Consider the following 288,358-nt stretch of genomic DNA (forward strand, 5'->3'; position numbering starts at 1 on the left):
ACCATCCCAATGCTCGTGGATTTCACCGAAGTGGTAAACGTCTGAGACCTACATCACTTCGGGCTTTCCTCTCACATTAAGCTGACCCGTGTAATAACTGGAATACTGTAAAAAGCGGCGTTTAACCCAACTCACTCACTCACTCACTTAATGTGATATATATTATAGTGATATATTTAATAACGTTTCGATATGCATTTCGAAACTAGAAATACATTGAGACATGATACTATTTACGGAAACAAGAACGGGGCTTCCGCAACCCATGCGTTCCGTAAATGGCGACTAACAGGATCAGGTGGTCAGGCTTGCTGACATGGTTGATGCATGTCATCGTGACCCAGTTGCGTGGATCGATGCTCGTGATGTCAATCACTGGATTGTCCGGTCCAGACTCAGTTATTTACATACCGCCGTCATATAGCTGGAATATTGCTGAATGCGGCTAACAACAAACAAACGGATAACAACTTCCATGTTATCCATAAAAAAGGAATGCCTACATCATGTTTTTGTTTGTTCAAAACACAGTGCGAGAAGTCCATTTGTTGTAAACTGCAGGGCAAAAGAAAGTATACACTTGAAAATTGGATTTGACCCCCAAAATACATACGTTATTAAAATGTTAGTAAGCTTAATAGAACAATCGCCGAAACAAGCGATACGTAAGGTCAAAACCACAGACCCGTGAAGATCCGGGCTAGAAAAGGTTTTCAGCAACCCATGCTTGCCGTAAAAGGTGACTATGCTTGTCGTAAGAGGCGACTAACGGGATCGGGTGGTCAGACTCGCTGACTTTGTTGATACATGTCATCGATCCCAATTGCGTGGATCGATGATTATGATATTAATCACTGGATTGTCTGGTCCAGACTCGATTTATTTACAGACCGCCGTCATTTAGTTGGAATATTGCTGAGTGCGGCGTTAAACAACCAACCAACCAACCAACCAAGCCACAACTGTAATACGGGTATCAAATACGTCACCATCGACTAACCATTTCTTATTGGTTTCATTTTTAGCCACCTTCAATCATTGAACAGTTTGAAGATTTACTAAAATTTCAATCAGGTTTGAAGGTATTTATTAAAGGCGATTCTTTGAATAAGTTTATTCATCAGCATCGTTGGTTTGGAACACACAATCAACGGTATACAACGTCATGAAATAATCATAACATTTTCACAATTCCCGTTGTAAACACATTGAAAAATATATATACAAGTTCAACGTCTGTCAATTGATTTTGGAATCCCTTGTTGTGAGTAAACACCACACACACAACCTGAACACATCACACAAACAGGGCCTGGACAAACCCAAGTCTTTCGGAATGTGAGTTGAAAGGTTAAATGTATGGCTACTCGCTCATTCAAATATTGTCCATGCTGAATGCATCCCCCGGACCGTCTACATGCCGACATTTGATGATGCTTCGTACGGCCACTGACCAATATTGTCAGAACGATCTGTTAGGTGTGAAACAAAATTTGCACAGATTACAAAAGATTTTCTTGCGTAATGTTTTGTTTGGGCGCAGGCTAGGTCAGAATACACATTCTGTTTGCATTGCCACAGATCTGGAATTGACCGAGGTTGAGGGCGTGACATAATAGTGTCCAGCACTCGCATGCAATATGAAAAAGACCAAAGTGCAACGTTTTGTCACAAAAGAACATCATCTGTCGGTATTCGGTTGTTTGGCGTGGATGAGGTGTAGAATTAGTCAGTATAATGGTAAATCACGTCTCCTGCGACAAAAAGAAAGCAAAAAGGCATTTTCTCCAAGAAGCTTTATTATACTGGTACGCGGGGCCAGGATACAATACCCGTGAAGATTCCGGGGTAGAATAGGTCTTCAGCAACCCATGCTTGCCGTAAAAGGCGACTTTGTCTGTCGTAAGAGGCGACTAACGGGATCGGGTGGTCAGGCTCGCTGACTTGGTTGATGCATGTCATCGATCCCAATTGCGTGGATCGATGCTCATGATATTAATCACTGGATTGTCTGGTCCAGACTCGATTATTTACAGACCGCCGTCATATAACTGGAATATATTCTACTTTATGCAGAGTTTTCTATTGGATATGGAAAGGCTTTTGTCGCATTGTTTAGTGAAATTTACTGAGAAAACTATATGGGAAATGTTGGACTTCCGCATTGAAAAACATCTATGTAAGATTTGTAGGTAAGACATTCAGGCAAGAAGTAGAAATAAGAGACCAGTGAGCCCGTCTCATCTGTTTCATTTTCTGCTCTATGCATTACTATTCAGAGTAACAACATATTCTCCCGAAGACTGCAAGACAAGAGGTGTGACTTCATTATTCAAATCGACCGCCTCCGTGGTCTATTGGTAGAGCGTCCGCCCGGAAAGCGGAAGGTCCGGGAGTCGATCACCGGCCGCGTCATACCAAAAGACGTTAAAAGATGGTACTTGTTGTTACCCTGTCTGGCGACCCAGTTTTACCTCACCACTTCATTACTCAAATAGTCAACATTCTCTTTATGTCGAGCAATATTCCAACACCTCCAGACTTAAGTGTCTACATTTCACAACTTTGGAGGTTAAAAAAAAAAATGCTCTTTCTTCCAAGATATCAAAGAGATATCACGGTAGCAACACCGAAGGCTTTAGTGAAGCTTTCAAAAACTTTCATGGAAGACATGTAGAAGGACATTTCCATCAGTGACAAAAATGGTGTCCGAGGCAAGTCCCTATTTTGACTTGTACCATTGTTTTTAGGTGAACAATTGACTTGCCGTTGCGTGTGTTTGTGACGGGTGCCACGGATTGGGCGAACACCCAGTATCATGCAATGGTCTCTGCTTTTAGTGGATATTTCTTATAATTATGGAATATGTTTTATTTTCATATCATTATAGTTAAAAAGCATCTACTCCTCTCGCTAAAAACACGTGTTCGTTTCCCAACATAAAATAACATATCTCTACGTTTGAAGCCATTTTTGGTGTCCCTGTCGCAAGAATATTTCTAAAGCCACTCACCGACTTTTCGTCCATGCGGTCTTGTGAATCATGGCCATGGGTTTGAAAGTTAAGAATAAAGAACTTTGTAAAAAAATCAGTCTTGCCGGTAAAATGTGGTGATAATTGGTGGTAGGCAACGATTATATGTACAAGCATCTTAAAATCTTGCATTTAAGCAGGGCGTTGAGCAGGTAATAGTTCACAGCAATTAGTGTTGTTTTATTTGCGTCTCGTCACCCAACGCTGTTGTTCAACGTTTGTTATGTCAGTTAAAGTCAACACAGATTAACATACTCTTCTCCATGCTGTTTATTTTTTCCAATGGCAAACTGTTAAATAAAACAGCCCGCATTTTCAGACAATTTGTAATTGTAAATTTGCTAACTGCCCAAAGAAAGATGTGTTTGGAATTGTTTTGACATTGACAAGTGTGTTCTTCTGAAACAGAAATATATCACGTTCACTTTAGTCTTAAAATCATTATTCTTTTGACCCATGACATCGACATGGACCTTGTGTCTTTATCTCCGTTTATATGCATATTTCACATTGATATAGGATGATGATTCATATGTAATATGTGTCACACGCAAGATGCAGTACCGTCAGTTATGTGATCACTGTGAAAACTGCATATGATCATAATAACTTTCATAAGCCAATGTAGCAAGCAAACCCTTCCTGGCGATTAAAGTGAGTTGGTTTAAGGCTGCTTTAAATACCATGTTATTTATATCAAACGTCAACGCCAGAGAAAAACCAGTCTTGATTATCCATCGAAGCAAAATAGCGGCGAACATAAGGTGAATAGATCACCCCAAATCAGTAATGCTACCAGGTGATCACGAAAAGGCTAAACATGTCCTGCTCTACCGGTAGCACCCGCCATTCACACAAATTGCATGAACGTATAATTATGTTTGTTATAGAAAACGTACACATTTATTGATAACAACTTCTGGTTTATTGCATCTAGCGACGTTTCAATGTCGATTCTTACACCAAGATGGCGCTTCACTCACTCATTCTGCCATGAATTTGGGAAATACTCGATTTTGATTAGTCAATCAGGGGTATCAAATCGTCTTGGCGTAAAAGACGACTATGCTTGTCGCAAGAGGCGACTAACGGGATCGGGTGGTCAGGCTCGCTGACTTGGTTGATGCATGTCATAGATCCCAATTGCGTGGATCGATGCTCATGACATTTATGACTGGATTGTCTGGTCAAGACTCTATTATTTGCCAACCGCCGTCATAGAGCTGGAATATTGCTGAGTGCGGCGTCCAACAACAAGCCAACCAAACAACCACAACAATCATCTCTGATTGAAACAGCCGATTTGACGACGATAATATCAAATAGAACAAAATTATTTGTTTATCAGTCATTGTCGGAAGGCATTTATAACATAATTATATGAACAATTATAGTTGATAAATTTTCTTTGTTTGCTGTTTAACGCTGCATTCAGCAATAGCCCAGCTATATTGTTAAAAAGAAGATTTGAGGTAACTACAATATTCACAGTATGTGTGGAGAAACGATAGAAATCGACTGAGGGAGTGTATTTCATTTTATGGGGACAACACCGAGCTTGTAATACGGTGGTTTTCCAAACCGACTGAGATGTCATATCTTCAGCGCTGTTGTGCTGGGCTTCCTCATTGATAACACACATGTACAATTTGGGGGTAAGACATTGAGGTAAGGCATCCCCATGAATGCTGACCTCCCTGGACTGTTTCATTATGCATGCGAGACAGAATTTCTATAAGACATTAAGGTGAGGCATCCCCATGAATGCTGACCTCACTGGTCTGTTTCATTATGCATGCGAGACAGAATTTCTATAAGACATTAAGGTAAGGCATCCCCATGAATGCCGACCTCACAGGTCTGTTTCATTATGCATGCGAGACAGAATTTCTATAAGACATTAAGGTAAGGCATCCCCATGAATGCTGACCTCACAGGTCTGTTTCATTACGCATGCGAGGATTGGCAAAGTCATAACACGGAATTTGGCCAAGAAGTTTATATAACTTAAGTTTACGGTATATCGATTTTCTAATATCGTTCAAAAATGTCAAATATCCAGTTCCCGTCCACTGGTTTAACCAACTGAGCTAGAAATAAAAGAGATCAGTGAAACCGCCTGATCTGTTTCATGTTTAGATCTACGTCTATAGATTCTGAGTTACCTAAAAAATATCCACAGGACAAGAGGGTTGTTATTTAGTCCTCCAAAAATGTCTTAGGTGGTAAATAAAACAAAACTTCCGTGTACATCACATAAGAATTGTTTTAAATCCTTCCAGACGTTGTTAACAGTTGTGCATTCTTACTATAAATTGTCAGTGCAAGACAATAACCAGACTAGATTCTATCCGGGGAAACAGATTATTGGCGTAAAGGGCAAAATAGCTGTGAAAGTTGGTTGGTTTGTTGTTTAACGCCGCACTCAGCAATATTCCAGCTATATGACGGCGGTCTGTAAAATAATCGAGTCTGGACCAAACAATCCAGTGATTGACATCATGAGCATCGATCCACGCAATTGGGATCGATGACATGTTTCAACCAAGTCAGCGAGCCTGACCACCCGATCCCGTTAGTCGCCTTTTACGACAAGCATAGTCGCCTTTTACGGGAAGTATGGGTTGCTGAAGACCTATTCTACCCCGGAATCTTCACGGTCTTGAAAGTAATATGAATGCACCACTGGACTATAAATGGACCACTCTTGGCCACTAAATGAGCATGGTATATTTTATATTTTACCATTCCATAGAATGAAGACTTAAGCATAGAGTTCTTGAATATAACATATAAGGTGCTAGAGTGGCTTTGAATGCTGTCCATGGTGAAATAATGCAGACCAATGAAACCGTCTCATCTGTTTCATATTTTCATCTATGCAAAAAGATTCAGAGTGAAAAACACTCTCCACAAGACTGTATGACAAGAAGGATGACTTCAACTTTCCAATAGTCAACTTTCCCTTCATGTCGAGCAATATTCCTGCAGCTATAGCCTTTGGTGTTTACATTTCACAACTTTTGAGGAACAGTGTCACATGCTCTTTCATAAAAGATGTCATCCGACTCTTGCGCATAACGTGTTTGATCAGGGTGGCAACATTTAAGCCATTGTACTTGGTAAAGCCGTCAACAACCTTCCTAGTACACATATGAAAGTGAGTGAGTGAGGTTTTACGCCGCTTTTAGCAATATTCCAGTAATGTGACGGCGGGGGACACCAGAAATGGATTTCACACCTTGTACCCATGTCAGGAATCGAACCCGGGTCTTCGGCGTGACGAGCGAACGCTTTAACCACTAGGCTACCCGGCCGCCCCACATGCGAAAGACAAATTTGACGCTTTAGTGACCAAAATTACGTCTGATGCAATTTCCCTGTTTAGACTATTTGGACCATGCGTTCCTGTACTTATTAAGATGAACATTGACCATTGCGTGTGTTTGTGGCAAAGTTTTCTTTAAATCGTTCTGCGATTCATGCAGTGTATTATGATATAGTTTGTATTAATATTACGTCATATGATAGTGTGACGAGTGAACGCTTTAATCACCAGGCTACCCCACCGCCCCAAAGCCCCGCCATGAAAGGGTTGCATTGATTTTACTTATATCTATACCAACATGGTCTTTTTATCTATCAAACACTGGAATACATCGTACGTGTATTTACTGCACTTGTATACCAGCGTCGCAAGACATGCATTGTTTCTGCTACCAGGAAAGTGGATCCCATCCCTCAAACTGACAAAACAAAATAATCTCGTAAAGTTCTTTCAAGTCTTAAAGACGGGTATAAACCAAAGGTTACACATGTAATAGTATTTTGTTGTTGTATTCAGTACATTTGAAGGTCAGGGATAAGCAAGTATCTTGTTCATTGAATTATACAAATATTACAACATATACTGAGTGTGACGTCCTATGCGAACTGGAAGGCTAAATCCGATGACAAGAGCCGTATGTCAAGGTGGTTTGCAGAGTATCTTGTAAGTATTTCGAGGGCTTGGTTTAGAGAGTGTGTATATGCGAACAAAAGTATGTGACCTTTTAAGCAACAAAGCCATAAAACTTGACATTCACTTCTATAGACAAAAGCATACTTTGCTTCAGGCACACAAGGTGAATGTACAAAAAAATACCCGTCAAAGCGCTTTCTGGGACGAACCGTAAACACCAGTTTGCCACCTAGACACAAAGAATGTGGAAGGACAATCCCAATGCCAGCACAACCCTGAAGACCCCGTTAGCCCCACCAACGCCGAGGTCGATAAGAGCTTAAGCTGGTCCTCTAGGCGGCGAGGGGTTCTGTATTGACTGGGTGGAGGCTATTTGGAGGAGTTTCGGACAACATACAGAAATGGTTTTACAAAGATTTGTAAATGTCCTGAAGACAATTCAATACTTCTCCCACGAAAGCTATACGTTCAAAAGCATTACAGATTCAGATCAACATTATGATGACACAGCTGTACAAATTGGTACTTTGGTTGCTATGTAAATACGTGAGACAGCTTGCACCGAATTATAGCTCACTAGTTTTAAAAGACTAGTACGAAGACATTGGTTGGGAAGCCTTTTAGGGCCATTTGTTTGTTTTTTAAATTTCGATACTATCTTGAAATTTCAAGATACTAAGTTGATATTTCAAGAAACAAAGTTGAAATTTCAAGATAGTATCTTGAAATTTCAACTTCTATATCTTGAAATTTCAACTTAGTACCTTGAAATTTCAAGATAGTATCGAAATTGTTTTTTTTTAAAACAAATGGCCCTAAAAGGCTTCCGTACATTTTATGAAAATGGAAATGTTTTGTCGCTTTAAGTTACCTACACACATCTCTTAACTGTAATAGGGGGCACGGGTGGCCCAGTCGTCTAAGGCGCCGCGATTCGCTGTGCAGAGTTGCGTCCCTTGGGCACGCCAGAAACCTATGATTGTGGATTCGAATCCCGGTTCGCCCCGATTATGTTTCTAGGTTTGTCAGGGCCATACCCGTGCTCGTGGGTTTCACCGAAGTGGTAAACGTCTGAGACCTACATCACTTCGGGCTTTCCTCTCACATTAAGCTGACACGCCGTGATGTAACTGGAATAATGTTAAAAGTGGCGTTACACCCAACTCACTCACTCACTTAACTGTAATATATCATGCACGTTTTTTTCTGTTGAAATCAAGACAACAGCTCGAGAAAATATTATTGCTCAACAATTGTCACAGACACCACCGTCTACACATGTGCAATCGAAACAATTTATAAAGCGTTTGTTGGTGCATGATTAAGATTTACCCCATCACTGTCAACACATCTCCACGCAGTTCTATTGATGTGTTTGGCTCGTTTATCTTAGCCAACGAGACAGAAACCAAGAATACACTCTAATTTCTATAACACACTTTTCAAGAATGTGCAATATTTACCCAGTGCCACACGAAGACCTGTTGTAGGAGACATGCTTAATGAGATAAACCAACGTCAACTGGCAGCTTCAGCTCGGGTTTGTGCTCAACTGTATTCTCAGACAATATTGGGAAATTTTGAAAAAAATAAGCAAACATTATCTGTCTGTTAAATGCGAAACACTGATGTAAAATGCCACACAAGACGCTGACAAGACGTTTGATGTGAAACTTCAAGAAAATACTGAAAATGTCCGATTCTCTCTTTTGTCTGCATACTTTCATTCTACACGCAATGAATTTAACGTGGACATATTCGTGCTTTTATCTACAATTTCTTTCAACCCGTGTCTTTTGTGAGTTACGACTAAACTATAAAAAAATAAACACTCATGTCTGACGGTGCCTAAAAATGATACAAACAAGGAATGGTTATTCGACGGTGATGTATTTTATACTGGTATCATAGTTGTGTTTTGGACCTTAAGGTCGTAGTCTTTCAGCACCTGTTTTCATCTTGGTTACGCTTTGATAACGTTTGTAGTTTTGTTCATCAAATCCATTTTTTAAGTGTATATGCCAGACAGTTTACGACAAATGGACTCAAGAAAGACTGCCCGCCATAGTATTTTGTACACTATACTATGATGAAAACATTCAACTTTTTTGATGACGTGAAAATTGTTATTCATAAAAAGTTTGTTTTCTTGTATTTCTAGTTTCTAAAAGCACATTAAAGACTTAATTATACTATCATATATAATACACATGTAATGTTTTATACAATTTGATTTCTACGACAATTTAAGAAATATCGTGAATGTGACGTTTAATATTTTGCAATGTACACTTAGAAACCTATCGTAGGAACCACATGAAATCACCATGACGTATAAACAGTTGATAATGGGAACATCAAAGTCAAAGTCAAATAACATAATCCACAAAGACGATGGACATTCCGGTTCAACAAATAATGCAAAGACAGCAAAAAGTCAAACGAAAAAAATAACAATATAAGACTATTCTCGGAGAGTGTTCTTCATTTAATACATGGGCTTTTCGGACTCCTTAACGTTTTTAAATACACAAGCAGACACAATCTCCATACATTTGCAAAATGAAGCTTTGGAGGACCCATGAACACTCTCACGCAAAAATATCAGTCTTTTCTCGTCACGTTTCGGAGATACTTGTATTCAGTCCGCAGTCTTAATCTTTGTGTTTGTCATGGCTTGGGTCCTGTTGTTCGGCTAGCAATCGTACATTGTGTTTTTGTTCATCCTTTTATCTTAGCAATTTGCTTCCGAAAGCCTGATGCTTTTTGTTGGTTTTCAAACATATTATTATCTTAATTAATGGACAGGAAGAGTGATTTGAGAAGCCGTGAACATTTATCTCCAAACACAACGTCTGTGTGCATTGTGGTTAGAGCCACAACATGGCACATCCATGTTTGAGAATCCAGATGATTTTTTAAGACCCAGTTTCCTTCAGAACTAACAAACAAGAAGACACAAAAAGATATGACTATAACTAATTTCTAGTGAATATACTATAAGCATAATTTTGCTTTATTTTTTTATTGTATCAACCAATATATATTTGCATCAACATATTTGAACTCATCTTTATAATTGTATTGTTGATATTTCTGAGTCTCATTTTGGTAAGACGACTGGTTTTACCAAACAAAGCAATCTATATATCTCGATATAACGTTAATATATGTTTTCTGGCTATTCGATTTAAAAGGGGGGCCAGTCGTCTAAGGCGCCGCAATTCGCTGTGCGGAGTTGAGTCCCTTACGCACGCAAGAAACCTATGAGTGTGTTGTTCGAATCCCGGTTCTTCAAGATGGTTTGACAGCACCATACCGTGTTCGTTGGTTCATCCAAAGAATTAAATGTCTGAGACTAGCATCACTTACGGATTTCCTCCCACATTAAGCAGACATGACGTGATATTAATACTCTTCAAAGCGGCGTTAAACCCAACTCACTCACTATTCGTTTTAAACGTGTGAATACATATTGAGTTCATGTTATCATTTATCTACGTTCTATGACGCCGGAATATAACTGGAATACTGTTCAAAGCGGCGTTAAACCCAACTCACTCACTCCATGTCATAATAGATATGATCATACAACCAAATGTATTGGGCACCTTATGTCATTATAAATAATATGTATAAACGCAATATTAGGGATTATTCTAAAAATTCAAGCTGCATCACCTACACATTCCTTTAACAGACAATGGACATTAATAACATATTTGAATTTAATATGTTTTAAGTATCAAATTGTTGCAGCGTTTGTCGCGTAACCTTGAAACCTGCGAGTCGTAGGTGCACAGAGTGTTAAAATATCTTACAATGTGATGTTTGGCAGAATACCTGGCCACGAAATTCATAGCAATGTGTACATATCTGTTTCTAATCTCTGTAACGCTGACTTCATCATGTAGACTCCTGTCAGAAGACCAAGTGGCCCTTCGTTTCTCACGACTGGGATATTTGTAATGATGATTAAATGCATTTATAGAGAAAATCTGTTTGGCGGTGTACATGTAGATGGTGTCAGCTTGCACATTATTTATTCCTAAATCCCTGCCCTTCAATACAGGAAGTCAACAGGGCGAACATTTACCTCCGACGTTATTTCGTCTCACTTTTTGGTGAAGTGCATATTTGCCATTTTGTCAGATCGTTCAGTCATGTTTGATTGGAAAAGTTTTCCTCCAACAATGGTGTTTTATAATGTCAACAAAACATTTCAATTTCAATGCCATCTATGAAAAAACCTGTTAGAAACATAACAAACTTGGGCGACACTTTGAAGGCAAAGGAGAGAACGTGGATGGTTTTGTTCAAACACAAATGTGTGCATACAAATATTATTTAACTTGTCACTTCACACGGAACGATGAATTCGATACATTTTGAAGAAAGATTGTTCTTTTTATTCCTTGTTGGCAGATATTTTTTTAATTTGCCATCATTTCTTTTCATCAATGGATAACATTCACAAAAACATTTCAAATTTGTCCTGTTTACTATTTCTAAATATTACATGCAAATATAGGTCCAACGAAACTTCTTGACGAAAATGACACATCAATACGTGTTGTGGCGTCTCCGTTGAGTTCCAAGCCATTCTACCGACGAATGATGAGTGAGCCTTGTAGGACGATGCAAATATTAATGCGGGATATTGTCAGCTGTGGAAAAAGGGGAGGGAGTCACACTTCGGCCAGCCATTGCAAATATGTATCCAGCAGGTGGATTAGCAAACAAGCAGTGGGCAAAATAACCAAAGCCAGTCATAAATACACCAGAGTCTGCAATTAGTCCGTCGAGCAAACCTTTTTAAATTTATGCACAATGGTAAAATATGACACCTATTCATTCAGGTTTACAAACAATCCGTTTTCAGTTTGCTGTGAACATGCCCCCGACAACTCATGGTTATTTTTGTAAGCTGGGACGAGACGCAATCCGAAACAAGATTCTCAACTCTGGTCCCACAAACGGAGCGAGTTGATACAATATTCTCGTAATGTTAGCTTTACCCGTTAAATGAGGATTTTGTACTTGACAAGACGGATAACATAGTGACGACAAACGTGCTGCACCAAAGGTGGCTTTTTTTCCCCCCTTTCGTCCAATGAAAATCCGTGATGCATATTCCGACTGCGACTGCGCACAGCTAGCGTCCTCTGTCATGTTAGCTTTCCCAAAATAAAAAGTCGCCGAGGACTGGGTATTTAAGCAATTGACTCCAGGTGGGAATCATTGTCATAGCCCCTTGTCACAGAGAACGGTCAGAGCCCAGGACCTACTGCAGTAATTATGGGCGTCTCATTCACTTTGGTTGTCCTATCAGGTGAGTGGGTTGGCTGTTGCCTTCAACTTTGTGGCTTCTTCTGGATGCTTTGTACGAGAAGATGGCATAACTCTTTTTATTTTATTCTCTTCTCTATTATGTCCGCTTATTGAAATATGTTTCGGCAGACAATTGGCAGGGATTATTCTCCGACGAAATTTTATATTTATTCCTCTAACATGACAAATATACATATGTTTTTTCGGTTGTCATTTGTATTGATACATCAGGATGAGTTTAGGAGCAAATTATGTACTGGATGCTTTGTACAAGGTGATGGTATAACTCTTATTGTTATTCTTGCATAAAAAATGTTTTTTGGTTGTCAAGTGAATTGCTACATGAGGATGGGGCCAGTAGGATGCTCAGTACAAGGAGATGTTATAGCTCTTCTTATTATTCTTGCGTGAAAAATGCCCACTTGTTTTTTGGTTGTCAACTGTATTGCTACATGAGGATGGTTTTAGTAAGATGCTAAGTACAAGGAGTTAGCATAGCTCTTTTTTTTCCGACATGAATATGTCTTTATGTTTTTCGGTTGTTATCTGTATTGCACTATTTTTGCCTTTTATACCCAATGGAATGCGTTTCAACAGACTGTTTATTCTCTGGCGTTGAGTGATATGTCGGGTGAAGTTTTCTACTGGATGCTTAGTACGGGGAAAAATTCCTATTTTGAAAAAGTCTTCTGTCTCCTTTGTACTTGAAGATAAGATATTGTCATATCTGTACTCATTTGCCAAACTTGTGGTGTTGGCCAATTGTCGTCATATTTCTCAGTTGTCATGTTCATTGTCAGATCAGGGTTGTCATTGACATAAAAGAATATTATTGCAGCTGATTTCCTTTTGTCAGTGTGAAGACAATTTCTGGCGCCTCCCGTCGTGATATTTCTTGAATATTGCTAAAAGCGGCGTAAAACCATACTCACTCACTCCTTTCGTCAATATATTGGTAAAGATTTTTAAAATATCGACTAAATTTGACAAATATGTTGCTCTTGCCGAAGTATATATGTACCAAGTGACTACTTCAGAACAATATATGTTTGCATTGTTGTGGTTTTGATATATCGTCGGATCATAGCTTTTCGGACAACATACGTTTTCGGACGGCAATGTTTATCGCAATAACTCGCGCTATAACGGGGGGTGTAGCATCAGACAGACATTGTAAATACTCAGATGATAGCTTGTTTCAAGAGAAAGTTGTCTAAGGGACAGTTTAAGAGAAAGTGAATGAGATGTTTTACAGTTGTTTGTGTGATAAGAGAGAAAACTACGAATGTTTCTTAAGCGTCCGAAAACACATAACACGGGACAGAGATGTGTCTATATCTATCTGCAGGGTAGTCATTATATCTGGCTTTGAATAGAAAGGCTAGACATATATGTTGCGTATTCGATAAAACAATTCTGGCCGGATAAAGTTTGTAGAAAGTTACGCTTAAATAGTAACATGTCATCAAAACCTGCACAGGGTATTCACAAGGAAATATTCTTTGACAGAGCGTTTTGGGACTTTTGGGAACTTTTCACCAATGTTATATGTTTCATTCATAAACATGCATTTAAACTATATCTAATAATGTAACGTCAGTGAAAAGAATACGTTCAACAGCATATCTATATCAGAGGTTGTTTTTTGTAGAGACATTACTTGTGGCTAAAAGGATATGTCACTGTAACAGACATGTTTGTGTCGAGTATCAATTTTTGACGGTCATTCTTAGAAGTTGACGGATGACAAAGTGGTCAAAATCTACTATCACTATTAGATGGTAATTCATGGACGAACGCACATGACAGTCGCAATTGCTTGTGGCAGAGATTTTTATTATGAAAATGGAAATGTTTTGTCGCTTTAAGTTACGTACACATATCTCTTAACTGTAATAGGGGGCACGGTTGGCCCAGTCGTCTAAGGCGCCGCGATTCGCTGTGCAGATTTGCGTCCCTTGGGCTCGCCAGAAACCCATTATTGTGGGTTCGAGTCCCGAGTCGCCCCGATAATGTTTCTAGGTTTGTCAGCACCATAACCCTGCTCGTGGGTTTCACCGAAGTGGTAAACGTCTGAGACCTGCATCACTTCAGGCTGTCCTCCCACATTAAACTGACACGCCGCGATATGACTGGAATACTGTTGAAAGAGGCGTTAAACCCAACCCACTCACTCCAAAACGATATCCTATATCCTATGGTATGTCACTTTGTGAAAAAGACCGAATCGTGCCTCATTTCATGTTTACCATATCTACATTTAATGTGTGTATATTTGCAGCTTTATCTGAGTAAACTTTATTCAATGAGTCGATTAACGATAAATCAATCTGCCAGTGCTGGGTGAACGTTATTTACTGATAACAAGTATGTCCTTCGTTTTCAACAAGATGAGCGAGACAGTCAGTAATATGTTCCACCTGCGGGAACAAACAAATGATTTAAAACTTTACCAGCGATTTGCGCCGTCAAGGTACGACGTCATTAAATCTTTACCGGAGCCACTCCGTCCCCAGTTGTGACGTCACTTAACAGCACGGTGGCTTCAACATTGATCTATAGGGTAGATTATGTAATGTTAACATGATACTAACCTACCCATGCATGCATTGCAATGAAATTCCTGTTCTGAAAAAAATATAATAATGTTAATATTTTTATGTCGCATGAGTGAGTGAGTATGGTTATACGCCGCTTTTAGCAATATTCCAGCAATATCACGGCGGGGGACACCAGAAATGGGTTTCACACATTGTACCCATGTCGGGAATCGAACCCGAGGCTTCGGCGTGACGAGCGAACGCTTTAACCACTAGGCTACCGACCGCCCCTTTATGTCGCAAGAAAGGGCAATATAAACTGCCAATGCACGAGAATAATCAGTCTCGATTATCCGTCGAAACAGATTCCATTTCGTGTAAAGGGGGAAATAACTGTGAAAATTACATATATATGATTGGACAATTCACACTTCAGAAACTATAAATTTACGAATTCATGACGAATACCACTCCTGTGTTTCTATGTTGTAAATGCTGCAGTAACTTCAAGAGCGTCATACACTTTTTGCTCAAACGCTGTTTTATCAGAGTCAAACAATTCAAGGCCTTAGTAAATGTTTCAAAATGTTTAATGAAAGGACAATATCCAAATTGATGCGACCCGTTAAGATCCGGGGTAGAATAGGTCTTCAACAACCCATGCTTGCCGTAACGGGCAACTATGCTTGTCGTAAGATGCGACAAGCGAGATCGGGTGGTCAGGCTCGCTGACTTGGTTGATGCATGTCATCGATCCCAGTTGCGTGGATCGATGCTCAGGATATCAATCACTGGACTGTCTGGTCCAGACTCGATTATTTACAGACCTGCCGTCATATAGCCTGAATATTGCTGAGTGCGGCGTTAAATAACCAACCAACCAAATTTGACGCATCACGAACAAAACTGAAGTCCGATGCAACGCCCTGCTTTTACCTTACCATATGTTCTCGTGTTTTGATTCGTGTGTTTGATTCATAACACATGGTTATTATTATAATAAAATTGGAATCGTAAAATTGGCTCTAATGATATTTGATGATTATGGAAATTATTTTGTCGCTTTTTATATACCCAGATCGGTGGTTGCAGTCGTAGTAAAAGTGTATAATTTTCCGCCTATCATTGAATCAGGATTCACATACAGTAAACTACGGTTATAACGAACTCAAAGGGACAACTAATTTTAGTTCGTTATAACCCTAGTCCGTTATAAGCATATATACAGCATAACTACAGCAGGGACAAAAAAGTAAGTTCGTTATATCCGTCAGTTCGTTATAAGCGTGTTCGTTATAACCGTAGTTTACTGTAATTACTTATCTGTACATATGTATACTACCAACTACCCACAACACATGTTCATGATGCTATTATCACGGTACACGGACAGAACTCATTCAATTTGTATTCTCAGCTCCCCGAGGAGTACAATTCCTTCAACAACCATGCCATGTGTGGGACAGGTGGCCTAAGGACACTTTACCAGCAAATATGTCACTCGAATTCGAACTGTTGTTAACTGGTGGATCGTCAGGGTTAATTCTTAGAGGGAACGTGTCTGAGACAGTTAGTTTAAATATTGAGTTTGCTAGTTTCCCTCGGCACGGAAAAAGACCTGCAAGAGCATCTTCATCTGACACCTTCCATGAACCAGCTCACTGACAGATGGCTAACATCTCCGTCGTTTTTCTAGAGTAGCCGGTTAGACTCAAATATCAACTACCAACGATATTCTGAAATCAAAGACAAGTCATGTTCTTGAAGGATTGTGTAAAGTTTCAAAACACTTCTGGTTTTCGGAGTTAACTGTGCAAACACTGCCAGATCGCATACATGACTTTCGCTAACAAAACACGCTTTGTCAAAGATACTACAAACACAAGGGCATGGGGAAAAAATGACGGCGCTCTAATGTGAACAAACAAGGGGATCTGTGTGCATTGTTTCTCAAAAAGAGGAATGCGTTACTGTCAATGTGATCTCTCTGGATGGAAATGCCTTTGAAGTTACCTTCTGTATTAGGGTTAGATACTTCCAAATATTAAAACGTGCAACTGTCATCATCTTACCACAGAGTACTCTACTGACGTCACAGTTAATGCTTTTGTATTCTTCTTACACACTACATAGGGTAAGGATGGTCCAAGGCCAGGGATTAGTAGCTCAATGATGTCATAAATAATAGCTTAAGTGTATTTTTTCTTGAGAACTATGACTACTAGTAAACCGTGACAAATCAGGGCAGAACATTATGATTGTGAGCCAATTCTTTTTGATGATTCTGTTTTTTAACGGAGGGGCGGATAAGGTAGTCAATTTGTTACATTGTGCAGGTTCGATTCCCAACTTGGGTACAAAGTGTGAAGCCCATTTCTGGTTCCCAAGCTGTGTTGACATATTACTGAAAACTGCAGGAAACCAAACTCACTGGTTCTCTATTTTGAAAAAAAACGAACTATTTTCTTATTGGAATATTGATAATATGCCCATAAATTGGTTTAATATATAGTAAAATATATTATAATGCTATGGATGTAGTTCTTCTTCGATACCGATTTATGTATTGATGGATACTATGCTAAAATGTTATCGGTTTCTTATGGGCCTGTTGAAAGTACCCGATCATGGGACCCAATCTCTTATTGCGGCAGCAGGTAGAAATGCACATTTAATTGTACATCATCGCTTATCGTATTATCGGTCTATCATTAAAGATGTAATGGATGTGAATGTAAATATAACCATTCTGTTGATTGGTCAACAGAATCCTGTCTCGTAGAGTTCTGGTTACAAGACGACATATCACATTCACGAAGCTATTCTCTTTTATTGTTGGGAGCGCATGTTTGTTTGTTTGTTTGTTTGTTGTTTAACGCCGCACTCAGCAATATTCCAGCTATATGACGGCGGTCTGTAAATAATCGAGTCTGGACCAGACAATCCAGTGATTGACATCATGAACATCGATCCACGCAATTTGGATACGATGACATGCATCAACCAAGTCAGCGAGCCTGACCACCCGATCCCGTTAGTCACCTCTTACGACAAGCTGGGTTGCTGAAGACCTATTCCACCCCGGATCTTCACGGGTCGGGGGCGTATGTGCTCCAGTGGATTATGATGCCACACCTTGCTGTTCAGAGTTGCGTCCCTTCCTATCTGTAAGGATCTGCAACTTTTTTTGTTTTCCCATATAAACTTACATTCCGTATAACTGACATACTTTTGGCACGTTGAAACTAATCCTGGCATCTTTCCTTTCAGGCCTTCTGGGTTTCTCACTAGCGTTCAACTGCCCAGAATCCGATGGCCACTTCCAGCATGAGACCCGATGCGATATGTACTACTGGTGTGTCGCCGCTGTCCCGCACGTCAGCCATTGCCCACCCGGCTCCTTCTTCAGCACCATCACCAACTTCTGCAACTGGCCCTACGCCGTGTCTGGATGTAGCGATGACGGAGCAAGGACTGATGTAGGAGGTGGTGGATGGAGTCAGCCTCAGCCCCAGCCTCAGCCTCCCCAACAGCAACCACGTCAGCCTCCTCAGCATCTCAACAGCTGGGAGCAGGACAACCACAGGTGGAACGACCAGGGCTGGGACAGCTACATGGCCAAGGCTTTGACAGGTCAGTTCAAATCTTTTTTTTCATTTTTGAGTGAACCGTAATTAACACAGCGAAATTGTCATGAGATAGCATTCAGTCAACCCCGGAGTACTTTACTCGGAGAGAGCAAATATTTGTCTCCAATGAACCCAATTCAGAAACAAAATATAATTTCTAGTTGTTTCTAATATTTGGGGCGGTCAGGTAGCCTATTGTTTAAAGCGTACGCTCGTCACGCTGAAGATCCGGGTTCGATTCCCGACATGAGTACAATGCGTGAAGCCCATTTCTGGTGTCCCCCGCCGTGATATTGCTGGAATATTGCTAAAAGCGGCGTAAAATCAAACTCACTCACTATTTCTAATATTTATTTAGTATTTATTTTATTATTATTTATCATTGTTAGTCAACTTCGAATGTAATTAAGTCGGATATAGCGAATTTATGGTTACAAACCAAATTCTGATTTCTAGGAGTACCAGATAAATCGTCATCGACTTTGACTTTATACTGTAGTTTGCAATTTTGTCTCTTTGCACTCTTTAAATTACTTTACTAATTTCTGTTCAGGAATGATTTGTGTGGGTTTTGTAAAAACGTTTATCATGGAAAATACTAGAAATATGAAGGAATGTGGGGTTATCAAATCTATTATACTGTCATATTCGAATATGTACAGGAATTTATTTCTCAATTTTATTCTGAAGGTGCTCTATCAAAGGTCAAGACAAGTGGAAGACAAAAGCGTGAAGCTGCCATGAAAGGTTAGTGCCTGTGTGAATGTTGCTTAACGTTGACCAGCCTCTGCGTGTGTTTGTGACGAGTGCCACGAGTAGGGCAGAGAACGCACACCTTTTCGCGAACTATAGGAAAGTGATTCATGACCATGTTCATGATATAGTCAGAATCGTACGCCGTGATATAACTGGAATACTGTTAAAAGCGGCGTTAAACCCAACTCAGTCACTCACTCACTCACTCGTCGTACAATGGATATTTCAGCAGATATTTCCTATGTATAATATTATTATTATATTTCTTATTATTATAACAAACATATCACCTTTCAGAATAAGAATCACTATGCTATTCAACGTTTGCATCAAAATTGCATTTGCACCAATCTGAGTCAGTGAATGTTGTGGTTAGACGCAATGTGTATGATAGCGGCGCATCAATAAATACTTATTGACCAGATCCTTCAATGGTTGGTAGCATCAGAAACAGTCGTGTGGTAACGATACATACAACCATCCAAGCAGTCACACCTTGTGACCAATCTTCAGTTTGGTCCACTCGGGATTGTAACCGGGCTACACAAATCTGTCATTCGTATCCATTCGTATCCTTAAAGCGACAAGGTGAGCGTATCCGCCACAAACACATGCAAAGGCAAGTCAATTCTTCACCTGAAAAAACACGGGAACATATGGTACAAGTCAAAATAGACAATTGCATTGGCCATCATTTTTGTCACTGATGCATCAAATTTGGAAATGTCCTCCACATGTCTACCATAAAACTTGTGGAAAGCTTTGCTGAAGCCTTGAATGTTGTAACCTTGATCAAACAACTTCTGAGCAACGGTCATATGACGCTTTTAGAAATCTCTGAAGTGACGTTACACAAACCATTTTCCAAATAGTTCATTTGATGTCAAAGTATTGTTGATGAAGATGTCAGTGCATACTTTTCTACTTCTCAGCAGTGGCATACCAAGGATTTGATATCTGTGGAGGAGATGATGGCTACTTCAGACACGCCGATGACTGTACCATGTACTGGTGGTGCATCAATGGTATCCCTCGCATTCAGATGTGTCAGGGGGGACTCTTCTTTGACCCTGTCATCCGTCGCTGCTCCTGGGCCAAATCTGTATCTGACTGCAGCTTTGATGGAAAAAGAACCCTTCCATATAAGAGTAAAAGTATGCAATAAGTTGATCCGCAATATTTTCAAGGGAAAGAAAACAGCCTAAATCATTGTCCCCGATTCTAATACTTTACACCCAGAGCAAAATTGACAATTTGTCGATTTGTGTAATCGAGATGTACTACCTCAAGATCGTATGAAGCATCTGAGATCTCTACAATGTCACGAGAAGCCGTTTTCTTTACTCTTCTTGTCTCATGTCCGTGTAATAGGACGTTGTCTCTTACAAGTCAATGTAACGTCAATCATTTGTAGATCACAGTATTATCCATATAACCTCAAAGCCTTTACTTTAATTTTAAAAGGCGAAACTACGCTGTACATTGAAAATAGATGTATTTCACTCTCATGTTTCAAATAAAACAAGACAGCTGATACAGTGAGTCTTTTATTGAATGAAATACTAACATTTTACTAACACTCGTACTCGTTCAAATTGAGAGAGCATCCTTTGACCTGTAGATGTCATTGACGTTGCTTTGACTTAACCTTGAAATAACAGTGACCATTCTAATGTTGCATAGTCAGCATATTTGTATTTTCATGTTTTCATTTGACATGAATTTCGAAAATGGATTATGTCAATACATTATAAAACTAATTGCGTATATGTCATACAACTGTCACTTTATTCAAAGTTAAATGAAGGCTAACGAAGATGGAGCATATATCAAGGCAAGCATATGACTGTCAATGCTTGTACGACCGGAGCGGATAATGGATTACCATATTATTATGTGAACTGGATTCTATCCTGATTTTTCATTTGACAGGTTCACATGAATTAGCAAGACATAAGCGAAGCATCGTTAAAGGTAATCTCTTTTGTGAAACTGCACAATGCAAATAGGTGAAGGAAGGTATTGGCTATTCACTGGATCAGGTCGTTGTGCTGCACACTGTGTTTGGTTGCTTTTCACGACATGGATATATATTTACGCACTTTGTTATTAGTTTAGATCCACGCTTTTCACACGCAAAATATCACCACCTAGCCTGCAGTAATTATTTGATGCACATGATTTCACAAGCTCCAATGCCTTTTCATTGTCCACCATTGTTACTTGGATCTGAGCGCAACCCATTTCACACGGGAGAAGGCGAACATTGGCAGGCCCTTGTGTTGCACTGTACCATCGAGTGCGTGCGTGCGTGCGTGCGTGCGTGCGTGCGTGTGTGTGCTTATGTTTATGATCGCTGGATGGAATGGGCTTGTAGAAACAGCGACATGAACTGCAGAAGATGCATAGTTGATGATGTTGCGGCAGATGCTTGGATGGGAGTTAGACATTACTATCTATCTGCAAATTGTGATGGGGAGGTAATAGAGGTCGTTTTGTCTGCTGCTTCTTTTGTATGGGTCACAGATGGTATGGAAGATTGTTTAATACAAAACAGGTGACGCGTATATTAAGTTGTATTTTTTTATTCTGTCACTCTCAATTTACCTGAGATTAGGCAAACAAGAAGATTTCATGAATTTGTCACTCTTGCAAGATAAACTCTTGTACGCCTTTTCTTAGAATACAGCAATACGCAGTTCTGCATGAAGTGTTTACTGTTACTCCTCAAAAAGGGACACTTCCGTCCCCTTGACCTGACCTTTGTAAGCGATAAGTACTTTCTTATTACTTTAGATCCACCCATTTCGCACGCAATAATACCTGATTTCACAGGCGCCGATGTATTTTAATTATCCCACATGATAACTTGGACCTTAGTTCTGAATTAATAGCGTTTACCGTTAATCCTCCAATATGGGCTGAAGTGTACTCTTGACCTGTCATTATAAGCGAGCGCCCAATTCAAAGAAAGCCGTTCCATGGTTGCATGTCATAATTAACAAACAACAATAAGTGGTGAAAACAATATTGTATTAAATCAAGGGCTGTAATTATCGTACCATTCCTCGGAATCCCCCGTCCTCTTGTAGCCATCCTCTAAACCCACCTTCTCTGCCCGCCCCCTCTACCCGTCACATCTATCCGCCCCCTCTACCCGTCATATCTATCCACCCCCTCCACCCGTCACATCTATCCGCCCTCTCTACCTGTCACATCTATCCGCCCTCTCTACCTGTCACATCTATCCGCCCTCTCTACCATCACATCTATCTGCCCTCTCTACCCACCCGTCATCTGTCTCAGATCAGCCCTAATATCGTCACTGCATCATTAAACCGAACCTGTATTCAATACCAAAAGGATGCGAAATCAAACCCACTTATAGACTTACTTCTAAGTATAGTAACACAACAGTGTCGTAACGCTTGATTTACATTGTCTCCCAATCTCGAGTATTCCCGAATATTTAAACAGGGTCCAGATCAGACGTACAACGAATGTTTTAGTGTTATATAATGTGGTGATGTCCTGCATAGATACCAATAACCGTTTCCTATACATATGCAAATTTGGAGAGGAGAGATGTTAGAATCAGCAAAAGTCTGGCAAGTTGTGTAGGCATGCTACCCTACATCGATTTAGCGCTGAATTGGAAAACTAAGCTACAGTAAACTACGGTTATAACGAACTCGAAGGGACCACTAATTTTAGTTCGTAATAACCGTAGTTCGTTATGAACATATATACAGCATTTATACATCAAATGGTCGGGACTAAAAATAAGTTAGTTATATCGGTCAGTTCGTTATAAGCGTGTTCGTTATAAACGTAGTTTTATCTACTACCAAAGAGAAGATCTACCATTATAATGAGTAATTGAGCAGATCGCTTCAAATCAAACATTGTCCAAATATCAGAGGTATTCTTACATTATGTACTATGCCCCTTGTTGAAAGTGAATGAAATTTAGTTAAAAAGGTTAGGTCTGCAGCCATAAATATATGTAAACAATGATATTTATGAAAACTATGTATAGAAAGAGTACACTCATGTTTAATGATGGCTAAAAAATGAAACAACAAGAAATTGTTATTCGATGGTGATGTATTAGATACGGGTATCATAGTTGAGTTTTGGACCTCAAGTTTTTAGTGTTTCAGCGACTGTTTTCACCCCAATAACGTTGTGATAACGTTTGTATTTTATGGTTAAATACAGTTTTCAAGTGTATCTTTCTTTTGCCCAGGCAGTTTATTTTGTTCTGCAATTTTAGTAAACATATCGAATTATACTATTATTGACAACACTATTATTGTACCAGAGGAAGCCTCTGTCATTGTTTACAAGTACCTGTATACACAAACAGATTGCATGAGTGAGTGAGTATGGTTTTACGCCGCTTTTGGCACTATTCCAGCAATATCACGGCGGGGGACACCAGAATTGGGCTTCACACATTGTACCCATGTCGGGAATCGAACCCGGATTTTCGGCGTGACGAGCGAACGCTTTAACCACTAAGCTAACCGACCGCCTCAGATTGCATGAAATATCACATAACAAGATATTGTCAGATCCTCGGGAGGAAACTGACGTGAGTTTGACAGTTGAAACAGCCTTTATGCGTCGCATACGATTCATGGCAATTGAGAGTTTGGCTTGTGTTTATGTGCAAGGGTGATACAGCGTGACCTTGATAACGCTATCACGTAACCAATGTGACTGAATGCATATTTCCGGCTTCCCGCGACACATTGCACACATGTCATAAAACCGCAATTTGCTTAGCATAAGCTAAAGCATAAGGAATATTTGAATTAAAAGAAAACGGGTTGTTTTGCTCCAGTAAACGTCATTGACAGTTACTCCATTCACAAAGACAAAATGACGTCGACCAAACAAGGCAACGCCGACGCCTTAGCTGACCTTGACGGCTCCGCGCGCCACGCGACGTTTGGGCCCCAAACAGTGTGTTTTAGGGGTTGATGCTGTCGAGTTTTGATGCTATTTGTAAGCAGCTGACGGTCGGGACAACACATGTTCAGTTAGCGAGACAATTTAAGGAACTTGTGGTTATCGATCTGTGGACGTTGTTTTTACTTTAGGGATGTGGGACGAAGGCGGTGTTTGATACCCAAATAATCAAACAAGTGGGGCTAATCTGATCGACAACACATGCTGGGAATAGAAGATTCTTGAGGGCGGAGAGAATTTTTGAAATGTTGGTGTGGTCTTTTTACAGAGTTTGCAGGTAGAGGATTAGGGATTAAGATAATGGGATTCCGTTGAGGGTAAAACCGACGCAAACAGATTTCTTTCATCTGTGATAATCTGTTGGGATGCTTGCTTCCTAAATCGGCGCCTGAACAAATTATTGATCTGTATTCAGCTTGTCCAGTTATATATATTCCTATGCATACTTACATTGTACTCCCGTCTGTGGTTGCGAACACCGGCCTTGTCAAAGATGAAAATATTCTAGATGTCCTTTTATGTTTACTCACGGACGGTTACATACATTTTCGAGAGACAAGTATTCACACGTGTGGCATTAATGTTACATTTATACATTTATATTAATCAATGCCTTCGTATGCATGCGTAAAATATAGTTCTGACTGTATTTGAGAGTACCAGCTATTTAAATTATGACGAAAATTCTATGTGTAGTTTTGTTCATATTAAGAAAGTAAATCGGGGAAATATATGCGTCCAAGTGATAGTTGTACACACGTGTCTACTTACATTCATATAGTTTCATTTGAAAAACATAGGGTGACTGTCGACAGACAAGTATTTTAATCTGCCGGGGAAAAGAAAGTATACACTTGTTTGATGGTGGCTAAAATGAAAAAAAGAAAAGATATGTTGATTCATTTTTTATGTATGTGGTACTGGTATTATAGTTGTGTTTTGGACTTTAAGCCTGCAGTGTTTCGGTAACTGTTTTATCCAAGTAACTTTTTGATAATGTTTGTAATTTTTTCAAGCCCTGTTTTCAAATTTATTCTCATCACTTGGGGAAACCATAGTGAGTGACGGAGAATTTAATTGGTTACTGAAACATTTTTACATATATGAGTTTGTATGTTTTTCTCTTTGGAACTTATAATGATCTAATTTTGTATACACACAACTGATGTATGGAGAGTTTGTGAGGGATACTATCATCTTCTACTTTCTGGAGTGAGTGAGTGAGTTGGGTTCAACGCCGCGTTTAACAGTATTCCAGTTATATCGCGGCGTGTCAGCTTAATGTGGGAGGAAAGCCCGAAGTGATGAAGGTCTCAGACGTTTATCACTTCGGTGAAACCCACGAGCACGGGTATGGTGCTGACAAACCTAGAAACATAGTCGGGGCGTCTACTTTCTTGAATAGTTGGGGCGGTAGGGTAGCCTAGTGTTCACAGTGTTCACTTGTCACGCAGAGTGGCCGGGTTCGATTCCCGCATTGGTACCCATCGCAGGTGTCCCCCGTTATGATATTGCTGACATATTGCTAAAAGCAGTGTAAAACAACGCTAACTCACGAAATTACAGTGTAATCATAGTGTCATGGAGGCGGACGGAGAATATTTTACTCGAATGAAAAATAGATTTTATATTTACATAATTACGGTATGTTATCACTGATTATGTAATAAAGGGTAATACTTTTTTCCTATTACGACTTGATTAAAATAGGTTAAAAAATTATGGCTACGAATAGTGATAATGAAGAATCAAATTTGACATGTTGTTATAAACCTTACTCGAGACACAGTTCTAACTGTTGCCTCCGGGTATACCTATATGTTGAAAAGAAAATAATTGCATCGCTGGAAGAGAGATATGATGTGTTTTTGTACTATAATTGTTTGGCCTGCCTTTGCATGTGTTTGTGATCGTTAGGGCAGGTACGCTCACTTTGAAGCAACACCTAGTGATAGACATATAGTTATGATACAGACAGAATTGAACAAATGACTCCGCTTCTTATTATGGAAAGGGGGGTGTCACTTGTACTATTATTAAAAAAAATATCGTAAAATGTACATACATGTATTCATTTCAAGTTTTTATATCTTAAATGCCATTCTTTTCTCTGTATAAATATACATAACAAAATAAATCATTATCATGTACGAATTAATAATATAACTTGGATAACGCCGACAGTCACAACATAAAGTTGATAAAATGTATTTTTAACCGGTATATCAAGCGACGAGTTGTAACTGTTCGTGGTCCTATGGCAATGCGACGATAACATTTTGAAACAATAATTGTACAATACCATAAGAGAGACTATCTACGATTGCGAAAGATTTTATAAAGTGAAAATCAAAAACGGATAATTAATACTATTAACTATATCAAGTATTGTTTTTTACTTTTCGTGGGTTTTTTACAAAATGCACATTGATTTGTGAGATATGTTCGTGACGCTCTATCAGACCGTATCTAAATGTAGCTGGTTAAGAGTGCACCTGTAGCCCTGTCGCCTAAGGTGCTACATTTCACTCTACAGAGTGGCGTTCCTTAGGCGTGTCAGGATACTATGATCGTGGGTTTAATTCCTAGATTTGCCCTGATAAAGGTCGTTGGTTCGTCAGTAGCATACCCATGCACATGGGTTTCACTAAAGTTCGTTTTGGGGGGTTAGTCCAGACGCCACTGTTTACAGGCCGCCGTTATTGGGCAGGGCTGTTGCTCAGTTCGGTGTTTGGCAACAAACAAACAATGGAAATTTTAATGGAAATTGTTTGAGTGGTGGATGCTACCGGTAGAACAGGACATGCTCACACTTCTCGCGAACACCAAGTGTCATCACTGATTTTCAGTGATCCATTTATATCAGTTTTATCACTGTTTGGGGGGCACGGGTGGCCCAGTCCTCTAAGGCGCAGCGATTCGCTGTGCAGAGTTGCGTCCCTTGGGCACACTAGAAACCTATGATTGTGTGTTCGAATCCCGGTTCGCCCCAATTATGTTTCTAGGTTTGTCAGCACCATACCCGTGCTCGTGGGTTTCACCGAAGTGGTAAACGTCTGAGACTTGCATCACTTCGGGCTTTCCTTCCATATTAAGCCGACACCCGGGTTTGATTCCCAACATGGGTACAAGGTGTGAAGCCTATTTCTGGTGTCCCTCGCCGTGATATAACTTGAATACTGTTAAAAGCGGCGTTAAACCCAACTCACGCACTCACTCACTCACTCATCGCTGTTTGGCTTGTAACGCCCAATGGAATCTGTTTCGGATGATTATTCTTTGGGATTGAATGTTCTCCTGTATTAATCTGACAAGCTGTGAAATAACTGAAATTTTGACAAGTCTTGAAATATTTGATTGGCATTTTAAGAAGTTGGTAAGTGACAGTAAAGACAGTTAACAGTATAGACGATAGATTTTATTATATAATTCTATAATTCCGAGCCGACCAGTCCTTGTTTTAGCCCCTTAATGCCGAGCGCCAGACAGGGTAACAACAAGTACCATCTTTTAACGTCTTTTGGTATGACGCGGCCGGGGATGGAACCCTGGATCTTCTGCTCTCCGGGAGGGCGCTCTACCACTAGACCACAGAAGCGGTCCTAATAAGGATTAGCAAAACGTTAGGGTTTACATGAGAGGGATTAACAACAAAAAAAGGATAAGGTTGCCTGATAAAGGAAAACAGAAAAAAACCAACTGTATATGTATACCAAAAACAACAAATTTTCAATCTATTATATGGCGGACGTGTCAGGCTGTGATATTTTGTTGAACCTTGCCACATCTTCATTCTGATCACACAAATGCACCTATCAATATACTGTGACAATAATTGTACAAACATAATTATCTGTAGGCCTGTATGTATACCTACCAACAAAGCCACTCTTCATCCCCATTCTTGTGACAATGTATATATATATGTATACAGGATGCCATATGTTTCATTAAGGTGGTGTTGGGGTAGCCTTATGGGTAAAGTGGTCACTCGTCACCCCGAATACCCGGGTTCGATTCCCCACATGGGTACATTGTGTGAAGCCCATTTCTGGTGTTCCCCGCCGTGATATTGCTAGAATATTTCTAAAAGCGGCGAAAACAAAACTCAATGTTTTATATTAACATCATTATTTAACGGTTGCAATAGTTCAAATGTCCCCGGTCTAATATCACCCCAAATATGGAAATAGGTTCGCATCTACTAATAATTGATATAAAATAAGAATAAATTCAAATTCAACCATTCATAAGGAAAGGATGTCAACTTCTTTATTATGAGGAACACAACGTTTCGGACGATATGCTTACTCCTTCATCAGGTGAATGAATGCCATGACTGACTGACTGATATAGAAGATTTAACGTGCGCTTTCCGACTGCAGCGTATGTCGCACACGGGCCTGGCCGGACCATTTAGTGTATTCCGAGAAGGGTGAAAGTGGTGTGTGCAACCCAAGAGGGGGCTTTTAGGGGTTGCTTATATTGATTTTTTTTAATTTTTAAATTTGGAATAAATGCCGAGGTGGGTGGAGGAGGGAACTAAGGGAGCCGGGTGAGGTGGGTGTTTGTATGTTTATTGGATTTTGGATTGGTAGATTAATTAGTTTTTAGATGCGCTTGATTAGGTCTGTTTTGATTAGGAATACGCCTAGGGCCTTGAAGTTTTCTAGTTTATTTTGAGGGTTTAGTATTTCATCTAGAGTAGGAACCTTATTTAGATTGAGGGTGGTTTGTAGTGTGGTTCTGTGTATTTGGTAGTGGGTGCAGTGGATGAGTGCGTGTTCTGTGGTTTCGGGTTGTTTGCAGTGGGGGCAGTTGCCTGTGATGTGTCTTTTAAGTTGTTTTAAGTGGTTATTTAGGTTCGTGTGTCCTGTTTGGAGTTTTGGAATTGATCTGTCAATTTTTTTAGAGGGGTATAGGATTGCCATGAGGCAGAGAGCATATATATGTACAGGTAAGGACAACAAAATTAAAAAGATAACAAAAGGGGGGAAAACAACAAAGGGTAGAAACGAACAAGGGAAGAAAACAGATGATTGGCGCTGATAGGTGATTAGCAATAGACAATGGAAGCCAACACTTTACCGTAATTAGCGCTCATAGTATGGAAGCCAGTACTTAAGTTATCATAGATAAGTAATAGGACACTGGGCGAACGGGAGGCTGGAGTAATTAGCACTGATAGGTGAAAGAATGGACATAGCAAGGGGCAAATTGAAGCCAGCCAGGTAAACTACGGTTATAACGAACACGCTTATAACGAACTGACGGATATAACGAACTACTTTATTGGTCCCGACTATTTGCTGTAGTTATGCTGTATATATGCTTATAACGAACTACGGTTTAAACAAACTAAAATTAGTAGTCCCTTTGAGTTCGTTATAACCGTACTTTACTTTAATTAGCACCGACAAAAGATCAAAGCAATAAGTCCGAAGCACTTACGACATTCATTCACCTGATGAAGGAGTAAGCATATATTCCGAAACGTTGTGTTCCTCATAATAAAGAAGTTGACATCCATATATTCCCTTCCTTATGTGTATCACTTCTAAAACGCCTTTCAAAGACCTGAACCATTCATGCACGGCAATCCACATTGCAGACTTTCAGTGTCCATCTTCCTACGGCTACTACCGTCATCCCACCACCTGCAACCAGTACGTCTGGTGCGTGGACAGTGTGCCCCATCTCCAGGAATGTCTGGGAGATAATCTCTTCAATTACGACATAAAGCGATGCGACGTACCCAGTAAAGTTGGTGGTTGTGATGGTAACCTAAGAAGAAGCCAAAGAAGCAGTTCATTCAAAGGTATTTCCTTCTCTTATCCCAGAAAACTGGAATATTATTTCATTTAAAACTTTTAATTTAAAAACAAATAATTTAAGTTAGCATAATACACATCTCCTGATCGGTATCTCAGACATCCTATCTTTGAAAAATCAATAAATTTGCTCTTTTTTCGGCACAAATTTACAACATTTCAAACAGGGTCATGTGGTTGCATATTTATTTGTTAGCCCATTCTTCGTTGAACCAATTTATTTTTACTCAAAATTACCACAGATTACGTTTTCCAAAGTTTTGCAGGAATGAGTGATGGTTAAATAGACATAATCAAATCTAATAACAAGTGTTACATAAAAAATAAAAACTCGGTATACTTTCTTTTGCCCCTCAAGAAGCACGTTAGTTGTCAGACTACTTCCCCCCACATGGCTTGTCATGACTTCATAAATGTATGGCAATGTTACTATTTTTTGGCACATTTCTTTTAAATTATTGTATTTTTCATTCTCAAATCAGATGTCGTTAGTGTTTGGTCTTGGAGAATGTAACAAATATGATAGCATGTATAGATTCTGAAACCGTTATCAAGCATGTGGTCCACACTGTTATGTATCACATGTCCAACCTGTCACTCACAGATCTAGGAAGCTGCAGATGAACACCAGGGAAGCAGGTTCTTGGGGTGATATTTCATTTTTGTATTCGTACTTTTTCAACTCAAAACCTATCATTTATGTTTTAGCATCCCCACACAGCCTGTCGAGAAATAAACGAAGTGTTGTGAAAGGTAATTCTTTAGTTATGAATATTTCAAGTGCATATTTGTAAAAGAAATTCAGTTCTCCATAGGGGGCACGGGTGGCCCAGTCGCCCAAGGCGCCGCAATTCGCTGTGCATAGTTGCGTCCCTTTAAAACGTCAGGAACCTATGACTGTGGGTTCGAATCCCGGTTCGCCCCGATTATGTTTCTAGGTCTGTCAGCACCGTGCTCTTGGGTTTCACCGAAGTGGTAAACGGCTAAGACTTGCATCACTTCGGGCTTTCCTCCCACATTAAGCTGACACGTCGTGATATAACTGGAATACTGTTAAAAGCGGCGTTAAACCAAACTCACTCACTCTGTTCTCAATATGTTTTTAATCTACGCGGACGGATTAGCCCTGGCTCTGATTGTGATACAAAATATCATATGACTGTGTACACGTCGGTGCTGAATGTTTATATGCATGAGGCGATGTGAATTTGGGCTTAACATCGCGTCCAATATTCGTCCCAATTAGTTTCCATTTTATAAAACAAACACTTACATTTTTTTACAATTCGCGAGGGTGGTGGGTTCTACCGGTAGAGCAGGACATGTTTAACGCGAAAGCCTGGAGTCATCCCTGATTTTCGTGATCAGTTCATATGATTGTCATTACTATTTTGCCTTGTATGCCCAAAGAAATCTGTATCGGAAGACAATCGAAATTGATAATTATTTTGCGTTGACGTTTTATATTTACAGTACGGTAATTGTAGGTTTTGTCAAAGGCCATCTTGTCAAATCCCCTGTGACCTGCGTCACGTTTGCTTTACTACCATATTAAGAAAAAACCGAAATATTGATTACCATTTTCCAAGGCGGTGATAAACCGAAAACATTCAACAAAGCTTACGACATGCAAGTAAAATATCTCGGTGTGTATGTTGTTTAAAGCCGCACTCGGGAATATTACAGTATTGTTACAGTATTCCTAATTTCTAGTTGATCTTTCCTGTGGTCGCTATGGCCAGCAAATCACTATGTTAGTTACCGATATGAACAAAGATTTCAAAATCTGAACCTGTTTTTAGGAGCCTGTATCATCGACGAGAGGTATTGACATACAGTTTGTGTTACTGTGAAACAGTTTCTTTTAGACTTGAATGTGATAAATGCCAATTAGTCAATAAATAGAAATATGTTTATATATTATCCATTTCATACTTATTTATAACTACGGTAAACTACGGTTATAACGAACGCAAAGCTATCATTAATATTAGTTCGTTATGACCGTTGTTCGTTTTAAGCATATATACAGGCCGGGGCTAAAAAAACAGTTCATTATATTCGTCAGTTGATTATAAGCGTCTAATATGACCCTAAATAGTGGAAATAATTTCGTATCATAAAATAATTGGGGCAGTCGGGTAGCCTTGTGGTTAAAGCGTTCGCTCGTCACGCTGAAGACCCGGGTTCGATTCTCGACATGGGTACAATGTGTGAAGCCCATTTCTGGTGTCCCCTGTCGTGATATTGCTGGAATATTGCTAATTGCGGCGTAAAACCATCCTCACTCACTCTGATAATAATTCATATAAAATAATAATAAATTCCGATTCAACCATTCATGTACGGCAATCCACGTTGCAGACTTTCAGTGCCCATCTTCCTACGGCTACTACCGTCATCCCACCACCTGCAACCAGTATGTCCGGTGCGTGGACAGTGTGCCCCATCTCCAGGAATGTCTGGAAGATAAACTTTTCAATTACGACATAAAGCGATGCGACGTACCCAGTAAAGTTGATGGTTGCGATGGTAACCTAAGAAGAAGCCAAAGAAGCAGTTCATTCCAAGGTATTTCATTCTCTTATCCCAGAAAACTGGAATATTATTTCATTTAAAACTTTTAATTTAAAAACAAATAATTTAAGTTAGCATAATACACATCTGCTGATGGGTATCTCAGACATCCTATCTTTGAAAAATCAATAAATTGGCTCTTTTTTTCGGCACAAATTTACAACATTTCAAACAGGGTCATGTGGTTGCATATTTATTTGTTAGCCCATTCTTCGTTGAACCAATTTATTTTTACTCAAAATAACCACAGATTACGTTTTCCAAAGTGTTGCAGGAATGAGTGATGGTTAAATAGACATAATCAAATCTAACAACAAGTGTTACATAAAAAATAAAAACTCGGTATACTTTCTTTTGCCCCTCAAGAAGCACGTTAGTTGTCAGACTACTTACCCCCACATGGCTTGTCATGACTTCATAAATGTATGGCAATGTTTCTATTTTTTGCTCATTATTTTTAAATTATTGTATTTTTTATTCTCAAATCAGATGCCGTTAGTGTTTGGTCTTGGAGAATGTAACAAATATGATAGCATGTATGATACATTGACGATGTCGTAACGACGTAGATTCTGAAACCGTTATCAAGCAAGTGGTCCCTACTGTTATGTATCACATATCCAACCTGTCACTCACAGATCTAGGAAGCTGCAGATGAACACCAGGGAAGCAGGTTCTTGGGGTGATATTTCATTTTTGTGTTTGTACTTTTTCAACTCAAAACCTATCATTTATGTTTTAGCATCCCCACACAGCCTGTCGAGAAATACACGAAGTGTTGTGAAAGGTAATTCTTTAGTTATGAATATTTCAAGTGCATATTTGTAAAAAAAAATCAGTTCTCCATAGGGGTCACGGGTGGCCCAGTCGCCCAAGGCGCCGCAATTCGCTGTGCAGAGTTGCGTCCCTTTGACACGTCAGGAACCTATGACTATGGGTTCGAATCCCGGTTTGCCCCGATTATGTTTCTAGGTTTGTCAGGGCCACACCCGTGCTCGTGGGTTTCCCTGAAGTGGTAAACGTCTAACGTCTGAGACCTGAAACGTTATATTCGTCAGTTGATTATAAGCGTCTAATATGACCCCAAATAGTGGAAATAATTTCGTATCTTAAGATAATTGGGGCGGTCGGGTAGCCTTGTGGTTAAAGCGTTCGCTCGTCACGCCGAAGACCCGGGTTCGATTCCCGACATGGGTACAATGTGTGAAGCCCATTTCTGGTGTCCCCCGTCGTGATATTGCTGGAATATTGCTAATAGCGGCGTAAAACCATACTCACTCACTCAATCACTCACTCTGATAATCATTCATATAAAATAATCATAAATTCCGATTCAACCATTCATGTACGGCAATCCACGTTGCAGACTTTCAGTGCCCATCTTCCTACGGCTACTACCGTCATCCCACCACCTGCAACCAGTACGTCCGGTGCGTGGACAGTGTGCCCCATCTCCAGGAATGTCTGGAAGATAAGCTCTTCAATTACGACATAAAGCGATGCGACGTACCCAGTAAAGTTGGTGGTTGTGATGGTAACCGAAGAACAAGCCCAGAAAGCAGTTCATTCAAAGGTATTTCCTTCTCTTATCCCAGAAACTGCCTTACCCTATAGAGTTACTTAGATAATTGTTATTTGTTGTACTACAGGTTTTGGTGCTTTTAGCGGATTGTGTTCTAATTGTCTTAAATGAGTAACTTATAGTAAACTACGGTTATAACGAATACGCTTATAACGAACTGACGGATATAACGAACTACTTTTTTGGTCCCGACTATTTGCTGTAGTTATGCTGTATATATGCTTATAACGAACTACGGTTAAAACGAACTAAAATTAGTAGTCCCTTTGAGTTCGTTATAACCGTACTTTACTGTATATGGCTCGGGGGTATGGAAATTCGTATCAACAAGAGGACATAATCAACGCAAATTATCTATACTACTCAAAATAAGTTAAAACACCCGGTTCTTTCATATTACTATCTAGGCCAGGACTAAAAAACAGTTCGTTATATCCGTCAGTTTAATATAAGCGTGTTCGTTGTAAACGTATTTATTTGTATGGAACGTAATTTTATTACTTTTGTTTGAAATTGTATGAGACCTGTATCAGTTCCTTGTTTATTAGGGTATGGGTATGGGTGTGTGTGACTGTTAAAATGTTTTCAGAAATCATCAGTGGTTTCCTTGGCATAACCCACTAATGTCTTTTGTAGCTTCACCCGCAGTGTCAAGAAAGAAGCGCAGCATCGTCCGTGGTACGTTTTTTTATGATATCCTTCTTTGTTAGTTCATACATTGAACAGACAAGTTCCGACTCTCTCTGTTATAGTGTATGACACATGCACTGCACGCGCGGGCGAATAGTACTAGAACCCCATCTGACGACTTTATTTTACCATTTTGTACATTGCATGAATAAACATTAGGCGAGATATAATTACTTTTATTCAACACACATATATACATGTCCTGCTCATTCCTTCCTGTAATGACTCACTGGATTGTCTGGTCCAGACTTGAGGCATGTCAGCGTGTCCCAGTCGCGTGGATCGATGCTCATGATGTCAATCACTGGATTGCCTGGTCCAGACTTGATGCATGTCATCGTGTCCCAGACGCATGGATCGATGCTCATGATGTCAATCACTGGATTGCTTGGTCCAGACTTGATGCATGTCATCGTGTCCCAGTCGCGTGGATCGATGCTCATGATGTCAATCACTGGATTGTCTGGTCCAAACTCGTATATTCACAGACCGCCGTCATATAGATGGAATATTACTGAGCGCGGCGTTAAACAACAAACAATCCTTAAAATCCAGCCCCAAAAACAACAGGACTGTAAAGATATTACACCTCAAGAAACTCCTCATGGTATAAAGAGATTGGTGGCTACCATTCACAACTTTTGAGGTACAAGTGAGCATACTCTTTCTTCCAAGATTACAAAAAGCATCATTAGGCGCTTTCTCAAAAGTTGATTTATCAAGATTACAGCATTCAAAGCCTCGGTAAATCCGTGACATACATGAGGGATGTCCGATCAGTTCCCGATTTTGACTTGTACTATATGTTCCCGTGTTTTAGATAAACAGTTCGCTTGCCTTTGCATGTGTTTGTGACAGGATAGGCTCACATCTTCGCGAACACATGTTATCACCACTATTTGATAGCGATTCATAAACATATGCTCATAATATACACTAAACTACGGTTATAACGAACTCAAAGGGACCACTAATTTTAGTTCGTTGTAGCCGTAGTTCGTTATATGCATATATACAGCATAACTACAGCAAATAGTCGGGACAATAAAGTAAGTTCGTTATATCCGTCAGTTCGTTATAAGCGTGTTCGTTATAAACGTAGTTTACTGTAGTCGGAATCGTACAATGGACTCTGCTTGACACTGATTTCTTATGATTATGGAAACGGTTTGTAGCATTAATCAAACAAACACTTATGAAAAGTAGGACAAAAAGGTCTTTATGCAAGCATCATACTTAAATATCACCATCTGGCATACAAAACCTGCCATGATCATATATGACTACAGGTTACCAGTGTCCCAACTCCTATGGATATTTCCGTCACCCAACGAGCTGTCGCCAGTACATCTGGTGTGTTGATGGCATTCCCAACCTGATGGAATGCAACGGCGGAAGCGTGTTCGACATCACCATCAAGAGATGCAACTTCCCCTCCCAAGTGGAAGGATGCAGTGGAGGAGACAGGAGGAGCGAGCCAGAGAGAACCCCCTTTTCCCATGTGGGGGTCCATCCAGCAGGCATGGGTATGGCTTGCCGCATGTTGCTTGTACATCCCGTAAATCTGGACGATACCCGTACCGATAAAACGTCAAGGTCTTATAGAGTTAAGTGAGTGAGTGAGTGAGTGAGTATGGTTTTACGCCGCTTTTAGCAATATTCCAGCAATATCACGGCGGGGGACACCAGAAATGGGCTTCACACATTGTACCCATGTCGGGAATCGAACCCGGGTCTTCGGCGTGACGAGCGAACGCTTTAACCACTAGGCTACCCGACCGCCCCTTACAGAGTTAAGAAATGAGCAAACCTTTGTGAAGCCTTTATCTGTTCACATGTGTTCATATGAATTACCGTGAAGATTCGGGGTAGAATAGGTCTTCAGCAACCCATGCTTGCCATAAAAGGCGGCTATGCTTGTCGTAAGAGGCGACTGACGGGATCAGGTGCTCAGGCTTGCTGACTTGGTTGATGCACGCCATCGTATCCCAATTGCGTGGACACCAATCACTGGATTGTCTGGTCCAGACTCGATTATTTACAGACTACCGTCATATAGCTGTAACATTGCTGAGTGCGGCGTTAAACACCAAACCAAATCATATAAATGAGGCATGATATGGTAACCTAAAGCGTCCGACGAAGGCCCGGGTTGGGATACAATGTGTGAAGCCTATCTTGTGTCACCTGTCGTGCTATTGCTGGAATATTGCTAAAAGCGGCGTAAAACCTTGATCACTCATATGAATGAGAAGTCGGTTTGTTACTTTCATAATTTCGCCAAATGTTGCGGTAAGGCTAAAATATGTCAAAATGGTTCATACATGAAGTTAATCTATCAACATGAGTAAGTCTTTGATCCAAGCTTGCTCGTAGTTTGTTAAAGGTTTACTTTTCAGTCAGTTTACCATACATATATACTGGATCATTCAGACGTCACAACTTTGAAAGTTTAAGAGAGAATAAAGTTCATTTGTTCATTTGAACAACGTATTTTTAACGATAAAAATTACAGAGCGCCAGAAATAGAATTTATCATGTCTCTTCCTTTCTTGATAAACACATTACGTAAATCGATCATGGGTATGTAGAAATGTCAATTTGTGAAACGATAGGCGTCCCAGTAATAACAGTACGAAAGGCGGTGTTCCTGGACTAGAGGGTCCAGGGTGTCTGAATTACCGGGGTGTACGTTGTCATGAGGCTTCTTTAATCAGGAGCACGCCTGGTCAGAGCTTTGCCTACAATGCCATTGCTTTTATCCAGACAGCAGGATAAAATCCCATTGATAAAAAAACTACAAAACCATTCCCAAAAGCATAAGAAATATATGCTGAAGCCAGGGTCCGTTTTACGATTCCGACTGTATATATCATGAGCATGTGTTTATGAATCACTGTCAAATATACTACAGCCACCACAGCAACATATGTAGCAGGTTACCGTTATGTTCAGAATTAATTATGGATTTCTAAAAACTACGGTTATAACGAACACGCTTATAACGAACTGACGGATATAACGAACTACTTTTTTGGTCCCGACTCTTTGCTGTAGTTACGCTGTATATGTGCTTATAACGAACTACGTGTAAAACGAACTAAAATTAGTAGTCCCCTTGAGTTCGTTATAACCGTACTTTACTGTATGTTATTCGTTATGCCATGAAACCATTATTTATGTGATTGTCCATCAGTGCCACGAAACGTCATTTTTGTATAAGTGAATTATTAAAGTACTCGACTTTGTCTTTCACACTGAACACGAATGCAATAACGGTTGATGTAATGCGCTCCGCTCTAAGCGATCCAATGCTATCGCTAGGCTTGGGCCACAAAACATGAGAATATGCGTCCATGGGCTTTCGGCTATGCATACACGGCTGCAAAATAGAAATAACCCATTGTACATAAACCCCTTGGCTGGTATGTTGTAGAAGTAGAGGAACCCGAGTACACGTGTGAGGGCGAGGAGGACGGCCTGTGGGGGCACCCCAAAAACTGCTCCATCTACTTCCATTGTAACCGGGGCAAGGGGACGCGGTTTAGCTGTAGTCCTGGCACGTTCTTCAACCCCTCCACGTTAGTGTGCTCCTGGCCAGGGGAGGTTCATGACTGTAGCGAAGACGGAACCGTCAAGGATTTCTATCTTAGAAAACGAAGGAGCGCTTACCTGAAGTCGACATATACGAAAGGTGCGATTGGTGCGCTTGTTAAACAATTCTGGTTAGCCGCCGAAACTGTTGATTCAAAACAATTTCAGAGTTAAAAGAAGGGTGTGAGTGAGTTTGGTTTTACGCCGCTTTTAGCAATATTCCAGCAATATTCCAGCAATATCATGGCTGTTGAGACCAGAAATATCGGGAATCGAACCCGGATCTTCGGCGTGACGACCTAACGCTTTAACCACTAGGCTACCCGACCGTCCCAAATGAAGGACGTATTTACCTTGTAATGAAAATCACTAATTACTAAGACGATGTCGATCTCCGTTTTACACAAGGGACACATTTCAATGGGAAAGGCAATGGGTCAGAATTTTGTTGCCACTAGAAAGGGCACGCAACTCCGTACAGCAAATTGCGGTATCGTATACCACTGGGCCGTCGATAGCTCCCGGCAGTATAGGAACATAGACGGTGGTATAGTGAGTTTGGTCCAATAACCAGAGGATCATGCACAGCCATAGATAGGGGGCACGGGTGGCCCAGTCGTCTAAGGCGCCGCGATTCGCTATGCAGAGTTGCGTCCCTTGGGCATGCCAGGAACCTATGATTGTGGTTTCGAATCCCGATTATGTTTCTAGGTTTGTCAGGGCCACACCCATGCTCGTGGGTTTCACCGAAGTGGTAAATGTCTGAGACCTGCATCACTTCGGGCATTCCTCCCACATTAAGCTGACACGCCTTGATAAAACTGAATAAAGTTAAAAGCGGCGTTAAACACAACCCACTCAGTCACTCACAGCCATAGATAGGTTTTCTCGGAAGACATCATATTATAGAAGTTTGTTTTTTATCCCAGATAATGAACGATCAGCACGCTCCACCCCAATCCTGGATGATGAGCCCTACTTCTGCCCAGAGAAGGATGGTTATTACCGACACGAGAGGAACTGTTCAGTGTACTACAGATGCACCAACAACAAGCCCACCAGGTTCGAGTGTAACCCAGGCACGTTCTACAACCCGGCCATGTTCGGGTGCTCATGGCCTTTCCAGGTGATCGACTGTGACAGCGAGGGCAAGTTGATGCCACACAGGAAAAGAAGGAGCGTTTTCCCCGAAGAGATAAGAGGTGAGTAGATCGTGGACTGACTTCAGGCCTAAGGGGACATTCATAACTTAAGCGTTAAAGCGTTCGCTCGTCATGCCAAAGACCCGGGTTTGATTCCCAACATGGGTACAATGTGTGAAGCCCATTTCTGGTGTCCTTCGCCGTGATGTTGCTTGAATATTGAAAACGGCGTAAAACCATACTCACTCACTCACTCACTGACATTTGGGCCGAAGGGTAGCTTAGTGGTTAAAGCGTCGGCTCGGCATGCCGAAGACCCGGGTTCGATTCCCCAAAGGGGTACAATGTTTGAAGCCCATTTCTTGTGTCCCATTGCTGGAATATTGCTAAAAACGGTGTAAAACCATACTCACTCACTCACTCACTCAACTTTCTCACTACCGTAAATGGTACCCTTATGGGTTGTTTCCACTCCCAATACAACCAACATTGAACAACTCTCATGTTTATGCATGTCCACATTGCAGACAATCACCGGTCTCATGGAAAGGATTCTGAACTCCCCTTCTTCATCCCAGAAGAAACGTACCCCTGTCCTATCATGGATGGCTATTACCCTCACAAGAAGAACTGCTCCGTGTACTTCCGTTGCACCCAGGGTAAATCCACCCGATTCGCATGCAACCCGGGAACGTTCTACAACCCCAGTATATTCGGGTGTTCCTGGCCGGATCAGGTGCGGGACTGCGACAGCGAAGGCAACAGAAGGCCACTGGTCAAGCGGAGGAGGAGAAGTATTTTCTCTGCACCTGGACAGAAGGATGGTGAGCAACCTTATGTTAGGCCGTGAACATCCGGGGTAGAATAGGTCTTCAGCAACCCATGCTTGCCGTAAGAGGCGACTATGCTTGTAAGAGGCGACTAACGGGATTGGGTGGTCAGGCTCGCATGGTTGATGCATGTCATCGTTTCCCAATTGCGTGGATCGGTGCTCATGATGTCAATCACTGGATTGTCTGGTCAGTACTCAGTTATTTACAGACCACCGTCACATAGCTGGAATATTGCTGAGTGCGGCGTTAAACAACAAACAAATGTTTAACTTCGCCCCGATTATGTTCCTAGGTTTGTCAGCACCATACCCGTTCTCGTGGGTTTCCCCGAAGTGGTAAACGTCTGAGGCCTGAATCACTTCAGGCTTTGCTCCCACAATAAGCTGACACGCCGTGATATAACTGTCATAATGTTAAAAGTTAAAATGTTAAACCCAACTCACTCACTGAGAAAGAGTGTCGGATGTTTAGTCCTTAAGGTCAGTTAAACTCGACATGCACTCGCCATTTATCACTAGGGTACTCTGTAGATGCTTATAGTGCATATGACCAGCCTATAGTCGACGGTGGACTTGTTCTCAAGGTCATATTGACAGGGATTTGACAAGGTCAATGTCAACTGTGTAGGCACGCTCTGTATCTATCATCAGTTCAGTACGCGCCTGTCAGACGCACTCGGCCATCTTTGTTCAGTCAAATATGTTTATTCAACAAATATTTGAAACTTCCCAACTGTAAACATACGTAATTGGATCTATACGTGTTGTGTTTGGGAACGTTAATGGAGCTTGATTGTTAATATGGGTCAGTCTCCAGTGACTATTACTGGCCAATCGTCAACAAGTTTTGTTGATGTAAGACCTAGGATAATATTTGATAATTACTTGACCACATCGTCCCCTCAAGCCAAAATACACTGGTCATCACAACGACAAACCAAGTCTAAATAAATTGTTTATCAGGAAATATTGACAAAACTATCAGAGCTGTTTCCCATTTTATGCTCTATTTAAGTATCCCAATGGGCATTTATTGATATGACAAATTCAATGTTACAGATATGAATACTAATAAATACACTTATTGATATCACAAAATCTTATAAATAATGATGTATGTTTAGATATAAATATATTGAAATCGAAATCATTCCGCAGTAAATAATTAATATTGCTTTAATATTGCTTTAATATTGCAAAAAGCGGCGTAAAACCATACTCACTCTCTCAGTAAATAAGTTACAGGTCAAAAAGATTGTCTGCCACACCTATCGTGTATATTCGTTTACGAGTGTGTTGGAATTCTCAATGAAGATTCCAAGAGCTTTTTCCATGTAATTATAAATATTCTTTTATACAAATAGTTATTTCATGATATAAAATCGTATTTGTGATATCAATCATATCTGTAAAAATATTGATATCATAAATCAGGGACTAAGTAGAAAACCGGTGCACATCCATAACACGGTCACATTGGGCCGCACAAAGTAATTATACCTATTTTTTAAACATATACAGTAAACTACGTTTATAACGAACACGCTTATAACGAACTGACGGATATAACGAACTTTTTTGTCCCGACTATTTGCTGTTGTTATGCTGTATAGAAGCATATAACAAACTACGGCTACAACGAACTAAAATTAGTGGTCCCTTTGAGTTCGTTATAACCGTACTTTACTGTATTTACGAATGCAGTGAAGAGTAAAGTACGGCCAAACGTATCTTTCAGTTCATCATTGATGTCTATGATTGTCATCATAACGCGTTGTGATTAGTATATTTTTTTATTTGAATGATTGGTTTAAAATATGACTCTTTTCATGTAACAAGTGTTTTTGTTCTAAACGCAATGAAGATGCTCGTGATGTCAATCATTTAATTTTCTGGTCCAAACTTGCTTATTAATAGACCGCGCAGCCAAAATAGTCTGCAAACAAACAAACATAGCGGAGCATCGTTAACTCCAACTATTATCGCACTATATCGTTTAAGACGAATTATATCATGGTTGAACTTGAGTCCATATATGCACTCTTGTCTTATATGGGCACTTTTCTCGTCTCAAACTGCAAAAGTTATTTAATTGCATATATACAGTAAACTACGGTTATAACGAACAAGCTTATAACGAACTGTCGGATATAACGAATATAACGACCCATGCTTGCCGTAAAAGGCGACTATGATTGTCGTAAGAGGCGACTAACGGGTGGTCAGGCTCGCTGACTTGGTTGATGCATGTCATCGTATCCCAATTGCGTGGATCGATGCTCATCAGTCAAGTCCATCATATATTGCTCTATATCGACAGCACCCATCAAAGGGTACCGATGCCCCTTCATGGACGGGTATTACCGCCACCCCAACGACTGCACCTCCTACTACTGGTGTGTGGGCCGGAAGCCCACCAAGTACAGCTGTGCCAATGGAACTTTCTTCAACCCCAAGATGAAGCTGTGCACCTGGCCTTCTCAAGTGACCGACTGTGACCTGGACGGTTCCCGGATTTCCCATAGCCCATACCAGTCCAGTGAGTACATGTTCAAATGTTATTTGCGTGGATCGATGCTCATGATATCAGTCACTGGATTGTCTGGCCCAGACTCGATTATTTACAGACCGCCGTCATGTAGATGGAATACTGCGGCGTTAAACAACAAACAAACAAAATCACTGGACCATTCTGGTCGCACCACATGGGCTACTCACATTAAGAATATTTTGTTTAAATTAGGTTTTGGATATGTATGGTTAACACAAGATGTTGGCAATGTGAAGATATTTATTCATCTTTTTAAGCAAAGATTATTTGATAACCTCCAACAATCATGGTGTAGTTCTATCAATAGTTTATCTGATACCTTTTATTATAAACATTTTAAATCCCAGTTAAATGTCGAAAAATATCTTACACTCCCCATACCAGTACATCTGAGAATATGTATGACTCGTTTCAGATGTAGCAAGTTTAAACTTGAAATTGACTTGGTGAGATACACAAATGCCCCATACACTGAACGAGTATGTAAATATTGTATAGAAAATGGTATATCTTTTATTGAAGATGAATTTCATGTTTTACTTGTATGTTAGCGTTATTCAGCCCTAAGAAATATGTATCTTAAACAGTATATCAAGTTTCAAACTGTAACATCTTTTACTGAAATTATTTCATCAGAAAACTTTGATGTTGTATATAACACATGTTTATATCTATATAAAGTCCAACGGCTAACTTAAATCGACTACTTCCTTGGCATGCGTAGTTCATGCTATCAACCATTGTCTGTATTATGGGCCTCTGGCGTTCTTACTGAATAAACTGTCTGTCTGTCTGTTCAATTACCGGAGGTGGTGAATGAATGTTCTTTAACGCCGCCGTCAGCACTGTTCCGCTGCATTGTGGCGCCCTGACAACTGTGACTACTGATAGCACCAGTGATCGCATCCATGGAGGCCGAGGACATGCAATCAGACAGGTCGTATCACCAGAGTTTGACCATCAGGTCTTTTTGTCGGCTCTAACATTATGGGAAATTGGAGGCCTGTTCTGCCCGGAAATCTTATTTGGGGTTGTGAAACGATGAAGATTTCAATATTTTCATGACAAAGCTGAAGACAAGGTTATTCATTTCACGAATACATAAAACGTCAATGCCAGAGAATAACCAGTCTCGATTATCCGACGAAACGGCAAAGGCAAAACTGCAGTGCAAAAATTATATGAATGGTTCACTGTTCGTGTTGCACTGATCACTTAACAGTGATAATTGTTCACTGTTCATGATCAAATATCAATCTTCATTTTTCTTTTTGCAATCGAATCAGGTAACATTACCACTACTTGTGGAAATAACATTACAAGCAGTTCATTGTAATCATTCTATGTCAGTGGCTAGAGCAAACCAAGCTGCAGACACAAACATTATAAGGCCAATGGCTAACAACTCGACGTCTATATGTACCAGGACATTCAGGAGATAAACATACTGTGTTTTCAATGTAGAGCTAGGTAACCTGTGCATTTAACCGCGCTCAATTGAATTTGGAACCGAAAGCAAAGCACTGAAAAGATATGACGTCACACTCGTATAGGAAAACACCAAATTCCTAGCTCTCTGTTGTCCCCAAAACTAAAAATCCATTCTCTATGTAGATTTCTATGTGTTTTCTGCACGCAATGTGTCGCTACACATCCTTTGAAGACAATAGTAACCACAACTTTGCATTTTGTACTCTATAATATAATTATTTAAGTATGCCTAAAGTACTTAAGTACTATTCTATGGATATTATCTTCCGCGGTGATGTTTAAATCAGAGGGGGTTTATTGTGATTTAACAATCTCTGACTGACCAATCAGAATCGAGTAATTTCCAAATTCATTGTAGAATTATTATTATCAACTGTCTCCATCTGCCTTGCAGGAGTAAAGGAATTCACATGTCCCCGTGAAGACGGCTATTACAGACATCCAACTGACTGCGCCTCCTACTTCCGGTGCAATGAGAGGAAGTTGACCGCTTACAAGTGCACCCCGGGAACTCTGTTTGATGCCAAAAACAGCGTATGTGCCTGGCCATCTCAGGTCCACGATTGTACGGAGACTGGAGAAGTGATCGCCAGCTCCTTCATCAACACGCCCCAGAGACAAGCCAACGTGGACAGAAAGACGGACAAGAACTCTACCGCAACAACCACAGCTACAGATAGCCCCACAAATAAAACAAAAGAAGAGACGACATTCCAGACACTGCCTACCAAAACCACACCTGCACCTGCTACGACTACTTCGACGACAGGAAAGGCCAGAAGCACCACAGCTAAGACAACGAAGAATGTTACAAGCCGGGTTAAAACCAAGGCTACCAGCAGAGTTACAAACAGGGCCACCAGCAGGGTCACAAGCAAGGCTGAGACGTCAGGAACTACATCTACAACGGAGGCTACGACTGTCACCCAGAATGCATCTACATCAACCACAACGGCTCCTTCGACTTCAACAACATCTGCTCCAACAACAAAGACGCCGAAGGTTACACAGCGACATTCTGCCAATGATGGTTTCGGTCACGTCATCAACACTGATAGTAAAGGCAGTGATACATACAAATTTGGAAGTAAGTTTTATGTTTCTATTCAGTGGAATAACAACGATTTGTTTTGTGCGTCTTCCATCAACCGCTGTAATTTATCTCCATTCTATTATGGAACCACCTCCGTGGTCTAGTGGTAGAGCATCCGTCTGGAAAGCGGAAGGTCCGGGGTTCGATCCCCGGCCGCGTCATACCAAAATACGTTAAAAGATGGTAGTTGTTGTTACCCTGTCTGGTGCTCGGCATAAAGGCTAAAACAAGGACTGGTCGGCTCGGAGTCAGTATACTGTGTCTGAGTGGGGTATTCATGTTAAACTGCGGCATGGTATCTCAGTGAGCAAGCACTATAAATCGGCATTAGTACGGACTAGTACAAGCAGCCACACACACACACACACGTACATGCACGCCGCTATATAAGTGCGATAATCTTGGACGCGAAGTTAAACCCAATTTCACCTCACCATTCTGTTACGATAAATGCCCCGCACCAAACTGCGTTTCGGAAGGGACGACTCTCCTATCTCTAACTTAGCACAGGATTTCTGTCGCCCATGAGAGTAATTTCATTGGTCGGTTATTTATAGAAACATATGGAGAAACAGTACTATGTATAGAAACAAACGTAGATATAATACACTGCTTAATCGAGAATGTGTCTTGTGGTACGCTGGTTCCAGAACACTGTAAAAGTTTAACAAACCGAACTTCAAATACTCATCTTTACACCTTTTCTGGTGTCCCCCGACGTAATATTGCTGGAATATTTCTAAAACTAGAGTTGCGTCCCTTGGGAACGCCAGAAATCTATGATTGTGGGTTCGAAACCCGGTTCGCTCCGATTATGTTTCAAGGTTTGTCAGCAGCTTCCCCGTGCTCGTGGGTTTCACCAAAGTGAAGACCTGCATCACTTCGGGCTTTCCTCTCACATTAAGCTGACAGGCCGTGATATAACTGGAATAATGTTAAAAGCGGCGTTAAACCCAACTCACTCACTCACTCACTCATTTACTTTAACGAGCAATGATAATAAGGTGCCTATTTTATAGCATCAACATTTCTGTATTTCAGCGAGTGTCCAGTCGCCATTTGTCTGCCCCGACAGTGAAGGCTACTTCTCCGACATGGACGACTGCGCGTCGTACTACCACTGTGAGCACGGCGTTCCCTACAAGAAGGAGTGTGGCGTGGGGGACTTCTACTCGCCCCTCAGCCAGACGTGTATCCCCGGCCACCTCGTCCCCGACTGCAACTACGACGACGACACACCAGAAGACACGACCTATCCTGAGTGGACCAAGGACTATTACAAAAGCTGTGAGTATTTATCGTTGATCTAAGTTGACAAATTGTGTTGGCGTATGTAGAAGTAGAAAAGTTTGTTTGTTGCTGAACGCCGCACTAAATAAGTAAATAATCGCGTCTGGTCCAGACAATCCAGTGATTGAGATCATGAGCATCGATCTACGCAATTGGGATACTAAGTCAGCGAGTCTGACCACCCGATCATGTTAGTCGCCTCTTAAGCATAATCGCCTTTTACCTTTTGCGGCAATCATGGGTTGCTGAAGACCTATACTACCCCGGATCTTCACAGGTCTGGTATAAAAGTAAATATCGTCGTGCACACTGTGTAAATCCGCGGATGTTTACACAGGTTTTATTCCCCCATAATAACCAAAACATATTGAAGTCAAATCTTAAATAATTAAGTAATAATAACTTCACATACTGTTTATTTTAATATTTATTCATTAACACTAAACACTGAAGACAGCAGTACGAAATTAGTGACATCGTTCAATGCAAGTCCCGCCAACTCTTTATTAGCCAATAAGGAAGCAGTAGACAGGTAGTAGGCGTGGCTTAATTATTTTTCGGTTTATGGGAACATAAACCACAAAACCTGGTCATCCAATCAAATATTCTGTTATCATTCCCAACGTAATCGTAATATCGCAAAATGTCATAACTTACATTGTATGTAAAACGTGTTAATTCTGATTATCCGATTTAAATGAAATACTGTTCCAATTCAAGACACCAGCGACTTTGAATGCCCCGACCTTCATGGCTACTTCGCCGACGACGTCGACTGCACAGGCTACTACGAATGCATCAATGGTAATGCCTATCACAGGAAATGTAACGCCGGCACCTACTTTGACGAAAAGAAGGAGAAGTGCACGTGGGACCAGGTCAGCGAGAACTGTCCATCAGCGGTCAAGGAGGACGCGGTCAAGGAGACACTGGGCAGTGAGTAGACACAACACTCACTATTAATAGAGGGCTAACTGAACATTTAAAAAAAAAATGAAACCCATTGCCTATTTCTTAATCAAATGGACTATGTGTTCGCAAAGATTGTTAAACTCACTCATGTTAGGTACAAGGTAGGATATGAGACCATTCTGGCTACATTTTTTTTCGATCTGACAAATCAAATGTTATGTAAGTAGCGAGTGGTCGCAAACTATTTGTCTTACTTCATCACACCAACTTCTAAATGCCACTTAAAGAAGGCAAACTAGTTATCAAGCCATTTCAACGTGGGTAAGACTGTCTTGTAGGAAAAGAATATTCAGACTTTTGGAAAAAAGAGTTGGGGGAAGTTTTTAAGTCTTTAAGTATTTTTTTAAGATGACCTTGTTCGTATTGTGATAAGTCTAAAACTTGCAAGTGATGAGAAAAATTAAGACTATGTGAATGTTCACGATATTATTTTAAACTAATAATATTTCTGACATTAGAGCAATAGGTTCCAGTGGGTCATATGGCCCTTATCATGTTTCGTGCTTTGTTTCATCCTGATATCGTTGTACAGTGTAGTGTATAGCATTTATTTATTGGTGTATGTTTGCCTAACAAATCATAAATACAAATAGTACTGGGAAAGGACATGCATATTTGACAACAGGTTCCCGATAGATCTGATACAAAAAGATTTCGATTTGTTTTCACCCCATTCCCTTAACATAATAAAATGCCGGGCAAAATATTTTTTTAAGTATACACCATGTTGGATGGTGGCTAAAAATGAAACAAACAAGAAATGTTTTTTCGATATATTTTTTGACATATTTGACACGGGTGTCATAATTGTGTTTGGACCTTCAGTTTTCGGTGTTTCGTAGACCGTTTTCAGCTTGGTAACGTTTTGATAACGTTAGAAACCTTATTTCAAATCCAATGTTAAATTGCATACTTTCTTTTGCCCGTCAGTGTATTAAATGATTGTAGAATTCCAAGTTTGCAAGTGGAATCGGAATCTGAGTTAAATACGCAGTCGTTTCCCAAACTGGGATTTGTGTGAAAAGGTAATTGGTGCACATGAGGTAACATATATAATTTTGGATATTCATATTTATATTCATCGATAAATATGCAATGCTTTTTGGTAACGTTGCCATGGTGGACAAATATAACATTGCCATGTACACATACAAGTTATCGATGTTGTGATCTAATTTTTATTTCAGAATGTGTGCGTATAAGCATAGAACTATAACAGAAGTGTCACTAATATATATTATTCGTTTTATTTAAAGAAATGATGAAATCGGGACCATTTGTTTGCCCGAGCCGAGAGGGATATTTTCGGGACCCCAAAACCTGTACAATGTTCTATGAATGTAAAGAGGGTGTTCCCAAGTCCAAATCGTGTGGTCCCGAAACTTTGTTTGATGATAAGAAGAAGAAATGCACGTGGCCCGAGCTGGTCCCCGACTGCGACGTGTACGGGAGGGTCATCCCCAGCGATCAGACTCTCTTCAGTAACAAGGAGCCGCAACAGCTTGAAAGTACGTCGTCGTTAGACGTAGACGTAGACGTAGTGCACAGTGATGTAGTGTTAGAACAGATAGATAGGTGCTGCTTAAGGCGACAGGAGGCGAAGACGCAGTAGTACTACTAATGCGAATGTAGTAGTAGTAGTAGTAGTAGTAGTAGTAGTAGATGAAGAAGAAGTAGAAACATTGTTAGTATTATAAGTTGTTGTAGTGGCGATAGCAAAGTGCTATTAATGTGAATGTAGTAGAAGAAGTAGCAACATTGCTATTGTTATTATTATTATTGTTGTTGTTACTATTATTTGTAGTACAGACACCAAAGTAAATAGAAACAGTAGTACCAGAAGTAGTAGCAGGAACAGCAGCAGAAGCAGTGGTAGTAGTAGTAGTGGTAGTAGAAGTAGTAGTGGAAATAGTAGTAGTAGTAGTAGTAGTAGTAGTAGTAGTAGTAGTAGTAGTAGTAGTAGTAGTAGTAGTAGTAGTGGTAGTAGTAGTAGTGGTAGTAGTAGTAGTAGTACTTGTAGTAGTGGTAGTAGTATATTCCTATACCTATGGATGTCACAAGTAAGGGCACGGAGTTCAAACGAGATGGAACAAACCAATAACCTGCACTTAAACTAAGTATTGAAACTGTGGCGTTGCCGTATTCGTAGGCGGAGAATTGAATGTAGTCACAGTAGTAGTTGTAGGCCGACCAGATTCACCCATGAATGCACTAGCGACAGCAATTACAACGTTTGTTTTTGTTGTTGTTTAACGCAGCTATATGGCGGCTGTATGTAAATAATCGAGTCTGGAAAAGAAAATCCAGTGATTGATATCAGGAGCATCGATCCACACCATTGGGATACGATGACATGCATCAACCAAGTCCACCCGATCCCGTTAGTAAACCTCTATCAACAAGCATAGTCGCCTTTTGCGACAAGCATACATTCACAACAATGCGGTATTCAGAATATGCTTTAAGTGTAACATTGTACTTGGAGCTTTTTTTTCATCATGTGTGTACGAGTATCTGTTGTTTTTTTTGCAAATAACCATGTTCACAAAATATCAAGTTTGCAATTTGAAATTTTGTAGCCTTATGGATGGCAGGTAACTAAAAATCATGTACCGTAAACAAACTGGTGATGAGGATGCTTGATGTGGGATGAGGGATGGTGTATATGATACAACCTTAAACCATGTTTATGTCATTGAGATGCTTGGTGATTGTTGGCTCAGGGAGTTCTTTCTACTGGTTGGTTTACAATATACCTTCAAACTATAACCCCTATCATAAACACCATTCGTTAAAAAAAATAATATAAACTTGGTAACTTTTTCGTTACCAACAAATAACTTTTTTCATGTGAATCCCAATTCCAGAAAATCCCAATGGTTTTGCCTGTCCGTTGCCCAGTGGTCATTTCCGTGACCCCCGTGATTGTTCTATATTCTACCACTGCGTGAAGAGCGTGGCGTACCGTGGCAAGTGTGTTAACAACCACGTGTTTGACCTGGAAGCATTGAAATGCGTTGACCCGGAACTGGTTCCTGGCTGTGACGTGGCCCCCAAGGCTCCCCTGATTGAAGCAACAACTGAAGGTAGAATTGATCATAATTCATCATTCATAATTGTGTTAATATTAACAAACTTTTATTCTCATCTCCCTAGGTAGTATACAACCCAAGTATGTTCTGTTGCCTCGTTAGAGGTTAAGCAAACTATGAACTTTGATTCATCGAAATGAATTGACATAAAACCCGAGCACGATACTTCATCATTTCGCAAATAAATATTTATTTTCTATTTTCATTCTTGTATCTACAAGTAAGGAGGTTAGTGATAGATTTACAGGTGTCGAATCAATGTCCTCTCTATTAAGAACATTTGGGCATTTTTAAAGCTTGTATATAATCGAACTTTCTTGATCCAAATGATCTCCAAATTGTTAACCGTCTAAGACATGCATCACTTCGTGCTTTCCTCCCACATTAGTCTGAAAGTATGATATTGTTGAAATACAAAGCATCATCGATTATCCAGAGTATTATATTCCATTCTGTTACGACAAACACCCTAGACCCTTCCGCAAGAACACCTTCGTGTCGGAGGTAACGTCATATCTACATCCCTCCTATCACTAGCCTAGCACAGAACTTCCCTCGCTCATAAGAGTCATTTGATTGGACGGCTATTCTACCGCCATGCCATTCGAATCGGGCTCAGTAAGAAGCTATGGTGGGTGAGTGAGTTCGGTTTAACGCCGCTTTTAACAGTATTATAGTTACATCACGGCGTGTCAGCTTAATGTTGGACGAAAACCCGAAGTGCAGGTCGCAGGCGTTTACCACTTCAAGAAACCAACGAACACGGGTATGGTGCTGACAAACCTAGAACATAATCGGAGCAATCAGGGATTTGAACCCACGATCATAGGTTTCTGCGTGCCCAAGGGACGCAACTCTGCATAGCGAATTGCGGCGCCTTAAACGACTGGGCCCCCGTGGCCACCGCTATGGTAGGAAACCATATTTATCATAATTGAATGGTGATATAATACACTGTATCATCGAGTATAAGTTCAAAGCTCAAACTTATCATCTGTCTGGCGATGAAAAGCTATACATGAAATAAAAGAGACAAAAAAACAGTTCCATACTCATAAAAAATCTATTAATAGTGATGATACCATGTGTTCGCGAAAAGGTGAGAGTGTATCATAAGCATGTGCTTATGATTCACTATGTAATATTGATGATACCATGTGTTCGCGAAAAGGTGAGAGTGTATCATAAGCATGTGCTTATGATTCACTATGTAATATTGATGATACCATGTGTTCGCGAAAAGGTGAGAGTGTATCATAAGCATGTGCTTATGATTCACTATGCAATATTGATGATACCATGTGTTCGCGAAAAGGTGAGAGTGTATCATAAGCATGTGCTTATGATTCACTATGCAATATTGATGATACCATGTGTTCGCGAAAAGGTGAGAGTGTATCATGAGCATGTGCTTATGATTCACTATGTAATATTGATGATACCATGTGTTCGCGAAAAGGCGAGAGTGTATCATAAGCATGTGCTTATGATTCACTATGTAATATTGATGATACCATGTGTTCGCGAAAAGGTGAGAGTGTCCTGAACCAATCCAAGGAAAACGACAACATTTCGAACTTATAACGACATTCCTTTCACAGAAACCGCCCACTTTGACTGCCCAAGCGATGGCTACTTCCGGGAGAAGTCCGACTGCTCCGTGTACTATCACTGTAAAGATGGCGTCTACTTCCGGCATGAGTGTAAACCCAATACAGTGTTCAGTCAGCAGAAGGGTCTCTGCACGTGGCCTCACCTGGTGCCCGGATGTGAGGAGAAGAATGACGCCCCAACAGTCCAAGTTACGTCAGAGAGTATGTCTGAAGTTGCGCCACCAGCCGAAGGTGAGTCGAGTCATAGTATTATATATATGATAGTGTTGAAGTGTCTCAGATTATGTTTTGTGTTTAGATACAGCTTCTCTGTGAATGTGTTCTGTGTAAAATGTCCTCTCTCTGAGAATCAGCTGTCGTTTTTGTTATATGTCGATAAGATATGATGTTCTTGAGACATGAATTGGCAGGACTCCCGTAGGCATTCCGGGGCGGTCGGGTAGCCTAGTGGTTAAAGCCTTCGCTCGCCACGCCGAAGACTCGGGTTCGATTCCCGACATGGGTACAATGTGTGAAGCCCATTTCTGGTGTCCCCCGCCGTGATATCGCTGGAATATTGCTAAAAGCGGCGTAAAACCATACTCACTCACTCACCGTAGGCATTCCGGGTTAGAATTGGTCCCACCAACCTAGGCTGGTCGTAAGTGGCGACCGAATTACCTGGGTGGTCAGGATCGGTGACGTTGTTGATTGCGTGTCATCGTACCCCGACGGCGTTACCGTTGCTCACAATATCAACTGGGTTGTCTTATCCGGACACGGTTATTTAGTCCACCGTCATATAGCTGGAATACTGCTGAGTGCAACAAACAAACAAACAAACAAACAAACAAACAAGTTGTCAGGATGTATTTCTGTACCGGCACAACCTATGTTGCTTTCATCGATTGGGTACGGGTGGCCGATTGGTCGAAGGTGTATCAATTCGATGCGCAGAGTTGCAATCTTTAGCTGTATTTTTACACCTATGGAGGGTTCGAATCCCTTTTTTAGTTCTATAACGTCCAAGATAGGCGCATAAGTTCATTCTGATATGTGTAATTTGTGCCTGTAAAAGAATTTGAAAATTATAATTTTCACAAGTTTATATAACAAGTGATTTAAATGAATTGTTGCGTAGCTTGTGGAAATTGTTGTACTAGGTTGTTCTGTACAGTTGTTCACAGCTGTACGTTGTTGTGTACTGTTGTGTTGTTGTATGTGATGTCGTGTCTGTACGGCTTGTAGCACAAGAGCCTGGCAGTGACTATGAGTTTGGGGAATCGGTTGAGAAAGGTGAGTCTTGACACTGAAGTTTCGCCATTTACGTCACAAACCACTACTGCCGTTGGGACAACGTGTTGTAAACACAATAACGTGTCTGTCCCGTTTACCTCGTCTATGTAACAGAATAGTTGATTGAACAATACGAGTGGAAAAGGAATTTTCTCCATTTATTACATTATGTTGCAAAAGAATAGTAGTTCCAGAGGGAGATTTCGTCTCTCTTTAGTGTGTAGCTCACCTTTATCTTTTTCTTTTTCTTACGACCTCAAAAAATGTTTGTTTTAACGTAGTCTACCCAGCCTTCCCATCCCCACCCCTCATATACGGGTGGCCCAGTCGTCTAAGGCGCAGCGATTCGCTGTGCAGAGTTGCGTCCCTTGGGCGCGCCAGAAACCTATGATTGTGGGTTCGAATCCCGGTTCGCCCTGATTATGCTTCTAGATTTGTCAGCTCCATACCCGTGCTCGTGGGTTTCACCGAAGTTGTAAACGTCTGAGACCTGCATTACTTCGGGCTTTCCTCCCACATTAAGCTGACACGCTGTGATATAACTGGAATACTGTTAAAAGCGGCGTAAAACCGAACTCACTCACCCATCATAATTGTTACATCACTGTTCTGTGTGTACGTCATTAACAACACAGCGAAATCTGTAACTGTGGTTTCTGTAACACGATATGCGTAAAGAATGTGTCGTGCTGTGTTGAAGACCTTCTCAGATAGACTTGTTAACGGTTGCACATGCGTTGCGCCATCTTTATTATATTTAATGACGGGTACTTTTTTGCGATATAACTCAATGCTTTTCATCCAGTAATTGTTTGGATATTGTGACACTGATTACATTACTGTGTAGAAACCGAGAATAAGCAGAGCATAAGTAATACCGGCGCGTCGCAGCAAGGTAAGAGAGGTGACTGGTCATATATTATATATTGACCGAGGTGTGGTCACATAACATATATTGACCGAGGTGACTGGTCATATAACCTATAATACCGGAGTTGAATGAATGACTATTTGTTTGTTTGTTTGTTTGTTTGCTTGCTAGTTGTTTAACGCGTTTAAAGCTGACACGCCGTGATATAACTGGAATACTGTTAAAAGCGGCGTCAAACCCAATTCACTCACTCACTCTTTATGACATTAAAGCACAATTGTATGTCTCTCGCTTGACTGCTGATACCATTGGTGGTTTAATTCTCAATTATTTAATTATTTAAACCCTATTGCATGCAGTGGTGGATGTTCTCCAGCTACACGACTTTTCTTATCTGACCAGTAGTGAGTGAGTGAGTTGGGTTTAACGCCGCTTTTAACATTATTCCAGTTATATCGCGGCGTGTCAGCTTAATGTGGGAGGAAAACCCGAAGTGATGCAGGTCTCAGACGTTGACCACTTTTGTGAAACCCACGAGCACGGGTATGGTGCTGACAAACCTAGAAACATAATCAGGGCGAACAGGTTTCGAACCCACAATCATAGGTTTCTGATGTGCCGAAGGGACGCAATCTCCGCGAATTGCGGCGCCTTAGACGACTGGGTCACCCGTGCCCCTTCTTAATCAATAACCACGGTCGTTTGAGTCATCTAAGGCGCTGCAATTCGCAGTGCGGAGTTGCGTCCCTTAGGCATACCAGGAGGCTATGATCATGGTTCGAATCCTAGTTCGCCCTGATCATGTATCTGGGTTTGTCAGCACCATTCCGGTGGTCGTGGGGTTTTTTAAGTGGCAACCATCAAATGCCAGCATCACTTAGGGCTTTCTTCCAACATCCAGCTGACATACCGTGATTTAGCTGAAACACATTAAATGGCTGAAACCCAACTTGCTCATTTCAAAAATACATGTTTGCAATATGTGATGGTATGACGATACCATGAATGAGTATTTGAGGTATACATTGTATATAAGTATTCGAGTATGTAAGAGTGTTCTTGGTATCTAAGACCATTCGAGGTATCTAAAGTATTCGAGATATCTAAGAGTATTCGAGATATCGAAAGTATTCGAGGTACGTTAAGTATTCGAGGTATCTAAGAGTATTCGAGATATCTAAAGTATTCGAGGTATCTAAGAGTATTCGAGGTATCTAAGAGTATTCGAGGTATCTAAAGTATTCGAGGTATCTGAGAGTATTCGAGATATCTAAGGTTGTTTTCCTGTTGTAGCCTCCGGACCAGCTGGCAATGACCAAGAAAAACCAGAGGTTGAGAGTGAAAGTAAGCATTTCGTCCATCATACCATGCTTGTGGCTTGATATTTATGTTGCGCACAGTTAAAACTTTAAACTCTTTGTTAACACTAGGGCTAATTTGCAGTAAGCGCTCGTAACACTACAAATACCGTGCACACCATTTTCAGCACTGAAGTAGTTGTAACGCTAATATCGCTTTGTGCATGTGGCCAAATAAAGATGCTTTTAATTTCAGAGCTTGGAAAATATACTCCTGCTGTGTAGTAAACTATAAGCGCTAATGTCGATTTGAGAGCTATGAATTCATTTCATATCACACCGACCGCTAATTCACTTTCAAAAACTCCCTTCGTCAACGTTATTTGCTTATTTGGCGTATTTTATTTATTCGGAGACTTGTTGATTCACATGTAAACATGTTGCACACAAACTGGTGCGATGTAAAACAATATGACCATTACCTTTCACGTGTGAAGAACATTTAAAAACACACTTTTTCAATTTACATTCAACATGAAGATGTCAAGTTTTGGCAGATGATTGTAAAAATCAAAAGTCAAAAGTCAACCCCCGCGCAGCGCACTACATTCACCCCGCACCACACCTACACATTGCCAATCTCAGGGATTCAATTAAAGCTGCAAGGGATCACCGTCAGCTTATAGTATTTGTCCGTGGTGTCATTGCTAGGTACACAGAATGCTGCAAGCTTTGCATATATACACACGGCTGTTTGTTGGGATAATACATTTAACTACGGCGGCACTGGCAAATACAGTTTCAACAGAAATGTTGATTTTAAGCTATAAACAATCATATTTGTTGTTCTGGTAAAACCAAGTATTTTCGCTGTCCTCACTCTTTTTTCTCCTGCTGCATGCCCCAGTAATGCATGAACAACTTGACTGTGCTTCTCTTACCGTTCGTGTTTATGTTCAGGTCTATCATGCAATGTGGTATTTGACACTTTGTTTTTCAATACGAAGAGCATTAAGTCAAACGTTATTGGGTATTTAAAACATTTTGTCATATTTGAACAATGTGGCAGTGCAATATTTGCAAATATAAGGACCTCATGCTCAAGACGGTAGCATGTGTCAGGCCAGCACATGTTCTTTGTGTTTTTAGTTTTTGTTTTATACTCTGAATGAATGGGACGAATTTCAAACTGTGCGTCCTACGTATGAAGGAGTATTGTGTGGTAAAGGTCAACAGTAAATAACTGTATTTGTTTTATGTTTGTAACAACAAACTTTTTTTGCATGAAATATATATACAGATTTTCATCTATTTGTATGCATTTGTATGCAGGTTTTCATATTAATTGCTTATTTGAACTCTTTGAAAGTGATGCCAATATAACACATGGCATTTGATTGATCGGCGCATGTTTATTTAGGAGATAAACATACCGTGGTTTGAAATTTGAGGTAGTCTAACTGTAGATTAGATACTTCTTTTTTATTTAGGAACAGAACGCTTTAGCGCATTGTTCAAAATGTACAACCTCAACTTTCATAACATTTTATTTACATTCTCCCGTGACGAAAGGAATGCTAAAAGACGGTACTCTATAACGGTACCAAAACAGTTGTTCATGGTGACAGTGTTATTTACAAATTGCATGAACCAGGGGACAATCCCGATTTGTAGTAACGTTCAACATTAACCTGATGAATTACTGGCGGCAATGAGACCGCAGGCTCAACCATTTCCAACTGAAACACTCGTTTATAGCTAAAGGCAAGTCGGCCTTACCAGATACAGTAATTAGTGTATGTTTTACTTAATTGTTTTTTCAACGTACCAGTTATGACAAGACATGATAATGTTCAAATATCGCACGAATAGATTCCACATGGGTTATTGGCAACCATTCATGTATGCCATGTACTGCCATCAACAGATGGATGTTTTCACACACATGTTTTTGTGTGAAAATGCTTTTTATGCATCTAATGGAATTAGATACCTGATTCTGATGTTATTTTGACCAATCAGAATCATGCATTCTTCAGTGTCATGGAAGAATATGTTAGTTTGACCAATCAGAATCAAGCATTCTTTAGTGTCATGGAAGAATATGTTAGTTTGACCAATCAGAATCAAGCATTCTTCAGTGTCACGGAAGAATATGGTTAATATTATGTTTCTCAATCAACGAAATATTGCTCCAAGATATACTAATTGTGACAGTTCTTTCTCTCTGCGTTCAGCTGCGGAAATCGGTGCTGAGGATTGTATACTTAGTGAGATGGGTGATGATGCCAGTAAGACGCTTGTTGCCTATACCCCTGGTGGTGTTTTGCAAGGATACCTCCTTCGAGCATGTGTATTCACCTCGGTTTTAAAAATTATCGGTTTACATTATATATTCATAGGCTTGGTGGTTCTCGGACGCACTTTCCGTCGTGACCCGTGAAGATCCGGGGTAGAATAGGTCTTCAGCATCCATGCTTGTCGCAAAAGGCGACTATGCTTGTCGTAAAAGGCGACTAACGGGATCGGGTGGTCAGACACGCTGACTTGGTTGATGCATGGCATCAATCCCTATTGCGTGGATCGATGCTCATGATGTCAATCACTGGAATGTCTTGTCCAGACTCAATTATTTTCAGACCGCTGCCATATAGCTGGAATATTGCTGAGTGCGGCGTTAAACAACTAACCAACCAACCAAACAACTTTCCGTCGTTTTCAATGCAGTGACTAAAGAAGAATATCATGGTGATATGGTCATTCTCAAGCATCCTGTGTTTTATGTCTCCATTCAAACAAATACTGAACAAAATGGGTCAGGGATCATGACTATTTGGGGAATATGTTTTTTTGTAGTGAGCACACAATTTCATAAAAATAACCCCAAAATATTCACGATCCCTGATTTTTTTGTTCAGCGTAATAATACACTGGATAATTGACTATGGGATACGGTTATGTTTTGGAGGTTTTCATTATCTGGTTTGGTGCAGGTTGGGATGCACGGGTTGAAGAGACATGTTTACGGATGACAAAATTTATCATCATTGGTATGGGAATGTATTGCATAATGTCTCATAGTCTTCAGCAAGACATTGTAATAGCCTACTACATTAATTGTTTCATGCATCTTATCTTTGACTCACATATTATTTCAGCAAAATACATCTAAACTCCATAAGTGTAATCATAGTTAATAACATACATTAAATCAGAATGCATACTTAAGTGTTTATGCAATGACATATAGGTGAAGAGGAAAGCACAAGCTCACTGGGAACAGATCCTGGAACTAGTAAGATATGTTTCTTATACAACATACGCTGTTTGTATTATCATATTGTATAACATTGCATGCATACGTAAAGATCTCATTGTTCATATAAGCATAGGAATTGTAGATGTCCAAATATTGATCCAATCACCAAAGGTAGTTTCACGTTCAGATCACAATGACTTTGTTCTATATCCCCCAGTCATATCTACCCGTGAAGAGCCGTGGTAAAATAGGTCTTCAGCAACCCATGCTTGCTGTAAAAGGCGACTATGCTTGTCGTAAGAGGCCACTAACGGGATTGGGTTTTCAGGCTCGCTGACTTGGTTGATGCATGTCATCGATCCCAATTGCGTGGGTCGATGCTCATGATGGCGATCACTGGATTGTCTGGTCAAGACTCGATTATTTACAGTCCGCCGTCATATAGCTGGAATATTGCGGCGTTAAACAACAAACCAACCAACCCTGTCATACCTATAGTAATGCTTAAAACCAGTATCTTAAAACTATATCTCGCTATCGTGTTCACATCGGCTCACAAGAATGTTATAGGACACAAATAGCCCCCTACTTGCGACTTCTAGAAAACGAAATTAAAAATGTCAACATGGTCAATAACCTTTTTAATATCGGTGTCCATGATCTCTCAAGTGATATTTTTACAGAAAAATCACGTTTTCATCCTTCGGCAAACAATGCGAACCAACACCAACTCCATCGCCTGGCCTCGCTGCTATGTTTACAATAAGTTATATCCAGAGTTACACCTGATTAAATGTACGAAGTGTTTGACGTTGCCCAGATGTTGTATTTCATTGTAGCTGGCACGATAGAACCCAGCGTTATAGAAGGAAGTAGTATACAATGTAAGCATCCCACGGCATGTCTTCAAAGTATTTGGCATTAATCTCTTCACCATCAAAGATGTCCCCGAATGCCCAAAACGTATGAAGTCGGAAATGTGTTCAAAGTATTTGACATTAAACATGTAACGTGTGCTCAAATAGCATTAATGATGCCCCTAAATGCCCAAATAGTACGTTTAAGAATGTCTCAATAATATCAAATATCATTGGGCAGGTCTTCGTGTTATAAATATTATGTCACGTGAAAAAAGTCTCCATGATCTCAAGTTTCATTAGGCAGGTCTTCCTGTGTTATAAATATTATGTCACATGAAAGAAAGTCTCCATGATCTCAAATATTATAAGGCAGGTCTTCGTGTGTTATAAATATTTTGCCACGTGAACGACATTCAGGCAGCCCGCACTATGTAAAAGTAGTGGTGGCAGTAGGTCCTAATAAAGATAACTTCCATTTATCCGACTGCAATCTATTTTCCAGAACGTTCAAGTGTAAATATATATTTTTGATGTTTTTTCATCATAGTCGCATATATATCCAATACATATATATCATATCCTTTTGTCTCGATGTTTAGCTTCTGCAGCAAGTAGCGTTGCGTCAAGTGAGGAAAAAGTCGGAGGCATATGTAAGACTTCACTTAAACCAAGCATAACCAATTAACATTGAAATTCAAATTCAAATGAACTAAGTTATATGATGGCCAAAGTTGAAAAGTTTCAACACGTATCCACGTATTAGAGAGTTAAGATAAGTTCAAATAAGGTGAGATGAGATGTTTTGTTTTAATCACAGCATGTGCATTCAATGTAGTTAACGAAATATCTATTTGCACTATACCGAGTGGCGAAAGCTCGGGAGACACCAATCCAGATGACAATAGTAGTGACGAATGCAATCGTAAAGCTTCTTCTCTTTGTACATCAATAGTGTTTCTAAATGTGTAAGGTAAATTTATTATATTTTCTTAAATGCCAGGCAAAAGAAAGTATACACATGGAAATTGGATTTGTCCAAGAAGATTATAAAATTTATCACAACGTTACTAGGCTGGAAACACTGCAAACTTAGGATCCCAAACACAACCTTGATACCCGTATCAAATTCATAACCATCAAATAACGTTTCTATGGGGTTTTGTTCATTTTTGCCTCCATCGAACATGGGTGTATATGTTCCTTTGTCCGCCAGTTTAGGTTAACTTGTGCCTTATCCCTGTCTGACAAATCAGTACCTTTACGTTTAGCTGATAGAAAGAGCGACGGTAGTTCAAGCCAAGAAACAACCGAAGAATGTTAGCTTTATTGAATCTTACATACTACATAATATAAGTAGACAGTATAAGTAAGTAGATTGTGTAAATAGATAGTATAAGCAAGTAGACATTAAAGTTAAGTTCATAGTATAAGTAGATATCTGTAGGTAGATTGTGTAAGTAGATAGTATATATAGTATAAGTAAGCAGAATATTCATTTAAAAATATACAAATATGCATAGATACTTGAAGTTGGAAGACATACATTTAATGCGTCTCTCTTTCTTGCCTCATCCATGGCAATGCTGATATAGGTATAACTATTGTGTGTGTATATTTCTGTAGGTGCCAATATTAACATTGCTTAAGGTGAATAAGGTTTTTCTTGGATACTACCTATTTTATAAAGTAAAAGAAAGACTAAACAGAGATACATTGCGATATATAATGTCGTACCGATAGAATTCAGATTTGTCTTTTTCTGAACTTCGTAATAGGTTTTTTTGTGAGCGAGTATGGTTTTACGCCGCTTTTAGCAATATTCCGGCAATGTCATGGCGGGGGACACCAGAAATGGGCTTCACACATTGTATCCATGTCGGGAATCGAACCCGGGTCTTCGGCGTGACGAGCGAACGCTTTAACCACCAGGCTACCCGGCCGCCCCTTTTCATATAAATACACATGGAGACCCTACTATTTACACAGTTGCAGTTGTCATGATTCTATAAATATCCTGATAAGTTCTACGTTCCATTTGTGTAGCTGGTGTACAAGATAATGGAGGCTCAAGTGACGACAAGAATGGCGCTGATTGTAAGATTTGATCTATATCCAATCGTTACATATCTGTCATAGAACATTTGATATTTGTAATAATAATATGACACACTTAACTTTGTCCCAGCATTTGTTCCCTGGGTTTCTTGACTTAGGTTTGGCATGACAAATAGTAACCTCACAAATCACTTACTGTATGTTTTAAATGATGCTGAGATTATGAGGATATGATAATGAGGATCAGAGAATTGGTATTGAGGTCTTTTCTTTCTGCTGTAATATTCTTGTCATTCACCTGGTGAAGAAAATTGTAGTGGGTGAATCGAAGTGACCACTGATAATGATGAATATAAGCATACACAACTATCAATAAAGTAAAATTATGTTAACAATCGTATCACGGCAATTTGATATTGATCTTGTGCTATTGTGGTAGTTAGAATGGTGCCAGGTTGACGTTCAAAGCTTGCTGAATCTCTCAGGGTATATTGCTTCTGTCCATAACTTCACCGAAGGGGGGTGGGGGGGGGGGGGTGGGGGGGGGTGGGGGGTGGGGGGTAGTGGATGGGGTGCCAAGGAAACTGGAGAGGAGTGTACGATATCCAGTTGATAACCACGTTCAATTAACCCTTTTAACACCCTCCGCTGAGTTTAACAAATTCTGAAGAGTAATCGGTTCCTCTTAGTGTCAAAAATAGTAGTAATACATCTATGTACATGGGGGGGCTTATATTCGGTCATATACTTGAACTACTGAGCCTCTCGTGTGATATAAAGTTGTATCACCTACACGTATAAAATTATGATCATATATGCCCTGTGATATAGCTGGAGGATCAAGTGAAAATGGTTCAAGTGAAGGTAGTTCCGGTGAAAGTGGATCAACTGGAGCTGGATCAGGCGAAGGTAGTTCCGGTGAAAGTGGATCTCCTGGAGGTGGATCAGGCGAAGGTAGTTCCGGTGAAAGTGGATCAACTGGAGGTGGAAAAGGCGAAGGTAGTTCCGGTGAAAGTGGATCAACTGAAGGTGGAAAAGGCGAAGGTAGTTCCGGTGAAAGTGGATCAACTGGAGGTGGAAAAGGCGAAGGTAGTTCCGGTGAAAGTGGATCAACTGGAGGTGGAAAAGGCGAAGGTAGTTCCGGTGAAAGTGGATCAACTGGAGGTGGAAAAGGCGAAGGTAGTTCCGGTGAAAGTGGATCAACTGGAGGTGGAAAAGGCGAAGGTAGTTTCGGTGAAAGTGGATCAACTGAAGGTGGAAAAGGCGAAGGTAGTTTCGGTGAAAGTGGATCAACTGGAGGTGGAAAAGGCGAAGGTAGTTCCGGTGAAATGGGATCAGCTGAAGGTGGAAAAGGCGAAGGTAGTTCCGGTGAAAGTGGATCAACTGGAGGTGGAAAAGGCGAAGGTAGTTCCGGTGAAAGTGGATCAACTGGAGGTGGATCAGGCGAAGGTAGTTCCGGTGAAAGTGGATCAACTGGAGGTGGAAAAGGCGAAGGTAGTTCTGGTGAAAGTGGATCAACTGGAGGTGGAAAAGGCGAAGGTAGTTCCGGTGAAAGTGGATCAACTGAAGGTGGAAAAGGCGAAGGTAGTTCCGGTGAAAGTGGATCAACTGGAGGTGGAAAAGGCGAAGGTAGTTCCGGTGAAAGTGGATCAACTGAAGGTGGGAAAGGCGAAGGTAGTTCTGGTGAAAGTGGATCAACTGGAGGTGGATCAGGCGAAGGTAGTTCCGGTGAAAGTGGATCAACTGGAGGTGGAAAAGGCGAAGGTAGTTCCGGTGAAAGTGGATCAACTGGAGGTGGAAAAGGCGAAGGTAGTTCCGGTGAAAGTGGATCAACTGGAGGTGGATCAGGCGAAGGTAGTTCCGGTGAAAGTGGATCAACTGGAGGTGGATCAGGCGAAGGTAGTTCCGGTGAAAGTGGATCAACTGGAGGTGGATCAGGCGAAGGTAGTTCCGGTGAAAGCGGTTCGAACGATGGTAGTTCCGGTGAAAGCGGTTCGAACGAAGGTAGTTCCGGTGAAAGCGGTTCGAATGAAGGTAGTTCCGGTGAAAGCGGTTCTAACGAAGGTAGTTCCAGTGAAAGCGGTTCGAACGAAGGAAGTTCCAGTGAAAGCGGTTCGAACGAAGGTAGTTCCAGTGAAAGCGGTCCGGCCGAAGGTAGTTCAAATGAAAGTACTTCATCAAAGATAGAAATAAAAAAATAATGTAAGCATAATTATGATGATGAAAGAACAAATGATAAATTTCCATAAACAATTAACATGCATTTTATGCTTTATTTCGCCACTTCCAAGACGTATTAATAATGATTTGATAGCCTAAAAATATAATTAGATTCTGAAGTAGTTCGCTCTTCAACTCCAGCTGAAGGGGAAAGCGAAAGTGGCTGGAGTGACGAGAAAAATGACGAATCACGTAAGAGACTGGATATACATATAAACATTATATGCACATATCAACCGTCTATATTGATAGATGTCTCACAATTCCTAGACCATTATAAGCCACCATGTCATGAGTTCCATTATTGAAACAACAGGTTGACAGCCAAGTGTAATAACGATGATCTAAGTGTACAATAACTGAAGAAAGCAAATAAGCTACATAATATAATAATCACTGCCTAGGAATGTAATCACGTAATAAGTAGAAGAATGTCTCTATTAAGACCTCATGTCTTATCTGATACAGCTGCTGAGACAGACTCAGGCAGCAGTGGATCGGATGGTCAAACTGGTGGAATATGTAAGCATAGTCATATGCAATAACATCATAATCATCAACTATGTTTAAGCAGTATCACACTCATAAACTTCCTCGTGTAAAAATGTGTTAAATTTCAACAACTGTCAGTGAGTTATCTTTTAAATTTTGTTTGTGAATTGGAAGAAATCTACACATGCTGAACACCTTCTTAAGGTACAGTACACTACCTTTATAACGAACACGGTTATAACGAACTGACCGATAAACCGAATTTTTAAGTCCCGACCATTTGTTATATATATGCTGTATATATGCTTATAACGAACTACGGTTATTACGAACTAAAATTAGTGGTCCCTTGAGTTCGTTATAACCGTAATTTACTGTAATCGTGTATTCTAAGTAATATCGTGAACAATTGAGAAAGATTGATTAACATTAATCTATATTCACCTGATCCATTTGCATTTAAGCATCTGAAGTAGATCCCAAAGACTGTGAACCCGGGAGCAACAGCGACGGGAAATGTAAGCTTGTAATATCTATGGTTTCATAGGGAGCATCTTAAATCACAGAAATATCTGGCGAATATCAAAGTACATCAGTTATTGAAAAGCAAAATAGTAATTTCGTTCAATTAATTCCAACTTCCAGATGGACACCTAGTTTCATCAATGATGTATTATAGACCCAGTATTAAACGATCTGTATATAATAGATTGGGTTGGGTCGATTATTTCAATAAACAAACAGTCCTTCCTGGTTATAGGCCTCCCTGATTATAATCACATGTTTTTCTCAGGACGGATTTCCGCAGTGCAAAATGCCCATGTCAATGTTTTTTCTGAATGTTATTTTTTCCAATTCCCTGAAACTAATTCCTTGTTGTTTCAAATAGAATATCTGAATTAATTGCTGAATAAATTATGCCTCCGTTTGACATAGTTCCGTGAAGATTGGTCTTCAGCAACCAATTCTTGTTTTAAGAGGCGACTAACAGGATCAGGTGGTCAGGCTCGCTGACTTGGTTGATGCATGTCATCTTATGGTAGTGCCTAGATTGATGCTCATGATGTCTTTCACTTGTCTGGACCAGACTCGAGTATTTACAGACCGCCATCATATAGCTGGAATATTGCTGAGTGCGGCGTTAAACAACAAACAAACAAACGTTTGACACGTACGACAATGTCCTTGTATTCTATCTGACGTGGTATGTGGTGTCTTCAGCTGGTCAGGGCAGTGGAGGTAGTGACTCAGATGACGGGAAAGCTTCAGCTGCTTGTAAGTTCATAACCATATTGTCTATCATTGTATATACTTGACAAAAGTAATTTATGTCTAGCCTTATAATAATGCTAATGTATTCACGAGTTGAGTCCCTTAGGCACGCCAGTAACCTATGATTGTGGGTTCGAATCCCGGTTCTCCCCGATTATGTTTCTAGGTTTGTCAGCACCATACCCGTGCTCGTGGGTTTCACCGAAGTGTTAAACGTCTGCGACCTGCATCACTTCGGGCTTTCCTCCCACATTAAGCTGACACGCCGTGATATGACTGGAATAGTGTTAAAAGCGGCGTTAAACCCAACTCACTCATTCACTCGTACACAATGACAACACCACATAAGGCTTGGTGTATGAAACTTACGGTTATGGGGCCATACATATTATAGAGCTGTATTGGACATTACCTCAGTCGAGTAAGTGGAAGACGTTGTGTTTTGTTTGTCTCATTTTCGTATTGTGTTTTACTTTCAAGATATCACGCCTAATGTAGAGAGCCCGACCTATAAGAGTTTTGTATCCTAACGGATGGCATATCCCAATAAAGGATGCACTACTCATTTTGCACAATGGTTGGGCTTTTTTCTAACTCGAAGTATTCGAGTTAAAGAGGTTTCATTGCATTGTTACCACGCATTGAGTACGGTCGACGTCTCAAACTTGACCGTAAGAATCGCCTTTGTCCCTTTTGTGTAATACCTAATATTGAATCAGAACTACATTTTTGTCTTGAATGTCCATTGTATCAGGACTTAAGAGAAAGTCTTATTCTAGAATTTTATTATAAATTCCCATCGAACAATAAGCTTATTTTATTATTCACATCACGGAAAATCACGGTCATAAAATATTTGGCTAAATTTATCTTTTTAGTTTAAAGAAACGTAGTAAATATTTTGCATAATATGGATGTCTGTCATTTAATATTTGCATAAACAGAAACTGTAATCATATTATATGGCGCTTCAGCGCTTATTATGTCAAGTTTCATGTATAATGGGCCGGTGGCCCCTTTACCGTAATAAACACACTCACTCAGTAAAGGTGGTGTTGTAATTAAGAAATCTGACATGTATGTTGCATACACGTATATGACTGCTCACGTTTTGTAAACATCCTTTTTAGCTGATGGAACAGACTCTAACATCGAAAGTGATAGTGAAGAAAGTAAGCTTAATCTTGACTGTTTCATTACATGGCATGGGATAATATTTGTAAATATATTTCGTACGTATGTTTATTCAATGAAATAATGTAATAGTTGAAACCTAAACAGTGTGCTATGTCTTTCGAATTTCTACTATCATAGACAATAGATTACCTACTTTGATATGCTTTGGAGAACTGAAAAGAAGACTTCAGTAGTTACACTTTACAAACATCTTTATGTTAATTCAGTAGAAACATTTCTCAAACATCTTTATGTTAATTCAGTAGAAACATTTCACAAACATCTTGATGGTAATTCAGTAGAAACATTTCACAAACATCTTGATGGTTATTCAGTAGAAACATTTCACAAACATCTTGATGGTAATTCAGTAGAAACATTTCACAAACATCTTGATGGTAATTCAGTAGAAACATTTCACAAACATCTTTATGTTAATTCAGTAGAAACATTTCACAAACATCTTGATTGTTATTCAGTAGAAACATTTCACAAACATCTTGATGGTAATTCAGTAGAAACATTTCACAAACATCTTGATGGTAATTCAGTATTAACATTTTACGAAAATCTGTATTTAATTCAGTGGTAAAACTTTTCCATTCACCTTTGTCTGAATTCAGTAGAAAACCTAACAGACATCTTTATGTTAATTCATTAGAAAAACTTACAAACATGTTTATGTTAATTCAGTGGTTAATCTGACAAACATATTTATGTTAATTCGGTATTAAAACGTTACAAACATGTTTATGTTAATTCAGAAGTAATATTTTACAAATATGTTTATGTTAATTCAGAAGTAACATTTTACAAACATATTTATGTTAATTCAGAAGTAACATTTTACAAATATGTTTATGTTAATTCAGAAGTAATATTTTACAAACATGTTTATGTTAATCAGCTGATGAAGAGTATGACAGTACCTGGGAAGCAGAGGAAACTGAAAAACTCTGTAAGAAATGTTACCATTACACACCTAGGTTAATATTTGGGAAGTCTGTAATCAGTGCACCAATGTTTATGAACATATACTTCAGGTAAAACCACTCTTTTCATATATTTAATGGTCCTTTTTGCAGGATCTTTTAGATATAAACATATGTGCAGCAAGAGCATATTCATTTGGCGATACATGTAAATGTGTCTTTGAACATGACTATAAAATCATATATGCATACATTCTTTTGACAAGGTTCAGTGTATAGAATGGTTCAGTAATATAATCTACATCTATTGTCACATCTGTGATTTCATGAAGCTATATTTCAGCTGACGGAGAAAATAATAGCGGAGCGAAATGGGAACCCGAATGTAAGAAAAACATCATTTCTCTTTCAAGGGAAGAATGTTATTAACATACATTTCATTAGGGTTGATATACTAGAAACATGACCATCCACATAGAGAATATACCATTTCAATGTATGTTTAATTAGCTGATTGAAAGTAACCCTATAACAGAAAGCAATGACAGAAATTGTTAATACCTCAACACGTAGGTTTCATTGAAATATATATGCAAGTGATATCTTCAGGTGTAAGCTTTAGATATACTAGAGTCCAGATATTTGTGCTTGTCAAAACTCCATTATGCACACAACATCTTTCGCCGCTCAACGGCACTTCGGGTATATATATATCTAGTCTATCATGTGTTACTTTTGTGCATCATCTTGCGATTGTAATATGTATGTTTTGCAAGAGATATATATCTCATCTATTACATTTGTACATCAGCTGGTGGGGCTGACTCCAAAATCTCTGGATCTGCATCTGAAAGCAACGTGGAAAGTAAGACAACCCTTCACCGTCTGGATTATAAGCAATATTAATTGCCATTACCTTCAGTGATGCATTTCCCAATTGATAATCCCTCTAGATAGCCTAATGGAGTGTTTTTGTAAGTTTTTGTAAACAAACATTTTAAAATAACCAACTCCAGGTGCAAAGTTAGCAAAACTTTCAAACTGCTTTGCTGTTTGTACAGTCCACATGTAAATAGTGTTCAGGTAATTACCCTTTGTGTGACTGACCTTTGCATCACGACCTCACGGGGATGTGTTGTATATCTGTCGCTCATGGTCCAGCAGGTGAACCAGCTGTATCTACCGGCTCCGAGAAGCAAGGAGGGGAGGAAACAGTCTGTAAGCAGTTTTTAGGTTGTGGAATAAATTGTATATCCCCCTGTCCATCAGAAAGGCTAAACATTGGATACTCATACCCGTTTTGCAAACGTGAAAAAACAATAACGTTGTACTTTAACGTTGCTGAAATTATATCAACGTCCTTCTCCATCTGTTAATATCAAATAATCATAATACCGTCATCTCCTTCAATATTCATCCTTCCAATGTTTGTTATCTGATGGTTCTCGTGTGTAAAAACACATGAGCCATACCTTCTCTATCCAAAGGCTTGTAATGGAACATTTTGGAGCGGGACAACTGACGATTCCACATTGAAGAATACGATGCGGTACCAGGACATGGTTTTGGAAATGTGATGGTTGTTTTGATGAGGTTTAAGACAAACAGTTTGGGAATTGAATTTGACTCTCCTTGGTAGTGGTATCCTATTGACCTTATCATTCGAGGAGATTGATTCTTATTGATAAGTTTGTTGTCTGCATGATGTTGGCTTGGATGTGTCTGAGGGATTTTATTGTGACCTATATTACCTTAGTATGTTTTTTACAGCTTAATAACCAGAACGGGTTATTGAAAATGATAAAGCGTGCTTTGTGGTGAACGTTGTAAGTCATCAAATATATGGAAATGCATTGAATAATTGATACAAGAGGCGGTGACAAGAGGCGACTATGCTTGTCGTAAGAGTCGGCTAACGGGATCAGGTGGTCAGACTCGTTGACTTAATTGATGCATGTCATCATATCCCGATTGCATAGATCGATACTCATAATGTCAGTCACTGGATTGTCTTGTACAGACTGGATTATTTGAGGCTATACTGTACTATACTATAGTATACAGAGTTGAATAACTTAGATGAAATCTTGTTCTCTTTTAGCAAAGGCGGGTTTAGTGTCTGAGACAGAGACAAAGACAGGAGGAGAACGTAAGATCCACACACTTGTCTTTGTGGTATATTCGGGGAAGGTGCATATGTATACGGAGAACAGATACCAGGGTTCATTTTAGCTTTCGGTTTTATATAAGACAGCGATCATTGTCCGTGACATGGTGATATGGCCCTTGACAGGTGATAGTGCCCGTGACATGGTGATAGTACCCGTGACAGATGCAATCTCCCGTGACATGGTGATAGTGCCCGTGACAAATGCAATCTCCCTTGACATGGTGATAGTGCCCGTGACAAATGCAATCTTTCATGACATGGTGATAGTGCCCGTGACAAATGCAATCTCCCATGACATGTTGATAGTGCCCGTGACAAATGCAATCTCCCGTGACATGTTGATAGTGCCCGTGACATGGTGACAGTGCCCGTGACAAATGCAATCTCCCATGACATGTTGATAGTGCCCGTGACATGGTGACAGTGCCCGTGACAAATGCAATCTCCCATGACATGTTGATATGGTTTGACAGGTGCTATGGCATGGTAATATGGCGCGTGACAAATTCTATTTCCCATGACAAGGTGATATGGTCTGTAACAGGTGTTCTGACCAAGGACCGGTGCTATGGCCTGTAACAGGTGATATGGAACGTGACAGGTGATATATACATGGATATTGCTTACTGGTTGATATACCTATATTTTAACGGTGGCTCATCTTTGTTCACCATCGATGGCTGAGTTGTCAGCAGCTGGTCAATGTACTGCAGTCTGATCATGCCTACATATAACCTGACTTCCAATGTTTATGTAACCTTTTTCTTTTCACAGATGGTGTACGTCGTTATTGTGTTTGGTTCTGGTACATACGCCTGCTTTCGTGTTCCTTAATTATACAGGGGTTGGCGTTAACTCGTTCCTTTTCAGCAGCTACATAACTCTTAAAATCATTTTCTGATATTGAATAAAGAAAGTTCCTTTTCTATTTTACTGAGAGAGTGAGTGAGTGAGTTTGGTTTAACGCCGCCTTTTAACAGTATTCCAGTTATAACGCGGCGTGTCAGCTTAATGTGGGAGGAAAGCCCGAAGTGATGCAGGTCTCAGACGTTTACCGCTTTGGTGAAACCCACGAGTACGGGTATGGTGCTGACAAACCTAGAAACATAATCGGGGCGAACCGGGATTCGAACCCACTATCATAGGTTTCTGGCGTGCCCAAGGGATGCAACTCTGTACAGCGAATCGCGGCGCCTTAGACGACTGGGCCACCCGTGCCCCCTATTTTACTGAGGATGTAAGACTGTTTGTCAATGTAAGAAACACTACAAATGCAAACATTGTAAATGCAAGAACAGAATGCCAACAATCAGACCTTACAAACGTGTCAACTCTCCAGTCGCCATGATCTTATTTTCTACCAATGTTTCTTTCCAGTAATGCAAGGAGATACTGGGTTTGTATGTCCTCCAGTAATTGACGGTTTCTATGGGGATCCGATCTACTGCCAGAGATTCTACAGGTGTGTGGGGGACAAGAAGTATTCCTTCACCTGTCCTTCCGGGACATTCTTTGACAATGGACGATTCATCTGTAACTTCAAGGAGAAGGTGTCTGAGTGTACATCAAGCGGCCTTAGGATTTCCCAGGCGGGCAATGGTACGATGTCCAAGGTTCTTCTTCCATCCACTGGATATAGATATACGTATCTTGTGACTATTATTCCTACATTTACGCTTATATTATTTGGTGCGGTGGTGTAGCCTACTGGTTGCTTATCGCGACGAAAGCCTGGGTTCGATCATCTGAATGGGTACAGTGTGTGAGTGAGTGAGTATGGTTTTACGCCGCTTTTAGCAATATTCCAGCAATATCACGACGGGGGACACCAGAAATGGGCTTCACGCATTGTTACCATGTTGGGAATCGATCCCGGGTCTTCGGCGTGACGAGCGAACGCTTTATCCACTGGGCTACCCGACCGCCCCTGTACAGTGTGAAGCCCATTTCTGGTGTTCCCCGTCGTGATATTAGTGGAATATTGCTGGAAGCGGCGTAAAACCATACTCACTCACCCACTCACTCTAATATAAACGGACGGGCAAAGAAATGCTTGTAAATTGGATTTGATAAAAATAAGTATAAAAGTTATCCAAACGTTACTTGGCTAAAACCAGTCGCCGAAACACGTCCACAACACAACTGTGATACCCGTATCAAATATATCGCGGTCGATTTAACATCTCTTGCTGTTTCATTTCAGCCACCATCAAAATTTTGTACTTTTTTGCCCAGGAGTATTTTTTTTTTGTTTTTTGTTTTTTGTTTAGTTCCGATAATAATGGCACGAAATTAAGGACCTAAACTGACTATAAGGCACTCCAACCCTAGGATAGCAACTAGAGAATGGTGTAATTAAAGTATACACGGTTGTATTTCAGATGCACCAGAAGAAGTAGATGAACCAGTGATGGTTCCTGAGGTCTCGGCTGTTGTGACTGCAGGTATGTTGGTGTCATCCTACGGGAATAAAAAAATCAAGCTCAAAAAATTTTCTTTCACATTACCGTGCCGAGACCCTGACTCCGGGAATAGCCATAAATTTACCAGACATTTGTGCCATTCCTGCTACCCCTTTGGAATTCCGGGTTAGAATTGCATTTAAGGTCATTTAAGGCTGTACGTTAACCTGACCCTGGATCGGACTGTCAGGCTCGGTTACTTGGTTGATGGCGATGGTTGCTGCTCATAACATCAATCACTGGATTGTCTGGTCAAGACTTACAGGCTGCCGTCGTGTAGTTGGAATACTGCTGAGTGTGGCGTTAGACAATAGACAAAAAGCAATCAGATACCTTCAGACTGTTGGTAATTGTTAAGTAGAGTGTATCATGCAGATTACCGGAGGATGGGGTGGGGTTGGAGAAAGGTGTATATTTCTAGTCTAAAAGGTACCACGGGGAACGGGTAGTGAGGATCACATCCGTATAATACTGACAAGTCACACTGAAATCTCTAATATATGCTGATCAAACCATAATTTTTCAGGGGAGGACTGGTAAGTACAAAGCAATTTCTGGTATTCAGGGATTGTGATTGGGAATTTTTGCCAATGTAAATGTCCTTTTAAGATGATATTGGTAACAGGCAATGTATTCAAGCGTCACATACAATGTCCCTCTATAACTTGGTGATTACCTATATATCCAGGCTCTTCCTGCTCTTTATATGGTGGGTTTGTACAGATGTGTATGTATACAACAGTTAAGAGGGAGTGAGGCATTCTGATTCTTATACGCCTTGGTTTGGAACTGGTGGTTTCAGGGAGTTGCAGTGAACCATCTTTATAATTTTCACTGCTATTTTGCCTTTCACGCCCAATGGAATCTCCAGATGATCCATATGTTCTTATATACATTTCACTGATTATTTGTTTGCTCTTCGTGAGTGTTATAAGTTTAAACATACCATATTGTTTTATGTATGGTCGATGTAACCTTAAATTTAACTCACTCGATCACTCATTGTTATTATTTGAAGACTTCAATGATAAGTTTAAAGTGAAAACTGTTCTACCCCAAAATCATTTACTAAATATGGAAAACAAATTTATGTTTTCATCCCAAGGAATCACATAACAGATTGTCGTAATTTGAACGTGAGATCATTTTTTAAATTGTTTTCATTTGACTAACACTGTTGTTTTTCTTTTGACAGAACCAGTCCCCCCGTGCCCTGAGTCGGACGGGTTATTCCCCCATCCATCTTCCTGTTCCAAGTTTTTGTATTGCGCGCGCTTCTCCGCCATGGTGTTGACATGTCCCAAGGACCTTGTGTACAACATGGAGAAAAAGACATGTGATTACAGCGACAACGTGATCTGTATTCGGTACGACTAAACCACGTCGACGACGACCATTCAAATTCGGGTTGTGGGATTCCACGGGTTTCTGTGAAGTTTAACGCGATATGTGACGTTAAAAGTTCCAGTGCATTGACACGCTACCTTGAAGAAGGGGACATAACCCTGTTCCAACTTACCAAGTGTGCTGTGCACTATAGCGTTGGTGACTATACAGCACATACTTCAGTATTCTTTATTTTTTTACAAAGGAAAAACAATCTACTGAATAGTCCCACAACATCCTCAAAGAGTGAATGCTTTTCTATAATCTGCAGCTTTTTATACAGATCATGGATGACCCTCTGTGTTATGGAAGAAACGACTAATTAGTACAGTCTGAGGATGCTGAAGAACTTTACACGCCAAACTCCTGAAAATGCATAGTTGCCTATGATTTGACGATATAATCTCAAAATATATCTCTTGTAACTGAAGGGGCTCTTTTGGGATCTGGACTTGTGTCAAAGCAGTATTATCATAGCTCCATGTTGTGTGGTTTAAATAGATATGAATATCCTTTAATTGGCAAATATAAAGGAATAAGAGGCGGGTACATACATAATGTTGTGTTGTAGGATAGGTAAGATGATGTATTATTCTGACCTAGGTTACCGTCTCAAGGGGCACCTTTCAAACTAGTTTATCTTTTCCCTTATGATCTGCATGTATACACGATTAAGATTTTGAACTTAGTGAACCATGACGACAACACTGTGTTTCAATATGAAGCCATGACTTTGTATATTGCTTGTGAAGTATTGTTTTTGTTAGTTTTTTTACTTGCTTTTTACATTGTATAGTTTTATCCTAACTTTTGTATAAAAATATTGAATAATAGTATGTGTTATGTTTTTCTTGATTTCATTCAGATGAGATTATTGTTTTTATTTATCATTTGGCCATCACAGTTATTGGTGACTGAGCGTCATCACGTCACCCCGATAACGCTGATCATAAATACATTGATGACCAGACTTTATTGAAAACTTACAACTGATACACTTTCAGACAGTTGTATTCGTATCTGACCCAGTTCACGACCGCCTCCGTGGTCTAGTGGTAGAGCGTCCGACCGGAGAGCGGAATGTCCGGCGTTCGATCCCCGGCCGCGTCATACCAAAAGACGTTAAAAGATGGTACTTGTTGTTACCCTGTCTGGCACTCGGCATTAAGGGGCTAAAACAGGACTGGTCGGCTCGGAGTCAGTATACTGTGTCTGAGTGGGGTATTCATGTTAAACTGCGGCATGGTATCTCAGTGAGCTAGCACTATAAATCGGCATCAGTCCGGCATCAAGCAGCCACACAAACACACACACGTACATGTACATGCACGTCGCTATATAAGTGCAATAATCTTGGCCGCACCTCACCTGACCCAGTTCAGGATGTGGGTATGCGATTGTTACGTCGTTGTATGAAGGGTTGCTCTTGCCTATCAGGGGTTGTAGGGTAGCCTTGTGGTTGAAGCGTTTGCTCGTCACACCGAAGACCCGGGTTCGATTTACCACATAGGTACAATGGACGAAGCCTATTTCTGGTGTCCTCCGCCGTGATATTGCTAGGATATTCCTAAAAGCGGTGTAAAAACATACTCACTCAATCACTAATTCCTGCCTACCAGCTTCGACATCCAGCCATAGATAGAATACCCTTGACATTGCATCCTCTAAATCGATTACATGGCCAGTATGGGGAGCCGTTGTTTGGGTCAACAGCAGGCGCATGTAAAGTGACGCTAAAAGGATTCCTCAGTTCTGTGATCATGAAGACAATTGTGTTGTTCGTGCGGGGAGTTCTCCTGAGATCTGTGACTTTGTATGGGATAATACACAATGTACAATAACTATCAAATGTTGACAGGCAATGAAATATTAATAACCTATCTTGAAATAGATGCAAAAGGGCAGGAACAAACGTTACCCCAGAGTTAATCATGATGACGTCACGCTATTGTTGTAGCGGTTGATTCTGAGCCAGGAATTCACTGGCAATTCTGAACATGCATTTAAACACGTGAACTGATGCAACTACATGTCCTTATGCAACATTGTAGAGAAATTACATGTCAACCATAACAAGTCGGTGAAATAACTCGATTCGTCTTCCGGAACCAACAGATTCAAGTGTGTGGTTTTTTTCCATTACATAATTATAGATGAATCCATCTATCAATCCATCCATCCATTCATTCATCCATCCAACCTTCATTCCTCCAGCCAACCAACGGATCAATATCAATCGAACGACCTATTGTTTCTTCTTTGTTTGGATTGTATGTTCCATGACTTGAGAAAACTTCCTCTAGAATCATTCAGTGACTAACTGTACGGGAAATATTAAGATGAAAGGACCGCCTCCGTGGTCTAGTGGTAGAGCGTCTGCCCGGAGAGCGGAAGATCAGGGGTTCGATCCCTGGCCACGTCATGCCAAAAGACGTTAAAAGATGGTACTTGTTACCCTGTCAGGTTCAATTTGTTTATAATTTTGAATATGTCTTATAGTTGCGTCAGTGTTACTTGTAGAAATGCACGTTCACAATTAAGCTGACACGCCGTGATATAACTGGAATACTGTTAAAAGCGGCTTAAACCCAACTCACTCACTTATCGGACGGAAAATATTCCAATGAACAGGTCGTATGGGGGAGACTCGCGGGAGACACTGGGGACCACGATAGGAGCTACTCCTACTTGCTGCCCCTCGCAACATACCTCTGACAAGGAAATTAACAAGACCAACTGAAACCATAGAGCTCCCTTTTATTGATGATGGTAAAGTGTAGCCTGGGAGGATTTCGGGGCCCACTTGCACAAAGCGATCTTAGCGCTAAGATGACCATAACTCCCATACTTTAACATAGGCCTTCGATAGTCCTACAATGTTGACCAGGGCCCACTTGCACAAAGCGATCTCAGCGCTAAGATGACCATAACTCCCATAGTTTAACATAGGCCTACGACAGTCCTAGCGCTAAGATCGCTTTGTGCAAGTGGGCTCTGGTCAACATCGTAGGACTATCGTAGGCCTATGTTAAAGTATGGGACGTAAGGGCCTACTGAAATAATGATCGAGTTATTGTTGCCTAGACGGCCCATACTTTACTCATGCTATCAATCACTGGTTTATTTGGCCTAGACACAGTAACGTACAGGCCGGAATATTTCTGGGTGCGTCGTTAAACAGCAATCACTTAACGAAACATGACTAGTATTGGTTGATTGTGCTTATGTGAAGGGAACTGAACAAAGGAGCTATGTTTGAGTGAGTGAGTGAGTATGGTTTTAAGCCGCTTTTAGCAATATTCCAGCAATATCACGGCGGGGGACACCAGAAACGGGCTTCACACATTGTATCCATGTCGGGAATCAAACCCGGGTCTTCGGCGTGACGAGCGAACACTTTAAGCACGAGGCTACCCGACCGCCCCCTGATATCGTTTAACGGACTTTAAGTGCATGTGTTTGTAACGGGTGCCACCGGTGGTGCAAGACACGCTCATCTCTATGAACACGTGGTATCATCACTATTTGATGGTGATTAATAAACACATGCTTACGATTTACATGTAGTCGGAATCTAACAATGGACTTTGCCTTTCGTAGACATTTCTTGTGATAGTGGAAATGGTTTTGCCGCTTTAACTTACTGGCATAATTAAGGGGTAAAATAGGATGACGTCAAATGAGGTAAAGGATTTAGGTTAAGGCTACTTTTACATTATTTCCACCAGTCTTGGTTAATCTGTTTTATGCGGGAGGATAAAACAACTGACGAAGGTTGTTGATGTTTACCACTTTTGGGGAAAACAATAAGGAATGGTATAGTGTTGACAAATCAAGGTTCATATCCGAGACCATTCTTGGACTTGAGCCCTCAACAGGCGCATCGTGGCATACCCCATGACGTGATATTAGGTTTATGAAATATGTTGATGATCCTTTTAAAAGTTAGGTCCTGAAATCGTGCTAGAACTGCACATTGTATACAACTGCTTACCGAATACATGTGCTTAAATAGAAGCCTTGAAGAAAGTATTTTTACTATATATTTCCATATACAGTAAACTACGGTTATAACGAACACGCTTATAACGAACTGACGGATATGACGAACTTACTTTGTTTGTCCCGACTATTTGCTGTAGTCATGTTGTATATATGCATATAACGAACCACGGCTACAAAGAACTAAAATAAGTGGTCCCTTTGAGTTCGTTATAACCGTAGTTTACTGTGAATATATAACGTCAAAACCAGAGAAGAACCAGTCTCAATTATCCAACGAAACAGATTCCATTGGGCGAAAAAGGCAAAATAGCAGTGAAAAGTACATGAATGGAACACTAAAAGTCAGTAATGACACCAGGTGTTCGCGAAAAGGGTAAGCAAAACAGTCCTTAAAAACGCATCTAGTCATATTTTTCGGATGAAACAAACCCTTTGTGCCAAGAAACACATTGAAACACATTGAAACACAGAAACCGAAATCGATTGTCTAATGAAATGTTTTGTAGCTGTGCAATGGCAATAACTATTTGACTTTTCAAATACTTCCCTTACATCAAATCATACGATTTGACGCAGCACCTGTGGCCATCTGGCGAAACACACAGTGATCTTGTACCAACCTAACGGCAGGTACCGGTTGTTTCATAGGCCTCTATCAAACCGAGATCTATCTCATATGTAGATATTTCGAAAACAATTCGCGAAGAAAACAAAGAATGGGTGGTACCTGTTTTCAGGCATATAATTACAGTAAAAAATTAAACCATTTTTTTTATATCGATAGCATTTATATTTCGTGTTTTTTTTCGGTGCGGTCCAAAACTCCTTGAAGATGAAATACTGTTTTCTAGAATTTCTATATTCTTTAAAAAAACAAGAACAGTTGCTTATTCTGTCAACAAATATATTTCTTTTTATTTCTGGTTATGATAAAAAAAAAAATAGTGATTCATAAAAAAAAGTATCTAGCAGAACTCTTTCCATTATATAATCCCATTTAAATTTAAAATAACTTTCTTTATGATCATTTCCAAAGGTTTCAATTTGAATTACCAATCAGTGATAATTTAAGTTCTGGCTTCCAGTTGTCCTTTGCTAATCACCTTTCAGGGCCAATTAGCTGTTGCCTTACCATGTTAAGTTTCTACCTTTGTTACCATATTTCTTGTTTTTTGTTCTTAAAAGTGCATGTATATGTTCTCTGCTTTATAGCATTTCTTCACCTTATGAAGGAGTAAGTAAATACTCAGAAACGTTGTGTTCCGCATAATAAAATAGTTGACATCCATAAATTCTCTTCCTTATGTCTTTCACTAGTCTTGTAAATGCCATTCAAAGATAAAAATTGATCAAGCATTACAATAACATCTGCATATTAACGCAGTAAATCAAACGTATTTAGAAGCAAATCGCAAAATCTGTTTTTATTACCCTTGAGTACTCAAAAATATATTCTTCTACATCTTCACATTCTCTACCTGTACTTGCATTAAACTCACCACCTTATACACAAGCTATATCTCCAGCAGCATCTACAATATCTAATTACTTGTCTTGGAATAGATTTATTCCGTGTTTACTAGCCACAGTCTTGTCGTGCCATGGTGACCTTTCAGGATGCATGCATGTACACCAGTAAAGAACATTTCTCTCAAGACCGAACAATAACCCATCAAAATGTATATATACCACTGTATTGTATTCACGACTTCATAACATAATTCTTGAAATGCTTATCGATAAGAACACAAAGACCATCTGATAATCTTCCTACCCTTGAAATCTTCTGTTTCCAGGTTAAATATTAAATAATCATTAAATATATATCACGAAGGTCTAGTTCCTTGAAGAGTACATAGGACATTTCAGGAACATGTGTCCCACTTTTTAAATACTAATGTAAGTTACTAGGTGCGTTCGAGTATAAAAAAGTGAGTTACCTGAGTCAATCGAGGTCGCGACATTTCTGGCAACCAGGGTTTAAGAGATTCAACCTGAGTTAACTCAGGCAGTATCTGAAATAAAACGCGTAAAATGCAAGATACAATGATGGCTGTCAGTTGGAAGAGGCGGAGAAACACAACAGGCGTATGCAACAACACATAACTATGAGAGGTTCACGAGTATTTCATTACCTCGCATAGATACCATTGCACCTTTTCTATTTAATGCATATTAAACAATAAGAAAGTTCAAATAAGGCTTCTAACATCAAACGACATGGAACACCATCATCAAAGTTGCATAATTAATTCTAAAGTATTTATATCAACAATCGAAAGTTAAATTTCCTTGAGGCATAACAGAAAACATATAGCCTATCAGTCCCTAGTTACGTTTAGTCAATAATATGCTTATATATTATATGAGTGAATCACGAATTGAAACTAATTTTCTTTACCGATGACGTCACTTGGAAACTGCTACCCAGAGTACCGCACCCTGGGGTTCAGTAGGTGTGGGGAACTGGGGACTCAGTCTTGGTTGTACAGTTAAATCACCCACCCTACAGCCCAGACTTAGCCCTAAGTGACTATTTACTGTTCCGGCAAATGAAATCTACCCTACGTGGAAGACGCTTCCAGGATGACGAGGACATAAAGGCTGCCACAGAGGCGTGGTTTGCGGGCCAATCTGCGGATTTCTATAAAAGTGGTATTAAAAGCTTGAAGGACAAATGGAATAAGTGTATTGAGGTGAATGGAGATTATATTGAAAAATAAAAGTGCAAAAGATATTCTGTGACTTGGTCTTATATTGAAGTTGCAACATTTGTTGAACGCCCCTCGTAACATTGGGTCATCAACGGTTTTCAAATCGAACGCAAGCACGATAAGCGTCATATAGGTCTGAAAATTGTATTTGCGGAAATGAGGAAGAATAACATTGAGTGGAAACAAGTCGGAGAAGGAGAGTGGACAACGACGAAGGGGGAGAAACAAACTACAGTAAACTACGGTTATAACGAACTCAAAGGGACTACTAATTTTAGTTCGTTATAACCGTTGTTCGTTATAAGTACACATACAGCATGACTACAACAAGTAGTCGGGACCAAAGAGTAAGTTCGTTATATCCGTCAGTTCGTTATAAGCGTGTTCGTTATAACCGTAGTTTACTGTACTTCTATACAGAACTTTAAGAGCAGTTACCCTGTGACCTTTATGCGCAATATGACTCGAAAAAACAGACAAGCACAGGCGCATTTTAGATGTGGGGTCGCACCTTGAAGGTGTGAGTCTGGAAGACACGAGAACTTGACCCTAGAGATTCTATCTTTTTTACTGAAAAAGACAATCAAACAATTCATAACTTCTAGACTTATGACGTGTATGTATTGTAGGATTTATTTGTACCTTCTGGGATACCCTCAATAATGTTATCATGTCTCATGCTCCGTCTCCCTCAGTTCTCTACACGGTTTTCGGAAATAATTTGTAGCATCGTCCACTTTTGTCATGAACCATATCGTCATCCAATCGGATTATATTCGTTCATCCCCTGTGACATGTATTTGCTTTTGTAAATATGTGACGTGCGTCACACCTAAGGCCTTGTTTATATGCAGCCCTTTACCACTGGCGCTAAATTTGACCCGAGGAGGTAAATCTTGTCACGCAGAAGCTTTAGACCCTGGGTGCAAATTTGCCCCATCTCTTGAGGTAGGGCAAATAATTGTACCCCCAAGGGCACAGATACCCCAGTGGACGAATATGTCACGTAAGCGCTTTTTTTTCCAAATTTAGACCGAGGTCAATTATGATATCGTTCCGGTCCTTTGTAATAATAAGACTGTCCTGCCCGGATATCTAAATATAGACTTAAATTTATGCAAGATCTTTAGTTGTCATTTGGAATACTGTCTCTGTTTGACGGCTGCAAAATGCCAACGGAGCCAAAGCGGCACAAAGGTAATTCTTGGTCAGACGAGTGAGTGAGTAAGTTGGGTTTAACGCCGTTTTTAACATTACTCCAGTTATATCACGGCGTGTCAGTTTAATGTGGGAGGGAAGCCCGAAGTGATGCAGGTCTCAGACGTTTACCACTTCGGTGAAACGCACGAGCACGGGTATGGTGCTGACAAACCTAGAAACATAATCGTGACGAACCAGGATTCGAACCCACAATCATAGGTTCTGGCGTGCCCAATGGACGCAACTCTGCACAGCGAATCGCGGCGCCTTAGACGACTGGGCCACCGGCACCCCCTGGTCAGACGATGCAACCATATGCGTACATAGCATTTGGTCAAGAGTTATATATTCACACACAGCTGGACAGAACGTCCAAAGCAGACACTGCTGTTTATTAAAGTCAGCAAGACAATGGAACACAAGGATTGTGATAAAACGTCTATCCAAAGCAAAGAACGTAGGAAAACACTGAAAAAGTCTCCAACAGGCAGTTCAGCGATACAATGGCACCCAGTGGCCAGTTAAGGAAACTAAGAAAGTTATCTGCTAAGCTAAATGAAATATTGAATACAAGACCGGCAACGTCACCTGGAAAAGACAATCAAAGCCAGTAAATCAACCACTGACAATTCATCTGACAATGGCGCTGCAGAGGATCACTCTGATCTCGTTATAGAAGATGACCAGCAACATGACCAGGAAGAAGGTGATGATGGACTGGATGTTGAGCCATGCCTTCACGATAACACTGGACCCGTGAAGATCCGGGGTACAATAGGTCTTCAGCAACTCATGCTTGCCGTAAAAAGCTAATATGCTTGGGGTAATTAAGAGGCGACTAACGGGATCGGGTGGTCAGGCTCGCTGACTTGGTTGATGCCTGTCATCGTAGCCCCGTTGCGTGGATCGATGATCATGATGTCAATCACTGGATTGTCTGGTCCAGACTCGATTATTTACAGACCGCCGTCATATAGCTGGAATATTGCTAAGTGCGGCGTTAAACAACAAACAAACAAACCAGGAATACCAACTGGTATGTTCCATTCGGGATATTGTCTGAGAACATGTCAACTAGCTGCAGTCGTACGTTAAGCTGATTTTGAGAACACCCTTGCGTCGTGTACGAGACCGGGCGCCCAACGCAAATATCTGTTAATTTATATTTGTCATCACACACAGCCTTGAGTATTATTGAATACCATCCTTTTCTGTTTACGTAATCATGGTGACAATGATGTGGGGCAGTTATTGGGATATGAGTCACATCTATTGCTCCAGCACATTTTGAAAATTCCATTTGTTCTGAAAGCCCTTGATCATATCTTTGAGTTCATTGCCATCTCGATACGAGATCTAGATACGAGTGATATATAATTGACAATATTTACATCTTGAGATACACCAAAATTAATTCAGTGTCACAAGCATAATGTAGACATGGATTGTTGCAACCAGAAAAAAAGCACTTTAAGGTTTGAGAAAACAAAAATTTCCGTGGCCAATATGGGGATCGAACCCATGACATCCGCGTTATTAGCACGGCGCTCTAACCAGCTGAGCTAATCGGCCAACTGACAGTATTAGTGAAAAAAATAGTATTTTAGGTAGCATAATTAATGTCCATTTTACTGCTTTTTGAACACATGTATTTCAGTGTTTAATATGTTTAACTTCACGTTTGGAAATTTGTTTTTGTAAACAAGCAAATTATGTTGTCCTTCCACGCTTATGAAACGAAGAGTTAGCTCCCTTCCCCTGGATGGCGCAAAATCGCGGGAATTAAGAAAATGGCGGGTGTAGAATCTATGGAGGTGGAAGCTGTGGCAACTCCAGTGAAACCTGCAAAAGAAAATGTCAAATCAACTGGTTACGAAATGCCATGGTTAGTTTTGAGTCACATAACTCACCATGCGATTACATGTTATATCACGTCTTGTTATTCAGACAGTGCGTCCGACGGCTTGTTTTGACCAGTTTTCGTTCACCATCAAATGTCTAAACTAAAACTACAAAAATCTACAGCTATGTCGCCGAGGCCTAAGTTTGTCCACACAACCTATCAACCCTGCCATACACGCCATCCGACCGTCTCACCGTGCGTTGAGTAAACCAGAGAGGGACAGACCGGTTAAGTTGCTGAGTGCAACTTTCTTTTTCAACAATAACATGAGAAGAATGTCCTACCAAAAATGAAAATTACAATTTACGATGCCATGAGCAAAATCACTGCATTGTACAGCTACCCAACTGCCTTGGTGTATCGAAGTATCGATCAAAGTCACACACTATGTAAAAAAGGATTCTTACCTTAAATGTTTGCTATGATAACTGTTGCTTCAAACAGTAATTAGTAGTGAAAACGTAAATATTTTCATCCATTGTGCCATTATTGATACTGTCAATTGTAAATCGTCACTGTGCCTGGTAATAGGGCATCCTGTCGATAAAACATATGGCTTCTGCACCACAGATCAAAGCACATGCAAGTACAGTGATACATACTGGATCGTTAGCATGGTATTGTGATACATATCGGATCGGTAGCCAGTAAAGAGTCCATTCCCTAAATAATGTTCAAATTTATAATATATTGACACACTCAAACCAATACCTCATCTCCTCCCTATAACACACACACACACACACACACTATGATAAATTTCCAGTCCCTCATGTATAACATTTTACCTAGAATATTGGTTATTGTTTTGTGTGCCTCAAAGAGAGGATCAGTTATGTTTGTTTGATGCAAAACCACACATAAAAATAATGAATGTCACTTTTGTTGTTGCCCAGGGTAGAAAAGTACCGACCAACTAAACTGCACGAAATTGTCGGCAATGAAGAGACAATCAGCAGACTCTCAGTATTTGCGAAAGAAGGAAATGTGCCAAACGTCATTATCGCAGTAAGTAATCTACATTGCTGTCATGGCAATGGTTCAGTGCCACAACTTCCAAACTTGTAAAGTAGTGGATAATGGGGATTAGGGCTCTAATGGGTAAAACGACGGGACTCGAGTACTCGTCACCTCAGGTACCCAATATTTCCTGATACTAGACCATGCTTGAGGGTCCCGATGGGGAAGGGGGGGCTTGGGGCCGTGTTTTCATAGTCCGTAGTCAGTTAATTGTTTGGTCAATTTAAGCTTACTGTAATGAGTGTAATCCCTAATTTTCATATTTAATATGGAATAATACAGCATAAAATAGACAACGCTTATCTTTCGTTATATTATTACGGTCAGTGCAGGGGCAATTTAACGTTTATGATAATTTTACTTTACAAAAGTCATTACAACCCGAGGACTTGCAAAATGTTAGAGTTTTTGCCCTTTGTTCGGGTACTCACGCTCGCTGACTTGGTTGATGCAATTGTGTAGATAAGATGCTCATGATATCAATCACTGGATTGTCTGGTCCAGACTCGATTATTTACAGACTGCTGTCATATAGCTTGAATATTGCTGAGTGTGGCGTCAAACAACAATCAAACAGATAAGAGGCGACTAATGGGATTGGGTGGTCAGGCTTGGTGACTTGGGTGATGCGTGTCATTGTATCCCAATTGCGTATGATGTCAGTCACTGGATTGTCTGATCTCTGTTATTGCTGAATGAGACATAGAACAACAAACATAATCCTCATCCTAAAAGTTAAAGATTTACGTGTCCTTAGTTCATATAGATTCAAATACCACAGGAGAAACTCTCAAGGACCCGCTGTCATTTCGAATACTGATTCACTTGCTATTCTTTTTATTATCATAGCATGAAGTTACTACAGATATTACTGTGTTACCATAGTTACTGATATGTTAATATGGTTACAGGGTCCCCCAGGAACAGGCAAGACAACAAGCATCCTCTGTCTGGCCAGGGCTCTCCTGGGGACCTCATTCCGAGATGCTGTGCTGGAGCTCAATGCTTCCAATGACAGGTGAGTCAGAAGCAGGTGTTATCTTTACATCTGTATCCAGTACTTGGGACACGCCAGAAGATCCGGGGTAGAATAGGTCTTCAGCAACCCATACTTGCCGTAAAAGGCGACTAACGGGATCTGGTGGTCAGGCTCGCTGACTTGGTTGGTACATATCATCGATCCCAATTGCGTGGATTGATGTTCATGCTGTCAATCACTGGATTGTCTGGTCCAGACTCGATAATTTACCGCCGTCATATAGCTGGCATATTGCTGAGTGCGGCGTTAAACAACAAACAAACAAACTACAGGGTTGGGGGTTGAGAGGTTTATAATGCACTGAAAATAATGACCCAGCCCCAAATGCTTGTCATATTTTTGGAGGACCCATTTCCTTTGACATTTGGGGCGGTTGGGTAGCCTGGTGGTTAAAGCGTTCGCTCGTCACGCCGAAGACCCGAGTTTGATTCCCGACATGGGTACAACTATGTTATTTTTTATGACCCTTCCTCAGAGACTGTCATATTTTTGGTGACCCTTCCATGACTGGCTTGTTCAACTGTTATAGAAGTAACAAGTACTTCAGACACTGTACAGACAAGAGATGTATTAAAACAGTTATCATTATTAAGATGATGTGTTGTGGTTTCAGAGGTATTGACGTAGTGAGAAATAAAATCAAGATGTTTGCACAGCAGAAAGTCACACTCCCCAAAGGAAGACACAAAGTCATCATCCTGGATGAAGCTGACAGGTAGGGATGGAGTCAGACACACTGGTTTCAGGTGACATGGACCAACAGATAGCCAGTAGGTCGCAATGCGAAATGTTAGTTTCTTGCACTAAAAATACACAAGGGAAACCCTGATGGAAACAGACAAGCTGACTTTGTTAAAAAAATACACTTACCATATTTGCAATATTTGATAAGCGCCCATGGCGATATTTGCTAATATAATGGCAAGTGAACAATACCAATTAGCACCCTTCCGATTGATCAATGTACACAAGACTTATTTATCCGTGTAAAATACTCACCCGTGTGTTATATGCACCCTTAATTATGGGCAATTATATTCTGGAAAAATATATCTGTCGTATATAAACAGTTTAGGCCGTCAGTATAAACCACAAAATTTATCTTTCCCCTCTGTTTTTTCCACCAAAATAATATTCTAATAAGAGCCCCTCATTTCTAATTTTGAGAGCACCCTGGGCGCTTATTACGTTGAATACGGTATATGAATATTGCCGATTTAAAGATTTATCAGGTACTCTTTTTGTAATTACCGGTCCAAGCCTAATTTTACAAGTAAGAGACGTGTAATTACCGGTAACAGGAACGCTGTCGTGGATTTGGAGCTGTGTCAGTGGATGTTAATCTGAGCGTTCTGCAGCATGTCTGTCCTATGTGTTCAACAGTATGACCGAGGGAGCCCAGCAGGCCTTGAGGAGGACTATGGAGATCTACTCAAAAACAACCAGATTTGCGCTGGCCTGTAACTCTTCCGAAAAAATAATAGGTGAGCACAGGCTGAACCTTCAGCCACAACTGATGCCTCCGCGGTCTAGTGGTAGAGCGTCCGCCCGCAGAGCGGAAGGTCCGGGGTTCGATCCCCGTCCGCGTCATACCAAAAGTCGTTAAAAGATGGTACTTGTTGTAACCCTGTCTGGCGCTCGGCATTAAGGGGCTAAAACAAGGACTGGTCGGCTCGGAGTCAGTATACTGTGTCTGAGTGGGGTATTCATGTTTAACTACGGCTTGGTATCTCAGTGAGCTAGCACTATAAATCGGCATCAGTCCGGACTAGTACAAGCAGCCACACAAACACACACACGCACATGCACGTCGCTATATAAGTGCAATAATCTTGTCCGCGACGTTAAACCCCATTTCACCTCACCTGTTTCTATCACGTTGCCTAGTTATGTATTTAAGGTACCAGAAAACTGTCTCTCTGTTTCTAGTTTAAGAATACCGAGCTATTTGTGAAGGGATTTTCCTCCTGTTCAAATGATGTCCCCTCCCCCTTCCTCCCTGTATTGCTGTACAGTGGTGGGCGGTCGGTAGCCTAGTGGTTAAAGCGTTCGCTCTTTCCGCCGAAGACCCGGGTTCGATTCCCGACATGGGTACAATGTGTGAAGCCCATTTCTGGTGTCTCCTGCCGTGATATTTCTGGAATATTGCTAAAAACGGAGTAAAGACTCACTCACTCACTCACTCATTGTATTCCAATGTGTTGTATAAATTAAGTTATACCGAATGTACAGATACATGTCCTGTTTCTGGGTTCTGCACAACACTGTTAGATACTGATGATGAAAATATTCCCAGTGCTCTATGGGTCACCGCCTCCATGATCTAGTGGATCGAGTTGGTTGGTTGGTTTGTTGTTTAACACCGCACTCAGCAATATTCCAGCTATATGACGGCGGTCTGTAAATTATCGAGTCTGGACCAGACAATCCAGTGATTGATATCATGAGCATCGATCCATGCAATTGGGAATCGATGACATGCATCAACATAGGCAGCGAGCCTGACCACCCGATCCCGTTAGTCGCCTTTTACCACAAGCATAGTCGCCTTTTACGGCAAGCATGGGTTGCTGAAGACCTATTCTACCCCGGATCTTCAAGAGTGTCTGCCCAGAGAGTGGAAGGTCGGTAGTTTGATCCCCAGGCTTGGTCATACCAAAAAACGTTGCTTGTTGCTTGTTGTCACCCTGCCTGGTGCTCGGCATGAAGGGGCTAAAACAAGGACTGGTCATCTTGGAGTCGGTATGCTGTGTCTGAGTCGGGTGTCCATGTTAAACTGCAACATGGTATGTTAGTTGGCTAGAACAATAAAACCGGCATAAGTCCAGATTAGTACAACATGGTAGATCTAGTACTTGTACACCTATTGGTTACTAAAGTGGCCCTTGGCTGCACAAATATTTCATGAGTTCTTGTTTCTATCATGTACCGCCTCCGTGGTCTAGTGGTAGAGCGTCCGCCCGGAGAGCGGAAGGTCCAGGGTTCGATCCCCAACCGCGTCATACCAAAAGACGTTAAGAGATGGTACTTGTTGATACCCTGTCTGGCGCTCGGCATTAAGGGGCTAAAACAAGGACTGGTCGGCTCGGAGTCAGTATACTGTGTCTGAGTGGGGTATTCATGTTAAGCTGTGGCATGGTATCTCAGTGAGCTAGCACTATAAATCGGCATCAGTCCGGACTAGTACAAGCAGCCACACAAACACACATACACGTGCATGCATGTCGCTATAAGTGCAATAATCTGTCCTCATGTGTCGACTGCCTCCGCGGTCTAGTGGTAGAGCGTCCACCCGGACGGAAGGTTGGGGGTTCATCCCTGTCCGCGGCATACCCAAAGACATTAATATATGGTACTTGTTGTTACCCTGCCTGGCACTCGGCAAAAAGGGGCTAAAACAAGGACTGGTCAACTCAGAGTCAGTATACTGTGTCTGAGCGGGATACTCATGTTAAACTGTGGCATGGTATCTCATATAAGTCACTATTACCTCGGTATTAGTCCGATGGGCTAGCACTATGACGTTGGTATTAGTCCAGACCAGTACAATTTCGAACCCTGACGTAGAATATTAATCACCTACTGTTTTCAGAGAAGAAAACTTGTTGTGACAGTCTTGTCAAACAAAAATTAAAAAGGCTCTATCTCCTTCCCCGTCTTCCTTCCTCTACCCCTCCATCCCCCCACCCCTCCCCCTCTCCCCCACCCCTCGTCACCTCTCCCCAGAAGATTACATAGCCATTTCCTCAGTATAGTTTCCTGTGTGTAGAACCCATCCAGTCGCGGTGTGCGGTGTTGCGCTACTCCAAGTTGTCAGACGGCCAGCTGTTGGCGCGTCTCCTGGAGGTGTGTGACAAGGAAGGGGTGAGCTTCAATGACGAGGGGCTGGAGGCAATCATCTTCACCGCCCAGGGGGACATGAGACAGGTGAGTCAGGGGGTCCAGGAGATCCTTGCTAAAAAAAAAAGCTCTGGCCTGCTGGACCAATGCTGGTCGATATTGATCAGGACCAGTCATTTTAAACTTAAATGGTCTGACTGGCTTGTGAAACAAACCAAGTCTAGTGTACTGATGATAGTTAATTTCCAGAAAGAAAGCATGGCACTAGGCAGAATTATGTGTAGTTTACATGTGGTTTGGTGAGAGAAATGTGTTGAACACTCTTATTTGTTGGCTATTTTCTGTAAGGCAGGTCATTTTCTGGTGCTGTGTCAAGTATTTGGTCATTTCGTCATTAGTTGACTGTCATTACCATTACCACTATGCTACATAGTAGATGAAAATAACATTGTGTTTTACTTCATTTTGTTTTTCCTGCAGGCTATCAACAACTTACAGTCAACGTTCCAGGGGTTTGGCCATGTCAGTACAGAAAATGTATTTAAGGTACCAGAAAACTGTCTCTCTGTTTCTAGTTTAAGAATACCGAGCTATTTGTGAAGGGATTTTCCTCCTGTTCAAATGATGTCCCCTCCCCCTTCCTCCCTGTATTGCTGTACAGTGGTGGGCGGTCGGTAGCCTAGTGGTTAAAGCGTTCGCTCTTTCCGCCGAAGACCCGGGTTCGATTCCCGACATGGGTACAATGTGTGAAGCCCATTTCTGGTGTCTCCTGCCGTGATATTTCTGGAATATTGCTAAAAACGGAGTAAAGACTCACTCACTCACTCACTCATTGTATTCCAATGTGTTGTATAAATTAAGTTATACCGAATGTACAGATACATGTCCTGTTTCTGGGTTCTGCACAACACTGTTAGATACTGATGATGAAAATATTCCCAGTGCTCTATGGGTCACCGCCTCCATGATCTAGTGGATCGAGTTGGTTGGTTGGTTTGTTGTTTAACACCGCACTCAGCAATATTCCAGCTATATGACGGCGGTCTGTAAATTATCGAGTCTGGACCAGACAATCCAGTGATTGATATCATGAGCATCGATCCATGCAATTGGGAATCGATGACATGCATCAACATAGGCAGCGAGCCTGACCACCCGATCCCGTTAGTCGCCTTTTACCACAAGCATAGTCGCCTTTTACGGCAAGCATGGGTTGCTGAAGACCTATTCTACCCCGGATCTTCAAGAGTGTCTGCCCAGAGAGTGGAAGGTCGGTAGTTTGATCCCCAGGCTTGGTCATACCAAAAAACGTTGCTTGTTGCTTGTTGTCACCCTGCCTGGTGCTCGGCATGAAGGGGCTAAAACAAGGACTGGTCATCTTGGAGTCGGTATGCTGTGTCTGAGTCGGGTGTCCATGTTAAACTGCAACATGGTATGTTAGTTGGCTAGAACAATAAAACCGGCATAAGTCCAGATTAGTACAACATGGTAGATCTAGTACTTGTACACCTATTGGTTACTAAAGTGGCCCTTGGCTGCACAAATATTTCATGAGTTCTTGTTTCTATCATGTACCGCCTCCGTGGTCTAGTGGTAGAGCGTCCGCCCGGAGAGCGGAAGGTCCAGGGTTCGATCCCCAACCGCGTCATACCAAAAGACGTTAAGAGATGGTACTTGTTGATACCCTGTCTGGCGCTCGGCATTAAGGGGCTAAAACAAGGACTGGTCGGCTCGGAGTCAGTATACTGTGTCTGAGTGGGGTATTCATGTTAAGCTGTGGCATGGTATCTCAGTGAGCTAGCACTATAAATCGGCATCAGTCCGGACTAGTACAAGCAGCCACACAAACACACACACGCACATGCACGTCGCTATATAAGTGCAATAATCTTGTCCGCGACGTTAAACCCCATTTCACCTCACCTGTTTCTATCACGTTGCCTAGTTATATCATATTGTCCGATTTCACCAGATGGTTCCTTAGCTCTGATATTGCAATGCTCCTGGAGCAGTGTCAAAAAGAACCGCCTGCCCGTCTGCCCGTGGCTGGTAACTTTTCTGTCGGGCTGGATGAAATTTTCCTCCACCTGCCGGACTGTTTATCAAGTAATTGTTTGCATTATTTCAACTGAATCAAAATAGATGCGATTTGCCTCTTACATTTTTGCGATTTTTCAGTATGTATAATGTCAGAATGTGGACAGGTATCTTTGAAGATGGGCAGACAACACTTATAGCTCACCTGCCCGAGTGTCTTAAAATTATTTCAAACACTGTCTCCTGCAACCTATGCTGTCATAGAACCAAGTAATGACTTCATGCACAGGGTGTTCAGTCTCTGTGACATGGTTGATTGACAAACAAAAACTTTCTTGCTGATTCGACGAACTCCCGCGGACTGTACGAACGTTTGGGAATCAAATAAATTTCATTTTAGAACTTCAAGAAATGATTGAGATTTATCTACGAACATGAAAAAATTCCTATGCGGGGTGATTGGGGATATTCGTGGTCGTAGTGACATGGGGGCATTACAGGCCACTATAACATAGGTGGAACATTGCTGAGAGCAGCATTTAACAACACGAACAATAGTGAGGTGTTTCTCTGATGCAGGTGTGTGACGAGCCCCACCCCGTCACCATCAAGCACATGCTGGACCACTGCGTCACTGGCAACCTGGACGAGGCGTACAAGATGATGGCGCACCTGTGGGGGCTCGGGTACTCCCCCCACGACATCATCACCATCATCTTCAGGGTCTGCAAGAACCAGAACATGCCCGAATTTCTTAAACTCGAGTTCATCAAAGTAAGGGCAAACAGAATCTAAGCTACAGAAGATTAATTGTTTGTTCTCATCCTTTCTTTTTAAGATATTTTTGTAATTTGGTAGGTAGTTTCTGATCCTGAATCGGTTACAATTTGAAAGTTGTAACTAGAAAATTTGAAAGCCTTTCAGTCCTCAAAACCATCAAATATTGTCCTCACTATTTAGGCTGAAAAAAAAAATAGTCTTGGTTCTCAGGCACTGTGCATCATTAAGTCTGCCTCATGTTTCATTTTTGTTTCCATTTTAAAAAAATCCTTAAATGTTCCAAGACCAACATTCGTCAAATACGGAATACATTTATGTAGGGAGGCCCTTTCTTAGGTTCCCAGGAACAACTGTTCATTTGGTTCAAGTTTGAACAACCTCCCCAAAAAAACAACCCGCCCGTGCCATATTTTCAAAAGCCGTTGCCTGAGAACCAATTCTTTTATTTTTTTAAGCTTTGTCAAGGATGTAATATTCAGGCTTGTGATGTCACAAGAATATTGCTACTATTCATTCACTGAAATAACTTCCTGTTCGGGCAAGTTAGTCGTAAGTCTGTCCAATCCAACATCAGCAACCAAGATGCAGATTATAGGGGAGGTGGTTGGGATTACTCCTGATGTAACTAATGGTGATAGTATTCTTTGAATGATTAAAAAATTATACCTATGGCTAAAAAAAATTAATAATCTTGGTTTTCAGGCACCGTCCGCGTCATCATAAAGTCCGCAGCACATTGTGTTTTTATTTCCATTTTTAAAAAAACCGAAAAATCCTTAAATATTCCAAGTCCAACTAGAGTCAAATACTGTATTCCAGTATTTTACTCATCAAGGAATACATTTATGTAGGGAGACCCTTTTCCAGTTTGATTGTACACAACTTTTTATTAAGTTACACAAATGTTTATTTGGTTACATACTAGTTTGAACAACAACAGAAAAAAAGATGCTGTACGCCTGCAGTATATTGTCAAAAACCGTTGCCTGTGAACCAATTCTTTTATTTTGATAAGCCTATTATTTGATATTGCAGGAGATTGGCTACACCCACATGCGGATAGTGGAGGGGGTGGACTCGCTGCTGCAGATGGCGGGGATGCTGGCCAGGCTGTGTAAACTATCTGCAACTCCAGGGACGGCAGTGGGACAGTGACCTGCATCAGCAACAACACTCTCGCATCAGACAGCATCCCTAGTGCTGGCTTATGGGACCACAAGGATAATGCTCTTGAAGGAACTTGTATGCTTGTGATAGAAAACTTTGATTGTGCCCAAATTGCAGACTTAAATCATGATTTACAAACTGAACAAATTCATGAGAGGAGGTCAAAAGAATGCTTGTTTACATTTGATCATCTGTTTACAATTTCCAGATTCTGTCTTTTTATGTTGCACAATGGATTTAATATTAGGGCTTGGACGATACACCAACTGTGCGATCTGATATGTATCGCGATACCTTGCTCACGATCCTATACTTGTCATGATTCTTGCATGTGCTCTGTGATGTGTAAGCCATCCTTGTCATAGACAGGATGGCCAAATATCTGGCACACTTACGATATATATTTGGCAGTGTCAAGTATGGCACAATGTATGAAAATATTTTTCACTGCTCATTTTCACTAGTAATTAGTGTGAGATTTATTAAAGAATACATTTAAGAAAGAACAGATACTATTTACTTAGTGTGCGACTGATACTTGTATCGAGAAGTAAAAAATCCCAATCCACCGATGCATCAGTGTATCGTCCCACCACTAGTTACCATGGTTACACGTAACATCAGCCTCCTCGTGAATAGTCCATACGATGGGAAAAATTACTCTTCATGAATAATTCATTAACATTCTCAAAATGATCTGTAAACATCTCGTCTACATCTTAAGAGATTTGTAGACATCTGTCAGAAAGGCATGTTCATGCACAACCCACATGTTGATGTAATTCTGTACTTGTCATATTGTTATCATTGTTGTAAATAATGCTCATTCTTAGTAAACATGTACCATTTCCAGGATTGTGTTTGTACTTGCTGAAATGGATGCCTCCATGGTCTATTGGTAGAGCATCTGCCTGGAGAGCGGAGCGTCCTGGGTTTGATCCCTGGCCGCATCATACAGAAAGACGTTAAAAGATTGTACTTGTTGTTAATCTATTAAAGACGCTCGGCATTAAAGGGTCAAAACAAGGACTGGTCGGCTCGGAGTCAGTATACTGTGTCTTAGTGGGGTATTCATGTTAAACTGCGGCATGGTATCTCAGTGGGTAGCACTTAAAAATCAACATCAGTCCAGACTAGAACAAGCACAGGCATCAAGTCGCTATATAAGTGCTATAATCTTGGACTCAACGTTAAACCCCATTTCACCTCACCTTCACGTCGGTCGGGTAGCCTAGTGGTTAAAGTGTTCGCTCGTCACACCGATTCCCGACATGGGTACAATGTGTGAAGCCCATTTCTGGCGTCTCCCGCCGTGATATTGCTGGAATATTGCTAAAAGCGGCGTAAACCGCATTCACTCACCTTCACCACTTGCTGAAATACTGGATCTCTCTCAAAGGTGTGAGTGAGTTGGACACCACGCTTAGCGATATTCCAGGAATATTATGGCTGGGACACCAGAAATTTTATATTTTAGCCTGGATATTTGGTGTGACAAGTGTTAACCACTCGGCTACCCCTGAAGACCAGTTCTGTCCCAGATCTTCATGGGGTGAGTTGTCAGGTCAAACAGATCCGGATGCCTCAGATGATCAAACTTCTGTCTACAAGTGATGGCTTTGTTTTGACACGGATTGGATACAGAAACTATCCTTGAAGATCTGGTTTAAACTGGTCATCCTATCCCAAAGGGGTAGATCGATGAACATGATTTCAGTGTAGGAGAAACCATGTCTCCAAGGGATTACTAGAGATTGTAAACCCTCACATGAGGGTTTACAATCTCTAGTAATCTCGAGGAGACATGGTTTGTCCAACTTATATAAACCGACTCATCGCATAGACAACGTTTTTAATTAAAAAACTAATAAAACCTCTCAAATGTATAACCTGTATCGGAGATGAAATATCGCCTGCAGTCGTGAACTCGGTTCAATGAAACCGGTGACCTCAGCACGTGGGTTTCGCAACAGTGCGAAATCTGCACGTGCGTCTCGTAGGCTGTTCATAGTTTTTGTTTTTGAGGGTTTACAATGATTGTAAGCCCTCCTACGAGGTGTTACCACAATTTCAAAAACTCCATATCGAGTTACACAAACAGCCAGTAGGTTATAAGTGACTGGATTGTCTGGACCAGTCTCGATTATTTACAGACTGCTGTCATATAGCTTGAATATTGCTGAGTGCTGCGTTAAACAACAAACAAACACAGATACAGAAACAAAAAGGCTAGTGAATGGTTGAAGGGTTTTATTGAAGGATACCTGGGACATAGCATCTTGGTGCGCTCTAAGGCCATCTTTGTGGTATTGAAAGTATCACAGACAAAAGAAAATGAAAACAGCTGAGATGGAGTAGAATATATCGGACAATAGCACCAATCCTAGATTGACATTGTCACGCTCCAACAAGACCAAGTATACAAAACCTTCAACAATGACACAGCGTCCATGACAAACAGGTTTCAGATCTGTAGTACGAGCATTGGTCAACATGTACTTCCTCCCTTAATATTCCCCAAATGCCTACTGATTAACGAATACTATACATAAAGCTGAAGGCCAGATCCGGCCTACTGGATGCTGATGGGGTAGTTATTAATACAGTATTCGTAGCAAGGTCTTACTCCATCCTTAACAAGAATGCATTATTATTCTTTAGGCCAACCAATTGATAATTTGTTTACTCTTCAAAAAAAATTACCCCCCCCCCCCCCCCCCCCCAATATGGTTATTGACATGATTGCAGGCCTTGATTATTTTACTTTTTATTCAGCAACTTTTCTTTGTGTTCTCTACCTTCATGGATTTTTTGGAAGTTTTTCACGCTTAAGATTTGACCTATCTGCCTACACAAATTTTTGAAAATATCAAAACCAATCTCATTAAAATCATCAGGGTATAGTGGTACAAATGTCTGATAGTAATGAGACTGCTCAAGAACCGAATATGGTGTTACTTTTTCAGCCAAATGAACCTTGATCCTGTAATTGTCTTAAATCTGAAACATAAGTGCTATTATCATTAGTTCTTGTTGCTTGTTAAAAAAAAAAAAAAAAAAAAAAAAAAAATGGCCTTCAATTGAATAAACTTAAACTCCAACCTCCATCCTGTGTCAGCTTTATAAGATATTATTCATGCATATAATACAATTATTGCAAATTACTCTCCTTCATTCACACACCAAATTATATTTGTAATCATAACACAACTTCAGCATGTCAAACAGGAATAAATAGAATCAGAACACACTATATAATATGTGGAGATGATAGGCAGAGAGGGAGCTTGTACACAAGAGATGGAGCATATTGAATGAGACAGTGTCAAGCTCCCCCATACAAAAGACCATCTTCCCGAGGCAAGAGAGTTAACTGACTATAAAGACCAGTTTCCACCCTTGCCAAACTAGGCTGGTATTATGGAGTTACATTTTGGCCGGACTAACGAGTCTATGCATAGTCCAATCAAAATTGCGCACCGAAATCGAAATCCGGTTCGTAAACTGTCGTGCAGATTTCGGTCGATTGCAGGATTTGCAAAACATGTGCACCGCCAACTCATCAGCAGATAATTTCCAAATCTTTTCATGTTTTTAATCAATGTGCTCACATGATTTGATGCATTTCGCGATGTAAGACCCGTTTTATCACAATATAGATCTTTATTATCGATCAGATCGTCCTGACTGGGGGCCACCATTTTGTGTGAAGCAAACACGAGTGATACGAGAAGTGGAATCTGATTGGTCCATAGGAAAGGCTTATAAGGGACATAACTGGTAATAGCCACTGGTGGCGCTACGATCTAGCCCAGTAATTCCAACCTAGTTCGGCAAGGGTGGAAACTGGACTTTGAAAGTCAGTTAACTCTCTTGCCTCGGGAAGATGACAAAAGACAGTAGATGAACATGACGCACAGATCCATGGGAGGACTCCGACCCATGAAGGATTCTTGGATATTGGGCATATTTCCTAAAGTCTTTTTGCTGGATCTGAACTAAATTTAACGACGTCGAATAAAACTAAAATAATAATAAAAAGTCCTTGTCTATTAATATATTTCATTAAAAAAAAAAATTAACAGTGTCAGTGACATGATATGATGGTTCAAAAGAGACTGCGTGTAAGAACTGTTTCCATTGCTATTGACATGGCAAATTTTCTTGGCTTGAGGATTTTTTGCATGGACGGTTCTTTGGTGGTTGTAAATCTGGTCACATAGTTTATTTTTAGATATTTTATTATTTTTATTTTGACCACCAATCATCATTTTTGAACTAGAACCTGTAACCGTGTAGTCCAAATAGAGACATAAACTATGGTAAATCTTATAAGGTCAGATCTTGTATAAATACTACCACCCTAAATCTGAAAATAATACTGAGGTAAGGATCGTAAATGGTGCTCAAGGGCTGCAATAGTAAAGGCCAAAAGCATTTGATATTTTTGTATTTACTCATAAATTGAATTATTTTTTAGCACCTGTTTATTTTATGTTGGAAAAAATAGAGTTCCTAAACTTTAAAAAACATACTGTATTCGACGTAATAAGTGCCCACGGCGATATTTGCTGATATATTAGCTAATGAAAAATCCCAGTTAGCACCCCTTCCGATTGATAAATGTACAAAAGACTTTTTTATTCGCATATAATACACACTCGTGTGTTATATGCACCCTTAATTATGGGCAAATAAATTCTGGAAAAATATATCTGTCGTATATAAACATTTCAGGCTGTCAGCATAAACTATGAACTATATCTTTCAACTCTGTATTTTTCCACCAAAATAATATTCTAATAAGAGCCCGCTATTTCTAATTTTCAGAGCGCCCTGGGCGCTTATTATGTCGAATACGGTAAATTCACACCTCAAACCAAAATCAAGCATGACATCACTTTTACAAAGAGTACATTTTTGCCATGAATTAGCCTATTAGCCATATACCAAATACAGTCCATAGATCGGAGTCCAACAAAAATATACTGATAAAAAAATAAGGGAATAAATAAAAATGGAAGCATACATTTGGTATGAAAATTTGTATGAACCCCAGAGAAAAAATGATTATATACCAGTGTAATGAGAATATCACAATACAGTAGTAACCAGTACTCCATCCCACTGTTCTGCTTCATCAACAGGATGATGTAAATGTGTGTGGTGTATTTAACACACAGCATACAATGAAAATGAATATTTTATTCATACAAAGTGAAGATTCAGTATTCAAATAGAACCTGTCAACTCCTTGGTCCAAGGGCAGATCCAGCATTTTAGTGAGTGAGTGAGTATGGTTTTACACCGCTTTTAGCAATATTCTGGCGGGGGACACCAGAAATGAGCTTCACACATTGTATATATGTAGGGAATCAAACTCGGATCTTCAGCATGACGAGTGAACGCCTAAACCACTAGGCTACCCGACCGCCCCTCCAGCATTTTAAATAGGGAGGGGTCCAAAATATCAAAATCCTCTCTCAGTCAATTTGTACTGCCTTCAACATACATTTGATTTTCGAAAGGGGGGGCGTATGAGCCTACTGGACCCCCATAGATCTGCCTATGTTGGTCCTTTGACCTAACCATGGGTGAACTTACATGGGCATTTTCTTTCAAAAACCAAAATCAGAAACTAAATTAAATTTTTTTAAATACATATTTTTGGCAATACCACTCCATCTCTGATAGATTAGAAAACATTTAAGTAGAACACAAGGTAAAAAGTGATTAAGACATGACCTTCTCGTAACATCGAAAGATTATTATTAACATCCTACACTTGAAACAGTGTTCGCATTCTTTCTCCCCACTATAGGGGGCACCGGTGGCCCAGTCGTCTAAGGCGCCGCGATTCGCTGTGCAGAGTTGCGTCCCTTTGGGCACGCCAGAAACTAAGATTGTGGGTTTGAATCCCGGTTCGCCCCGATTATGTTTCTAGGTTTGTCAGCACCATACCCGTGCTCGTGGATTTCACCGAAGAGGAAAACGTCTGGGACCTGCATCACTTCATGCTTTCCTCCCACATTAAGCTGACATGCCACAATATACCTAGAATACTGTTAAAAGCGGCGTTAAACCCAACTCACACTCTCCCCACTATACCATATAAGCCTACTAACCAAAACACTTTATGCAACATACAATAAAATATATCGTAATGACCATGACACATTAATGATGGTACATAGGAAAAAATTTGGGTGTCCTTCAACTGAGCTACACAAATTTATATTTTTATTTTAACCGCATTTAGCTTTTTGGTTAATATAAAAAACTTCTGTAAATCATCAATCAAATGTGTAACCTCAGGGCTCAATTTAGCTACATAAAACATGCACCAGTGCAACCATTTATTGAAAAGTGCAACCTAATATTTATGTCTACATGCACCAAGTGCACGTGAAAAGATTTCAAATTTGTGCCCGACAAACAATAACCTGTTTCATCATTTTTGAACACACTCAATACCTGTAAGCTTGATGTACCACACTACATCACTAATCCCTGTGTTATGTGTAATTTGTCATGCTTTCTTTTGTGTGAGGTCATCAAATTGTGGGTACTTCAAGATTATGTGCACATGTTCCTGTTACAGCAATATGTCATTACTCTATGTAAAATCATGACACAGTCATCAGAGATCTGAGGTTTTATCTATTTAGATAAATTTATGGGACCTGTGTGCTACCAGGTTTTTCTGGTGCAACCTGGTTTTGACTGGTGCATCCTGGTTTTGTCTGGTGCAACCTGGTTTTGACTGGTGCAACCTGGTTTTCATTTCAACATGCACCTGGTACTGTACAAGTCAATCTCCTTAAATTGAACCCCGGACCTCGGTCCAACATTAGATTGACGTAACTGAACAAAGTACAAACGGAATGGTATTAAGAGAAACATTAAAGCATCTCTAATGTTGCCGGATACTGCTTCAGCCGTTCGTACATGGTATGGGGTTTTGAATGGGCGCTCATAGTACAGACAATGCATGACATGATATTTAAGCTATTCACAAAGACTGAAGAACAGTATATTGCATAATTTTTCAAATATCCATGAAGTGTTGAAGCCCTCGAGGCTTGAAAGAGGTAAAAAACAAACCCATTCACCCATGATGTTAAACCTGGCTCTGATACCGTATTCACACTAATAAGCGACAATTGACAAAGGGGACACTTTAAAACCATACACAATTCAAATTTGTTTTCAGAGATCAATTTGTATTAAATAAACTTCGTTCAAATGTCGATCAAACTAAAATGGTATTGATGATCGTAATGCAATAATAAAGCCCTTCTATGCTACTGTTTTCTGTGATATACTCTATAAGTTGCCAACCGATCTCGAGGGGTATGTGCTTTGATGTACCCTGTGTGTGAGCCTATGTACCCTGAGCCAACAGGACTGTGAACTGGCTACATGGAAAATAAGTGCCCACTCCTTAACCAACCAGAAGCAAGTATTTTAAAAGTATCTTAAAGTAAGATAAAGTTGTTGTTTGTTGTTTAACGCCGCACTCAGCAATATTCAAGCTATATGAGGGCGGTGTGTAAATAATCGAGTCTGGACCAGACAATCCAGTGATTGACATCATAAGCATCGATCCATGCAATTGGGACACAATGCCATGCATCAACCAATTCAGCAAGCCTGACCACCCGCCTCTTACAACAAGCACAGTCGCCTTTTACAGCAAGCATGGGTCGCTGAAGACCTATTCTACCTCAGATCTTCACCGGTGTGTAAGATAAAGAAAATATGTACACATAGTTTTCTTGTCATGTAAATTTCCAGTCTTAGCAGGCACACTCATAAAGACTACTTACAGATTGGTCGGGGGTGCTTATTGGAATTAAAACGATACAATATATGCATTGCACAGCATGAAAATACACATTTTCTCAAGCCAAATTTCAGTTCATGAAAAGCATTATTCTGATGGGCAACAAGATCGGATGAAGTGTTTAGGTTCATAATATCAAGCTTGATTTACCATACATGCTATATAATTGTTATAAAGTACAAAGAGAATAAAATCAGACAGATATTCACTGTTTCTCTCAAAGCTAGTGCAACGTGATGTGTGTATCCTGATCTGAGGTATGATGATATGTTATTGGGTTGATACGGGTCAAAATTTACTATCCGGGTACCCAAAGTAGGTACAAAATGTCTGAGTGGGAATTGTTTTACCGCAGCCCTGGCAAAAAACATTCAGATAAACTTATAAAACGATTTGATCCTAAATACTGAAGCTTTATCTTTACTCAAACATAAAAGTCAGAGTGAATGTGTTCAGTCAGAAAGTAATGCGAACATTAACGACTTGTGCGACCATGGAGTTTTATTCGTATTGTCATTAAACAAAATAATTATGCTGTGACTAACTATGGGTCCGGGTAGTACCTGGATCCATCTCAGGACCTGTCCAATATGAGTACCAGTTATATACTGGGTCCAGGGTGACGCCTCAGCGCGAGGAGACATGATGTGTGACAATATGCTGCCCTGACTACTAATATCTTAGCAAGGAATATTACTGTACCTTTGTCTGCCTTATTAATCCAGTTTCATTTAAAGCACACAGTACCATCAATACTATACAATCAATACTAGATGTACCAAAACACAAATAATAACTCTTGACTAGGTTAATATGCAAAAACAAATATCCTAGGACCCGACCCCTGAGGTGGTCTGACCAGACCGACCGCAGGCGGTTGTCCAGTCAGAACACTGAAGGTAGTTGGGTCCGAGGGTCCTAGTTTTCGCATATTGACCTTGTCAAGAGTAATCATTCGTTTTGTTGTACCGAAATTCACTTTCAAGTTTAAAAAGTCTTTAAACTGTCCTCTGTTTCATTATAGTAACGTAGCTGCGAACCGGTCGATCCAGACGCCATCTTGATTCTAGCAGATGGGTCAATATTCATCACTTGACAGGTCAATACTGATCATGTGACTAATCAATATTCGAGGTCAGTGTCAGTCACATGATTTCAGGGTCAACATTGAAATGTATTGTTTTGTCACATGGTACGGATTAACCAATGGAATTGCAAGATTCTTAACAGAGACATAACAATAAATCTTAACTCACTCACTCACTTCCATGCTAACATCGCCAGTCTTATGGATTTGAGCATAACCTGTGCATCTTGCCCAAACAGCTGCCATTTTTAATAAGTCAAACATCCGTCAGTAGTGGTAATTTTCATTCTACAATATCTCGTAAAAAGACATAAAATTTATATAATTTCATATAATAAGTGATTCTCTCAATAGGAATATGCTGTTTGTTCGGACATTAAATCCAATGGTACTTGACATGCCCCTGCCGAAACAGGGGATGTAATTTTCCTGCATGACAATAGTCGCGACAAACAGGCTAAAGAGGGTTAACAATCATAGGTACAAAGTTATCTCCCCCTTAATTCTACATAAACTATTGTGACAATAATCGATGCCCCGACAAACAAGTTTTCACATCACAAGTAGTACATGGATCAGGAATGATGAAATATCATAATTTGATAAGCATAATTAGGAATCCATTTGTCCTCATGTGCAAATTATTACTTTGTTCAAAAGTAAGAGTTATTACATTTTCAGTTTGTGTTTTGAAATCCCACACTCATCCAATATCACTGCGGTGAGCCTCTACCGTCAACGAGAGCCGAGGCAGTGTATTCACAAACTGGTAATAGATAATAAAGTATAAACATGTTTGACGTGACTTTGACTTAATGTAGAAGTGGTATTTGTTACAACTGGTTGATGTAATCGGAGATACCTCACAGGATATTATACACTGCACACCCATATCACCCCTGAATACATACAGTCGCTGTGCAGTGTAGTAGTTATGTGTCAGTGCATCTTCTTGAGGCAAGGGAGTTAACTGACTATGAAAGTCAAGTTTCCACCCTTGCCACCTAGGCTGGAATTCCCAAGTTATATTTTGGCTGGACTAATGAGTGTATGCATTGACAAAAAATCACGTATCGAATTAGACATCCGGTTCGTAAACAAAATGATTTCGGTCGACAGCAGGATTTGCAAAGCATGTGTACCATCTAAAGATATTTTGTAAGTCTTTTCATGTTTTCATCAAGGTGCTTAAGTGATTTAATGTTCTTTGTGGGGTAAGACCCGTTTTATTACAAAATAGATCTTGATTATCGATCAGATCATCCTGACGGGGCGCTGCCATTTTGTTGGAAGCAAATGCAAGTGATATGAGAGATGGAATCTGATTGGTCAATAGGAGGTACATAGAAAACACACAACTCGAAATTGCCACTTGTGGCGCTATGATTGCGCCTGGAAATTCCAGCGTAGTTCGGCAAGGGTGGAAACTGGACTATTTCAGTCAGTTAACGCCCTTGCACAGGGAAGATGGTATCAGTGTTACTAGTCTTAGTCAGGAAATGAAATATGACTGTTTAAAACTCATGGAAGTCAAATGAACCCCACTCTGTGCATGACCTTTGTTTGACCTGTGCATGACCTTTGTTTGACCTGTGCATGACCTTTGTTTGACCTGTGCATGACCTTTGTTTGAATGCTACGACAGCCACAAGGCACTGGCCCATGTTGTACATATTGTCAGGGGAGAAACTTTGTCGTTTGTGAGACGAAAGCTGAGCTCTCATTGGTATGATCACTCGGTGGCTTCGATCCCACTGGAACCGGGCCGCTTGATTCGCTGGTTTAAAATAGCAACAACACCGCAAAACATTTAATATATTCATGGGTGATGGAGCAACATTGTGTAAACAAACCTGTGAAGCACATCTTCCCGAGGCGAGTGAGTTAACTGACTATAAAAGTCCAGTTTCCACCCTTGCCAAACTAGGCTGGTATTATGGAGTTACATGTTGGCCGGACTAACGAGTCTATGCATAGTCAAATCAAAATCGCGAACTGAAATCGAAATCTGGTTCGTAAACTGTCATGCAGATTTCAATCGATTGCAGTATTTGCAAAGCATGTGCGCCGCCAACTCGTTGTCAGCATTATTCCAAATCTTTTCATGGTTTTAATGAATGTGCTCACGTGATTTGATGCATTTCGCGAAGAAAAACCTGTGTTAACACAATATAGATCTTGATTATCGACCAAATCGTCCTGACTGGACGCCACCATTTTGTGTGAAGCAAATGCAAGTGATACGAAAGGTGGAATCTGATTGGTCCATAGGAGAGGCTTAGAAGGGACATAACTGGTAATAGCCACTGGTGGCGCTATGATCGAGCCCAGGAATTCCAGCCTAGTTCGGCAAGGTGGAAACTGGACTTTTAAAACCAGTTAACTCTCTTGCCCTGGGAAAATGGTGGAGTATTGCCGATTAGGTTACTTGAGTAGAATAAGTAGCTTGTGAACAGAAAGAAAAAAATATTACCTCACAAACCTCCTGTCTAGTTTAGGATGGCCATCTGTGAGACACACAACCCATTAAACCTGCCAGTAAGTATCACAACCCTCATAATTCAAGCCTTTGATGTATATATTGTCACAAAACAGAAATGGGAAACAATAACTCGTTACTGACATACTTCAACCTATGTGCCCTGTATATATATGAACTTGGAACTGGCGCCACCAGTAAAACTACGGTAACACTTCATTCCTCATTCTTGCTTTCTGCAGGATCTGGGTGCGTTTCCTCCTCTCCATTGCCCGGTTGCTGACCGTCTGCTTGAGAGCAGGAAGGGTGACATTGTCTCGCTGAATGTACGCTATGTCTGGCCTGGAACATCAAAACATGTAGGAGTGAGTGAGTATGGTTTAACGCCGCTTTTAGCAATATTCCAGCAATATCACGGCGGGGGGACACCTTAAATGGGCTTCACACAGTGTACCCATGTTGGGAATCGAACCCGGGTCTTCGGCGTGACGAGCGAACGCTTTAACCACTAGGCTACCCGACCGCCCCAAAACATGTAGGATGAAAAAGGTACATTTGCTGTTGCTGTTTTTCTACCAATCTCATTAAAATCAAATCTTAGTTCTCGCTACCGCCTTAACAAAGATCTGAGGACATCCCATTACGGGTCACCGACCTTGCGCGAACTTTGACCGACCAATGGAATGACCAATCAGAAGGCAGATTTCTCGTGCTTTACGGCACCAATTTCAAATTGGGGACTTCGCTTTGAAACATATTTTGACATATCTCGATTACAAATTTGAAACCAGAGCAAAAGAACATTCTGGAATGGTTAATAGATGGTCTAGATTGCATGGATTCAGTCGTTAACCCGTAACTATCGTTCAGAATATCCCGTGTTAATGTTTCCGAGGTTGTATGATTAGAAATCACATTCCGACAGTCACTTTCATGATCTGGTAAGTGACGCTCTGATTGGTCGGATGAAACGTCGTTCTCACGGGACCCCTATGGGATGTCTTCCGATCTCTGTTTAGCGGTAGCGAGAACTAAGGTCTGATTTTAATGAGATTGATTTTCTACCAAACAAGTCTGGTCATGATATATGCTTGTAAGTGAGTATTGTTTTACATCGCTTTTAGCAATATTCCAGCAATATCACGGCGGTCGGGAGAGCGGTGGGGGGCACCAGAAATTGGCTTTACACATTGTACCTCATGGTATATGCAAGATCTAAATATGTTTTGCCAGGGCAATGCTGAAAAAGAGTCCCAATTCGACATTTTGAGACATCTCCTGAGACCTACAGTGGGTACCTGGGTAGGGTCGGGTAATATGGGGGGCTTGTACCCGGTAGTAAATATGGACTTGTCCCAGCCCTTATTTCCACCATTAAATTCAGTTTTATTTATTACACTTGACATCAATTTTTAACAGTTGCAGAGGATGCATAAAGGATGGACCATTTGATATTCAGGGGTATGTGGGTGGAATTTTGTATTGAGATTAGAAAAAATTTCAGCTTCAGCTACAAAAGCAGATTAAAAAACACCTTGCAAATTTGTCATTTTTGTGGCAGGCAATTATATTTATCAAAGGTCTGAAGCACAATTATTTTTAACAAGAATTCCTTTTTTCTCAATAAAATCCTAGCCAGCCCCCCTCCCCTCCTCTCCCACCAGAATATCAAATGGTCCGTATCAAAGGGACACAACTCTCAGTGATCTGTCTTACATCCTGAATTATTCCTGGGTCAGCTGGATTTGTGGGATATAAATAAACTTTCTATTTAAAAAAAACCTCTCATTAAGGTAATGTGTGAGTTAAGTTTAACGCCACTTTTAACAGTATTCCAGTTATATCACAGCGTGTCAGCGAGGAAAGCCCAAAGTGATGCAGGTCTCAGACGTTTACCACCCTGGTGAAACTCACAAGTAACAATGCTATAGTGACGATATACAACTTACAGTTTTCTGGTTGGGTGTTTGAGAGGTATCCTAGGTAACGCTGACTTGCTGTGTGAGTCAGGGCCACTCCCGTCTTTCATGTCATCTTCTGCAATGTAGGCTTTGGCAAGAAGGTAGGCATCGGGAGTCCACTTATGTGAATACAGAACATCACGGAGGTCAGACTTCAAACTCTCCAGCTGTAACAAAACAGACATGCGTGTAAAAAATAACAGCAGCCTTAGAAATTCATTCTTTTTACAGACTAGCCGAAGGGACTAGTGAAAACCTTATTTCACACGTCCTCAATGTTTGTAGCTAGACCTGTAAAATAAAAGAATTGGTTCTCAGGCAATGACTCTTGAAAATAAAGTACGGGCGGGCAGTGTTTTTTTTTCTGCTTGTTCAAACTAGGTGAGGTGAAATTGGGTTTAACGTCGCGTCCAAGATTATTGCACTTATATAGCGACCTGCATATGTGTGTGTGTGTGTGTGTGTGTGTGTGTGTGTGTGTGTGTGTGTGTGTGTGTGTGTGTGTGTGTGTGTGTTTGTGTGTGTGTGTGTGTGTGTGTGTGTTTGTGTGTGTGTGTGTGTGTGTTTGTGTGTGTGTGTGTGTGTGTGTGTGGCTGCTTTTACTAGTCCGGACTGATGCCGATTTATAGTGCTAGCTCACTGAGATACCATGCCACAGTTTCACATGAATACCCCACTCAGACACAGTATACTGACTCCGAGCCGACCAGTCCTTGTTTTAGCCCCTTAATGCCGAGCGCCAGACAGGGTAACAACAAGTACCATCTTTTAACGTATCTTGGCATGACATGGCCGGGGAACGAACCCCAGACCTTCCGCTCTCCGGGCAGACACTCTACCACTAGACCACGGAGGCGGTCTTCTTCATACTAGTATGTAACCAAATAAACAAGCAAGTATAAACAAGCATACAAACTCCTATTGCCGCCATGAGTAAAGCAGTGCCCATGTAAAGGGAAGTAACTGCATGCTTTAATCAAGGACAACCACTCCAAACACAGAGAAAAGAATAGGGATAACAATGAAGGTTAACCTGCCTCATGTGCTTGTTGTTCATTCTGCTGCTGTAGGTGACGAATAACACCATGACTCTCTGCCAAGGTCAGAGGTCGTGACCCCTTCTGTAAGAGGTTGATGGAGGGGGCAGCGGGTTCCCCCAACTGGGAGCCGGACCCAACCTCCCCACCCTGACTCAGTTGGGCCTTCATGCTCTCCACCGCTGCTTGCCTGAAACAGATTGTTACATTTAGACCTTGAGCATTATTTTCCTGGCTTCCAGACAAAAGTTGTTTCAGGAATTTATCTAGAATTTTGGCAGGCAAATGTTTGGAAAAAAAGTTATTTCATTCTAATTTGAGATTTAAAAGTCTTATTTGCGAAAGCGTTTTTACTTCGCATTTAAAACTTTACTGAGGTAAAATTAAGCCTCTTCCTTTTTATTGGTTCGGTCATAATTTGAATACAATTCACCTTGACCAAACCATCACATTTTTACTCAAACTTGCTGCAGAATCACGAATGTAAATCAGCCTGAGCAGGTCCATATATATCCCTGAGGTTGCCAGAATTCCATGCAAGTTAAGGAGATTCACTCTTGACTATCATGGACTCGATTTAACTATATGTGTATAAAACATTTACAAGTGTGACCTATTATTGAAACATGCAACCTAATATTTATGTGTACATGCACCAAGTGCTATTTAACATTTTAAAACTTGTCTCTCACTTGTCCACACTTGATGTTTTGATAAATTTCCATGTTTCGACTAGGCACAAAACCTGTTTCTATCTGCACATTGACTTAGCACAAAGCCTGTTTTTATCAGCACATTTTTTGACTTAGCACAAAGCCTGTTTCTATCGGCACATTGACTTACTGCCTCTTGCGCTGCTCCTCTGACTGTTCCAGCACCTGGGTGAGATACGTGTTCCGGTTCCTTGTCTCCCGCAGCGCGTGCTTCAGCTCCTTGATCTCCTCCTCCAGGAACACAACCTTGATCTCATCTAGCTTCTCCTCTGTAACACAAGGGCCCGCAGTGTGAGGGCAATGTAACACAAGGGCCGGCAGGGTGAGGGCAATGTCACACAAGGGCAGCAGTGTGAGGGCAATGTGACACAAGGGCCATCAGTGTGAGGGCAATGTAACACAAGGGCCCGCAGTGGGAGGGCAATGTAACACAAGGGCCATCAGTGTGAGGGCAATGTAACACAAGGGTCGGCAGGGTGAGGGCAATGTAACACAAGGGCCAGCAGTGTGAGGGCAATGTCACACAAGGGCCGGCAGGGTGAGGGCAATGTAACACAAGGTCAGCAGTGTGAGGGCAATGTAACACAAGGGTCGGCAGTGGGAGGGCAATGTAACACAAGGGCCGGCAGTGTGAAGGCAATGTAACACAAGGGCAGGCAGTGTAAGGGCAATGTAACACAAGGGTCGGCAGGGTGAGGGCAATGTAACACAAGGGCAGGCAGTGTAAAGGCAATGTGACACAAGGGTCGGCAGTGGGAGGGCAATGTAACACAAGGGCCGGCAGTGTGAGGGCAATGTAACACAAGGGCAGGCAGTGTCAGGGCAATGTGACACAAGGGTCGGCAGGGTGAGGGCAATGTAACACAAGGGTCGGCAGGGTGAGGGCAATGTAACACAAGGGCTGGCAGTGGGAGGGCAATGTAACACAAGGGTCAGCAGGGTGGGGGCAATGTTACACAAGGGCAGCAGTGTGAGGGCAATGTAACACAAGGGCCAGCACTGTGAGGGCAATGTAACACAAGGGCCAGCAGTGTGAGGGCAATGTGACACAAGGGCCGGCAGGGTGAGGGCAATGTAACACAAGGGTCGGCAGTGTGAGGGCAATGTGACACAAGGGCCAGCAGTGTGAGGGCAATGTAACACAAGGGCCGGCAGTGGGAGGGCAATGTAACACAAGGGCCATCAGTGTGAGGGCAATGTCACACAAGGGCCATCAGTGTGTGGGTAATGTAACACAAGGGCCGGCAGTGGGAGGGCAATGTAACACAAGGGCCAGCAGTGGGAGGGCAATGTGACACAAGGGCCGTCAGTGTGAGGGCAATGTGACACAAGGGCCAGCAGTGTGAGGGCAATGTAACACAAGGGTCGGCAGTGTGAGGGCAATGTGACACAAGGGCCGTCAGTGTGAGGGTAATGTGACACAAGGGCCAGCAGGGTGAGGGCAATGTAACACAAGGGCCAGCAGTAGGAGGGCAATGTAACACAAGGGCTGGCAGTATGAAGGCAATGTAACACAAGGACCGTCAATGGTTACCAATTTGAGCAAACACCACTATATTATATTATGTGTGACAAGAGTGGAAATATTCAGTGCTGGTGACATGCAATATGGCGCGAATAAGTGGAACTGCTTCTATAGAATACATATATATGAAATGTTTATTAAGAACTTAGAAATATCTTATCTCTATACAGTGCAGCTGCACAATGTAACTGTGAACCCACGGACGTGCACCTACCTCTCGATCTGACTGATTCCTCTTCCATCTTCGACTGGAGAGAATCGGAGGAAGAATCTGAGACACAAATGTAGAGTTGTAGTCACAGACCTTCACAAGTCATGGTGAATACGAACTATCCTCATAAATCATGTGTCTTATTACATGCTTCATGGGACCCCGACCCCAGATAGCACTTAAGTTGTATCAGTATCATGAGGGGTATATGTGGTTTTATGAGTTCCATGTTTTATTCCACCTGGACATGTTTCAATTTGTCATTGTAAAAGAGTGAGTGAGTGAGTTACGTTTTACGCTGCTTTTAGCAATATTCCAGCAATATCATGGCAGGGGACACTATGAATGGGCGTCACACATTGTACCCATGTCGGAAATCGAAACCGGGTCCTCGGTGTGATGAGCAAACGCTTTAACCACTAGGCTACCCGACCGTCCCTCATTGTAAAAGAAATAAAACATATAGAAAAAAGCTGTTCAACTGAGCTTGTGCTGTGTCACATGACTTCTATTGACTCGTAAGCAACATGAAGCATGTTATCTTCAAGGTGGGGAATAAGGCATTTATTGTCCTGCTAAAAAATGTACCCTCCCAGGCAGAATTCGTAATATTTTATCAAAATCACATGAACAATCAGATCTCAACATTTTGACATGGAGCTTTCTTCCCCAGACTTGCTCAAGTTAGGAAGTCAAAAGATTATTCATATTTTTATTTCTCCAAACCGACAAATGTTATTTTTTTAATCTCATAAAAAATAAGTCTTTTAATTCTATAATTATTTAGGCCACTGATCCCATATTTTCAAAATGGCAAACAAAATGATTTAAAGTGACCTTATGATTTTGCCGAAATAAATGGTAATGTGATTTTTCTTATTGGTTGAGAAAAAAATCAGTGAGTGGTACAGTCACAAAAACCTTGAGGGCGCAACCAAGAAATTAGAAACAGAAGGCTTAGTAAGTGGATTTCAACATTCCACATGCCCTTTGAAAGATTTGCTACCAAGTTTCAGTACAAGTCTTCTGAAGTGCTGCTGCAGTGCAAATGTAAGTATAATGTACACACGCCATGGAGAAACGTACCTTTGTCCAGATTATTTCCTTCTTTTACTTCTGTCTTCTTTTCACTTCTTGAGGGCCTGCTCTGCTTCTGGCTCATGATAATACGGAACTGGAGATCTGGAAGTGGAGTTGGATGATCAGTGTGTTGCATGGACAATGTCACTGATTTCACATACCGTATTCGACGTAAAAAGCGCCCCGCTCTAATAAGTGCCCACAGCAATATTTGCTAATATATTGGCAAGTGAACAATCCCAATTAGCACCCCTTCCGACTGATTAATGCACACAAGACTTATTTATTCGCGTATGATACACACTCGTGCGTTATATGCACACTTAATTATGGGCAATTAAATTCTGGGAAAATATATCTGTCGTTTACATAAACATTTCAGGCTGTCAGCATAAACCACAAAATTTATCTTTCAACTTTTTTTTTCACCAAAATAATATCCTAATTTTGAGAGCGCTTACGTCAAATACAACAATTGGTTTAAACAGATTTATTTTCACAAAAGTGTGAAAATAGAAAGGTAAACAAGCGAAGCGCTTATGTTAATACTGCTCAATTACACATAGGACATATTACAATAAATACATCAATGAAGGTTAGATTAACAAATGAACTGTACATGCCAAGGTAGATGTGTATATATAATAAATCTATTTGTTTATATTAAACAATTCATTTAACTGAAAATTTGCCTGTTTGTAATATGAAGTTTTGAATAGAATCTAATATTAGGATTTGCTCTTCCTTACTCAATTCGTATTTCGTATTTCATATAATTGTCTACAGCTTTTCGTGTTAGTTACACAGGCAGTTATCATTGTTGACTTATCTATTGATAAGAATTGATTTCAATAATGTTTTGTATTTATGGAGGTATATGGCTACGCTATCATGACGTCATTTCTGGAGATTCGAACATGTGCTCGCAACTTGATGACGTCATAAATAGGACAACGGAAAATTGTGAGAATACCAAACTTTAACCACCTGTACATAACATGCAGTTGTCTGACATTTCCGCGGTCGGATTGTATTCAGGGAGTCATCATTATTTAAATACGGGTAAATGTTTTGACATCCTTAAAAAGGCTGTACAAAATGTTGATATCTCATATAAGAAATTAACGACGAGTGGGAGTTGTTAATCGTAAAATAAAACATTGCAGGCTGCGCCCCTCATGGTTTATTCTCCCTGCAGTGTTATATTGTAAGATAAACAGCTCCCACTCATCTTTTATAACTTATATAAACAGCAAACCCTGCATAAACTCCGCTCTGCAATGTAACATCCACCATTTACAGATTCCTGAGTGAATTGACAGTTTTGCTGACATTTCTCTGTGTAGACACAGCCAAAGTTTAGACTGATTTCTTTACTTAATTTAACAGTCAGGGGGACTTCTTGAAAATGGGGATTTTCAATTCCAACCACAAAATCTGATTTTTTGTGACTTAGGCAAATTTAAACCCATTAAATCACTTTGCATGCCTGTGTACTGGTGGCAATGATCCATGCGCACTTTATTGATTCCAGGCTACTGTGTGTTCTTTCAAAATGAAATAAATACAATCACCTAGAATAGATATAACTATTTATAAAATGAGTGCGTGCTGTGATAGCAAAGAGAACATAAAATATTTAAAACAGGTCTGAAATGATCCACTGGAATTCCAACACAGAGTTATAGAAAGAGGTCACCCTGACTGTTTTAAAAGTTAACTTTCAAATAAGGAAATATCCTCCTCTATAAATAGGGAGACCATGTCCAACTCTATTACATCATCACTGGCACAGTTATTGGAATTCAAGTTAAGTTTGACGTATTTCACAAGTCACAGAACCCACATTTTCAGCTGAGGGGTTGGGAGTGGGTGGAGGGTGGGGGTTGTGAGTGGGTGGAAGCCGGGGGATTGGGAGTGTGTGGAAGGTGGGTGGTTGGGAGTGGGTGGAAGGTGGGTGGGTGGAGGCTGTGTGGTTGTGAGTGGGTGGAGGCTGGGTGGGTGGAGGCTGTGTGGTTGGGAGTGGGTTGAGGCTGGGGGTGGAGGCTGGGGGTTAGGAGTGGGTGGAGGCTGGGGGGGGTTGGGAGTGGGTGGAGGCTGGGTGGTTGTGAGTGGGTGGAGGCTAGATGTTGGAAGTGGGTGGAGGCTGGGGGTTAGGAGTGGGTGGAAGGTGGGTGGGTGGAGGCTGGAGGTTGGAAGTGGGTGGATGAAGGGGGTTTGGGAGTGGGTGGAGGCTGAGTGGTTGGGAGTGGGTGGAGGCTTGGTGGTTGGGAGTGGGTTGAGGCTGGGGGTGGAGGCTGGGGGTTAGGAGTAGGTGGAGGCTGGGGGTTGGACGTGGGTGGATGAAGGGGGTTTGGGAGTGGGTGGAGGCTGTGTGGTTGGGAGTGGGTTGAGGCTGGGGGTGGTGGCTGGGGGTTAGGAGAGGGTGGAAGCTGAGTGGTTGGGAGTGGGTGGAGGCTTGGTGGTTGGGAGTGGGTTGAGGCTGGGGGTGAAGGCTGGGGGTTAGGAGTGGGTGGAGGCTGGGTGGTTGTGAGTGGGTGGAGGCTGTGTGGTTGTGAGTGGGTTGAGGCTGGGGGTGGAGGCTGGGGGTTAGGAGTGGGTGGAGGCTGGGTGGTTGGGAGTGGATGGAGGCTGGGTGGTTGTGAGTGGGTTGAGGCTGGGGGTGGAGGCTGGGTGGTTGTGAGTGGGTTGAGGCTGGGGGTGGAGGCTGGGGGTTAGGAGTGGGTGGAGGCTGGGTGGTTGGGAGTGGATGGAGGCTGGGTGGTTGTGAGTGGGTTGAGGCTGGGGGTGGAGGCTGGGTGGACGGGAGTGGGTGGAGGCTGGGTGGTTGTGAGTGGGTTGAGGCTGGGGGTGGAGGCTGGGTGGTTGTGAGTGGGTTGAGGCTGGGGGTGGAGGCTGGGTGGTTGGGAGTGGGTTGAGGCTGGGGGTGGAGGCTGGGGGTTAGGAGTGGGTGGAGGCTGGGTGGTTGGGAGTGGATGGAGGCTGGGTGGTTGTGAGTGGGTTGAGGCTGGGGGTGGAGGCTGGGTGGACGGGAGTGGGTGGAGGCTGGGGGTGAAGGCTGGGTGGGTGGAGGCTGGGGGAATGGGGGTGGGTGGAGGCTGGGGGAATGGGGGTGGTGAAAAACAATCATAATCACAATGGGAGACTTGCCATAACTGCGTGAATTATGACACTGAGCCAGTTTACACCACAGATCATGTTCCCTGTTAATAACATGGAGACAAGGTGAAGCTGCAGAGGATTAAATAAACAGCCATAGTCAGTGAACATGGGATCCATAACAATAACACACTACTCCCATCGCTGTTCAAACATATCCAGTTGCATCAGTGATACGGTCTTAATGTCCTCTGTACATAAACTTTCTGTACGCGTTGACTAAGATGCAATTACCTATTCACCGCAATATATGCCCTGTGAACTTAGAAAACTGACAGAGCTTAAAGGGGCGCGTATGAAAACCATACACACCCAGCTGAATTTGTTTTTGGAGATTGAGCGGTTGGACAAATTTGGTTCAAATGTTGTTGAAACACTAACCCTTGTTGATTTTGGGTACTAAGCAATCATATACCCCTTCTAAACTGCTGTTTAAAACTTCTGTAATACACACAAGAAAATACGCACTGTCATATAAATTCTCAAGCTTAGTTCAGAGTGCTTTTAAATATTACTGGTGTACAAGTTGGCCAGAGGGTTGTTTAATACAGTGAATATAGCGCTCCATAGAATTTATTGCCTCCACTTAAGGATAAGCGATAGCTCCTCTTTTCGTCTCAGACGAACTGCTTAGTTGACCCTCCGCAGTGCACACAGGTGCTGGACCCGTGAAGATCCGGGGTACAATAGGTCTTCAGCAACCCATGCTTGCCAGAAGAGGCGAATATGCTTGTCGTAAGAGGCGACTTACAGGATCGGGTGGTCAGGCTCGCTGACTTGGTTGATGCATGTCATCATATCCCAATTGCGTGGATCGATGCTCATGATGTCAATCACTGGATTGTCTGGTCAAGACTCGATTATTTACAGACCGCCGTCATATAGCTGGAATATTGCTGAGTGCGGCGTTAAACAACAAACAAAACAAACCCAACTGGTGCTGGGATTTATTTAGACCCCCTCAACATTGACAACTGATGTGCCATCTTCCCGAGGCAAGGGAGTTAACTGACTATAAAAGTATAGTTTCCACCCTTGCCGAACTAGGCTGGAATTATGCAGATATACTTTGGCTGGACTAACAAGACCGTGTATGCATAGTCCAGTCAAAATCGTGAAACGAAATCAAAATCTGATTAATAAGCTGCTGTGCCGATTTCGGTCAACTCAGCGTCAACAGATATTTTCAAAATCTTGTCATGTTTTTAATCAAGTGCTCACGTGATTAAATGCAATTCGCGAAGTAGGACCCGTTTATTACACTATAGATCTTGATTATCGATCAGATCGTCTTGACTGGGTGCCGTCATTTTGTTTGAAGCAAATGCAACTGATACGAGCGGTGGAATCTTATTGGTCAATAGGAGGGACATAGAAGGGACATAATTCGTCTTAGCGACTGGTGGCGCTTGGATTAAGCCAAGAAATTCCAGCCTAGTTTGGCAAGGGTGGAAACTGGACTTTTAGAGTCAGTTAACTCCCTTGCCTTGCGAAGATACTAATGTGATGACATGGTCGAGGAAGAGGTTAACGCTTAATTTTACATTACTGTAATGTTAAATACTGTAAATCTGGAAATTAATGCGTCTCCAAATTATTATGACTGCTGACCACTAGTAAAAAATGTGACTCAATATCAATGCGACTCCCCACCCCATCTCCAGTGGATTGACACATATCCTTACCATTATCAATTATCAAACAGAAAGTAGGCCTGCTTATTAGCGCTGAGTAGAGCAATAAACAATGTTTTCCTACAAACAACACACAGTTTATATGTTTACTCTGTTGACTTGCATTAAGGAAGTTCAAAGGCAATAAAATACTTGAACCAACAACAGTTCACTGATCATGCTGAGTGGTATGCAGAGGTGTCAACAAGCTTGACACGAGTGGGTAGAACTCTTGACCCCAGGACTGCTAACTCACCAGATGAACATTGTGTAATTCCTATTCTTTGAATGACATTATTATATATACTTGTTACAACTGCTGCTCAATAAACCATGTTTGTGTTTATATTCAAGTTGGTATTTCCGCTATCCAAAGTGTGCTGTGACGCCGTCTTATTGTTGATAGTCATTTGGAGACATAAATCCGAAGTTAATTAATGCGAGCAAAGACCACTCGCATTTTTCGCATTTCATTCACGCTTGTGTTACTTTCAAGATTTACAGTACCTATGTGATTAAGAAAACAAGAAAGAAGTGAGCAAAGCTCCCCCGTTATCCCCGCTGGTCAACAACAAATAGTAAATAGTTTGTTAATTAATGAAATATACCTGTTGCTTTAAGTCAGAGGAACTGCCCTTTCCTTAGTAACCCCATGAGGATGCATTATGTTTGAAATGAACACGTCTTTGCAAATATATTTCAATCTAGTGTGGGATAATCAATGCTTAGCACAACATACATTCTTGATGTTTCTTAATGTGTCCATGGAAACGACAAAAATAAAAAAATTCAGAATCTTCAAACTAGCAAAAGGCACAAATACTCATTGTGGTTAATGTGTGTAGAAAGTTTGGTGAAGCTAGAGTGCATAGTTAAAAAGATATAGGCCGTACAAAACACCCACCCTAAAAGTTTAAGTTTCTTAATGTTTCCATGGAAACGGCAAAAATTAAAAAGTTCAGAATCTTCAAACTAGCAAAAGGCACAAGTACTCATTGTGGTAAATGTGTGTAGCAAGTTTGGGTAAGCTAGGGTGCATGGTTAAAAAGTTATGGGCCGTACAAAAGCTTGGACGGACGGACGGACGGAAGGACGGAGAGACGGAACGCTTTATACCCCCGATTTACTTCGTAAACGGGGGTAAAATAAGAACTAAACTAAAAAAATCCCTATCTTTAACAAAGCAGCAATGTTTGTTCCCAGTGTGCCTGTCAAGTGCACTTTATATCCAATCCTAGATACACCTCTGCACTGATCATGAATAGAAACTATTGATTTCATCGAAAAACAACAACTGGCTATAGTGGACAACGGGGTAATGGCACATATGAGTTGTTATGAGCAATCATGAATTATTGATAACTCAACCACAGCTTCTGACAGCCTGACCTCATTCAAGGGAACATTATCTGTGTACATTAATATAGGTACACAGATTGGAAGATCAGACACTGACTCTTTCACCCATGCAGGTAGTGTATGGGAGTGAATTATTTATGCTTGGCAGATGCTGAATGTGAATATCAGATAAACCTCACTACACTTGATTCAGATGTGCTGTTAATGTGTGTATCAACAGAGATTACTTATAAACCATGATAAACTCAGATGACCATGGTTTCAAGCTGATTTTCAAAATGGCTGCCAGTAGCCATGTTTGATTTTGGAGCAAAATTAAGTAAACATAATTAACTTTGTGAATATTTGATTCTATATTAGGTTATAGTTAGAATCACATCCAATGTGCCATCTATCCATTATGTCAACTCTCATGACTCTTTTGAGGCCATCCCTATTATTAGGAGAATGTTCTGAATCAAATAGCTGTAGCAAAGTTTGCAAAAGTTAAAAAGTAAAAAGTAAACGAAAGGATGAGGTGTCATTGAAATTTAAATATTCACATATCGACTCAAAAGAATCATGATATATTGATCAATTATAAAATTAATTATTCTAAATGTGCATAGATAAAAATTATCTGACAGGTAAATTTTTAAAATTGAATTTTCTATGTTGTCCATCTTTACCGTGGTAATCTTCATAAATGTCTGGCAGTGACTATTTAATTTAGTATCAATATTCATAATTTTGTATTGATACAGTTATAATTGACATTAAGATTTTATTGATACCTGAATATTGCCATATTTGATGACATATCCAACAAAACGATACTCTGTTTAATTTGAAATACACTTTCGTAAACTATCTTTCTGAAATATTTGCTGAAAATTCCTAAACATGAATCAGCACAATCTCATTAAAATCAGATCTTAGTTCTCACTATCGCTAAACAAAGATCTGAAGATATCCCATTAATGGTCACGTCAGAACGACCTTTCATCCAACCAATCAGAACATCGCTTACCAGATCATGAAAGTGACAGTCAGAGTGTGTTTTCTAATCATGCAACCGCAAAATATTTATTTATTCCGAACGACAGTTACAGGTTTTATGATTATATCCATACAATCTGGGCCATCTGTAAGCCATATTCTTCTTATCAAATTTAATTTTTTTAATCGAGAATACGTCAAAATATGTTTCAAAGCGTAGAAGCCAGTTTGAAACTAGTGTAGTAAAGCTCGAGAAAGCTGCCTTCTGATTGGCTAATGTCGATTTCTTGTCAGTCATTTCATTTGTTGGTCAAAATTTGCGAAAGGTCATTCTGAAAGCGAAAACTAAGATCTGATTTTAATGAGATTGGAATCGGCAAGATTAGGAAATTATTACCTCGGATTGAACCTGGTAACAGATCAATTCTTTTATCATGTAACGGGTTGGTTTCTCGGCTTTAACAACAAACACACACACAAACACTCACATAAACACACACACACATAAAAACAAAATAAAACTTGGCAATGTCTTTGCTCAGTTCTGGATAGCATGTATGTTTGTGAACTTAACACCAGGAGGCAATGTCTCATAGCAACATTTGTTCATGATTTGCATTCAATTTGATATTTGAAAATAAGCATTAAAGCCTCTTTGTCTTTATTGGTCCTGCTATCAGTGAAATGCAAGTCACCTCTCAAAAGTCATAACATTAGTTATGACAATAAAAAATATGAATTATTAATTCCAATTTGGGAATATACACAGACATTTGCTGCAGAAATGGTGCTGAATATAGGCCTCTGAGCAGGTCTAGTAGACTAACATCTACTCTCTGAAATGAACATATCTTACAGAAAAAAAGAAAGTTGTCAAATCATTTTTAAAAAAATTTCAAAGGAGCCCAGAGACTGTCTTAAACATTATAGACTTGCATGGGCCGTATTGGATATATTTGTATCAGGGTCTGTTTGTCAGACTAGATAGATTGTTCCACTGTTCCAGGAAAATGACAGTGACAAATTGGCTTCACAAATTGTACCCATGTGTGGAATAGAACCCAGGGCTTCGGTGTAGGGTCTGATGGTTTATAAATGGGAATTGAATTCTCATTAATATGTCAAAATGTACCAATTTGATTCATCGAGGGACGCATAAAAAAACACATGTTGGTTGGTTTGTTGTTTAACGCCGCACTCAGCAATATTCCAGTTATATGACGGCGGTCTGTAAATACTGTATTCGACGTAATAAGCGCCCAGGGCGGTCTCAAAATTAGAAATAGGGGGCTCTTATTAGAATATTATTTTGGTGAAAAAAAACAGAGTTGAAAGATACATTTCGTGGTTTATTGTGACAGCCTGAAATGTTTATGTACGACAGATATAATTTTTCCAGAATTTGATTGCTCATAATTAAGGGTGCATATGACACACGAGTGTGTATTATACGCGAATAAAAAAGTCTTGTGTACATTGATCAATCGGAAGGGGTGCCAGTTGGGATTGTTCACTAGCCAATATATCAGCAAATATCGCCGTGGGCGCTTATTAGAGCGGGGCGCTTATTACGTCGAATACGGTAATCGAGTCTTGACCAGACAATCCAGTGATTGACATCATGAGAATCGATCCATTAATTGGGATACGATGACATGCAGAATATCAGCCTCTGAGCAGGTCTACATAAATTCTGCACAGTCCACAAGTCTAGAGAGGAGCTGGTTCTGTGCATGGTTTAGAAGACTATAGCCCATTGCCTTTAGTGCCATGCATCGGTCAGAAAGGATATACCATATTCAACGCAATAAGTGCCCCGCTGTAATAAGCGCCCACGGCAATATTTGCTAATATTAATCAATGTACACAAGACTTACTTATTTGTGTATAATATGCACTCATGTGTTATATGCACACTTAATTATGGGCAATTAAATTATGAAAAAATATATCTGTCGTACATAAACATTTCAGGCTGTCAGCATAAACCATGAAATTTATCTTTCAACTCTGTTTTGGGGTGGGGTGGGGTGGGGGGTCATCTTATTCCTACCTTTATTTTCCCTCTTTAAGGCATCGATTTCTTCATGTAAGCTCCTTAGCACCTCTTGATGTTGTCGTTTAAGAAAAACCAAACTCCTCTCCAGATACTGTGCCCGCTGTGCCGGGTTCAGCTGTTCGTTCATCTCCAGACTCCCGTCCTCCTCCTCTGTATCCCGCTTCATCTCCATGTTCGGTTGCATTTTGTCTTTGACAAACGGCTTTGGGTATCTGGCTTTATCCAGCGTGTTGACCCTGGACCACTGGGGGTAATTGTTCATGAGATGGGGGTAGTGGGTCATGGCAAGGTCGTTCACCTTCTCCTGCACGAATCCCTGCTTCAACATCCTGGCTTGTAGGAAGTAATGCTTGGATAAATGGGGTTCTCTATATATCACCTCATCTGGAAATAGAAAGAAGAATAAAAATATTTGCATGGAATAGATGTACTTGTAGATATGCAAACAAATTTCACTTGTCCACTGACAAATATTTCCTCAGTCATTGAAATATTTCTTGATGCTCAATCTTCAACATCAGGGATAGTGAGTGAGTGAGTGAGTTGGGTTTAACACCGCTTTTAACAGTATTCCAGTTATATCGTGGCGTGTCAGCTTAATGTGGGAGGAAATCCCGAAATGATGCATGTCTCAGACGTTTACCACTTTGGTGAAACCCACGAGTATGGTGCTGACAAACCTAGAAACATAACTGGGGCGAACCGGGATTCGAACCCACAATCATAGGTTTCTGGTGTGCCCAAGGGACTCAACTCTGCACAGCGAATCACGGCGCCTAAGACGACTGGGCCACCCGTACCCCTATCAGGGATAGAGATGTTGGTTCTTAAGTCTGCCACAGGGCATTCGTTAAGATGTTTAGGTGCGCCCATTGGAATTAAAGTTTGTCAACTAGAATAATTTTGACCCATCATCAATCTCATCTTCTCGAGGCAAGAGTGGCCACTAGCCTTTTTTAACAGAGTCCTGTTTCCACTCTGACCACATCAAACCCACTTTCCTGTGCTAAACATGATTGGACTATCACACATATAGATAGTCCAATCAAAGAAAGTTTCACAAAATTAACATCTTAGACTGGTATACCTTCGTATGAAGTGATTTACCACTCTAAATGTCTTCGTTCACACAAATATGTCTTTTTCATCTTTTAAACCCCCCAATGATTGCCTATGTTTTTGTGTCAGGGACGAAATCACGTATGTTTTCGTTATCTGATCGACTAGGTTGGCGCCTGTGGTAGTCTCCATCTTTGTAGAGCTATAAAGATGAGAACAGCGATCTGATTGGATATCGCGTTGTCATTACAAGGGGAACAACTCGTGATCTACGCAAGGTGGAGCCAGGGATGAGTGAGTGGGTGAGTTGGGTTAAACGCCGCTGTTAACAGTATTCCAGTTATATCACGGCGTGTTGGCTTAATGTGGGAGGAAAGCCCGAAGTGATGCAGGTCTCAGATGTTTACCACTTCGGTAACACCCACGAGCGCGGGTATGGTGCTGACAAACCTAGAAACATAATCAGGGTGAACCGGGAATCAAACCCACAATCATAGGTTTCTGGCGCGCCCAAGGGACGTAACTCTGCACAGCGAAGAGTAGAAGGGTAGAAACTAGGCTTTGATATAGGCTAGTGGACACGCTTGCCTAAGGAAGATGCATCAATCTCAGCAAACGTCATTTCACCACGTCTAGATAATATAAGCAGTCATTAATTGGAAGGTTTGACCCCTTCCATTTTATACAGATTGATAATACCTGCTTCCATTTCTAAATACCTTTAATCATTTTACATAAATGAGTCGTAACTGTGCATTAAACGTGTTCACATGTACATCGTTTTCCATATCCAATGTTAAAAACTATTCTAAAAGTGCCCTTCATGCACTTAGAACTCATTTTAACTGTACTACCGTATTCGACATAATAAGCGCCCGGGTCACTCTCAAAATTATAAATAGGGGGCGTTTATCATGCTTATTAGAATATTATTTTAGTGGAAATTTCTTTCTTGATTTATGCTGACTTCCTGAAATGTTTATGTACGACAGATATATTTTTCCAGAATTTAATTGCCCATAAATAAGTGTGCATATAACACATGATTGCGTATTATACGCGAATAAATAAGTCTTGTGTACATTGATCAATCGGAAGGGGTGCTAATTGGGATTGTTCACTGGCCAATATATTAGCAAATATCGCCATGGGCGCTTATTAGAGCGGGGCCCTTATTACATCGAATACGGTATTGCTTTTTTTACCATGCCACCAGCACTAAATAGTACAAAGCATTTCAAAACCTTCCGTTCTCCTGGCAGACGCCCTACCACTACACCGCGGAGGCGGTCAACAATTAAATGAAGGATTCTGGTATAATGTTTAGTCACATTAGTAGATAGGGTCTAAAGTCATCGGAACTACCATATTCCCAAACCAAAAGCATCTGGGGACCACACACATTTTGAAAACAAAATTCATGTGTCAATTAGATCTAATAATTGCTTCCAATAACATGATATGCTTTTAAGCATTCACAAGTACTTGTAGGTTAATACAAGATTTTTTAAAAACTATGTTGGGTATGTCTTCTGCCTTGCACATAAATTTCACACATTTCTCTAAACAACCAATAGATAATAAAGAACTGCATACAATTATGATGAGGATTCACTAAAATAACAAAAGATATACATTGTAAAAGTTGAAACATGACCATAGATTAATCATGTAAATATTTAAACATTTACACCTCTTCACTGTTCAAGTCAGATACCTCTGCATATGAAACATTTTAAAGTAAACATCCACAATGGAACGAAAAAATTAATAATACATCAAATATCTTTTCTTCATATTTCATTGTATGTTGAAAGATGAAATAATGCTTAAGAACAAACAATAGCGTTGAACATAACACATAAAATACACCAGTATGCCAGCAATATTTCAGTGTAAAAAAATACTATATATATTTTAACAGATCATTATTACAACCATATTTCATAACCTAATATTACTGAGAGAAATGTCATAAACTTCCAATCCATGTTACCATTTGTTTGATATTCATTGTCATGTATATTTACTGCAATTTTTCTTTGTCTGAATTCATGTTAGAATATATATATAGATATATATAGAATCTAGTCCCATATGTTTAGTTCAACAGCAACAGAATTAAGCAATTAACTTACAAAAATACTATGCTCAGTTATGCACAAAAACAAACATCAGGATCAAACACTCACAAAAACACACACGAATTGCACTTAACAGTATATTTCTTATAGCAAAACAGTAAAAGAGTGTTTGTGTTATTGTCCATAGAAACTGTACTCACTTGTAGAATATCCCTCGGAACTATTATGCCATAACACAATTTCATTTCAAAACGTAAACAATATCACGATGCAGTTGCCATATATCATGCGGGGTTTAAGTAGATGACAACGTCCATTGTTCGACTTCAAAGAACCATTTTGTCATCTTCCCCTGTCACTGACAGTCAGCGATATTGGCAAGCAAAGGTATGTGTGGGAGCTCATTGATATGCAAATGTATGAATGACTCGTGGTTTCTATTGGACACATAATTTCGGGCACCTGTAAGGCCTAGTTCCGGATTTCAGTATTTCAATAAGTGTCATTATATCAGATAAAACTTAGAAACATTTCAAACAAACTACAGTCACTCGTCATACCTTTTCCTCAGAAGCGTTTTGAGATCGAATGAATACAATGTCCAAGACTTGTCAAGGCCGTTGTCAATGACTCTTCCGACATATTTGGGAGGGTAGATAACTCTTGTGCCTTCTAAAATAAGGTGAACGCGACAAAGTGTTAACACCCTTAAAAGAAGCATAACATACGACGATAAAACGTATGTTAAGTGAAGAAAATATATTTGATAGAAAGATGAAGTAATATTCAATAATTCAATGTACCTGCACCAAAACAGTACGTTTTTCACAGGTCCTCGCCATTGTTTACGGAAGTAAATTACGTCCCTTCTTCCACCAGATGGCGTTGAAGCAATGATGGCGGATTGTTCAAAGCAAGAAGATTCGCTTGGATAATTTTTAGAAGATATTCTATTAATTTCGGTAATTATTTTGCCGTTTGTATATTTCATATTCTCAAATAATACAAATGATCCTTATTAATCGCTATATAAAGATTCTACAAAACCTGAAGGTAATTTTATGCAACAAGACTTCTGCTGAACATGTTTATTCATGTTTTCATTTTGACAACATACCTGTAAATACGAAATTAGTTTACCACGTCATTGAGTTACTTGCATAATCGAAACAACACGCAAATTGAAACAATATTCATGATTTCATCCTAATTATATATATTTTTAAGACATGAAGCTCCATGATTCATCAGTTCATGGATGCTACACAGAATTTTGAACTTTTCGTATGTTTTCGTAGGGAAGAATATGAAGGAATAAGTGATTGTATCAAATTGGTATGACAGATAATCACTGTTACAGTATGTCATATCTATTTTCTTCAGTCTACTACCTCAAACTTGACAACCTATTATTTTTAATCCATTTTAGTGTCATCTGATCATATGGTATCATTTATTAGCTGATCTTAGAATTCTTACTAGACCGAACAGAATTTTACTAGACTTGGGCTTCATACCAGTGGCTAAAGTTGGAGACTGAGTGTTACTTGTGAAGATAATAAAATTAAAGATGCCTGTGCTAAGCTGTGTTCACTGGTGTTGAGTCGTGTTATATATCAGTATATTGTTAACTTGTCTATGAATGGATTGTTATCTAGTCTGTCTGTCAACCAAGTCATCTCATGATCTTGATCAGGAATTACAAAGTGCAAAATAAATTAGCCTTTTGACTCTCACGAGGAAAATGTGTCCACTTCATAACAGATGCAAGTGGATATGATTTCATCTTGAATGCAAAGTTTGAATCCACGAAGAAAACAGGCATCCATATGTCAATTCTTTCAAAGTTGGAGTGTTGTTTCTCTTTAAGATCTTCCTACAATAATAAATCTGAAGTTTAATGCACCATCAACTAATGCTGGGATTTGCATTTGTAATACATCACATGTATCCAATGAATTTGTGTACACTTGTTTTGTTAGCTGAATTGTTTATGGTAAAGTAATGATATCCATCTTATTATTCTTAGGTATGTAACATTGTGTGACAAAAGAATGCAATTTCAGAATGATTTTGGTCATGATTTGATGTGAAAAGAAGCAATCTATATCAAAGATAAACCAAAAATATATCTAATTCCAAATGATTCCAAATTTTTATATTGATGACTTATTCGTTCTTTTCTTTTCAGGTCATCACCATGGCATATACAGATTTTCCTCATCAAAATCAGCTCCAGTTTAATCTCAATGTTCCTCTGAAAGCCAAGAACTTAATGGTGCAACATCATCATCTCCAGCCAGTGGTAATTGAGAGAGTCCATGACAGGAGGGGGACATTCACAGGGAGACCTAATGTCCTCCCCAGCTCTCAGTCCTCTTTCCAGTTTCAATCTGTGTCTGAGGACCGCATGGCTATGGCCATACAGATGGCCAGACGTGATTTAAAAAACAAGAAAAGCCAACAAAAGTCTGGTGTCAGAAGTCGGTCTCCATCCCCTAGATCGTCTAAGACTCGAGTGATACATAGTAAAGAGTACTTGGAAAGACAGAAGAAGTGGGTAGGGAAGAGTAAAAAGCCCTTCAGTGTGAGGGAGCGAGATGTGAACAGGCATCCAAGGACAATGAAAACTCAAACCCCATCACAGTCTCCTAAACCATTCCTGAATACCAGGGCAGTCAGTCGTCTTCCAGGTAAAATGTTTTGATTCAAATGATACCAAAATGATGCATATCTGTCATGATGGTCAGCGCTAGAAATTGGCACTAGTCCTGTAGTCCTTGCCAAACTGCCCAATACTAAAGGTATCATAAGGACTAGTAGAAATTTGCCATTTTTAGGGTTTTTTCTATATGTTATCATTATAAGGACTAGTGGACTAAAACTGTTAGTTTCTAAGGCTGGATGGTTAGTCAGTAATATATCGTGATGTCATCTGTCATGTCTTCCAACACAGATGTTCAAGAAGTCATTGCCTAAGAAAAACTTTTTTTCAGCCTAATGATGCATATGGTTATTTTCCCCTCTGTTTTGTGAGATTCACTTTGAGTGATTGTATCATTGCTCTACTGTCTACACCTGTTCAGATGTCGATATATGGTCCCAAGCCTGCAGCAAATGTCAGTTACTAATCTCAAATTGGAATGAGAAGCTTCACAATAAATTTTAATAGAGCCACAACATATGTTATTGTAGAGGTGTTATTGGCCCATGACCGGTTAAAATTACATATTCAAGAGGCTTAAGAAACGTAAAGTAATGGCCCATCTGGCAAGTCAAAACTTTCGCCCCTTATCAGTGTCTTATCTTTTTTCTCAGTTTGCCTGCCAAGGGCATTTAGGTTAGAATCTCATATAAATCCCTGTCTATAGCAGATATTTCCATCATGTCTGATGTTATTTTGTTTATGGGCTGGTAAACTCTTTCCAGTTACCACAAACAGTCCACCTACCCGTGACATAGATGTGTACCCCCGCTACAAGGTGAGAGAGGACCTGGAGCCCTCAGACAACATAGAGAGACTGCAGCTGGAGCTGGAGGGCTACCTCCAGCAAATAAAGCGGGTCGGGGAGAAGGCACTGCACGGTAATCCATCAAACAGCTTCTACAGTTTAACTCACATGGTTATGATATACTGACGTAATATATATATGTCTCATTGTGCATATCCGTTAGAATTGGTCCGCAGCGACTAACGGGATCGGTTGTCGGGCTCTCTGACTTGGTTGATGCATGTCATCGTATGCCAATTTCGACTTCAGTGTTAAACAACAAAAACACACACAAAAAAAAGGAGGTCCATACACATGAATTTACATACGTCATGTGTGTTTTGGCCTTATTTTCAGTTCAGTACATTGTAGCCAGTGTAAGAAATTGGCACTAGTCCTATAGTCCTTGCAAAACTGCCCAATAAGTAAGATATCATAAGGACTAGTAGAAATTTGCCATTTTTAAGGGTTTTGCTATATGTCATCATTATAAGGATTAGTGGGCTAAACAGTTAGCTTCTATCGCTGGTTGCCTTAGCATGTACACAGCGTACGGAAATTCATGCTAATTGGCTACTAACATGTGCTGCAGACAAATAAAAATCCAGTGATTGCAGTCCTCATTGACTAGTGGCATTTGAGGGCTATAATTCTGAACCAGTTCTCAATGCTCCAATTTGCTTCAAATTGGAACTGAGTAAAACATGTAAAACAGACAGACAATGGAAACATAGTAAACATGTTTGCCTTGTTCAAGCAGGACCAGCAACAAACTCTTGAGGACAAGTGAAATAAGTGGAATTTGATTGATGTACAGTAAACTATGTTTATAAAGAACACGCTTATAACGAACAGACAAACTGTTTTCTTTGCCCTGGCCATTTGCTGTATATATGCTTATAACGAACTACAGTTATAACAAACTAAAAATAGTGGCCCCTTTGAGTTCGTTATCATGGTTATGACAGTAGTTTACTGCGATTGATTTACTGTGTTTCTAAAATACGTTTTTAAACATTCTACACTAAAAACATGACCTCTTACCACCATGACCACAAAGTATGGAAATTCAATCAACTGATTAGTTTGTTTAAAAAATACATACAATATTCCACATTTTAGACATATAACATGTTTATGATGTATGATTTATTTAATGTATTGGCCTGATCAAGATGTCATCACATCCCAATTGCGTGGATCGATGCTAATGATATCATTCACTGGATTGTCTGGTCCAAACTCAATTATTTACAGACCGCCGTCATATAGCTGGAATATTGCTGAGTGCGGAGTTAAACAACAAACAAACAAAATTAACAAATGATGATGTTATGTTGACTTCAATAATTTTCCAGATCCTGACCACTTTGTTCATCGATCCCGTAGTCGAAAGAAAGATGGCTACCTCTCTGAAGAGGAAGATGAAGAGAGGAGGGTGACCAGAACGGAAGAATTTGCCACCCGTGCTGCCCGGAACCTGTACAACCTGAGACAGCAAGTGCGTCAGATCCAGAGAGACTTGATCAACCTGGGGCCTGACAGCAAGGTCAAACAGACAAAAAAGGTGACACTTTGAAACCTATGTCAAGATGATAGAAACATTTGGTAGTTTCAACAGGCTTCAGGGATTGATCTAGGCTTTCTCAGCAATTGTCAGTTCATTTCCCAACTTGAAATTGAAAATATTCGATTTATTTTTATTACGCGGTACAGTAATTAAGAATAGTGTTGCTTTGTGAAGTGATTTATATTTCACTGATAAACTGTACCTATAAAGAGAAAAGGACATTAACACTTAGTTGTGTATTACTGCATTTAGTGCAGTATTGAAATATCTCAGGATAAATCCCAATTTTTGACAAGATAGTATTTTCACTCAATTTGGCTGTCGGGTAGCCTTGTGGTTAATTTCCCGATTCCCGACATGGGTACAATGTGTGAAGCCCATTTCTGGTGTCCCTCGCAGTGATATTGATGGAATATTGCTATAAGCGGCGTAAAATCAAACTCACTTACTCACTCAATTTGGCTGCCACAGGTACTTTTTAAAATCCTAGATAAGTCCTCAAGTTGTTTTTTCTCTAACTAATTTCAATTCTAAAGATGTGTTATATATCAGGAGTGTTTTTGGTTTATAAATATCAAACTACCTGTGACCATGGTGATGTTCTGAATACTCTAGGAGGAAATATGTCTTTAAAATCTGTCTCAGTAGTCTTTAGACTCAGTAGTAATTTTAAGACCTAAACATCGGCAACATCTTACAAAGGATTTGGTGATAGGATTGATATGTTCAGTGATCAAACAGACCGCCATCGTAGAGCTGGAATATTTTTGAGTATGGCATTAAACAACAAACAATCACAACTTGTTTTTATCCACCATTGCTACAACCTGATTGACTGTATGACCTCCACCCACAGAGTCAAGCAATGTCCAAGCTCGCTGCAGCTCACAGAGGAGCAGCAAGAGCAATTCAAGCCTTTGTCACCAACCTCCCTCAACAAGACTTACGGAGTGGCCTCCCTTCCTCCTTTCATGAGCTGTCCCTGTTGATCCGCCAGTTGACTCAGCTCAGCTCCCAGATCAAGCAGGGCCAGGACAGTCTGGTGCAGACAGAGTTGACCAGTATGCTGGACAAAGTGGATGTAAGTTGAAGCAGAGCTTTGTCATGTCCAGGGATGAGTCCAGGCCTGTCTGTAGTCATATAAGCTCAGAGTAATACTTTACACGCATGTACTCTTCATGCGATTAAGGTGTGAGGTATTACTGATATATCGGTAAATTGAGGTTCATTTTTTCCACGATACATATCACAATATAATTTTTTCATGCTCGAAATATTAGGTGATTTCAAATTGGGATTTTTATCATGTGGGGCTCCAAGATGGCTGCGTATTTATTGAATGAGTAAACATTTGTTGGACGAGCATCTTGTTTTGTTCCATTTATGAACTTCAATTCATACCTTAATGTACCAGATTGCTTCTGAGTTAAAAATTAGAATAATACAATATATCGCGATACATACCACAATACGGCCTTGTGCATTGCAGAATATCGTGATACACTTTAAACCTTCAATACCCATCCCTACATGTGATTATCTTCCCCGTTGTTGCTGACTCAACATGCTAAACATCCAGGTCTTTGTGTCAAGATATAATTTTGTTCTTAATCACTATTCAGTCCTGTATTTGACATCGTATGGCCATAAATCATTATTTTACATGTGGTTAATGTAACCATCATCCGTTTATCAAAGTATAGGCATTATTAAAGTTATTAATGAGATCAGTTTGTTATGACGTTGATGTATTAAATAAAAAAGAGGCCGATTTTCAGCCCAAAGTCTGCAGCAAATGTCAGTCAAATTCCCAAATTGAAATTAAAATTCTTCCCAATTTATGTTATAACTAACATTTTAAGGGTTAAACAAAACATAAGTGCACCGGTGCATCTTGAGTTTTCATGTGACGATACGATGCACAATACATTGTTTTCTGTATCGATACAAGACGATACACTTATTAAAATGAATTACTACTCATTCAATGAGCCCACCCCAGCGGTTTTGTTAGTCAAATGATGCAAAATGTTTTCATGTTCACTAGTAAAAATAACTGCTACGAGCATGTGTCTACCATGTCTACAGCTATCTTAATTTTCTTTTCCTTTGGAACCTGCTCTAAAATATTTATAGTCAAGAAGTTGCCATGTGATTTGACGTAAATATGCGTATTGCGATACGTATCCTATCGTGATCGAGCTATCGTGATATGTATCGTATCATGGCCTTGCTGTATCGTTTCAGCACCTTGTATAGACTTACCTCACTGATAACGTGACCAATAAGCTGTTAAAGAGGAAGAGGTATGTTAGTTATGATAATGCAATTCTGAGAATACTTTAGTAAAGTACCTAATTTAATGGGATGTACTTGTTAGGACCTGAACGATGCGTGGGAGAGAGAGGTGAGGCAGCGAAGGAACGCGAACCGCGAGTCGCCACCCAGGAAGCGTTCTCCGGTGAGTCGGCAACTGTTTGACAGGGAGGAGGAGAGGGTGAAACAGTTCAGGGCACAGATGAGGGGACACGGCAAGGAAAATAAACCAAAGGGTAGGTCTTTAATTGGAGTGTACCTTGGTAGATGCAGTTACAATCCTATCTAATGAAATAGTACATTCCTTGATAGCAGATTTGGTTTCAGATTAGGGACAGTCGGGTAGCCTAGTGGTCAAAGCGTTAACTCGTCACGCCGAAGACCCTGGGTTTGATTCCCGACATGGGTACAATGTGTGAAGCCCATTTCTGTCCCCTTGACATTGCTGTATTATTGCTAAAAGTGGCATAAAACCATACTCACTCACTCACTGGTTTCAGATTATTGCCCAAAAATTCAAGTCAGTAGATCGAAAAAATGTTTTATATTTTTAAAATTTCAAATACACTTTTTGGTTTCCTCAAAATGTTTTGTAGGTTGGAAAGAAAAGTGGGGAGAGGCGGATTCGTCATAATTTGTTGTGTTTAGCAGCTTTTGAGATAAATTTTTGACAGGTTTCATTGTAACCTGACAGTGTGAATCAATGCTCACAATACCAATCACTGGACCAGACTCGATTATTTACAGGCTGCCATCTTGAAATTTCAAGAAAAAAAGAAAAGAAGGCAGATGGCCCTGAAAGGCTCCTGTAGAATTAGTTTTAATTACATATTTGCATTCCATGGGACCTTCAGCAGATGTTTGATGTTTCCTTACACTGTCAACCACTGACATGCTGGGTCCAGTCAAGATTATGTTTCATAGCTGTCATTTTGTAAATATAGGCAAGGACAGACAGAAATGCTTTGCACAATTCAGTCAGATATTTAGCAAGTTCAGTCACCAGTCTTTTGTTCCATTTAATACTTTGATTCCTTGAATCCACTTACATGATATTTTTCAGGTGTGTTGAAGAAAACATTCAAGCATTCCTACCAGGCACCTGCTCCGAAAGTGCAGCCACGGAAAGGTAGTGTGCTGTATTGAAAGTGATTACCTGGTCAAGGGGAGATAACTAAAATATTATCTCCCTTTTATTTTGCTGACTATGGTGTTTTTTATGATTGACTATTAATTGATTAGGCTGAGTGAGTGTATTTGATAAAAAGAGCATGTAATAAAAAGAGCATTACATATTATTATCATGGTTATTGTAACAATAAATATGTTTTAGGTCTACTAAAGAAAACCAGATAAGAACAACCAGACTATGGAATATGTGCAGACTGTGAATAGAAAATGCCACACAAATTACAAACAAGACACAATCCCCATCAAGTGTGATTAAAATCAGGCTCATTTTCACTGGAACTAAACACAGTGAATCCCGCAAACATCTACAAACAGTGTGTGCGCATGTCTCCTTTGAAAATGTGGCAGGTTTTAATCACTATGACCCACATTTTATGAGGATTGTGTCTGGCTTGTAATTTAAGTAGCTATTCTATTCAAAGTCTACATATTCCAAAGTTTGGTTTGTCTCTGCTGGTTTTCTTTGTTAAACCTGTCTCAAGTCTAGAAATATGAAATAGATACATATGCTTCAGGTGTGACTGATACACCATCAGGGTTGCAAAACATGCTTTAGAAAATGTTTTAAGTTTTACAATAATAAAAGAAATAAAGAAAAGTGGATTTTGAACTCTTTTTTCAAATTTGTAGAGAAGTCCCCCGATAGACAAGCTACGCTGCGAGCTGGCATTGCTGCCTTGATGCGGGACCGGGACCCGTCTCTGGAAGGTCGGCCTAGAGGAGGTGTGTCGTGGAACATCTCACTAGACAACAAGCCCCCACAGAAGAAAGGCCTGTTACTACCAGCCAAATTACAGGTGCGCTGAAACTTAAATTTGGCATCCTAAGTCCACAATCAATTGATTGTTACATTTTCATCCATAGTTTCAACAATTTATGGTTTGTATTTTTCAAACAATCTGTTCAACATTGTTGAGGGGCGGTCGGGTAGCCTAGTGGTTAAAGCGTTCGCTTGTCACGCAGAAGACCCGGGTTTGATTCCCGACATGGGTACAATGTGGGAAGCCCATTTCTGTTGTCCCCCGCCGTGATGTTGCTGGAATATTGCTAAAAGCGGCGTAAAACCAAACTCGCTCGCTCAACATTGTTGAAGGTGTCTGTGAACAGTAGTCTGTACCCAACACTCTTAAGCCTGAAATTGACCCCCCTTTCAAACTTTTCAATAGATTTGAGTGTTATCATTGTTACGTTTTGACAATTATTAGCTTACTAGACCGAACAGAATTTTACAAGACTCAGGCTTTGAAGTAGTGGCTGAGGCGACGGATTGGTCAACACTGTCAACTGAACCCTTGAAATTGATTATTGGGGTCCTCTTGACCGCATTTTTGAAGGTCAAGGTAAAACCCTGGCTACCTGTAGTTCATCAAGTACACATGGTAGTAAACAGGGTAAACACTGAATTATTTTCTTCGTTTGTTTGTGAGGTACTTTTTATGCCAGAAACTTTGTGTTTATAGTTGCATTTGGTCATATGATCTTGTGAGGATTCTTGAGTAGGACTGGTCCACGGCAACTCTATGTTGGTTGTAAGAATTTTGGAAGCCAGGCTTGATAAGTGTTGTTGACTGAGCAATAAAACTGTTCATTACATCAAACACAGGTTTGTGTGGTACAGACTCCATTATTAACAGGCGGCCATGTTATGGCTGGAGTGCTGCACACTGACATTCAACAACAAATATTAAAAAGAAATCTTATTCTTTCCTCCCATCTATCAATTCAATTGACCTAGGGATATGCCCTGCTAAAGTCATCGAGAATGCTTGATGAATCACTTATTGATAGTAATAGAATATTAATGGACTCTCCCATGTACATGAATCAAGCTTCTTCCCAGCGCGTGACACTTTCATTACACTCTCGGTAACATCGCTGCCACCAATGTGGGCGCGGCCATTACAAGAATCTTGAAATGTGCCCTCTAACCCCATATGTAGTAACGTTTATACTTTTGTTTATGTCTTTGGGAATGCCATCATATTTCATTTTGAAAAGGTTTACGACTGACCATGTTTTCCAGATTTTTACTTTGTGGTTTTAATAATCAGACTGGTTCGAGATTGCAGACTAACGGAAAATCAACCAACTTCTCCCTTACATACTTTTTATGTCAATTAAAGATGATAGTTTTAATGAAATAGAAATTCAAATTGACAAACAAAGAAAGTAATATATCACTTTATTCAGCATCACGACGAGCTCATGTTTGTAAACATAACAGTCATTTGGTTGCGAGTTCAACTCCAAGCATGGTTAGGGCCACCTATCACAGTGGGGAGTTTTGATTGGTGGCAGCGATAGTATAGAGAGCTCCCCGAACGGACTATCGCTGTGAGGAGCTTGGTACCTGAATATGATGTTTTTTCCCATCCAGGCAAAACGGGAGAAGCTCCACAAGCATCATCCCCAGGTAGTGACAGACAGCCATTTTGCTGATCCAACGATAGCCGCCAACCGTAAAGCTTTTTTCCCTCTTCACAACCCGTTCGATGACGACTCCCGGCCAAACTCAGCTCCATCCTCCCCAGGACAGAGGTGTGTCTTCACTTCACAATCACACACTTACGTAAGGTGTGAATTTCATATAGCACCATGAATATCCGGGTTTGAATTGGTCTTCAGCAGTCCGTGCTTGTCATACGAGGCGACTAACAGGAGGGGGTGGTCATGACTTGTTGATGCATGTCATCGTACCCCATTGCGTAGGTTGATGGTCATGTTGTCAATCACTGGATTGTCGGGTCCAGACTGGTGCAGCGTTAAACAACGAACATACAAATATATCTTCACATCTTTCAAGTGAACATTATTTGTGAAAATTCCTCATTTTGAATCCTCATATAGGTATGGTGATTTTTATAAAGTAGAGGAGGAATACCATGTGTTTTTTGTATGTTAGAAATATTCATCATTGAGAAATAGTTACCTTACCACATTATAACAATGTTATAAACAGTGTGAAGGTACACTTACATTCATAGTCTAGAGGAGGCACGGGTGGCCCAGTTGTCTAAGGCGCTGCGATTCGCTGTGCAGGGTTGTGTCCCTTGGGCACGCCAGAAACCTATGATTGTGGGTTCGAATCCCGTTTCGCCCCGATTATGTTTCTAGGTTTGTCAGCACCATACCCATGCTCGTGGGTTTCACCAAAGTGGTAAACGTCTGAGACCTGCTTCACTTCGGGCTTTCCTCTCACATTAAGCTGACACACTGCGATATAACTGGAATACTGTTAAAAGCGGTGTTAAACCCAACTCACTCACTCACTTCATAGTCTAGAGGAGGTCCTGTAGGAGCCTCAGAAAAAGAGTTTGTTCAGCACCAAAATAAACTTGACTGATTGACTTCCATAATTAGGAAAAGTTGTATGAAAAGAGTACCATTTGTGAGTTAAGAGTGAAATATTGCTTTTATCGGTATTTCATTTTGTAACAGCAAGTAGGCTTCTTAATAGGATTATATCATTAAATTGACATTTTCCGGTAGTAGGACATGCGTTTTTAAAAAATTCTTTCATCATGGGTATTTAGATATCGAAGCCAATCTCACAGTCCAGGCAGACTGGGCTCTCGTCACCCCTGGAAACCCCCAGGCACCCCGACCAAAAGTCCTGCCACGCCCAAACATCGGAGTCGCTCATTCAGTCCACCAGGATCTCGCATGAGGTTCTTTGTTGAAGATGTAGACAAAGATATTGTGAAGTAAGTGGACTAGGATTAGATGTTGCTTATCTTGTGGGGATTCCAGGTTAGAATTGTCCCCAGCATGCTTATCAGGGTTATATGGATTGAGTGGTCAGACTCAGTGACTTGGTTGTCATTGTACTCCGATGATGTGGATTATTGTTCATAATATCAATCACTGGTTTGTCTAGTCCTGACTCAGTTATTTACAGACCTCTGCCATACAGCTGGAAAAATGCTGAGTGTGGCTTTAAACAGCAAATATACAAACGAACAAACAAAGAGATATTGCTTGTGTGTCATTTGGTTTTCCACTGATCCTCATTAAAAAGGGACTAAGTGGCCTCAGGTGCAGCAATTTGCTCTGCAGAGTTTTGTCCCTTAGACATTATAGGATCTGCTGGTCATTTGTTGGAATTATACATTCAACCTGATCGTGATAGATGTGACCCATGGTAATGTCACTCTCCTGCCACATCCAGCACCATCCTGAAGTAGAACTCAAATACTGTTTGAAGCTGCATGAAGTCTTCAGGAACCCATGCTAGCCGTAAAAGGCGATATGCTTGTTTTAAGAGGCAACTAGCGGGATTGGGTGGTTAGGTTCACTGACTTGGTTGATGCATGTCATCATATCCCAGTTGCGTGGATCAAATGCTCATGATGTAAATCGCTGGATTGTCTAGTCCAGATTCGATTATTTACAGACTGACGTCATATAGCTGAAATATTGCTGAGTGCGGCGTTAAACAACTAACAAACAAAGCATAGCTATAAGAACTTGATATGACTTTATTTCGTATTAACTTCTTACTTGTGTAAGAGTGTCATTTCTAAGCTTTTGAAATTGTGATTACTCATTTGATGAGTCTTTAGGCAGTTCAAAGTTTGATGTAAACATGACGAGGAGTATTATGGATGACAACTTGTGGATTATTCCTACTCAACGGTTCAGGGCTACTTCTTGCCTTTCATCATATGAATTACAGGGTGGGAAAACATGAAGCATATATATTTACATCCAAATGAAGCCAGTTATTATTAGATATATTATAAGTGAATCTAGTTATGATAAGATGTGTTTGATGAAGCTGATGTCTCATCATGGGCGTGTTTAAACATGAGATAGTAGAAACCCATTTGCAGTTAGCTGAAGTATTGTTAGTAGTTTACAGTAAAGTCTTTATGTTGCTGCTTTCAGACAACTGTTTCCTGATGACGAGAAACAGACCTTCAAGGTAACATCCATTCCTACAACATGTCTGATGGTGACCTAAATATCATTCTTATCAAAAATTATCATGTGAAATTATCATCAGACCTTTTCATCATTTCTTTAAGAATTTTGAATTAAGGAATTTTTTCCTCTCGGAATGATGTAAAATGTACTTATTTTAATCCTCGTTTTTAAAATTTTCTTGTGTGTGGTGGCAGGGCATGGGGGTTGTTGGGGGAGCATGCCCCCAAACCCCCTAGATTGGTGATGTTCTTGCAAACACAAGTTTTGCTGTTCTTATGTCTGTGGTTGTAGAATTGAAGGGGTGTGTTGTCTTTGATAAAGCTGTCTATTGAATTATTCTGGTAATACACAGAATGCATTGCCTTCATATTGCAGCACAGTCGTAAATCAAGAAGTGTTTCATCCTCAGGGAGAAACAGGTCGCCTAGAGCATCAAGCATGTCAAGGTAATGATGGGGGTGGCCAATGATGATGTAGCGTAGATATGACATTTGGATGGTTGTCTTGTTGAACAGAATATACCTGGATGATGTAGTGTCTGTGAATACTGGTATTGCAAAATGAGTCAATTAAAGGACATCCATTGAAATTCTGCATTGGAATAGGCCTAATTCATGCCTAATACTAGGGGTACAAATAAGTCCATGTATTTGTTATGGAGAATAATTAAGGTAATTCCTGGAGTGTGAAGGAATTAGTTTAGCCACAGCTGACGAGTTAATTTGGAAATACTTGTAGATAATTTTATGCTAAAGTTGAGACAATTCATGGATAACAACTTCTTTATTTACTGTGAAGGCGACGTTTCGGTATCGATCCACTTTGACAACGGTATTAGGATCTGTACCAAAACGTCGCCTTAACATTAATTAAAGAAGTTGTTATCTATCAATTGTCCCTACTTTGTCATCCGTCAACTTCTAAGTAATGCCTATCAAACAATTAATTTTGATGCTGTTAAACTGGTTATACATACGAAAACATTTCAGAAATGTGAATGTATTTATGTGTTCCGTTTTGAAAACGGTAATGAGATTGTTGTTACCTGTACAGACGGAGAGAACCGCTGCGGAATTCCTTTGTGTCAAGCGTGGTAGACGAGGCTAAGAAGAGGATGAAGCCATATCTCAAGAAGGTTCAAAGCTGATATTCTTGTACAAACTATACCTGGTGTCTTTGGAGTAGAGTAATTTATGAAGTAGTTACTGATTTGTTGTAGTTTAACTTTTTTACTCCTTATACTCAAATTCATAAATAAATGCTCTTTGTATTCAATCACCTCCATGAAGATCCAGGTTAGAACTGGTCTTCTGCAACCCATGCTTGTAAAAGTGAGTGAGTTGGGTTTAACGCTGCTTTTAACAGTATTCCAGTTACATCATAGTGTGTCAGCTTAATGTGGGGGGAAAGCCCGAAGTGATGTAGGTCTCAGACATTTCAGTGGAACCCATGAGCACGGGTGTGGTGCTAACAAACCTAGAAACATAATTGGGATTCGAACCCACAATCATAGGTTTCTGGCGTGCCCAAGGGACGCAACTCTGCACAGCGAATTGTGACGACTGGGCCACCCATGCCCATGCTTGTCCAAAAAGGCTGTGGTTGATGCATGTCATTGTATCCCAGTTGCGTAGATCGATGCTCATGATGTCAATCACTGGATTGTCTGGCTCAGATTTGATTATATATACAGACAGCCTTCATATGGTTGGAATGTTGCTGAGTGTTGCGTGAAACAACAAACTAACTCCCTCCCTCTTGCCACAGTAACTGGGGAATATGGTAAACATCTATAATGATAGCATCCATCCTTTTGACACAGGGTGCTGCTTCATATCCTGGCTACCGTCAGTCCCGGAGGTCGTCACCATCGCCCGACAGAGTGAGTCATGAGATCATTTAGAGATCAATTTGGATAACCTTGATTATTTTCTTGTAGTCAGCTGTTCCAGATAGTCAGGGGTAATGGTCGTGTAACTATGGAATTGAAAGAAGAGCTGTTGAAATCATGGTAATGTGAGCTGTCAGTTTATAATATCTGGACACCTTCAGAAATGATTACCCAATAAAAGATGTGTTATCATGACTATTTAACATGGAAGTAGATGGTTTTGAAAGACTATTCGGTAAATCTGTAAAACATGTTCGTTCGATTTCATTAAAATCATTTTCTCGGATTTGATATATGTCTCTCTGATATATGTCTCTCCAGATTAAGGTATAGAAGAAAAAAACATCTGATTTTAATAAGATTACATTTGTATCCTGGGTAACCATGGTAACCAACAGTGGTTGCTTTGCTTGTCTTATCTGTCGACTCAGCTTGTGTTTGGGTGGTTGGAATGTGTGTCCGTCGTGTGTCGTTGTTCGGCAAGTGTGTGGAAGGTTGCTTGTTCTATCAACCATGCTTTGTCTGGCCCTGATTCTATTAATGACAGACTGCTATAGTTTGATGAGGGGCGGTTGGGTAGCCTACTGGTTAAAGCGTTCGCTCGTCACGCCGAAGACCCGGGGTTCGATTCCCGACATCGGTACAATGTGTGAAGCCCATTTCTGGTGTCCCCCAATGTGATATTGCTGGAATATTGCTAAAAGCGGCGTAAAACCATACACACTCACTCAATAACATTGTCCTTGTCTGTTTCAGTCCAGTATTTATGATGACTCTGTGAGTAGCCAGCTGCTTGAGGACATTCTTGCAGAAACAGTCCATGACCTTCACAACATGGATGAAAGGGAGAGGGTACGCAAGAAAGCTGTGTCCATGCAAGATGCACCGACGCTTGAGACTATATTCCAGAGGTTAGAGGAAATGGAGGTAAGTGAGAAATGAATTATGTCCATCTTTTAAGATTCTTTTCTCTCAGCAATTCATGGCTGAAATATTGCCGATGTGACTTTAAGTCTTAAATCACTCAATTCTCTCAGCAAATCAGAGAAACTTCCAGAATTTGGTGTCAATATTTTTTCCAGTTCTCATATAATGATATTTTACTGTATTCTCACTTTGGTTACTGTCTGTCTTAAACCCAGCAAGAACAGGTGGACATTCGACGTAGATGGGCAACGGTCAGCTATACAAACCCCCAGCCAGTGTCCAAGTACTTCACCACAAGTAGGTAGTAGTAGTAGTAGTAGTAGTAGTAGTAGTAGTAGTAGTAGTAGTAGTAGTAGTAGTAGTATAGTAGTAGTAGTAGTAGTTGTAGTAGTTGTAGTTGTAGTAGTAGTAGTTGTATTTGTAGTAGTAGTAGTAGTTGTAGTTGTAGTTGTAGTAGTTGTAGTTGTAGTAGTAGTAGTAGTAGTATAGTAGTAGTTGTATTTGTAGTAGTAGTAGTAGTTGTAGTAGTAGTAGTTGTAGTAGTAGTAGTAGTAGTAGTAGTAGTAGTTGTAGTAGTAGTAGTAGTAGTAGTAGTAGTAGTAGTAGTTGCAGTTGTAGTTGTAGTAGTAGTAGTAGTAGTATAGTAGTAGTTGTATTTGTAGTAGTAGTAGTAGTAGTAGTAGTTGTAGTAGTAGTAGTAGTAGTAGTAGTTGTAGTAGTAGTAGTAGTAGTAGTAGTAGTAGTAGTAGTAGTAGTTGCAGTTGTAGTTGTAGTAGTAGTAGTTGTAGTAGTAGTAGTAGTAGTAGTAGTAGTAGTAGTAGTAGTAGTGCCTCGTGCCTAGTCTTTTGTCAGTGTAGCTTTTCTCATACCTCATATTTATGAAACAGGGTATTAAGAGAGTTGAGGGATTCGTCTTCCCATGTCACAGAACACAAATGATGGAAAGTTGATCTTGCAGTATGATTTAAGTTGACACTATCCTCTTGATACTATAAAGAATCTTTGTTATGTATGTGCTGTGAGATGATGATGAGGATGACGATGATGATGACGATGATGATGATGATGATGATGATTGTGATGATGATGATGATGATGATTCCAGAGGAGGTTTTGTCAGATCGCCCGTGCTCTCCACCAGCTATTGAGGTACACAGGACTGGTGGACCATCAACACCACCCAGACATGTGTAAGTACACCAGGAAGTGGAATACTTAATACCACAGTCATTAATATTCCAATGCACAAATTGGCAAATTCTTCCTGGCGTAAATAGAATGTCTCCCTTGTCTTAGATGCTGAGGTTCACCCAGTTATTATCCTTGGTTTCTTAGCAACACACAAGCTTGTTCCCTCCTCCACCCCAATATTCCCCCCCCCCCATTCCATTTGCCTAGATAGATGCTCATGATGTCAGTCACTAGATTGTCTGGTCTTGTCATCCTTGAGCAAAAAACAAACCTGCATTTGTTGGAGCTTTTCTCCACCCTTTGTGCAGCATTAACTGGACATGCATCGATAACGATGATAGCCTCTTCCAAGTGACATAAGGGTTATTGACATTTTGGTCCACTGAATCATGTTCCAATCATCTGCATCAATTAAAACTGGGATTTCCAACTGTGCAATCATTTACAAGAAACTAAAAGAAATCCTTTTTAATAATAAATATCTGAAACAAAATCCACATCAGATATCAATAATGCTGCCTCTCTTCAATCTTGTCATATTCCAGTGCCATAGCCAGCCGGGGGGGGAAGGGGGGGGCAGTTGCCCCCCCCCCCCCTAGATTTTTTTTTGTAAACATTTTTTTTTAATCAAGTTGGGGACAAGTGACACTTGTCCAAATATTTGCCCACCCCATATTCCATATCAAAATTACCAAAACGTTTTTGTTCCATCAGCAAATTTTCACAACAACCCCCAGAGGAGCCAATAGTGTTTACCAAAGAATCACAGCGGTCCAAATGGACTGAGAGTTTCTCCCACAAGGTACCCGAGGATGCCGGTGAGCGTGAGCCCGTGACAATGCCCAGCCTGTGCAGACCTCGGACGTTGTTGTCCATTCCCCAGTCCGTGGCCAGCAGGATCGACAACCACCAGGAGGCATACAGCAGCTACCTCAAGAAGATGTCCCATCACCCACAGGGCATCTTCCAGCCATGGAAACTTGTCCAGCAGTAAGTTGTCAGTAGGGACATCAATGTGTGAATTAGCCTCAAAATATTGGCCCAGTGGGCTAGCTACCCTTACAAGGTACTAGCCAGTTTAAACTCACACTAGCTTAAGTGAACAACAGCTTGTTTTTCCAGAGATGTCTGTCTGCGAGGTTGCCATCAAGTAAACCCAAATTGCAAAGTATGAGAAGGGGGATAACTCTAACCCGAGGATGAGGATGATTAGTTAGGGTAATTGTATCTATAAACGATTTTGACTTGTTGTACACAGAGGTGAGGTGAAATGGGGTTTAACGTTGCACTTATATAGCAACATGATTGCATGTGTGTGTGTGTGTGTGGCTGCGTGTATTAGTCCGGACTGATGCCGATTTATAGTGCTAGCCCAATGAGATACCATGCCGCAGTTTAACATGAATACCCCACTCAGACACAGTAAACTGACTCCGAGCCAACCAGACCTTGTCTTAGCCCCTTAATGCCGAGCGCCAGACAGGGTAACAACAAGTACCATCTTTTAACGTCTCTTGGTATGACGCGGCCGGGGATGGAACCTCGAATCTTCCATTCTCCGGTCAAAGTCATTACACAGAGCTACAGGCGGGCCGAAAACATTTTAAAGAGTAATGAGCGACACTTTACTGACGAAAAGCAGTGGTACAGATCTATCATCTAACTGCTTTCATTAAGTCCAGTATGTCCAGATAGTATTGCGTCACTACCTTTTTGCATTAATCTCATGTCATATACCTTATGTTTGAATGAATATTGCAATAAACTGAACCTGCTTGTTTCCACAGGATCAGTGATGAGATTTTCGCAGAATGTTTGCATGAGGTAACGGGAGAACTGGATGACTTCAACGAAGCAATTGCAAACCATTTGTACAAATCGGAGTTCATGGAAGCCAAAGGTCAGACCCCTTCACCAGAGGTCAGGCCATCTATGTCAAAGGTCACGAGTAGGACCACTTCACCAGAGGCTAGAGTGTCCTTGACCCAAGTCAAAGAAAGGCTTGTTGGGAGAGATATATCTCATAATGCGACTTCCAAGCATGTGAGTGTGTCTTCACGACCCGTTGAAGATGTAGATGAAGAGGAGGAAGAGGATGACGAGGATGAGGATGATGATGACGAAGACGAAGACCTCGGGAGTGAGGACTGGCAGACAGATGATGAGGATGATGCCAGCTAGTGCTGTGACTGGTGTCTGCATGCCCAGTGAGTTTGTGTGGTGAGCCAAGTCAGTTCAGCATGGAGAGGCAGAGTATCTATGAAGACAAAGTTCATTCACAGAAGCTTGGCTATGTAAGATGGTTAAGTATGTATGACGGTCTTTTAGCTGTGGGACAAACTGAAGATGTGGAACATCTTTGTGACTTTTATCCCTTGTTTGATTTTGTATGATAGAAATATCCACACGTAATGATAATCCTGTTGATGTCTTTCCTTACAAAGCTGTGATATTTATTCAGTGGATCTTATGAATCTGCTGTTGATGGAAAGTGATCTGTATTTGCCAACGTCTCGCGGACATGAGGAACTTTGCAGATAGGAATGTGTTGAAGACAGCTGGGTTGTTTGTGTGATATGCTTCACCCCAGACTGTCCAGCTGACGGAGTGTTCCGTGATTGTAACCCATGGTGGTCATATTTCCCCACAAACTGATTACCGTCCAGATATTACTATGTATGTCAATATTTATACAAGGCCATGGCAGGGTCTACTGTTGATGTACACTCATGTCTAGGTTGACAAATATAGGATAAATGTCAACATTAGTGAACAACAAATATGTGGTACTTTTCAGGGGGGAAATGTTTGGGTTTTTTTGGGGGGGGGACTGTAATGATAATATTCATACTTGTTAATAATAATATAGCCCTTGTTTGAAACCTTGGATTGTAGAGGGTCAGTGTCAATATGTGGGGCTACTTGTTACTGATGTTACTAGGGTGTGTAGGGCAGGGGTCAATATGTGGGGCTTCATGTTACTGATGTTACTAGGGCGTGTAGGGCAGGGGTCAATATGTGGGGCTACTTGTTACTGATGTTACTTGGGTGTGTATGGCAGGGGCCAATATGTGGGGCTACATGTTACTTGGGTGTGTAGGGCAGGGGTCAATATGTGGGGCTTCATGTTACTGATGTTACTAGGTCGTGTAGGGCAGGGGCCAATATGTGGGGCTACTTGTTACTGATGTTACTAGGGCGTGTAGGGCAGGGGTCAATATGTGGGGCTTCATGTTACTGATGTTACTAGGGCGTGTAGGGCAGGGGCCAATATGTGGGGCTACTTGTTACTTACGTTACTAGGGCGTGTAGGGCAGGGGCCAATATGTGGGGCTACTTGTTACTGATGTTACTAGGGCGTGTAGGGCAGGGGTCAATATGTGGGGCTCCATGTTACTGATGTTACTAGGGCGTGTAGGGCAGGGGCCAATATGTGGGGCTACTTGTTACTGATGTTACTTGGGTGTGTATGGCAGGGGCCAATATGTGGGGCTACTTGTTACTAGGGCGTGTAGGGCAGGGGTCAATATGTGGGGCTACTTGTTACTAGGGCGTGTAGGGCAGGGGTCAATATGTGGGGCTCCATGTTACTGATGTTACTAGGGTGTGTAGGGCAGGGGTCAATATGTGGGCTACTGGTTACTGGTTTTACTAGGGCCTGTGGGGCAGGGGCTAATATGAGGGGCTACTTGTTACTTACGTTACTAGGGCTTGTACGGGAGTGTTACAATATAATGTTATAACCATAATATGCCTACATTATGAGAACAAAATATTATACAGTATTGGCCGCAGTAAGCCGTCTGGGTGCTTAGAAAATTGACAAAGGAAGGGGTGCTTATTAAACCCATACACAATGAGTTAAAGTTCAGAGATCAAACAGTTGAGAACAAAAATACTTTGTTCAAATGTCGATGACACTAAAATGTTGTCGATAATAGTGTTGCCATTATAGACCTTTCTACACTACTGTTTTTCTGTAATATACACAAGAAACTATGGACAGTCATGTATGTTTTTTTCTAAGTAGAGGTCTTAAGATTACTTGCAGATTGTTCTAGAATTTGGTTAGGAAGCGTTTATTAGAGCAGGGCGTTTAATGCGGTGAATACGGTAATGAATTTGACCTGCTCAGTAGCACTTTTCACGGCCCTTGATTAATCTGGTAGAACATTAGACAATTACATTATATTTCAGTTAAGTCTTTATGTCACTGGTGAGATGGATGAATACTGAATACTACACTGTACAAGATAAATGAATAAATATATTTATGTATAAATAAATTGATACATTTTCCATTTTCTCCTGTGTTATATTAGTCAAGGTATTTCAACGCTTCGGAGAGTAATGGTGGTGATATAAGTGAGTGAGTGAGTTGGGTTTAACACCGCTTTTAACAGTATTCAAGTTATATCACGGCGTGTCAGCTTAATGTGAGAGGAAAGCCCGAAGTGAAGCAGGTCTCAGATGTTTACCACTTCGGTGAAACCCACGAGCACGGGTATGGTGCTGACAAACCTAGAAACATAATCGGGGAACCGGGATTCGAACCCACAATCATGGGTTTCTGGCGTGCCCAAGGGACGCAACTCTGCACAGCGAATCGCGGCGCCTTAGATGACTGGGCCACCTGTGCCCCCTGGTGGTGATATAAGCTAGCGGTTAAAGTGTTAATTCGACACACAGAACAATCAGGGTGTGCAGTATTACCTGTTAACTGGTTAATTGCAAAACCTGTGAACACGTGTAGGGAGATGATCGCAGCGAACCGAATTTCATGATACAGTCTGATCACTTTGAGAGTTTCGGTTAAACGTATATCGCAATCAGGGTGCACAGTATTACCGGTTAATTGCAAAACCTGTGAACACGTGTAGGGAGATGATCGCAGCGAACCGTTTTTTTATGATACGGTCAGATCACTTTGGGAGTTTCGGTTAAATGTCGTATATTAGATTCAGAATAGTTGCGAATAATTTTAATTTTTAACAAGGTCTACCACAATTTCGAGGCAGTGCCGAATGACAGAAGTGAGGCAACTATTGGAGACATTTTGTGCTTGTGATGGATGGGATAGTTGATTGAAACACTGCTGTAGAATCTGCAACGCTCAAGTTATGTTCTGTTGGAACGACCAATTTACGACGTCATCCACATCAGCTGTAAAATCATTACAAAAAGCATAAGCTGCAATATATTGCAATACGTATAGCAATACAGCAATAGTCACACAATGCATGCACATCTCTATGCAAGTGCAATAATCTTGTTAAAGCTAACCTACATCCTTGCATAAATTCAAGTCATCCAATAGTGTTGTGCAATAAATAGTCAAAGGATCAAGAAAATATATTCCACAATTTTATTACAAATATATGTCTGGCTCCCAGCACCAAAGTAACAGCAATAAAGATTCCATCATCTTCCTGAGGCAAGGGCGTTAACTGATGATTAAAGTCCATTTTCCACCCTTGCCGAACTATGCTGGAATTATGGAATTTTGGCTGGACTAACGGGTCTATGCATAGTCTAATCAAAATTACGTAAAGAAATCGACATACGGTTCGTAAAATACCTTGCAGATTTCAGTCGATGGTAGGGTTTGCAAAGCATGTGTACCGCCAATTTGGTGTCAAATATTTTCCCAATCTTTTCATGTTTTTAATCACTGTGCTCACGTGATTTGATGCACTTTGTGAAGCAAGACTGTTTTCATACAATATAGATCCTGATTATCGATCAGATCGTCCTGAATGGGCGCCGCCATTTCAAGTGATATGAGAAGTGGAATATGAGGGACATGGAAGGGACATAACTCGTAATAGCCACTGGTGGTTCTACAATCGAGCCCAGAAATTCCAGCCTTGTTCCAGGGTGGAAACTGGACTTTTACAGTCAGTAAACTCTCTTGCCTTGGGAAGATGCGATTCCATTGATCATGCATCATCAACATAGGAAGGATGTTAAATCATATTACCATCAAAATAACAAGCACTTAGACATGATTTGTGCTGTAAATGTATAATTATGAAAATTCAAAGAATCATATCAAAACCTTGCCTTGGGAAGATGCGATTCCATTGATCATGCATCATCAACCTAGGATGGATCCTAAATTATAACCATCAAAATAACAATCACTTAGACATGATTTGTGCTGTAAATGTATAATTATGAAAATTCAAAGAATCATATCAAAACCATGAATTAATTCATTCACCATGCTGTAAAACAGATATATTGATGAGCATGAATGCATTGAAACAGTTGATTATGATTGAGTCAATTCAGGAGATACCAGGACATCCACTATGACAGATTTATGTACACATTGAGCTGTCAACACCATAACAATCATCTTGAAAATATTATAAATATAACAATATTACTCATACCTAGATGTGGTAACCATAGGTCTGTTCTGCTTCTTAGATACGATTTTGACATTGAACTGTCGCTATACAGAGCTACAGGCTTTTCCATAGTGTTTTCCTCATAGATTCCCAATTCAGAACATACCACACTAACAACCTTACCATAATGTTATAACAGTTACCGCAGCTAATTGATACAACAAATTTGGATTTGTACAGAAGCCTTTTAGGACCATTTCTTTTTTTCTTGAAATTTCAAGGTACTAAATTGAAATTTCAACTTAATATCTTGAAATTTCAACTTAATATCTTGAAATTTCAACTTAATATCTTGAAATTTCAACTTAGTATGTATCTTGAAATTTCAACTTAGTATGTATCTTGAAATTTCAACATAACATCTTGAAATTTCAAGAAAAAAACAAATGGCCCTAAAAGGCTTCCGTATATTTGATACCTACTGACGTTTTCTTTTCTTGAAAAGGATTGTGATTATAAGGGTCGAGTCAGTTGCTCATACTTATATTTTAATTAGTATTATATCATATTTATAGTATATATATTTTTATATATCAACATGCGTCGATAAAAGCTTAAAACTCCTCGGCAAGCCTCAGTTTTAAACTTTTATCTAGTGTTGATATACACGTATTTGATATTTGAGAATGAGATTTCTGTACAATCACACCCAAAACTTGTCAAGGGTCATGATCCAGCACTGTCTTCAGTTTTAGGGAGAGCATCAGTTGGGTTTAACACTGTTGTGAACAATACTTCAGGACTATCACAGCGTGTCAGCTTCATGTGGCCATTTTGACAGGAGGCAAAACACACACAAAATACTTTTCCAATAGATTGCTATTGGAATCCATTTGATTTTAAATGGAATGAAATGAGTAAAGAAAAGATACTTAGTGCACCAACTTCTAAATGCCTCTTAGCCTGAGTGAGTGTGTGAGTTTGGTTGAACGCCGCTAACAGTATTCCAGTTATATCACGGCGTGTCGGCTTAACGTGGGAGGAAAGCCCGAAGTGATGCAGTCTCAGACGTTTATCACTTTGGTAAAAACCCACGAGCATGGTGCTAACAAACCTAGAAACAATCGTGGCGAATCAGGATTCGAATCCACAGTCAAAGGCTTCTAGCGTGCCCAAGGGACTCAACTCTGCACAGCAAATTGGGCACCTTATATGACTGGGACACCAACGCCCCGGAACAACTTGAAGAGTTGATGAATTCATTGAAGAAAAGGAATAACAATGGGAATAACACTTGGGAATCAGTTGGGAATCAGTTGGGGGAGAAGATGGTGTCAAAAAAATATGATAGTCCTGAGACCAACCCCCACACCCCCTCCCCCTACCCCACACCCACACTACCACTAATAAATTATCAGTCCCTCAAAACCACTTCATAAAATCCAAAATCGATAATATTCCCCACTTTTTCAGCTTCTTCAAACAAACAAATGAACATGCTCCCGTTGGAGCTTTGAGGGGAAACCACACTTCTCGTCCACTTGGAGTAAACAAAGGTATATTATTACATGCAAGCGAAGAGATCACCTGTTTAATAAACATACAGCTGTATTACACATTGTGTAATACCAAAGCGCGTGCTTATGTACTGCGGGAACAAGTTCCATTAACGACCATATCATCCAAAACTGGCTTCCATAGGAGATATCGCTTGGGTGAGATCAATGAAATTGCATCACAATGCCTTTCAGTTAATTATGACATCATTGGTTACCATGACATCACAATCAAATGACATCACTAATCACTCTGCCTCTGAAGCGTGTTAGCTGCATTGAGAACACTGGTTATTACGGTTTACAAACTGAAAAAGTTGGAAGGATCATTTTGGATGAGTGAGTATGGTTTTACGCCGCTTTTAGCAATATTCCAGCAATATCCCGGTGGGGGTCACCAGAAATGGGCTTCACAAATGGTACCCATATTTTGGATGATAAATAGTATCTCACCCTAGTGTCCAAACCTTTATCGACTCATGATATATTTGAAATAGATAGATACTTGGGTGAGATTCTCTAAACCCACTGCCAAGAATTAGAACACTCATAGTTGGAAGACAATAATAAGCCATTATACAGCAGACCAGCAGTACTACAATACATCAAGGTATATAAAGTTCAGGGCCCCGTTCCACAAAGCGATCGTCGTGCTAACACCATTGTAACTCCCATACTTGAACATAGACTTACGGCAGTTTTAGCACTAAGATCGCTTTGTGGAATGGGGCCCAGGTAAAAAAGTGGCCACAATTGATGCTTCAAATGGCCCGGTCAATTAGCGATCACAGATGGTACAGACGAAAAGGCTGAAGCATCGATCCCCATCTGAGCAGGTTAATTCTAACCTTTGACCTAGGGCTCTGTATTGGACACCAATGATCTGTGTAAGACATTGGCACAAGTCCTGTAGTCCTTGCCAAACTGCCCAACAGTTGAGGTATCATAAGGAATAGTGGACTAAAACTGTTAGTTTCTACCGCTGATAAAATTAGTGATGGAGATGAAAGATTGTGCCACGCTATGAGATATATATACTACTCAAAAGAAGTTAAAGAACACCCTTTTTTCATTTGCCTATAGTTAATGTCATGGCTGGTGGGTATTGCAACATATGACTTCCAGTTGGGGGTGTTTGTTAACTTGTTTTGAGCAGAATATTTGTCCCATAGTGAGTGTGTGAGTTGGGTTTAACGCAGCTTTTAACATTATTCCAGTTATATCACGGGGTGTCAGCTGAATGTGGGAGGAAACCCCAAACTGATGCAGTTCTCAGATATTTACCACTTCGGTGAAACCCATGAGCACGGGTTAAAAAAACTCGAAATATAATAAGGGCAAACCAGGATTCGAACCCACGATCATCATAGGTTTCTGGCACGTCCAAGGGAGGCAACTCTGCACAGCGAATTGTGGCACCTTAAGACAACTGGGCCACCTGTGCCCTCTTATTGTATCAAACAAAAACAAAAGATACATCTATATGACAAGAGCATAAGTAATGGGTTATGAAAGTACACTTGTTGATGGTATGTGCAAAGAGTTCCCAAGTCTTTGTTCGTTTCAAGATTCAAGTTTTGGTTAGGTCACTAGTCACTGATGGACTACTTTCTCATGTATTGAGTCAAGTTTTCATTGTGCACATACCCATGTATACATACGCATATGCAGCATCAAAAATTGGTACTAGTCCTGTAGTCCTTGCCAAACTGTTCAATAGTTAAAGTATCAAAAGGACCAGTAGAAATTTGCCATTTTTAAGGATTTTTTGCTATATGTTATCATCATAAGGACTAGTGGGCTAAAACTGTTAAAACAAACATATCTACAGTATCATTATAAAGGTACTGATACATCACTACCATAAACTTAACAACATTTAGGAACATTTGAAAAAACTTCTTATTGTTCTTAAAACAGGGCTCCAAGCACTGATCCTGCTCAGAGGGACAAGCTTATGCAATATTTGAAGTCGTCATACAGGGTACCAGATCCTGATATAACATAGAGTTTAACTTATATGCATGCAAAAGATGCCATTAATCCCAACATACTAAGACTATTTGCATATATCTCATGTATATCCCTGTAAAAGGGGATGCTATACATCCTCAAGCTACAGTACAACCTCGTTGTGTCGAACCCGTTGGGACCTGCAAAAAGTTCGAGTGAGTGAGTGAGTATTGTTTTATGCCGCCTTTAGCAATATTCCAGCAATATCACAGCGGGGAACACCAGAAATGGGCTTCACACATTGTACCCATGTGGGTAATCAAACCAGGGTCTTCGGCGTGATGAGTGAACACTTTAACCATTGGGCTACCCAACCGCCCCAAAAAAGTTCTAGTTATCTGGGGATCGAGAGACATCAGGGTAATTTTAGGCTGAATTTAGATAATTGGGACTCTAAAATGAGTTTGAGTCAATTGGGAATTCGAACCTCCAAGTTCGACATGAGGTTTGACTGTACAAAGATTGACATGTATATTGATAAATCAAATGTTGTAAGAAATAAATCGTTGTTAGACACATCCATCATTCTTAAAATATCACATGAACATGATGAAATGACCATTAGCATGTTAAGTACATCTGAATATTAATATTAATAATAATAATGATAATGATAACAATAAATTGCAGCTTGTATAGACAGCAATGAAGGTGAAGGTCAGGGGTCAGTCCCTCTGTCATGTACAAAGACTTCTTCATAAAAACTCTGTTCCGGTAAATAATTCCACCTCCTCCTGAATATATCTGAAAAAGAATAACCTCTAATTACATTTAATGCATACAAGTTGTTGATTTTAGAGGAAATCTTATAAAAAATCTAAAACATTAAGGTATGATGACTCACGATCATCCATAGTCTGTCTTACAGACCCTGACACATATATATCAAATACAGCCCATGCAAGTCTATAATGTTTGGCAAGTCTAGATTACTGCAGTATCAGGCAGTATCATCTGAAAATGAAGAGAGTCACTGGGCTCCCTTTTATTATATTTTTATTAAGATAACTGAACAACTGTTTTTTCTGTACGATATGTTCATTTCAGAGACTAGATGTTAGTCTAGATCATCCAGGGTCTCTCGTTCTACCTCCAATTATGAATAGAGCAGGAGGTTACCGGGTATACTATATACTGGCCCAGATCTGTGTCGTGACTTTCTCATTAAGCATAAATAGATCCCTACCTCTGACACTAGTAAGTGCATGACTGTCTTGAAAACTCCACTTCATGTAATGAATTTTCTTTCTGTAGCACATGCCTGTGCACCACACACACAGGCTGAGTAGACACAGCAGGAACACCATGCACATGAACGCTATCTGTGCATCCCGAGCTCTGCAACAGAAAGATGGATGACATGACAAATACCCCGAGTAGACAAGCTCTGCAACAGAAGGATGGATGACATGACAAATACCCCAAGTGGACAAGCTCTGCAACAGAAGGATGGATGACATGACAAATACCCCGAGCGGACAAGCTCTGCAACACAATGATGGATTACATGACAAATACCCCAAGCGGACAAGCTGTGCAACAGAAGGATGGATTACATGACAAATACACTGAGCAGACAAGCTCTGCAACAGAAGGATGGATCACATGACAAATACACTGAGAAGACAAGCTCTGCAACAGAAGGATGGATTACATGACAAATACCCCAAGCGGACAAGCTCTGCAACACAATGATGGATTACATGACAAATACCCTGAGCAGACAAGCTCTGCAACAGAAGGATGGATCACATGACAAATACCCCGAGCGGACAAGCTCTGAAACAGAAGGATGGATCACATGACAAATACCCTGAGCAGACAAGCTCTGCAACAGAAGGATGGATCACATGACAAATACCCCGAGCGGACAAGCTCTGCAACAGAAGGATGGATCACATGACAAATACCCCGAGCGGACAAGCTCTGAAACAGAAGGATGGATCACATGACAAATACCCCAAGCGGACAAGCTCTGCAACAGAAGGATGGATCACATGACAAATACACTGAGCAGACAAGCTCTGCAACAGAAGGATGGATCACATGACAAATACCCCGAGCGGACAAGCTCTGTAACAGAAGGATGGATCACATGACAAATACCCTGAGCAGACAAGCTCTGCAACAGAAAGATGGATTACATGACAAATACACTGAGCAGACAAGCTCTGCAACAGAAAGATGGATTACATGACAAATACCCCGAGCGGACAAGCTCTGCAACAGTAGGGAATAGTAAACCATTACATCCTTTGTAGCACATACTATCTGCTAATAGTAAACCATTACATACTTTGTAGCAAATACTATCTGTTAATAGTAAATCATTACATCCTTTGTAGCACATACTATCTGTGAATAGTAAACCTTTACTTACATCCTTTGTTGTATATTAAATTTGTTTATTAACTTCCGCACTGCAGAGTAGTTCCCCTCAGCTGTCCATTCAACTGGCCTGGGAAAATATGTGACATATGTATCTTCATGGCCGGAAAGTGAGACACTTGTCTTATTGCTCCTCACACTTCTAGACACTAATGACAGTGTGGGGCTGAGCGCTGAGTCAGATGCTCCTGACCCTGTTATACTGGACATTGCGTTAACTTTGCCTTCCTTCTCTACGACAGGAGCGTCCCTTTTCTTTCTGTGTGTTTTGTGATATGAAGAATTAGTTTCTTTGGATATCTTGTTCTTTGTATGTATGGTTGAATATTGTTTATCTTTGTTAAAGTTTGTTTTGGAAGACTTTGATCGTACAGAGGAAGCTTTGTCATGAGTTTCAAATAAACCTTTCATAAATGGAAGACTCTTTGGTTGGTTTTTAATCTTTGAAGTCCGAAACACAAGCCACATATTCTGCAACCACCTCAGCTCTGTTGCAGTCTTTTGAGAAGGCACCAACAGCTTTTTGTTGTCATGGATATACTGCCATATCATATTTGTTTGCTGAATGTCAGATTCAACAACTGGCTTCTGACTTGATGGAATTGTTTTGTTGGTCAATTCTAAATTGTTCTCCAGAGTGACATCCCTTTCTAAAGGGGCACTACAACTTGCCATCTGAAAGAAAGAACCAAACATGGTGTTATTTTCATTTACTGGTTGTAGAGGACATGCTTACCCTTCTTTCAAACACGAGGTGTCATCACTGATTTTCAGTGATTCATAATGTAATTTTCCCAGCTATTTTGCCTTTTACACCCAAGGAATCTGTTTAGGCAGGATCAAGACTGCATCGCTGTTCTCTTGTATTGACATTTCATATTTACCAGTTACCAAGGTAACTTGAAATTGGTTCCATACATTGTACCCATGATACATTAAAAATGCGTAAGATTTCACGCTGTATCCCCCCTTAAGAATATACTGTAAATTAGGGCTGGGATGGGTAACTTGGGTACTCGGGTCGGGTGGGGACTGAGTAGGTCCCGGGTATCCACAGGACTACCCGGACCCGTGGTTAGTCACGTGATATATTGTTTCATGACAAAAATCACTATAATTATAACTACATGGTTACACGACAAGTTTAAGTCTCTACTGTTCGCATTTCTTCATGACTATGAACACGTTCCTTCTGACGTAATATGTTTGAACAAAGCTAAAACTTCAGTCAACTTCAGTGTATGCATGACCACATCGTTTTATACGTGTATCTATGAACATTCGGCCAGGGCTACTGTCAAACTATTCCCAATCGGACATTTTATACCTATCTCTTGACACCAACAGCGGGTACCCGGGTATGGTCGGGTAATAGGGATGTGGGTACCCGGGTAGTAAATTTGGACTCGTCCCAGCCCTACAGTATATGATTAAAAGGATTGAGTGCAATGCATACATACATAATAACTTTTGAAGGGGGGATACAGGCAGAAGTCTTTCCCAAAAATGGAACCATTGTATGAATACACAGATTTCTGTCATCTACACGTTTAAATTGAAAGATCAACCTTAAAGTCTTATATATCCATACCTGTTCGCAGAAATACAAATTATTAAGTAATTATATTTTAATATCCTTGTCGAACCAACTTGTGGGGAAATGAAACGAAACATTATTACTTGAGATTAATTTATGACCGTGACAATCAAAGTAATAGAAAGGCATATTTACTACCATTGTCACTGTCACGGTGTCGACATGCAGTCCATATATAATAGGGTATATGGTCAGCTGATGGTCGCTTCTACTTGAAGTTGTAATCTAAGTTATCTTCGTTTCTTGTCCAAACTAATGTACGTATGTGCTTGTCAAGCACGAACCATCTTACCTTTGACGTAAGCACTATGCATACGACACAAATTTTGTATTTCAGACCCCATATCTCACAAAACATAGTAGCTGTTGGACATTAACTGTAACTGTTTCTTAAAACCGACATGCTGGAGCTTTTGCCTCGTCACGGATCAATAATTCAAGGGAGGTCACTCTAATTTCTAGCAGGTGCCCGTTTAAATTTGAAGTTTACATAAAATGTCTGTGCCGTGTTACCGCGTTAGTATAAAATACCCATGGCGAAACGTCTCGCACACAATTAAATTACAAGTTACCCAAGACAACATATCTCTAAATTAACACATGTTTCTCTTGTGTCGTTGGTACGTTCAGTGGCAAAATAGACAGCGTAGAGTCTTGCATGAGTTAGATGTTTGATATTTGTTTTCTTCTCTAAATAGATTTCTTCATATACATTAGCCCTTTTCGTGGTTTCGTGACAAACAGGATTCCTAGTATTTTAAGCATATCACAAAAGGAGGCTTAAATGGGGATCAGAGGGCCCAAATGGCTTCGGGTTATGGACAACTTGCTACAGTCCAAAGCTGAGCTAAAACTTGCGTTCTTGGCACTCTCTAACACACACACACGCACGCAGGCACGCACGCACGCACACACACACATGCGTCGCTATATAGAGTAAACTACGGTTATAACGAACTCAGAGGGACAACTAATTATAATGAATGTAGTAACAACGCATTAACACCTCGCCACTTTACCTAACACAATAACGTTTACTTGACAGTCTTGGGGAAGCCTATTGATCGTGAGAACCCGTATGACCTTTTCAGATCACATTCGAGACGTACGTCGGTCTGCCCTATCTGTTATCTAAGATTAAACCCTATCAGGACAGGACTTTTACCAACTGGTCAGCAACTCAGGTTCACGTTATTGCTATCTAGATTGCCTTATTTATTCTCGTGAACCTGTGCCCCCAAAAAGGTCTGTATCTATGTAATTAAATACGCTGACATTGTAATTGCTATTGTCATGATTAATTTGAATACAACTGGTCATTTATACCACCTACTTTTGTCTCATTTGGTTCATTCTTAACGTACGTAATTAGTCGCAAGTTATAGTTCTGTTCAATCTCAGGAGACCCGTGAAGATCCGGGGTAGAATAGGTCTTCAGCAACCCATGCTTGCCGTAAAAGGGGACTATGCTTGCCGTAAGAGACGACTAACAGGATCAGGCGGTCAGGCTCGCTGACTTGGCTGATGCATGCCATCGTATCCCAAATGTGTGGATTGATGCTCAAGATGTCAATCAGTGGATTGTCTGGTCCAGAACGCTAATTGGTCACAGCGAGCAACTTGGCCGTTTGGAAGATGGACACTAATTGGTCAGAGCACTCGCTGGTATCCCTCTGGCTGGAACCAGGCTGTCACTTGATTCGTTGGTTCAAAACAGCGACGACACCGTATAGACGGTTGATGGAGGAATGTTGTATTTGCACATCCAGTAAGTATTGACGATGATAATAAGGTGTCGTGATCGTCAACTTTTTTTTTGGTAACAAATAGCTACAGATTGCCTCATGCTACATAACAAGCGGGGCGGTCAGGTAGCCTAGTTTTTTAAAGCGTTCGCTCGTCACGCCGAAGACCCGGGTTCGATTTCCGACATGGGTACAATGTGTGAAGCCCATTTCTGGTGTCCTCCGCCGTCATATTGCTTGAATATTGCTAAAAGCGGCGTAAAACCATACTCAGTCAAATAACAAGCAAAACCACCAACATATTTGCAGATACATTTATTCTGAGTTTAACATAGAGCCTTCGTTTCCATGACAACTGTACAGCCGGCAGATCAAGGATGGTGGTTGTCGGGGTGGTTGTCGGGATGATGCGGAGGCTGAAACATACAACGCCAAAGCATAATCAGTCTTGATTATCTGCAGAAACAGATTCCATTGGAAGTAAAACGAGTAGTGTCAATTATATAAATGGATCACTGAAAATCAGTGATGACATCAGGTGTTCGTGCACACATCCTGACATATTTGTTGAAACATATGCTGATATACATTCCACGTACTTAATAGGCTATATATAGAGGTTATCACGCGAGTGTGTTTGGGGATGGTAAATATATCCTGCATTAGGAATAAACATTGTATTTAGCGAGCCTTCAAAATCGCTTTCCCTCTCTCACAAACATTACCGAAACATTGCGAGTTTTCCTGGAATGCACGCATTAATATTTATTACGTCACAGGGTAAGTGATGTGTCAGTCGGACAGTGACAGTAGCCAATATATTTCCAACTGAAATCTGTTTCTTATACAGTGGCGAAGCAACATATACGCAAAACAACAGTTGTTTTTAATTGCCTTTCGCGGCAGTTCATCGGTCTGTCCGCTAGAGTAACTGCCCTTTGTCAAAGGGAAGCTACTTTAACCCTAGTCTATGAGACGTCACGGCCACGGTTAGACGTTGTTGACAGTCGGTCTGTCCTGTCATTACGTTAAGAAGTGTAGTCAGATGTACACACAGCGACAAAACGAAACAAGGTAACAATTCAAACACAGTTCGGCCCAATCCAACTATTTTAATATGTGGAGAAGGTTTTAAGCCGCAGAGGTCTACAAGCACAGATATGGCTACTGATCCCGCTTGGCTAGGCCTCGTGCCCTCGCAAAATTGTTTCAAAATTTATATCTCCAAAGTTGCCAAAACTTATAAAATGCCTTAGCTACGTCACAGTTAGACACTGATTCTCAGTATATTAGACTGTTCTTTTGATAATGATAGCAATTATCCCTGTAGTTTATCCAGCTTCCCGATGGTTAATTCTGACTCGATCGCCGAATGATGACGAGGGCGACGCCATGTTTGTTTACAAACAGTGAAAATATTCCTACTTGAGCTTTGATATTTGCATCTCTATCCGCATATGACCCCAACGGATATCGTTTTTATCCGTTGGCTTTATCCTGCCGAGAAACCTACCCATTATATGATAAATAGTTGTACGTGCACACCACTCATTGTATGCGTGAAGGTGAGGTGATGTGAAACTGGGTTTAACGTCGCGTCCAAGATTATTGCTCTTATATAGCGACGTGCATGTACGTGTGTGTGTTGTGTGGCTTCTTGTACTAGTCCGGACTGATGCCGATTCATAGTGCTAGCTCACTGAGATACCATGCCACAGTTTAATATGAATACCGAGCCGACCAGTCCTTGTTTTAGCCCCTTAATGTCGCGCGCCAGACAGGGTAGCAACAAGTATAATCTTTTAACGTCTTTTGGTATGGCGAGACCGGGAATCGAACCCCTGACCTTCCGCTCGCCGGGCGGACGCTCTACCATTAGACCACGGTGGCGGTCTCATTGTATGCCTGTCGGCCACTTCTTTAGACATACACTGATGCAAATGAATAAAGGAACATTTCATATGACGAATGTCTACTGGTGTGTCCAGTAATCAATAGGAGTAAAGTAATATTTTTCGCGTGTTCAATATACATTGCCAAATAAATTCACAAACTACATTGCCAGACAATTTCACGAACTATATACTTTGCCAAATGCAAGAAAACGATTATAGTAGTGAGTGAGTGAGTATGGTTTTACGCCGCTTTTCGATATTAGTAAAGTATGTCAGTAAACGGTGTTCACTACATTGGTAAAGGAACTATTGTTATATTCGGGTTATATTTAAAGTTTTATGTTATACTACTATATTTCCCTACGTTCCATGAATACTTTCCTTCAGTATATAGTGATACATATGATACTGTCTCACTACGCAGTGTTAAAGGTCATTCATCCTCTATAAGGCCATAAACAATGCTTTAAAGAGCTAAAGGAAACGCACATGTCAGAAAATTTTTATATTTTTCAATTTTGTAAATAGACAGATATTGATATACCATCAGTCATAATATGAATTGTAACATAATCTTTTGGTCAAAGTTCACCCAGAAGGGATTCCGGTTAGCACTTATCACCTGCCACGTGTCGTTTCGTAAAAGGTGACTAAATAGTTGATTGCGTGTGATCGTACTCCGACGGCGTGGAAAGTTGGTCATGATATCAACAACCTGTTCGATTATTTACATACCACAAAGGAGTGATGCTTTTAACAACAAACAAACAAACATTAACCGAATATTGCCAGTCATTGATAGAAAGAAAATGTGATTGATTGAACAGGTGTTGTAGTGAGTGAGTGAGTTTTGGCTTTACACCGCTTTTAGCAATATTCCAGCAATATCACAGCGGGGGACACCAAAAATGGGCTTCACACATTGTACCCATGTCGGGAATCGAACCCGGGTCTTCGGCGTGACGAACGAACGCTTGAACCACCAGGCTACCCGACCGCCCCCCCCCCCCCCCCCCCCCCCCCCGAACAGGTGTTGTAAGGCTACAGCAACATAGAAGAATGAATGACGTAGCCTGATCTTATGGCCTGCACTCACGTGATGGGGGTCTTCGTGGCACATGCAGGCGTCCAGGTTGGTGTCACAGGAGAGATGGCCGTTGCAGTGGGCGCATTCGGAACTACACCAGTTGTCGGCATTGGAGCCCTCAGAGGCACACCCACTGGCGCACTGATGCGACTGGGCGTCTGAAACAATTAAGTATGAAATGAGTGAATGATCCCATGATCACATTCGTGACCAACTCGTGTTATTTCGGGACAAGCCGAACAGCGACTCGTGTTCCTCTCATGGCCATTTTTGCGACCGGGTTCCGTCTTAGCGCAAAGGGGCATACCTAAAACAATTGTCAACTCGTTGCGAAATGGTTCACATATATATCCCCATATGTTATATATATTTCAGATGCAATTTAAAGGGGCACTGATCTAACGCAATTCCCCGGGACTGGTTGTAGCCTTTGTTATTGTTTTTTCCCAGTGAGTACCCGGATGTATAGCAGAAATCTAGACTAGTTCGCAACCTCTGCTGCGCCTTTCGTAAGCGCATTAGTCACGTTTATGGATACCGGTAGTAATAAGGGCGTATGGTCACATTGATCAACAAAATGAAATACAGTTTTCGAGATAATAAGGAAATGTAGGTATCTTTGGGGGTAGCATCGGTAATGGTGACGAAGTTTTGATAAGTCACTTGCTTGGTAATTTTGCGATTTTCGTTTACACTATTTTTACTTGCAACACGAAGTAAATATTTCACCTAAGCATTGCTTTTTTATAGTGTGTATATTTTTTTACTGTCAAAATGTGTAACATATTTATTAAACGTCTAAATATTTTACAAAGTGACTGAAAAACATTTCGTTGAAAAGTACATGTCTATGTTGTTTGGCTTCTAATCCTACATAATAATCTGTTGTGATGTTTGTAGGCCCTTTTGTTCGTCTTAATCAATCTGGATAGATTTCTTAGTCAAAATGGCTGAAATATTTACACATTTTATAAATTGCCTGAGAGAATCAAATTTTACAAATTGACGGTAATATATACACGCTTACAAAGGAAAAGGCCGGAGAAAACAACGTCTATCGCGCATTGAAGAATTTCCCAACCAAGACATAGAGAAACAAGAACGAATCGGTTCAAATGAAGGAAAGCAAAATGCAAATACCATAATTACAACCCACCAAATTTATGTGTATAAATTTTAGGCAGCTTCCTTGTTCGAGGAATGTATCCGTGAATATCCACACAAAGGAACAATATCCAGCTCGTCTGCAGCTGTACAAAGAAACTTATTCGATGTCACGTGTCTCAGTAACAATCAAATATTTTTAAAAATATATATCGTTTCGGGATATTATAACCGTGTTCGTTTCTCAACTGATCACTTGGATTGTTTCAGGTGTTTCTCATAGGTGTCAAGTCTTCAAGGGTCGGCTGAGAAAGCCCACGTGACAACTATTTTCATAACGTCCACGGTTCCATTGAGTGACAGATAACACTGATCAATCAATCAACGTATTATCAGTTATCCCTTTGAACAAAATATGTTGTTTTAACATCGGCACTTCACGCCATGATATGAGTGTATTCCCTTTGTTTCAGTAAACCTATACATGTAAACACTCACTTTTGACATATCCACTGTGCAAGATAACAGTGATTAATCAATCAACGTATTTTCTGTTAATCCTTTGATGACCAGGAACGATCCGTTGATATACAAAAAAAGTAAATGAACTGATCATTCATCTCTTGCTTGGCTGCCACTTGCATATTACATAACACACATTTCACCTCACTTCCAACCTGGATTTAGATTGAATAATTACCCCAGACACAATAAATGCCAAATGGGAACCTTTGTCAGGTAATCTAAGTGGTGCTACCACTAATTGTACCTGTAATAAATTCATTAACTGAGCATCAAGTGAATGACGACAAATACACAAGTGTAGGGTTAGACGAGAAAACGTGGATGACAACAAGGGAGTAGTAATCGTATTATCAACGCAATCCAAAACCCGAAAATTCTTTCACTGCATGGATACTTTTTTTAGTATTAAACTATAACCATCTGGGGTATTTCCAAATGACGACATCCGATGTGCTCCGCCGTTCTTTTTGTCTCTTTGTTTAGGCCGAAGAAATTAATTAACATGCGCCCTTTGTCGAAATCTTTATAGATCACAGTTAACCAATCAGTGTTTATGCAAAAATGCGTAAAACAAATATTGCCTCCAGCCTCCAAGTTCATTTAGCTGTCCTTGCAGACGGTAGCCCAGTCTCTGGTCACGCTCAGTTGCGTTGCGTATCATCCGGGTACTCACGGGGAAAAAAACAATAACAAAGGCAGCAACCAGTCCGGGGAATTGCGTTAGATCAGTGCCCCTTTAAAGCATATCTGGACGTGCGGATTTATACAGTATGATTGAACACATTTATCTGTGTCTTTGTATATATTTTAGATGCAAGACATATGTAAAATCAAAATGGGATTTCTGAGGGATTCTTTGACGAAGAATTTGAAATCATACGCTCATTCTGATTGGTTTGTCGTATTTTCGCACATAACATTTATCGATAGGGGGTTGCAGGTTACGGAAAGGGGCGATAGGTGACCAATGCCCACGATCATAGGTTTCTGGTACGTATAAGGAAATCGGCACATGGACTTGTGGCGCGTTTGACGACATGTCCTCCCCTGCTCCCTAAATAAGTGTGTCACTCCACATTTCAAAAATCGTGTGTAAATCGGAATCGAAATATGAATTTGACAAAATATAATATTTCAATTTCATATGAGGCCAAACCGCCTTTGTGGGCTAGTGGTAAAGCGTCCGCGAAAGTTTCGGGGTTCGATCCCACGCCGCGTCATACCAAAAGTCGTTAAAAGATGGTACTTGTTCTTACCCTGTCTGGCGCTCGGCAACAAGGACTGATTGGCTCGAAGTCAGTATACTGTGTCTCAGTAGGGTACTCATGTTAAACTGCGGCATAGTATCTGATTGGGCTAGCGCTATAAATCGGCATCAGTCCGGACTAGTACAACCAGCCACACACACACACACACACACACACACACACACACACACACACACCACCACCAGTTTGTCACACACAGGAAGATTGCAATGCATGGGATTTGCTTAGCTGTGTTGTCGCGAAAGTCATTTACTGCGATACACACATACTTCACACATGTGTTTCAATTAACTAAAAGTAATAATACTTAACCATATGTGGACTGGACTGTTTGAGCGAACGCAGCAGAGAAACAGTGCGCCAAAACGCAACAAAACACCTTTGCAAGAATATCGAATTACTGATTTTTTACATGCACCATGAACGTTACCATTCGTGATCAACTCATCCCATTCCGTGCCCCTCTGGAAGGTTTCCATTTTGGCGCATAACACGTGGACTACTTCAAACAAGAACGATAACTCTTAAAGTAAAATTAGTGTAGGTGTTACAAAGGCGCTCGCTTATTCTTGTTGTCAAAGTATTGAGCCTCTCTGATACTAATATATTTTTTGTGCAAAAGTATATTTGGCAAGCCATCCAACTCATTCTTTCTCAGCTGTTCTTTTGTTTCAAATAAATTAGACGAAGGTGATTTTCGGATTTAAGTAATTTAAACAATGAACGTGTTCAGTTAGGTTTAGCAAATTTGACATTGTCTTGTCAATGCTTTAAAACGGCATTTCTTAATACTCATTTATTTCATGACACTCTCTCCCTTCATGAACAGCCTGAACAAAAAATACACATACTTGACTTGAATTAATTACAATCGAATTATGAAGGAATATCATATCCACTATGTTTAGTGAGTGAGTGAGTTTGGTTTAACGCCGCTTTTAACAGTATTCCAGTTATATCACGGCGTGTCAGCTTAATGTGGGAGGAAAGCCCGAAGTGATGCAGGTCTCAGACGTTTACCACTTCGGTGAAACCAACGAGCACGGGTATGGTGCTGACAAACCTAGAAACATAATCGGGGCGAACAGGGATTCGAACCCACAATCATAGGTTTCTGGCGTGCCCAAGGGACGCAACTCTGCACAGCGAATCGCGGCGCCTTAGACGACTGGGCCACCCGTGCCCCCCACTATGTTTAGAGTTACAGAATTATTTCTAAACATATACCAACAACGTAGTGAGACCATGTTACTATTCAAACCCCGCGGGATTCCTATGTAGCCTATGCTTGCCGTAAGTAAGTAACGCCAGTACCATCGTACCTTGACCGCATGGAACGTTGCTTACAATACCAATTACTGGTCATCTTCCCGAGGCAAGGGAGTTAACTGACTATGAAAGTCCAGTTTCCACAGGACTTTTAAAGACAGTAAACTCCCTTGCCTCAGGAAGATGATTACTGGTTTGCCTGGTGAAGTCTAGGTTATACAAGGTACGAGCTGCAGTCATACAGGTGAGATATTCCTTAGTGCGACGTTTAACAACAAACAAGCTTTAATATTCAAAGCGGTCTGACAACAGAACTGTAAAACATTTGTAGTTGAATACAAAATATGTGCTGGGTATAACATAACTAGCTTTGGTAAAGTTGACTCAATTGTGTGGGAGCAATGTGGGAGAAACATAATCGGGGCGAACCGGGATTCGAACCCACTATCATAGGTTTCTGGCGTGCTTAAGAGACGCAACTCTGCACAGCGAATCGCAGCGTCTTAGACGACTAGGCCACCCGTGCCCCCTACATATAAATGTGAACTTCAACCAGAACTGGTGGGTAAAACTGTCAAAATAGTAAATAGTGTAGTTTAATTTGCTACATTTAAACATGTTTCCACGCTGTTACGTTTTGTTTTATGGGGTTATCAATCTAGGCCAGGGCGGTCGGGTAGCCTAGTGGTTAAAGCGTTCACTCGTCACGCCGAAGACCCGGGTTCGATTCCCGACATGGGTACAATGTGTGAAACCCATTTCTGGTGTCCCCCGCCGTGATACTGCTGGAATATTGCTAAAAGCGGCGTAAAACTATACTCAGTCAGTCAGTCAGTCAATCTAGGCCATCTATTAGACATATTCCAGAAATTTCAAATTTTGAAATAGAATGTGTAGTCTGATGGAAGTCGCCTGTTTGAAAATAATGCCGTAAGCTTGAGAAAGCTGCTTCCTGATTGGTCATTTCTTTGGTTGGTCAATGGTCAAAGTAATGGGATGTCCTCAGATCTCTGTTCTGCTGTAGCGAGAACATCTTCCCGAGGCAAGGGAGTTAACTGACTCGGACACTCTACAGTCTCTTGCCTCGGGAGAAGTACGATCTGATTTTAATAAGATTGGAGCAATGCCCGAAGTGATGCAGGTCTTAGACGTTTGTCCCTTAGGTGAAACCCACGAAACCTAGCACATAGTCACGGCGAACTGGGATGCGAACTCAACTCTGGGCAGCTGCTTCCTGCGCCTCAGACGAAAGAGCCACCCGTTCCCATACCACACATAAAGACGCTTTAAAGTTTTCAATCAGTATTTCAACATTGTTATGTTATTCGTTGTAAATAGCCTCTAAGAGAAACAGTTTGTGAATGGCTCCAAAAGTAATGACTTCAGTGAACAGAATATACAGCTCATGTACTTACAAGTGGTGGCAGCCAGCACGGCACACACGAGGAAGATAGCAGTACACTTCATGTTGGTGGATGAATGTAGGGCATCTCTAGGGCCCATGTCTTATATACACACCGGGTTGTCGATGTGGGTTAAGGAACGTTTCTTGGAAGTCTTAAACCTGGTCATACTTTCCATTTATGGTTTCTTCCCTGGCACCTGTCAAATATCCTTCTATTGGTTTCTCTGGATCAACACAATCTTTGTGGACCTTTGTTCAGATTGCGATTGCGGTTATCGAAAACTATAAACCCTGAAATGTTATGGAAACAATAATTATGCTTCAGACTGTCAACAAAAGGAAAATTGGCTGCCACAAAAATTACATTGTTCTTGATAAATAATTCAGGCTCATAGTTTGAAAGAAAAAAATATATCTGGTTTTGTAGCTGTAGCTAAAACAATATCTAATTTCATACAAAATCCCGGCCTTTTTCATACTTTTTGACATGGTTCAACCAAGTCAGCGAGCCTGACCACCCGATCCCGTTAGTCGCCTTTTACGACAAGCATAGTCGACTTTTACGGCAAGCATGGGTTGCTGAAGACCTATTCTACCCCGGATCTTCACGGGTCCTTCTTCGCTGTGGCTTCTGATATCTCGCCTATAAGTTTGCCCTACACTTCTTTAGTTCTTTAATTCGCCTCAAATTCCATTTTGGAAATATGAGGGAGTACAAGTCAGTAACTTTAAACCTTGAATATCGCCACAACCACGCGTATATGTTGTTTTTCCTTACTTATTTGATCCGTGAAGAGGGGACTACGATGGTGGTCAGACTCGATGACTTGGTTGATGCATGTCATCGTATCCTAATTTCGTGGATCGATGGTCACGATATCAATCACTGGATTGTCTAGGCCAGACTCAATTATTTACAGACGGCCGCCGTATACATTGTAGTTGGAATATCGATGAGTGCGGTGTTAAACAACAAACAAAAAATCTTTCTTATTCTTAGTAAACTCATTTAACATTTGTTATATTGCAGCTGTAATGAATAATTCTTCTAACAACTATGAATAAAAAAACCCACCTCAACCAGTGTGTTTTATATATTTAGTCTTTTCACAGTTAACTCAGTTTGTTTGTTGTTTAACGCCGCACTCAGCAATATTCCAGCTATATGAAAGCGGTCTGTGATTGACACTATGAGCATCGATCCGCGCAATTTGGGATACGATGACATGCATCAATCAAGTCAGCGAGCCTGACCACCCGATCCCGATAGTCGCATCTTACATCAAGCATAGTCGCCTTTTACGACAAGAATGGGTTGCTGAAGACCTATTCTACTCCGGATATTCACTGGTCAGTTAACTCAGGGAACATCAAGATGGTGAATCACGTTCATCCCAGCACTGTGATGACAATAATGGCCATGTGTTGGTATAACTAGTGTTCTGTTAATTAGTATAAAGGAGGACAGTCACACCTGTACTAACGGTGTTTTGATTACAGTGTTCACTAATTGTTCCTGCAACCAGGATACAAACATGTGCATATGTTTTTTTTACAAACATTTTCTTTTTAATAAACTCTTTAACAAGTTATAGTGATACTTGAGAGAATATTTTTTTCAAAAGAGAGATGAAAGAAATAATTTCAGGGAATATGTCTAAACAACTTCTGGTGAAATCAAGGAATATGTCATCTTCCCCAGGCAAGGTAGTTAACTTACTTAAAGTCCAATTTCTACCCTTGCCGAACTGACTAGAATTTCTGGGCTCGATCGTAGCGCCACCAGTGGCTATTACGAGTTATGTCCCTCCTATTGAACAATCAGATTCCACCTCTCATATCACTTGCATTTGCTTCAAATAAAATGGCGGCGCCCAGTCAAGACGATCTGATCGATAATCAAGATCTACATTTAATAAAACAGGTGTTACTTCGCGCGGTTCATCAAATCACGTGCGTACCTTGTTTAAAAACATGAAAAGATTTGGAAAATATCTGTTGACGCCAAGTTGGCGGTACACGTGCTTTGCAAATCCTGCATTCGACCGAAATCTGCACGACAGTTTACGAACCGGATGTCGATTTCGTTACGCGTCTTTGATTGGACTATACATAGACTCGTTAGTCCAGCCAAAATGTAACTCCATTATTCCAGCCTAGTTCGGCAAGGGTGGAAACTGGACTTTTATTCCATTGCCTCGGAAAGATAGGAATATGTATAATACCTGAATTTTTTTCGGGAATATGTAAATTCCCTGCGTGAATTACATTTATTCCCTGAAAATTTCAGGGATTGTACATATTCCCTGATTTGACATATTCCCTGTAACATGTATACCTGCTAACAGGTTTCATCAAAGGTGTTCGGCCTGATTTACTCGGTCTTTCCTACCACATTACTGATGTTCAGGCCTATTGCAATTCTGTCACAGGATGACAGCCAACCACAGGTATATATGTCCCACGTACATGACATCAACATCACATCTATATAACACCGAACGCACACCTTCATAACATCAACATCACACCTATGTAACATCAATACCACACCTAAGTGACAACCATCTTCCCGTGGGAAGGGAGCTAACTGACTATAATAGTCAGTTAATTCCCTTGCCTCTAGAAGATGTATAACAACATAACCATACGTATATGACATAACAATATATCTATATAACGTCAAAACCATACCTATATGACGTCAATAGCAACCCTTAATAACATTGTATCACTTCTATATTACATCACAGCTAAATAACAGTTATATCACACCTACAAAATCAATATTTCATATTCAAAACATCTATATCACACGTATATAAAATCATATGATCACGGGATTACAAACCGGGTAAGAATAGACAGACAGGTGACTGCGAGCGGTTATATTTAACAGTAATCTTTGTCGATCTGCACTTACTTTTCTTTCACTTCGTGCAGGTATTGTACGTACGCTGCACACACTACCAAAATATAATCGATCGCAGTCACTGACGACCCTTAGTCGGTATGTAACCACGTTATCAAAACTGATGTCCATCCGTATTAAAATGGACTTTTGGGGGAAAGCGCACTCACTTGACATTACTGTAAGGAGAGACCATATACCGGTATATGGTCTCTGTTGTAAGTAATATTCTTTACAGGTGGAATGGCTAGTTTCACTATATAAGTATCAGCACACATGCTATCCTCATTGATTAGTCATCGCGACAGTTCGTGGTTCTATTTAAAGTGGCGAGCACTGTAGTTACATTTTAGTCGTGCGCTCCGTGACAATATTTTGCTAGCGGTTATTAGAAGGAAGATGTAACTTGAGTAACCTCCCTTGCGCCACGTTACTTCCGTAAACAAAGATGACAGGTGAAAGGGTGAGAACGGCTCATCTTAAGCTCTGTTTTATGCCAAAGTTGCTTCATGCTTTGTGGTACTGTGTACTGCTGGTATGCATTCAGTGTGATGTGTGCAACAAACGAACTTACTTAGAATACTATCTGCAACAAAGCAACGTTTGCCTCAGAAACTCTTCATCTGTTCGAAGTAACAGCAAAATTATCGACAAGTTAATCTCTTCATTTCAAGCATGGGATTTCGCACCCCGTCAGATTCTTCATGAAACATTTCCCATAGACCCGGAGAAAAGAAATTTTGTAAGACAGGTTAAAAATGTTTTATTTTCTGTGGTCAAGCCAGTTTCATTCAGGACAGAAACAAAACTAGTAGCAATATCAGACGACGCTATGAGAGACATCTTGGATTTGGATCCAGATATTGCTTCTGAAACACAGTTTAGAGATTTTGTCAGCGGGGCGTATCTCCACCCAGGTGCCACGCCCCTTTCCCACAGATACGGGGGCCATCAGTTCGGGAACTGGGCGGACCAGCTAGGTGACGGTCGGGCAGTGATGCTGGGCGAGTATGTCAACAGGGGTGGGGAGAGGTGGGAACTACAGCTGAAGGGGTCAGGCCTCACCCCCTACTCACGGCGTGGGGACGGGCGGGCTGTGCTCCGGTCTTCCGTAAGAGAGTTCCTGTGTAGTGAGGCAATGCATTATCTAGGTGGGTATATGTAGACGTGCTCTCTATCTCTCTCTCTTTATCTCTCTCTCTCTCAAAATGGAATATTGCTAAAAGCGGCGTAAAACCATACTCACTCATTCACTCTCTCTCTCTCTCTCTGCTTCATTCTCTGTATGATGTGTCTCACTCGTCCTCATCCACTCTCTCTCTCTCCCTCTCTCTCTCTATCTCTCTCTCTCTCTCTCTCTCTCTTCATAGACTTCTTATTGAATCGCTAACAATATATTTACTCATATAGGATGGTACACTATAATATCGTGGTAGTTAATTTATAATAGATCGTAATGGCGCACTATTACTATCCTATTACGTATGTCATACGCACAATGTTTCTTGTTCAACTTTTATGACACATGAATTAGGATCGATCTATTCTGGTTTTCTTTACCATGTTCGGTAAACAATGTACAAGTATTAGCGACTCAAGAGCGGACAACTCCACATTATCGAGGTATGGCTATTTTGTGGGGTGATACGTGTGGATTATGTGGTTTCCATTACTTCCTGTTTTGGATTATGCATATCAGTATACATACGACCTAGGTTGGGTCAATTTAAGGGACTTCGTCTTAACAAATTGGTTCTTTTCTAACCAATTTCGAATGGGGGTAAGGGCAATTCCATTTCAGAAACCATCAAAAAAGGTTTACGTGTATACTTACGAGTAACCGTGACATACCGCAACGAGTCCTGTATTCGATCAAGCAGAGACCATACAATAGATCTATTATATGGTCTCTGGATCAAGCGATGAAATTGGTGCTTAGATTGGCATAAGTGAACAGTCGACAGGGTTTGCCGATAATATAGAGTCTACTATATGTTGTAGGTATCCCCACAAGCCGTGCTGTGGCGCTCGTAGTAAGCGACGACCCCGTCACACGAGACCAGTTTTATGACGGTCACCCTCAGACAGAGAGGGGAGCTATTGTGCTTCGCGTGGCTCGAACCTGGTTTCGCTTCGGCTCTCTCGAGCTGCTAGCACACAAAGGAGAAACGGATCTACTGCAACAGTTAGCAGACTTCGTCATACAGAGTTACTTCCCTTCTGTTGATAGTGCTGATGGAGACAAATACCTTGCATTTTATAGTGAGGTTGTCACCGCTACAGCTGATATGATCGCAAAATGGCAAAGTGTTGGATTTGCTCATGGTGTTTGTAATACAGATAATTTCAGCCTTTTATCAATTACGATCGATTATGGACCGTTTGGGTTTCTGGATGAATACAATCCCAAATTTATACCCAACACCTCAGATGACGAAGGGATGTACAGTTTCGAAAGGCAACCAGATGTCGGAATGTTTAATTTAAATAAATTAAGAGAAGCTCTGAACCCGTTATTAAGTGATAAACAAAAGGCTGATATGCGTGTTGTTTACAATGGGTATGCAGATGTATACAAAAATAAATTCATGGAGATTTTCCGCAAGAAACTCGGGTTGATAAGTTTCGATATTGATGACGAACAGCTGGTTGCGGTATTGTTGAAAATGATGGAGGATACGAAATCGGATTTCACCATGACATTTAGACACCTCGGAGAAATATCTCTATTTGATTTGGAATATAGTAATATTGATGGCAAATTCTGGGCTTTGAGAACATTACAAAAACACGAATGGTTCTCGAGATGGGTTCAGATCTATGCTGAAAGAACAAAGACGACAAATATTTCTGAAATTGAAAGACAAACCCTAATGCACAGTAATAATCCTAGGTATGTTTTACGGAACTGGATGGCTCAGAATGCAATATCTCTTGCAGATAAAAACAATTTTGAGGAGGTACAGAAAGTGTTGCGCGTTCTCAGGAATCCATTCACACTGCAACAGGAGGCCGAGCAGAGCGGCTTTGCTGACCTGCCGCCATATTGGGCCAGCTCGCTAAAAGTCAGTTGCTCGTCTTGAATGTGAAATTATAACATAAATGAAGAGCTTGGAGCCATAAGGGCCAATGGCATGTGGAGTCTGTTTTGAGAAAAGTGATGAAAACACATAATATTATGCATGTTAATTAACTTTTTTTCACCGATAAATTCCTAGACATTAACACGTTCTGACAGCAGAGATATAAATATTGTTATAAAAAACATTCTAAAAAGGAAATAAACTTATGTTTTTAATTTGTGTGAGGGTGGAAAGGGCCAGTGTCTGTTTTTTTGCCGTTTTTGACCCTCAGGCATTTGCATGAGATTTACCATGGGAGATTGATAAACTACTACTAAAAGTACAAACACATGCTATTGAAGTACTTTTAAATGATTTAAACCAATGCCAACTTTGTGGGGGCACAGGTGGCCCAGTGGTGTAAGGCGGAGTGTGGGTTCAAATCCCGGTCACCCTGATTATGTTTCTAGGTTTGTCAGCACCATACTTCCCGCTCGTGGGTTTCACCAAAGTGATAAACGTCTGAGACCTGCATCACTTCGGGCTTTCTGAGCACATTAAACGGACACGCCGTGATATAAACTGGAATACTGTTAAAAACGAAGGTAAACCTAACTCACTCACTCACGTTGCAGGCATACCAAGGATTATACTCCGAGCATGTGTGGGGTTTGAATCCACGCTCTGGTCATCCTGGGAAAGGCGTAACTTTGAAACAGCTCAAATGATGATGATGATGATGATGATGTCCACGCTCTGGTCATCCTGGCAAAGGCGTAACTTTGAAACAGCTCAAATGATGATGATGATGATGATGATGATGATGATGATGATGATGATTACATGACGATAAACCACATGGGTTGATTGTTGGGAACTCCTCTCCAAAGTGATATTACAATGTAACTATGATTCAGTCCACCGTAACACACGTTTGCTATTTTTTACATGCACTCCCACATAACAAAGGCAACTATAATGTGTCTGTGATATTGCTGATTACACACAGTGCAGGGCGCCGTGACAGATGTGATATTGCTGATTACACACAGTGCAGGGCGCCGTGACAGATGTGATATTGCTGATTACACACAGTGCAGGGCGCCGTGACAGATGTGATATTGCTGATTACACACAGTGCAGGGCGCCGTGACAGATGTGATATTGCTGATTACACACAGTGTAGGGTGCCGTGACAGATGTGATATTGCTGATTACACACAGTGCAGGGCGCCGTGACAGATGTGATATTGCTGATTACACACAGTGCAGGGCGCCGTGACAGATGTGATATTGCTGATTACACACAGTGCAGGGCGCCGTGACAGATGTGATATTGCTGATTACACACAGTGCAGGGCGCCGTGACAGATGTGATATTGCTGATTACACACAGTGTAGGACACCGTGACATAGATGTGATATTGCTGATTACACAGTGTAGGGCACCGTGACATAGAAGTGATATTGCTGATTACACACGGTGAAGTGCGCCGTGACATAGATGTGATATTGCTGATAACACACGGTGTAAGGCGCCGTGACATAGAAGTGATATTGCGGATTACACTCAGTCTAGGGCGCCGTGACATAGGTGTGATAATGCTGATTACACACAGTGTAGGGTGCCGTGACAGATGCGATATTGCTGATTACACACAGTGTAGGGTGCCGTGACAGATGTGATATTGCTGATTACACACAGTGTAGGACGCCGTGACAATTGTGATATTGCTGATTACACAGTGTGGGGCGCAGTGACAGATGTGATATTGCTGATTACACAGTGTAGGACGCCGTGACAATTGTGATATTGCTGATTACACACAGTGTAGGGTGCCGTGACAGATGTGATATTGCTGATTACACAGTGTAGGACGCCGTGACAGATGTGGTATTGCTGATTACACACAGTGTAGGGCGCCGTGACAGATGCGATATTGCTGATTACACACAGTGTAGGGTGCCGTGACAGATGTGATATTGCTGATTACATACAGTGTAGGGCGCCGTGACAGATGCGATATTGCTGATTACACACAGTGTAGGGTGCCGTGACAGATGTGATATTGCTGATTACACACAGTGTAGGACGCCGTGACAATTGTGATATTGCTGATTACACAGTGTGGGGCGCCGTGACATAGATGTGATATTGCTGATTACACACAGTGTAGGGTGCCGTGACAGATGTGGTATTGCTGATTACACACAGTGTAGGACGCCGTGACAGATGTGATATTGCTGATTAAACACAGTGTGGGGTGCCGTGACATAAATGTGAAATTGCTGATTACACACAGTGTAGGGTGCCGTGACAGATGTGATATTGCTGATTACACAGTGTAGGGCACCGTGACATAGATGTGATATTGCTGATTACACACGGTGAAGTGCGCCGTGACATAGATGTGATATTGCTGATAACACACGGTGTAATGCGCCGTGACATAGGTTTGATAATGCTGATAACACACAGTGTAGGACGCCGTGACAGATGTGATATTGCTGATTACACAAGGGGATTACACACAGTGTAGGGCGCCGTGACAGATGCGATATTGCTGATTACACACAGTGTAGGGTGCCGTGACAGATGTGATATTGCTGATTACACACAGTGTAGGGTGCCGTGACAGATGTGGTATTGCTGATTACACACAGTGTAGGACGCCGTGACAGATGTGATATTGCTGATTACACACAGTGTGGGGTGCCGTGACATAGATGTGAAATTGCTGATTACACACAGTGTAGGGTGCCGTGACAGATGTGATATTGCTGATTACACACAGTGTAGGGCGCCGTGACATAGATGTGATATTGCTGATTACACACAGTGTAGGGCACCGTGACATAGGTGTACTATTGCAATCTGACGACAATTTGCTTCAAGCCATCACGGGACCTCAAGTATTGTAAGATGGGATTTTTGTCAGTTCCAGTTCCATTTGTCTCATATACATGTACATGTATTCTGCATATTTCGACAAGATACTAGTATATGCGGAATTATATGCCCGATAACTCTGCCACTCTGCAGAAATATACACTATATGATGACGCTCTTGTCACGTTTAAAATCCCAGTGCAATAAATAGACTGTGAGTATGTTTTTATGGAAACGTGATACGGTTTATCCCCGAGGGTCGAGACGTGTTTCACTCTTCCAGTGCCGTGACATTTCAATAATGCCAGAAACAGGTCGGAGTTTGTGTACACTCGTCTCACGTTGAACAGTATTATATGGATAAATTCTCCATCACCGTGTGGACTTAAAGGTCACCCCGTGTCGCTTGATTGTAAACTATTTCGGTACAAAGCGATGTATTTAAGATCGCTGGCTTTACCATTTTATGTTGGAGCGCAGTCGTTTGCTTGCTGTAAGGTTCTAATTTCACCGATATTTTAGCAGGAATGTCCCTTTTATCGCTCCCGCTGTTTCACCGACTGTGAGAAATGAACCAGCTGACTTACATATTATAGACTTCATCACTAAATGTTATCTGTTCGCTGATTGGTCAGTTTACCTTTACGGGCGATCAGTGAAGTTAGTGCCCGTTCTGAGAAAGGGAAACCGATAGTCTGGGAAACACTTCAATATATTTATGTTGCTTAACGCAACTCTTTTTTCGTGGTCCCATAAAGTATCTCAGACAGAAAATAATTATAGAAATGGGTTCTCATCTCATGTAATACATTGCTTAGATTTCAGAGCCATGGCAATCTTACAGCAAATTTCATCCATATTTAAGTTGGGAACGGTATGCGGCCATTTGGATCAAGTCAGCTATATCTGTAGCTTCTAAAATATCAAACAAAATTTTAAGATTAGTGCAAACATATTAAGTAAAATATATTAGGCAATATTCTTGGGAGTCTTCACGTTGCATTATTTAACAAAATGTTTGTGAGTATTTTTCAGTGAGTGAGTGAGTTGGGTTTTACGCCGCTTTTAACAGTATTCCAGGTACATTACGGCGTGTCAGCTTAATGTGGGAGGAAAGCCCGAAGTGATGCAGGTCTCAGACGTTTACTACTTAGATGAAACCCACGAGCACGGGTATGGTGCTGACAAACCTAGAAACATAATCGGAGCGAACAGGGATTCGAACCCACAAACATAGGTTTCTGGCGTGCCCAAGGGACGCAACTCTGCACAGCGAATCGCGGCGCCTTAGACGACTGGGCCACCCGTGCCCCCGAGTATTTTTCAGAACACAGACGTAAAGCTATTTAACAGCTCAGGAGCTTGCAAACAGAGTGTGGTTCCTTTGAAAGGCATTTAGAAGTGATACACATAGCGAAGACAATTAATGGATGTAAGCTTCTTTATTATGAGGAACACAACGTTTCGGAGTATAGGCTAGCTCCTTCATCGGAAGGGTGTGGTTCCATTCGGGCTTTTGGTGTGTATTGGTAAAGACAAAAAGTGAAAAGAAAAAAAAAGTGAAAACGTGTAAGGTCACATGGTGGTGAGGTAGCCTTGTGGTTAAAGTGTTTGCACGTCACGCCGAAGGCCCGTGTTCGATTCCCCCACCTTGATACGAGGGCTAGTCAAAAAGTTCTAAGCCTTACTAACTTTCAACTATGGGCCATTACAAAGTGAACTAGTCAATGTAGTACATTGATTTTGTATTTGGTGTGTTGATGCTGTTTGTAGATCAGTGACAGCCAGTTGAACCTGATAGGGGTCCAAAGGGACACAGAAATAGAAAAGAACGAGTACCGAGCAGTTATCAAGTTTTTCACTTCAGAGAAAAGTACTCCCAAGAATTTCCTGACTGCATGTCACAAGTGTATGGGGATAAGTGCCCTAGCTATTCCACTGTTAAACGTTGGGCAGCTATGTTTAAGGCTGGGAGAACAAGCCCTGAATATGACCCTAGGTCTTGGCGTCCTTCAACTTCCATCAATGAAGATTCAATCAAGGAGATAGAAAAAAAGTATTACCATTACAGAACTTGAGGAAGACACAGGTCTAAGCCATAGATCAATTGAAACTATTTTTCATGAACATTTACAGATGAATATATAAAGATATCTGCTCGTTGGGGGTCACAGTTTCTAAATTCAGATATTGAGGAAAAGAGAACTGACATTGCAAGATAAAGTTTAGAGCTAATTGAGGAGGATTTCATCAAAATAAAAAAAGAGATTAGTAACAGGGGCAAAGTAGGGAGATTATATTGAAAACAACTTTCACAATTGTTGGTTTTGTTTGTTAGGTTTAGAACGTTTTGACCAGCCCTCGTACAGTGTGTGAACCCCACAGCTGGTGTCGCCCGCCGTGATATTGCTGGAATATTGCTGAAAGCGGCATAAAACCATATTCACTCAGTATAAGGCCACATCAAATTATTCATTACATAATCCTCCGCAACATCAACTATTATTATACTGCCGACAAAAAATAAGGGAACTGATGAAATGATAGGGAAGGTGTAATAGCGATAAAAGTCTAAAATTAATTTCGGGCGTGAAGATCACTATCTGGTGTGTCCATGACACTTTAAAGGCATACTGTTGATTAACTCGCTTATGGCTGCCTTTTGTATTGCCTGCCGATCCACCTGAAGAGGTGATTAACTCGCTTACGGTTGCCCCTTGTATTGCCTGCCGATCCACCCGAAGAGCAGAATTGGGCCCAGTTGATTGGTTCTTAGTCTGTGTCAAACACTCTCTGCCCGAGAACATCCCACAGATTCTTTACTGGGGGCGTGTCAGGGGACCTTCTCGTCGGAGATAGTCGGTGACGAACTGGGCACCACGTGTTCTGGCATTGTCATCTTGCAGTTCAAACATTCTGCCGATAATTCTAGCGAATAAAAAACCCGACAGGACGTACAATTTCGTCAACATATCAGTGGCCATTCAAATGTCCACTCAAGAACCAAATCAATTCGCCTGTCATGTGTGATACCGCCCACACCATGACACTGTCACCCTCATACCGATCATGGACAAGAATTGTCAAGGTGCGCAGGCATACCACTCGCCGCTACGTCGCCCACAACGTTTTCTGCCATCTTTGAATTGGAGGGAATCCTAGAATGACCTTGGGGCACAACCTTTCCCTTGAGTTGCCTAGCCCACCCCAATCTTTACCCCTTCACAGGACGCCTTGCTTTCAGGCAGGCTGCACAGAGCCAGATTTTAAACGGTAGATGTTGAAATTCGCCTTCCTGTTATTGTCGGATTTCTCAATTAATAACAGGGGCTTATTTGAATCTATTGCTTAGTGTAATAAATATAATGAGACGATCTTGTCCTGCTGTCTTTTTTTAGCGCTGCCACCCACTGCACCCGTTTGTACTTGTCCCCAGTCCAGAAGTGACACTTTTTGATTTGCCAAACATTCGGCCATCTTGGGATATTGACGTCCCTTCTATCCTACAGTGTCATTTAATTACTGTCTTTAAGCGTGGGCTTAGCTCAATTGCATTAGTGCTTGTAAGGATCAGTGAAGATCCGGGTTAGAATAGGTCTTCAGCAACCCATGCCTGTCGTATGGACCGCCTCCGTGGTCTAGTGGTAGAGCGTCCGCCCGGAGAGCGGAAGGTCCGGGGCTCGATCCCCGGCCGCGTCATACTAAAAGACGTTAAAAGATGGTACTTGTTGTTACCCTGTCGGCATTAGGGGCTAAAACAATTACTGGTCGGCTCGGAGTCAGTATACTGTGTCTGAGTGGGGTATTCATGTTAAACTGCGGCATGGTATCTCAGTGAGCTAGCACTATAAATCAGCATGAGTCCGGACTATTACAAGCCACACGTGCATGCACGTCGCTATATAAGTGCAATAATCTTGGACGCAACGTTAAACCCAATTCCACCTCACCTCACCTCACCTCACCTCACCTCACCGCCTGTCGTATGAGGCAACTGTGTCTGTCGAAAAAGGCGACTAAGGGGGTTCGCTTGGTTGACAAATGTCCTCGTATCCCAATTGCAGAGATCGATGCTCATGATATCAATCACTGTATTGTCTGGCCGAGATTCAATTATTTGCAGACCGCCGTCATGTAGATGGAATACTGCCGAATGCGGCGTTCAACGAAAAACAAACAAACATGTTTACATCCTAACTCTATTATTTACAGAAATAACAAACAAACACTTATAATCAGTTACTGCAGCGATGACTGATTGTACAGTGGATACCATGGTTACAATATCGTTGACAACCAGCGATCCCGTGTTCAAATGTTCCTAATAAGTAAAAAATACAAACACGTATGGTAAAAAAATACAAAATATTTTTTATTGACATGATAAATTAACTTTTTCGTAGTTTATAGTAGTTTTGTATTTCGTCAGTTACATTCTGTATATAATTCCTAATTGTCGATCGCATGAAAGACGTGTAGGGTACTTGTGGTGACACTTGAACCTTGGGTCGCTTGAAGTTGCCGTGCGCGTTGGCGATCATACACACGAGCTCCGGGTCACTGACGCGCATGCCCAGGAAGTTAAACAGCCTCTTGGTTTCGTTGAGCATGTTGGTTTGGAGGTCTCGGTATTGCATAATGAGGAGAGGTCCGTCGAATTTCAGCCAATCGGTGTTCATGTCCACCCAGCCACGTGCTTGAAGAGAGACGTATGTTTGCCAGCCTGTAAATCAATATGGAGAATTATCATGTGTGCATGTAGCAGTAGAAGTAGTAGTTGAAGCGATACCGGCACCACTAGAAGTAGAAGACACAGTAGAAGTAGTAGTTGAAGCGATACCGGCACCACTAGAAGTAGAAGACACAGTAGAAGTAGTAGTTGAAGCGATACCGGCACCACTAGAAGTAGAAGACACAGTAGCAGTAGCAGCAGTAGAAGTAGTAGTAGTAGCGGTAGCAGCAGTAGTAGTAGTAGCGGTAGTAGAAGTTGTAGTCGCAATAGTAGCAGTAGTAGTAATCGTACCAGTTACAGTAACAACACCACTAGAAGTAGTAGCGGCAGTAGTAGGAGTAGTAGTAGTGGTAGCGGCAGTAGTAATAGTTGTGATTGTGGTAGTTGTAGTAGTAGTAGCAGCTGCAGCAGCATAAATATAGTCACTGCAAAAGAAGTAGTAGTAGCAGAAGTAGTAGTGGTAGTGGTAGCGGCAGTAGTAATGGTTGTGGTTGTGGTAGTGGTAGTGGTAGCGGCATTAGTAATAGTTGTGATTGTGGTAGTGGTAGTGGTAGCGGCAGTAGTAATGGTTGTGGTAGTGGTAGTGGTAGTGGTAGCGGCAGTAGTAATAGTTGTGATTGTGGTAGTGGTAGCGGCAGTAGTAATGGTTGTGGTTGTGGTAGTGGTAGTGGTAGCGGCAGTAGTAATGGTTGTGGTAGTGGTAGTGGTAGCGGCAGTAGTAATGGCTGTGGTTGTGGTAGTGGTAGTGGTAGCGGCAGTAGTAATGGTTGTGGTTGTGGTAGTGGTAGTGGTAGCGGCAGTAGTAATGGTTGTGGTTGTGGTAGTGGTAGCGGCAGTAGTAATGGCTGTGGTTGTGGTAGTGGTAGTGGTAGCGGCAGTAGTAATGGTTGTGGTTGTGGTAGTGGTAGCGGCAGTAGTAATGGTTGTGGTTGTGGTAGTGGTAACGGCAGTAGTAATGGTTGTGGTTGTGGTTGTGGTAGTGGTAGCGGCAGTAGTAATGGTTGTGGTAGTGGTAGTGGTAACGGCAGTAGTAATGGTTGTGGTTGTGGTTGTGGTAGTGGTAGCGGCAGTAGTAATGGTTGTGGTTGTGGTAGTGGTAGCGGCAGTAGTAATAGTTGTGGTAGTGTGGTAGTGGTAGCGGCAGTAGTAATGGTTGTGGTTGTGGTAGTGGTAGCAGCAGTAGTAATGGTTGTGGTTGTGGTAGTGGTAGTGGTAGCGGCAGTAGTAATGGTTGTGGCTGTGGTAGTGGTAGCGGCAGTAGTAATGGTAGTGGTTGTGGTAGTGGTAGCGGCAGTAGTAATGGTTGTGGTTGTGGTAGTGGTAGTGGTAGCGGCAGTAGTAATGGCTGTGGTTGTGGTTGTGGTAGTGGTAGCGGCAGTAGTAATGGCTGTGGTTGTGGTTGTGGTAGTGGTAGCGGCAGTAGTAATGGTTGTGGTAGTGGTAGTGGTAGCGGCAGTAGTAATGGCTGTGGTTGTGGTTGTGGTAGTGGTAGTGGTAGCGGCAGTAGTAATGACTGTGGTTGTGGTAGTGGTAGTGGTAGCGGCAGTAGTAATGGCTGTGGTTGTGGTAGTGGTAGCGGCAGTAGTAATGGTTGTGGTAGTGGTAGTGGTAGCGGCAGTAGTAATGGCTGTGGTTGTGGTTGTGGTAGTGGTAGTGGTAGCGGCAGTAGTAATGACTGTGGTTGTGGTAGTGGTAGTGGTAGCGGCAGTAGTAATGGTTGTGTTTGTGGTAGTGGTAGTAGTAGTAGCAGCAGCAGCTGCAGCATAAATATAGTACAGCATTAGTAGCAATCGAACACCACTAGAATTAGTAGTCCACTGTCGTAGTAGTAGATGTAGTAGTAGAATAAATATGACACCAGTAACAGTAGTATGAGTGGTAGTAGCAGTAGCAGCAGCAGTAGAAGTAGTAGTAACAGTAGCACCAATGCAAAACATAGAAGTATTTCTAGAGCTGGGTGCCCTTGTACAAAACAGTCTTAGCGCAACGATGATCGTAAGCCTATGTTAAAGTATGGGAGTAACGATCACCTTAGCGCTAAGATCGCTTTGTACAACGGCATCGGGGTCATTACCATGGCTACCTGTATCTCGTTAAACATGAAAAGAAAGGTAACCTATTTTAAAACAGAAACAAAAGGCACAGTGTGCATGAAACACGCGACAAAATATATGTTTTTAGTTTAGTCGTTGAAAATTTAAGTACCGCGAGTAGCACCTGCAGTGGTGGTGCTGGTTAGCATAGCAGAGGTGGTGGCAGTATTCCGACGACAGAATTTAAGAATGACACTATACCAAAAAAAGGTTATCACACTTAAGTGTATGAGGATAGTAAATATCCTGAATTAGGAGTACACACTATGTATTTCCTAATACAAGATATTTACCCCCCAAACGAACCGAAGAGAAAGAAAAGGAGTTGGATTTGGCCGAAATATTTCCGAATTATTACCTTGTTTCATTCTGTCGCTGTGGGTACATCCGACACAATGACGTAATGAAAGGACAGGCAGACTATAAACAAACGTTACGTCATATATCTCATAGACTATAGGGTTAGAGTAGCTTCCCTTTGATAAAGGGCAGTTCCGTACTTGAGCGGGCGGACCGCAGTTACGCCACTGTTAAACAAACAGGTTTGAGTTGGAACTATATTGACTGTTGTCACGGTCCGACTGTCAAACCACTGACCTTCTCTCGTAATATACATGTATGCGTACATTCGAGGACAATTTGCAATGTTTGGGTATTGTGTGTGAGAGATGAGAACAGATTTTTGACGAACTATAATACATGATAAATATGTTATCACGCATGAGTATTTTGGGATGGTAAATATCCTGCATTGGGACTAAACACTGTATTTACCATCTCAAGGCACATTCGCGTGATATCCCCTATATCTTCGTCAAATTAACGAATATCAAAGGAAATGATTAGAAGATAAACAGACACACACATAGTATTTATCGATATTGTAAACCTATTGTTTTATTTAGAAAAAAACATGCGCACTCTTTAACACCTCGTACTTACTCGGTTGTGAGGCGTCAACATCGAACGTTCTGTTGTTGCTATGGTGATAGTGATTTTGGTAATTATTTCATTGTAATTATTTTTAATTAAAAATTAAAAATCCCAATAATTCCCATGAATAGGGAAAATCAAAATATTTGTTATGAATATTAATAATTGATTTTGCTCAAACCGAATAGAAAACCCCCCAAATCTTTATGGATTTGAATTTAACCAAAGTTAAATACCACAAGGACGGGGTCTTCACACACGTCAATCACTATGTGTACCCGTGACGGGATTTAAATCAGCGGAAGAACTACATCGCGAATACAAGGATATTCCTCACTAACAAAATCTTCCAAATCCTTAATTACCATCTCTTTACCTGTCGAAAATACCATTAGCGTCTTCGTCATTACGTTATAGGGCGACACCCTACTTTGTTACTGCCAGAAAATTTGACGCAAAACAGTCTGACGTGGCATGTGTCTACCAAAAACATGGCGGAATCAACGGCTATGGATATGGTCAGGAATAGCCCAGTAGTCTACTCCACGATAACGCTGAGACTAGAAAAGGGAATATCAGGCCCTGTCAGTGTGTTGACGTTGTCATGTGTTCAGGGTGGGGAGGTGAGGTGAAATGGGGTTTAACGTCGGGTTCGACATTATTGCAATAAATAGCGAGATGTTTTATACCCTTTATGACTGGGTAACAGGTACCATTTTTCAACTTCTTTTTGACCTTCCGCTCTCTGTGTAGACGCTCTATCCTCTACAGAGGTGGTAAGATGTGCACAGACCTCCATAAGCACCTCATTAGAGATAAACTGGGAAACCGGTCCGTCACTTCAAATTTAATTTCGTGGGGTCTCGAGTGATTGTACAAGATTTCTATTGAAATGAGGATAGTGATAACCTGAGTGGGCTACTGCCTAAACGAGTAGACAGGCGGTGGCCGATTTCATTCATTCATTCATACATTCATTTTGGAAGTAAAAAAGTTGTTCACTAGGCATGCTGTCAATGTGTCATATGTCTAAAAAATGTGTCACCCCAACTTAAAATATTAAATAGTCGGTCCTAAACACATAAGACTTGACCGATTGGCAGCCACGTGATTATAATGACACCAAATCCTCAGGTTCGAGGGGCGGTCGGGTAGCTAAGTGGTTAAAGCGTTCGCTCGTCACAATGAAGACCCGGGTTCGATTCCCGACATGGGTCCAACGTGTGAAGCCCATTTCTGGTGTCCCCGCCGTGATATTGCTGGAATATTGCTAAAAGCGGCGTAAAACCATACTCACTCACTCAGGTTCGAATTTCGACACGGGTAAACCCACCGGATGTTGGTGGAATATTGTTGAATCAGCTAAACTCCATACCCGCCCTTTACGTACCTTTGGTAAAATCATGTGGAAGCGCATGACCCCTGTGACCTCCATTACGCCGGTTGAACTCCGCCATGAGGGAGTCGAAGGGGTCACGAATGAGGAGTACTGCACGAGAGAACGCGTGGCGATGTTCGCTCCCCCACTCGTGGGTCTTCACCATCACCACCCTGCCGTCTCTCACCCCCTCCCCGGGGAAGCCGTGCTGCTTCAGTATGACGTCATTGTACACGCTGCCAGTTGCGATACCTGCAAGGTGAAGGTCAACACGGCTATAACGTTCAATACAATAATATGTATATATATATTTATTTTTAAGACGTAACATACGCAAAACCTTACTATACGTAAAACCTTAATTGTATAACGACAATCTTGTCACTACTGGCTGCACTTATATGTATATAATTATAACTGGCTTCTGCGTGTGATGTTACATTCTTCCGATGAAGTTATCGATACAAATACACCTTGTCATATTTACATCCCGTGAAGATCCGGGGTAGAATAGGTCTTCAGCAACCCATGCTTGCCGTAAAAAGGTGACTATGCTTGTCCTAAGAGACGACTAACGGGATCGGGTGGTCAGATCAGACTCGCTGACTTGGTTGATGCATGTCATCGTATCCCAATTGCGTGGATTGATGCTCATGATGTCAATCATTGGATTGTCTGGTCCGGACTCGATTATTTACAGACCGCTGTCATATACAAACAAACATGTTTACATCCTAATTGCCTGTAAAGACTCCCATTACGTTACGTTGTGTTATATTAATACTGATATCATATTTTCTACGTTTGCATGATTAACTCTTTACGACTACAGGGGTGATATTTTGCTGAAGCCAATTTCTGGCAAAACAATTAAACTACATAAGTAAGGATAAGAATTATTGATGAACAACTTCTAACACCGTTATCAAGCAAGTTTTAAAGAAGTTGTTTATCCATATATCTTATCCTTACTAAGTACTTCTAAATGCCCCTAAAAAATGAAAATAAACTGTAGCCTGCATTCGATATGTATTTTCTAGTCATGACATAGTTACTGTTTTGCAGTGAGTGAGTGCGTGAGTGAGTAAATGACCAAGAATCAAACGGCGAATCTGGAATTCGAACCCACGGTCATAAGATCCTGTCAAGGCAAAGGGACGCAACCCTGTACAGCAAATTACGGCCCATAAGACATCTGGGACGCCCGTGCCCCTTATCCAAATGACTCAACAGGACAGTGTGGCCTCCCTTTAAGTTCTAGGAATTTCTTTCAAAACTCTAATATATCTAATTGCTGAAACAAAAATAGAAATGAAACTGCGGAAGCATATTTAAATAAATGAACAATAGAGAATCTCACCCTCGTATCTTTTTATATCAAGACGAGTCCATAAATGTTCAAAACATTTATTGACGAGTGTTGATATATTTGACGTCAAATATCAAAAGACATAAGGGTGAGATTCTATTTGGGTGGCCCAGTCGTCTTAGGCGCCACGATTCGCTGTGCAGAGTTGCGTCCCTTGGGCACGCCAGAAACCTATGATCACGGTTCGCCCCGATTATTTTTCTAGGTTTGTCAGCACCATACCCGTGCTCGTGGGTTTCACCGAAGTCTTAAACGTATTAGACCTGCATCACTTCGGGCTTTCCTCCCACATTAAGCTGACACGCCGTGATATAACTGGAATAATGTTAAAAGAGGCGTTAAACCCAACTTACTCACTCACTCCAGCTTTTTTCAGTGTGTAAACAGTAATAACCATGGCCCCGTTCCACAAAGCGGTCGTAGCTCTGAGACGGTCGTTACTTTAACATAGACTTACGACTGTCGTAGCACTATGATAGCTTTGTGGAACAGGGCCCAGTATCTTGAATGTTAAAAGTACAGTTAAACAGCTCCAGTGGTAGAGCGATTAGAGATGTCATTTGATAGTGACGTCATGGCTACCAATGATGTTACAATAGTCTGCAAAGAATTGTGATGCAATTTCAATTAGGGATATCTCCCAGGAGACATCGCTAGCTTGGGATGATAAAGAAAATTATGTCACAATGGTCTGCAAAGACATGTGACACTATTTCGATTAATATAAGGTTAGGTGAGGTGAAATTGGGTTTAACGTCGCGTCCAAGATTACTGCACTTATATAGCGACGTGCATGTACGTGTGTGTGTTTGTACTAGTTCGGACTGATGCCGATTTATAGTGCAAGCTCACTGAGATACCATGCCGCAGTTTAACATGAATACCCCACTCAGACACAGTATACTGACTCCGAGCCGACCAGTCCTTGTTTTAGCCCCTTAATGCCGAGCGCCAGACAGGGTAACAACAAGTACCATCTTTTAACGTCTTTTGGTATGACGCGGCCGGGGATCGAGCCCCGGACCTTCCGCTCTCCGGGCGGACGCTCTACCACTAGACCACGGAGGCGGTCGATTAATATAAGGGATATCAGGTGGAAGCCAGTTTGGGATGATGATAGAGAAAAAATACTTACATGCTGTTCTGAAAGGGTTATGATATAAATGTCTGAGCGGCAGTGCTTATGTGCACTAACACCTACATCTGCACTTGTACACGGCTACACCAGGTTATAAAACCAGCAAAATTTTGCTTTTGGTTTATCAGTAAGTTATAAATCTAGGCACGCCCAAAGATGCTAAACCTTTCTTTCGGGGTTGGCCCAGTCGTCTAAGGCGCAGCGATTCGCTGTGCAGAGTTGCGTCCCTTGGGGACGCCAGAAACCTATGATTGTGGGTTCGAATCCCGGTTCGCCCCGATTATGTTTCTAAGTTTGTCAGCACCATACCCGTGCTCGTGGGTTTCACCGAAGTGGTAAACGTCTTAGACCTGCATCACTTCGGGCTTTCCTCCCACATTAAGCTGACACGCCGTGATATAACTGAAATACTGTTAAAAGCGGCGTTAAACCAAACTCACTCACTCACTCACTTTCTTCCGGGCACGCTAATGGTTTGAGTTGTTAGGACACGCTGACATTAGCCAAACAGGGTCACGGTGATGCTAGTAAATAGCTATAGTGGCGGTACACACTGACATATCCTCGGCTACCGTCCTTAACATCGAGGGTCAAGGCAAACGTGATATAAATCCAACCACAAGTCACTCCCATTCTCCAGCATGCTCATTGAGGTTAATTGCAAAGCCGTTTATTTCGTGACTTGGTTCAGAGACATGATCAGCGGGCGTCTTAGATACATTGGCAAGAAACCTCATGCGAGCATAACGGAAACCAGTGTCATCAGATCCATCGATTCTATGCGCGATTTCTATGATATGAGATAGAAGGAAGACCAAGACAGCGGAACACTTTTACGTACAGCTTCGGACTCCCCTATCTTTATATTGAGGGAGGAGATCACTGGAATGATATTTATTCATAGATTTGGCAAGATTATGTGCTTCTCATGTCGTCTTTATTGTGATCTAAGCCCGAGTGCCATTGATTGTAGACAGACACGTCCATCCTCCGTACTCCAAGGCGTAGTAACAGACAGTGAGATTCCATGCCAAAGATTTTTTTTCCATTTTTCAAATAAACCTTGCCGATGAAAGTCTTTTGTCCACAACTTTCGTTCGATTAAGCGAGGGGGGGGGGGGGGGGGGGGGGGGTACTTAAGCAGCCGCAGTACCCTCGTTTGGTCATGCTTGAGATTCAGATATTCTACTGTGCATGAACAGTATTGGAACCAGAGATTGTAAGGATAATGTTTAATGGATATGATACCGTGTTTACCAAAATTGATGTGGCGAGTATTGCGTTGCAATATGATACTATAAATCCCTGTTGGAATGTCAATGTCAGGACATTTGAAGGACGAGTAACGACAACACGGTAGTAGTTGAAGTGCGTTATTCAATTTTCGACATTTGTCGCTTACCAGGAGTTCCATGCTGAAGGAGATGACTCTGATAATGTCTGGCGTTGCTGCGAAATGACACAATGTGTTGTCTCAATGTTCGTGTAAGGTGGGTGCAGGAAGGACGGAAACAAAGGATTTGGACATTCAGCAGGGCTATTTGAAACACGAAATAGCTCATTATTCATCATTCAGAGGTGTGAACGACGAAACACGAAATAATTCATTATTCATCATTCAGAGGTGTGAAAGACGAAAAACGAAATAGTTCATTATTCATCATTTGAGAGAGAGAGAGAGAGAGAGAAAGAGAGAGAGAATAATGTTTATTATAGTGTCACATGTTATATACACTTGTTGTACACACGTACACGAACAGTACAATATAACATCCGACCAGGTATGGCCTACGAGACACTAGACATAAAAGCAAATGATAACATCATGATCTGGATAAGGTAAAATAAGACATATACTAACACAATGTCTAAAATTAAGGTTGGTTTATGAATGGATATCCGGGACATCAAGATTGTGGGATGATTACAACATAAGGGGTGGTTACAATATAATGAGTAATTACACACATGATAACTCATTAGGCAAGTGGTTTTGGTCAAAATATGCCCCGTTTCACCCAGAAGTGAATGGGTACCCGGTAGGAGTTGTATTGTGAATGTGTTCCGGCGCCTCAAAGGCTGCTTGGGTTGTATACATCCCGGGGAGCTGAGAATGACAATCAAATGCACAATGATCGAGTAACGTGGGTAACAATAAGATATACCTTGGTCTCAGCGCATTTGAGAAATAATTAAGTGAAAGGTGCGCTGTACAAATCATCATCATCATCATAATCATCATCATCATCATTATTATCATTATCATCATCATCATTATGTTTTTTTATTATTATTATTTTTATTATTATTATTGTCTCTCTGGCACGCATACCTGATCCACACCACACAATAGCCAAAACACAGACAGTTATTGTTTCATCTTTATACATATGCTGCAAATGTTAAAGGTTCCCCACATTGAAAAAAACCGCTCTAATGCATTGTTGCTACCACAAGCCCCCGCGTGGATCGGAAAATAGACAAGAGCAGACAGGATTTAGAACATTCAGTCCAATCCAATTTAACTTCCAGAAACGGTTTCCCTTTGGGTACTGTTTCTAAGATCTACGCCGACAGTTCTACATTTACCGAATCCAAAGTCTACATTTATGTGCTTGGAAGCAAGAATAAAAACACGATGTACACGCCAGACAATCCGATATCTTGAAATCTGACAAAGAATCCCACCTATTATCTGTCTCAGGTTTTTCTACGAACAGCTTTATGAAATGGCGTACGTGCGTGCGTGCGTGCGTGCGTGTGTGTGTGGAGTCTTTTGCTTGCCCTCCCCATTTAATGTACCAAATTTTAATGGCGCTAAACAATGATTAAATTTATAACTTTTTAATTTGAAATAATAGAACTGTCAGAACCCCCCACCCCCAATATAGTTGTGATACATTTTGGTGTCCCCCCTCTGTCGTGGTGTCATTTTTTCATGAGGCCCGCCCCCTTCCCCCACCCACCCCCTTAATCCTACCGCCTTCCACCCTGTCCTATATAATACATTAATATGAGTTTTGCAATACTTCTCATTCCAAACATTTCAAGCTAAATTTAATTATTTACAAACTGTTTTTTATTTCATCACCAAGACCAACCTTGAGGGTGCCAGAGGTTTGCTTTGCCGAGTAAGAAAACCCAATTATTCCAAATTTGAAATGTGACATTCTGCGTTTTTTACACGTTTCTTTTAAAAATCTTTAAAAGAGAAAACCACGAATGTTCTCCTAACTCTCTTGTCTCCGGAGGAACGTTCCGTCTAAATCTTATTGATTCCTTCCTTGGGCATACTCGTTAACGCTCTGCCGCCATCATCGATCAAATCTACTCAAATGAAGCGAAAGTAATCAAAATTAATCATTTCCCGTACTAATTAAGATAAATTACTATAGAGTTTAATTTCCGATATATTAATCATCGATCACCCATGGGAATGAAAGACAATCGTTACTTCTGCCATAATTCCCTCATTTCTTCAACGACAGCCTACAACGTGTGAAGGTTTCAGTCAAAGGGATACTCGTACGTATGTCAGTTTGCTCATCGCCAAACACGGAGCTTCCATAGCATATTTCCTTCCCCATAAAACTGAGATTTAATTAACCACCCGCATTACTACACAGGAGTCTTGTCGAGGAGCAGTCTGTATTGAGAGCATACTTTATCAAAATCTTTTGGTTAAAAGACGAAGCTTAAATTGTTAGACCCTACAACTGGGAAATCCATATTGGCGCCTCGTGTTTGAAGCCGTAGGATGGACGGAATGAATAATGTAGTTGTAACATAGTGCTTACACGGACGAATGTAGTTTATTGTAGTTATGGTGTCTGCGATTTATGTTAGTCGTCTGAGTTTACATTAAAAGGGAAATTATTATTATTTTGTTTTTGCTTGTTTGTTTGTTAGTAATAGTCCATCTATGACGGCTATCTAAAATCCAGTCTGGACCGAACAATCTAGTGACTGACGTCATGAACATCGATCTGTGCAATTAGGATAAGAACCTAACCACCCGACCCCGTTAGTCGCCTCTAACAAGCATGGGTTGCTAAAGACCAATTCCAACCCGGATCTACACAGGGTAACTGTATATAAATTAAAGGAAAAACACAATTAATGCTAACATAAAACACATATATATCTTATTTATAAAATAAATTATGATACAGCATCGATTATATATTAATTAACTGTATCGTATTTCAGAAATCGCCTGACAAGATGTTAACACTATGTCAGTATTGATCTCCACCGTGGAAGTGCGATGTCACACTGTGTCAGTATTGATCTAGACCGTGGAAATACGTTGTCACACTATGTCAGTATTGATCTAGACCGTGGAAGTACGATGTCACACTATGTCAGTATTGATCTACACCGTGGAAGTACGATGTCACACTATGTCAGTATTGATCTACACCGTGGAAGTACGATGTCACACCATGTCAGTATTGATCTACACCATGGAAGTACGATGTCACACTATGTCAGTATTGATCTCCACGGTGGAAGTACGATGTCACACTATTTCAGTATTGATCTACAAAGTGGAAGTACGATGTTACACCATATCAGTATTGATCTACACCATGGAAGTACGATGTCACACTATGTCAGTATTGATCTCCACGGTGGAAATACGATGTCACACTATGTCAGAATTAATCTCCACCGTGGAAGTACGATGTCACACTATGTCAGTATTGATCTACACCATGGAAATACGATGTCACACTGTCAGTATTGATCTACACCATGGAAGTACAATGTCACACTATGTCTGTATTGATCTACACCATGGGAATACGATGTCACACTGTGTCAGTATAGATCTACACGGTGGGGATACGATGTCACACTATGTCAGTATTGATCTACACCATGAAAGTACGATGTCACACTATGTCAGTATTGATCTACACGGTGGAAGTACGATTCCACTCTAAGTCAGTATTGATCTACACCGTGGGGTACCATTCAACACTATGTCAGCAATGCCAAGGAAGAAAGTTGGTCAATCTATATGATAAAACGCTCAGATACAACATATACCAAACGACCAGCATAACTGCTCAATTCCCAATAACGAAGCCTAACATTTCCAACGAGGGCATATATTTTCCTGAAACCGGACGTAGATGAATCTTGATTTAGACACATGTTCAGAAACGTGGGGGAACGTTCTAGAAGACCTCCTAATATCACTGGCCGAGTCGCCCAGGGAGTGGGGGACATATTTAGAATTCTAGAGACATACAGCATTCGACAGTGCAATTATCATCACCAGCGGTGCCATTCCACTCCGCGGAACCAAAATTGATCTTAATTCAGCAATCATTGTAAAAGGACGTCAATTATTTGGCAAAACACATGCTCAGCTCCGGGATATAGATGTAGCCGAGGAGACGAGGATGTAGGCGACGGTACCGTTGAAGATGTTGCCCACAGACGTTGCAGTGAGCGTCGAAGTAGATGTGCCGGCGATTAGTCTAGACATACGTGCACAGTCTTGTACGTTTTAATCAGATGCGCCGTTTGAAGGCTATTGCATCCAATTTCGTTACAACACTACCTGCATACCAACTAGCCCCCTCCAGACGCCGCTTCATACGGTGGCGAACAAGCCATCAGAGGTCAGGTCACGGCGCCTTGCACTATGCAGGAGCAGGGATGGTGTAAGCCTTTAGGCTGGTGTAGCATAAGTCAAAGGAAACAGTTAGTGCCAATATCAGGGACCAACGACAAACTGATGCAGCCAGGGACGTTATGTCATCTTATGTAAAGGCAATGTATTAAGAGTGAGTAAGTGAGTATGGTTTTACGCCGCTTTTAGCAATATTCCAGCAATATCACGGCGGGGGACACCAGAAATGGGCTTCACACATTGTACCCATGTAGGGAATCGGACCCGGGTCTTCGACGTGACGAGCGGACGCTTTAGCCATTAGGCTACCCGACCGCCCCTAACGTATTAAGAGCATGGGTAGAAATCATAAGGCCTTATATTTGTTTACGCTGGTTTAACCATCGACCAATAGAACATGAAGTTAGAAAAAGAATTTAAACTGTGTTTTGCCGACACTATTTAACAATTAGGTGAAATATATATATCTAAATAAATATATAACATCTTATCACCGCTGTTACATCTTTAAATTAAAGGTGAGGTGAAATGGGGTTTAACGTCGCGTCCAAGAATATTGCACTTATATAGCGACGTGCATGTACGTGTGTCTGTTTGTGTTGCTGCTTGTACTAGTCCGGACTGATGCCGATTTATACTGCTAGCTCACTGAGATACCATGCCGCAGTTTAACATGAATACCCCACTTAGACAAGGGGTAAGTATACTCCGAGCCGACCAGTCCTTGTTTTAGCCCCTAAATGCCGAGCGTCAGACAGGGTAACAACAAGTACCATCTTTTAACGTATTTTGGTATGACGCGGCCGGGGATCGAACCCCGGACCTTCCGCTCTCCGGGCGGCCGCTCTACCACTAGACCACGGAGAGGTCCTATATCAAAGAGACAAAACCCTTTCCATATTCATGACTACATCTCATGGTCAGTTAACATCATGAGTTAATTGTACGACTCCGACTATATCACGAGCACGTGTTTATGAATCACTATCAAACAGGGATGATATTAGCTGTTCACGAAAGGTGCCCCACCGATGGCACCCGTCACAAACACATGCAAAAGCAAGTCAATTGTTCACCTAACAAAACCAACATAGGTCAAGTCAAAATAGGGAATTCATTTTTGATATAATTTCTGTCACTGATGCTTCATATTTGGATTTGGTTGGTTTGTTGTTTTACGCCGCACTTAGCAATATGCCGGCTATATGACGGCGGTCTGTAAATAATCGAGTCTGGACCAGACAATCCAGTGATTGATATCATGAGCATCGATCCACGCAATTGGGATCGATGACATGTATCAACCAAGTCAGCGAGCCTGACCACCCGATCCCGTTAGTCGCCTTTTACGACAAGCATAGTCACCTTTTACGGCAAGCATGGGTTGCTGAAGACCTTTTCTACCCCGGAATCTTCACGGGTCTCACATTGAGAAATGTCCTCCGTATGTCTTCCATACAACATGTGGAAGCATTACTTCCTTGAATGTTTTAACCAATTTTGAGTCGTACCACGCTCTTTGCAATCTTTGTAGTAAGAGCATGTTCAAATGTACCGCAAAAGCTTTTAAACACCAAAGGCTGGAGCTGCTGGAATATTGCACGACAGGAATTTGTCAAGTGGAAAGTTGAAGTCATCCCACTTGTCATACAGTCTTGAGGAGGGTTTTGTTTTTCACTCTGAATCCTTATGCATAGATCTAGATATGAAACAGATAAGGCGGTTTTACTTGTCTCCTTTATTTCTTGTTCAGGTGGGTAAATCAGTAGAAGGGAATTGGCCATTGGATGATGTTTTAACGATATAAGATCATCGATATACCTGAAGCTCAGGTAAAACTAAAGAAGGGGAGCACAATTGGTGCCCATGCTTACTTCTTGCCTAAATGTCTTACCCCGAAATTTTACACAGATCTTATCAATGAGGAAGTCCACGGATATGGTGTTGGTAATACAAGGAATACATCCTGACAAGAGACACGGCTTCGCACAAAAGGTTGCTGTACGCGCACATAACACATCATCATCATCATCATCATCATCATCATCATCATCATCATAATCCTCATCCTCATCCTCATTTCACAGCACATGCATAACAAAGATTCTTTATAGTATCAAGAGGATACAGTCAACTTAAATCATACTGCAAGATATACTGCAACAACAACAACAATAATAATAATAATAATAGTAATAATAATAATGATAAGAATAATTTGTTACCTTTTCATGAATTTGATACACATCACAGATCTTGACAATATAATATTAAGACACAACAACACGTGACAAGTATACATACAACATTTAAGGTACATATACTAAATATCAACACGTCAAACACAAATGAATTAAATAAATCGCCTCACCAATCGGTTTGACAAGATCGATGTACTAATGAGAAGAAATACTGTTCCACGTGACATCCAACTCTCTTCTTCTCACACACGCACACGCACGCACGCACGCACGCACGCACGCACACACACACACACACACTGTGACTCATGGTATGCCAAATGTCAGATTCATCAACAAAATATATATAAAAAGTCAATGCCAGAGAATAACCAGTCTATATTAACCCCGGAACAGATTCATTTGGACGCGAAAAGGCAAAACAGCGATGAAAGTTATATGAACGGATCACTGAAAATAAGTGATGACACCAGGTGTCCGCGAAAGGGTTAATCAAGTCCCACCCTAGTCGTAGCACCCCCATTCACACAATATGCATAGAAAAGTAGGTGTTTGTGGCAACAAGCTTCATCTACAATTCTGTTAAAGGGCGAAACGAAATCGTAACACGTCCTCTCACCTATCGATCTGACAATACTGCGGTACGAAGAAGAACATCGAAGGTACATCGCACAGACTGGAAGGTCAAACTAACATGATTGTCTGTTTATATTGAAGCACTCGCTGAGTGATGAATAATATTTCATCTAGGTTCTTTAATTGCCACATTGGTCGTTTTATCACACGGCAAGTGCCATACTATAACCGTAAACTACGGTTATAACGAACTCAAAGGGACTACTAATTTTAGTTCGTTATAACCGTAGTTCGTTATAAGTATATATAAAGCATAACTACAGCAAATAGTCGGGAACAAAAAAGTTAGTTCGTTATAACCGTCAGTTTGTTATAAGCGTGTTCGTTATAACCGTTGTTTACTGTGTAGATATGTGACTCATCAGTGATAATCGATATCTGCCGAGGAGCACTTAAGAAATATATATAAATGAAAAGAAGTCGTCATGAGTTTTGCAGATCATTTACTGTTCCGCTAGTCCTTTCAGCTCATTCAGAACCTTTTCCTTAGCCGAAAGTACCAGCCGTTCAGTAAATGAATTTGCAACATTTCTGAAGACCTGTTTTCATTTTCATATATTCAACCGAAGAGTTGGTCACTGGAAGAAGTGTGTTTACAATATTGGCATCTTTTATGTATTTAGGGCTTTTAAAATTATTTCTAAGATGTAACCCTTAAGTACATATCAGTATTCAACTTTGTGTTTTGTTTGAAATGATATTTCAGCCTTCAGGGAATCCTCAGTATTCCAATAAAAAACATCTGTATATATATACAGTAAACTACGGTTATAACGAACTCAAAGGGACCGCTGATTTTAGTTCGTAATAACCGTAGTTCGTTTTAAGCATATATACAGCATATATACAACAAATGGCCGGGTCTAAAACATAAGTTCGTTATATCGATCAGTTCGTTATAAGCGTGTTCGTTATAAACGTAGTTCACTATATTGCTTGTCGTAAGAGCCAACTAACGGGATCGGGTGATCAGGCTCGCTGATTTGGTTGATGCATGTTATCGTATCCCAATTACGTGGATCAATGCTCATGATGTCAATCACTGAATTGTCTTGTCCAGTTTTTGTTTGTTTGTTTGTTTGTTGTTTAACGCCGCACTCAGCAATTTTCCAGCTATATGACGGCGGTCTGGAAATAATCGGGTCCACTCTGGTCCAGACTCGATTACTTATAGACCGCTGTCATATAGCTGGAATATTGCTGAGTGCGGCGTTAAACAACAACCAACAACAACACCAGCTATGATACTACTGAGTGAATGTTGGAACGGAGCTCTTAGAAATAAATGTGTCTGTACATTGCAGAAGGCACAAGCGTTTTTCTGTAATATCAACGGCGCGTCAACTTAACGTGGTAGGAAAGTGCATATTGTTGCAAACCCACGAGCATGGATATGGTGCTGACAAACCAAACATCATAATCTAGGAGTCGAACCATCGGTCATTGGATCCTTGAAGCGCTAACTGTCGCAGCTCTGCACACGGATTTGTAGACTTGCACAAGTCTCTAAGGCAATAATTATTAGTTTACATCATAATTTCTAGATTGTGTAAATAATAAGAATAAGTTGTCCCCATAGGACACTGGAGTCCTTAGATGTACTGTCCACATATCTCATATCATATTAGGAGGATAAAATTACTACATAACTATCTTTCAGTACAGCCTTGGGAGTGAGTGAGTGAGTGAGTTGGTTTTAACGCCGCTTTGAACAGTATTCCAGTTACATCACGGCGTGTCAGCTTAATGTGGGAGGAAAGCCCGAAGCGATGCAGGTCTCAGACGTTTACCGCTTCGGTGAAACCCACGAGCATGGGTATGGTGCTGACAAACCTAGAAACATAATCGGGACGAACCGGGATTCGAACCCACAATCGTCGGTTTCTGGCGTGCCCAAGGGACGCAACTCTGCACAGCGAATCGCGGCGCCTGAGACGACTGGGCCACCCATACCCCCAGTACAGCCTTGGAACAAGGCTAAAGGATTTGGTTAGTCTTTGGTGCTTGTGCTACTCATGCCCCCTGGAGATCGTGATAACGACTATGATGGTGATGATGATGATGATGATTATTATTATTATTAGTAGTAGTAGTAGTAGTATAACAATGATTCCCTTGAAGGAGTTCACTCAATACATATTGCTTGAAAGTTAGGCACTTAGTTGTCAGACTTTTGCAAAACTTTTGTGGCCATATAAAGAGACAAAAAAACCATGAAATTCTTTAAGAGCATTATGTTCATCAATATTGCACAACTCAAGTGCCGTTGATATACTCTTTTTCAAAACTAATTTACCAACACAGCAGGCCGTCCTTGCGAAGTGCCAACATTTTGACAGGCTTGCAGTTCCCGCCACAATGACATCGTCTTCTTTTGCTGAGTTCACGGTATACACTCAGTACCGTACAACAAGGTCGGAAAAACATGAAACACGCCAAAAAAATCAATATTCCTAGTAGAAAGACCGTGTTGGTAATTACTTTTTAAATAAACTCGCACAGTATTCAAGGACTCCTCCAGTCGCTAAGCAGACAAAGGACACGCCAAGTGTGCGCCGATGGGTTCGTTCCTCTGCAGGTCGGGCCAAGTTATTACTCTATAATTGCGTTTGGCTGTAATTTCCATCACAGGCCGGTTCAATGGACATATATTTTTGGATGATACGCGGGTCTTTCATCCTCAAGACATCGATGTCAAAGTGCATCAGACATGTCAATAAGTTCGGCTTTAATAATGAAAGTTCATTATTGGTATAGCGTTATCACAGATTGGATTCAAATATTTATACGAACTACAAGGACTTCAGGATTACCTGACCTAAGTTGAGGTCGTAAGATTCTTGGTAAATCAGAGTAAGTTGTTGTGTTTGTATTACCCTAGACAAATGTTACCGAGTGTCTAAATAAACCACCATGTGTTAAAATAATGCATGGCATATATGGTACGTCTGCCTTTCCGCCTTTTTTCGCCTTTTTGAATATATTTCGGCAGAAAATCGAGACTGGTTATTCTCTGGCTTTGACGATTATATAGCGTACGTCATTATGATTTAATGTCAGAATCAATTGAACGTTGTGAAGTTTCAATAGCTTGGAAATACTTATAAATTCAAAACAACAACGCTGGGGAATAATCAATCTCAATTATCTGCCGAAATAGATTCCATTTGGCGTAAAATACAAAATATTGATGCAGATTATATTAACGCATCACAATCAAGACGCAATATCTGCGATAGGTTTTAATAAACTACTAGACGCTAAAATCATGCATTCTTAACGTCACAATCCAGGAAACGTTTTGGCGGACAAATAGCATCGGAATACTTATCGGGCTGTTCAATTAATCATCAATATCTACTACAGTTAACCAAATCAAAATCAGTGTCCTTCCCTACCCGTAGCAGCGCCACGCAATTTGATACCCTCGATGTGCGCCGCCATCTTGTCAATGGCGTTTCTATGTTGACGTTTTGTAAAGACGCGATGTCTTTGCAATAACGTTGTCACGAGTCAAACAACGTTGTCTTTCAGCAGCTAATTATATTTAGCTTTGGTATTAATGTAATGCGTCACTTATCCTCACAGACAAGTGTTGACATTTATGAACGTTAGACCTTTGTCATGGGTTCTTACGATACAATTACGTTATTGATTCAGTGGACAGCGATGTGAATAATTTGATTATTGGTATTCAATTTGAAATATTCAGTGGCTTCATATCTGCGCTGAATCCTAAGTACTAGTCCTTTGCACATTCGATCCTATTTCGACGAGGTTTGCTCGAATTTACAAAGTAACTTGTTTGTTTGTTTGTTGTTTAACGCGGCACTCAGCAATATCCCAGCTATATGACGGCGGTCTGTAAATAATCGAATCGTCACCAGACAATACAGTGATTGAGATCATGAGCATCGATCAACGCAATTGGGATACGATGACATGCATCAACATGTAAGTCAGCAAGCCTGACCACCCGATCCCGTTAGTCGCCTCGTACGACAAGCATAGTCGGCTTTTACGGAAAGCATGGGTTGCTGAAGACCTATTCCTACCCCGGATCTTCAAGGGTCACAAATATCTTGTAAATCTGATCAACTTGATCTCTGGTACAAACTGTAGTATCAAATGTGTATCTAAATAGACCGTCCGCTTATTTTGAAACCATGATGAAGTACAATCTATCGATGGTACAAACTGAAATACCAAACGTTTATCTCCAAATAGACAGTCCATCTTGTATCATGATGAAATTTATATATACCGTATTCGACGTAATAAGCGCCCACGGCGATATTTGCTAATATATTGGCTAGTGAACAATCCCAATTAGCACCCCTTCCGATTGATTAATGTACACAAGACTTATCTATTCGTGTATAATACGCACTCGTGTGTTATATGCACCCTTAATTATGGGCAATTAAATTCTGGAAAATATATCTGTATATAAACAGTTAAGGCTGTCAGCATAATCCAAGAAAATTATCTTTCAACTCTGTTTTTTCCACCAAAATAATATTCTAATAAGAGCCCCCTATTTCTAATTTTGAGAGTGCCCTGGTCGCTTATTAGGTCGAATACGGTAGTCTGTGATGACACCAGGTGTTCGCAAAAAAGGGTCAGCATGCCCTGCCCAACTGGTATCACCCGCCGCTCATACAGTTTCCATAAAAAAGTAAGTGTTTGTAACCTGACGCCACGAAAGTACAATTTTTGTGTCGGAATTGTCGGTCACAACGCGATATTTACTACATGCCTTGTGCATCGTTATCGAATATAGTGCCACCTTGTTATCACGAAATCCAGAGGAAGTTTGGAATTTGTTCGTTATATCGGTAGTTCAGTACTATCGAAGCTTTGTCCTTTTGAATTCCTCACTGAACTTTATATCATCCATGCTCTAATGTAGAAAATTGATATACAACGTCAAAGCCAGGGAATAACCAGTCTCGATTATCCACCGAAACAGATTTAATGGGCGTAAAAGGAAAATCAGCTGTGAAAATATGAATGTGTCATTAAAAATCAGTGATGACACCAGGTGTTCTCGAATTCGGTTTAGTATCCCTGCATTTAGCATGTATTTTTTTTGTTCGCATATAAGTGAGTGAGTTTGGTTTAACGCCACTTTTAACAGTACGCCAGTTATATCACGGCGTGTCAGCTTAATGTGGAAGGAAAGCCCGAAGTGAAGCAGGTCTCAGACGTTTTCCAGACGTTTTCCACTTCGGTGAAACCCAAGAGCATGGGTATGGTGCTGACAAACGTAGAAAAATAATCTGGGCGAACCGGGATTCTAACCCGCAATCATAGGTTTCTGGCGTGTCCAAGGGACCCAACTCTGCACAGCGAATTCCGGCGCCTTAAACGACTGGGCCACCCGTGCCCCCGCGAATATAAGTAACCATCAGTCTTTGAGATACGAGATAACCCGCCTTGGCTGAATGTTAATTTGGATGCTCGTAGTGAAGAGTTGCACCTCGTAGCTAGGCCAGGATCCGCTGAATGTAGGTTCGAATCCCATTTGTACATGAATATGAATCTGTTTCTCTCGGGATCGAACCGCAGCTTATGAGTGTTACAAAAATGGAATGGTTGGATTACGGAAAGGTAAATACTATGATAAACTTAATGCTCTTGGTTGATGTAGCGTTATTGAAATACAGTGATCTATATGGCGTTGATGAGTACACGTGTCACACACGGTTAAGGGAATAGAATATGCTTTCAGCTATCTTTATTATATACTCCAGAATTTTTCGAAGCTGAGAAATTTTGTTTTAATTGTATTGAACATAACACTTGATATTTCATTGCTGTGAACGGAACTATTGCCATACACGAGTTACCTCCCCATAAATTGTCTCCCTTTATCGTACACATTGTTGACTTGCTTTGTAGGTAAATTCCACAATGACAAGACAAAACGATGACTGATGGTCATTTGTGGCGTTAATATCGCTTCATGCCGATTGTTGTTCTCTTAAAAAAGGTTTCGTTAAAAACTGTTAATTTCTCATTTGACTCGTCATCGAGTCTCTTCATGTCGCAAAGCTCATTTTTATTACTTGACGAGCGTGTATTCTTGCGCTTCTAACAGGATATGGTGTCGTAGTTTTAAAAGAACATTGTTGTTAAAGTTGATTTTGTATAGTATCATATCTATAAGTATATAAAGAAATTTCGTGACCCTAAATATTTTTCGTTACTTATCTTTATATTTTTTAAGATTTTTAAAACAACTTTCTTAGTCGCAAATACAAAGGGTGGTGAACCGTCCCTGTGTGTTTTGTAGGGAGAATTTACGTTTCAAGGTTTTACATTTGTAATGAAACAATTTTTCGGTAAACAACTACACAAAAAGTAAATAATAAATAGGATATTTGAGTGAAAATACCATTTTCCCTGCGACTCTTGATGAGAGAAACATGATATTTCACTCGGCACATGAACTATCCTCTATATATAAATGGATGGGGATTTACCCCATACTTAATGAGCAGCCTAAGATCCATGATTTCGGATCAGCAGCATATCAAATTGACCGCCTACAGGTACTGCGGACATGGAGTTCATTAGTCGCCTTGTAATTAGATAAAATTGGGGTCTTGGAGCAATATAATGGCCAGAAGAATGCTCTACAAAATATGACAAACTCTGTCATGATACAGAAATAAGATTATAATTACAAGGTTTCATTTATACCCGAGAGATCGCAATCTCCATCTCCCGGGGCTGCTTCTGATGTAGGCGGCTGGAGCGAACGTGTTGACTTACTCCACGATACCCACTGAATATTCTATACTAAATGCAAAAACTAAGATAAATATAACACAAGAGAGTGTTTGGGTTGTCTTCACTGACTAAATATAGAATTTGCAATAAAAAAATGATTCAATATTGCAGCTACTTTCGATTACATAGATCAGACATATTAAAAACGTACTGCTCCCTCTAAACTCGTTCAATTTAGGACGTTTTGTTTTTCCTGTCATTATGTCAATGCGCAAAAGTCTAATTCTCATTCCAGTATATCTATACAATATACAATATAGCTATACAATATAGCAACGCGATAAATTGCAAAGAACAATGAAGATCGAAGAGTGGTCTATTTCACGAGAAAACATAATTTCTGGTGATTCGAATATGCGTTTGCAAACATGATGACGTCATATCTTGGACGACGTTATTTTTGATAGGGAAGCGTCTAGTAAGTTGTTCTCAATTGATGTAGCTGGGCTACGCAGATAAACGCAGTGGCCGCACGATCGCATCCCAAAGTGGGAGGGATACGACAATCGGTATTAGGAGAAAAGGTACAGATAATGGACGTGAGGATTGCGATAATGTGCGAGAGATACCAAACTTAACCCACCTGTTCGTAAAATGGACTTGTCCGACATTCCGCGTTGGGATTCTATTCGGGGAGTCATCATTATTAAAATTTGGGTAAATACATTTTTTTAAGTTTGTACAGTTTGTCAACATCCTAAAGACGCTGTACATGATGCTGACATCTCGGGACCCTCATAGTTTATCCCCGGTAGCGAATTAAAGATAGGCTAACAAGGGTTACAGATAAGGGTCACGGTTGTGGATACTGGAACCTGATAGTGTATTACATGTTACATAGCAGGGGCCATTGGGAATCATGTACATGTATGTCTTATTTCTTTGTTTGTATTATGTTTAACGCCGCACTCAGCAATATTCCAGCTATATGACGACGGTCTGTAAATAATCGAGTCTGGACCAGACAATCCAGTGATTGATATCATGAGCATCGATCCACACAATTGGGATTGACATGCATCAACCAAGTCAGCGAGCCTGACCACTAGATTCTGTTAGTCGCCTCTTATGACAAGCATAGTCGCCTTTTACGGCGAGCATGAGTTGTTGAAGACCTATTCTACCCCGGAATCTTCAGGGGTCAGAAAGAAAAGAGCTAGTGGATAATGCGTCTTTGTCGGTGGTTCGATCCCCGCTAGCGAAAAGACGTTACAAGATGTTGTCACCCTACCCTGCCCCCCCCCCCCCCCCCCCCCTACCCACACACACACACATTATATACACTTCTGTATGCATCACCACATATTAGAAATGCCGCCACCCAACCCCTTGAAAATGTATTTATAAACTGTATTGTCTCTGGACGGAGAATGTGAAAACAGGCTCCGTGTCCTTATGACCCGGTCTCCCTGCGCGTCCCGGGGGGAGGAGTGTCGACTTTGAAATATTGAAAAAATTAAATGGTTGAGTTGACAAAATTCTGCTTTCATTCGCGAAGGACTTATAAGATAAAATACCAAAAAAGAAAAATGCCAAAATACGACTGAAATGTAAAATGTGTGAGGCATCATGCGTTGATTTTTATTCCGAACAACAATAAAATATTTTTTTACATTTTATGTACATAATTAGATTCATTGTCATTTATTCAATATTATTTAACCCTTTGGGAGATTCCGGGTGTTCCACGGTGACCGATGCATGTAAGAGGCGACTACGTTGATCGGATGGTCAGGCGTGGTAACTTGGTTGATTGCGTGTCATCGTACCCCGACGGCGTGGATCGTTGCTCATGATATCAATCACTGAATTGTGTGTTTAGACTCGACTGTTTACAGGCCACCGTCATATGGGTGGAATATTATAAAGTGCGACTTTAAACAACAAACAAACACACAAACAAACAGACGCTATAAGTAAAAGTGTGTATCACCCTAATCAGTACCAATACACTGGACCCCTGAAGATCCGGGGTAGAAAAGGTCTTCAGCAAACCATGCTTGCCGTAAAAGGCGACAATGCTTGTCGTAAAAGGCGACCAACAGGATCGGGTGGTCAGGCTCGCTGACTTGGTTGATGCATGTCATCGATCCCAATTGCGTGGATCGATGCTCATGATGTCAATCACTAGATTGTCTGGTCCAGACTCGATTATTTATACAGACCGGCGTCGTAGAGCGTGACTGCGGCGTGCGGCGTTCAACAACAAACAAACAAACATCAACACACTGGGGGTATGCCATCTCACGAACGCAGGGTTCAACGCGTGACAGGTCCACATTTCCACACATCACGAGAGATGGCCTTGAAGGGCGTTGTCGCGAGTATTTACGAGCGCGTATTCGTGCAGCTGCCGTCACGCTGCCCTGAATCATCGTCGCTGTCTTCATAACACCTGACTTTAATAAAGTGAAAAACAATTTTTAAACCTCTGCATTCCAGGGCAGTAACCCAACGAAGAAATGCACAAGACTGATGCCTGTGTGGGCATACAATTATACCCATGAATGTGCGTCACCACAGCTATTTTCACAGCAAAATGTTCCTTTTCAGCGGAAGTACAAAAACTATACTACACGATTTCACTTATCTCTTAACCATTATAACAGCGTCCAATTTGAAAATGTTACATTTTTATTGAAATATTGCATTCGTTCAATTGATATATTTGTGCAATCGACTGTAAAGACAAAAATACTCTCCTGTTCAATGGAATAATATTTGGTAGTTTTTATAGCGAAAGGGAAGGGTTGGTTGGTGGGTGGGATTATTTCAAAACGTTCGTGAACAACAGGCTGTTGGAGATTAACGTTCTCTTACTTCGTACTTGCCTACATGTGGGTGAGTGAATGGGTGAGAGATGAGTCGAGATACGTATGGATGCAGATGACTAGAAGCTAATATACAGTAAACTACGGTTATAACGAACACGCTTATAAGAACTGACCGATATAACGAACTTATTTTTTAGTCCCGGCCATTTGTTGTATATATGCTGTATATAATGCTTATAACGAACTACGGTTATAACGAACTAAAATTAGTGGTCCCTTTAAGTTCGTTATAACCGTAGTTTACTGTACAGTAAAGTACGTTTATAACGAACACGCTTATAACGAACTGACGGATATAACGAACTGATTTTTTTGTCCCGTCTATTTGCTATTGTTATACTGTATAAATGCCTATAACGAACTACGGTTATAACATACTAAAGTTAGTGGTCCCTTTGAGTTCGTTATAACCGTAGTTTACTGTACTTGAATACATTTAAAGGAATTATTCATGTACACTATAAAAGAGTGAAGGGTTGTAGTGATAATACCAAGTGTTCGCCAAAAAGTGAGCGTAACCAGCCCTGCCTTTGGCACCCGTCACAAACACATGCAAAGGCAAGTCAGTTGTGTAGCTGACGAAAGGGTTATGCCAACAGTGGTCAGTGTGGATTTCTATTGACCTTGGAATAAAAAATATATAATAAAACACAACATGTGTGGATTTTTCCGGAATTAACGATAGGCTAACAAGGGTTAGCGATATAGATCACATCTGTGGACACTGGAACATGTGTATTAGAGATATTTAGCAGGGGTCATTGGGAATCATGTACATGTATGTTTTATTTGTTTGTTTGTATTATGTTTAACGCCGCACTAAGCAATATTCAAGCTATATGACGACGGTCTGTAAATAATCGAGTCTGGGCCAGACAATCCAGTGATTTATATCATGAGCATCGATCCACGCAATTGGGATTGATTATAAATATTTTAAATATCCAGTACTTGAAGTAAAATATCCCCCCCGCGACGATTCATGTTATGAGCAAGGGACACAGCCTTAATTATTTTGATTCAATTTCAAAGCTCATTGGTCTCATAAAATATGAAATTGGGTAAATTCAGTTATGGCACGATTCACACTCAACTTGGCTCAACATAACAATTCTGGATTTCGTTTACATATTCCTTTGGGCACTAACCAGTCTCATCCTCCGTTTCGTTTCTGAGACTGTTGCTAATAGCATTGTCTTGAAAGTTGGCCAACATTTTATTCTTATTGTGTTATCGATTATCAAAGGTTTGTTCCCTAGAGTTATAATTACTTTCAAAAGCTAAGTATTCTAAGAGAAAAATATTGAGTCTACCATTTGTGGTTACCGTGGGGATTTGGGGTTATTTGTGAGTACGCCCGTGAGGTGTGTGTGTGGGGGGGGGAAGGGGGGGGGGGGGGGACGTGGAGGGGAGAAACGATACACCAGCAGCAGTGATGTTGGTGTATGATCCCGACAACAGCAGACAGTGATGGATAATTCAATAACATCGGCATTTCTTTCACATATATTCTGGTAAGGGGCAATAGACACTCATTCATTTCAGCTGACAAGCTGTTCTGAAGGTAATATTTGCAAGTTAATACGTGATACATTTCATTGAAAGGTGGAATTCATGATGTGACAGTGAGAAACATTGCCTTGTTGGAAAGCCATTGAAGGATCAAATCCATATGGTCTTGTTGCATGGACTTATACGCATTAATGTCCATATTGCCCTGTTGGATTGACATTTAAGCACAAATGACCATTTTGCCATGTAGAGTGGACATTTAAGCATAAATGACCATATTCCCTCGTTGCATTGACATGTAAGCATACATGTCCATATTGTCCCGTTGGATGGGCATTCAAGAATAAATGACAATTTTTCCTTGTTGCGTGGACCTATTAGCAGAAATGTCCATATTGCCCTGTTGGATTGACATTTAAGCACAAATGACCATTTTGCCCTGTAGAGTGTACATTTAAGCATAAATGACCATATTGCCTCGTTGCATTGACCTGTAAGCATAAATGTCCATATTGCCCCGCTGGGTGGAAATTCAAGCATAAATGGCAATTTTGCCCTGTTGATTGAAAATTTTTCAAGCATAAATGGCCATATATCCTTTTTGCATGGACCTGTAATCAGAAAGGTCTATATTGCCTTGATGGATTGACATTTAAGCATAATGATGTTATTAATAGTAATATGATCTGCAGATATGTCAGAAACAGGGTACATTGTGCACATGTACCTAAAGTTTATAACACATTTCAGGTTAAGGAACTTGTTAACAGGGGACCGGACTCGGGCCTATTGGTAGCCCCAGGAACATTGACTTGTCATTCAAATCACACTTATAACACTCAATTTTGTAGCCCAGACCGGAAGGTCGGTGCTTCGAGTCCACTGGTCGCGTCATAAAACAGATGTTTAAAAAACCAATTCTCGGCATTCAAGTGATACAACAAGGACTGGTCGGCTCGGAGTCAGTATAAAGTGTCTGAATTGGGTAGCCATGTTAAACTGCGGCATGGTATCTCAGTGGGCTACCACTAACGAAACAATGTCTCAGTTCGACGAGACCCTTATTGCAATATCTAATTGTAATGGGCACCAGGTCGAGGGATACTTTCTCTTGACAACGAGGTTGAATTCGGAAAATAATGCCTTACCGGGACCAAACTCTATTATTTAGACTAAGGTTTAAGGTTTATATATTACATCACCCTCGCCCTTATCTGTCACCTACAAGTCTTCGTAAAAAAACATCGATTCGCATCATGGGTACAATGTTTGAAGACCATGCCCCCCCCCCCCTCCCACACACACACACACACACACGCGCGCGCGCACACACACACTCCTTTTTTTTGGTAGTGCTGGAAAACTGCTAAAAGCGGCGTAAAATCACACTCACTCATAAACAACATTTTCTAATACATGGAATCAAAACGCTAAGCAAATATTACTTTTTCATTGTCAATATAAGGTAAATTTGGCAAAATATATCTGAAAAGTAAGAATCCTAGATCAATATATTGAAATTAATCATTCATACGGGAAAATCACGAAATCACGAAGACTGAATGACATTCAAAAGTCAATGCTATTATCCTTCTTTATTGGAAAGACACCGAAACAAATGGGAAATTCTTGAGGTTCATCGGTCAATACTCCAAAATTATTCATGTGCAGCAGCTTCCGTGTGTATTAAATAAAACACAAAGTCAATACTAAATATTGCAGAACTCCCTTTAAAAAAGAGAGTCCAATTTAACAGGTTAAATGAAAAAAAATGAACCCATTGATTTACGTCTACAAATGGGCAACTGACGAAAATCTTTGACATTGTAATTAGATAGACAAAGTTACAATGAGCTTAAACTGGCAAAAAACACCTGGAAGTAATTTAACCAGGATCTAATCTGGTCAAAGTTTCTTGACAAAAAATGCTAAAATGGCGGAGTGCACATTTGTGCAGCGGTAAGAAGAGCCGGGTGATTTATAACGTCGAGTCCCATATGCATGGTTAATTAAAATGTATATATTACATTGAAATGAATGTCTTGTGCTGTTGGTGTACGTGTCTTGTTGGGAAAAAAAGTACTGCGCCCACGCTCAATATTTCCGTCACAATGTTCTCTGGAGGTTATGCTACAGGATTTGGTTTGGTTTGTTTGTTGTTTTAACGCCGCACTCAGCAATATTACAGCTATATGACGGCGGTCTGTAAATAATCGAGTCTGGATCAGACCAACCCGTGATTGACATCATGAGCATCGATCTACGCTGTTTGGGATACGATGACATCCTTCAACCATGTCAGCGAGCCTGACCACACGATCCTGTTAGTCGCCTCTAACGACAAGCATAGTGGCCTTTTACGGCAAGCATGGGTTGCTGAAGACCTATTCTACCCCGGATCTTCACGGGTCTTATGCTACAGTCAAAAATACATTTTTCTTTTTTTTGTTTTTATGCTACGGGAAGACAGTACATATGCTTACAGAAGCCTTTCCCCTTTAAAAGATACTGCGTGACTTGCTAAACTATTTCAAGTAGCAAGGCAGGGTGGTTAAGATTAAATCCTAGCCTCAGACACTTTAACTGTGTGTTTGGTAACGGATTTAGATCGTAAATATATAACGTCAACGCCAGAGAGTAACCAGCCTCAGTTATCCGTCCAAACAGATTACGGTGGGCTAAAAGGCAAAATTGCGGTGAGAACGATATGAATGGGTCACTGAAAAAATTGATGACACTTTGTGTTTGTGAAAAGGGTAAACATATCTTGCCCTACGGGATGAACTCGCCACAATGTGCATAGGAAAGTATGTATTTGTTGCATGACGTCGGACATATGTACTCCTGTTTGGCGTCGGCGGCCAAACAATCAGGTGATCGACCAAAAAAATACACAGCATCTTGTCAAGACGTTTTCGCTTAATAGGAGGTGAGGTGAGGGTTCAACGTCGCGTCCAAGATTATTGCACTTATATAGCGACGTGCATGTGTGTGTGTGTGTGTTTGTGTGTGTGTGTGCGTGCGTGGCTGCTTGTACTAGTCCGGACTGATGCCGATTTATAGTGCTAGCACACTGAGATACCATGCCGCAGTTTAACATGAATACCCCACTCAGACACAGTATACTGACTCCGAGCCGAACAGTCCTTGTTTTAACCCCTTAATGCCGAGCACCAGACAGGGTAACAACAAGTACCATTTTTTAACGTCCGGGCGGACGCTCTACCACTAGACCACAGAGGCGATCTCTTAATAGAAAGGTTGTAATTAGTTACAGGTTATAGCAACAGGCTGGTGTGTTATTTTCATGTCAACGTTTTATTAGCAGAGGATATGTGTCGTTTCTTATCAAATAATGTGTTATCTCACCGAGTGAACTTACAAAGTTTATATGGTCAGGACGTTGTTATATTGACGTTGAGGTATAGCCTGAAGGTCAAACTCGACTACTTACTGGCGCAGCGAATCTTCATGGGGCAAGGGAGATAACTGACTATAAACGTCCAGTTTTCCAACCTTGCCGAACAAGGCTGGAATATCTGAGGTATATTTTGACTGGTCTATCGAGTCTATGCATATCTAATCAAATTCGCATAACCTCATCGACATTCTCTTCGCAAACAACATGGCGACTGCCGTGCAGATTTCGGTTGATAGCGGGATTTGCAAAGCATGTGTACCGTCAACTAGGCGTCGACAGATATATTTTTTCAAATCTTTTTAGGTTTTTAATCAGCGTGTTCAAGTCTGCTGTCACTGTTGGCGCTACAATCCAGTACGATCCAGCCAGAAATTCCAGTCGGCAAGGGCGGAAACTGGACATTTATCGTCAATTAACTCCTTTGCCTGAGGAAGATGAACACAGGATGCGACAATGATACAAATTCCTTTGACGTAAAACAGAAAAGTCATAAGTTAATCTCTCATATACTGCACAGGAGTAAGTGTAAGAGACCGACTCCATTTGTTAAGGGGCGGTCGGGTAGCCTGGTGCTTAAAGCGTTCGCACGTCACGCCGAAGACCGGGTTCGTTTCCCGACATGGGTACAATGTGTGAGGCCCATTTCTGGTGTCCCCAGCCGTGATATTACTGGAATATTGCTAAAAGCGGCGTAAAACAATACCCCCCCCCCCCCCCCCCCCCCCCCTCCCTCCATTTGTTACATGGTTCATTGTCTTCTCCCGTCAATTTTCTGACCGACCACCGCGTATCGTATTTCAATGGGTGCTTCCATCATAAATCTCATCAACTTCCGATGACTTGATTTAGCAGTAATCCCGGTTAATTTAGTTGTATCAAACGTTTGGCCTGGAAATATATATTACTATGTTACCACGAGAAAAATTTAGACATGCTCTGGCTAGATTACGGTGTGGTTCCCATCATCTTCGGATCGAATCTGGTCGACACAAAATGGAACCTAGCGTGGAACGAGTTTGCAAAGCATGTATATAGAATGTTGAAGTGAGTGAGTGAGTGAGTTGGGTTTAACGCCGCTTTTAACAGTATTCCAGTTATATCGCGGCGTGTCAGCTTAATGTGGGAGGAAAGCCCGAAGTGATGCAGGTCTCAGACGTTTACCACTTCGGTGAAACCCACGAGCACGGGTATGGTGCTGACAAACCTAGAAACATAATTGGGGCGAACCGGGATTCGAACCCACAATCATAGGTTTCTGGCGTGCCCAAGGGACGCAACTCTGCACAGCGAATCGCGGTGCCTTAGACTACTGGGCCACCCGTGCCCCCTAGAATGTTGAAGATGAATACCATTTTATTCCAATATGCAGATGTTACCAGATACCGAGGGCAGAGTTTATACCAAGAAAATATTATGAATTCCAACCAGGCAAAAATTCAACATCCTAATGTCATCTGTCCATCGAGCATTTGTACAACGTCTTTCTTAGTTTATTGTTAAAGCCATGTATCTTAGACAATCATTGTTAAATACATAAATGTGATCCTCGAACTTCCACTGTACATTTACCGTTCGTATCATGGGCCTATGGCCTACAATACACTTGAAATAAAGACAACTGATAGTTGTCTCCTCCAGGGACATCTCGACGTCCAACCTACCAGATGATAGCATGATATCTGTGGTCAAACTTTGTGACTGGACATGTCACATCGTACCAAGAAGCTATACCCCCACCATACCCCTGTCAAGATTCCGGGTTAGAAAAGATCTTTTGTAGTTGAAACCAACAGCATAGCATGATGGGACACGTGAAGATGCGGGCTAGCATTGGTCTTCAGCTTCCCATGCTTGGCGTTGGAGGCGACCAACAGGATCGGGTGGTCAGGCTCGCTGACTTGTTGATGCATGTCTTATCCAAATTACTTTGATCGATGTTCATGATGTCATTCACTGTCTGGTCCAGACTTCATTATTTACAGTCCGCCGTCATGAAGCTGGACTATTACTTCAACAATGTGACTGTATTAGTGATTTATTGAGTGAGAATTATTGTACGCCGCTTTTTACAACATTCCAGCAATACCAGGGCAGGGGGCACCAGAAATGGGCTACACACATTGTACCCAAGTGGGAATCAAACCCAGGCCTTCGGTGTGACTCACGAACGCTTGAACTACTGAGCGACCACACCGCCCCGACTGGAATGTTGACTGGGACATAAAACAACATTCACTCACTTATTCGCCGGACTGACTAAAGGTACCAGAAATATCTACAACGTCGTACAAATACATGAAAAAAAACAGGCACTCATAAACTTTCATGTGTTTCAATGTGGGTGATTTTCCAGCATATATTGTTAGTTTTATTGCAGGCACTTCGTCACTCATCCCATATAATGGGGGAAACATGTTCTATGGAACCACGAGGGCAGATAAACCTTTCTTGTGGGTACACCAACCAATTCCCAGCACCGTGTAACGGTGAATCGTGCACGTATTAACTGTATCTGAATTGGCCTTTATGACTAACGTGCCAATTCAACGTGAAGAATTGCATCCCATGATAACATCTGATATCAGACAAACCAAATCGATGACTTTTAAGCACCCACTTGCAGGAAACACAAGTCATAAATTTGACCAAAAAAATAAAATACAACAATAAAACATTAAATTCAAAGCAATCAACTTTAACAATCTCAGACATGAAACGAACCAAATTCAAGCGTAGGATATTTGACAAAAAGATCAAATAAAATATTTAATCGATTTCCAGCAGTTGTTGTAATATCAAAATGCTTATGGGAATATATGAAAATGAACACGTCAATATTTAACTTCAGCCTTGTCTCGCGCCAGCGACACCGGCACCGGCAGAGAAATCTGATACGGCAACGTCGCAAACGCCTTACCCCGTTAGCCTCAGTGTCCAGGGGGCGCGGGTGGCCCAGTCGTCTAAGGCGCCGCGATTCGCTGTGCAGAGTCGCGTCCCTTGGGCACGCCAGAAACCTATGACTGTGGGTTCGAATCCCGGTTCGCCCTGATTATGTTTCTAGGTTTGTCAGCACCATACCCGTGCTCGTGGGTTTCACCGAAGTGGTAAACGTCTGAGACCTGCATCACTTCGGGCTTTCCTCCCACATTAAGCTGACACGCCGTGATATAGCTGGAATACTGTTAAAAGCGGCGTTAAACCCAACTCACTCACTCAGTGTCCAAAGAGGATCTCCGCACAGGGATGTTTAATAATACAAGACGGGGTTGGTGCCCGAGAGTTGAGTGCGGCGAAATCACTCGAGAAAACAATCGATTTGAGCGTACCGCCCAAAGGAAACCTGGCGTGGTTGGAAGAAGCGACAGGGTAGAAGTAAGACATCTTCCAGCACGAAATTGGCAGTGTGGAGGCGTACTAAGAGATTGAGAGTAGCTGATTTGATAATGGTAATCAGGGTGAACCTATATGGCTCAGAAGTAGATTATCATGTTTTGAGGGTCGTAGGAAGCCTAATACTATTTAACTGATTAAAATGGACTTTGTCCGAGAGTTGTCTTTCTGCTGATGCTCGTGTGCAGCATCAAAGGTCATCCGGGTCACGGAAACAATAAGTCTGGTACTACATGGATGGCAGTTCCGACGTCTGTGACTGGGTTCAGTGAAAGCGACATTGACAACGACGACGTGTTTACGGTTCGGCTTTATCTACTGGTTTTGCGGCATCTGCACTGGTGGGGTGCGTTTCACCTCGCTGTGGAGAGTTGCGTTCCTTGGCCGTGCAAGGATCCGATCGGCGTCTGTTCGCGTCAACCGATTTCTACAACAGCCACTGGGTTCCACCAAAATGGCAAACGTTTACGATCAGCGTTACGTCACAGAGTAAATAGATCCTATAACGTGATGTGACCCGTGAAGATTCGGGGTAGAACAGGTCTTCAGCAACCCATGCCTGCTGTAAAAGGCGACAAATGGTAGATAGATAGATAGATAGAGAGATAGACAGATGATAGATAGATAGATAGATAGATAGATGGATAGTAGCATGGAAATGTACAAATTGGCTAAATATGATGCTCGTATCATGACATCGCTGATACATATATTCTTTGCACAGAAACAGCACACGTCAGCGGCAAGGGCTTCGGTAATCAAGTGCTGATATATACATGGACGACTCAGTACGCTGATTGCACATAAATCTCTGCTGACAAGATCAAGTTGCTCTAGAAAGGGAAAGTCATCGGTCACTCAGACACAAGTGGAAATTACTTGCAAGATGAAAGCCTTGAGTAGACTCAATGAAGTAGGATTGGAATGGGTTATATTAGTGGATAACCTCATTGATTTGACAAACACGCTATCTTTCGCCGAAATATTTAGTCCCAGGAATAGTCAAAAGTCACTTAACATTCCCAAGAACGATATGGATATTCATAATAATATTTTATGTATTATCGACTGCAGCTCTAGTTATAATGTCAATGAACTATCTTGGAGGTATTAATCTTTCAAAGATGGAAGCTGGACGAGCCTTGTGTCAATGAAGCTTTTATTTAGTCTTTGTTAGTAGTGTGCCAAAAGACGAAAAAAATGGCACTTGTTGTTACCCTGCCTGGCGCTCGGCATTAAGGGGATGCAACAAAGACTAGTCGGCTCGGAGTCTGGGACCTGCATCACTTCGGGCTTTCCTCCCACATTAAGCCGTGATATAACTGGAACTCACTCTCTAACACTGAACGCCCCGGCCACTACATCGCTTCTTGTCGCCTGAACGGGGTGAAGATCTCATCCTCATCCCATTTGTCCAAGCAGTGAAAGGTCGGGTGAATTAGTATGTGATATTTACAGTGTCACGGTGTAAGGAAATTCATTCATTGCAAAGTTCATGCCTTGGCATTCGAACACCGAGGAATATGTACAAGGAGTGAAGTTGATTGCACTCCTCGCCTTCAAATGCGGAGACCCGCTACACCGCGTGCCCCTTGTCTGCAGCAAACGCTTTATAGATTAAGTTGAAGAATTTTAAGGACAAATGTAAATAATTAATTAATTATTCTCTTGTCTCGTGATAACAAGTTTGCCTTTATGCGCGCGTTGAATTTTACATTGCAAAACGTTATGTTCACTGTTCAGCTCGCCAATGTAAAAGCCTCTTGTCCCCGCGTCCTTATGATGTGTTTCATGTATATATGTAGGGATGCTCTCTCCTTATGATGTGTTTCATGTATATGTGAGGGATGCTCTCTCCTTATGATGTGTTTCATGTATATATGTAGGAATGCTCTCTCCTTATGATGTGTTCCATGTATGTATGTAGGGATGCTCTCTCCTTATGATGTGTTCCATGTATATATGTAGGGATACTCTCTCCTTATGATGTGTTTCATGTATATATGTAGGGATGCTCTCTCCTTATGATGTGTTTCATGTATATATGTAGGAATGCTCTCTCCTTATCATGTGTTTCATGTATATATGTATGGATGCTCTCTCTCCTTATGATGTGTTTCATGCATATATGTAGGGATGCTCTGTCCTTATGTTGTGTTCCATGTATATATGTAGGGATGCTCTCTCCTTATGATGTGTTTCATGTATATATGTAGGGATGCTCTCTCCTTATGATGTGTTTCATGTATATAAGTAGGGATGCTCTCTCCTTATGATGTGTTTCATGTATATATGTAGGGATGCTCTCTCCTTATGATGTGTTTCATGTATATATGTAGGGATGCTCTCTCCTTATGATGTGTTTCATGTATATATGTAGGGATGCTCTCTCCTTATGATGTGTTTCATGTATAGATGTAGGGATGCTCTCTCCTTATGATGTGTTCCATGTATATGTGCAGGGATACTCTCTCCTTATGATGTGTTTCATGTATATATGCAGGGATACTCTCTCCTTATGATGTGTTTCATGTACATATGTAGGGATGCTCTGTCCTTATGTTGTGTTCCATGTATATATGTAGGGATGCTCTCTCCTTATGATGTGTTTCATGTATATATGTAGGGATGCTCTCTCCTTATGATGTGTTCCATGTATATATGTAGGGATGCTCTCTCCTTATGATGTGTTTCATGTATATGTGAGGGATGCTCTCTCCTTATGATGTGTTTCATGTATATATGTAGGGATGCTCTCTCCTTATGATGTGTTTCATGTATATATGTAGGAATGCTCTCTCCTTATCATGTGTTTCATGTATATATGTATGGATGCTCTCTCTCCTTATGATGTGTTTCATGCATATATGTAGGGATGCTCTGTCCTTATGTTGTGTTCCATGTATATATGTAGGGATGCTCTCTCCTTATGATGTGTTTCATGTATATATGTAGGGATGCTCTCTCCTTATGATGTGTTTCATGTATATAAGTAGGGATGCTCTCTCCTTATGATGTGTTTCATGTATATATGTAGGGATGCTCTCTCCTTATGATGTGTTTCATGTATATATGTAGGGATGCTCTCTCCTTATGATGTGTTTCATGTATATATGTAGGGATGCTCTCTCCTTATGATGTGTTTCATGTATATATGTAGGGATGCTCTCTCCTTATGATGTGTTTCATGTATATATGTAGGGATGCTATCTCCTTATGATGTGTTTCATGTATATATGTTGGGATGCTCTCTCCTTATGATGTGTTTCATGTATAGATGTAGGGATGCTCTCTCCTTATGATGTGTTCCATGTATATGTGCAGGGATACTCTCTCCTTATGATGTGTTTCATGTATATATGCAGGGATACTCTCTCCTTATGATGTGTTTCATGTACATATGTAGGGATACTCTCTCCTTATGATGTGTTCCATGTATATATGTAGGGATGCTCTCTCCTTATGATGTGTTTCATGCATATATGTAATGAAGCTCGTCATGTAAGGAAGCTCCTTATGACGTGTTATCCCGTGTTCCAATGATTGGATGAGATTTAATGCGATAAAAACCTTTTCCACAATCACAAGAGGTGAGGTGAAATTGGGTTTAACGTCGCGTCCAAGATTATTGCACTTATACAGCGACTTGCATGCACGAGTGTGGTGTTTGTGTGGCTGCTTGTACTAGTCCGGACTGATGCCGATTTATAGTGCTAGCTCACTGAGATACCATGCCGCAGTTTAACGTGAATACCCCACTCAGACACAGTAGCCGACCAGTCCTTGTTGTAGCCCCTTAATGCCGAGCGTCAGACAGGGTAACAACAAGTACCATCTTTTAACGTCTTTTGGTATGACGCGGTCGGGGATCGAACCCCAGACCTTCCGCTCTCCGGGCGGACGCTCTACCATTAGACCACGAAGGCGGTCCACAATCACAAGAAATCTCTGCCAAAAGCAGCGTGTACTACACAATTCCGACCATAGCATGAGCATGTGTCATATGAATCACCATCACATTGGTGACACCAGGTGTTCGCGTAAAGTGAGTGCACCCGCCACAAACACACGCAAAGGCAAGTCAACGGTTCACTGAAACTTCTGACCTTGTCTTGATGCACACTCATATTATGGGAGCCGCCTAGGGGTCTGTGCCTTGACATTGCTAGCTTATAGCTAAAAACATCATAAAAGCATCTTCGCCCACCCACATTTGTTTGTTTACTCGCACCGGTGAAGCCAATCAAGGTGACCCACTCAGACTTGTCAATTATATCAGTCCAATGTCCCCACATATATCCAAATCAGTTGTTCGGCGAGTTACGGGGAGGAACGGGGCCCTGGGCCCACTTGAACAAAGTGATCTTAGCTCTAAGACTATCGTAAGCCTATGTTAAAGTACCGGTGAAGCCGCCAAGCAAGGTGACCCACTCAGACTTGTAGATTATATCAGTCCAATGTCCCCACATATATCCAAATCAGTTGTTCGGCGAGTTACCTTATCTCGCCAGATATGCTGTCATGCCACTGATGGTCACGTGGACAGGTACATCAGCCTTTTATGTTCCGCGATATCAAGGTGAGCAAGGTCAAGGTGACCTGCACCGTAACAATGGGCCCCCTAATATACTTACGTGGAACACGCGAGATACAGATACGTCATACAGATAACATAATAACCCGAAACATTCTTCCGACAATTTCTATGACCACATAATGCCCTGTGTGGTCAATTGTTGTTGTGCTATTTAGTATTTGTTAGTTCATACACAACTGGGGTGATGTGAAATGGGGTTTAACGTCGCGTCCAAGGTTATTGCACTTATATATATAACGACGTGCATGTGATTTATAGTGCTAGCTCTGGTAGCTTAGTGTGTCTGCTACCTTAGTGTGTCTGGTAGCTTAGTGTGTCTGGTACCTTAGTATGTCTGATACCTTAGTGTGTCTGGTAGCTTAGTGTGTCTGACACCTTAGTGTGCCTGCTACCTTAGTGTGTCTGGTACCTTAGTGTGTCTGGTACCTTAGTGTGTCTGGTAGCTTAGTGTGTCTGACACCTTAGTGTGCCTGCTACCTTAGTGTGTCTGGTACCTTAGTGTGTCTGGTACCTTAGTGTGTCTGACACCTTAGTGTGTCTGACACCTTAGTGTGCCTGACACCTTAGTGTGCCTGCTACCGTGCATGTGATTTATAGTGCTAGCTCACTGAGTTACATTGCCGCAGTTTAACACTAATACCCAACTCAGGCGCTGTATACTGACTCCAAGCCCACTAGTCCTTGTTTTAGCCCCTTCATGCCGAGCGCCAGACAGGGTAACAACAAGTACCATCTTTTAATGCTTTTGGTTCTGTGCTCTTGGCGTGTCTGACACCTAAGTGTGTCTGCTACCTGAGTGTGTCTGGTAGCTTAGTGTGTCTGGTAGCTTAGTGTGTCTGGTACCTAAGTGTGTCTGGTACCTTAGTGTGTCTGGTACCTTAGTGTGTCTGGTACCTTAGCGTGTCTGGCAGCTTAGTATGTCTGATACCTTAGTGTGTCTGGTAGCTTAGTATGTCTGATACCTTTGTGTGTCTGGCAGCTTAGTATGTCTGATACCTTAGTGTGTCTGGCAGCTTAGTATGTCTGATACCTTAGTGTGTCTGATACCTTAGCGTGTCTGGCAGCTTAGTGTGCCTGGTAGCTTAGTATGTCTGATACCATTAGCGTGTCTGGCAGCTTAGTATGTCTGGTACCTTAGTGTGTCTGGCAGCTTAGTATGTCTGATACCTTAGCGTGTCTGGCAGCTTAGTGTGCCTGGTACCTTAGTGTGTCTGGCAGCTTAGTGTGTCTGGTACCTTAGTGTGTCTGATACCTTAGTGTGTCTGGTACCTTAGTGTGTCTGATACCTTAGTGTGTCTGATACCTTAGTGTGTCTGACACCTTAGTGTGTCTGCTACCTTAGTGTGTCTGACACCTTAGTGTGTCTGATACCTTAGTGTGTCTGATACCTTAGTGTGTCTGATACCTTAGTGTGTCTGATACCTTAGTGTGTCTGACACCTTAGTGTGTCTGCTACCTTAGTGTCTCTGACACCTTAGTGTGTCTGCTACCTTAGTGTATCTGATACCTTAGTGTGTCTGGCAGCTTAGTGTGCCTGGTACCTTAGTGTGTCTGATACCTTAGCGTGTCTGGCAGCTTAGTGTGCCTGGTAACTTAGTGCGTCTGATACCTTAACGTGTCTGGCAGCTTAGTGTGCCTGGTAGCTTAGTGTGTCTGATACCTTAGCGTGTCTGGCAGCTTAGTGTGTCTGATACCTTAGTGTGTCTGGCAGCTTAGTGTGCCTGGTACCTTAGTGTGTCAGGCAGCTTAGTGTGCCTGGTAGCTTAGCGTGTCTGGCAGCTTAGTGTGCCTGGTACCTTAGTGTGTCTGGTAGCTTAGTGTGTCTGATACCTTAGTGTGTCTGGCAGCTTAGTGTGCCTGGTACCTTAGTGTATCAGGCAGCTTAGTGTGTCTGGTACCTTAGCGTGTCTGGCAGCTTAGTGTGCCTGGTACCTTAGTGTGTCTGGCAGCTTAGTGTGTCTGCTACCTTAGTGTGTCTGATACCTTAGCGTTTCTGGCAACTTAGTGTGTCTGGCAGCTTAGTGTGCCTGGTACCTTAGTGTGTCTGGCAGCTTAGTGTGCCTGGTACCTTAGTGTGTCTGGCAGCTTAGTGTGTCTGCTACCTTAGTGTGTCTGATACCTTAGCGTGTCTGGCAGCTTAGTGTGTCTGGCAGCTTAGTGTGCCTGGTAGCTTAGTGTGTCTGGCAGCTTAGTGTGCCTGGTACCTTAGTGTGTCTGGCAGCTTAGTGTGTCTGCTACCTTAGTGTGTCTGACACCTTAGTGTGTCTGCTACCTTAGTGTATCTGATACCTTAGTGTGTCTGGTAGCTTAGTGTGTCTGGTAGCTTAGTGTGCCTGGTACCTTAGTGTGTCTGGCAGCTTAGTGTGTCTGCTACCTTAGTGTGTCTGACACCTTAGTGTGTCTGCTACCTTAGTGTATCTGATACCTTAGTGTGTCTGGTAGCTTAGTGTGTCTGGTAGCTTAGTGTGTCTGATACCTTAGTGTGTCTGGCAGCTTAGTGTGCCTGGTAGCTTAGCGTGTCTGGCAGCTTAGTGTGCCTGGTACCTTAGTGTGTCTGGCAGCTTAGTGTGTCTGATACCTTAGTGTGTCTGGCAGCTTAGTGTGCCTGGTAGCTTAGCGTGTCTGGCAGCTTAGTGTGCCTGGTAGCTTAGTGTGTCTGATACCTTAGCGTGTCTGGCAGCTTAGTGTGCCTGGTAGCTTAGTGCGTCTGATACCTTAGCGTGTCTGGCAGCTTAGTGTGCCTGGTAGCTTAGTGTGTCTGATACCATAGCGTGTCTGGCAGCTTAGTGTGCCTGGTACCTTAGTGTGTCTGGCAGCTTAGTGTGTCTGCTACCTTAGTGTGTCTGACACCTTAGTGTGTCTGCTACCTTAGTGTATCTGATACCTTAGTGTGTCTGGTAGCTTAGTGTGTCTGGTAGCTTAGTGTGTCTGATACCTTAGTGTGTCTGGCAGCTTAGTGTGCCTGGTAGCTTAGCGTGTCTGGCAGCTTAGTGTGCCTGGTACCTTAGTGTGTCTGGCAGCTTAGTGTGTCTGCTACCTTAGTGTGTCTGACACCTTAGTGTGTCTGCTACCTTAGTGTATCTGATACCTTAGTGTGTCTGGTAGCTTAGTGTGTCTGGTAGCTTAGTGTGTCTGATACCTTAGCGTGTCTGGCAGCTTAGTGTGCCTGGTAGCTTAGCGTGTCTGGCAGCTTAGTGTGCCTGGTAGCTTAGTGTGTCTGGCAGCTTAGCGTGTCTGGCAGCTTAGTGTGTCTGATACCTTAGTGTGTCTGGCAGCTTAGTGTGCCTGGTACCTTAGTGTGTCTGGCAGCTTAGTGTGCCTGGTACCTTAGTGTGTCTGGCAGCTTAGTGTGCCTGGTACCTTAGTGTGTCTGGCAGCTTAGTGTGCCTGGTACCTTAGTGTGTCTGGCACCTTAGTGTGCCTGGTACCTTAGTGTGTCTGCTACCTTAGTGTGTCTGATACCTTAGCGTGTCTGGCAGCTTAGTGTTCCTGGTACCCCTCCACGATACAATGAGACACTTTTGTCAAGTCAGTGAAGTCAGCGGAGTCTATACTTTTATACAAGTCATTTTATAAGCATCAAACAACTGATGCCATTTCTATAGTAGGTATATAGAACATTCCAAATCAGCAATTACCTTCCAAAATACAGCTCCAAACAGGGAATCGAACTCGGTCTCTCTGTACTGTACCATCTCGACTATCTTTTCAACTGTGTTGTTTATTGTTTAAGTCAATCTTACGATCCTTTCAAAGTGTTATCAACATAGCATAATGAGTTATGTGTTTTTTGTGTACAGCAAACACATTAAGATAAGATCTTAGTTCTCGCAACAGCTAAGCATGTGTCTCCTGGCAGCGAGAACTAAGACCTTATTTTAATGACATTGTTTGTATTGAAATTTATAACACATCAATATGACCCTACATACTTATAAATACATTCATGAGTCCTCGCTAAATCCCACACAGAGACCAGGGCCCCCTTCCTTAAAGCGATCTTAGCACTACGATGATCGTAAGCCTATGTTAAAGTATGGGACTTACAATCATCTTAGTACTAAGATCGCTTTGAGGAACGGGGCCCTGGGCCCACTTGAACAAGGTGATCTTAGCGTTAAGACTATCGTAAGCCTATGTTAAAGTATGGGATCTTATCAACGCTTTGTGCAAGTGGGTCCAGGGCATGACGCGGGGAAACTCAATGTTATAAAAAGTACTTGACACAGAGTGGTGATCGTCCAGGTTAGAGTAAGAAGCAAAACAATGCGATAACGTCACATGAGATTTATAACATGGACCACGCCGCCCAAACCCTATTCTGTACCTGCCACAGGCTCGGAATTTTTCCACTTTTATCAACTCGTGTTGATATATTTGATATCAAAAGACACTCGGGTGAGATTCTCTATATAACCACCCATCATCGGTTTGACTGAAATAACAAACAGCTGTAAATATGCTTTTAGTTATTTGCTAGGTACTTAGAAGATGGCGGATAGCAATATATACACAGATTATAAATTTAGAACACAACCTCTATATTTACTGTAAAGGCGACTTTTCGGTATAGATTCTTATAAAAAAGTTGTTATCCATCACTTGTGACTACTTTGCTTTTAATTTGTTTTCGTATGTGACGTTATTTATTTTGTTTCCAAAAAGGTGTCGTTATAAGTAATACATGATGTTCCTTTTATTCTCTTCCTTGGGTCTTTGTTTCCAACCTTATGTAACCCAGCCAGTGAGTGAGTGAGTGAGTTGGATTTAACGACGCTTTTAAAAGCATTCCAGTTATTTCACGGCGTGCCAGCTTAATGTGGGAGGAAAACCCGAAGTGATGCAGGTCTCAGACGTTTACCACTGATGAAACCACGAGCACGGAGATGGTGCTGGCAACCCTAAAAACATAATCGGGACAAACCGGGATTCGAACCCACAATCATAGATTTTTAGGGTGTCCAAGGGACGCAACTCTGCACAGCGAATTGCGGCGCCTTGGATGACTGGACCAACGTACCCAAGCAACCAGTGAGATCGAACACTGATGTCAAACAGCTTCTCACCAGCCAAACAGAAACTATGTGAAACCGTATCGCTAGCTTTCCATATGGGAACAGACAGCTGTTGACTTCATAATTGTGTTTATTAAGAAGGCTATGTGCAAACTCCTTGTCTCTTAAGCCAATTTTTGTCCCCATTATCGATTTAGCAAAACTCGGTTTCATCCTCTCCCTGCCTGAGGAGGCGGGCACTCGGCATATGTTGCTGGGAATCAATGATGCTGAGTGTAGGTCTTTCATGTGCACGATATTGCAATGTAGAAATCCATGTAGCATGGAACGCAGGAGCAATTGTTAACAATGTAAGAGCTATTTCCCCCGTAATGGCGGAAATCTGGTCACGTCGTGAACGTTTCTATAAAAGGATTTCATAAAGAAACTCATTCTTCGAGATGAATCACCAATTTGTCTGAATCATGAATCAAAATGGCGTCAAATTTGGACAGAAATCTCGTGATCCTTATTTTGAAATTATTTTACACGATTGGAGTGATCTGATAATGTACACAACTGCGGGATGTTACTGTTATTATGGAAATGGGGTTTGTCCTTTTATTTACGCAGTTCAGTCTATTGAGTATTTTGATATTACGTTTCTTAACCATCCTGGTTTGGCAAGGAAATATTTCTATTCCACTAAAATTCAGCCTCATCAAAATCATTATCTGTATGCTGATGGAAACACACGTCATGCGTCCTCAATGATACAGGGGACGCCGGGGTAGCCTAGTGGTTAAAGTGTTCGCTCGTCACGCCGTAGGCCTAGTTTCGATTCTCCACATGGGTACAATGTGCGAAATAAAGCGACACAACCCTCTCCATATCCAATAGAAATCTCTGCCTAAAGCAGTCGGTAGTACAATTCAAATGAATCACTATCAAATAGTGATGATAGCAAGTGTTCGCGAAAAGGTGAGCGTATCCTGCCCCACAGGTTGCACCGGTCACAAACACGTGCAAAGGCAAATCAATTGCTCACCTAACAAAACCACGGGAACATATGGTACAAGTGAAAATAGGTAATTGCATCGGCCATCATTTTTGTCACTGATGCGTCAAATTTGGAAATGTCTTCCACATGTCTACCATAAAACATTTGGAAAGCTTTACTGAAGCCCTGAATGTTGTAACCTTGATCAAACAACTTCTGAGCAAGAGTCGTATATGACCTCCTTTCAAATCATGCTAGAAAGAGCATGCTCGATTGTATCCCAAAAGTTGTGAAGTGGAGCTGCTGGAATATTGCTGGACATGAAGTGAAAGTTGACTATTGGAAAGTTGAAGTTACCCCTCTTGTCATACAGTCTTGTGGGGAGTGTTTTGTCACTCTGGATCTTTATGGATAAATCTAAATATGAAAGAGACGATTCGGTCTCACGGGTTTTACTTTTTTTAAGTTCAGGTGGGAAAACCCATTAATTGTGTCCCCTGTCGTGATGTTGCTGGAATATCGCTAAATGCGGTGTAAAACCATACCCACTCACTCAATGATGCTGGTGTAGGGCTTCGTTATTACCAGGTATGTCATCCTTGGCAACAAGTTGCTTAATCATATAAAACAGTTTATGCAGCAATGAATTCCCAATGTGTCTGTACCATGAAAAAATTAAATAAGAAACCTGACAAGTAAGTACCGAATATGTATATCACTAAACTGCAAGGCAAAAGTAAGTACAGTAAACTACGTTTATACCGAACACGCTTATAACGAACTGATGGATACAACGAACTTACTTTTTTGTCCCGACTATTTGCTGTAGTTATGCTGTATATATGCTTTTAACTAACTACGGTTATATCGAGCTAAAATTAGTGGTCCCTTTCAGTTCGTTATAACCGTAGTTTACTGTTTGTACTTGAAAATCAATTTTTTTTAAAATCCGACCGTCATCAAATCGTTACGAGGCTGAAAATAGTACCTGAAACATTGGTTTTAGGTAAAAAACATGACTATGATACGCGTATCAAATACATCACCATTGCAAAGAAGTGTATACGATAACATGTTGTATGTTAACATGTTATGTGTCTGAGAACATAGGGACTTACGACACTCTACGTGTGTGTGTGTAGGTGTGTGTGCATGCGTGTGTCTGTGTGCATGCATGTGTGTGTGCATGCGTGTGTGTGTGTGTGTGTGCATGTGTGTGTGCATGCGTGTGTGTGTGTGTGCATGTGTGTGTGCATGCGTGCGTGTGTGTGCGTGTGTGTGTGCATGCGTGTGTGCTCTCGCGCGTGCGCGTGCGTGTGTGCATGTGTGTGTGCATGCGTGCGTGTGTGTGTGCATGCGTGTGTGTGTGTGTGCTCTCGCGCGTGCGCGTGCGTGTGCATGTGTGTGTGTGTGTGTGTGCATGTGTGTGTGTGCATGCGTGCGTGTGTGTGTGTGCATGCGTGTGTGTGCTCTCGCGCGTGTGTGTGCGTGCGTGCGTGCGTGTGTGCGTGTGCGTGTGCGTGTGCGCGCGTGTGTGCATGTCTGTGGTGGGCGGGAGACATATGAGATTAACATTGCACAGACTCGGAATGGAAACCTTTGGACTCTAACATGACGCGCGATCGCTTTGACAATTTTGTACCCCAGATTTGGCCTCACAAAAATGTTTGGTTTGGCACCATACCTGAGCTTATAGGTACCACCAAAATGGTAAATGCCTGTGACCTACATCAACTGGGTATTCGCCTACACACCAGGCCGCGGTAGAACCTGAATCGCTCTCACTCCGCCGGGAGTGTCAAACAGTTCAGACACGTCACAGACAAACCCTAACAGATCGCGGACATTACAATAAGCTTGCTGCCACGTTGATGACCGTTCTCACATAACAAATGACCCTTTTACCTCGCAGGGACGAGACTGTTTCACTTCCCAGTACACCGCTAAGGAGTTTACAAGTGGGTCTTTGTCTTTCAAATCAATACACATGGGTCCCTAGGTCCGAGCGGAATAGGAAATGAACTACGGAAGTGAGATTAATTGCCAGCGACTTAGTAAACACGCAAGTGACCAGCAAACTCACAATCACACTCATCCGACAACAACAACAACAACAACAATAATAATAAAATAATAATAATAGTAAAAAAATATTTTTTTAATAATAATAAAAAATAATAGTAATATAAATAATATAAAAAATAAAAATTATAATAGGCCATTTATATTGCGCATGCTCAAAGCGCTATTAGTACCCCGGTCACTGGATCAGTGGGCATTCAACAATCTTTCTCACCTCCCTGGGGAGTATAATACTCAAGCTGCCTGTTAGGCGTTAAAACAGTTAACAGCCATCTCGTCCTACGGGTACCCATTCACTGCATGTTGAACAGAGGCACATTTCGAACAAAGTCGCTGCCCAAGGAGTCACCGCGTGTGCTACATATGCTTGAGTGTGGGGCAGGACCGAAGCCGGAGGAACTCCCAGGAACCAAACTGCCGAAACGCGGTCACCTATCCAATGATGCTTAAGTCCTTTCCCTATCTAACTACATATTTTTTAAACCGTACGTAATGTAAACATTCGCTACAAGGTAAGTGGGTGAGTGAGTATGGTTTTACGCCGCATTTACGAAATTATAGCCATATCGTGGAGGCGGAACACCAGAAATGGGCTTCACACATTGTACCCATGTCGGGAATCGAACCCAGGTCTTCAGCGTGACGAGCGAACGCTTTAACCACTAGGCTACCCCGTCATAAGAGAAGTGTTGTTTATTTACTTCGAAACAGTCGAAGTGTTGTTATACACGACTTCTCTTCAGTCGATGAGTTGCTATAGCCGACTTCGTTAATTCTAAGTGTTGATATATCTACTGTGTAACAGTCGAACTATCACAAAAGCGATAACGTCTTACGTCCCATTGAGCTTCCTCCCATACATACTGAGTCAAATTACAAACTTCACATTTTTAAAAGTAATCCCATATATGATATACAACGGTCAAATGTATCAGAGAAGGTAATTTTTAATCATTAATGTCCAGAGAAGGATTTTAATTATCGGTGGTAACCATAATTTGTTCAAAGCACCTACGGTATTCGGTAATAACATCAACAGTTTAAATCATAAGTCCCAAGCACGAGAATCTGTTCAGTAGCGTGTATGGCCACCATGTGCGTTGTCAACTGCCACACAACGCCTCCGCATTGACCTTGTGATGCTTGTGAACACATGATTGGGAAGACGACGCCATTGTTGCTGCAAAATGATGCCAAGATCTTGCAAATTCTGTGGTTGGTTCTGGAGAGTGTGCAGACTTCTGCCAAGAGCATCCCACACGTGTTCGATGGGATTGAGGTCGACAGACCTTGACGGCCAGTCCATGGCGTTGACTCCCTCATTCTGAAGGAAATTCATTGTCAAAATTGCTGTGTGGGGTCTGGCATTGTCGTGTTGGAAGATCAAACCGGGTCCATGTGCTGCCATAAAAGGCAGAAGTTCTGGTGCCAATACCTGTTTGCGGTAAGCAGCAGCATTGAGGTTGCCACGGATGACAAGAAGCCTAGAACGTGCATTGCCACAGAAAGCACCCCACACCATGACACCTCCGCCTCGAAATCTGTCAACTTCCTGTACACAACACTGGGCGTAACGTTCATGACGGCGCCTCCACACCCTCGCCCTACCATCAGCAAATCGAAGATTAAATCGGGATTCATCACTGAAGACGACTTGATTCCAATTCCTCTGAGTCCACCGTAAGTGTCGCTATGCCCACAATTGACGTTGACGTCTGTGTAATTGAGTCAGACTCGGCCCGTAGTATGGCCGTCGTGCTTGAAGGTGAGCAGTTCTCAGACGGTTTCGAACAGTTTGCGCACTCAGTCTACCCCTAAACAGTTAATTCCTGGTTGATGTAGCCGTCAAAAATCGGTTACGGAGGTTACGTAAGACAGTCTGACGATCCTCTGCATGTGACGTCACACGTCGTCGACCTGGCCGAGGGCGATCAGCGGTGGTACCCGTTTGCTGTAGGCGCGTCTGTAAATCATAAACAGTCCGTCGCCTACAACCCATCGTCCTTGCAACTTCGGACGTTCCCGTCTGCAACATGCCGATGGCATAATAAGACTGCTAAATAACTTTGGGGCAAAACCAATCACAGCGTATTGTGACAAATGAGTTGTCACTCTGGTGTTGAAGACAAAACACTCCGATATTCGTAATAGGGCCAATAAGCCAGTGACGATACACGTGGTCACGGCACAGTATCGCCTCAGTACTACGCTTGCAATATGATACACGATACGTGTGAACCCTCAACACATGTACAGTAAAGTACGGTTATAACGAACTCAAAGGGACTACTAATTTTAGTTCGGTTTAACCGTAGTTCGTTATAAGCATATATAACTACAGCAAATAGTCGGGACCAAAAAAAGTAGTTCGTTATATCCGTCAGTTCGTTATAAGCGTGTTCGTTATAACCGTAGTTTACTGTATATCCTCATCAAACGGAATGCCAAGACAGCTTACCAACACACGTTAAACTTCAGTCGGTAAAACTATTACTTGGGACATCGTGTATATACCGTCAGCTGATAATCACATTTGATAATTCATTTTCATCATAAATTCAAATACAGTATACACATCACTGGACAAAACGCGCTTGTTTGTTTGGTCTTCAGCAACCCATGTTTGTCATAAAAGGCGACTAACGGGATCGGGTGGTCAGGCTCGCTGACTTGGTTGATGCATGTCATCGTACCCAATTGCGTAGAACGATGCTCATGATGTCATTCACAGGACTGCCTGGTCCAGACTCGAATATTTACAGACCGCCGTCATATAGCTGTAATATGGCTGAGTGCGGCATTAAACAAACACACAAACGAACGTAAACACGGAGAACAGGCAGCACATATAGATTGGATATAATGCAAAAACTTAAACCAGCAATCTCGACATAGATAATGAATGAAACAGCTCTATCTGTATAGAATATGCCCGTGAGGGTGGACAATGTAGCGATGACCTTTCACTAATCACGACACAAAAAAACAATAAAAGTTATCTTGAAAGTGAAAATACGTGACTGCCATGAAAACCCGAATCAATACCAGTCTTGAAGATAAGTCCTGGAATATCACCCGAGTACATATATCTTATATTTTACCGCACTTACTGTTTGTAATACACTAGAATGTGGGTGGCCTGTTTGTTTAAGCGTCCGTTTGTTCGATTCCTAACTTGGTCATAATGTATGAATCTCATTCTTACCACCTGACACGGCTGGAATACATTGACAAAAGCAAAACACACTTGAAGAGCTTAGAGCCATAAGTCTGTTTTCAGAAAAGTGATGAAAAAACATAATATTATGCATGTTGATGAACTTTTTTTCGCCGATAAATTGCTCGACATTAACGCATTCTGACAGCAGAGATATAAATGTTGTTATAAAAAACATTCAAAAAAGGAAATACTTATGTTTTTAATTTGTGTGAGGGCGGAAAGGGCCAGTGTCTGTTTTTTTGCCGTTTTTCACCCTCAGGCAATTGCATGAGATTTACCATGTGAGATTGATAAACTACTACTAAAAGTACAAACACATGCTATTGAAGTACTTTTAAATGATTTAAACTAATGCCAACTTTGTTGAAATAGTTGAAATATGATAATAAGGTTCCGAACTTTCAAAATCTCTCTCAGACAACCAGTCTCAACCACACCCGGAAATGAGAGCTAAAAGGGCCAAAATCTAAAAAAGTGACTTTGGCCGTTTAGAAACTTGACTTTGGCCCTTTTATAGAATTTAAAGTAGCTATATTTCAAAAACGCATCAATGAAAGCATACAATATTTTTTCTACAGGTAGACAAGAACTCATAGATGTTATTTATGCAATGATATGCAAAAAGGGCCAAAGTGCATTTTGGCCCCTTTTAGCTCTAAGCTCTTCACTTAATCTGAGAACGCCAGTTTCCCCACGAATAAGAGTCTTTTGTCCAATACCTTCAAGTAGTTTAATGGAATAGCTGATGTATTCATCAAATAGAGGAAAGTCGTTACAAAACTCGATTAGTCCTCGCTAAATATCTTGGACATTTTTGCCAACCACAATGATAAAGTGTTAATGATAAAAATCCATAACGCTTTTAATTCAGTCGTCGAATATAAAACACCAACGCCAGGGCAGAATCAGTCTCGATCATCCGCCGAAACAGATTTATTTGGAGTAAAATGCAAAATAACGGTTAAATTATATGAATGGATCAACACCAGAGCACAATCAGTTTCCATCATCCCCCGAAACATGTTTATTGGGAGTAAAAGGCAAAATAGTCGTGAAAATCAGTGATGACAGCAGCTGTTCGCGAAGGATAAGTCTGTTCTGCTCTACCGGTAGCAGCCGCCACTCGCACAATTTGAACGGCATTGCACAGAAGACATTCATGAATACGATTCATCTCAAACAATCAGTTTATTATTATTCATAATCATTTCGTTAAACTAGTAACATTACAACAGACGAGATCGTCATCGCTGCGTAATGATCTCCCGACATGACGGCGGTGTGATCAAGTTAATTTGTAGATTTTACATATCAACAGAACTGACATGCTGAATTGTGTGGTTGTATTAAACTGTTTCTTTTTTCATTGTTCAAGAATCAATTTTCTATTGAGCCTTATATAAATACAGTAACAATAAGTCAGTGAGTGAGTTGGGTTTCACGTTGCTTTTGACATTACTTCTGTTCTATCACGGTGTGTCAGTTTAATGTGGGAGGAAAGTGTAAGCGATTCAGGCGTTTACAACTTTGTGGAAATCCAATGGCGCGGGTATGGTGCTGACAAACCTAGAAACAATCGGAGAGAACTGGGATTCGAACCCACGATCATAGGTTTCTGGCGTACCCACGGGACGCAACTCTGCAACTAATTACGGCGCCTTTGACGAAGGGGCCACCTGAAAATTTAACATGCTCATGTCTCCTTCAAATGAAACAGTTTAAACATTGATCTACCTTTTTGTACTATGCAAGCATTGTGACAAAACTTAAGTTATCATCATCTGCAAGCTTTAAACAGAATGTTAATGTATAGCTGCATACTGTACTAGACAATATACCACGGACCAATAGGCTACATCTTTTAAAGACAAAATAGGCTGGTGGCATATCTGCTAAGAAAAGGCACAACTAATACCAATAAACAGCATTATTCCTAATGTAGATGCCTCTACGATTATTCCGATAGACTAGGTAACGAGACAGGTTTATGGTCTTACGTATTTAAACAGTCTCTCGCAAGGCTGTGGGATATTGAAGTCATAGACGTGCTACGTCATGTGAGAGGAGGGATATATATTTATATATCGACGCCAAGACCACTTGTGATTATTAATTGGCTTGCAGTGGACACGCGTACCATAGTTACTCTTATGACGTCACATACCACATTTAATTCTGGTAATTAAGTTTCTGTTACAAGAACTTTCTCTTTGTGAAGGACACGTGTGCTGTAGACACTCTTATGACGTCACATACCACATTTAATTCTGGTAATTAAGTTTCTGTTACAAGAACTTTCTCTTTGTGAAGGACACGTGTGCTGTAGACACTCTTATGACGTCACATACCACATTTAATTCTAGTAATTAAGTTTCTGTTACAAGAACTTTCTCTTTGTGAAGGACACGTGTGCTGTAGACACTCTTATGACGTCACATACCACATTTAATTCTAGTAATTAAGTTTCTGTTACAAGAACTTTCTCTTTGTGAAGGGCACGTGTGCTGTAGACACTCTTATGACGTCACATTCTACACTTAATTCTGGTAAATAAGTTTCTGTTACAAGAACTATCTCTTTGTGAAGGACACGTGTGCTGTAGACACTCTTATGACGTCACATACCACATTTAATTCTAGTAATTAAGTTTCTGTTACAAGAACTTTCTCTTTGTGAAGGACACGTGTACTGTAGACACTCTTATGACGTCACATTCTCCACTTAATTCTGGTAATTAAGTTTCTGTTACAAGAACTTTCTCTTTGTGAAGGACACGTGTACTGTTGACAATCTTATGACGTCACATTCCACACTTAATTCTGGTAATTAAGTTTCTGTTACAAGAACTATCTCTTTGTGGTAATGGAGAGATTGTGTGGCAATCTGATTGTTTGAAAAATGATGTTAAATGGCATTTGAAACCTAGACTTAGACCCCGGCTTTCCAATGAGTGTGTAGTCTGTTCTAGATAAGTATTCTCGTAAATTTAAAACGCCGTAACAGTTAGTAATAATGCTAATATCTGTCTTCTCAGAGTGAGTGAGTGAGTTGGTTTTAACGCCGCAGAGTTGGTGTCAGCTTGATGTGGGAGGAAAACCCGAAGTGATGCAGATATCAGACGTTCACCACTTTGGTGAAACCCACGTTCACGGTATTGTGCTGACTAACCTAGACCTGTGTCTCTCTCGTCTCCGAAGGGATGTACGCTCTGATATGACACGTCAATTGCAAAACGTGAGTATGTTTCTAAGGGATGCACAATGACCAGTAAATAACAGAATGTTAAACATACATGCCCTGTGCATTAGCAATCGTCAGGAGTCTCAGCAACATACATGTATTGGTGGTGACTTGACGAACCCTCAGTCAACGGTCCCGCCAACGGAATTTGTCTGATTCGCTTCAAGAAATGACCACGTTTAAGCTCCAGACATTTATATTTTAACTTGTATTTCGCATTATTGGATAGGTTTGTACACCCTGGCGACAGAACGGTATTCGATTCAGCTATAAATGATCAGTGAAGTCTATTTCTAGACTCATACGTTTCGTTGGATCCATGACTCTGAGAGTGTTTGTTCCTGGTAACCATTTCTTCGAAAAGAAATCTGAGAAACATGGTAATGCAAGATTAATAGTCCTGGTCGTCCCTCTAGATTATCACCGCGATTAAAGGTCGCCTTCAAAGATAGGATGCCCCTCGGAATTCAAGCTAGGAAATGCTGATACATTAAACCCCATTCTTATCCCCATAGAGATACCGTTAAAGCTTACCAAGACAGGAATAAGACATCAGACCGAGGCTAGCAGTGCTAGATCTCGTCCTGGGAGACGCCCCAACGAGACAATCAACGCACGAGTTTTGTAACTAACGCTAACATCGACACATATCATCCCCTGGAAAGATCAACAAGGGCGAGGTATTTAACCTAGTTATGTCCATCTCATGTTCCCACTAGACGGCATGTGTCAATGGTGACAGTTTGTTGGCTGTACCCCGGGTCAAGGTCAAGGTCAAGGTTAACGTTGACAGCCAGGCGATAGAAGCGTTGATTTGTCTAGTACTGGGATTGACAATCTACGGAGTCGCGATGGGATCTGTCACAAAGCATAAAGGATAAGTGCTTTTTTCTCATCAAATATTCATCATTTGGCGACGAAAAAGTATCGATTTTTGACTCCGAAGGAGCAAGCCCTGTGAGCGCATGGTGTGGATTAAAGATGTGCTGTCTAGTAGTAATAATACACGTCAGACAAGTCATATAATCTGTAGTTAACGCAAATATAATTGTATATACTAAACAAAAAAGTTATACTGAGCACACACTTTCATAAAAATATCCCCAAAAATGTTCACGATCCGTATTTTTTATATATGAAGACAAAATAAGTTTGGTTGGTCGTAAGCTACGGAGATGGCACCAGATCATTTGAAAAGGGATATCAAGAGCTACCGATGGAGTTTGTCATATACCGGTAGCTATATGGTCCATTAGAAACCCCGAAGGAAACATCGACAGAGTTGTCTCCCCGGAGACATATATATCTATATGCTCATGTGTTTACAAAAAGTTGGATTAATGTACAAAAACAACAATATTATGACCACCCTGACTACGTTATATCAATAACTGGGAAAAAAGGAATCTGCAAAAAATACAAAGAAAGAAACAATGCCGACTTAAAATTGCAAAAAAGATTTTCGATGTAATTTGAAATCATATTAAGAAAATCCTTGTCATCCTCATGATCATGTCGCTGCCAGGAGTTTGGTTTGGGCCACCCGTGTCCCGAGATGAAAGGAGTTTTGACGGAGTTCACAGCGTTCAGATTAATGAGGCAAAGCCCAAAGTGACGTATGTCCCAGACGTGCACTTCCTCCGAGAAACCAATAGCACAGCATGCTGTCAAACCAATGATCATATTCGGGGCGATTCTTGGATTCGAACACACAATCAGCGGATCCTGGTATTATCGACGCACTTCTTTACAGAGACGTGTGGCCTCCTGACCACTGGCCCCCTTATTCCTCGTCTATAAAGAATACAACTCCCGAAGGAGGAATACACGGGCACATGACCTTTGACATTGTATAAAAGCATGACGTCAGCTTTCCATGTGTCAACTATCCCAACAACTTCAGCTATTTGTGTCAACATTTCACAACGTTTGAAATACAATCAAACTAGCATGCTCTTTGTACGAAAATTTCAAATAGCGTCAGGCTCAAAATCCTCTTGCTCAAAAGTTGTTTGATCAGAATTACAACATTCAAGGCCTTATCAAAAGTTTTTTTCCTTATCAAAAGATTTTTATGGTAGAATCGTGAAGAACATTTCCAAATTTTCCGCATCAGTGACCGAAGTTATGTCCGATGCAATTCCCTAATTTAAACTTGTACCACATGTTCCCGTGTTTGTCATGCGAAAAATTGACTTGCACTTGCATGTGTTTGTGACAGGTGCCAGGCAGGATACGCTTAACGCATCGCTACCACTTGGTATCATCACTATTTGATAGTGATTCATAATCACATGCTCATGATATATATTCGGGATCTTACAATGGGCTCTGCTTTTATCCGAGATTTCTTATGAATATGGAAAGGGCTTTGTCTCTCTTATTAGTATTATGTCACATACAGTGTTGACTAACGCTAATATAGACACTCCCTTTGGTTATATCTATGTGATATGTGGCAGTAGTTGTAAAACATTCTTAAACCCTGTTATATATGCTGTAACATGTTATAACCTACAATATCCTTGAACAAGCAAGGAAATTTATATGGAACATTATCATGGATATCAATCCACCCGTTAGTGATAACCCTAATTACACAAACACAAGACACAAAACAGACACACTTTGAGAAAAGTCACCAATTTCAACGTATCAATTTTGACACGATCAAGGAATCCAAGTACTGTGACGAGAAATTCTGGGCACAAATATAACATTCAATTAGCCAGAAACATGTTTCAGTCGGATCCCGCAGTGCTACATTCGGAATCCAAAGAAACAATTCAAAGTGATGGGGGTTTTGACCTTTCTAACCGCTAAAGGGATCATTTAAGTTTATTAAATTATTCATGTCCGTCCCATAAAGTCACTTAGCTGAACAGCAGCTCATGCGCTTATCATTGTGATACATGGAAACCGCAAAAAAAACGCAATGAATAATTTCTGTATAACCTTTTTTTTGTACGCATTATCATACTATGCCATGCATGCATAGGCATTCCATGGCCAATGATTTTTAAGAGCGAAAAAGAAACGAAAAAGTTAATAGTGTGCATATAATCATGAAAGATGCTCTGTTCTTGAGGGCGGCGGTCGAGTAGTCAAATGGTTAAAGCGTTCGCTCGTTACGCCGAAGAACCGGGTTCGATTCCAGACATGGGTACCATGTGTGAAGCCTATTTCTAGTGTCCCCCGCCATGATATTGCTGGGAGGGACTGGTACTAGGTCGGACTAATTTAATAGTTTTATAATGCTTGCCCACCGAAGTACCATGCTGCAGTTTAAGATGGATACCCCACTCAGACACAGTATACTGACTCAGAGTTGACCCCTGAATGCTGAGCTCTAGGCAAGTAGCATCGTTAAACGTCTGTTGGTATGACGCGGCCGAGGATCGAACCACCGACCTTCCGTACTCCGGGCAGACGTTGTTGCCACTAGACCACGGAGGGGGTCGGATACAAGATCCAAGAGAACAATGCCTTTCCCACCAGTTATGTTAAAGAATAAGTAAGCTTCAGTCTTGTATAAAAATCCAAATATGTTTGTTTGCTATGTTTACCTCACACTAACGTTTAAATAGCAGTATACACTGGCGCTCCGAATATGACCTGTCAGCACCAAAACGACCCGGGAAGATCCGGGTTAGAATAGGTCTTAAGCAACCATTACTTGCCGTAACAGGCGACTATGTTTGTCATAAGAGGCGACTAACGGGATCGGGTGGTCAGGCTCGCTGACTTGGTTCATGCATGTCATCGAATCCCAATTGCGTGGATCGATGCTCATGATGTCAATCACTGGATTGTCTGGTCCAGACTCGATTATTTAGAGACCACCGTCATATAGATAGAATATTGCTGAGTGCGACGTTAAATAACAAACAAACAGTATCAAAACACTAATACATAGGGAGAAAGAACACCCCCCTGACAAATCACCCTAAAGTCACTTGTCTGAACTTCCAATGAAATGACCAATGATTCTATACCGGCGCAATTACAGCGGGTTAAACTTGAGTCATCTACATCAATAGTCTGTCAAAAGTAGCGGAAATTGACCTTGTATCATCAATATTAGCCTGGTTAGGGATATTTACTAAGCATTACAACAATACGCCCCACGTATGCAGAACGGCCTGACGTGACGCGCCAAGTGAAAGATGAGGGTATCTTTCGGACGGAATTAGTTATCTCATCGATTACGCCACGAAGCAGAGGAGACGGAGACCCACTTACAAGGAAGGGCAAACATAACCATTATACGAACTGGGGATTATTGCTCCGAATGTCCCTCTATCGACCCTCCATGAAGTAAGCGGTTGGGTTGAAACGTTGCATGAGAACACGCCGGCCTGCTTAATCGAATGATACATGACTTGAAAAACAAAAAAGCTCTTGAATACAGGATAACGTAGACACCCGTCTCGTTTGGCAATCAAATGTCTGTTTTGGTTATGTTTATTTCTCAATTAGTATCGTTCTTTGTCGACCGCCTCCGTGGCCTAGTGGTCCGCCCAGAGAGCGGAAGGTCCAGGGTTCGATCCCCGACCGCGTCATACCAAAAGACGTTAAAATATGGTACTTGTTGTTACCCTGCCTGGCGCTCGGCATTAATGAGTCAGTATACTGTGTTTGAGTGGGGCATTCATGTTAAACAGCGGCATTGTATCTCAGTGAGCTAGCACTATAAATCGGCATCAGTCCGGACTAGTACAAGCAGCCACACACACACACGCACACACGTACATGCACACTATATAAATACAATAATCTTGGACGCGACGTTAAACCCCATTTCACCTCACCTCGTTCTTTGTCACTCATTTTAGTAACATTTTGTAAACCAAACTCCCTGGCAAAAGAAAGCATTTGGATTTGACCAAATCATTAAAAACGTTATCAGAACGTTACTTTATCAATAGAACCACGAAATATCGCGATGCTAAACTAACGAAGAAAGCTGCGTGTGTGCTAATACTTGTGAAGTGAAAACACGCCATTCCGCCGATGTCTATCACTTAAAGTGAGAACAAAATAAGCGCGAACTATCCATTTTTTTTATCAATAAACATCCTTTTTGAGTTTTGATAACAACGATGATACCCGTGTCAAATACGAATCGAATAACCATTTGTTGTTTGTTTTAGACTAAGCCACCATCAAAGATTGAAGTATACTTTTTGCCCTTTGTTTGTTTGTTGTTTAACGCCACACTCAGCAATATCCCAGCTATATGACGACGGTCTGTAAATAATCGAGTCTGGACCAGACAATCTAGTGGTTGATATCATGGGCATCGATCCACGCAATTAGGTGAAGATGACATGAATCAACCTAATCAGCAGCCTTACCATCCGATCCCTTTAGTCTCCGCCTCGACAAGAATGGGTTGCTGAAACCCAATTCCAACCCTGATTGCCACGGGTCCCTTCACGCTATGCTGTTGGTTTCAACTACAAAAGGGGGTCACGGAAGGCCCAGTCGTCTAAGGCACCGCGATTCGCTGTGCAGAGTTGCATCCCTTGGGCACGCCAGAAACCTATGATTGTGGGTTCGAATCCCAGTTCGCCCAAATTATGTTTCTAGGTTTGTCAACACCATACCCGTGCTCGTGGGTTTCACCGAAGTGGTAAACGTCTTAGACCTGCATCACTTCGGGCTTTCCTCCCACATAAAGCTGACACGCCGTGATATAACTGGAATGATGTTAAAAGCGGCGTTAAACCCAACTCACTCACTCACTCACTCAACTACAAAATAAATGTTTGGCCCGAGACACTATACTTATTTATAATATATTTATTAATTAATGTAGGAGGGGGGGTAGGGGGGGGGGGGGGGGGGGGGGGGGGTATTTACTAGCATTTTCGGGTGATACAGCTCGTCTGAAAAAAGCAGTTATTTGTGTGATGATTGCGTGTTGGGTTCCCGATTTCCAACCAGACTAAGCATTGTGTACTGCGTGTGTGGAGACGTTCTGTATGATCTATACTGTAATGACAACATCAATCATGTGTGTTGAGCCTGTGTGGCTATTACTACAAACAACCCCTTGAGGATTCCCGTTTATTGTATAATATTATTTCAACGGCGTCTGTTTCGAATGAATTTGCAGTCATTGACTGAGAATAAAAGTAAAAAAAGTTAAAACGTAACTATTTATCAACTAATTATACTACAGTAAACTACGGTTATAACGAACTCGAGGGGACCACTCAATTTAGTTCGTAATAACCGTGGTTCGTTATAAGCATACATGCAACATATATACAACAAATGGTCTGGACTGAAAAATAAGTTCGTTATATCCGTCAGTTCGTTCTAAGCGTGTTCGTTATAAACGTAGTTTACTGGATGATGATGACGTCAGGCTATTATTCCTGCAGTTGATGCTTGGCCAGGATGCTTGCCATACCGAACGTGCATTTTAAACATGTAAAACCGACGCAACTGTAGGTCAATATGCATTGGAGAAATTATACATTATTTGTATGAAATTTAAAACTATACGGTATCTAATGTCAATGTCATTATATGCATATACCGACTGAACTCTGTTGGAGTGAGCACCAAGTGTCAGAGCATATGTGTGTCACATGATGAGGTGTTAATAGTCAGTGAGTTGGGTTAATGCCGCTTGGAAGTAGTCAGTGATATTGCGGCGTGTACGCTTAATGTGGGAGGAAACCCCGAAATGATGCCGGTCTTAGACGTTTACCATTTTGGTGAAACCCATGAGCACAGTTGCTGAATCACCAATGATCATAATTAGTAAGAATTATTATTCGAATCCACAATCCGCGGATCATTACACAACAAAGGGAGGTAACTCTCGAATTGCGATTCTTTTAAAGTCAGTAAGGTGCAACTGGTTAGAGGGATCAATCACCCTAGCTAGATTCCAGGGCCAGAAATGCAGCCTATCAATTTGCTAAAACGGCGTAAAACCATATTCACTCACTCTTTCAATCATGTTGGTTTACATTTGATACGGGCGGCGTAGCATCGTACACAAACACATCCTTTGTTTGAGTCGATGATACTACTCTCCTATCATTAACGCTAGTGTCCTCCGTAAGTTTCAAAATGACATAATGATCATGTTTAGAGCTTTAGTACCATTTTATCATTGAATGTTAAGAGAATACCGTGTCACTAGACGCCTCCCATTTACGTCTCCGGTACCCAGACGTGCTAATGATACACCAGTGTGTTTGAAACCCTTGTGGTCGCCGGTATCATACAATAGTATGACACATAGTTTCACTACGTCGTTTTCGATGTTTAAAGTCAGAAGTTCAATGGGGGCCGGATAAACAGTATACGTTTACGAGTTTGTATATGATGTGAACATAACGCCACAGATAGTGTAGAACATTATTTTGTCCATACTTCGGGCTTTCCTCCCACTAAGATGACACGCCGTGTTATAACTAGAAAATCTTTCAAAGCGGCGTTAAACTCAACTCACTCACTCACTTACTCACTCTTGCATGAAAGACTGCTTATGTGCCTCGTTATCAGATTGTGGTTCTATTTACTTCACGAACAAGTCAAACCTGATTTACAGTTTTAGCAGGAATACACAAATGTTGTGCAAATAAGTAACAAGAATCTAATTTAGAAAATCAATATAATTAGAAAAAGTCGCTCCCTTCACACAGAGGACAACGACGTCCCCGTGCACGGCAATAGAAGATTGAACTTTACAAGGAGTACAATGTCATTCACGTTGAAGGTCTTTTTTGTTTCAAATGTTCATATATTTCAGAATTATAAAACGTATTTATTTCCATTCAGAAGAAATAAAATGCCAGAGTTTAGTTCAGGAACAAACCAATCTGATAAAAAGATCATGATATTACCATTTCACTTCCTCGTTTGTTTAATGGTAATATGTTGCTTTCATCTGCATCTTCCCTGTCATAAATCAAAACAAGAAAAGTGTTATTACATTCAGGGCTTTTAAGTCGGCCATAAATCAAAATCATAATTTCCATATCATCATGCACAAAGGTCTCATACCAAACTGTTTCCCATACAAAATCCTTGGGCTTCATGTCGTGTTGCCATTACATGTATACAAACTGTCTAAGTCGTATCTACATTACTGAATTAACCACGGGCAATGCGCATGTGTTGCGGACAAGTAATGTTGATAATGATTATTATTCAATATCCGAGGGCACGTGTACAGTTCTCGACAGGATGTAACATGGACTCGGTGGCTTATATATACAAGTTGGCTTTATAGAGGTAGATATATAGGCTTAAAATGAAACCTTTTATATTTTTCGTATCTGGACCAAGGCTCGTATACGCAGGGAGTCGATGGCTTGCGGTATATACAAGTTGGCTTTATACAGGTGAAACCTTTTATATTTTTCGTCTCTGGTCCAAGGCTTGTATGCGCAAGGACTCGGTGGCTTGTGGTATATACAAGTTGGCTTTATAAGGTAGATATATAGGCTTAGGGGGAAACCTTTTATATTTTTCGTCTCTGGACAAAGGCTTACATACGCAAGGAGTCAATGGCTTGCGGTATATACAAGTTGGCTTTATACAGGTAGATATATATAGGCTTAAAATGAAACCTTTTATATTTTTCGTCTCTGGACAAAGGCTTGTTTGTATACGCAAGGACTCGGTGGCTTGCGGTATATACAAGTTGGCTTTATACAGGTAGATATATAGGCTTAGGGTGAAACCTTTTGTAATTTTCATCTCTGGACAAAGGCTTACATACGCAAGGAGTCGATGGCTTATGGTAAATACAAGTTGGCTTTATACAGGTAGATATATAGGCTTAGGGTGAAACCTTTTATATTTTTCGTCTCTGGACAAAGGCTTATATACGCAAGGTCATCTGGGACGGATTTAATAATAAATGTGAACAGCAATAATGAGAAGTCACACAGGTGCACAGCTCGTTCAGGATGGCAGACAGTCAATGTACAATTCAATGGGACTGGTCAATTGGCATTAGCATATAATAAGTAAAGTGATTCTAGACATATACATGTCACGGCTTTGGAATTAAATGCTCATTAAGACAAAGCTTGTCCCAAATCGTCGCTATGACAGGATAATTGATCTTAGTAAAATACTGACTTAACACCACAGTTGCATGACGCTTGTATTTAGCAAGTCCGTGTTGTCATGGTCACGCGATCTTTATTACCGCACAGCAATGAACTGCCCAGTACAATTTCAACTGTCTGGCGGAAGAAAGCATAACTTGAAAATTGGATTTGACTAAAACCATTTCAAACCTTCTCAGGCTGAAAACAGTCATTGAAAAATTGAAAACTTCGGTCCAAAACTCAACTATGATACCCGTATCGGTGAGTGAGTGAGTGAGTTGTGTTTTAAAGGCGCTTTCACCAGTATTCCACTCATGTCACGGTGTGTCAGCTTGATGTGGGGGGTAAGCCGATACCAGTATCAAAAACATCACAATCGAAGAACCATTTCTTGTTTGTTTAATTTTTAGGCACCATCAAACATGGCTGTATGCTCTTTTTTGTCCGGCAGTTAACACCAACACCGTAGTATATATTGCACCGTAGGGCGATGGACAGCGTTATAATGTAAGAACGTGTTATGTGGAGTTTTACGTTGGTATTCAACATAATATAGCATAACAATTCATGTTATGTGTCCGGTAATTTGATCCGGGTGTTGAGTGTAGTATGTTCTTTACATGACCTGTGCAAAACTGTACAAGACTTAAATCTTATAAATGTGGGTTTGATATGGCAATGCAAATGTCTTCATACTCTTACTATTGATATCTCTCCCTTTCTCTTTCTTTTGTCTCTGTCTTACTGTCTCTCTTTTTCTCTAAATTTCTCTCTCTCTCACTGTGCCTCTCTTTCATTCTCTGTCTGTTCCTTTTTCTTGCCCCTTCTCTCTCTTTCTATTTCTGTCTGACTCTCTTTCTCTCTCTGTCTCTCCTATTTTTGTATGTCTTTCTGTCTGTCTTTTTCGCTCCATTTCTCTCTGTGTGTCTCTCTTTCATTCTCTGTCTGTTCCTTTCTCTTACCCCTTCTCTCTCTTTCTATGTCTGTCTGACTCTCTTTCTCTGTCTCTCCTCTTTTTGAATGTCTTTATGTCTCTCCTTTTCTCTCTCCATTTTTCTCTCTGTGTCTCTCTTTCATTCTCTGTCTGTCCCCTTTTCTTGCCCCTTCTCTCTCTTTCTATGTCTGTCTCTCTTTCTCTCTGTGTCTCTCCTCCTTTTGTATGTCTTTCTGTCTCTCCTTCTCTCTCCATTCTCTCGCTGTCTCTCTCTCTCTTCTGTGTCTGTCTGTCTCTACCCTCCCCCTCCCCCCCTCCCCCCTTCCCCACCCCCTTCTCTCACTCTCACTCCACGACACAGTACCACAGCACTGTGCTGACGCTGCGCCTGTCACCTATCAAGGCCCTCGATATCAGCTGTTATGTCACATGGACATTTATGTATGTGGTTATTTTGATTCAAGTGCATGGTTGTGCGGGGTTATACGGTGCAGCAGCCTTTCGTGTCTTTGGGAATGATTAGATACGATCTGTGAACAATATTTATCTTGTCTCCTATGATCCGATAGTGAGTTACACAAAAACACATACAGTGTAATAATAATAATAATGATAATAATAACAACAACAATAATAATAATAATAGTGAGTGAGTGAGTGAGTAAGTATGCTTTTACGCCGCTAGTAGCAATATTCCAGCAATATCACGGCGGGGGACACCAGAAATGGGCTTCACACATTGTACCCAAATAATAATAATAATAATAATAATAATAATAATAATAATGACAACGACGACGACGACGATGATGATGATGATGATGACAAGTATATTGGTAATATCAACACGCAATGCACTTCATAGTTAACTAATTGTAACTAGATTGTAGAAAACATACAATTTGACTCTAAAACCGAACTATACATGGTCATATGTTCATTTCTACGTGAGTTTTAAGGAATACATGTGACACAGGACCATGTGACAAGCCAAGTGTGTCTGCACCTAAGATGTAGCGTGATTCACTCACTCAGCTACCACACAGCCCAACACACCCCCACCCCCCACCCACCCCCCGAACATGTCACCATCACATCTACCTATCAGGTGTAATAAATCAGCTGCCACTCACCTGTAGCCTGTTGAACGAGGTGCCTCAGCCACGTGTTGCCCGACCCAGGGAAACTAGCCAGAGCCGTGAGCGGCATGGGGGTGGGGGAAAACCCAACAGTCTTGCATGTGTAACCCCCTCGGCGCAGGTGAGCTAAAAAAAACGGTCCATGTTGGGAAATCCACGGCGAGGGAGAACGCGAGAGATAGTACAGGCACACGACGTTAATGACGACGATGTACACAACGACACACGCTACAGAAGACTTGAGACGCCGATAGAACCGCCGGAAGGTGTACATTATAGCTCAATGGCAACACCTTCGCCACTGTCGTCATCTTCTTCGAGTCTGAGCGGCGTCCGACCAGTGTTCCACAGCTTCTAATGTCTCTTGCTCACTTGAGTAGTCCGTCTATCGAGCCAACTGTGACGTGCTGGTCTGCGCTGAGTAGTGCAGATTGCCTTGTGCCGATATCTAGATAGATAGCCAAAGCAGCGCTCGCCTGGTTGTCCGGCCTCGATCTAAATCATTATCAGTGTACTAACGTGCAACTGTAGAGTATATACACACACATATATATATATACATTCACTGGTTGCACCGGTATCGACTGAGGCGCTAGGTTCTCATGATTTTCGTTGAACCGTCTCGGAAGTTTACCGTATATAGTCTGGTGGAATTACATTAAGGTGCTGTTGGAGTGCCTTCACGTTAAACACAGGAGTGAGTGAGTGAGTGAGCGAGTGAGTGGTTGGGTGGGTGAGTGAGTGGGCGAGTGAGTGGTAGGGTGGTTGTTTTTTTGTTTGTTTGTTTATTTGCTGTTTAACGCCGCACTCAGCAATATTCAAGCTATATAATGGTGGTCTGTAAATAATCGAGTCTGGGCCAGACAACTCAGCGATTGACATCATGAACATCAATCCACGCAATTGGGATACGATGACATGCATCAACCAAGTCAGCGAGCCTGACCACCCGATCCCGTTAGTCGCCTGTTACGACAAGCATAGTCGCCTTTTACCGCAAGCATGGGTTGCTGAAGACCTATTCTACCCCGGATCTTCTCAGGTCGGGTGAGTGAGTGAGTGAGTGAGTGAGTGAGTAGGTGGATAGGTGGGTAGTTGGATGGGTGGGTGAGTGATTGAATTCCGATTGATTATAGTGAAACGCCATCACTCCTAAAATCCCTCTTTATGGGGCGTTGGGGGTAACCTAGTGGTTAAAGTTTTCGCTCATCTGACCGAAGGCCCGGGTTCGATTCTTCAGATATGTACAATGGTGCTACAGGACCTGCAGGTTGTTATGGTAGACATGTGGAGGACATCTCCAGATTTGACTCATGAGTGACCAAAACTATGTCCCATTTTGCAATTCCCTATCGCACCATATGCTTCCGTTTTTGTCAGGTGAAGAATTGACTTGCCTTTGCATGTGTGTTAGGATGCCGCCGGTGGGGCAGACGACGCTCACCTTTGCGCAAACATGTGGTGATATCACTATACACATTCTCACGATTTAGTCGGAATCGTTCAATTCAATAATTATGGAAAGGGTTTTCTCGCCTTCATTAAGAAGTTACTGTGCGGATTAACGAGTAAGTGAGTTGGATTTTACGCCGCTTTTAACAGTATTCCAGTTATATCACGGCGTGTCAGCTTAATGTGGGAAGAAAGCCGAAGTGGTGCAGGTCTCAGACGTTTACCACTTCGGTGAAACCCACGAGCACGGGTGTGGTGCTGACAAACCTAGAAATCGGGGGAAACTGGGAATCGAACCCGCAATCATAGGTTTCTGGCGTGTCCATGGGACCCAACTCTGCACAGCGAATCGCAGTGCCTTAGACGACTGGGCCCGCACATGACAATTTCCATAATCATAAGAAATAACAAAAACCTCAACCATTGCACGATTCCGACTCATCATGCATATATGTATCACCATCACATAGTGATGACATTAGGGGTTCGCGGAAGGTTAAGCGTATACTCGCATGACGAGGACAATATTTTGGATCATTACAGCCGGTTGTGAGATTGTTGAGGTCCCTCGAGCGCCCAACGGTATCAAGCGCGCTTACAGCTTTCGGGACACACAAGTCCGTGCGATGGATGCTAATATACGCAAAAAAAATTACGTTGTTATTCATATTATGTTTTCTTGAAGGCATATTGCCACGTATTGTTGTACTGCTGTGACACGTTTACGCTAGGGATATCTGTCCACATATTAACTTTCCAATGGGATTTTATAGCTCAAGACAAGCGTCAGAATGTTCACAAGTATTACTTGTGTTATTGTCGCCCTATTGTCGATGATTAAATAATTTAATTAGACCTGTGGTGAGGTTAGGTGAAGCGTGCGTTTGTGTGTATATGTAAGAGTATTCCAGTTATATCACGTCATGTGAGTTAATCAAAGTGACGATAAAGTGAGTGAGTGAGTGAGTTAGTTGGGATTAACGCCTTTTTTAACAGTATTCCAGTTATATCACGGCTTGTCAGCTTAATGTGGGAGGAAAACCCCAAGTGATGCAGGTCTCAGACGTTTACCACTTCGGTGAAACCCACGAGCACGGGTATGGTGCTGACAAACCTAAAAACATAATCGGGGCGAACCGCGATTCGAGCCCACACTCACTCATAGGTTTCTGGCATGGACGATAAAGTGATACCCACTGACTAACGTGAAGCCTATACTTATGTGTGTGTACTAGTCCGGACTAATGCCCATTCTATAGCGCTAGCCCACAGATACACTATGCCGCCGTATAACACGGACACCCCACTCAGATACAGTATACTGACTCCGAGCTGACTAGATTTGTTTAATCCCCTTAAAGCCCAGTTCCAGGCTGGGAAACAACAAGTACCATTTTAACGTCTTTTGGTGTGACGAGGCCGGGGATCGAACCACCGACCTTCCTCTCTTCCGACAGGCGCTTTATACACTGGACCAGTTATGAGACAAGTATTTTAAATAATATGAACTGACGAGCAAAGTAACACCACGAAATACAAATTCACATTTTCGGAATAGACAGCAAAGCTTTTCAAACCAATATAATTTTACTTTTGATGGCACATTATCGTATGTTAAATGTATAGAAGTTGAAAGATGATTGTCAAAGATAATGAGGTCACGGGCACAGTCATGACGGTGGGGTCAAATGGGGTTTGAGCAAATTTTCAGTGTCTTCATGCACAATAAAGTCCCCTTGAAGAGCTAAAATCTCACAGATCAGTCAATAACGCGTACAGCCTCCATTGACACGTAAACAAGCAATAACCCGCGGCCGAACTGAGGAGGTCAAGGCTTTGGCTCGTGACTTAAGGAACTGGTCGTTCTCTGATCAGGCGATCCTGAAAATCCCACAGATGCTCTTTGGGGCACTTGTCGGGACTTCTAGCGGCCAGGGCAAGTCGTTGACGTGTTTGGCCTGCAGAAAGTTGGTGGTTAATCTTGCCTTGTGAGGTCTGGCGTTGTCTTGATGGAAAATGGTGTTTGGGTGTTGCTGCAGAACAGATAGGACGACGGAACGAAGAACCGGGTCGATATTGGCATCGAAAACGTCTGTTGTGACGTCACTGCGGATTTATCCCCACACCATGACGCTAGTGCTACCACACATCTCGATCCCCTGATTACAACAATATGCTCCCCATCAAACCCCAGCACCACCCACCCCACCCCACCCCACCCCACCCCACCCCGGTGGTGTACTTTGAATCCTCCATCAGTTCTGAAGAGTTGGAGAAAGAACTCTTTGCCAGTTCCTGTTCTGCCACTGACGTGATAATTTTGGGATGACTGTTGTGTTGAATAAATTCCGATGCTAAATGTCGAGGTTACATAACTTTAACAGACTGATACCGACTGGAGATCGTTCTGCTTGTGAATTACATTTGATAAAATTCAAATTATTTATTTTTACAAACGGCCATGTTGGCTGTGTTTTGTTGAGCATATTACACTATCATTTTATATCGTGTAGCGTTTTATTCAACGTTTCTTCTGCTCGTCAGTTTAAATGCATACAAAAGATTCTTGTTTATATAACATGTGTTTAGTGGATCTACGTCCTTTTGTATTATATATAGCTGGACAAAATATAGACACAAACACACACTCACTTACCATAAAAAAGGTAGAACGAAACAAGATACGACATATCCCAGATTAATTTAGACGCACGAGTACAATGTACAACATCACGTGTCACGCATGTTTACCTGTCCAGTGTCGCACAGTGCTATGAGTCCCTGTTGTATTAGAAACGAGTCCCTGTTGTATAGGAATTGTATGCAGCACATGTGTAATTAATTCCCACCAACTATTAAAACAACAACACCCAATAAAGTATTTATGATTCATTTGTTTCCACTATGTAAATTATAAATATTAATTTATCTCAACCCATTGAATACATCGATCGCGCTTGTTGCTAATAAATACACTATTCAAAAAATGAAACGCGTAGGTAGATTTATAGTAAATTTATTGTACCTAATAAAGTCGAAATATTTAATTTAATATCATAGATACAAATATGAAATATTTGAGCTCAATAATCACATGTCGCCGTTGTACAAAGGCATTGAAAACTATTCATTGTCATGTCACATAAGGTCACAAGGTGCGCTGAACTCAGTATCTCGTGTGACCGCCCCAGGCAGCAATCACGGCACTGACTGGATAAGTGTACGAATTCTGTCCTACGGAATTCTGCGCCATTCTGCTTGTAACGCGTTGGCCAGTTGTGGGAGTGTCTGCGGCGTGTTCTGACGTTGACGTACACGTCGATCGAGTTCATCCCAGAGGTGTTCGATTGGTTTGAGATCTGGAGATCTCGACGGCCAGGGCAAGACGTTGATGTTGGCATTATGGAAGTTGTCTACCGTGACACGAGCTGTGTGCGGTGGAGCGTTGTCCTCTTAAAACATCACCCTCTCAATCGGTCAGTGATTGGAAGAAGGTGAGGTTGAAGAAATTGATTCATGTAGCGATAACACTACCGCCACCGAATTTGTCGAATTCACGTACACAATGTGGGGCAAAACGCTCATTTCGACGACGATAAACACGTTGTCTTCCATTTCGCCGGGGAAGAAGAAATCGTGATTCATACCTAAATCATACTCGTCTCCAGTTTCTCAAATTCCAAGGCTGTAAGGTATGGCACCAACGCAAGCGTCTCTGTCGATGGATCTGTTGCAAAATCTGGGTCGGATTCCAGCCTCGCAAAGATGATTCCTGACAGTCTGGTCCGATATCCTCCTCAAACTAGCAATGCGTCCTGAAGTCTCCGTAGTTGTGGCATTGCGATGACATAGGTGGAACAGTCGAATGTAGCGATCCTGGGCAGAGGTGGTAATTCTTGGTCGGCCGGTTCTCGGACGGTCTGCAGTGGAATTGAACTGTGTGTATCGGTCACAAAGGCGGCAAATGGTGCTGTGGTGGACGTTAAAGTGGCGTGCAACAAAAGACTTCGATTCCCCTCTTTGGATACGTCCTATGGCAATGTTCCGATCGGCAGCGCTGAGTCTCGGTATTTTCGAACTTGAAAAATGTTGACAATTGAATGACAATATAATTGGCTTAAGCTTGCCTGTTTATAACCTCTACCACGAATTACGAATGCCATAACCTGCACGTGCCTTTTGCTTTACTATTTTCCTCCATGACAGTTTCGAATAAGTGTTAAAACAATGCCATTGAAGACATAGCAAATGGACAATGGCTGCGTTTTGACGCACCGTTTGTCGAATATCAGGCCACCAACATTTTGCAATAACATATATCCAATTTATATACCGGATTTTTGTTGTAGTCAGGTTCAATGAACTACATACTATAGTGCTTTTCTTCTTCTGAAGAGTGAAGGTGTAAGGGGCACCGGGCGTTGAAACTGGATGGGCTGTTAAAGGTTTACTTTTGAAGAGCCCCGTGAAGATCCGGGGTAGAATAGGTCTTCAGCAACCCATGCTTGCCGTAAAAGACGCTGTGCTTGCCGCTAGAGGCGACTAACGGGATCGGGTCGTCAAGCTCGCTGACTTGGTTCATGCATGTCATCGATCCCAAATTCGTGGATCGATGCTGACGCCATCAATCACTAGATTGTCTGGTCCAGACTCGATTATGTAAACCCATCAGTATTCAAATTTGTCCAGTTATTTACATTTGATAATATTAGTTGTCAAAGAAATTTAGCCAAATATGAAGTGCTAAAGTGGTAAACTTTATTCTGTACAATGTAATGTAATTAATGTATTGTAATATAATTATGGCCACTACGCCAAACATCCACTGTATCTCAAAATAAAGCCTGTCTGTCTTGTTTTTTTAGTTCAATGAAAATGATTTCGAAATCTGAAGCAATGGTAGGGGAATATATGAGGTTTTATCTGTATGCGTAGACCCGTGAAGATCCGGGGTAGAATAGGTCTTCAGCAACCCTTGCTTGCTGTAAAAGGCTTCTATGCTTGTCGTAAAAGGCGACTACCAGGATCGGGTGGTCAGGCCCGCTGACTTGGTTCATGCATGTCATCGATCCCAAATGCGTGGATCGATGCTCATGATATTAATCACTGGATTGTCTAGTCCAGACGCGATTATTTACAGACCGCCGTCATATAGCTGGAATATTGCTGAGTGCGGCGTTAAACAACAAACCAAATCTGTATGTGTAGCATACTTATACAAACGGAAGATAAGACAGGTGGATGTTATTAATGTGTGTGGACACATTACCTATATAGTGCTCCGGTCCATGTACACGATAAGGTTTGCATATGTCGTAAGCAGGAACTCAATTAGACCGGAAAGATGATAGCAACAGTAACTTTAGTCATATAATTACCTGAACCAGTGATATGAAGAGATATTGATTTTAGGGTAATTCCGTGTATTCTCTGACAATTAGTGCCTTGTTTCTAATCTCTTTGTAACGTTGGGAAATGATCCCCTGAAGCATCGGTGCGTTGGCGTGTCATGAATATGCAAATATTTGTATAATTGATGGGGATAGATACCGCAGACAGACAGGATAGTGTGTCTGCGTCTTACTGTCAAATATAATACAAGACAGGATAAAATAACATGTTACATTTAGACCAGTCACGCGGCTAATGAAAGACTTTATGATAAATTATTTTTTAATATAGCTACGCGGTAAATTGCAAAGAACAATGAATAACGAAGAGTGGTTTATTTCACACACAAAAAAATTCTATTATGACGTCATTTCTGGAGATTTGAATATGCGATCGCAAATTGATGACGTCATATATTGGACGACGTTATTTTTGAGAGGGAAGAATCTAGCAGGTTGTTCCTCATAGATGTATAATGCAGGTAAATGCAGTGGCCGAATGATCTCATCTTAATTTTGGAGAGATTAGACAATCGGTTTTGAGAGACAAGGCACAGATAATCCACCTGAGGATTGTGAGAATATGGGGGAAATACCTGACTTAACCCACCTGTTCGTAAAATGGACTTGTCCGACATTGCCGAGGCCTCACTCTATTCGGGGAGTCGTCATGATTAAACGTTTGGTGAATATTTTTAAAGCTGCGCCCCTCATGATTTATTGTCCTTGAAGTGTTTTATTGTACCATACACAACTCCCACTCATTCGTTTATTTCTTTAAAATATGTACCATGTATTGATAGGACAGGTGTACTGTTACTCTGATGTCATATTTCTGATGTAACCGGAAGTCACGTGATCTCCACGTAATAAAGCGGATATAACATGGCGGCCATTGTCGTCTCTCCCTCACACCCACACACGCTCTACATTGAGCGTTGGTGTGTTCGTTTGTCACTTCGCGTGCGTATTTCGTGGGTTTGTTCGTAGTACTTCGAAAGCATGTGTGTTTGCATGTTTTCATGTTTTTGATTTCTTGAGTGCGTGTGTGTGTGTCTATTTTTTCCGTGTGCGTGTATTTGTAGGACTGTTTGTAAGGATGCATGTGCACTTCAGATCGTAGAGTTACATAGAAACTCGTCAGGCTGCTGACTGAAGCCAATAACATTCATAAGACGCAAAGAAACCTGTAATGTCATGGGTCTCTTATCATGACTCTGGGGGTACGGGTGGCCCAGTCGTCTAAGGCGCCGCGATTCGCTGTGCAGAGTTGCGTCCCTAGGGCACGCCAGAAACCTATGGTTGTGGGTTCGAGTCCCGGTTCGCCCCGATTGTGTTTCTAGGTTTGTCAGCACCATACCCGTGCTCGTGGGTTTCACCGAAGTGGTAAACGTCTGAGACCTGCATCACTTCGGGCTTTCCTCCCGACATGCCGTGATATAACTGGAATAATGTGAAAAGCGGCGTTAAACCAAACTGAGTCACTATCATGACTCTCATTATTTTCAAATTACTGCGACAAACTGGATTAATGTGGCAGTGCTCCCTCCGTCTTGTAATTAGGGCTTTCTAATGATAAATGAATATTCAAAGCATGACTATTTCTGATTATTTTCAGTTATGTCACAGAACATTATGATGCATTTATTGAAATAAACAATGATTTTCGAAGACTATATACAAAACTACATGCACGATTAGAGTACTTGCATCAGTATTTTATTCATAGTTACGTTAAGTCAAATCATAAATGTTTTTTTGGTCTTATTTGTTGTTTAGCGTCGCTCTCAGCAATATTCCACCTGTATGACGGCGGTCTACAATAATCGAGTCTGGACCACACAATCCAGTGATTGACATCATGAGCATCGATCCACGCAATTAGGATCGATGACATACATCAACTAAGTCAGCGAGCCTGACCACCCGATCCCGTTCGTCGCCTTTTACGACAAACATAGTCGCCTTTTAGGGCAAGCATGGGTTGCTGAAGACCTATTCTACCCCAGAACTTCACGGGTCTAAAATGTAAAATTATTATGATGTAAATATATTGCAAACATATTCATCTGCATCGATGATAATCCCTTTACTGTTCATCACTACGGTTATGTCAGCATCTTCAAACCCGGGAAGATTCGAGTTAGAACTGATCTTCAGCGACTCATGCTTGTCGTAATAGGCGACTATAGGGACTTAGTTGATGCATGTCACCGTGTCCCAATTGCGTAAATCGATGCTCATGACGTCAAACTCTGGATTTTCTGGTCCAGACTCGATTATTTACAAACCGCCGTCATATAGCTGAAATATTGCTAAGTACGGCGTTAAAAACAAACCAACAAACGAACATTAAAGCTGAGAAACCGTTGATATCATTTGTATAAGGGACTGAAAGAGATTTTGCGAGTTGGGTTGTAATAGTTCAGCCATGTTCCTACGGAGGATATCAGAGAATGTGCGTCCCACATGTATCCCTGTTGGTAATCGAACCCGGGCCCTTGGTGTGACGAGCAAACACTATAACCACTAGGCTACCCAAACATACATTAAGTTTGAAGTAAAATAAAAATATGCATATCTTCGGTGTTTGATCCGTGAAATTTATATCAAACCAGCCATCTTAACTTATTTTTAAAAAAACCTGGTGTCATCACTGAATGTCAGCTATCCATTCATGCAATTTTCCCAGCTGTTGTGCCTTTTCCGCCGGAAGGAATCTGTTTCGGCGGACGATCACGACTGGCTGTTCTCTTGCGTTGAGGGGGCGGTGAGGTAGCCTGGTGGTTAAAGCGTTTGCTCGTCAAGCAAAAGACCCAGGTTCGATTCCCGACATGGGTACATTATGTGAAGCCCATTTCTGGTGTCCCCCGCCGTGATAATGCTGGAATATTGCTAAAAGCGGCGTAAAACCTCACTCACTCACTCTTGCGTTGACGAGGCGGTGGAGGTAGCCTGGTGGTTAAAGCGTTATCTCGTCAAGCAAAAGACCCGAGTTCGATTCCCCACATGGGTACAATGTGTGAAGCCCATTTGTGGTGTCCCCCGCCGTGATAATGCTGGAATATTGCTAAAAGCGGCGTAAAACCTCACTCACTCACTCACTCTTGCGTTGACGGGGCGGTGGGGTAGCCTAGTGGATAAGCGTTTGCTCGTCAAGCAAAAGACCCGGGTTCGATTCCCCACATGGGTACATTATGTGAAGCTCATTTCTGATGTTCCCCGCCGTGATATTGCTGAAATATTGCTAACACCGGCGTAAAATACTGTTTTGTTTGTATTTCATCGTTGACATGTACCTGATACACTGTCATATACTACTTACAAAAGGGACAACCCGATTCTTTCATATTACCATAGTTAATAATTATGTCATGGCAGATTAACTATACTTATATGAATGAATGGATGGTCTTTAACTTATTGTGAGTAGTATATAAACAGCTTCCTTCGCTGGTTGACCTGAAGGTCGGAGCTGCTTTGACGAATACAAGTGATGGGAAAGTGGGCCATGACTCTTACATCGTGGCCTATGGATATGGATTGGGCTGGTATTACAAAGAGGTTGTCTCCATATCCTTTCATTCCAGTAACTTCAAAATAATAGCTCCCCTAGGTGGAAAAACACAAGGCCAACTGGGTTTTCCATCGAGATGTCTTTAGCCGCAAAGAAGGAAGGTGTTTCCCCATAGGTCAAATCAATCAGCTTTTGATGTTATAACGTTTGAGATTTGATGTGCATTAAACCTTATTTATGACCGGATCAAACGGATTGGGACTAATTGGTAACAAGCTTGCTGCCAATCGGAATTCTATTTTAAGCTTGTTTTTTTCTTTCTTTTTTGTAAAAGGTGGTTGTAACTTTCTTGGTGTTGTTATTTTCACCCACGTGTGCTGATGCAGATGGGAGGGAGTGTCAGCGAGAGGGTGAGAAAGAAAGAGTGAGAGAGGGAGGGAGAAAGAGAGTAAAAAACGAGAGACGGGCAGTGAGAAAGAGCGAGAGAGTAAGATCGAGAGGTTAAGCGAATGAGACAGTGACGGAGTGATCGAGAGAGAGTAAGATCGAGATGTAGAGAGAAAGAGTGAGAGAGGGAGGGAGAAAGAGAGTAAAAAACGAGAGACGGGCAGTGAGAAAGAGCGAGAGAGTAAGATCGAGAGGTTAAGCGAATGAGACAGTGACGGAGTGATCGAGAGAGAGTAAGATCGAGATGTAGAGAGAAAGAGTGAGAGAGGGAGGGAGAAAGAGAGTAAAAAACGAGAGACGGGCAGTGAGAAAGAGCGAGAGAGTAAGATCGAGAGGTTAAGCGAATGAGACAGTGACGGAGTGATCGAGAGAGAGTAAGATCGAGATGTAGAGAGAAAGAGGGAGAGAGGGAAAGGGAGAGAGACAGAGGTCGTTACATCATGTTTTATGTTTACAGACGAATCAAGGCTTTGCCTCCGATTCACAGATGGCAGAATACAATGTTGCCGACGTAGCGTCAAGCTGTATGCTAGGGCAACATCTCTTGACTATGATTTGTATGGGGACGGTTGTGTCATGGATTAGGGCAGTAACACATATGACCGGCGAACTGATTTAGTTATTGTGAATGGACATTTGACAAGCCACCGATATGGTGACGAAATGTTGCGTCCTGTCGTTGTTCCATTGCTTGACTTATCCACAGAAATTTGGAACTTCAAAATGACAATGCGAGACCACACCGTCCCCAGGTCGTCAGCGACTATCTCCGACGAGAAGGCACACGGACATAGGACTGGCCCGCTAAGTCCCCTCACATGCCCCAATAGAGCATCTGTGGATGTTCTCGGGCGGGAGTGTACGCCAGAAACGTGGCAATACCAAGGTCAACCACACTCTAGTTATTCAACAGTATACCGCCAAGGTGTCGTGCACAAACCAGATACTGACATACACGCCCGAAATTAATTTAATTTTACAGAATTGTCGTCATGACGCCTGACAACCGATCCCGTCAGCCGCCTCTTGCGACAAGCAAGGCTTGCTGGACCACTTGTTACCCGGATCTTCACGGGTCGTTTGTACAGATACTGTAAACAGTATACAGTAAACTACGGTTATAACGAACACGCTTATAACGAACTGGCCGATATAACGAACTTATTTTTAGTCCCAACCATTTGTTGTATAAATGCTGTTTATATGCCTATAACGAACTACGGTTATTACGAACTAAAATTAGTGGTCCCTTCGAGTTCGTTATAACCGTAGTTTACTGTACGTATAGACAATCTAATAATCTGCCGACTATCATTGTGTATTGGACCTTTGTTTGTTGTGTTTCGGTGACTCGTAACGTTCTGGTAACGTTTGTTATTTCTTGGCCAAATCCTATTTTCAAGTGTATCCTTTCCGACCCGGCAGTTTATAACCATGCACCGTACACGACCCCTCGCATATTGAAATATGCAAATAATCATTATCAACATTAATTGTCCGTACTACATGCGCATTGCCCGTGGTTAATTCAGTAATGTAGATACGACTTAGACAGTTTGTATACATGTAATGGCAACACGACATGAAGCCCAAGCATTTCGTATGGGAAACAGTTTGGTATGAGACCTTTGTGCATGATGATATGGAAATTATTATTTTGATTTATGGCCGACTTTAAAGCTCTGAATGTAATAACACTTTTCTTGTTTTGATTTATGACAGGGAAGATGCAGATGAAAGAGCAACATATAACCATTAAACAAACGAGGAAGTGAAATGGTAATATCATGATCTTTTCATCAAATTGGTTTGTTCCTGAACTCTGGCATTTTATTTCTTCTGAACGGAAAAAAATACGTTTTATAATTCTGAAATATATGAACATTTGAAACAAAAAAGACCTTCAACGTGAATGACATTGTACCCCTTGTAAAGTTCAATCTTCTGTTGCCGTGCACGGGGGCGTCGTTGTCCTCTGTGTGAAGGGAGCGACTTTTTCTAATTGTATTGATTTTCTAAATTAGATTCTTGTTACTTATTTGCACAACGTTTGTGTGTTCCTGCTACAACTGTTAATCAGGTTTGACTTGTTCGTGTAGTAAACAGAACCACAATCTGATAACGAGGCACATAAGCAGTCTTTCATACAATAGTGAGTGAGTGAGTTGAGTTTAACGCCGCTTTGAAAGATATTCCAGTTATAACACGGCGTGTCATCTTATGTGGGAGGAAAGCCCGAAGTATGGACAAAATATTAATGTTCTACACTATCTGTGGCGTATATTCAAAACACATACAAACTCGTGAACACATACTGTTTATCCGACCCCCATTGAACTTCTGACTTTTAACATCGAAAACGACGTATGAAACTATGTATAATACCATTATGTCAGGCACATTAGTAGTCTTACATGCAAGGGATATCCAAGGTTGGTTTTCTAATACAGACTATGCATAAATACATTAAATTCATTTTAATTAAGAGTAGCAGTCCGAACAAATCCTTCTCGAACCTTTGTTAAACACGAAGACTTATAACAGTATCCAGCTTGCTTCTTTTGAAGTGTAACAGTAAATAGCGAATGTCTGTATTAAGCTGCCACGCTGCCGGACAAAAGAAAGCATACCCTTGAAATTTGGATTTGACCAAAAAATTACAAACGTTATGAAAAAGTTAATAGGCTGAAACAGTCGCCGAAACAATGCAAACGTAAGGTCTAAAACACAAATGTGATACCCGCATCAAATACATCACCATCGAATAACCATTTCTTCTTTTTGTTTGTTATATTTTTAACCACCATCAATAATGGACGTATACTTTCTTTTGCTCGGTAGTTTACTTTCCAATCAGGGGCGGTCGGGTAGCCTAGTGATTAAAGCGTTCGCTCGTCACGCCGAAGACCCGGGTTCGATTCACGACATGGGTACAATGTGTGAAGCCCATTTCCGGTGTCCCCCGCCGTGATATGGCTGGAATATTGCTAAAAGCGGCGTAAAACCGTACTCACTCACTCCCCCTTTCCAATGAAATCAAAATTTGCTGATAGTCGATGTTGACAAAATTAACTCATGCCTCAGCAAAAAAGAAAACGTTGACACAAACAGCTCCCTTCTGCCCGACGGAGCTTGCGCTACAACCATCTCTAACCAGTTGGATAATTTTTAACACGCTCGATGTTTTTCGCTTCTCGTTTCAACTTGTTTCGGACTTTACCAGTGAAAATCAATAAAGTACGACGAACGGACGACCCATCAATGTGTTCGCTCGCCTCGTTTGTGTGACTGGCCAATTAAAAGTTCCCCTTTAGGCAGCGCTTCGATTGATACTACTCCCAGTGTGTGTGTGTTGAACTTACAAGGTGAGTAAGATTGAGCACAGCTGTTGTCTCCAGTTCAGTGGAATTAACTAACATTCCCCTGGCCAGGATCGGTAATGTGAAGTCGGATGGCGAAAAGTTCCAATGTTAAGCAAGTTGTCGGTGTTTTTTATCAAGTGTACGGACTGAGGTTCATTCCATCATTGCGTTAAAAGGGTTTTCAATTGGAACCTACGTTTGGAATCAACTAATGGACTATGAGATCGGAATGAGCACAGTTTTATGTTGCATTCGTCACCACTCGTCCCTTTCCGTCACCTGCAAAAGGCTCGTCCCCCTCATTTGTCACCACTCGCCCCTTTCCGTCACCTGCAAGAAGACTCATTCCCCTCATTTGTCACCACTCGTCCCTTTCCGTCACCTGCAAAAAGACTGGTCCCCCTCATTCGTCACCACTCGCCCCTTTCCGTCACCTGCAAGACTCGCCCCCCTCATTCGTCACCACTCGCCCCTTTCCGTCACCTGCAAGAAGACTCGTCCCCCTGTCGATGAATGTTATCGGAATGAGCACAGTTTTATGTTGCATTCGTCACCACTCGCCCCTTTCCGTAACTTGCAATAAGACGCGTCCCCGCATTCGTCATCACTCGCCCCTTTCCGTAACCTGCAAGAAGACTCGTCCCCCTCATTCGTCACCACTTGCCCTTTTCCGTAACCTGCAAGAAGACTCGTCCCCCTCATTCGTCACCACTCGCCCCTTTCCGTCACCTGCAAGAAGACTCGTCCCCCTGTAGATGAATGTTATCGGAATGAGCACAGTTTTATGTTGCATGCGTCACCACTCGCCCCTTTCCGTCACCTGCAATAAGACTTGTCCCCGCATTCGTCACCACTCGCCCCTTTCCGTCACCTGCAAGAAGACTCGTCCCCTCATTCGTCACCACTCGCCCCTTTCCGTCACCTGCAAGAAGACTCGTCCCCCTCATTCGTCATCACTCGCCCCTTTCCGACAACTGCAAGAAGACTCGTCCCCCTCATTCGTCACCACTCGCCCCTTTCCGTCACCTGCAAGAAGACTCGTCCCCTCATTCGTCACCACTCGCCCCTTTCCGTAACCTGCAAGAAGACTCGTCCCCCTCATTCGTCATCACTCGCCCCTTTCCGACAACTGCAAGAAGACTCGTCCCCCTCATTCGTCACCACTCGCCCCTTTCCGTAACCTGCATGAAGACTCGTCCCCCTCATTCGTCACCACTCGCCCCTTTCCGTCACCTGCAAGAAGACATCCCCCTCATTCGTCACCACTCGCCCCTTTCAGTCACCTGCAAGAAGACTCGTCTCCCTGACGATGAATGTTTTGTGCGAAAATACGACAAACTAATCAGAATGCGCATATGGTTTCAAGTTCTTCGTCAAAGAATACCTCAGAAATAATTTTTTATTTTACATATGTCTTGTATCTAAAAATATACCCAACACACAGTTAAATGTGTTCAATCATACTGTATAATTCCGCATGTCACGATGTGATTTAAATTGCTTCTGAAATATATATATATAATATATTGGGAAATATATATGTGAACCATTACGTAACGAGTTGACAATTGTTTTAGGTAAGCCCGTTTGCGCTAAGACGGAACCCGGTCACAAAAATGGCCACGAGGGGGGCACGAGTCGCTATTCGGCTTGTCCCGGAATAACACGAGTTGGTCACGAATATTTTATGTTGGTACATTTGATAGCGGATTCTGTACTGGTTTGTAAATTTCCATGTTCACAAATTATGACGATTATCAAATGCAGGGAATTTATATTAAGGGAGCTCCTTGATCTCACCCGTTTCTTCGATGTGTGAAGATCCGGGTTAGAGTGAGTGAGTGATTTGGGTTTAACGCCGCTTTTAACAGTATTCCAGTTATATCGCGGCGTGTCAGCTTAATGTGGGAGGAAAGCCCGAACTGATGCAGGTCTCGGACGTTTACCACTTCGGTGAAACCCACGAGCACGGGTAGTGTGCCGACAAACCTAGAAACATAATTTGGGCGAACCGGGATTCGAACCCGCAATCAAAGGTTTCTGGCGTGCCCAAGGGACGCAACTCTGCACAGCGAATCGCTGCGCCTTTGACGACTGGCCCACCCCTGCCCCCTCCGGGTTAGAATAGGTCTTCAGCAACCCATGCTGGTCGTAAGAGGCGACTAACGAGATCAGATGGTCAGGCTCGCAGACTTGGTTGATGCTTGTCATCGCATCCTAACTGCGTAGATCGATGCTCATGATGTCAACCGCTGGATTGTCTGGTCCAGACTTGTTACCTACAAACCGTCGTCATATAGCTGGAATATTGCTGAGTGCGGCGTTAAACAGACAGATATCAGGCATACTGAACCAGGCGTCCCCTCAGTTCAAATTAGACAAGAAAGAATATAACAGGGGATGTGAGGTGGAATGGAATTTAACGTCGCGTCCAAGATTATTGCACTTATATAGCGACGCGCATGTACGTGTGTGTGTTTGTGTGGCTGCTTGTACTAGTCCGGACTAATGCCGATTTATAGTGATAGCTCACTGAGATACCATGCCGCAGTTTAACATGAATACCCCACTCAGACGCAGTATACTGACTCCGAGCCGACCAGTCCTTTTTTAAGCCCATTAATACCGAGCGCCAGACAGGGTAACGACAAGTTCCATCTTTTAGCGTCTTTTTGGTATGACGCGGTCGGGGATCGAACCCCGGACCTTCCGCTCTCCGGGCGGACGCTCTACCACTAGACCACGGAGGCGGTTAAAGCATATAACACTTCATAAAGGAGGGCATTTTATTCCTAACCTAACACATCACGCCGTCTTTCGGTATGACCGTAGCATTACGTCATCTGTCTGAGAAATAGCCTTTGATCTCACTTACCACGTGAAAACAGACTGAAAATTTGTTCCGATCAGCGTGATTCATTACAGATTACTTCTTGGTGAAGAAACCGATTACCGATGACGTACACCAGTGCATTTGGCATACAATCCTCCAAGTGCATGGGGGTAACCTGGTCAAACCGGAACAGTATGATGGTACCTTGGGGAAGTGACGGCACCAGGTGTTGTGTTTGGAAACCGGGCCTTAAAGTCAATCTTGACCATGTGAAACACATGTTACCTGTCGACGTAGTGACTTAGTTAATGGAGTGGCATATGTCGATATATTCTACTTCGGGACAGCATTGTTCTGACAAAAGGTGGACAACACTCAACTATGGAATCCTGGAAGGGACATTGCCGCGTTGTCGCATTGTCGCCCTTTAAAAAACAAACAAAAAGCGTCAGAATTAACCAAAGCGCGACAATGCAACATGTTTATCATGTGTCGCTTTGTCGCGTTGTTGCGCTTTGAATACTGTTTTTATTTTACCAAAGGGCGACAACGCGACAGTGTCCCTTTTAGGATTCCATACTTAACTGAAAAGCAAATAGTCTGTAAATCTTGAAATTAACGCCAGCGTGAATTAAATGCGAAAAATGCATGTGGTCTTTGTTCGCATTAATGTAACGTCGCATTTTATGTCTCCAAAATAGCTATCAAGAATACGACGGCTTTGCTGCACACTTTGGATAGCGGAAACACCAACTTGAACATAAACACAAACACGGTTAATTGAGCAGCAGTTGTAACAAGTATATAACAATGCCATTCAAAGAAAAGGAATTACACAATAGACATCCGGTGTACTACCAAACTTTAATTTACTTCAGACTGGAACATTCTGGTCATAGTCAAGTTTACACTTGGGCATTGTTTTTGGTCTTGGTTCAGGTTGAAAACGTACAAAAATACCAGTCAAAGAGTTCTGACAGGAAATGTGTTTTCCAAACACACTTGGTAACAGTTTACTATATGCATTAAGGTTTTGCAATATGGTATGGAATACTCGGTTAGTTACACGCGGAGATGATATAGCCAGTAGACAGCTTGTACAGACACATCCCGTGCGGGCAGATTAGCAGAATCAGCATTGTGTAATAGTGAGTGAGTGAGTTGGGTTTAACGCCGCTTTCAACACTATTCCAGTGATATCACGGCGTGTCAGCTTAATGTGGTAGGAAAGCCCGAAGTGATGCAGGTCTCAGACGTTTACCAATTCGGTGAAACCCACGAGCACGGGTATGGTGCTGACAAACCTACATAATCGGGGCGAATCGGGATTCGAACCCACAATCATAGGTTCCTGGCGTGCCCAAGGGACGCAACTCTGCACAGCAAATCGCGACGCCTTAGACGACTGGGCCACCCGTGCCCCCGCATTGCATAATACGATGTGTACTGCAACACATTATTAAGTAGAACAAGACATTATATTTCGTTATTACAAATATGTAAGAGTCTTTAAGATGTTGCTGAGATGGAACAACATATCAATATATCGATCCTCGGGACAACATATCACCAAATAATATAATAGTTTTAATGGTAGGTTTACACTAGGGATATTCAATCGCATAATACTTCCAAGTGTGAGTTTAAAGATCAGACGTCAGACGTTGTACAAGCAGTGGTATCACTTATTGTCCTTGATGAAACAGTTTCATCAGACCTGAGGTGAGGTGAGGTGAGGTGAGGTGAGGTGAGACGATATGATGGAGTTCAAGACTATTGCTCTGATATAGCTGTGTGCGTGCGTGCGTGCGTGCGTGCGTGCGTGCGTGCGTGCGTGCGTGCGTACGTACGTACGTACGTGTGTTCTCAGTACTTCCTGTTTGTCTCCCAGTGGGGTTCACGGGACAGAGAAAGTCACCGTTGGTGACAGATAAAAGTGCTGACGAGATTCAAAACAAGACGAACCTGGGATTCGAACCACAGCCACACAGCGCTGTAGACCACAGCTCCGTGCACCCTCCTGAAAATGTTTCATTTTTTCTTTTCCGTTATCCCAGTGGTAACATTTCTGACATCTCTTGCTTAAAACTCGTAAAGTGCGACAATAGATTGCCACATTTGTGTTGCTTTTCTTTCACGTACAACTACATGATGCGGGATGGTACTAAATTTATAACATTTATTTATTTTGAATTGCTTACTGGAGAGCTGTACCGTCCTGAAGAGGAAAATGCGATGCTAAATGTATGGAATACTGTAAGGGACATTTATGGACCCCGATGGTGAAATATCCCTCCCTTTCATCAAGTTGAAATCTAAATTTCTAATGTGTAATATTCTGTCGAAATTGAACCAAAAATTATATCCTTTCGTTTTGGAATAGCGACATTCAATTTCAATGAATTTACATTCTAGAATCAAAATCAAAGACGCCGAAATAAGAAATATTGAATTTAAGTGTCTGTTACGACATCCGCCATTCCTCAGGATGACATTAAATGTCTAAATGTCCATGATCTTGAGTTGAGGGTGAATTATGTGGGAGTATTTAGCTCCGTTGAATGAGAGCGACGCCAATTTCGTCCCTGTTTAGCGCTAATCGGTTCCACGTAAACCGCTTGAATATTTTACGAGCAAAATCTATAATCCTTTTAAATGTCAGATCATTTGAAGAACACGACAATGTCACCAGTTAATTTGTTCTCGTATTCTAGTTAAAACGGGATGTTAAATAATTGTTGGCCTAAATGATATGATTTTCTCAACCATTATGTTCATATTGTTTTCTAAATATATCAATAATTGTACGCATTAGGGTTGGAAATGTTGGCAATTTACAATGCTGATGGGTTTTTTGAAGGAACATGACGTCACAAATTAATGATGTATGCATAGCGTGCACAACAGCGTGACATGAGTAGAGGTCATTCGCAGGTCTGACATTATTATACTTTTTAGAACAGGTTTTTTTTTCAGAACATGCCAGTGGGTACTCTATATGGAATAAAGGGATGCTCACGACTTACTTCCGTGAAGATCCGGGTTAGAATTGGTCAGCAGCCCATACTTGTCGTAAGAGGTGACTAACGGGGTCGGGTGGTCAGGCTCGCTGACTTGGTTGATGCGTAGATCGATGCTCTTATGTCAAACACTTGATTGTCTGGTCCAGACTAGATTATTTACAGACCACACTTATATGGCTGTAATATTGCTGAGTTTCAGCATTAAACAACAAACAAACAACTGTTCGGGACTACGTAATTCCTCGTAGTTTGTTGGTTATTCTTATAAAATTTATATTTATATGTTTCTTTCCCTCTATAACAAAACTAGGCATAAACATTATGCTACGTCATATTGCTGTATGGCACGTTATGATGCTTTACGATATAGCATGGATCATTGTAACGTCATCTGATCCCATGATGCCATAATCAAATGACGTCACTAATTTAGTCACTTGATTAAATTCTAAGTCCACACTATTTACACATCTCTGATAATGTCTGCACCATGTCTTAGCACTTGAGTTGTTATGTCTGCACGATGTGTGATAGGTGGTGGCGATGTGTCTGGATCTCGGTCTGTCAGTGATAGCGAACAATAGGAGGGTTATCGGGTCAAACTGTTGCTGACATCTCGCGTGATTACACCATTACAGCGAGATGTTAGATAAAGCCATGGTCGAGGCTGAGTAAACACCATTGCTGGAGTCATAATCTCATTTCATAATTTCATGTCACACTGAAACACTGAGTGTTGTGTGAATCACTGATACTACTTTCTCCTGAATAGAACTACAGTAAACTACGTTTATAACGAACACGTTTATAACGAATTGACCGATATAACGAACTTATTTTTTAGTCCCGGCCATTTGTTGCATATATGCTGTATATATGCTTATAACGAACTACGGTTATTACGAACTAAAATTAGTGGTCCTGTTACTCGCGGTATACGGTCTCATATTAGGTCAGTAGCAACCATCTTGGATTTTTACTGACGGTATACGGGCCCATATGGGGTTAATAGTTCTCTCTCTGTTCTCTGATTGGTCAATCTCACTTTGAGGCAAACTACACACACACACACACACACACACACACACACACACACACACACACACACACACACACACACACACACACACACACACACACACACACACACACACACACACACACACACACACACACACACAAATTGGGGATAACCATGTCATACCATAACTCCTTATCGTAGATTCAGAGTTACAAAAGCTTATATACAAGTCTGTGTGACAAGTGAGTGAGTGAGTTGGGTTTAACGCCGCTTTTAACAGTATTCCAGTTATATCGCGGCGTTTCAGCTGAATGTGGGAGGAAAGCCCGAAGTGATGCAGGTCTCAGACGTTTACCACTTCGGTGAAACCCACGAGCACGGGTATGGTGCTGACAAACCTAGAAACATAATCGGGGCGAACCGGGGACACAATCATAGGTTTCTGGCGTGCCCAAGGGATGCAACTCTGCACAGCGAATCGCGGCGCCTTAGGGCCACCTTAAGTGCCTTAGGACTGGGCCACCCGTGCCTCCTTGTGAGACAAGAGGGATGACTTCAATTTCCTAATAGTCAACTTTGCCTTTATGTCGATTGTTTCAGCAGCTTCAGCCTTTACTGTCTACATTTCTTTAGGTATAATCGAGCATGCTCTCCAAAGATGATTTCAAGAGCCTCACACGACTCTTGTTTTAAAGTTGTTTGATCAAGTTTACAACATTCAAGGCCTTAGTTAAGATGGAAATAGTTTTTTAGACGTCTTGGGGACTTGTTGATTTGACGTATCGGTGACAAAAAGGATGTCCTATGCAATTCCCTATTTTGAGTTGTACAACGTATTCCTTTTCAGGTGAACAATTGATTTGCCTTTGCATGTGTTTGTAACGGGCGACGGGATTGGACAGGATAACACCTGGTCTCATCACTGATACTGATTCATAAACACATGTTCATGATATAGTTCGAATCGTAATCTTGGAATGGCCTTATAGCATTTACTGTTGTAATATCTCAAAATCGTTTCCAGCTGCATAACTTACATAATTTACACTAATTGTCGTGGAATAATCTTGCCTCCCTCCTTCATCTTCTCTTGTTGCTGCTACTGGAATTAAATTTCTATAAACTTTTATTTTACTTCAGAATTTGTGTATTTTCATGCTGTAACAGCACGTGGTATCTGATTGATAGAGGTTCTGTATGACGCCTCTCACAGAGTCTGGAACGTTTGCTGCCAGCACTCAAAGCCGGGCTCTCTTGAAGCGACGTGAGTGTCCGCTTGTATTGATTGAATGGCAAGGCTCACTAATTCCTTGTTTTAAATTTCGTTTTATCCCAGAGACCTCTTTGACTATGAGATTGTCCAAAAAACACCAAATGAATATATTACAAATATTTAAAAAAATCTTTCGTGATCAATCAAAGATACGGTGACATAACTCTTGTCCTTGTGTACAGATTCCAGAAACTTTAACACGAAATCGAATGGAATAATTCATGAATTAATGGAAAAAATAGTACTGTTGTAAATAACCTAAAATCCATGATATTTATGAACTTATTCATACATAAACCGTATGCTCCTCTTGACCTGATAACTGAGTGAGTGAGTGAGTGAGTGAGTATGGTTTTACGCTGCTTTTAGCAATATTCCAGCAATATCACGGCGGGGGACACCAGAAATGGGCTTCACACATTGTACCCATGTGGGGAATCGAACCCGGGTCTTCGGCGTGACGAGCGAACGCTTTAACCACTAGGCTACCCGCCCGCCCCCTCACAACTGACCAAGAATTCAGTTTCTTTGAGATAAACAACAAAGGCATCTGGTGCGTTGGGGAACATTCATGTCGGGTCTTGTAAATAAAAGCGATAAAAAAGTTCTCATAATCATAAACAATCATCTCTCCTGGACCATTGTACGAGTACGACTGTACCATGTGCATGTGTTTATGATTTGTTTGCTTGTTTGTTTGTTTGTTTGTTGTTTAACGCCGCACTCAGCAATATTCCGACGGTCTCAAAATAATCGAGCCTGGACCAGACAATCCAGTGATTGACACCAAGAGCATCCATCTACGCAATTGGGATACAATGACCAAGGCAGCGAGCCTGACCACCCGATCCCGATATTCGCCTCTTACGACAATCATGGGTTGCTGAAGACCTGTTCTACCCCGTATCTTCACGGGTCGCTTATGTTTATGAATCACTATCAACGGATCACAAGCAAAACAGCCCTACTTTAAATGCCTTTATGGTTATAGTGGTAGCCTTTTTGTTTGTTACACTAATATCACGATCAAGAATAAATATTTTTTGTTTTTTTGTTTTTTTGTTTGTTTGTTTGTTTGTTTGTTGTTCATCGCAGCAGTCACCATTATTACAGCTATTTGACGGCAGCATGTAAATAATCGAGTCTGGATCAGACAATCCAGTTGTCGATATGAGGAACAAGGATCTAAACGTCGGGTTACAATGACACTACCAAGTCACCGAGCCCGACCACCCGACCCATTAGTCGCCTCTTACGACCAACATAGGTTGCTGAGGACAAATTCTAACCCGGAATCCCCACGAGAACGTATGATGGTAGCACTATGTATTGATAATGGTTCTCCTAGCAACATAAATACGGCATTAAAGCGATGTGGAACTCCCAGGCGTAGTAAAAATAAAACAACACCAGAGAACCACCAGTCTCGATTATCCGAAGAATCAGATTCCATTGGACGTAAAAGGCAAATTACTTAGGACAATTACATGAATGGATCACTGATGTTTGATGGCACCAGGTGTTCGCGAAAAGGGTAAGCATGTCCTGCATTCGTGACCAACTCGTGTTATTCCGGGACAAGCCGAATAGCGACTCGTGGCCATTTTTGTGACCGGGTTCCGTCTAAGCGCAAACGGGCATACCTAAAACAATTGTCAACTCGTTACGTAATGGTTCACACATATTTCCCAATATATTATATATATTTCAGAAGCAATTTAAAGCACATCGTGACATGCGGAATTATACAGTATGCTTGAACACATTTAACTGTGTGTTGGGTATATTTTTAGATACAAGACATATGTAAAATCAAAAATGATTTCTGAGGGATTCTTTGACGAAGAACTTGAAACCATACGCGCATTCTGATTGGTTTGTCGTATTTTCGCACATAACATTCATCGACAGGGGGACGAGTCTTCTTGCAGGTTACGGAAAGGGGCGAGTGGTGACGAATGATGGGGGCGAGTCTTCTTGCAGGTTACGGAAAGGGGCGAGTGGTGACGAATGATGGGGACGAGTCTTCTTGCAGGTTACGGAAAGGGGCGAGTGGTGACGAATGAGGGGGCGAGTCTTCTTGCAGGTGACGGAAAGGGGCGAGTGGTGACGAATGAGGGGGACGAGTCTTCTTGCAGGTTACTGAAAGGGGCGAGTGGTGACGAATGAGGGGGACGAGTCTTCTTGCAGGTTACGGAAAGGGGCTAGTGGCGATGAATGCATGTCCTGCTGCTGCCTCCTGCTGCTGTCCTACCGATAGCTTCCCCTCATCCCGCGTTCACCATAACCTACAGAATATCGGAACTGAGTAAATATGCTTTTGATTAAGGAAGCAGGGTGTGCACAGGTTGAATTTGATCAGATTCAATACGACTGCTGCTGTTTGATATGGAATAACGATCACGGCAACCAGGGTTCCGACATAAGAATACATAAACTGACTTGGTTTCCTTTGAAGCATTACATTCAATTAATCAATGCCTCCAGTGTCGGCGTATCGTCTCGGGCTGTGATCAAAGCATACGTGGAACATAACAAGGTATTTATATGCTACATGTAGGACCAGTCGGGCCAAAATGTAATATCCCTTTACATTTAGTTATCAGAACATATCAAAGGTCAAGAAAATCAGATGTGCATGTAGAAACATCAGATATGCATGTAGTCAGAATCTGATATCAATTAAAGGACCAAAATAAAAAAAAATGTATTTGTATGAGTAGGTGGTTTAAACAATATACATTTCCACGCGCGCCTGTAAATACCTATCAGTTATGTCAACAGGATTCGTAACTTAAGGTTTGATGAGAAGAACCGGCATCAAATACAATATTCATTACATCTCTTGCTAGGGCTGACGAAATTATGTATGGATTTCAGTCTGAACATGCAACAAGATTTTTATGTAATATCCACTTGTATCAGATCATGTCTTCCGATCTCATGTGGGTGTTATAGGAACAGATGAAAGATGTTTTCTGATGAAGATTGCTTTCATCATCATCAGAGTGAGTGAGTGAGTTGGGTTTAACGCCGCTTTTAACAGTATTCCAGTTATGTCACGACTTGTCAGCTTTATGTGGGAGGAAGGCCCGAAGTGATGCAGGTCTCGGATGTTTACCACTTCGGTGAAACCCACGGGTATGGTGCTGATAAACCTAGAAGCATAATCGGGGCGAACCGGGATTCGAACTCACAATCATAGGTTTCTGGCGTGTCCAAGGGACGCAACTCTGCAAAGCGAATCGCGGCGCCTTAGACGACTGAACCACCTGACTGTTTTTATTCATTAATATCGATTTGGCTCACTTCATTGTGTTCGTATCCTGCAGCCTGTTGTTTCAGTGTCCATGTAGAAACTAGTCTGAGTAATTTCTAATTGCATATTGTTTTTGGAGAACACACGTTTAGATTGTCCTTATGTATGTGAAATCTTTTGATTTTTCTTTGAAACATGACACGCCTTTATCTGAGAGTTAAATATAAATTATAATGGTTATCTACCACATTCACCATAAACCATACAATTTGGTGTAGATGATTCGACACAGAGAAACATTTTACATGCTAATAGGTGAATCTTCTGTAAACAGTCATAACGTCGAAATCCCCATACTTCAGAACCAAATAATAGAATTGGTTGTATCTGAGTATCAAAGAGCTTAATGAAGATATTAGGTGGTATACTTTATGTGCAATAGACATTTCACTTTTGAAAGCTTTCTCTGAACGCAAGGATATGTTATGGGCACATTTTATTCCAATTCTTTGTGTGTGAGAACCAGATTCCTAAATGCGTAATTATCTACTATATTGACTAACTGACCATCGAATACCATCTTTTTTTCAACGGTATTGGACCACCTTTTCTGAAGAAAACCATTCCACATTGACTGACAATTGTTTCTGGTATGTACGTAAAATATGTACTTGTCTTTGTAGACCAACAACAGTATCTGACACTAAGATGACATCTTCTGAGTAAAGCAGAATAATATTTCTATCAAATCTGGAAAAAATTGGATCCCATGTATACCATTGGAAGCAATTTCGTAAAATAATTCATTAATGAAAAGGAAATAAAATCGGACTCAAAATACAGCCTTGTCTTAGGCCCAAAGGACAATCAAAGAAATCTGTAACACCATCCCCACAACGAACACATGATCTGACAGAAGAGTACATTGATTTTTGAATAGTGAGCATTTTCCCTCGTAAACCAGCTTTTCGGAGACATGTCCATAGCTTAAAACGATTAAATGAATCAAGAGCCCCTTTGAAATCCACAAATGCTACATACAATTAATGCTTATGCCGTTATAAAGTAAATTCAATAAGTGCATAAAGTGTAGATATATGGTCTGAAGTAGAATAACTTTTTCTGAAACCAGCTTGGAATTCAGTAATCCTATCACGCATGTTATCCCATTTGTAATTGTTTAATATGTAGTAAATACATTTGGCAAAATGCTCATTAATGAAATACCTCTACAGTTGTCTGGGTCACTCCTGTTTCAATTTTGATGCAGGGGAATTATAATAGAACGTGGTAACTACATCACAGAACATGGTAACTACATCATAGAACATGGTAACAACATCATAGAACATGGTAACTACATCATAGAACATGGTAACTACATCATAGAACATGGTAACTACATCATAGAAAGTGGTAACTACATCATAGAACATGGTAACTACATCATAGAACATGGTAACTACATCATCAGGACCAGCTGCCTTTCCCTTTTTGGGGTGATTTATCGCATCTATTATTTCGTTTTCAACAATGGGTAAACATATCATAAGTTTATCCAAATCCTTGTAGCATTCAGTAAAGTAATTGTGCATATATTCCATTGCCGTAGTGAATATTGCATCATTTGAACAAAACCTTCTTAATATGACAAAGCCAGTGTGTTTGTGTTATTTTATCTTCAGCATAAAATCGATTTTTGAGAGATCGTATTTGTTTCCAGAACTCATAAGGATTGTTAATAGACTTTTTCAGCTTTTCCTATCTATGTCCACGCATATCAAATTTGTATCTCCGACAGCATTTTTTACATTTATTCCTACTTCGCAATATTTCTTTCTGTCACAAGTACGAGTAGTTCCAAATGTTCGTACCGCTTTGTGGGCGTAAAATGTTGCAAGTCTACATCCAGTATTAAAAGTATTTACTATGAACACCATCGTTTTGTAGATCGACTAGAGGATTATTTTGTTGACCAGTACAAGCATTCATATCTCCACAGACTACACTGATCGAATCTTTAAACTCCGACTGATTATCTAACAAAAACTCTTCAAGATAATCAATACTACAGTTTAAGGTAACATGGTTATTATACGGCGAGCAAGCTGGTGGTCTGTAGGTAGATAAAAAAAATTGTTGATTAAACATATTTTATTGTCCAAAAAGACAAAGGGATTGAGCACAAGTGCAACACTTATTACCGCCTACTCTCTTAATATCTTAACCAACTAACCAGTTATTGTCAAAGCTACAGTCGCCACAAGTTTCAACAAGTCATACTATTTTAGATTGTTTTAAGTATGATATAAAATAAGCATCATCAATTTATTAATATTCCAAAAATGAAAGGCGAAAGACAATCAACGCTTAACGTAACACAGGTGTTCATAGTGTTAGGTTCTTGTGAGAGACTATCTGGGCTTTGGCCAATATCCAAGCTAATAGAGCATGTGCCACTGTATTTCCATCCGGTCTTCTAAGAGATGATCGGTTTTCGTGTGTAGTGTTTGCAGTGCTAAACATTAATACTGTTGATGTTGTTTCCATTGCTCGGGGTTTTGTCACTAATCGACCATCTTTGAAATACCCCCAAAGTGTTGGTTCTCTCAAGTGCCAGCAGCTGTTGACGTTGACCTGACGTTACGTCACTGGACATTCCACGCCCACCTTCTTTGAATGTGGGCCTCGCTTTCAGGGCACGAACTTTGTCGTCGGACGAATGTAGCTCAGTAATCATTGGTCGAGGTCGATTTGCATGTACACGTTTAACGTCAATCAATTGCTGACGCGGCGCAAAACAATATTCATTCGTACATTTAACGCCAAGCCTGTGTGCACGTATTATGTCCAATGGTTGCCACGTTTTGAATTTAGCATTGAGGACGGACAACACAGTATCTTTACATGCCATTGCTTTTTCTTCGCCTGCAGCTTGTGGTATTCCGTGGATGAGAGTATTATGACGTCTGCTATAGGACTCACGTTTATCTAGTTCGGTATCAATTTTGACATCTGATCAAACACAGTATCCACCTTGCCCAACAGTGCACCAATGTCCTCATACATTATATGATGGTTCTGTTGTATGGTGTTTAGATCACGATGTAATTCTGTAACAGAATTCTCCAGTGTTTTTCACATTTAGAAATGAAACTGTGAATTTCATTCTTAAATTCTGAAATTTGTGTGCTTAAATCTGATTGGCGTTAAGTGTTTCAGATTTCATGCTACCTATTTCAGCAAGTATTTTCTCCTGGATTGTCTCAGCATCGTTAGAGCATAGTAGCAGCTGCGTTATGCCTTGCTTTTGAAACATGAAACGCCTTTGTTGTTGAACAAATACATCATAACATTTTATACAGGCCAATGCTGGATGCAACGATATAGATGAAACTATTATAAACTAATCATATTAAACATTAATCAGATGAATAAGCAATGTTGTTATTTTGAATAACACTTTATATGAAGCAAAGCAACTTAATATCCTCAAGTTTATATGAGGGGTAGGTAAGATGTGCAAGGTTAGCTTAACCTGGGTTTCGTGTATTTGTTTGTTTGGTGTTTGTTGCACTCAACAATATTCCAGCTATATGACTCAGGTCTGTAAATAATGGAGTCTGGACCAGACCATCCAGTGGTTGACATCATGAGCATCGATCGATGCAATTAGGATACGATGACATGTATTAACCAAGTCAGCGAGCCTGACAACCCGATTAGTCGCCTCTTACGACAGGCATAGCCGCCTTCTACAGCAAGCATGGGTTTCGTCTAAATGTGTCGATTGTACGATTCCGACTGTAACATGAGCATGTGTTTATGAATGACTATCAAATAGTGATGATACCAGGTGTTCGTGCAAAGCTGAGGGTATCCTGCCTCTCAGATGTCACCCGTCACAAACACAAGCAAAGGCAAGGGATTGTTCACCTTAAAATACACGGAAACATATGAGACAAGTCAAAATAGGGAATTGCATTTGAACCAGTTTTTGTCACTGATGCGTCAAATTTGGAAAGGTCCTCCACCTGTCTTCCACAAAACGTATTGAAAGCTTTACTGAGGCTTTGAATGCTGTAACCTTGATCAGACAACATTTTAGCAAGAGTCGTATGACGCTCTTTCAAATCTTCAGAGAAAGAGCATGCTCGGTTGTACCTCAAAAGTTGCTAAATGTAGACACCAAAGGCTGGAGCTGCAGGAATATTGCTCGACATACAGGAACAGTTGATTATTTGAACGTTGGAGTCATCCCTCGTGTCATACAGTCTTGTGGAGAGTGTTTCGTCACTCATAATCTTTATGCATAGATCTAAATATGAAATGGTCTTCTTTATGTCTAGTTCAGGTAGGGACATCAGTGGAAGGGAAAAGCTATTTGTCCCTTTTTGAACGATGTATCAGATCATCGACATCTCCGTGGTCTAGTGGCAGAGCGTCCGCCCGGAGAGCGGAAGGTCCGGGGTTCGATCCCCGATCGCGTCATACCAAAAGACGTTAAAATATGGTACTTGTTGTTACCCTGCCTGGCGCTCGGCATTAAGGGGCTAAAACAAGGACTGGTCGCCTCGGAGTCAGTATACTGTGTTTGAGTTGGGTATTCATGTTAAACTGCGGCATGGTATCTCAGTGAGCTAGCGCTATAAACCGGCATCAGTCAGGATTAGTACAAGCAGCCACACAAACACATACACGTGCATGCACGTCGCTATATAAGTGCAATAATCTTGGACGCGACGTTAAACCCCATTTCACCTCAGCCCCTCATCGATATACCTGAAGCTTAACGTCTTGGCAAAATTCCTTCGTTTTTGCTGCAATTCTGGGCAGAACTTCCGATTCATACGCATAAAGAAACAAATCAATAAGAAGGGCCGCACAACTGGTGTACAAGGGGATGCCTATGTTTTGCCTAAATGTCTTACCCAAAAATTGTGCATAGATGTTAACAGTTTGGAAGTTCAGATGACATTTGCTTTCCTTTTTGACAAAATTGTTCTTAACCTCTGAAGATAGATATGTAACTATATCTATGCTCGCCACGTGTAATGTCAAATGCCCCGTGGATGAAGGTATAGAGTCTGTTGTGTTGGATAGTGGTGAAGAAAGTCGAAAAATTAAATCTGGTTCTGAGATTCCAAAAGTTCAAGCAAATCCGTTGAGTTTTTGAGAATCCCACATGGTATTAGTTCCACTTGTCTCAAATTCGTTCTGTGAATATAAAGAAAATCCTTCCTTGATTGTATAAAAGATTATGGTTAATCTTTGAGACAAGGGTTTGGTGGTACATTCACTCGACCCAGCAATATATCTCTCTTTGTCCGACTTTTTATGGAGCAGTGTCAAAAAAAGTACAAAAGGGGAATAGTCTTCAAGAAAACAATAAGTTTGAGTCTTCTACAAGCATGTACACTACGCCAAGGATCCTACCACTCACAGAAAGCGTTGTCTAGCTTGTCGTCATTGAATTATGGTTTTGCTGTCACCTTTTGAGATAAGAATATGTTAGGTAATTTTTCATGAAGACCTGTTTACATGAGAATACGGATTATTGTACATGAAGACCTCTGCTGGACGGACATGGAATGCTTGTCTTGCACCAGCTGTTGAGTGACCTCTACATGTACCAAACCGCTATATCATCAACACGACTTTAGCGCTGAGGTAATCGTCATATTTTAACAATCATTTACAATAATTTAACATCATAGTAGTGGTATTGCTGGCGGCAACATTTGATTTAATATAATTCTGAAGAGTTTGTGAGTCTTACATTTGTTGCTTCTATTTGACCGTGTCATATTACAGTACCACGAACAGGATACGCCTGGCTATAAGACAGTGGTGATAAAATTATTTTATTTGAATTAAATATATAATACCAGCTATTGACAGTTGGTCAGAAATGTCAAAAAAATAACATTTGTTGAAGAAATATGGAAAAAAAATCATTACGTCAGGTTTATTTTTTCGTATTTTCCTTGTAAAACATTTGATCGGTAGGTCGATATGACATAATGCATTTTATAGAATTGTTTTAATCGTCTTAAAGTTTGATTTGTATCGGAAAAGTAAAACATCTTGAAATTCTTTGAAAATCTAAATCTAAAATCTAACAGCCACATTTCATTCTTATTTTTATTGTCTACGTGATCTTTTCCGTCGGCGTATAAAAGCAGACCTTGACATTATGATTTTATTTTTCTCTTTTCGATTCTTAAGGTCGGAGGATCCATAAATCAATCAAACAAATGTACGGTCGTACTTTTCCCGTACAAGAAAACGTAGAAGAGATGTGCTCTATGCAACATCAACTTATCAGCTATCTTCTGAAACGTTTCCGATGTTGTATTTACAACCATTGCCAATATATCGATATTTTCAGAAACTGTTTTAACGCTGACTTTGCTCTGAAGCAAATGGCGAACATGCCTATATTTTACTTGGACTTTAGGATAATGATTTGTGTTTTTATTCCATTATAACACAGACTATTGATTACATCGCAGAAAATTGCTTCTATAATAGTTAAGCCGACGGGCAGTGAAACCCATTCACTGAGACTATGAAAATATGCATGAAGTGAACTCAATATAAAGAATGGACGCCATGGAGACATGGCGGAAATTATCTGATATGAGGTTTCCGGAAATTGCTGTTTCACCTTGATATATAAGATACTTCATGTTCTTTTAGCCACAATATATATTGGATTTCTATTTTAGTACCCTGATATATTTTAGTAAACTTGTGTATGGTTAACTTGATGGTGTTCGTTTGAGAGGTCCTGTGTCTTGTCTGTGACAACAACAATACTAATACTATTATTATTAATAAGAGAAATGTCATATCAAATCGGCCCAGACTCAGTTTCAGAGACTATCTGAAGGACCACTGCATCGAGTTTATGTTCAGTGTGTTGAGAGGATCAGAAACCCTGCAGAGTACGTCGATTGGAAAATGATGAATACAAAGTTCTTTGGAATAGGCCCGTATACAGCCTTAGACCTATCCAGGCCAACAAACCTGATCTTGTCCTTTTTGATAAATCCAATGAAATCTTATATATATCTTTAAATTTTCTTTCCCTTTTGACATTGATGTGATTGACAAGATGGAGGAAAAACATGGCAAATATGCGGACCTCGCTTTAGAGATATCACGCTTGCATCCCAAGTACATAGTTGTCCGACTCCCCATTGTTCTCAGTGCCTTAGGTTTGCTACCTGCCAATCTGTTGATTGACAATGGAAGACTACCCGGGTTTGCTACCTGGAATACATCCCTTCTGACAATCTGGGTAATCCAGAAGGCTGCATTGTCGTGGAGTTTTCACATTCTCCGAAAAGTTCTGGGTGGGTTTGACAAGGCAGCGCTTCTTGAGAGAAGTCCCATTCGTTGTATGGGCTGCGTGTAGAGGGGGCAAGGGCCCTGAGTTGATGATGAGGCTAACCAGCCTGACTGTGCCAGGGTCACCCAAATATTCTTTGCAGCATTTTTTATGTTCATCTGTTTATAATAATATTTTTTAATGGAACGAATATATCCGCTGATGCATGCACACAGCTACATTATTATTATCCCATTCGATGGATCAATATAGAGTTTCATCTCCCTGGGGAGTATGCATCCTAAACTGTTGTATGAGGCACTAGAAGATATAGTGATCACAGATCGCTTACCTTGTGACCTGACTGCTATACCTCGGACCCACGTGTAACAACGAGATACACCTAGCATAACCAAGTTGGTTATTCCAGCTATAGGACGGCGGTCTGTAAATAATCGAGTCTGGACCAGACAATCCAATGATTAATATCATGAGCATCGATCCACGCAATTGGAATTGATGACATGCATCAACCAAGTCAGCGAGCCCGACCGCCCGATCCCGTTAGTCGCCTCTTACGACAAGCATAGTCGCCTTTTACGGCAAGCATGGGTTGCTGAAGACTTATTCTATCCGGGATCTTTACGGGTCGGCATGACCAAGAATGAATATATATATACTTCACATGACAAATCTATACCTCGCCTGAATAATCATTTGACAACATATTACTCTTATGTTTATTTCTTTAACAACTATATAACCCAAATGTGACAATATTCCTCACATAGGTACTTATGGCACCTTTGCACCACAAGGCGACCGTGTGTGAAATATGACTGACCAGTGACAAGACCACCACTGTCTTATGTTTAAGCTGAATACATGAGAATGAAAGAATAAATTTTAAGGTAAGAATGTGCTCAGTGTTGTGAATAAAAATACTTGATACCTGGGAGGACCACTATCTATAAACATTTCCCCATGCCGTCTGAGGACGATAACGTACAACCATCCTAGTGTGCACATACACACGCCGCTTTACCATAAACATCAACAAGCTCGTTTGGGACGAACGCCCGTCGATCAAACCTTAGCTTTTTATTTCCAAACTGAGAAAAAAAGTATCATTCCATTTGCCAAGCATTAAAACACCTCAGACAGAATAAGGGACATAATCGGTACCTACCAACCACCATTAGAATGATAAGGGAGTTTATTGCCGAGTTATATGGCTGCCTTCCGCTACCCAGGGCACGCAGTATTGGCGGCAATTAGATAAAACGCATGTGCGGAAACATGATTACTCGCATTGACGTTGGTGGAGATGGGCGCCTCGATGTTGTGGGACCGACGCAGCATCAGCAGCAGACAGTGCCATCAGTAAACGAGGGTTTCAGGTGACCTGGGGCGTGTGTTTATCTTTAATATTCGTGTCTTTTCTAATCTCGTAATTGTTGCAAGACCGCCACCGTGGTCTAGTGGTAGAGCGTCTGCCCGGAGAGCGGGAGGTCCGGGGCTCGATCCCCGGCCGTGTCATACCAAAAGACGTTAAAAGATGGTACTTGGTGTTACCCTGGGGCTAAACCAAGGACTGGTCGGCTCGGAGTCAGTATACTGTGTCTGAGTGGGGTATTCATGTTAAACTGCGGCATGGTATCTCAGTGAGCTAGCACTATAAATCGACATCAGTCCGGACTAGTACAAGCAGCCACACACACACACACACACACACACACACACACACACACGTGCATGCACGTCGCTATATATGTGCAATAATTTTGGACGTGACGTTAAACTCCATTTCACCACCTAATTGTTGCAAAGTAGTTTGGGTGTGGAAACGAAAAGAAATTTGTTTATTTGTCGGGCATCGTGATCAACTGAAAACATGTTGATATGTTGTTTTTTTGTGTGATAAGCTGACGTCTTTGGGATAAGCTTTTTGTTGCAATGTTTAATGGAGTAATAAGTGACACAGCTGTATATGCAAGCCTGGCCATATAGGGCTGCTTTCCCTAAGTGCGAGTCTCCACTCGATATGGGTCGAATGCCAAATCCGCCTTGATGTGATCCTGAACATAAGTTATTCTGTAAACGTGGTTAGGTCCCAGCTTCGCATACCTAAAGACGCCAAAGATGGTATTTGTTATTACCCTGCCTGGCGCTCTAAATTAAAAGGTAGGGCAAGGACTATCGGTTCGGAGTAAGTATACTGTATTCGAGTGAGACATCTCAGGGCATGTTAACGCGATTATCGCTGACTTGGGCGATGTTTGTCATCTTATCCCAATTGATTAGATAGATGCTCATGATGTCAGCCACTTGATTGTCTTGTCCCGATTCGATTATTTACAGACCGCAGCCATATGGCTGGAATATTGCTGGGAGTGGCGTTAAACAAAAAACAAAGAAACAGACACTTCTAATACAAAAAAAATCGAATGATACCATTGTCGTACGAGAATGCTGTCACGATTAATTTAAAATACGATGAGAACTTTGTATTTCTATTTTATATCATCTGAAATATATGTTAAATCGGAAAAGTATAACTGATTGTTTTAGATCCATTAAAAAAACATTAACGTTTCCGCGTTAACAACAAGGAAAAACGATACTAATCAGTTGTCTGTGATAGGACAGCATGGCGATATGTTTACAACATACCAGAATCTATTTATACCTCAACTTTAACAGCATGGTATTGAGAGCTAAATTGCTTGCATGATTCTTCTGCCCAGCCAAATAAGCCTATGCATTACATTCAGTCGTCTGGAAAATATGTTTTCGGGGAAGCCGGCAATCTACGAGAAAAGGAATGACAGTAACACTGAATATTTCAGAATCGTGTTATTACAGCCAACAAAATATGCTCGTAAAGGAGAATGATCTCCAGGAGAACTGCCAGTCCGATTATTTACTTTCCTTTTATGGCTCCCTCCGGAATATATATGTATTTACAGTAATCTTTATATATTTTCACCGTCCGTCCTTTTAAACCACTGATATAATTTTATGTTGGACAGTAACCATGGCTACACTTATGTTTCTCCCAAAACAACACTTAAAGAAGCGACTTAAATTGATGAGACTGCAGTGGGAAAACATGTTGTTATATTTACACAGATATGCTATAGACGTCACTCAGAATTAACTGCATTCTAAGCTTTTTGTAAGAATGATATGGTCGGTTCACATTCCTTACCGGGAAGGGTAGCCTGGTGCTTAAAGCGGTCGCTCGTCACGTTTAAGTGTGAAGCCCGTTGCTGGTGTCCTGGCTGTGATGTTGTTGGGTGTTGCTAAACGGGGAGGAAAACCAAACTCACTCATTCACACATATTTACTCAACAATTATTAGCATATTTCCTGTGAGGTAAATAACACTTTTAAAACCCTTTAATGCCCAGGCGGATGCCCCCTCGAATTATTGTTCAGTTGCTCTACTGAGTGAGTGACTTTGGTTTTAACGCCAGTATGAACAGTACTATAGTTATGTCACATGTCAGAGAGAGAGAGAGAGAGAGAGAGAGAGAGAGAGAGAGAGAGAGAGAGAGAGAGAGAGAGAGAGAGAGAGAGAGAGAGAGAGAGAGAGAGAGAGAGAGAGAGAGAGAGAGGACGGGGCACTTCATGTACAACTATAAAACCAGCTAGAGCGATCATACGCTTACTCCTTCATCAGATAAATGAGGCAGAGGACATATGCATGTACATGTACAAACAACAAAAGTAATAGGTGAGCGAGTGAGTGAGTGAGTATCGTTTTACGCCACTTTTAGCATTATCTCAGGAGGTGCTTGCAAAGGAATAAAATCTCCATTAATGATTTAGACTTCATTATGAGTAGTTGTTTATGAATAACCTCATAGCGATTATACCAGGTGTTCGCGAAAAGATGAGCTTATCCCGTTCAAGCGGTGGCACAAGACATAAACACATGCGAAGGCAAATCAATTATTCACCTAAAAAGACACAGGAACACTGATCTGTCACTATAATACGTCAAATTTGGAAATGTCTCCCACATATCTACCATAAAACTGTTTGAAGGTTATACTAAGGCCGTGAATGCTGTAGTCCTGATCAAACAACTTTTGAGCAAGAGTCGTATGGCGCTCTTTGAAATCTTTGTAGGAAAAGCATGCTCGATTGTGCCTCAAAAGTTGTGAAACTTAGACACCAAAGGCTGGAGAAGTTGCCATCTTGCTCAAAGTGAAGGGAAATTTGAAGTCATCCCTCATGACATACTTGTTAATAGTTTTTGTCACTCTGGATCTTTATGCATTGATCTAAATATAACACATGAGGCGGTTTCACAGGTCCCTTTCATTTCGAGCTCGGTAAGAAAGTCAGTGGAGTGAGTGAGTGAGTTTGCTTTAACGCCGCTTTTAACAGTGTTCCAGTTATATCACGGCGCGTCAGATGAATGTGGGAGGAAAGCCAGAAGTGATGTCGGGTCTCAGACGTTTACCACTTCGGTGAAACCCACGAGAACGGGTTTGGTGCTGACAAACCTAGAAACTTAATCGGGGCGAACCGGGATTCGAACCCACAATCATAGGTTTCTGGCGTGCCCAAGGGACGCAACTCTGCACAGCGAGTCGCGACGCCTTAGACGACTGGGCCACCCGTGCCGCCCATTAGGGGTATAAAACAAAGACTGTCGGCTAGAAGTCAGTGCAGTGTGCCTGAGCGAGGTTTCAATGTTAAACTGCGGCATGGTATCTCATTTGGCTTGTACTATTCATCTACCATAAGGTCATATTAGTACAAGCAGCCACACACACGTACATGCACGTCGCTACGTAAGTAAAATTACCTTGAACGCGACGTTAAAACATCACTTCACCTTTAAATTCGTTGTTATTACAACTACAGTAAAGTACGTTTATAACGAACACGCTTATAACGAACTGACGGATATGATTTTTTGTCCCCACTATTTGCTATAGTTATGATGTATATATGCTTATAACGAACTACGGTTATAACAAACTAAAGTTAGTGGTCCCTTCGAGTTCGTTATAACCGTAGTTTACTGTATTCTCATTGACATTTTGGAATTATTCACAATATCCCGCAAACTGTTTCTACTTAAGACTATCATTAATTTAATGGTGAGGTGAAATGGGGTTTAACGTTGCGTCCAAGATTATTGCACTTATATAGCGACGTGCATGCACGTGTGTGTGTTTGTGTGGCTTGTACTAGTCCGGATTGATGCCGATTTATAGTGCTAGCCCACTGAGACCAGTCCTTGTGTTAGCCCTAAATGTCGAGCGCCAGACAGGGTAACAACAAGTACCATATTTTAACGTCTTTTGGTATGACGCGGCCGGGGATCGAACCCCGGACCTTCCGCTCTCCGGGCGTACGCTCTACCACTAGACCACGGAGGCGGTCATTAATTTAATTCAATTTTATTCAGGTTGAAATGGTTTTGGAACAAGTTATCCAGAACACAAAACGAATATGGAATAAAAATCACGGAGTTTGACATTTGAAAATCCTGGTTAAGATTCTGTTCCACAACATTTAGCGTGTCAATATGAGTCAATGGACAAGACAAAAATAGGTTTACAAAGCAATACAGTAAAGTACGTTTATAACGAACACGCTTAAAACGAACTGACGCATATAACGAACTTACTTTTTTGTCCCGACTGTTTGCTGTAGTTATGCTGTATATATGCTTTTAACGAACTACGGTTTTAGCAAACTAAAATTAGTGGTCCCTTTCGGTTCGTTATAACCGTAGTTTACTGTACAAATTACTGCAAAGTAATTACAATGGCAGTAAACAAAAGAGTAGCAGTACAAAATTCAATGGCAGCATAAAATACAATAGCAGTGGTAACAGCATTAAAGTCAGATATAAAATATTCACTTAACAGCCACAGTGGTCAAACTTCCAAAATACAGTAAACTACGGTTATAACGAACTAAATGGGACCACTAATTTTAGTTCGTTATGAAGCATATATACAGCATAACTACAGCAAATAGTCTGGACAAAAACGTAAACTACCTTTATAACGAACATGCTTATAACGAACTTACTTTTTTGTCCCGAATTTTGGCTTTATTTAGCTGTATATATGCTTATAACGAACTACGGTTATAACGAACTAAAATTAGTAGTCCCTTTGAGTTCGTTATAACCGTAGTTTACAGTATAGCTTTGCAGAGTTGCGTCGCCAAGGCAGGCCAGAAGCCCATGATTGTGGGTTCGAATCCCGGTTCGCCCCAATTATCTTTCTAGGCATGTCAGCACCATACCCGTGCTCGTGGATTTCACCTAAGTGGTAAACGTCCGAGACCTGCATCATTTGGGTTTTCCTACCACATTCAGCTGACACTCCCGTGTTAGATAGCTGGAATACTGTAGCTGAAATAATATAGATTGCGTTCCACCCAACTGACTCACTCTCTGTAATATGTATACACCATAAATAGTATATTGCAGTGTAATGTATTGTTAAACAATATTGTAATTGTATTACATTGTTTCTGTTATGATTCAGTAGACGTTCATGACATTGTGCTTTAGCAGTGATAAGTTGTCAGGAATGTATTACTATCTAATGTAATCAGTGGTGTGGAAGTTACTACACTGTAAACTACGGTTATAACGAACTCAAATGGACCACTAATTTTAGTTCGTTATAACCGTAGTTTGTTAATTATAAGTATATACACAGCTAACTACAGCCAAAAGTCGGGACCAAAAAAGTAAGTTCGTTATATCCGTCAGTTTGTTATAAGCGTGTTCGTTATAAAGGTTATTTACTGTACTTCCAGAAACGCAAGAAATATTGTCAAATCTTAATTGTTAATGTTCACGAGGACGTCAACTATTATGCAGGTTGTCAATTATTATGTGCGTATTGTTTGTTGGTAGATTAGACAATTTCTAAAGTGCATCATGTTACTGTGGATGTTCATGATTTAATGTACAGTAAACTACGGTTATAACGAACACGCTTATAACGAACTGACGGATATAACGAACTTGCCTTTTTGGGCCCGACGACTTGCTGTAGTTATGCTGTATGCTTATAACGAACTAGGGTTATAACGAAATTACTACTAAAATTAGTAGTCCCTTTGAGTTTGTTATAACCGTAGTTTACTGTACTTCAGCTTTATCTGCAACAATTGATTTTACAGGGAACAGTTTTTTCTGTGAGTTAACAGCAAGGGATTCTGTTTCAACTGCCCTTTCTTGTAGTGTAAATCTAAATACTGAAACTGTATCTAATCTGCGTCAGTTGGGTCGTCTAGTGTTCATATTGCTTGAACATCACCGTCATCCAACAGAGGTTGTTTGACAAACGACGTCATCAAATAAATCGTAAGGTTTGCGCATTTCCTTCGTGTCATGTTACACGCTGGTCTTAAATGTCCCAGACGAATTAAAAACACTTCCTTACCTTATATATTTGGAGGTGTGTTTAATACATCTGATTTTTCTTAGAACTTTATCAATCTGAGAGTTGTTAGACAAGCGGTCGTAGGCACGACTACACCGTTAGGAGATATGTCTGAGGCAGATGGTAATTATTCAAAGACCAAAGTAACTGTCTACGTTAAGAAGATACCGCTGCCTTCGCGGGTTAACAAGAACACTGAACAGGTATTTTGTTCTACACTATACAGACGTTCGTCAATTAATCAGTTTTTATACATGTTAGTCCTGTTTGTAGTGACGTTACGTGTTTTTCTTAACAAGTTTGTTGATTTGAAATGGGGTTTAACGTCGCGTTCATGATAACTGCACTTCGAAATCAACGCGCATGTGCGTGCGTGCGTGCGTGCGTGTGTGTGTATATACGTATATGGCTGCTTGTACTAGTCCCGACAGGTTTATTAGTGCTAGCCTACTTAGATACCAGGATCAGACAACTCAGACACAGTGTATTGATTCCGAGCCGACCAGTCCTTGTTTTGGCCCCTGAATGCCGAGCGCCAGGCAGGGTAACAACAAGTACCATCTGCGTGCGTGTTGCTCCTTGTAACACCAAGTACAATCTCTTAACGTGTTTTGGTGTGACGCGGCCGGTTCACAATCATGGCTCTAAAGTTGATGCATTCTGTTTGACAGGTAGAACATGTTTCCAGAATGCCTTCATGTTCTTGGAATACGTTAATATATTAAGTTCATCCATTTGCAAGACGATCTCTACTATAAAGCACAGTATAAACGTCTTGCTCACAATTACGAATGTCAAGTTGTATTTATTTAGGTGTGGAATGTTGAAAAAATAGCCAATAAACAAAATCCCACTTCAACTCAACAATATTATAACGTATTCTGGAATTAATGCATTCTGTTTTACATACATTAAAGGAAAAGCTTTGGGGGAAGCGTGGCAGTATTAAATACAGTAGCAGTGGTAACAGCAATATAGTCAGATATAATAATGTTCACCTAACAGCCACAGTGGTCAAGCTTCCAAAATAGGCCTAGGCTGGATATCCAGGGTGAACATGAACGTGTTGCAGGTGCCAGGCCTTTACCACTTTGGTGAAACCCACGAGCAGGGTATGGTGCTGACAAACCTAGAAATATAGCCAGGGCGTACCGGGATTCGAACCCATGACCATAGTTGTCTGGCACGGGGACAAATTAAACATAACTATAGTTTCTATAATGATCACACATGCACAGTCCAATGACCATGTACAGAATTACTAGACCACACTTTAATATTTTATGCGACACAATTGGCCTGAGGTGATCAGAGGCTATATCTTGGAACTTTGGATCGTTTAAGTAAAGAATTATTTTTCTGTTTGATTTTTGTAGTTTTATTAAACTAATAGAGAGTAGGAATCTTTGCTGCTCATTGCTTGTATGGTAAGCGAGAGAGTGAGTGAGTTGGGTTTTACCTCATGTTGAACAGTATTCCAGTTATATCACGGGTGTCAGCTGGGTGGAGGAGGGAAGCCCAAAGTGATGCAGGTCTTAGGCGTTTACCACTTTGGTGAAGCCCACGAGCACGGGTATGGTGGGGGCAAACCTAGTAACATAATCGGGGGGAACCTGGATTCGAACACACGATCATAAATTTCTGGTCGGTCCAAGGCACGCAACACTGCACAGCAGATTGGGACGACAGACGACAGGGCCATCCGTGTCGTGTGGTAAGTGGCGTCAAAATTGGATCTGTGACTGGGACTTCATTGACTGACTGATTGTGTGTCATCTTTCCTGACGGGGGCGATCGGGTAGCCCAGTGGCTAAAGCGTTCGCTCGTTACGCCGAAGACCCGGGTTCCGATCCCGACATGGGTACAATGTGTGAAGCCCATTTCCGGTGTCCCCCGCCGTGATATTACTGGAATATTGCTAAAAGCGGCGTATAACCATACTCACTCACTCACTTTGCTGACGGTCTGGTCGTTCATATTTTAGTCACAGTTTTTCCTCGACTTGAATATCTACAGGCCAATGCTATATAGTCAGTATGTATCTGTTCACTGTTATAAACATCATGCGCTGACTGTAATATGATCGATGAATAACACTACATGTGACTTTGTAAATGACAGGAAATTACATTCCAAAAAATCTGATCCCTTATGCCGTCTGTAGAAGATGAGTAGGATCCACCTACTCGGGGCACCTCAATGCAGACTTGTAAAGCAAGTACAAGCAAACACATTAGCAAAATTAACCGAACGCCAGTCCGTCGGCAGTCGTCAAGTATCGCCTGAACACAATAGTCGTCTGCTACTTAGATCTTGTGTGAGCTCTGATGTTAGGCATGTCTGACGTGTGGCAGTCTCACCAGTAAGCACATCCTTGATCTTCAGCGCCAGACTGAATAGACATTTGGATTAGGAAATTGAATTCTGAGATTGTAATTAACTTTATTATATTTTTAGCTTTGTGAGTTTCAAGAACAGTATACCGTCTAAAGGCTTGATGAAACATCGCTGAAAGGGAAAGTGGTTGGGGTAAGATCTGATGGGTTTTTGTAGTGGCCATCTCCTTAATGACGGGACACTATCAGGAGGCTTTGCTTGTTGTTACCTGGCTGAATACTTGATACTGACTGAAGATTGTCTCATGGCAATGTTACAAGTATGTGTCACAAAAATAATTCGACGATATGTCACAGCAATATTACATCTATATGTCACAGCAATGTTACATCTATGTCACAGCAATATTACATCTATGTGTCTCAGCAATGTTACATCTATATGTCACAGCACTTTTACATCTATATGTCACAGCAATGTTACATCTATGTGTCACAGCACTATTGCATCTATATGTCACAGCAATGTTACATCTTTATGTCTCGGCAATATCATATCTATATATCACAGCTATATAATATCACAGCAATATTAAAACCATATGTCAGCAGCTTGTACTGAGGAGACAAACAAGTGGTTGATAAAAATGAACAATGACACATGACGCCAAGGTACGCTATGCAATTAGCCAGGTCACACCTTGAAACGGCCCAATCCTCACTTTAGGGTGACGACCGAAAGTCCTGGGGAACATTTTACAGACACCATCTGTTTCTATTCATTGTGTGTCAGATTCATAGGGCATTCTCCAATCACCCTCACACTGCCATCATCTGGGGTCGTGGCCCAAAAGAGAAGACGTGACACAGGGTATAAGCTAACTTTTATAGATTTGTAACGCACCATCTAGTCTTGGAATAATCAAGAATACCTTCTTACTGGCCTTCGATGACAAGCATTCTGCCCGTACCGTCTCCTGCAAATACCTTGCGGGTATCTCAAGGATTCGGCAGTAACTTACAATTAAATACCTTCTACATCTGCATCAATGTCCAGGCAGCTGACAGACAGGGATGCAGAAGGGGGACAGGGGGACATGTTAGGCCTTGTTGTGGAAGTTGATAGTTAAATCAATAAGGAATGTGAGTAACGAGGTTAAGCCGGGCACAATCTATTTTAAAATACCCACGCTTGAGAGTTCCACGAATGTGTAATTTTCTATAAACGAAATGAAATAAGACTCTTCTGCCAATTTTTAAAAAGATTGAAGCTTACTGGTTGAATAAAGACATTCTCTACCAACTTCATTTCCGCAATCTAATCGGTGGCCTTATAACCTACTTACACGAGACGTTGCGCAGAAGGATTTTTACATCATCTTTATGAAATTAGAAGATGCCCCCATGTTCCATGAGGAAGAACTTTTTGTAACACAATTATTTCCCGTGGAATGGCATCCTGTAAAATGTTCGGAGAGTAGAAGGGGGGTCCACCTAGAGTGAGTGAGTGGGTTTGGTTTTACGCCGCTTTTAGCAATATCCCAGCAATATCACGGCGGGGGACACAAGAAATGTGCTTCACGCATTATACCCATGTGGGGAATCGAACCCGGGTCCTTGGCGTGACGAGCGAACGCTTTAACCACTGGGCTACCACGCCGCCCCTGGGTACACCTAGAGATACTACACATAGATGTTGATTATCATTCATATTCGTGATGACGTGTAGCACAAAGTAGTTACCATGTATAACATACGCATCTCAAGGGTAATGCCTACTGCTGTTGACAAGCTAGCACGTTTATTAGTGATCACTATGAAAATAGACTTGTTAGGCGTTAAATCCCTTCAAGTCTGTAAAAACCACATCCGCAGTCATCCTTCACCTGAAATACACAATTTGTAAGTAGTAGTAGTAGTAGTAGTAGTAGTAGTAGTAGTAGTAGTAGATGTGAGTGAGTGAGTGAGTGAGTAAGTGAGTGAGTGAGTTGTGTTTAACGCCGCTTTTAACAGTATTATAGTTATATCACGGCGTGTCAGCTTAATGTGGGAGGAAAGCCAGAAATTATGCAGACTTGAGACGTTTACTTCTTTTGTAAAGCTAATGATCACGGGTATGGGGCTGACAAACCCAGAAACATAATATTATTATTTTTTTATCATCATCATCATCATCATCATTATTATTATTATTATTATTATTAAATATTTTATTATTACAATAATATACGTTGGTCTTTAACTTTTACTTTTACCAGCACCTTACTTTATCGTATTAACAAACGTACACCATATCACTGTGATAAAAACGTTTGCCATACGGCTCAAACTTTGCCCTCCGGCCAAAACAATTTCCCATCGCCGGGCGAGCTCAAATGTCCTTGAAACAAAATTAAACTAA

General features: G+C 41.1%; 7 protein-coding genes, 1 non-coding gene and 1 pseudogene across 8 annotated transcripts; 5 read left to right on the forward strand and 4 right to left on the reverse strand.

Annotated features, from left to right (window-relative positions):
- The first annotated feature begins 12,293 nt into the window (after positions 1 to 12,293).
- LOC139477357 (protein obstructor-E-like) lies at positions 12,294 to 20,460 on the forward strand. Its single transcript, XM_071259909.1, has 4 exons — positions 12,294 to 12,327; positions 18,137 to 18,499; positions 19,186 to 19,242; positions 20,184 to 20,460. Exons 1-4 carry the CDS (start codon positions 12,294 to 12,296, stop codon positions 20,414 to 20,416), a joined length of 687 nt encoding a protein of 228 aa, XP_071116010.1. The 3' UTR covers positions 20,417 to 20,460.
- Positions 20,461 to 21,143: 683 nt separating this feature from the next.
- On the forward strand, positions 21,144 to 74,297 carry LOC139477435 (uncharacterized; annotated as a pseudogene).
- Positions 74,298 to 83,723: 9,426 nt separating this feature from the next.
- Trnai-aau (transfer RNA isoleucine (anticodon AAU)) lies at positions 83,724 to 83,797 on the reverse strand. Its single transcript has one exon. It is a non-coding gene; the product is annotated as a tRNA-Ile (tRNA).
- Positions 83,798 to 84,015: 218 nt separating this feature from the next.
- On the forward strand, positions 84,016 to 94,838 carry LOC139477367 (replication factor C subunit 2-like). The gene is made up of 9 exons (XM_071259922.1): positions 84,016 to 84,110; positions 85,025 to 85,136; positions 86,060 to 86,166; positions 86,801 to 86,902; positions 87,571 to 87,671; positions 89,957 to 90,114; positions 90,508 to 90,573; positions 92,644 to 92,838; positions 93,880 to 94,838. The coding sequence occupies exons 1-9, from the start codon at positions 84,016 to 84,018 to the stop codon at positions 93,997 to 93,999; spliced, it is 1,056 nt and encodes a 351-aa protein (XP_071116023.1). The 3' UTR covers positions 94,000 to 94,838.
- Positions 94,839 to 105,104: 10,266 nt separating this feature from the next.
- On the reverse strand, positions 105,105 to 124,694 carry LOC139477378 (coiled-coil domain-containing protein 74B-like). Its single transcript, XM_071259940.1, has 8 exons — positions 124,522 to 124,694; positions 121,173 to 121,562; positions 111,957 to 112,052; positions 110,874 to 110,930; positions 109,265 to 109,403; positions 108,422 to 108,611; positions 107,373 to 107,551; positions 105,105 to 105,765 (listed from the first exon to the last, which is right to left on the reverse strand). Exons 2-8 carry the CDS (start codon positions 121,504 to 121,506, stop codon positions 105,627 to 105,629), a joined length of 1,134 nt encoding a protein of 377 aa, XP_071116041.1. The 5' UTR covers positions 121,507 to 121,562; positions 124,522 to 124,694; the 3' UTR covers positions 105,105 to 105,626.
- A 522-nt stretch (positions 124,695 to 125,216) lies between these two features.
- On the forward strand, positions 125,217 to 144,894 carry LOC139477404 (protein moonraker-like). The gene is made up of 19 exons (XM_071259968.1): positions 125,217 to 125,283; positions 126,513 to 127,014; positions 127,751 to 127,906; positions 129,171 to 129,379; positions 130,239 to 130,463; positions 131,763 to 131,934; positions 132,762 to 132,827; positions 133,520 to 133,686; positions 135,267 to 135,427; positions 136,423 to 136,593; positions 137,777 to 137,813; positions 138,191 to 138,261; positions 138,869 to 138,950; positions 139,638 to 139,697; positions 140,463 to 140,633; positions 140,849 to 140,930; positions 141,739 to 141,823; positions 142,539 to 142,814; positions 143,612 to 144,894. The coding sequence occupies exons 2-19, from the start codon at positions 126,522 to 126,524 to the stop codon at positions 144,003 to 144,005; spliced, it is 3,078 nt and encodes a 1,025-aa protein (XP_071116069.1). The 5' UTR covers positions 125,217 to 125,283; positions 126,513 to 126,521; the 3' UTR covers positions 144,006 to 144,894.
- Positions 144,895 to 151,066: 6,172 nt separating this feature from the next.
- On the reverse strand, positions 151,067 to 156,146 carry LOC139477387 (uncharacterized). The gene is made up of 4 exons (XM_071259949.1): positions 156,027 to 156,146; positions 154,130 to 154,812; positions 152,936 to 153,087; positions 151,067 to 152,493 (listed from the first exon to the last, which is right to left on the reverse strand). The coding sequence occupies exons 1-4, from the start codon at positions 156,090 to 156,092 to the stop codon at positions 152,408 to 152,410; spliced, it is 987 nt and encodes a 328-aa protein (XP_071116050.1). The 5' UTR covers positions 156,093 to 156,146; the 3' UTR covers positions 151,067 to 152,407.
- Positions 156,147 to 169,391: 13,245 nt separating this feature from the next.
- LOC139477396 (protein adenylyltransferase SelO-like) lies at positions 169,392 to 172,079 on the forward strand. Its single transcript, XM_071259958.1, has 2 exons — positions 169,392 to 170,094; positions 170,945 to 172,079. Exons 1-2 carry the CDS (start codon positions 169,392 to 169,394, stop codon positions 172,024 to 172,026), a joined length of 1,785 nt encoding a protein of 594 aa, XP_071116059.1. The 3' UTR covers positions 172,027 to 172,079.
- A 7,204-nt stretch (positions 172,080 to 179,283) lies between these two features.
- Positions 179,284 to 243,694, reverse strand: LOC139477388 (WSCD family member CG9164-like). Its single transcript, XM_071259950.1, has 3 exons — positions 243,267 to 243,694; positions 184,044 to 184,283; positions 179,284 to 179,618 (listed from the first exon to the last, which is right to left on the reverse strand). Exons 1-3 carry the CDS (start codon positions 243,544 to 243,546, stop codon positions 179,284 to 179,286), a joined length of 855 nt encoding a protein of 284 aa, XP_071116051.1. The 5' UTR covers positions 243,547 to 243,694.
- Between the last annotated feature and the right edge of the window lie 44,664 nt (positions 243,695 to 288,358).

Source organism: Haliotis cracherodii, unplaced genomic scaffold (assembly GCF_022045235.1).
Source record: "Haliotis cracherodii isolate W230 unplaced genomic scaffold, xgHalCrac1.p SCAF_33, whole genome shotgun sequence".
In the NCBI taxonomy this organism is placed as follows: Eukaryota; Metazoa; Mollusca; class Gastropoda; order Lepetellida; family Haliotidae; genus Haliotis; species Haliotis cracherodii.

What these genes read in the sequence shown, in the direction of transcription:
- LOC139477357 (XM_071259909.1), top strand. Translation starts at nt 12,294, where the DNA reads ATGGGCGTCTCATTCACTTTGGTTGTCCTATCAG. An exon ending in CATGGCCAAGGCTTTGACAG is followed by an intron (nt 18,500 to 19,185) that starts GTCAGTTCAAAT and finishes TTTATTCTGAAG; the next exon opens with GTGCTCTATCAAAGGTCAAG. An exon ending in GCGTGAAGCTGCCATGAAAG is followed by an intron (nt 19,243 to 20,183) that starts GTTAGTGCCTGT and finishes TCTACTTCTCAG; the next exon opens with CAGTGGCATACCAAGGATTT.
- LOC139477367 (XM_071259922.1), top strand. Translation starts at nt 84,016, where the DNA reads ATGGCGGGTGTAGAATCTATGGAGGTGGAAGCTGTGGCAACTCCAGTG. An exon ending in CTCAATGCTTCCAATGACAG is followed by an intron (nt 86,167 to 86,800) that starts GTGAGTCAGAAG and finishes TTGTGGTTTCAG; the next exon opens with AGGTATTGACGTAGTGAGAA. An exon ending in GTACAGAAAATGTATTTAAG is followed by an intron (nt 90,574 to 92,643) that starts GTACCAGAAAAC and finishes TCTCTGATGCAG; the next exon opens with GTGTGTGACGAGCCCCACCC.
- LOC139477378 (XM_071259940.1), bottom strand. Translation starts at nt 121,506, where the DNA reads ATGTTGAAGCAGGGATTCGTGCAGGAGAAGGTGAACGACCTTGCCATG. An exon ending in GGAATCAGTCAGATCGAGAG is followed by an intron (nt 109,404 to 110,873) that starts GTAGGTGCACGT and finishes CTTGTGTTACAG; the next exon opens with AGGAGAAGCTAGATGAGATC. An exon ending in GAGGAGCAGCGCAAGAGGCA is followed by an intron (nt 108,612 to 109,264) that starts GTAAGTCAATGT and finishes AATCTGTTTCAG; the next exon opens with GCAAGCAGCGGTGGAGAGCA.
- LOC139477404 (XM_071259968.1), top strand. Translation starts at nt 126,522, where the DNA reads ATGGCATATACAGATTTTCCTCATCAAAATCAGCTCCAGTTTAATCTC. An exon ending in GGCAGTCAGTCGTCTTCCAG is followed by an intron (nt 127,015 to 127,750) that starts GTAAAATGTTTT and finishes AACTCTTTCCAG; the next exon opens with TTACCACAAACAGTCCACCT. An exon ending in GTAGACAAAGATATTGTGAA is followed by an intron (nt 136,594 to 137,776) that starts GTAAGTGGACTA and finishes TGCTGCTTTCAG; the next exon opens with ACAACTGTTTCCTGATGACG.
- LOC139477387 (XM_071259949.1), bottom strand. Translation starts at nt 156,092, where the DNA reads ATGTTTTGTGAGATATGGGGTCTGAAATACAAAATTTGTGTCGTATGC. An exon ending in GCATAGTGCTTACGTCAAAG is followed by an intron (nt 154,813 to 156,026) that starts GTAAGATGGTTC and finishes TCTTTCTTTCAG; the next exon opens with ATGGCAAGTTGTAGTGCCCC. An exon ending in TGCACTTACTAGTGTCAGAG is followed by an intron (nt 152,494 to 152,935) that starts GTAGGGATCTAT and finishes ATTCTTTTTCAG; the next exon opens with ATATATTCAGGAGGAGGTGG.
- LOC139477396 (XM_071259958.1), top strand. Translation starts at nt 169,392, where the DNA reads ATGACAGGTGAAAGGGTGAGAACGGCTCATCTTAAGCTCTGTTTTATG. An exon ending in TGAGGCAATGCATTATCTAG is followed by an intron (nt 170,095 to 170,944) that starts GTGGGTATATGT and finishes TATATGTTGTAG; the next exon opens with GTATCCCCACAAGCCGTGCT.
- LOC139477388 (XM_071259950.1), bottom strand. Translation starts at nt 243,546, where the DNA reads ATGTACACCTTCCGGCGGTTCTATCGGCGTCTCAAGTCTTCTGTAGCG. An exon ending in CCTCGTTCAACAGGCTACAG is followed by an intron (nt 184,284 to 243,266) that starts GTGAGTGGCAGC and finishes TTCACCTTGCAG; the next exon opens with GTATCGCAACTGGCAGCGTG. An exon ending in TCCACATGATTTTACCAAAG is followed by an intron (nt 179,619 to 184,043) that starts GTACGTAAAGGG and finishes ATTGATTTACAG; the next exon opens with GCTGGCAAACATACGTCTCT.